Source organism: Malaclemys terrapin, chromosome 6 (assembly GCF_027887155.1).
Source record: "Malaclemys terrapin pileata isolate rMalTer1 chromosome 6, rMalTer1.hap1, whole genome shotgun sequence".
Lineage (NCBI taxonomy): Eukaryota > Metazoa > Chordata > Testudines > Emydidae > Malaclemys > Malaclemys terrapin.
In genome coordinates this window covers 8,889,128-9,177,485 of record NC_071510.1, presented here as the reverse complement: position 1 = coordinate 9,177,485, position 288,358 = coordinate 8,889,128, and the positions used below count along the sequence as shown (strand labels likewise).

Here is a 288,358-nt window from a genome sequence, read left to right as displayed (position 1 = left end):
ATCCCAGTAGTTGCTGCAGGATGCAGCGCTCGGCAAAATAGGGTTTTGTGGTTGGGGTTGGGTGGTGGGCGGGGATTGTGTGGGGGCGGGGTTGTATTTAAAATAAATTGAAGGCCCCAATTCAGCAAAGCATTTATGCACATGATTCATGGGGTGGCTGGCCCCTTTAAAGGGAATCAGGGCCCAGTCTACCCCTGATGGTCGTCTTTAAGAGGAACCAGCCCATCTTGACCCACTGGTAAGTAGGGTTGCCACTTCTGAGGTATAAAGACCCAGGACATCTAGGATGCTTTTGAGCTCATAAAACTGGCCAGCTGGCAGTGTGTCCTGAGCACCCTTACTGATTCCCAGGAAAGCTAACTCCAAAAAAGGGATGATTCTGGCAAAACCTGGATATGTGGCAGCTCTGCCTGTATGAAATTAATTGCCTAGGTGGCCGATTGGCAGTTAATTGACTGATGAGCTCCCGGACCCGATAAAAGGGACCACCTAGTCTGACCTCCGGCATAATGCAGGCCAGAGGATTTCACCCAGCAATCCCTGCATCAAGCCCATATCTTGTGGTTGAGCTAGACCATATCTTTCAGAAAGACATCTGGTCTTGATTAAAGACTGAGTGAGGGAGAACCCACCACATCCTTAGGAAAGTTATTCCAGCGGTTAATTTCCCTCACTGTTAAACATTTTGCCTTATTTCTTGCCTGGATTGGAACTAATTATGCCTATGGCTAGTAAAATTAAAAAACCCTCTGCTATCAGATCTTCAGACAGTTCAGGCTAGAGAGTCTCTCCAGATGTTTGCTTCTGCCACATCTGGACTGGACAAGCCTTTCAAAGGTTTGCACCGCAGGCGCTTTTTAGAATTCAAGTGAACATCCTCAGTAGTTGCTGCAAAGCAGCTGAAAATGCAGCATCATGTGCTCTTGCCAACGTGTTTTGGGGTGGAACGATATGGAAATTAGGATTAGAGGAGTCCACCTAATTGTCGGGACGACTGAAAATAGATGTGAAAAATAATCTGAACATGCCTTTTACAGACGCTGCTACCCCCTGGGTGCTAGACCTGGCCTTTAATTGGATTCTGTCATTTCCTATTTTTTTTTTTTAATTTAGAGCAGGGGTAGGCAACCTATGGCCCGCTTGCCAAAGGCGGCACGTGAGCGGATTTTTAGTGGCACTCACACTGCCCGGGTCCTGGCCGCCGGTCTGGGGGGCTCTGCATTTTAATTTAATTTTAGATGAAGTTTCTTAAACATGTTTAAAACCTTATTTACTTTACATACAACAATAGTTTAGTTATATATTATAGACTTAGAGAAAGAGACCTTCTAAAAACGTTAAAATGTATGACTGGCACGCAAAATCTTAAATCAGAGTGAATGAATGAAGACTCGGCACAGCACTTCTGAAAGGTTGCCGACCCCTGATTTAAAGTAAGTTCCCAGTTGGTTTTGGCCTACAGTGTTTATGAGTGCATTTAAGGTTGTGTGTTGTGCTCCAGGAAATGCTGCAATGAAGGTGTGGTTCCTGGTGTATTTTATTTATTCCCAACCTGGATTGTTGTCCTGGGCGTTTTTGGACGTGTACAGCAAGCGCCTCAGTGCCAGCTTAAAAATTGTACGATACAAGATGTATTAAAAAAAAAAACCACACACCAAAACCCTGCTGAGTTAGCAAAGGCAAAAAGCAATTCAAGCCACTTGCTGAGTCCTTGACATACAGTATTAGGTTCTTATTTACACGAGGGGCTCTTTACACAGCTCTGGCAGGGTGTACAGAATCTCTTCAAGTGGGTGTCACATGCATTTAAATGAGAATTGGGCTCATGCTATGAAGCCCTCACACAGCATAACATTACAGGCCTGCAAAATCGAATTGCTCCAGGAGCACCGTTTTACGCAGTGTGGATGTGTGAGAGTAACGGGCCATTTCCTCAGCCCCTGCAAACTGATGTAGCACAGCAGAGAACCTGGCCCATTTTATCTAGCTGTCCGAGGAGACAGTGTGGCCTAGTGGCTAACACACTCAACAGGGACTCAAGTGAGCTGAGTTCTAATCTAGGACTGCTACTGGGCGACTTTGGGAAAGTCATTTCCCCACTCTGTGCCTCAGTTTCTCTAACTGTAAAATGGGGATGCAGACACTGAGCTGTACTGATGCAAAACCCTATGTAAGAGCTAGGAATTATAATGTGTTTAGGCATTTATATGAACCCCTTCATCATAACAGCTGAGCACTCCCCCTCCGTATTTAATAATACAATTAGCTGTTGCTTTCTACCTTCCCAGCCTGTAGGCAAAGCAGTGCTTTCGTTTCGAGGTTTTGTTTGTTGTTGGCTCATTTGTAGTTGTGTGAGTGGGCAGGTTGTGGCTATAAGTGAGAACAGGAGTGGGTGGGTTTGAGTGTGCGCTTGTGAGGAAACGACTGAGGGACAATTGAGTGAGAGATTAGTCCCGATATTGCAGGAGTTACTTCAGTCTCATCTGAAATCTCTCAAACGCTGATTTAACCTTGTGCATGAAGAGTACTCCACAATCCAGCATAATAGAGCAACAGAAACTCTTGATAGCTCAGCCTACACTTGGCCTTTCTTACGCCTGGTCTACACTAAAGAATTAGGTCAACCAAGCTACGTTGCTCAGGGGTGCAGACAATCTACAGCTTGTTGAATAGGAATATGAAGGTATCAGCTACATAAACTTAGTAGAAAATCTGGGGATCGGGACCAATCCAATTCTAACTAACCACATGAACTGACTTTGTGCCTGCTGCACCAGCACAGTGATCCCGTTGTCTGTATGCGCACCTCCATTTCCCCAGCTGTGCACTGAGCGGGGGCCGCCTAGGAGCTGCAATACTGACTGGATGTCAGTAGCCCAGTGGCGCAAAGCATCCGCAAAACAACAGCAGATTTGTCCTTCCATCCATCTGGCCATTACGGCAGTGCCCTCTTTGTGGGGCACAGGGGCTCCAAACAGCCCTGCAGTATGTCTCTGTGTGTTCTCAACCCACGTTAGCTAACTCGGGTTAACCTACCTGGCAACTCTGTGCACAGGGGTGGCTCCAAGCACCAGCGCAGTAAGCACGTACCTGGGGCGGCAAGCCGCGGGGGGTGGCGTGTCGGTCGCTATGAGGGCAGCAGTCAGGCGGGCTTTGGCGGCGTGCCTGCGGGAGGTCTGCTGGTGGCCGGTCCCGCGGTTTTGGCGGCAATTCGGTGGCAAGTATGCCGAGGCTGCGGGACCAGCAGACCAGCCGCAGAAACGCCGCCGAATCCACGTGACCGAGAACTGCCCGCGGGCATGCCGCCGAAGCCTGCCTGACTGCTGTGCTAGGGGCGGCAAAAAACAGAGCCGTGCCCTTGTCTGTGCAGCTGGGGTTAGCCCAATCCCAGGCTGTACTGCCGGTTACAAACAGAGCTCCCATGTCTTTCCCGCGATTGTAACCAGGGCCAGCTCTAGGTTTTTTGCTGCCCCAAGCAAAAAAAATGTTGGCTCTCCCCTCCCCCACTGCACCCTCCTGCCGCCCCAGCCCTGGGTCACTGGTAACTTGCTCCCAGGGCGGGTCATTCAGCAGGAATTTTGGATGTGCACAGAACACAGACAGGATTGGTTCCCATATGGTTACAGAACTGCAGTAAAGGGGAACAATTTTCAGCTTGTGTGATTGGAGGATATCTGGATGCATATTATAAGACTGTCCTACATAAACGAGGAACACTTGAGGTGCCTTTATTATTCTTTTGTTCCATTCTTTGTTTCTATGGGGAATTGCCAATGCAATATCACTGTCTTCCTTTTAAACAAATAAAACTAAAACTTAAATAATAATAATAATAATAAAGCAATGGCTGTTGAAAATAGCAATTCTAGTCCTAATAACCACTGGGAAGCATTTCTTGCTTAATTTATTCTACTTTTTCTAAAGCAAGTTACAGTGGATCGGTATATTTGATTTGGGAGAAATGAAGTAACAGCTGCCCAAATTGAGCTTGAGCACTCCTGAATTTTGAGGGTGTTCAAATCTGGAAGGCAGGTGCTGGATTCCCTTTCTGAATATTAGCTAAATCTGGAAAGGAAAAGTCAATTTCTGCTTCCATGGCTCAGAAGTGGAAATCCTCCTACGTGCCTGGTACTGTATCTAAAGCTGCCCAGGTCCAGTACAGCCTCCCCTCCCTTACTTTTCATTTTAAATTCTAGTGGGATCCACGTACCCGCCTTGCTAGGCTTCAGATAGAGAGGTGCACTGTCCATTTAGTCCACCCAATTATTTCTTTGCGGGAGGGCTCAGAGCTGGGGCGTCAGGGCTGCGGGTGGGGGGAGGGAGGGAGAGCTCAACTGGGGCAGCAGGGGGTGCAGGTGGGGGCCAGAGCTGGGGTGGCAGGGGCTGTGGGCGGGGGAGAGCCCAGGGCGGCAGGAGGTTCGGGTGGGGGGAGAGCCCAGTGCTGGGTCGGCATGGGGTGCTGGTGGGGGGGGGGAGGGGGGATGAGAGCCCAGGACTGGGGCAGCAGGGGGGTGCGGGTGGGGGCCAGAGCTGGGGCAGCAGGGGGGTGCGGGTGGGGAAGAGTCCAGGGCTGGGGCAATACAGGGGCACCGGGGGAGCCCAGGGCTGGGGTGGGGGGGCAGCAAAAAACCTAGAGCTGGCTCTGTCCCTACCATTCACAGGGAGCTGCAGCATGAGATTTCAGTTCCACACTCCTTCCCCCTCCCTTTCCTGTTAATTGTGGCCAAGGGAATGCTGGGAAATGTAGTTCTTTCCCTGCTCCAGAGCTGGCTCTATAGGTAGGGAGCTAACCAAGGAACTACAGCTCCCAGGGCTCCCTGTTGGTTCTCAGCTCTCATGCTGGATTCTTGCCCCTGCAAGTTTGCCACCCCAAGCATCTGCTTGCTTTGCTGGTGCCTAGAGCCGGCCCTGATTGTAACCCAAGGGATCTAACCTGGACTAAGGACACCCCTTTTGTTTGCAGGGATGCCCTGCCCTAGCTGCAAAGGCAGCAGTCAATTCAGCATGGAACAAACTGCCGTGCTTTATTCTAATAACGGGAAATACCCACGGACGTGGGTGCTTGCGCCCGCTGGACAAGCGGGGCCTGAACTTGGCACAAACAGGACTGAGGAAGAGGCAATGCTGCAGGGCACGTCGCTCCTAAGGCATCCCCCAATGCCATGCACATGAGTTCTTGGGGGATGGCTGGTGCAAACCAGAGAGGCCCAGGGAGAGGTGGTGGATGTGCTGTCACACAGACCCACTGGCCCCCTCGCAGCAAGGGCCTTGGTGGGTGGGGGCCCCTGCATCACTCTGCAGCCCACTCTCAGACTGTGTGCCAGGGCTGTTTTCAACAAAGTAGTGGTTTAGTGAAAAAACAGCCATGCAGACCATTGCAGGCAAATCATCGCTGAAGATAACAGAGAAAAAGAATGGCAAGGCACCACATGTGTAGGCTAGACAGTAGCTAACAATCTGGACCTGTGCAGCGGTGGGGTTAATTCCCATCTCCTGGAGAAATGCCACATCTCTAGGGGTCTTTGCAACATTCTTCAGCAGAGCCCAGAAATCGAAGCCTACAGCTTGCTTGGGTGCAAACGTGTTTCCCTGTTCCAGGGAATAGAATCATAGAAGATTAGGGTTGGAAGAGACCTCAGGAGGTCATCTAGTCCAACCCTCTGCTCAAAGCAGGACCAATCCCCAACTAAATCATCCCAGCCAGGGCTTTGTCAAGCCTGACCTTAAAAACCTCTAAGGATGGAGATTCCACCACCTCCCTAGGGAACCCATTCCAGTGCTTCACCACCCTCCTCGTGAAATAGTGTTTCTGAATATCCAACCTAGACCTCTCCCCACTGCAACTTGAGACCATTACTCCTTGTTCTGTCATCTGCCACCCCTGAGAACAGCCGAGCTCCATCCTCTTTGGAACCCCCCTTCAGTAATTGAAGGCTGCTATCAAATCCCCCCCTCACTCCTCTTCTATGACTGTGTAGCTAAGTGGCTAGCGAGGGCTGAGCTAGAGAAATGCTTGCATAGCTCCCTCCCTGCTCCCCCATGGCTCTCAGCACATCACCTCCGCTATGTGCTTAGTCACTGCTGGCAGCTTGCCTAGCTCCCTGACTTCACCCCAGACAAAGCTGCGTGTTGGATGCCCTACAGCAGATGGACTTCTTCCTCCACAGCCACTGCATCCCACCTTGCCGAGCCCCGGCTGAAAAGCCATGCTGTAAACGATGCCGCCCTGTGTCAAACACAGATTGTCCCTGGATCCTGGCTGAAAGAGAGCATGTCAGGGGGGGGGCTTGGTGCGAGATGGTTTGTTTGGATTAACAAATTGGAGGGTCCTCTGCAGTGCCAGCATCAGGAATTGCAGCCTTGGCTGGAAAACCTGTTAGCTGAAAGACATCCCTGTTAAAAAACCAAGGGTCTCTACAGCTCAAAGCAGGGAAGACAGACCTTTTAGCTGTAAATAGCCATTAGAGTGTAGGATGTCCACCTGCCGGGCACAAAATTTGCTCCCGCTGCTGTGAAAACTGAAAGCCATCCCGTCCCCCTGCATGCATGCTCAGAAACCCTCTAGACCACCCCCAACTCAAGCATGGGAAAAGGGGGAAATCACACAAATTCCTTAAGAGCCAAACATGGTGGCAGAGTGGCTTATACAGAAGAAGTGTGTATTGCACATCGGGAAGCATGGAGTAAATATTGGCCAAGTGTGTACTACACATCGTAGAATTGTTGGCCCACGGAAGGAGAATAGCCTACTACTGCTACCAAAACAATGAAGTTGTTCTTTTAGCTTAAGCAGTGTCAATTGAAGGCTAGAGGTTCAAACCCTGCTGCTGACCTATGATGGGGGATCATCAGACAAGCAGATTTAAAATCTCCCTCAGCCCTTTCTGGGATAACTCGAGTTCAGAGAAGACTGTCTCTGTGGCAGGTCAGGTAAGTTGGCTGCTAATGGGAAGAGGCCCAGCTTTCAGACTCATGTACTGCTGGGATCTCTACCAACAGAAAAACACATGGGAACCAGAGAGAGATTGAATGGCGGATGACACAGGAGTAAGTGGAGGATGCTGGAGTAGGATCAGGCACCTGGGTGCTCCCGGAGGATCAGGAAAGCAAGATGTCTCCCACTTATGCCAAGTGATCGCCAGTTCAAATGTACGGGGCTGTCATGGGGCGCCTCTGTCTGTCACTACTGAGTGAACCTCGCTGCCTGGCCAGTTCAGATGGCTTCAGTCAAACACACAGTGGGGTGTTTATTTCCCTCTCATCTAGTAATACTTGTGCATCACAGGCTTCTAAGAGCCAGGATAGGATTCCCAGCAGCCCCCACTCCCCAGGCTCACCTTCTGAGGTCCCCTTCCCTCCCATTTCCTCATGGCCAGAGGGCCCTCTGCAGCACTCTCCCTCTGTTTTCCCTCTTCAGGGCCCCACACAAACTTCACACAGTCTCTGATGAGGTGTGCCACCACCCTCCGCTCAGTGTGCGCATTGAGCCAATCCCAATGTCCCCCATATAAAGCCCATTACTGCAACCCAAAATGGTCTCTCTTATCTCTGGCTCTTTGGCCCCCAAACACAGCTCTTCTCCTGCTTCAGTCTGTTCTTCACAGGGCCACCGCTCGTAGCCATTTCGGCCTGGAGCTCCTGGCCCAGACCTGCTTCTCGTCCCAGCATCTCCCCTGCTCTGAGCCAGAAGGCTGTATATAAGCTGCCCTCCTCCAGAGGCGCCTCCTGATTGGCTGGAAGAGGGGGGCACCTTGCCCCACCCTACACTACAGGGCTCCCCATCCCAGGCCCTTAAAGGGACAGTGTTCTAGGGCTTTCCCCCCCACCAACTACTAACTCCCCAGAGACCTTCCCCCAGGGAGGGCTAGCCCATGAGCTGGGCTTGCTTCCACAGGACAGCTGCAGTACGTGGGTCAAGCCTGTATCAGCTCGACAAAGGATTAGAGGCACTGATTCATTTTAATGTTGAAACATCCCTTGGGAAAGAGTCAAAGGCCAGCCAGCTCGCCCCGAGTGGGAAGGGGAGCCGGTCCCAGCACCTGGCCGTCTGCCACAGGGTCACATGACAAGGGGCCACCTGAAGGTGCAATGAAGCAGAGAGGAAACAGGTGCATCATCATGGATAGAAAACATCCTTATATTTGCTTCTCTGCCACACTGCACTGTGGCCTTGATTCAGCTAGGCACCTAAGCACAGGGGAAGTCCATCCCTATGCAGGACAGCATTTAAGCATGTGCTTAAGTCCCATTAACTTAAAATGTAAGGTCAGGCTTAAGTACTTTGCTGAATAGTGATGGATTTAAGAGTATGCTTAAATTTAAGCACATGCTTAAGTGCTTTTCAGAATCTGGGCTTATGTCCTCAAAAAGAGGAGTATTCCAGATACTAACATATATTCTCCCTCTTCTATGTATTGCCAACACCAAAAGGGAGAAGGGAATGATTCATTTTAAAATGATAGGAAATAGAGATGAGCCGATTCCTGGTTGTATTTGAAAGGCATGGCAGCTGAGTCGAATGATTAACATTGGAACTGTTCAAAATATACCAGGGAGGTTTCTTCTAGTGATGTATTTATTATTTTCATTCTACCTCACTCAAGCTGAGGAGTTTTAAAGTGAAGTATATATTTGTTGTCTGCAAAATTAAAAAAGGGAAGTTATTCTGTTTGGGGGTAGTATGATAGGTACTGGGGAGAAATACGTCCGATTCTTTTTCATTTGTTTACTGATTTTAAAAGTAGTAGATAGCCAAGCATTAAGGTGCATGCCTTCTTAAAAGGACCTAATAGGAAGGGATGGGACATTTGAAAGCAGTGTGGTATTTCTCTATATAAAGCTCAGCTATACTGGGAAGTGACAAGATGTGGATTCATGAAAAGAGGCTGCGGTTTTTAAAAGGAATTCAAGGAACTGACACACAACTTCAGTTTAAAACATTGGATTTGTGCAATTCAGCACAGTTTACTCTAAGCATGTGCTTATGCAGGAGCTTAAAGTTAAGCATGTGATTTACTGCTGTCCCAAGTAGGGATGCTTTTCTGTATTCCCTCGACGATTGAAACTCTCAGCTCTTGGTTAAACTGCCCGTTTAAGAAGTGTGCTAATGCCAGGAATAGAGGGATTCTAACTAGAACTGATTCAATTATTTAAGATGAATAAATTATCCAATACCTTCCAATCTTTCTTCTGTTTGGGAGTCATTTACAAACCAATCCCAGTTTATATGAATGTCTCTATTTATAAGTATCTGCTGAATTATTATTGCAAACACATTTCTGCCAGCAGGCTTTTCATCCCGGTCTTCAGCTAATCCCTCGTGGCGCGTGATAGGTCTTCTAAGTCACATGGTGTGACTTCTCCTCCTTGATTGGAGGGGCTGATGCTTTTTAAGCACAGTGATGAAGAACAAACAACATATAGGAAATAATGGTTCTGGTGTGAATGGTTCCTGCTAACATAAGTGGAGCTCTTGGATTCCCAGACATTTTCACTAAGTAGCCAGCAGTTGTCCAAATCCTGGTAAGCAACAAATGGTATAATCTACCCTGAGTAACTGTGGAGTGGGGTGATGTCACCATAGTTAGACATGAAAACCACTTGCTGTACTCTTTAAATGGCTCTAATTCTAAACAGGAATGCACAGGGAATATAAAGGTCTCCTGTGCTAGAGAGCTCAATCCATCTGTCACAGCTACTTATCCAGCCCCCCCCCCCCCCCATCACCATAGTCCCTCATGATCCTTAGTGAAGGAGCTAGCATCTGCAGTGTACGAATGGGGAAGTGAGGTTGAGAGAGGCTAAGTTCACACAGGACATTGGTGGTACAGCAGAGAATTGAACCTGGGCCTTCTGAGTTGTAGGTCATCACCCTACCCCCAGCCAACTCTTCTTGGAAGGGGACTTTGCTTAGAAAAATCAGAGGAGTGGAGGAGGTGATGTATAGTGTGTCTCATATGCAAGCCATCGGCGCTAGGTAAATCTGAATACAGAGGGTGAAATCCTGGTCTTAGTGAAGGAAATAGGAGTTTTGCCATTGCCGTCAATAGGGCCAGGATGTCACCAAATTGTTTATTGAGTATTACATTGCTTTTAGGTCTGAGCCAACCGCTAATGAACTCACTGACTGTGCCTCCATTGGCTTTAATAGGCCCCGAGTCTGCATAATCAACAATTCTTACCTAGGTAGTTTGTGTCTTGTAGAGTTAAGATTTTTAAGATGAGATTTTCACAATTGCCTCAGGTTGAGATGCCCAGTGCCAATCCACATCTCCTGGCCATGGTTGCAAAACCTCAGCCCTAAAGCTCATTATGGCCACTAAAAAGAAATCATTAAAACATCTTGCAGAGTGTCCTTGAATTCCATTTAACACCATGTTAACTAGCTGGTGCAAAGAGCTCAAGTCTGCTAGAATGAAATTCCTCACAACCCCCTGAAGAGGAAGGGAATGTAAAACCCGTGAGTTAAAAAGGCCACTGGGGCTTTAATTCAGTGCATGGAAAGAAGGGAAACTGTGCTAGTAAAACTCATCATTTATAGCTCTGCAGTGCAGTGGTTTTGGACAGCTAATGCAGCAAGCCAGAGTTGCTTTCTATACTGTGCCATGGATGGTATGGCCAAGTGAATTAGAACATTCAGCCTTTCGGAGCAGTTAGTGTAAGAAGCCCATTTTCTGCTGGGATAATCTTGCAGGAGAGATCTGTTTTGGTTTGCCAGACTTTGTTGCGGATTAGAATCTTTGCTCCATTGCAGGATCACTGTCTAAAGGCAGCTAAGATTGTATGGCATTTTTTCTCCTGCTCTGACAAAAACCCACACACCAACCGACATCCACATAATCGCTGGGGAGCTTTGCACTTAATTTAATGTTTAAATCACTTCCACCTAAATATTTATCCATTTGCTGACTTCTAGACCTGGAAAATTCCCATTGTCCTGCCATGGCCCTGTCAGATTAATCAAGAATATTACCCAAGAGCAATGCACAGTCATCACACGAGTCAGGACTTATTAGCTGCCAGCCCCTTTGATGCCCAACCCACAGCTAATGACAGCTGGGTTCATCACCAAGCCAAGAGCTGGAGCCATCACAATCTCCTACAGCTTGATTAGCTCCAGATGTTCAGCCAGTCTTCAGCAGCTTGATTAAACCCTGACAGGAGATCTCCATTAGTCCGGACCCTCCTCAGCATTTGATGTGTTCGCTGACTGATAGATACTTCAATCCTTGCCTTGCTGTATCCTGATCTCAGCTGTGCGCAAGGGGAAGTAGAGAGAGGAGTTATTCGCAGTTTGCCATGTCTTAACTCTGCTCCAGTTGACCTGGAAGAACATCTGTGACTTCCCTTTCCCTGCTCAGGCCACTGTGATGACTCACCATGTTAAACTGCACAGAGGGGAATGGATTAGCTAAAGAACTCAAACATACCCTTAGAGCCCCGACCGGGGTTATTCTATCTACTACCCAAGATCCACAAACCTGGAAATCCTGGATGCGCCATCATCTCGGGCATTGGCACTCTCACTGAAGGACTGTCTGGATATGTGGACTCCCTACTCAGACCCTACGCCACCAGCACTCCCAGCTATCTCTGTGACACCACTGATTTCCTGAGAAAACTACAATGCATTGGTGACCTCCCAGAAAACACCATCCTAGCCACCATGGATGTAGAGGCTCTCTACACAAACATCCCACACACAGATGGAATACAAGCTGTCAGGAACAGTATCCCTGATGAGGACACAGCACAACTTGTTGCTGAGCTCTGTGACTTTATCCTCACGCACAATTATTTCAGATTTGGTGACAATATATACCTCCAGACCAGTGGCACCCCCGCCATGGGCACCCGCATGGCCCCACAATATGCCAACATTTTTATGGCTGACCTGGAACAACGCTTCCTCAGCTCTCGTCCACTCACGCCCCTTCTCTACCTACACTACATTGATGACATCATCATCCGGACCCATGGGAAGGAGACCCTAGAAGAATTCCACCACAATTTCAACAGCTTCCACCCCACCATCAACATCAGCCTGGACCAATCTACACGGGAGGTCCACTTCCTAGACACCACAGTACAAATAAGCGATGGCTATGTTAACACCACCCTATACCGAAAACCCACCCACTGCTATGCCTACCTTCATGCCTCCAGCTTCCACCCCGGACACACCACACGATCCATTGTCTACAGCCAAGCGCTGAGGTACAACCGCATCTGCTCCAACCCCTCAGACAGAGACCAACACCTACAAGATCTTCACCAAGCATTCTCAAAACTACGATACCCACACAAGGAAATAAAGAAACAAAATCAACAGAGCCAGATGTGTACCCAGAAGCCTCCTGCTACAAGACAGGCCCAAAAAAGAAACCAACAGAACTCCACTGGCCATCACCTACAGTCCTCAGCTTAAACCTCTACAACGCATCATCAGTGATCTACAACCCATCCTGGACAATGATCCCTCACTTTCACAGACCTTGGGAGGCAGGCCAGTCCTCGCCCACAGACAACCTGCCAACCTTAAGCATATTCTCACCAGCAACCACGCACTGCACCATAACAACTAACTCAGGAACCAACCCATGCAACAAACCTCGATGCCAACTCTGCCCACATATCTACACCAGCAACACCATCACAGGACCTAACCAGATCAGCTACAACATCACCGGTTCATTCACCTGCACACCCACCAATGTTATATATGCCATCATGTGCCAGCAATGCCCCTCTGCTATGTACATTGGCCAAACTGGACAGTCACTATGCAAGAGGATAAATGGACACAAGTCAGATATCAGGAATGGCAATATACAAAAACCTGTAGGAGAACACTTCAACCTCCCTGGCCACACAATAGCAGATGTAAAGGTAGCCATCTTACAGCAAAAAAACTTCAGGACCAGACTCCAAAGAGAAACTGCTGAGCTCCAGTTCATTTGCAAATTTGACACCATCAGATCAGGATTAAACAAAGACTGTGAATGGCTATCCAACTACAGAAGCAGTTTCTCCTCCCTTGGTGTTCACACCTCAACTGCTAGCAGAGCACCTCACCCTCCCATATTGAACTAACCTCGTTATCTCCATACTGATTTATACCTGCCTCTGGAAATTTCCATTACTTGCATCTGATGAAGTGGGCATTCACCCACGAAAGCTTATGCTCCAATACTTCTGTTAGTCTTAAAGGTGCCACAGGACCCTCTGTTGCTTTCTAAAGAACTCTGTGGATCTTAGAGGCCCATTCTCGCTGTGGGGGTGGGGTCAGAGCAGAAGCCAAAGATAAGCCTGAAACTGCAACAATCTTCATTGCAGGCCACTGAGTAACACTGCCCTAAGCTCATTCTGATCCCAGCTGGGCCCTGTAAACTAGTGAGATTGCAGACTGAAGTAGCAGGGATATCTGGACCTCTCTAATTGACTGTAGAGCAAAGAGAAGGGAACTCAGCCATTCATGGAGAGAGGTGTTCCCATTCAAAAATATCATGAGGCCAACGGAGAGCTGGCTGAACATCTCCCTTCAATCTCTCCCTAGTCTGTGCTTTGTCTTGTTAGCATGTACGGCTCAGATCCACAAAGGGATTTAGGTGCCCAATGTCCACTGAAATGAATGGAAATTAGGCGCTTAAATACCTTTGAAGATTTGAGCCTCAGCACTTTGAGGCAGGGCATTTGTCATCTTTCCCATGTGCAGGGGCCTGTCCCCCTAACCTAGACAATGATACTTTACAAGCACTATTTAGTGAATAAGCAATAGTCTCACCAGAGATGGTCGACCATTTCCCATCACAATGCTTTGTTTTATTCCCAATGGAAACTGGCTTTTTGAACAAATGGGAATTTTCTGATGGTGGGCATTTTTCATTCAAACACTGGAAACCAGTTTTTTTTTTTTCAGCAGTCAAAAAGCAACATTTTAAAATTACTGGGCTTTGAGTTTTTCAACAAAATTTCAAAGAAAGTTTCCATCAAATTTTCACCAAAAATTCTCATGTTTTGCCCAATTATAGGTCAACTTGGCAGAATTAGATTTTTTTATTTAACATGTTGACAGATACTATTAATGTTTAAGTATTTTTTCCCCAATTTTCATTCCTTTAAACTTTCACAGTCACAGGACATTATAGGGGATCAGACAATTATTTAATGACCACAGAAAGCTTTAATTTTTTGAATCTCAAATTGTCAACATCACATGACAAACTATACGCAGTAAATATCCTGAAGTTCTCAAACTTTTTCTTACTTTCCCCTAGCTGTACATTTCAATTATTGTCGATGGTGATATTTTGTGTCTGTGCGCGTATGGTGAAATTCATGTTTACCGACAAATGTAAACCTTCCTGTAGTGGGGTGGTCACCCCACTCTGGCCCTGAAGGGGCTAAAACAGCCCTGGGGAGCCAGGAGTAAAAGCAGCCCTGGAGAGGGCTGGGGAAAAGGAGTAAAAGCAGCCAACCTAGGCCGAGAGGGGAAGTAGCCACAGCTGTGGCCTGGTCAATCAGGGCCCAGATGACCCTTATAAGAGGGCTGGGAGGTAAGAGCTCAGGGAGTCTCTCTAGCTCTTGACAGAAGGACCTGGCTGCCTGGGAGAGACGGGTACTTGAGACAGAGCAGGGCTGGGGAAAGGGAGGAGGAGCTGGGGCGCTCTAGCCTGGCAACTCCCCAGGCTGAGACCTTGATAGAGGCCTAGGCGGGTACTGGGGCTGGGAGCAGCAGCCCAGGATTAGACAGAGGCAACTGGGCCAACCCCCTTGCCAATGATGAGTACCCATGACAGACGGCATCTGCCCCAGTGAGTGGGGGCTAGATGGTGACTGGCAGTAGCCACTGAGGCAAGGTGGGTAAGAGGGTTGGGGGTTCCCCTGGGAGGGGAGACCCAGAGTAAGGGGGTACTGCTGGGGCAGAGCCCTGAGGAAAAGGTCATTGGGGTCTGAGAGAGACATGGGGCCAGCGGTAGGTGAGCCACCAGCCTGCAGAGGGCGCTCTGGGCTGGAATCAAGCTATTCCCAAGACGACCAGCAGGAGGCGCGGCACCGGTGAGTCATCGCTTCGCTACACTTCCAAGCCTAATTATAGGAAAACAGCATTTTCTGCCCAAGCTCTAATTATACCCACTGTTACTGTAGGTGATAAGTTCTGCATTCCAGCTGGCACTTCATTGAAACCCTCCCACTTGGGGGCTGCTGGAGTGACCCAACTCTTCCCCAGCCAATTCTCCCTGCCTCCTCAGCTTTGTAGGGGATGTCAATTAGCTCTGGAGTCTAAGCGGGGGCAGGGATTGAAAGCAACTTGCAATGCTGTGCCTATGCCTCTCCAGACGGACTTCCTAACACCTGGGTTCTGTAACCTGGTGTCCACCTGCAGAAGCCAATAAGTTAATTGGGTCCACAAAGTCCTACCTAAACTCTGCACATGGGACAGTTCAGGTTTTGAAGGGCACAGTACTGTGCAGAGTGCACTTGTAATGATGTGGAGCATTTATGAGAATGGAGACAAGTCTTTTCAACTCAACACCTCAAAAACACAGGATGGGATTTTCTAAAGCACCTAAATGCTTTAGAGGAACACGTCCCATGGGCTTTTCAGAGCTGTTCCCTTGGGAACTGCAGGATAATTAGCATCTCTGAAAAGTTAATTGGAGATATGAGATTTAGGAGCCTTGGCACTTTGCAAAATTTTACCCTCATTGACTTAGGAGGACAAGTCCAATTTTCAAAAGTGACTTAAGCACATAAAAGCTTAAATCCCATTGACTGTCAGTAGGATTTATGCTCCTAAACAGAGCTATGCAAATAATGGATTTTTCAGTTCACTAGCAATAAAAAATATATATATTCATTTTGGGTTGAACCAAAAATTCTTTTTTTGAAGTTTGATGAATAGAAGAAGCCAAAAAAATAATTACAGGTTGAATAAAAATAGCATTTCATTCAAACAGAAACAATGTTTCATTTCACTTTTCAGCATTTTTAAACATTTTGATTAAAAAAAAAAAATCAAGACAAAAAATAGCCATGAACTGAAAAGTGGAAACATTCCATTTCAAAAAAATGGAAAAAAAACCAAAATGTTTTATTTTTCCAAATTGGTTTGGTTTGGAAACAAACATTTTGGTGAAGCCAAGGACGATCCATGAAATTTTGGGGTCAACAAATCCGGATTTTTTGGTGAAAAAATTTCACCCACCTACAATCCTGACTTCTGAAAATGGGACCTAGCTGTTTGAGTGTGTCTACACATCAAACTGCTCATGGGATTCCCAGCTGAAGGAGACATACCCATGCTAGCTATGCTCAAGCCAGCACACTAAGAATAGTGTAGCCACGGCAACACAAGGGGTTAGCTTGCCCTAGTATGACCCTGACCAAGATGCTGTGTACGTCCTTGAGCAACTAACCCTTCCTACCGTTTGTGCCACTGCAGCTAACCTCTGTTTCTAGGTGTGCTTGCTTGGTCAGCTAGTGTAGCTTTGTTTCCTTGAGCTGGGAATTTCACTGCCATCTTGAAGGGCAGATGTACCCTAAGTCACTTAAGCATTACAATGCTGAGTGGATCAATGCCTAAATAACTTAAAATCTGGTCTTAAGTGCCCAAATCCCCTCTGGAAATGGGACTTTCATGATTTTGAAAATTTTACCTGTAGACTCTTGAGAACCACACCCAGAGTCACCCCAAAGGCTTGATCTGTAGTGCCCTGTGGCAGGCCTGGCACCGCACTGCCCCTTTGCGGCAGGGGTGGGGTGGGGTGTCAGAACCTCACCATTCCCAAGTTCGCATGCTCGCCTCTCTGAGGGTGGCCCAATGGCCTCTCTCCACGCAATCATCCCTTGGGCAAGGCAATGTGCCCTAACGGCCAGAGTCCATATAAATTGCTCCCAGCATTGGAGCAATGCAGCCCAATGGCCAGAATCCATATAACTCTTCCCTCACAGGCAGGGTAGTATAGCCTAGTGGCCAGAGTCCATGTAACTCACCCAAGTGTCAGGGCAGTGTGGCCCAATGGTCAGGGTCCATATAAATCACTTCCAGCATTGGAGCAGTGCAGCCCAATGGCCAGCATCCATATAATCACCCCTCTCAGACAGGGTAGCATGGCCTAGCAGCCAGAGTCTGTATGATTCCCACAGCATGGGGGTTGGGGGGGCAGAGTTGGTAGGGGGACCTAGGCCTGCCCTCTCCACCAAGTCCTGACCCAGGGCCCCAGTAGTGGCAAGTTCCCCTTGCCACCAGCTCAGTGGGGATCTGCCCAAAACATGCCAAGCATCTGTGCAGCTCTAATGCCATTTTCCTCTAAAGTTCCCCTGGGTCACTTCCTACCATAAACTCCATGTTTTCTGCTTCGGGGGGTCCCCTGGTCTGTCCCCTTACTGTGATGTACTCCATCTGGGGATCAGGGTGCATCCCAGCCTGGCTGACCTCCAGATCCTGGTGCACAGACTGTCCCTCCTCAGGAGCTGGCAGAGTGCCTTTTCCCTCTTTGGTGGTTAGCACAGATTGAGCAGTTCTGCAGGCTTTTATACCTGTTCTCCACTTGGAGCATGCCCAGCAGAGCCTCAGGGGCGTGGCTTCCTCTGCTAGGAAGGAAGGGTTAACCCCTGCAGTACCAGTGCGGGGCCACTCTGCGCTGTCACATGCCCATTAGACTGATGTGGAGTATCTCCACTGATTGCACTGGATCAGGCCCTGAAGTAAGTTTCTTTATGTCTTGTTTGACAAACAAGGTTAGTATACTAACAATTGTCAAGCAGCAAGGTCTCTCAGAACAATGGAAAAGTGAACTGCAGAATGGTATATTACAGATCAATTTTTCTTTGATACTTAATTGAATATTATGGGAATCATCCCGCGGGGGGTTGGTAAATTGTTGACCAATGTAAGCCCAAAAGTGAGGACTCTTAGTCACGGGGGAAAAAAATCAATTAAAGGATGTATTTCTGGATTGAGATATCACCGGAGACAAGCAGCTCTTTGGAATAGTCTGTCTCCATTGCATGAAAACCTTGCTCATCATTTTATTGTGCAAAGCCAAATCTCTTAATTCTTCCAGCAATTTCATTTTAATTAGATTTTATTTTCAGCTCACAGCTCACAAAATTTGTTTTAATAATGATTTATGAAATCTCGAGTGTGTGTGGGAGTGGAAAGTTTTTCGTTCTACAAAATCCGGAATAATTTGGCATTGATCTAAGCTTCCATTGGTGCATTATTATTATTCATCCCAGTTACGTAATAAATGTTTTTTTCAGGTTAATGAGCTTTCTAAGAAGAGGAACATTTCTCAAGCAATTTTTTTGTTGTTTTTTGTTTGAAAGGTGAGACTTTCATAAAGACATACAAGCAAACACCACACTAGTCCTAACTATAGTTAATTGCATATTAATACTTCCAGCAGCAGAACCTTATAGGAAAGATCATTGCAAGTACAATATGTGATAATTAATGGGCAGACATAAACAGAAAATCTCATTTGAACTCCCTTCCAAATCTAATAAATGCAAACCTTCTAGTCAATTAAAAAAATAATGCTTCCTGGAGTAACACAGCAGCGTCTGGAAAGCTTATTAACAGCCCTGTCTGGCGGTTTCTGATTGTGTGATAGGTGAAAATTTTGTCCATCTTGTTGAATGTGGTCAGGGGAAGAACATTAAAAACGTGTTAAAAGCTTTTCAGAAAACATTGCCTAGAGTTATTTGTTATTGTTAATGAATGCAGAAAGGGAGGGAAAGAGGTGAAAGGTTGTAGAAACTTGCGAGGAATGAAAGGAACTAATTACTCTTTCATTGCTGTGAAACAAATGTCCTAAGGAACTGTGATTTTGATTGTATTGCAAAATGCGGCTCGCCCAGCAATAGAAGAGAGGTTCTGGAGACAGGGATGCATGCTTTGTAAATGCAGATATTGTGGGCCAGATCCTTAGCTGGGGTAAATTAGCCTACCTCCACTGAAGTTCAGAGAGAGTGGGAAGTGGGTTGTGCTGAATTTCATTATCTGGCTACATCTAACTTGCCTGTCCATGAATCAGCACAGTACAGCAGTGAGCTCACAGCAGCAGGTCTGTATTCTCTTCACACACGGAAGGGGGATTTTTTCCACTTCATGCATCAATCACAGATCACTGCAATGATTCTGCAAAGCCAGCAGATGCAACTTGCATGCAAAGTACCGTTGCCCCATTTTGGCCAGAGAGGATAGTTAAAATCGGAGGCCCTGGCGGTGTTCTAGCTGGGAGTAGAAATTGGTGGTAGTCAGGTGTTTCTCTGATGTGATTTTGTTTATTTCCAGTGCGTGGAATCCTGTGTCCGGGGGTGCTGGAACAATTTGTATAGTGGGGGTGCTGAGAGCCATTGAACTGTAAATGCTGTATATGATGCGGCAGCACCCCCAGTTCCAGCACCTATGCCTGTGTCTCTGAAGGCAGAAGAAATCCACTAGCAGGAAACAACTTTTTTTTGCTCACAGAACCAGGAACACACTTTTCAGCCTCCACCCTGACCCCCAAACTTCTCCCCAGGTTTCCTCCAAAGACAACCACTTGCTTTTAACTCCGTCTTTAGGCTGCCTCTCTCACACCATCTGTTCTTGTCTAACCTCCATTTCTGCGAGCTCTTTCTTCCCCCCCATGCCAAAACAACCATACTTAACCCAAAGCTCCTGGGTGGGTTCACACACACCTTTTGTCTTAGGTGGGGCTTATGCTTATAATGACGTTAATTGAAGGGTGAGTTCACTCCCAGCAATCTCAAGGAGATTTTAACTCCACCCATAACGATATTTCACCCAGCCCATAAGGCTACCGAGGGAAGGACGAGAAGGGTTGGGAGAGTTTGGTGGTGGTGCAGCAGGTGCTGTGGCAGCAGAGAAGCCGGGTATACATCTATAGCTCCTTTCGTTTTGATGCAGAAAATAGTGGGTGACACTCAATAGCTCGGGTTATGCAGGAGGTCAGAGAAGAGGATCACCATGGGCCCATCTGGCCTTAAAATCTATGACTCTATGATCCCATGCCAGAGGTGTGGCCCAGATCGGCCAAGCAGCCGCAGGGAACTGGGGCTGGCTCCCCACCTCTCCCTAGCTGAGCTGAGAACTGGCATAAGAGAGGAACTACCCCTTACGTGTATGTCCATCATGGACAGATACCAGCAGCGTAATAGGTACGGATTGTAAACGCTTTGGTGTTGTCTCTTTATTATATGTGCGTATGGTAGAGCTGGGCAGGGAATGTTTTCCCCCTCCCATGCCATGAACATTTTTGAGATGTAAAATTTTTCCCTGTTCTACGTTGCGACAAAATAAAGACCTTTCCGTTGTTTTCATGACAATAAGAGGAAGGCCCTCCACTGCAGAGTCGCCAATAACCTGGTGGTTCGGGTGGCATGTGGAAGACGCGGGCTCAAGTCCCCACTCCAAATCAGACAGAGTAGGGACTTGAATTTGACTCTCCCGTATCCCAGGGGAGTGCTCTAACCACTAGGAAAGTAGCAATTCTGAGGTGACTTGTGCTCTGGTCACAGGCGGATGGGGCTTTTCATCACACTCAGTGCTGAGCACCTTGTTTTGTATCAAGATGAATCTGAACCCCTGTATCAGATTATACACGTACCCTTCTGATTTCGACTTCCGTGACGGGGCTGGTCATGGGACGACTCCATCTATGAGCAGTGAACGAGGGCAACTCTCTTCCTTCCTGTCAAACATCGGGGGGGGCTCCCCAACTCTGAGACTGGGATGCTGGATAACTAGCGAGGAAAATGACAAGTCGATGCATTTGTTTGGCAAAGATTCACAGCTGCGCATGAGTCAGTGTTACTCCATCTTCAAAACACGTCCCCCCACCCTGCCACTTATTTGACTGATGGCAAGTTAGAAGGGCTGCCACCTTCAATGCCCAAGCTAGCTAGATCACAGCTAGCTTGGGTGTGTCTTCTTGCCCTGCCCCCTCACTCCGCGATTGCACCACGGACATGCCCGGAGATGGGTTTTTTTCTATTTCTATTTTCATTATTCTTGTGGTTTTTCCTCCTACGCTGCTTCTTCTCCTATGTTTTTTATCCTCACTCAGACACGGCTGGCGAATGCAAAGGAGATGCTGATGCAGGCAGGCAGTTTTCACGTGCTTTCATTCTCATAGACTCATAGACTTTAAGGTCAGAAGGGACCATTATGATCATCTGGTCTGACCCCCTGCATGCTGCAGGCCATAAAACCGTCCCTACCCCTTCCCTGGACTCTGCTGTTGAAGTCCCCAATCCTGTTTTAGGTGACTTCAAACGGCAGAGACCCTCCTGCTAGAGATCCCTGCCCCATGCTGCGGAGGAAGGCGAAAAACCTCCAGAGGCTCAGCCAATCTGCCCTGGAGGAAAATTCCTTCCCGACCCCAAATATGGCGATCAGTAAAACCCCGAGCATATAGGCAAGAGTCTCCAGCCTGACCCCTGTCAGCCATTATACTATTTACCTACCATTGCTTGGTTTTCCTTGACTACTATGTTTTACCATTAAACCATTCCCTCCATAAACTTATCTAACTTAATCTTAAAACCAGACAGGTCCGTCGCCCCCACCGTTTCCCTCGGAAGGCCGTTCCAATATTTCACCCCTCATTCATTTCACGGGACCTCTGCTTTTCCATTTCAATAGCAGACAGGTGCATGGATTGTTCAGTGGATACTGATGGGTCACTAGGCTCAATTATTCAGCCTGACGTCACTTCCCCTGCTCGTCTAAACATAACCGAGCTGCCACAGAGTGGTAGAACTTCTTTCTTTCTGAAACATTGTCCCCCCAGCAACAAACCCCTCACAAGCTTATTAGACACATACATGTTTTTATTTTTATCAGCACTCATCAGAGAACACTCCTGTGATGTGCCAGATGAGACAAGAGGCTAGTCCTCAGCTGAAGCAAATAGCGTTCTGCTGATGTATACCAGCTGAGAATCTGGTCCTTGATCAGTGATTGGCTCACAATGCAGCAAAGCAGAAAGTCCTTCATGATGGGCATTATATATAGTTTAATTTTCCTCCTAAAGTCTTTCCTTCAGTATTCCTGGGGCCATCTTCTTTCCAACACGGGTCTTCTTTAGGGAACTCTCCCTGGTGCTTTGACCGACTGACAGGCCCATTAAATTCCAACCTGGGCCAACACTTTCAAAAGTAACTAATGAGTGTCTGAGTGTCTTTCATTTTTGAATTAAATTGAACTTGGGATGCCTTAAAGGGCCCTGATTTTCAGAGGGTGGGTGTTCTGCACTTCCTGGAAATCAGCCCACCTTTTCAGTATGTCAAGCTTGGCACCGGAGCTGGTAAAAAATATACCATTTTTTTTTTGGTGGGAAATTTTGGAGTCTTTTTCAAATTCCATAAGAAAGGTTTGTTTAAAAAAAGTTTTTTGTTTTCAAAAATCTTTTTTGGGGGAAAAATTGATTTCCTGTCGAAGTTTTTGTTTTTGAGCATTTTCATTGGAAAACCAGAACATTTGGACCAAAATGATAATTTTGTTTTGGTTGAAAAGCCATTTTGGGCTTAAAAAATGTTTTGATGAAAAATGTTGACCACCCCTATTGAGTATCTAAAAATCACTAGTCCCTACTGAAAATGTTGGCCGTAATTTCCATTGTGTGTATATAATCACCCATGAGGTCATCAGATTCTCATTTATAATGCTGCACAGACATTATTTGCGTGTGGAAACTGGTCAATTCCAGTTGATAGCTGAAACAGATTTTCCTGTAACTCATTGTCATTTAAGAGCTATCTAAGATGAATGTACTGATTTATAAACAACTTCCATAAAGGAGAATAAAATTAAAATAAAAAAATGAAGCCCCAACTTGTTCCCCGTAGGAGTCCAATTCTCCAGACTTGTAGTGATTTCCCTGAGTGTAATTGCTCTTGAGAACTAGTCAGCTCACATGACACAATACAGTTATAATCAAAAAAGTAAATCAGCACAAGCAGTGATGTACCTTGTAATTAAGCAATGCAAGTAATCAGCCTAAACCGAGACCCACATAAAAGTGTAGTATCATCAAGCAATAACTCAATCACAGCTCTGTATACGATTCGGTAATCATTTAGAAAAGACTCTTTAACTATTAACAAACAAATAACTATTAAGCCAGGATTGCTGAAAGATGGAGTCACCTTCCATCTGCAGACTATAGCAAAAACACCAGTGATTTCTCCGCTGGTCTTCACAAGAGGAAGGAGATCCAGGATCAGATCCTAAACTGGTGCAAATCAGCTCCATGCCATTGCAGTCAGCAAAGGATTAGAGCCTGCACTGGTGTTTGTGTCTATACTCCAGGAGTCTTGGGCAGGGATAGCTCAGTGGTTTGAGCATTGACCTGCTCAACCCAGGGTATTTGTGAGCTCAATCCTTGAAAGAGCCACTTAGGGATCTAGGGCAAAATCAGTACTTGGCCCTGCTAGTGAAGGCAGGGGGTTGGACTCAATGACCTTTTAGGGTCCCTTCCAGCTCTATGAGATTGGTATCTCTCCATATATTTTATTATTTTTTTTTATTCGAAAAGAAATGTTTCATTTGAGCCAAAACATTTATTTTTTTACTTAGATTTACCAAAACTATAGAAATGTTTTCATTTTCGGTCTGACCCAAAACCATTTTTTTTAACCTTCTGAAATTGCCAACAAACTGAAAAATCTGTTATTTGCCTAGCTCTAAATGTGACCACCACCGGCCTAAAATTCGAGCCCTGGTTCTACTTTCTTTCCCATTCTAAAATCTGATTCTATCTCAAAAGGGTAGAATGGCCCTAATCCCATATCTTAACAAAACTTCCTGTTAGAAACAGATTAGCTTCTTGCCCTCCATTCCTTGAAATTCCTCCCAAAGGGTGAGCATCAGACCTGATTGATTTTTTTCCCTTAAAAGATTTTTGCAACAGATATTTTTAATCCAAATCAACAAATTTCTAGTTTTTCAGCAAAAAATGGGAACCCATAAAACAAAATTTGGTTAAAATGCCTGGGTCTTTGTTAAAAATAAATCGTTTTCAGTTAAAATGTTTGATTTTTTGAAAACTGATGATGAATTTATTTATGTAATGGGGTCATACTTGCCTCTTGTGAGTATCCCTTGTCTAGGGTGACCAGATGTCCCATTTTTAAGCCCTCCTGCAGGTGTCCCGACTTTTTTAAAAAACGAGTAAATTGTCCCATATTTTCTGTCTCCTCCCATCTGTATGGGCGGGTCCTGCTGCTGGACAGATCTCTGCTCGCCAGCTGCCCGCCCACCAGCAATGAGTGGGGGGTCCAGTGGCTGAATATGGGGGTGGGGGTGCAAGGCTGGAGGCGGGGCCGGCTGCTGCCCCTGCTGGTCCATCAGTGCAGCCCCCGCTGCGTGCCGGCTCTCGTCCAGCAGGACCCCCCCATCCCATTTCCGGCTGGCACTGGCTGCACGCTGCGGTGGCTGGTGAGTGCAGGCAGGTGCTGGCCTGTTACACGTTGCCTCTGCTGCCCACCCATCGTCCCTTCACGTGCTCCCCCTCTCGCTGTCCTCTCCCTGCTTTGCCCCTTCGCCTCCAGCCCTGCTGCTCCTCCATATACCCTCCGGGGGGGCAGGGTGCATCCCGCGCCCAGCGCTGGGCGGAGAACCAGCCCCTGCTCAGAGCTCTGAGCTCACCAAGAGCCTGGCTGTCAGGCTCCTTCCCTCCCCCACTGCCTCTGGCTGGGCCGGTGTCCCAGGAAAGCCCAAGACCCTCCGGCCCGGGGCGCTGGCCAGGAGGAGCCGAGCCCTGCGTGTGCCTAAGCCCCACACAGTGCTGGCTCGGGGAAGCCTCTCCACCCCTCCGCTAAGCTCTGGGAGGAAGCGATTTCCATCCTGTTCACGCCCCAACCCTGCAGGCTCCATAGCACCCCCGGGCAGGGGTTAGAACCTCTTCACCCCGACATCTGCACCCTGGGTCCTGCCCCCAGGGAGCACGGGACTGCTCTGTCCCCTAAGCACCCTCCCCTATTGACCCACCTCTCTGGCCGGGTTCGCTGAAGCCCCTGCAGTCAGGTTCCCTGGACCCTGGTGCACAAAGCATCCTTAGGGTTTAACGCAGGGGTGGACAAACGACAGCCCGGGGGGTCACATCCGGCCCTCCAGCTGGTTTAATCTGGCCCTCAAGCTCCCGCTGGGGAGCAGGCTCTGGGGTTTGCCTGCTCCCGCGCTCCAGCCAGGAAGTGGGGTCAGAGGCCGCTCCGCGCACATGTGCCAAGGCTCCCGGAAGCAGCAGCATGTCCCCCCTCCAGCTTCTACACTTAGGGGTAGCCAGGGGATCCGCACGGTGCCCCCGCCCCAAGCATCACCCCCACAGCTCCCATTGGCCAGGAACTACGGCTAATGGGAGCTGCAGGGGCGGTGCCTGCGGATGGGGCAGCACACAGAGCCGCCTGGCTGCACCTCTGCATAGGAGCCGGAGGGGGGACATGCCGCTGCTTCCGGGAGCTGCTTGAGGTAAGCGCCACCCGGAGCCTGCGCCCCTGACCTCCTCCCAACCTCCTGCCCCAGCCTGGAGCCCCCTCCCGCACCCTGAAATCCTCAGTTCTGGCCCAACCCCAGAGTCCGCACCCCCAGCCAGAGCCCTCACTCTCTCCTGCACCCCAACCCCAATTTCATGACCATTCATGGCCCGCCATACAATTTCCCTCAGGCCACAAAGTTTGCCCACCCCTGGTTTAACCCCATTCCTGCCCACGCTGTAGCCGGCGGACAGGAGGCAGCTGGGTTATGACCATGGCCAGAAGCAGCCTGGAGGAGGTGTTAGCTGCCTTTCCACACTGTGCGGGCAGGAAGGGACAAGCTGCCTCCAGCCACTGGGGAGTGAGGGTGGAAGAGATGAGCTCTGCAAAGACGTGGGCCAGGTCATCCATCCATCCATCCATGCCCTCCCCTCCCCTCCCCTCCCCTCCCCTCCCCTTCCCTGCAGCTGGAAGGGGGGAGGGATAGCTCAGTGGTTTGAGCATTGGCCTGCTAAACCCAGGGTGGGGAGTTCAATCCTTGAGGGGGCTAGTTAGGGATCGGGGGTAAAAATCTGTCTGGGGATTGGTCCTGCTTTGAGCAGGGGGTTGGACTAGATGACCTCCTGAGGTCCCTTCCAACCCTGAGATTCTATGATTCTATCCCTTCCTTCCTGCACAGTGCCAAAAGGCTGCTGCTGGTCACATTCTGGTGTGAAGCCTGGCAGAAATTGGGGGTGGGGGGCATGTGACCCTGCATGCCCCCCCATGTGTTTCCTTGGGAAGACAAGGTACCAGGAGCCCAGCCAGGTATGGAGGGGAGAATGCCAGGGAGGGTCAGGTCAGTCGGTCACCCCTCCTGTGTAAGAGAGGCATACAGGAGTGTGTATGTGTGTCACCTCTCTCCTTGTGAACCTTAAAGATAAAAAGGTAAATAAAAAGAATCCAGCTACACAGAATTTCTTTTTAACCGGGCTCAGTCAACGTGATGTTAATTTGAACGGTTGTACTGCACAGTTCTGATTGATTGCTGTTGAACTCGCTTGTAATTTTACTGGGTTTTCCGTTTTCGGCATAGGGAAATATGGCCACCCTATCCTTGTCCAAGTGCATGTGCCTGTGCTCTCTCTCTCTCTGTGGTGGGTCTTCGGTGACTCAGCTCTCCGGCGGAGTCACACGCAGTCTGCATGTGAGATAAAAATCAAACCCATTCCCGGATACAAGTCCAACTGGGCCTACCTTAAAGCCCTCGGTAATGTCTCTTTACCTGCAGCCGTATCCCTAGGCCCGTGCGGCAATCAGTCCAGCAAGGCCTAGCAGAGTTCCCTGTACCAAACTGTCTCTCAGCCCCATCTGGGCTCCCTCAGATTGTTCCTACTCTTTCAGCAGCCCTGGTCCTGATATGGGGCCATGTTCCCCAGGGCTCCCGCCCCAGAAACTCTTCACCTCTCTGGGCCTTTCTGGACCCAGCTCTTCAGAAGGGCCACTAAAAGACTTCAGTTCCCTTTCTGGGGTCTATCAAAATCCAGGCCACTTCCCAGTGGCTGGTTGTGATGCCCCCTGGGAAATTTTGAAAAAAACAAACAAACAAAACAGATAAAAGTTATTTGGATTTTCCATTGAGAAGCTCAAACCCCAAACCAATGTTTTTGTTCTTTTTTTATTTTTTAATTTTCAAAACCTAGTTTTGGTTTGAACAAACAAACAAAAAAATGACAGGTTTCAGAGTAGCAGCCGTGTTAGTCTGTATCCGCAAAAAGAACAGGAGTACTTGTGGCACCTTAGAGACTAACAAATTTATTAGAGCATAAGCTTTCATGGACTACAGCCCACTTCTTCGGATGCATACAGAGTGGAATAAATATTGAGGAGATATATATACACACATACAGAGAGCATAAACAGAAAATGGTTTCTGAAAAACATTTTTGGTAATCAATAAAGACGTTGATTCATTTTCATTTTTCAATGTTTTTTTACCTCAACTCAAACATTTTAATGGAAAGCACATCTGAAAACTAAACGGGCCTTTTCCGCCCAGCTCTCATTAGGCAGCCTCCCTTTGAAAATGGTTCCTCAGTCTGGTGTGAACCATCGTCTTGGAAGTTTTATTTGTTTCATTTTACAATTCAGCCCTGGCTGGTGCTTGGCCTGTAAATGATGCTTCATTGATTAAAACTTGCCCCTCTGCCCCCTCTACTTGATGTTGGAGCCTTTATGAAGCCAGAGGAGCTTTTATCTCAGCCACATCGCAAGAAATGCCCTTTAGTTGGTTAAATATAGCAACAGCGCTTGGATTTTCATAGTTAATGCATCGGATCCTTCTCCCGCCCCAGGTTTATTGACAATGGAGAAAGTTTGACCTTTACCTTAGAGTGCTCAGTGCCCTTTTCATTCCAACCCAATGACAGTCTAGTCCCAGAACTGGAACGAGATTTCCTGCTCACCTTCCTTTGCTAATGATGAAATTCCATCCCATGCCTACAACTTACATCCCCAGTTCAGCTCACAAAATAGGCTATAAGCGGGTCTCACGTGGTGCAGTGGTCTTTTCCTGGCCTTTCGCCCAGGGGTGAATTGCACCCAGCTTTTCAATAATACAACACCCCTTCTTCAATTATATCAACACCTAAAGCCATCAGGAGCTGTGCAGTCAGCAGGCCAGATGAAGCAATGTTTTCCTGTTGTTAGCTCGATGCAGCTTGGCCTACTTGGGACTTGTTTGGAATTCATGTATTTGGGTTACTGTGTGGCTCTCCTGTTTGGCCAGTGTCCCATACCAGAGGGTGCTGTTGCTACTATTGATGCAGAACAGAACACATTAAAGGCCCAGATATTGGAAGGTATTTAGGTTCCTAACATCCATTGATTTCCATGGGAGTTTGGAACCTAAATACCTTTGGGGATCTGGACTTGAAACACTTTAGAAGGGTTTTGTAACAGGATGGGCTGCTCCTTTAAAAGCCCAAGGGCCTTGGGCCAGCTAGCCCTCTTCAATTATGAGAGCCACTGGGAAGGGGTCAGGTGATCCCTATCATAGATGCCGACTTCGTGGTTGCGCCGGGGCCGGAGCACCCACAGAAAAAAAACAGTGAGTGCTCAGTACCCACCAGAGGGTGAAGAGCAGCGATCAAGGAGCAGGTGAGGGCCTTAGGGAGAGGGCAGAGAGGGGGCGCGAAGAGGCGGAGGAAAGGCAGGGCCTTGGAGGAGGGGCGGAGCAAGGATGGAGCTTTTCGGAGGGGAATGGGAAGAGGCAGAGCGAGGGCGGGGAGGGGCAGAATGGGGGCAGGCCTCAGGGCAGAGCAGGGGTGGAGCACCCCCAGGGAAAAATAAAAGTCAGTGCCTCTGATCCCTATAAAGGGCTGAGCTCTCCTGTCTCTGGCCCTTGAGCAGAGAGAGAGAGAGAAGGGAGCAGAATGAAAAGCAGCCGGTCCCTGCAGCCTGCGCTTTTCAGGGGAAGAGCTCCATTTTGTGAAACTTTGCGAGTTTTTTTGTTCAAATGAACAAACGGTGCCCTGAGAGAAGGGCCTGAAGAAGTTCTGGGTGTGGTGTTTAACCCCTCCAGGGCTGAGCAAACAGGCCTGCTTTTCAGAAAATGCCAACACCTGCCCGCTGATAATCAGACTCCTTGGAGGTGTCCCATGTCAGGCTCTCCAAAATCACTAGTCAACCTGGAAAATATTGGCCAGGATCTGCACCGTAAGAGGGGTGTTTTCCTGCGTTATTTCTAGAGGCAAAGCAGAACTGCATTTTTCTTGTATGTACGTAGCAAGATGAGGGATACTTGCTCCTTTGAAAATTATTAACACGTAATCTTAAAAGAACGTTAACCAAGAGCAACCGTAAGGAGCTTTGCCATAAAAGCGCGGGTTATTTCAAAGGTATATGGCCTTACACAGGAGTTAGATGGTTCCACAGATTTAATACCCCATCTAGCCAAAATGTGTTTCAGCTTTTAGAGAAAAGTCTTCACGAAAAATGCCCATTGAATTCATCTACAGCATTCTCCTACAATGCTAATGATGATGATGATGAGGAGGAGGAATTATTTCCCATTATGGAACAGGACACGCGTGTATTGTGGTTATTTGTATTACAGTCGCAGCGAGAGGCCCCGGCTGAGGCTACGTCTGCGCTTCAAATGCTACAGCAGCACCACTGCAGTGGTGCTTTGGTGCAAACACTTACTACAGGGATCAGTGATCCCATCACTGAGTTAATCCACATCCCTGAGAGGCGGGAGCTAAGTTGACGGAAGAATTCTTCCAGCCACCTACTGTTGTCTACACTGCGGGTTAGGTCAGCTGAACTACCTGTTTCAGGGGTGGCTTTTCACAGAGGATGGAAGGGCAAACAGAGAGAAGGGACTTGCCCAAGGTCACCCAGCAGAAGAATGGCAGAGCTGGGCATCGAAACCAGGTCCCTAAATTCTAGGCCAGCAGCTTGTCCACTAGAGTATGCTGCGTCTCAGATGGCGAAGTGGTAGATCTCACTAGACCCCAGGGGTAAAGCCTTCCACACCTCCCTCCATCAAATGGAACTGTTGAATTTATGGGGCCTCCAGTGCTGGACCTACGCAAGGCCTGATCCTCTCCCCTTTGAACTCAGTGGAGAGGCTCTCATTGACTTCAATGGGTATCAGAACGGGAGTGCCTGCCCAGCACCCTGTCTGGCAGCTGGATTTGCGTCATTATTTGTAAGGCAGAATTGAAGCTAAAGACCCCCAGCTCAGTATTCAGAATCAGACAGATCCCAGTTGTTGTGTCCTGGTTGGGGCTGGCTCCGGCCCCATCACCAAAGCGTCTCAGCGATGCCGGCCCGACCTCTGATTCAAACACGTGCAACGTTCAATATTAATAATCTGGAAAAGTGAAAATACTCCAAACCACTGAATTTTAAAGACTAATCAAATGAGTAACCACATTTAATCCCATGGAGCGACGGTCTGGGGAAAGCCAGTGCACAAAAATGCAAAGGCTTGAAGATGATACCTGGTCACATTTTGAGCTCAGTAACATGGGTGTAAATCTGGAGTAAATTCATGGCCGTCCATGGTGTTTGTTACAGCAGTGTAGGGCTTGATCCAATTCCCACCAAAGGGTAGCTGAGGCAGTGTATCCAGTGAAAACACTGGTCTGCGACTCAGGTCTCCACACTCGCCCTGTGTGACTTCAGGCAAGTTACTTGATCTCTCAGTGCCACGCAAGGATTCTCACTCGTCTGTAGCTTCTCGTGGATTTCATGTGGTCTCAGGGGTACTTCTGAGACAGTGGACTATACGCCCCTCTTTGTTGAGCTCCCTTGGGTGCCCTGTTGCTCTTTCAGCAGTGCGGCCCAGTGGTGAGAGCACTGGACTGGGAATCAGGACTTGGTTCTACCCCTGCCTCTGCCACAGGTCTGCTGCGTGACTGTGAGTGAGCCGTTTACCCTCTGCAACAAAAAGTCAGGCTGGCAGAGGGTGGTGGAAAGCAAGGTATGTTAGCCCTAGAATGATAAAGGTCCTTTTCCCTTCAATAACACATGCCCAGAGGCGGGTAGGGAAAGGTATTCCCCTATGTTTTGTGTTGTGAATTTTGCTTTGTTTTGTTTGGTGAAGGAGCACTCCTTGGTTCGACCTCGAGGCCTACCTGGAAAATATTGGGAAATGAACCCCAAGTGGGAGAATAAATACCATCTAGAGAGGGGCTGACTTACTGCAGGCTCCCATCAGCAGAGGGGGCAGTGCTGAGCCCGCTGAGGTGAAGGAGGTGCCTTGCCACATGTGGTGTCAGAAGTGGGATCTTGACGCAGTGGACTATCCCAGGGGCAACGTGGTGAGGGCGCTGGCCCAGGTCATAGTGGAACAACAAGAGACAACCAGAGTCCATATAGCCACCCAAAAGGAAACTGTATGAGTACAACAAGAGACAAATCAACTGCCGATAAACCAGGCAGCCCAGGACTGAGCCACCAGGAGGTGATAAACCAGCTGAAAGCTCTGACCACTCTGGCAGGTGGCTATGATGGGACCTGATCCCTAAGGGCCAGTTACAAAAGATGACAATGGAAGAGGTACACCTTCTCATGTTTGAAGAAAGGCCCTATCTGAGGCCTGGTACTGAGACCAATGGGCCAGTATCCTTGTCCCTCTCCTGTGTGAGAAGGCCCAGAAGGCCTACTACTACATGGCAGCGGAAGCTGCTACAGACTACCCCCAGTTGACAACTGAGATCCGGGGTGATGACAGCAATAATGGCCCAGAGGTTCCATGAGGGGCGGTACTAAGAGAGCAAAGCACCAAGGTCACAACTATTCCACCTGATCCATCTAATGCAGCAGTGGCTGCATCCCAGGACCCACAGTACAGAGACCATTACAGAAGTCTTTGTGTTGGACAAATCCATGAGAGGACTACTACCAGAATGGAGAGAGGTAAATAGTGGTGTCCCCCAGGGATCTGTTCTGGGACCAGTCCTATTCAACATATTCATAAATGATCTGGAAAAAGGGGTAAAGAGTGAGGTGGCAAAATTTGCAGACGATACAAAATTACTAAAGATAGTTAAGACCCAGGCAGACTGCGAAGAGCTACAAAAGGATCTCTCAAAACTGGGTGACGGGGCAACAAAATGGCAGATGTAATTTAATGTTGATAAGTGCAAAGTAATGTACATTGGAAAACATAATCCTAACTATACATATAAAATGATGGGGTCTAAATTATCTGTTACCACTCAAGAAAGAGATCTTGGAGTCATTGTGGATAGTTCTCAGAAAACATCCACTCAATGTGCACCGGCAGTCAAAAAAGTGAACAGAATGCTGGGAATAATTAAGAAAGGGTCAGAAAATAGGACAGAAAATATCATGTTGCCTCTATATAAATCCATGGTACACCCACGTCTTGAATACTGTGTGCAGATGTGGTCGCCCCATTTCAAAACCAGAGGAGGAATGTCATTGTGTATGTGATGCAGATGTGGGACAGAATAGTTCAAGTCACCCCTATAGTGTGGGAACATATGGAAAGAACACAAGAGGCCCAGCAGACCTATTACAATGGCTAAGTGAAGGTCCGGAAATTCCAGATGGGGGATTGGATAATGGTGTTTGTGCCCACAGCTGAAAGCAAGCTCTTGGTTAGATGGCAGGGGCCAGATGAAGTAATAGAAGTTATGGGGGAGGTTGACTATAAGATTTGATAGTCTGATTGCTAAAAGTCAACCTATTGAAGCCCTGGCAAGATAGAGAAGCTTATGTGGTCACCCTACAGACACCACCCCAAGAAAGTAAACCTCAGGGACAGGTGAGAGTATCTCCCTAATTGACCCCTGAACAATGGGCAGAGATCATCAAAATGATTGGCCAAAACCATGATGTGTTATTAGAGGAGCCGGGCAGAACCATAGAGGCTCATCACCACATCATCACAGATCAAAGATGAAGTATAAACCATACCAGATCCCAGAGGCAAAAAGAGAAGAGATCAGTACCAAAGGTAAGAGGATGCTGGAGCTGGGAATCATTGAGGAGTGCCATAGTCAGTGGTCCAGTCCAATTGTTCTGGTACTTAAGCCAGTTGGCACCATGAGATTCTGCAATGACTTCCGAAGATTAAATGGATGTCCCAGTTCGATGCCTATCCCATACCTTGGATAGATTAACTAATTGACCAATTGGGAAAAACATGATTCTTGTTCATCCTTGGCCTGACCAAAGGTTATTAGCAAATCTCTCTGGCAAAGGAAGCCAAAGAGAAGACCACTTTTTCTGCTCCATAAGGGTTGTACCAATACACTGTCCTCCCTTTCGGATTACATGGGGCTCCAGCAACCTTCCAGTGGCTCATGGATCAGCTGTTAGGGCCACTTGTCAGGTATGCCACCACTTACCTAGATGATGCAGTCATACACAGCCCAGACTGGGGGGTACACCTAGAAAAGGTGGAAGCAGAACTGGATGTCTTCAGGAATGCGGGTCTCACTGCAAATCCATCCAAATGCACAATAGGGCTAGCGGAAGCCAAATACCTTGGGTACTTTGTGGGGAGAGGTGTAGAGAAACCCTAACTGAACAAGTTGGAGGTGATATTAAGTTGGCCCCAACCAATCTGGAAAAAACAGGTCAGAGCATTTCTGGGGATAGTGGGTACTACAAGTGATTCATTCCCCACTTTGCTACCAGAGCATACACCCTTTGATGGACCTGCTAAAGGCCTGGGACCCAGACGTAGTGGAATGGACCAGCGCAGCTGAAGAAGTTTTTGCAGATCTGAGAACCACCCCCTGCAGTAATCCAGTGCTAGCAGCCCCAGCCTTTGAGCAGACGTTTATACTGCAAACGGATGCCTCAGAGGTTGGGTTGGGAACCATACTTTCTCAAATGTTAGGAGAGGAAGAACACCCAGTCTTGTACATTAGTAAGAAACTCTTTCCCAGAGAGCAAAAGTATGTTGTGGTAGAGAAGGAATGCCTTGCAGTAAAGTGGGCCCTCTGATACTATCTACTCAGATGGAATTTTACCCGCATCACAGAGCATGCTCCCCTGAAATGGATGCATCGGAACAAAGAAAGAAATGCAAGGATAACGGGATGGTTCCTATCGTTCCAACCCTTCCACTTCAGAGTGGAACACAGGGCAGGGCTCAGGCATGGCAACGCTGACGGCCTGTCACCAGTCCACTGTTTGTTGGCCCAAGTAGCCCATGGTGTTGAGCAGGGGAAAATAAACCCCAAGTGGGAGAGTAAACACTGTCCAGAGTGGGGCTGACTTATTGCAGGCCCCCACCACCAGAGGGGAAAGCACTGAGCCCCCCAAGGTGGAGGAGGTGCCATGCCGCTCTGTGCCTCAGTTTTCCCAGCTGTAAAATGGGGATAATGTTCCTGACCTCCTTTGTGGAGCGCTTTGAGATCCATGATGAAAAATGCTAGATAACAGCCAGCGATTATTATTTTCGGATGGGTTTGGCCTTTTATTTGCCTTGTTTTGTTGGGTCATAAATTACTCAGGTGAAAAACATCCCCTTCTCATTGCCCTGCTGGGTTTCAGTACCGTTTGGAAGAACCAGTTTATGCACAACCTACCATAATTGTCACAGCAGGATAATGGTTTATGCCATGGCTGATTAGACTGAGTTAGTGTCTATAACCTAGTGTGTGTAATGCTTGCTAAGGAGATATAGTACATTACGTACAATATATTACTACAAGCAGCCACTGTCACTTGGCTACATGCCCATGAATTAATATCCGTCGAGTGCTGGCGTTTCTTCGCATGTGGAGAAAAATAATAATTGTTTGCACTTGTCTCAGGCCTTTCATCCAGTGATCTCAGAAGCTCTCCTCAGACAATTAATTCGTTCTTGTAACAGCCCTCTGGGGTACTTTAAGGATATGTAAAAAGAGGAATACACATAACAGGCCAGATTCGCCCCTTGGTGCTGGAATCGGTCCTACCCCCACCCTGTAGCCTTCAGGGTAGAGAGAAAGTCAAGGAGGAGACAGGGTCTGGCCAGAGCATTACAGTACTCTGGCTATTCCCATGTGGTATAGTGGGCCCTGGGGTCATAGATCAGCTTCAGGACGGCTCTTAAATACACACAGTGCTAGGGCTGGCATAGAACTGGCCCCAGGGCAAGGGAGCCAAGGCCAGCTCCTTTGCAGCCTCAGTGACCACAGGACACAGCTAAGAATCTGGCTCATCACGACGTAGGCCCAAAGTCCGTGATGGCTCCAGGAGTAAAACCTAGACGTCCTGGATCCCAGTCTTCAGATCTAAACTGCTGGATGACCCCCCTGTCTACCGATAAGACTTCACTCTGTTGCCAGGGTGAACTGTGTGTAGATCTCTGTGTGACGGGGTGTATTTGCCCCACACTGGAGACGAAGAAGTTAAGCCAGCACTCTTGGCAGCGGAAATCATGCCCCCTTGCCTCTGCGGGGCATGCTCCAACTACTGCTGCAGTATAAAAGGGAGCAGCTCAGTTCAGTCTGGACTGACTGCCGAGGAGGAAGGACAAACCTCACCGACTCCAGCCAAAGAGCAGTTGGAATCCCAGACCACGGGGGCAGGAGATGCTGAGACCCAGACAAGTGTCCCCAGGTACCCGTGGACGCCCCAGGGAGATTGCAGTCACTGGGAGCAATGCCGCCCGAGGGGCCCAGAGACTCCAAGGATGCCCAGACTTCAACTACAGGAATCATGGTAGGAAGTAGCCCAGGGAGGGACAAGCCAGTGTCCCTGCAGCAGTTGGCATGTTTCAGGAAGATTCCTCGTGGACATAATGGTGAACCAGAGCTGAGACCCGGTGGAGCAGGGAGGGCCCGGGTCCCCCTAGCCCAGTGCTTCTTTTGGGGGGCAGCCCACCAAACCCCTTCCTATTGACTCCAGCCATGAGGCCACACTTCCCTGCAGGCGTGGGGAGTCCTATTGTCTCTGGCCATTGGGCCACGCAGCCCTAAGGTGAAGGGCAGCCATATTGACTTAACTGCAGGGCTACCATGCCCTTACCCACCCCAAGAGTAATGGGGTGTACTTGCCCCATGACACTACCGTTTACCAGATCATCTCAGTGTAGAAGTGAGTGAAGGGAAAAAAATCAGGTCTAATGTCCCCTTGACTTCCCTGGGGGTCCCACCCCACAGATTGGGCTGCAACAACCATGCTGCTCAAAGCTCATGGGCCTAGCAGTATTATCCTCACCCCCACCTGAAGGACCTGACATTTACGGAGGTTGAGCAGCCTCCCTGACAGCCAAGTTTTACTCAGCATGAGAAAGCTGGGGAGAAACGCAGCTGATGGTAATGAGACTCTTACAAACAACAGCTGGGCAGAGACACTGTGCTGGGGACACCAAGCTGCTCCTGCTTCTGCTGCGCACACAGCGATGTCCTCTTTGTCCTGGCCAGGTGCCCGCTGGACATGGTAACCGGAGACTGTCCTGTTCTCTGCAGCAACAGAGAAATGGCATCAGGCCGCCCAGGCTTGTGTCACTCAACCACACCCACGCGGAGGCTTCTCTGCCAAGGAACGAACCTGGACCCAAACCAGAAGATGGGCCCTCAGGGAGTTCGCATATACTAAAGCAGCTCTTGGTTAAGGCATGCGCCAAGGGTGGCAGTGGCAGGGCAGGGTTGTGGGGGGGAGAGGAGTGGTGTTTCTGGGGGTGCGGCCATTCCCCAGGATCCAGGGGCTTCCTCCCAGCAGGTGCTGGGAGCAGCAGTGAGGCGCAGCGGCCCACCCCCTCAGACCAGGACATGAGCAGGGGCCAGGCCTTGTGGGGCACCAGGGTCCAAGTGGCTCTCCCACTTCAGCCAATGTGTCCTGGGGAGGATGAACGATGGTCCTGGGGGCAGAGCAGAAGTTCCCCCCACCCCAGGCAGGCGAGACTTTCGCCACCCGCTGCGCCCCAGTGACATCATCAGACTCTGCTTCCTCCAGCTCTGTCCTCTCCTTGCTGATTGGCTGTGTGCTTTGATCTCCCTCTCCGTCACGCCATGGCCAGCCTCGCCCTCCGAGCCCTGTCCCCTCTTCCCTTCCCTTCTCTCTCCCCTTATTGTGCCCTGTCCCTTCCTTCCTTCCAGTCCTTTGCTCCTAGCCCCTGCCCTGCCCCTCCCTGACCACAAGAGTGTAGTTGTGGAGCTGACATGGCCCATGCCAGCCATCCCCTGATCACGGTGCTGGTGCACTGGGTCCCTTTGCCTGCTCATGTCCCTTAGGCCCCAATCCTGCAATGAGCTCCATGCAAGCGGAAGGGTCACCTCACACGGAGCCGGCTGCCGGATCAGAGCCTGTGGCAGCCTGCGCCTAGGAGAGAGACTACGGGTTCCAGTTGGTTTGTACAGAGCCCAGCCGAACAGGGACCATCCTGACTGGGGCCTTTGCACTGTGCCATAGCCATGTTATAGTCACACAGTGGAGCCTCAGCTGAGATCAGGGCCCCGTTGTGTTAGGCGCTATGGGCCAGAGCCTCAAAGGAATGTAGGCACCTAACTCCCATGGAGTCTGTCATAAATATAAAGGGAAGGGTAACAGCCTTTATGTATGCAGGAACATAAAATCCCTCCTGGCCAGAGGTACAGAATCACTTTACCTGTAAGGGGTTAAGAAGCTCAAATAACCTGGTTGGCACCTGACCAGAAGGACCAATAAGGAAAGAAGATACTTCAAATCTGGGTGGGGTGTGGAGGGAGAGGTTTTGTTTGTGCTCTTTTTTTTTTTTTTTTTGTTCCCTTTCGGGACAGAAAGAGAGACCAAGCAGATAAACCATCTCTTGCAAAGATACCTGAAAGGATACACCTAAAATTACAGAAATTGTAAGTAAAGGCAAGGAAATGCATTAGATTATCTTTCATTTTAGCTTGTGAATTTCCGCTATGCTAAGAGGGAGTTTTATTCCTGTTTTTTGTAACTTTGAAGCTAAGCCAAGAGGGGAATCCTCTGTGTTTTAAATCTTTTTATTTACCCTGATTTTGCAGGTGTGATTCTTTTCCTTTTTTTTTTTAACTAAAATTCTTCTTTTAAGCACCTGATTGATTTTCAGTGTCATAAAATCCAGGGGGTTGGTCTGTGCTCACTTGTAACCAATTGGTTAGTGTATTATTCTCAAGCCTCCCCAGGAAAGGGGGTGAAGGGGTTTGGGGGAATATTTTGGGGAAACAGTGGCCCTTTTTTCTGGATCTTTGTCTAAATCACTTGGTGGTGGCAGCAATACCATCCAAGCACAAGGAAAGGATTTGTGCCTTGGGGAAGTTTTAACCTAAGCTGGTAGAAATAAGCTTAGGGGGTCTTTCATCTGTACCCCAGAGTTCAGAGTGGGGAGGGAACCCTGGCAGAGTCTAATGGAAGTCAGGAGCCTAAACACTTTTGAGGGTCTGTGCCTGTGTGTTCAGAGACATAGTGCAAGACAGTCCTTGTTCTGAGAGGTTACAGTGTCAATAGGTGAGATGGACAAAGAACGGGAGAAAGGAACACCAGCTCCATTTTAGCTGGCACACAGAGGGTATGTCTACACTGCAGTAAAACACCTGCGGTTGGCCCATGTCAGCTGACTCGGGCTTGTAGGCTCTGACTGTGAGGCTATAAAATTGTAGTACAGATGTTTGGGCTCAGGCTGGAGCCCAGGCTCTCGGACCCTGCCCCCTCACAGGGTCAAATACGTTCAGTGCCACAGTGGGGAATTACTGGGTAGGCGGCAGTGCTGCTGAAAAGGAACGGGGGTGAGGGTGGGGAGAGAGAGTTACAGTGGATCACAAATTGGGTATGAGTCAACAATGTGCAAAATAGGCTAATATCATTCTGGGGTGTATTAACAGGAGTGTCCTCTGTAAGTCACGGGTGGTAATTTTCCCTCTGTACTCAGCACTGGTGAGACTTCAGCTGTGTCCAGTTCTGGGTGCCACACTTTAGGAAAGATGTGGACAAATTGGAGAGAGTCCAGAGGAGAGCAACAGGCTTAGAAAACCTGACTTATGAAGAAAGGTTAAAAAAACTGGGCATGTTGAGAAAAGACGACTGAGTGGGGGGCTTGTTAACAGTTTTCAAACCGGTTAAGGGTTTCGGACAAAGTCAGGCTAGACAGCTGGCAGAGGGTGGTGGAAGGCAGGTACATTAGCCCTAGAATAATAAAGGCCCCTTTCCCTATAAACTGAAAAGCAGTTGCCTCAGGTCAACTAGGGACATCTGAGTCCAGTGACTCAGCCTGGGACCTCTAAAAACCCCTCCTCAGAGGAGAGGAGAGACCAGCTGCTGCAGGGCTAGTAGTAGTGGGGAGAACGGCTGCTCCAGGGTGGAGAGCTGCTCTCCTCTCTCCAGGGGAAGCTACCTGACTGCCTGTTTAGGGGCAGGACTGGCATTCCGGGGCCAATCACCAGGCCACACATACCCAGAGAGGGGGTAGAAAAAGGTATTGCCCTTTGTTTTGTGTTGTGAATTTGTTTCTTTTTGCTGGGTGGAGGAGCAGTCCTTGGGCCTGTAGAAAATATTGAGAAATAAACCCCAGGTGGGAAAACAAACGGCATCTGGAGTAGGGCTGACTTTCGGCTGGCCCCCAACCCACTGCGAGAGGGAGAAGCGCTAAGCCCAACCAGACAGAGGAGGTGCAGTGCCACAGACTGTTAAGGAGGACGGTGATCAATTGTTCTCCATGTCCACTGAAGTTAGGACAAGATGTAAGGGGCTTAATCTGCAGCAGATATTAGGAAAACCTTTCTCACTAGACGGGTAGTTAAGCTCTGGAACGGGCTTCCAAGGGAGGTTGTGGCATCTCCATCACTGGAGGTTCTTCTGAACAGGTTGGACAAACACCTGTCAGGGATGGTCCAGGTTCTCTTGCTCCTGCCTCTGAGCAAGGGACTGGACTAGAAGACCTGTTAAGGCCCCTTCCAGCCCTACATTGCTGTGGTTCTATGACACCTTGCTCTGTTGTGAGTGATCCTCCCCAGGCCGATTATACTGGCTTCCAAGCAGTTTACAACAGCAAAGCGCCTGCACTCAACCAGAGTGACTGATCTCACATCACCCCTTTCTTCACCAGTCCCAATGCAGCGAGGCACAGACGCCTCAAATCCCATTCACTCAGCCCCAGCTGGGTCGAACTCTTGGTTCAGACGCTCCCAGCTGGATTCGATTGTAAAGTCGTTAGCATATTCAGTAAATCAGGAACATGAAAACACCATGTTCTGCATCCGCTTCCTTTAGTTTCTGGCTTTTGGTGGACTAGAATGCTTCCTCCTTTGGTCTCCAGCCATGAGATTGCTTCTCTCTGATTAGCTAAAGAACCATGTGGTAGTTTGAGTTATTTCAGTATCATGCAATGTTAATACTGGAACAGCTGTTTCATAATAGGGATGATACTTTATTCTGGATTAATTCCTAGAGACTCCCATTAAAATGCTGCTCTTAAAGAAGGCAGATGCTTTTTTTCTCCCTTAGTTGAAAGATATCACGGTTGTGTCCTTTTCACCAGTAAATGTTCAATACCAGTTTGGTGCCCACAATTCAAGAAGGATGTTGATAAATTTGAGAGGGCTCAGAGAAGAGCCACAAGAACAAATAAAGAATTAGAAAATATGCCTGGTAGTGACAGAGTCAAGGAGCTCCATCTGTTTAGCTTTACAAAGAGCAGGTTATGGGATAACTTGATTATCGTCGATAAGTTCCAATACTGGGGACAAATAATGGGCTCTTCAGTCTAGCAGAGATGGATAGAACACAATGCAATGGCTGGGAGCTGAAGGTAGACAAACTCAGACCTGGAAATCCGGCATAAACTTGTGACGGTGCGTTATTAACCATTAGAACAATTTACTAAGGGTTGTGGTGACAACTGACAATTTGTAAGTCAATAGTGGATGTGGTTCCAACAGATCTGCTGTAGGAATTACCTGGGGGACGTTCTATGGCTTGTGCTGTACAGGAGGTCAGACTCGATGATCACAGTGGTCCCTTCTGGCCTTGGAATCTATTATATGCATTTGTAAAGCTCTAATTGCCAGGGGGTGAGACTCCCCCCTTTTGCAGAGGGCCAGCCAAGGCTTGGGCAGTGACTGAAATCCTCACAAGGTACAATGACGAACGCCCCATTTTCAGGATTTACGGGACGTTGCGTAGGCCTTGTGCATGGGGCAGGAGGCCTCACACAATGGAAAGACGTAGCCACGCATATTCAAAAGGTTTGGTGCATTAGGCTCAAAGTACATTGCTAGGCAGTGACCGGCACAGCCTAGGTGGTGCCTAAAATGTACCACCCCAAAAGTGGGGTAGAGATGCCCTTCTGAGATGCAATTCCTCCCCTGCTCCGGTGGGAGGGATAGCTCAGTGGTTTGAGCATTGGCCTGCTAAACCCAGCATTGTGAGTTCAATCCTCGAGGGGGCCATTTAGGGATCTGGGGCAAAAATCTGTCTGGGGATTGGTCCTGCTCTGAGCAGGGGGTTGGACTAGATGACCTCCTGAGGTCCCTTCCAACCCTGATATTCTATGAATGTGACAATTTGCTGCTGACTATTAGCAGCTGCAAACTACTAGGACTTTCCTCCATGCAGTGCTGGAGGAAAGTACAGGGAGGGAGCCCACTCCCTGGCCACCTGCTGTGGGGAGGAGGTGAATGGGTAGGCAGCTCTGCTTGCTTCAGGAAGGGTGCTTAAGCTTGTGCTGGCATGTGGTCCAAGCCCTTAACCACCGTTCATTCCCCGAGACTCGCCAAAGCCAGGGAACGCTTTAGCCCACAGTAGAATTTGCAGGAGAACCAGAGTGGGAGTGAAATAAGCCCCTGCAGGGAATTCGCCACCCTACGTGGGCAATTGGAAGCCTTTCTGACAAATTCAACAAGCCTCTAACTGGATGAGGCTTCATTTTACTTGTTCCCCTGTAGTGCCTGTGTGTGCCAAGCACAGTACAACAGCAGTGGTGTGGAATTGTTCCCCTCCACTCCCCGTTTAGCTTCACAAAGCCGAGCAGCGCCATGACTCTGCAAAACGGCACTTGCAGAGCCGAGGGGGTTGGCCGAGAGCCTTTTATTTTCATCTGCAAGAATAATTATCTGCTCTGCTCGATGCGCATCAGGCTGGTTTGTGTGTTTGATCCATGTTGTCATCAGAAGATTAAATTCTGTGAAAAGGATTAGACGGAGAAATGGCACGTGCTCTTAAGGAACCGTCGAGCGCAATTCATTAATGACAAGGAACGCGGTGTTAAAAGGCAGACAAGTGTCTGGAACAATGCTTGTTGTGCTTAAAAGGGATTTGGAGCACATTAATATTTGTGCATTTAAGTCCTTGAATCCTGAAATGATTTATCTCTGAACACGGGACTTTTCTCTCCTTATAATCCTCACTGTGAGACTATGTAGTAAATGCAATGAATTTTCTCATTACTATATGTCTAATTTTAGGTAAGGACAGCTCATGTAAGAAGACAATAGAGGATTGTATTTGTTTAGCACATCATCTGTTTTCCTAGAAGATATTTGTCAAGATACTCAGATTTAAAGGGAACTAAGTCCTGGAGTCAGCAAAATACGTAAGCACCTGCTTAAATCCCCCTAATTTCCGTTAGATTTCAATATGTGCTTAAAGTCCAACACATCCTGAAACTCAAGCATGTCCTCAAAGTTAAACCTGGGCTTAAGTGTTTTGCTGACTCCGGGTCTGTGCGCTGGTCATTCACTTCTGACAGTGATTGCATCGAGATTCAGAGTCCTTCGACCTCTGTAAGCACCTTCCTGCCGTAGTGGCGTCTGCAATCTGTTTGATGACACCTTAATCCAGGGCAGACCCATGGTGATAACACTGCAGCACAAGCTGCTTCCCGCAGCCTGCATGACAGCTACAGAGGCGGAGTGTGGGCTCAGCGTCCAGGATAAAGAATCTCAGATCCCGTCTCTTCCGCGTCACAATGCTCTCGGTGCAGTGTTGTAGCCGGGTCGGTCCCAGGATCTTAGAGACACAAGGTGGGGGAGGTGATATCTTTTATTGGACCAACATCTCTTGGTGAGAGAGACGAGCTTCCGAGCTGACACAGAGCTCTTCTGCAGGTCTCCATTCCATCACATACCATCCACTGTGCTTCATGCAGGGTTTGATTAGTGTTGAATCAAAGGGGTTTCCAGTGCTTCCACCTTCAGTGCAAAAACCTCTTAGACAGTGTTCCTGGCCCTTTGCGACCTAAAGCCATGGACAGCCAGTCAGTCAGCACAGCTGGCTCTGTGTGTGGGATGACAGTGCACTGATTACTCAGAATGCCTCTTTGTCTGGCTTGTGGGCTCCTGCTCCCCTTACAAATCAGATTGGATTGGCTGCATTATCCCCACTCCTCACTGGTATCGTAGGGACATTCGATCACCTGCCCTTTGATCAGGTGTGCAGCTGGGGGGAGCGGGGGGGGAGAAACAAAAGGCCTAAGAAGACTCTGTTCCCCTGGCCTCATGTGCAGCCCGGGTAGGGGTGAGAGAGAATGCAGTGACTGTGCTCTGAGGGGAGGCACTGCCTTTGATCCCTTGGGGGGGGAGGGGGGAGAGGCAAGGCCAGAGGTGGAACTACAGCTGTGCTCCTCCTTCTCACTGGCCAGTGCTCCAGGAACTGAAGCATCCTGGTTCATGGAGGCAGAGCGGCTCTCCAGGATGGGCCTGCCTTGCGGCCAGTGCAGGGCTGTGTCTGGATAGCACGGTCCAGGGAAGGAGGGGTGGAGAAGGGAGGGGTGGGGCCAGGGTTGTCCATGCATCCCAGGGGAGATTGCCTGCACCCCGCGAAGGGTGGAACAGTGGGTGCCCTCCCTATCCCTGCAGTAGGATCCTTCTCAGAGCTCCACCAGGGAGCTGCGCCGATTGACACAGGGGCTTGCTCTGAAAACTGCTGATTTCACTCCCCAGACGTTAAAAATAGAGCTGGTGAGAAAGTTTCCAGCGACATGGGAAAATGCCGATCCGTCGACATCGAAACCTTCCACGGGAACATCTCCATTGCAACAAAATTCGGATGGAAGCCAGGCTGGCTTCCTGCCAGCTCGCCTGCCTCCAAGCCGGATCTCTCGGGGCCGGCAGGGGCCCTGCTGCAGAGCAACCAGGGCTCCGGGCCGCTCTGAGAGCCTGGGAAACATTTCCAAATGGTTGTGATGGAATGTTGGGGTTTGGTTTGGTTTGGTTTTTCAGGAAATTTCCGAATTCCCGTTCCAACGGACATTTCAAAATGTGGGTTCGATTCGGAAGAAAATCTTTGTTTGGAATTTCCCAGTGTGACCCACAAACCTCTTGGTGCCAACTGTCGGAGGACACTGGGCTACAGAGGGTTACGGGCACCCCCTGGGTTCACCAAAGGGCCAGGTGAGGTCTCTACTGAAAGCCTGTGTCACGCTGATCATCATCATCTGAGAAACGTACGTGCGGCTCATGTGTAAGGAGACATCGCAGAGACTGGAAATGACGTTCCTACGGCCTTGTCGTTAAAGGCAGGCCCCTCAGAGGTAGAGTGCTTTGATGCAGACCCCTCGCCCCGGCTGACCACTGCGTGTCTTACAATGGAAGTCTGTTGGCATCTTGAGTCAAATGCTAATGCATAGATTGCAGATGCTGCAGGAAAAACAAACAAACAGCCAGGATGATCCTGTTTACAAGTAAAGACAATGAACTTTTGGGGTGTAACTGGGGACACGGAGGTACACTGGGCATCCTTCTGTCTGGGATGACAAGCAGCCAGCAAGTTTGACCTTATGAAAGGAGGATCTCAGCCATCCTGGTTGAAAACAGTGGGAGAAGGCCTTGAAGCTATCCTGTAGGAGACAGGGACTGGCTTATGAGTTAGGTTGAGGCATAAGAGTGTTATAAGGGTGTGCCCTTGTTGCCAAGAAGGCTAACGGCATTTTGGGCAGTATAAGTAGGGGCATTGCTAGCAGATCGAGGAATGTGATCGTTCCCCTTTATTCGACATTGGTGAGGCCTCATCTGGAGTACTGTGTCCAGTTTTGGACCCCACACTACAAGAAGGATGTGGAAAAATAGGAGAGCCCAGCGGAGGGCAACAAAAATGATTAGGGGTCTGGAGCACATGACTTATGAGGAGAGGCTGAGGGAACTGGGATTGTTTAGTCTCCAGAAGAGAAGAGTGAGGGGGATTTGATAGCTGCTTTCAACTACCTGAAAGGGGGTTCCAAAGGGGATGGAGCTCGGCTGTTCTCAGTGGTGGCAGATGACAGAACAAGGAGCAATGGTCTCAAGTTGCAGTGGGGGAGGTTTAGGTTGGATATTAGGAAAAACTTTTTCACTAGGAGGGTGGTGAAGCACTGGAATGCGTTACCTAGGGAGGTGGTGGAATCTCCTTCCTTTGAGGTTTTTAAGGCCCGGCTTGACAAAGCCCTGGCTGGGATGATTTAGTTGGGAATTGGTCCTGCTTTGAGCAGGGGGTTGGACTAGATGACCTCCTGAGGTCCCTTCCAACCCTGATATTCTATGGTTCTATGATAATTTAATTTTTATATGTAACTGTTTGTTTCCAATATTCTTACTTGCTATCATTTGAATCTCTGGTCTTTGCTAAAGAACTGATTCTTGTTTTCACTATAAATGTACCTAAGTGCTGTGTGTCAAGTGGCGTGGTGCTCCTGAGTGGAAGCTAGCAAGCTGGTGTGCACTATTCCTCTGGCAGTAGCGCAGCTGAGAGCGCTGTAAGTGTTCAGTGGACTGCGGGCTGGGCGCTATAGGTGATGCTCAGGGTAAGTGTGCACCTTTCGCTAACCTGATCTGTCTCTTGATTTTTTTTAAACTCCCCTCCCCAAACCTTCACTGTGTGTGTGCGTGCACGACAATTTCAGTGCATGCCACTCTCTCCAGCCGACAGGGAGGGAGGGAAGCAGGCGATGCGGACACTCACTGTGTGAGCTCTCTCTGGAGGACCCAAGTGAGATCCATCACACACATGTTTAGAGAGTGCTGGCTGATGTTGCAGGGGGCTCACTGCTCCTCCCCAAAGCCAGAAATGCCATATTTATTAATGCTGTGCTCCCCCAGCCTCACATCTGTTCATTCCCCCACCAGCAATTAAGTTTATGACCCCAGGTCTACATCTATCCCCAGCCCCAGCTGCTTCTGTAATGGGTCTTCTCCCCATGCCTCCCAGGCCAGGGGGAGGGAGCAGATCCAGTAGGGCCCCTCTTCTCCTTCCTAAGCCTGATGGTGCAGTAGGGAAGGTAGAAGAGAGGAGGGGTTGACCCATTTTTCCCAGGAGGGGAGGGTGAAAGAGGGAGTGGACTAGCCCAGCACCTCTGGGCTGGTCATCTGCTCTTTCTCCCATCCCATGAGAACGTGTTGGCTGCTCCCTCTCCCACCTGCCCTACTCACAATCTCTAAAGGAGAGAGGTGTGTGTGTGTGTGTGTGTGTGTGTGTGTGTGTGTGTGTGTGAACTCTGTATGTTTCCTACAGCAGCTCTGACTGGCTACTCATCCCCAAGAGGCAGGGCAGTGGGGGAGGCAGCCAATCAGTGGGGCTGGGAATTGCATGAAGGCTGAAACTTGTGGCATCACCCCAGACTGACTCCCAAAGGGGCCAACATTCTATTATTGCTCATGACATCACGAGAGACAGCCACCCTGCTATCGGTGTTTGTATCAGGAGCATTGCACACCATAATACGTGGAAATTCTTGAACGTTTCTAGAACATTCCATTGCCAGCGGAGGTCAATCCATGAACCGAATGGTAAGATAAGTACATTCCGTAGCGCAGATAAGCGCCCAAGACACTTTTTGTTATGCCAAGAAGTTTCGGCTAAAATGGGTCAGCTGTGTCCAAGACTGAAGTTGAGAAAACCATGTGTTTTTTCCTATGGTACCTTCTTATAAACAGTTCATTAAGAAACTCGAGCACCTCTGGACTTTGTAGCAGGGACCTGAAATTGGGCAGTGAATGTTGCCTTTTGTCATCCCTGTGAAAACCTGCTTAAAGTATAAGACTGACAATCTCAGTTTGCTCATGCTCGTTAGAGTTTGGCAGCTAAATTTGCTGAAGATTCCATCCGCACTGAGCATGCTCCAGCCTGGGGCCAAGCAGGCCTGTGCCTGCGATTACTGCTCCCGGCTACTGTGGCCATGGTGGTGTCGGTCAGAGAACTGAGAGCAGGGGGACTGACTCTCCTGTACTCCCAGTGCTCCTCCCTGCCCTGGAGGAGAAGGGGGAAGCAACTTAACTGCCGTGCAGAGGGGTGAGAAACAGGAGGGCTGCGGATGAGATTTGGAAGGGAAAGGGGCGTCATGCTTCCTTGGGGTACCCAGGGCTGTGAGGAAACTTGTTCCCACCAGCTCTTAGTGTGTGGACCTGCTGTGGGTCAGCTCCCAGACTGCACCAAGCACAGCACCACAAGACCCTCCCCTCTCAGCCCACGCAGGCTCTGCTCTCCCTCTGCAGGTAAGCGACACCACCTGGATCTTCGGAGCAGGCAGCTGGAGAGTCCAGCCCCTGCCACACTGAACACTGCCAGACCTGCTGTTCCCAAAGCAACAGCCCAGCCCAGCTAACCAGCTACACCTCAGAACACACCTCCGCTTGCACCAACACGTGCATTGGTTATAGTGCAAACAAGTTGATTGAGCAAGGCTCAGCCATGCTAGTGACAGCGAGCAGAAAGAGTGGAAGTAACAGGTTACGTACAAACCAACGCAATAACACGCATTCTAGAGCCTTAACTAGGAGGATGCCCTCCTGTCTACCAAGGTGCTACATTCCCCAAAGCCTCTGTCCTTGTGTTTTCAACCATGATGGCTGAGTACCTCCTTTCATAAGGCCAAGCCTACTCGTCTCACTAGATGAAGCATGCCAGGGTCTCCAGATATATCACACAAGTCCTTTTGTTCTTCAGCTGTAAACAGGGTTCCCTCCGCCGCTGTTCAACACTTCCTGTTAATTTCTTCTCCTGATGTCCGCAATCCCTTTACTAGTACCTGCCTCCGGATGCTAATAGATTCCCGGTGTAAGATACACAATGGTCAGCCAGGGAGAAAAGTGCCTCTCACTTCCTGTCTGGTGGGACCTGTCTTAAGGCACGTTACCTTGGGAGACCTGCCTTTAACTACAGGGCCTTAAGACCATAACTTCCCATACATGTACGTATCTCCTCACATATGATCTGCACACACACTTTACAAAAATGATGATCCATGTGACACAGGATTTCAGTAGAGACCTTACGGGACATTCTTTGGTGGACTAGTATGTACACACCAGATCCAGGGGATCCCTGTAAGCATTATGCACCCCTCTGCCCATTGGCATCGAGGTCCTGGGCTCACAGGGCACTAGGAGCAGGAGTGGAGGGACAGCCATAGAAGAAGGGAGAAGATGGGGATAAGAAGGAGAGAGGCAGGGGGAGGGGAGAGAGGGACAGGAGCTAAAGATGGGGAAAGATAGAAGTGAAGTGTGGGGAAATGGGTTAGGGAAAGAAGCAGAGGATGGAGGATGAGAACAGTGGCTGGGGGATGAGGACAGGAGATGGGGGAGCAGGAGGAATGGGCAGGAGACAGGGAGGAGAGCAGCAGTGGGGTGGAGACAGTCTCAGGAACTGAGGAGGGAGAATAAGAGCGGGGGGAGGGTCAGGACAGAAGAATCTGTAACCACTAGTGCACACGCCCCTCCAGAACCTGGAATTAAACCCAGGGGTCCCCTGCTGTCCACAAATTGCCGTGAAAACCACTGGCAAAGTGTGTGACTCCATCCTCCCGTCTAGTGGTAGATTTACACAGAAGTTAACAGCCTACTTCTGCTACCAGTCACTTTGGTAGCTCGAGTGGTTGGGCCTGTGGTGTGGATCTCAAGAGCTCACCCCCTGCTGATGACTGGTCTGTGTTCTGTCAACATGGTTCAGCTGAAAGCTGCCCTGGAGAACTGGATTCGCTCCAGGCCTCTGCCCCAGCCTCCTTGTGTGATGCCGAGCAAGTCACTTAAACCAAAACTTTTCACAGGTGGCCACTAACCGTGTTCTCAGGGTACCCGACTTAGACAGCTAGGGTCTGATTTTCAGATGTGCTGGGCACTCAGAACTGCAGCTGAGATCAGTGGGAACTCTCTAGTCTGAGCATGTAAAGTGCTATGAAATGCTAAGTACTGTGGAAAATCATGCCCTGGGCTTCTCGCATTGGGCTCCCCAAATTAATTGACGCTTGACAATTGTGACTTTAATCCCAGACACAATTTTGTCCGTACAAATTGGGGATAATGCCATCAGACATCACAGGGGCCTTGTGCAGATCCGTGTATTAATGTTTGTAAAGAACTAAGATACTGTGAGAGCATCAGAGAGAAGTCCATGAGGACACTGGTAATTCTGTATTCAGTGCAAGGCTTAGATGGCGAGCAGTAAATAGTGCATGGGGCTGAAAGATGAAGATAAAAGGAAATATTGAATAGCTGCGCATTGAGTGAGCACTGAATGAAGCAGAGGTCCTGCGGAAAGAATAGTATGTGATCATGTAATTAAAGACTGGATCATAACGCATACAATGAATAAAGGTTGTCTGGGCAGCCTTAATTCAAGCATTTCCTAACTTTTGCGTGCTTGACACTGCATTTTGGGGGTTTTAATGATTATATATATATATATATACACACACACACACACAGACCCCAATTTTATGAACATTGCTCTTCTGAACGCTTGATTACATGGACCATTTTTCTGCGGTTGAAGTCGTCATTCTGCAGTCGACTGTGACTTCAGTTCTTCTGCCAAAGTTCCAGTCGCTGGACAGCTTTGAAAAGACGGATGTGGTGACGAAGAAGAGATGCAGTTCTCTCAAAGAAAAATCTGGCACCCAGTATACATTTGTTCCCACTGGTTATGTACACTCGCACTGAATGCCTAATACATGTACCTACTGTAAAGTTGAGATGTTCAATTTTAGGAATGCCTCTGTCCCCATGTAAGGGTGTGGACTCACCCCTGCGGCGCCTCCTGCTGGTTGTCCATGGGAATTAGCTCACCAGCCTCTGGAGTGCCCTCTTCAGGCCGGTGATCCGCCTTGCCGCTTCTGGCCCCCCGTGTCCCTCCCAGGACCCTGTTGCCCTTATCTGGGGGGCTGCCCCCTGGCAGAACCCCTTTCTCTGGGTTTCCCCTCCCCAGGGAACCCCCACCCACTATCCCCACCTCGCCTCAGGATAAGGCCACTGCCAGTCACCAACTAGCCCCCTGGGGCAGACTGCAGTATAGGCCATTCATCATCGGCAAGGCTGGGTTTGGACCTGCTGCCTTGGCCTAGCCCTGGGCTGCCCTCTGCAACCCCCAGTACCCCTTGGCCTTCTCCTAGGCCGCAGCCTGGGGCTTTCCAGGCTGGAGGTGCCCAGCTCCTCAGCCCTGCTCCACTCAGGTACCCTGTGTCTAGTTCCCTGCAGCCAGGCCCTTCTCAGTCTATAGCCAGAGAGAGAGACTGTATCTGAGTTCCTGGCTCCCTGCCTTTATAGGGCCTGCTGAGGTTGTTTGGGGCATGGCCCCAGCTGCAGCCACTTCCCCTAATCAGCTCAGCCTTCAAGCTGCCTTCTCCCTGGGCTATCTCAGGCCCTTCCAGGCAGGAGCAGGTGTCCACCCTGCTACACCCCAATGGGTTAATAAGGTAGGGGGTCTACTGTACATGTGTGTGTTTATGGATCAATAGATTAGATAGATATCAAAAAGTGTGTATGTATATGAAATCTTTGAGTCTGATCTTCCACAGCCTGGTACCCTGTGGGACCAATTTCACTGGCACAAAATGAGTGCAAAGTTAGGGTAAAATTCTGTGGGTCTGATTCTCCAATCAGGTAAACCGGGACTAACTCCATAGAAGTCAAGAAAGACATTGGTTTTACATCATCCTATAACTGAGAAAAGGATCAAGCCCTTGGATTTGCACCTTCCATTTTATGCCCGTTTTGCACTGACTTTGCATCCGTGTAAGTGACTGCACAAGGTGCAAGGCAGTGGCCAACCCGGCTTCTCGGTCTCCAGATGCCCTGCTGAACTAGAACTTGATTCTGCCGCTCCGAAGTTAATGGGACAGGGCCTCAGCTATCCTAGCTGGGCCTAGTGCTCTCAACATTCATGGGGTGATGCCAGCTTAAGTCAGCTGAGGGTGTGTTGCCCACCGAGAATAGCATCAGACACTGAAGGGGAGAGGGAAGACCCCACTGGATTTAACTGGTTGGCTAAATTTTATTTCTCTATTAAACAAATCAAAGAAGCACAGCATTCTGACATCACATTTTTATATATTCCAGGCACGGTGTGTAACCCCTTTCTTTACAGGTATCACGGCTTTTTCAGGCCCTGATTTAGCAAATCATCCCTACTCAGCCAAGCACTCAGGCACTTGCTTAAGTGCTTTGCTGAATTGGGATGGATTTAACCACATGCTCTGGTACTTTGCAGAATTGGGGTCTAAGAAGGCCAGTTTCAAAATGGCAAACAAGATGAGTCTAGGGTTCTGTATGTTGAATTATTCATTAGTACAGTTATTAACTTTCCATCCAAGATCTTATGTACACAACATGAAATTCAAACAGTCCTCTTTGCCAGCATCATGCTAAAGCAACTTAATCTCCTTGGTAATGGAAGTTCTATCATGAACGATTTGCACCAATTCATTTCGCGCCCAGTGAAATCTTAAAAATAAAGATTACAGTGAACATCACGGGCCTGATCATTAAAGTGAGTAAGTATCTTTCCACTGACATGATGGACTTTGGATCACTGTCAATAGATGGGAGGAATGACAGTTTATTTGAGTCCTTTAAACCATCTGGAAGTTAGCTAGCTTTTCATCTAGGCATCCCTTCTCCATCCTCTTTGCCAAGGGACTTGAACTATGCTAGAAGGCTGGAGGTAGCGCTGGTCAGAAAATGGATTTTCCATTCCGCAGGAAATTCCCATGTGTTGAAATTCGTTTTCTTTTGAAATTGGAATGAAAACTCACAAATTTGAAATTTTCTGGGAAACAGAAATCCCCCCAAATGTTGATATGAGAATATTTAAACATTGTTTTGACAATGTCAGAACATATGAGATATAATGGGCATATATAATAAAATACTAATTTAATTATAATATAAACATCAAACCAATATGGTAAAGTCAAGGCAAAACACGCTTACCTTTCCAAGATGATTGAAATGAAAGGAGAGACAAAATCCCTCATTTTGACTTTCTCTCATTGAAAATTTCAATGGAAAGTGACATTCCTGCAAAAGGGATAGCTCAGTGCTTTGCGCACTGGCCTGCTAAACCCAGGGTTTTGAGTTCAATTCTTGAGGGGGCCATTTAGGGAACTGGGGTAAAAATCTGTCTGGGGATTGGTCCTGCTTTGAGCAGGGGGTTGGACTAGATGACCTCTTGACATCCCTTCCAACCCTGAGATTCTATGATATAAAACTGCATTTGCTGATGGGAAAACGTTTCGGTGAAATTTTTTCAACCAGTTCTAGCTGGAGCCGTCTTGGGCTGGGTAGCCCTGAGTACACTAAAGAGAGGCCCCCAAATCTTTCCTCTGCCTCACTGGACAGTGCACCTAGAAGGAATGAGATGGAACTGAGCAAGGGAAAATCTACACCTCTTTCCTTCTGTTCTGGCCACTTTGTCCCACTCAGGGAATGCAAGGAGGGGGAGTCCGGTCCAAGCTGGCCAGCTGAGAATTTCTGGCATGGGGAGCTCTCAGATCTTATGGAATGACGTAGCTAGGTTCCACCCCACCTCCCTCTCATCCCCGTTTTCCGTTGCTGTCATTTTGACCCCATTCCCTTTGTTTCTCTCTGAATATAACAGATCAGGGTCCTCAAACCTTGTCATATCCATATTTTTTTTAAAAGTTCACCATTTTGCTGGGCAGCTGTAGCCTTTTTAAAGCGTCCTTAAATGTGAATTATAAGGTCTGGTCAATCAGGAACAAAGAAAATTCAGATTTCCAAGTGTTTCAACCAGCTCCAGTGAATTGGCAGCTGGCAAAGAGGAGGTGGAATCTGCATCATGCACTCAGCCACATCTCCACAGCCCAGCAGCAGGATATGTAAGAACCACAGCATGGGACCTGCTGTGACGGAGCCATCAAAGTCACCAGAATTAGAGCAGGAGCCATGTTAGGAAGATGTTTGTCACCGCACTTAGGCCCTGAGCCTGCCCCCAGTGAAGTCGGTGGGAGCAGGAGCAGATACATAACAGTCCCAGATCTTGCAATCAGAGACACGCACCCACACTCTGCCCCAGCTTGAACTCATGAGCCCCTCTTGCAGCAGTGGATAGAGCATTAGGCTAGGACTCAGCAGGCCTGGGTTCAGTCTCTGCCACTGCTCTGCTGCGTGAGCTTGGGCTAGTTATTTCCCCTCTCTGTGCCTTTGCTTTCCCATCTGTAAAATGGGTATAGTGACACCGACCTCTTTTGTAAATCACTTTGAGATCTGATGTCGAGATTCCAACTGCATAGAGCATGCTCCCAGGCCCCCTTCAAGTCAATGGGGCTCCCTAGTGGGGACAAGGGCTTGCCTGCACTGATCAGATGCCTGGTGCAGGGACTTAGGCTACGTTGCAGTGAAGCGGTACAGACAAGGTATAAACAGAGCTCACTGTTGTTTGGGAGGCTGGGGAGATGTAAGTTTGAGGTGTTTAGGCACAGCTTCCATCAAAAAAAATCTCGATTCTCATCTTTGCTCAGTGCTTGGATACTCATATATTGATGACAGCACTTTACGCAGTGCTATTATTATGGAGAAATGTGGCCATTTCTGATTTTACTGCTGATCATTTAATGTGCTATTAAACCACCTTGCCTTCAGTTTCACATGGATAGCGGGGTTCTGACCACATCCTGTTGTTTTCATGCGGCTCAGGGATGTTCTATAGATAGCTGGGCATTTAAAAATATCATTGCCCTGAGTGGATGATGTGATCAGTGACCCTGCTGCTTTCTGCTTTGCTAAAGCAGAGGGCTCTTCCAGTTGGGCCAGTCTTTGGAGACCTCCCCAGCTGTGTTCTCCAGCCTCCTTCCTATCAGAGAGAACGGCCAAGCTCGTGTTTCAAAGTCTGCCTGTTCCAAAGATGTGGTGACCTTCAGCTGTTTATCTGGAGACCTTCTTAGCAACAGCTCTATTCCCAGATCTCTGTAGTTTTTGTTCTTTCTTCTTGATGGCAAAGAAGCTCCGAACAAATTCCAGTTGCGTGGCCTGCTGCAGGGTTCTTGCCACTTCCTCTGAAGCATCTGGTGCTGGCCAATGTCAGAGACAAACCCGGCTCTATCTAGTCCACTATACCCTGATTCAGTCTGGCAGCTCCCCGGTTCCTATGACATATGAGAAGGGCAGGATCTAAGGAAGGGCGAGAAGCAAGACTCCAATTGGGGGTATGCTTAAGTATACCAAGCCCAACTCTCAAAGACCTCTCTGAGCCACCTGCCATGTTTCCCTGCCCCTCTGCAGTGGCATTGGTCAATCGGAGATGGTAATGCCAAATTCCAAGGTCATAAAATGCCATCTCTGCCAGTTGCCTGCAGCAATTTTGCCAGCACAGGGAACTGTTGAGCGCCAGCCACATACTGGTAAGTTTCTACCTTATTCTATCCAGGTGCCTTATACCCTGCCCATTGGCTTAGCCGCTGAAGGTCTTGGTGTTGTGAATGCAGACAGCTTGGAAAGGTTCCACCACTTGTTGTTTCCTGGTATGACCCCGGGTGGGAAGAATTGGAGAGTCACATGATATGTTACTGGGAAGGGGTGTCTGCGCCACACTGGCCAGTAAGGGGTTAATAGAGTGCTAGGGAGGCTGAGTGAAAAGCAGCCAATAGGAGAGGGGATGTGAGGAGCAGCCAATCAGGGCCCAGCAGACCCATATAAAAAGAACCTCAGGGCAGAGTAAGGTCAGTAGCTGCCTAGAGCTTGAGGACTGTACTTGGAGTAGGCTGCAGGCAGAGACCTGGGGAGAAAAGAAGGAGCTCTAGATGGGTTGCCAAGACTGAGGGTGCTGTGGCCATGGGGAAGTGGTCCAGGGAAATGCAGTGATAGTAGAGGCAAAGGAACACAGTAAGTGACTGCAGTTCAGAGGGTCCTGGGGCTGGGACCTGAATTCAGTGTGTGGACGCCTGGGTCCCCCTCTCCCCCACAGACCACTGTAGAAGTGGTAGGACTCCGGACTGCAGTCACCACTGGACTAGGAGCTAAACCATCCTGGAAGGGGGGAACACAAATAGCGACACGGCTACAGGGCTGAGTCACAAAGAGGACACTGCATTTCCTGTGGCTGCAAGAGGGGCTGCAGGCGGACTTCAGAGATGAAGTGATGGGGTTTAAGACTGCAGATGAGGGTGTTGGTCTCGAGCTAACCCCCAGAGCAAACAGGAGGAGGTGCTGGAATGGCGGTGAGTGACATGCCCCATTCACTTACACAAAATATTATTGGACTGGCTCCTGGAGACCCCAAATGAGATCAGGACCCCATTTTGCTGTACAAAGAGGGCTGATTCTAAGGGCAGACTGGCAGGGCGGTCACTCAGGGTGCCAACTTCCAGGGGGCATGGTATTGCTGTTTCACTCTGCTTTTTTTCCCCATTCTGTCTTGCTCTGATTAGCCAGCTGTGTTTGGAGGACAGGGTGCTTCAAAACTCTTTCTGCCCTGGCTAGCAAAATGGCTAGGCCGCTCCTGTGTACAAGCACATAGTAAGAGAGAGTTCCTGCCCCAGGCAGCTTGCAATGTAAGTAGACCAGACAAAGGATTGGAGAGGTGAGATGGGGCAGACAGGGAAGGGGCTGGGACTTGCCAAGTCACACCAAATCAGTGGCAGATAGAGCTCTGGGAATAGAGCTCTGGTGTGTGGAGCCTGTACCCAACCCATGGCCTCTCACATCACTTAAGTGACAAATTCTTAAAACATAAGGCTCTACACCAGGGGTAGGCAACCTATGGCACGTGTGCCGAAGGTGGCACGCGAGCTGATTTTCAGTGGCACTCACACTGCCTGGGTCCTGGCCACCCATCCAGGGGGGGCTCTGCACTTTAATTTAATTTTGAATGAAGCTTCTTAAACATTTTAAAAACCTTATTTACTTTACATACAACAATAGTTTAGTTATATATTATAGACTTATAGAAAGAGACCTAAAAACGTTAACATGTATCACTTGCACGTGAAACCTTAAATTAGAGTGAATAAATGAAGACTCGGCACACCACTTCTGAAAGGTTGCCGACCCCTGCTCTACACATTTGAGAAAGTATGGGCACCTCTGAGACTAATGGAGCCCAGAGTAACGTAAGAAGGAACTTTTCTTGTCTCTTCCTCCCCCGGCTCACCTTCTGTCCTCTGGGTCGACTGAGTGGATTAACTTGTTCTTTGAGATGCTTTGCAGAAGTGTTCAGAGTGCCTTCTCTCCTCAGCGGTTTGCATGGTATTGGGGAGAGGGGAATAGTTCTGCCTTTTTAAAAAGATGCATTGAATGAAACACTTTCAAATACAGAAATAAAGGGTGTGGAAGCAACATCACACCCAGTAGCAGGAGACACAATAACTACACTTAGTACTTACACAGTACTTTTCATCCATAGATCTCAAAGTGCTTCACAAAGGAGGTAGGTGTAATTAACCCCACCTTTACAGATGGGGAAACTGAGGCACAGCGGAGACAACTTACTCAAGGTCACACCACAGCAGAATCAGGAGTAGAACTTGTCCTGCCTCCCTGTAGGAGGGGGCGGGACTTCCTAGACCCTCCCTCTCAGGTCCCACTGTCTGTCATTTACCTGCTGTACTCCCCCAGTGGCTGCCCTGGGGCAATTGCACCCTGGCAGAGGGCTGGTTCTTCTTCCTCCCTTCTCCTTGCGAGGGAGGAGAGTCTGGTTGGAACAGGGGTCAGCCTCTCAGACAGGGATTTATGGGCTCAGTCTCTCAAAGTCTATTGCTCCAGCGTAGGGTTTACCTCCTACCCCTCTTCCTGGGCGTGTTGCTTGGCTGTCAGCTGGGGCGCCTCCGGAAGCTATGTGCCCCACAGCTGTCTCCTCAACCGGCCTGCCTGTTAGTAGCAGTCTCTGCCTGGAGCAGCCTTCTGCCTGCTCACCAGCCCTGCCTATGGTAAGCTCCCCTTCTCCTCCAGCCTGAACAAGCTTGCAGGTGTGCTTCCTTTGCGCAGCACAGACCCAGAGGAGCTGGCTAGCGTGCTCCAGGCCAGTGTCTCCAGGGCTGTCCCTTCACACTCTATCCACTGGGCCTCACTGCCTTTGGTTTCTTGGTTTCAGCGAGACCAGAATGAGAGCATCACTACCTCTGCAACAAGAAGAATTCTGGCAACTGTTCTCGGATGGTTCCTCCCCATTTTGCTGGTGGCCATGATGTTGCTTCCACTTCTGTTGTCCCTGAATAATAAGCAATACACCAGAAGCCCCAAGCTGGGATCACAGCCCCAGTGCGCTCGGTGCAGTACAAACGTAACGAAAAGATGGTGCCTGCCCCCCAAAATTAAATGATTTAAGGATAAGCAACAATAGGTAGATACAACACAGATCAGGTCCTGGAAGTGTTCGGTTCCTGGTAGCAGTGATAGTTCCTGTCTAGGTACCGGCTTAAATTGTGTGACTCATGCCTCTTAGTCATGGAGTTTCAGGTCAGAGGAGACTCTCCCTAGGAGACTTGTCTGACCTCCTGTATATCAGAGGCCACCAACACCACCCTGTAGCCATGAAACCCAACAACTGGAATTAGAGCAGGAATCTAGACTCTTATAGGCCATAGTGACAGAAAGAAACCGGGTTCCACTAAGCAGCTGATAGGATGTTGATGGAAAGCCAGGGCATCAAATCTGGAGTGGGGATTTCAAGGAGGAACAAAACGGGGTTTGATTTTGCTTTTTTAAAATAGTTTAAATGCCCCCCTAGCTGTCCTACAGCAGGTACGGGGCTTGCATGCCCTAAGCGGGCAGGTCTCCTGGGGCCTCCCCTGACGGCATGCTGTAGACTCGCCAATCACTGGGGTTCGCTTTGCCCCCAGAAAAAGTAAAGCTTATCAAATGCAGACAGCGCCTTGAGTCGGGACCCAGAGGGGCAGATCCTAGCGAGAGGCGCCAGTGCACCCGCAAAACAACCTGCAGAGAGCACCTGGTTTTCAGTTCCGCAGCGGCGCACCCGGATTAATCCCCTCTCCCCCTTTCAGCGGAGTGACTCCAGGTTCACACCGAAATCAGCACCAGGGCTGGAGGGAGCTGCGTCAGCCGAGCCGGGGAGTGAGGAGCCTCAGAAGTGCAGGGGACAAAACCTTATGTTGTGTTCCGGGAAAACCCGGACCCCCCAGCGCCTCTGACCTTGCCTGGGGCTCTGAGACCCCTGTGCCCATGGCAGGGCTAGGGCCCGTCTCCCAGGCCCCTCTTCTGCTTGTCCCCCCGTCCTGCCCCAACAGGGGCCATGGCTCTGCTGACTGGGGGCTGCAGGGGGCCCCTTCCCCGTGGCATCGCCCCTACTGGGGGGGGGGGCGGCTCCCTCCTTTTACCCTTCAGCCGTTCCCTGGGGGAGGGGAGCCTTCTCCTTGGCTGCTCCCCCCCCCCGCCTCCCCCCGGGGCGTGCGAGCTGCTGGACGCCGGGCTGTGTGTGGACGCTCGCCGCGGGGCAGGGGCAGGGCCCAGGGCTTTGCCCGGGCTGGCGCCGCTCGCTCCTGGCCCCGCACCGCCACTCTCTCCCGACGTCTCTGAGAGACACGCGGCTCCTCCAGTGGCAGCTCCCGCCTGGGGACTGACAGCCGGGCCCCGCGTACGGAAAGGCCGGGGTGGGGCCGGGGGCCCGCCGCTACCATTGCCGCCCGTGGAGGTCCCCTGCCGCAACCCCCCCCCCCCCCGCAGCTCCCTTGCAAACTCCCCTCCCCCCGCAGCCCCCTTGCAACCCCCACCCCCCGCAGCTCCCTTGCAACCTCCCCCCCGCAGCTCCCTTGCAACCCCCCCGCAGCCCCCTTGCAACCTCCCCCCCGCAGCTCCCTTGCAACCCCCCCCCGAAGCTCCCTTGCAACCTCCCCCCCGCAGCTCCCTTGCAACCCCCCCGCAGCCCCCTTGCAACCTCCCCCCCGCAGCTCCCTTGCAACCTCCCCGCAGCAGGAGCGCTGCGAAGCTCTTGCCCGCCCCCCGCCCAGGTGCCGGCTGGGCGGGGGCGGGCGGCCAGTGTGTGTGTGTGTGTGTGGGGGGGGGGCGCAGCGAGGCTGGAGATGCCGCCCTAGCCGCGGCAGGGGGAGGAGGAAGCCGCCAGGTCCCTCCTAGCCGAGTGGAAGGAGGGATGGTCCGGAAATCCCGTGATAAAAAGAGGGAGCGGGGCGAGCGGGAAGCTCTCGGCTCGGCTCGGCTCCAACTTCAGGGGACCGCTCCGGCCCGCGCCTCGCTGCGGCTGCCCCATGGACCCGGCCGGCGGGAGCTGCAGGCTGAGCTGCTAGGGCGGGCGCCGAGCCCCCGCTGCGGACCCGGAGGGGCAGGTACGTGTTCCCCCCCCCCACACCCCGGGGCGCTGTCCGCCGCCGCCGGGTGCTGAACCGGGCCGGGCTGCAGGGACCCGCCGCGGGCCGGGACCCGCCTCTGCACCGGGGGCCCCGCGGCCCCTCCCCGGGCCGAGCAGCGTCGCTCGTGGCTGGGGGGCAGCGGCAGGTTTCGGGGGGGGGACCCGATACCGCCCCTGGCAGAAGTTTGCATGGGGGGGGGGGAGACACACGCGGAGCCGGCAGCAGCCGGAGCCGGCGGCCCCTCTCCATCGTGCCCCCCGCGAAAGGCTCCGAGCCCGGGCGGTGCAGAGCGCGGCCGGTTAGCCGAGCCCGCCGGCCCCGGGGCTGCAGTGCCCGCCGCGGGGAGCGCCCCGCTGTCGGAGGGTGACACGCCGCTTCCCCTTCCCGGTCAGGCTCCGGAGTTCAGCGGGCTGGGGGGGTGAGGGGGGGTGCGGAGCACACACGCCATGGGGGGGCATTGACACAGCCGCCGAGCCGGGACCCCGAGCGCCCCGGGGCGCTGCATTCACCGCGGGGGCAGCTCCCCCCAGCCCCTGCCCCGAGCTCCCGCCTGTGCGTCTTGCACCAAACCCAGCGGCGGCTGCTCCCGGGGCGCTCCCTGGCATGGGTCGGGGTCACTGGCCGGGGCCAGCTCCCGGGGCCTCTGAGCCCTGCAGCCCCGGTGCCTGGCGCGGGACTGCCCGGCTCCGAGTCGGACTCTGCCGCCGGCACCAGCCGCTGCCAAAGCGGAGCCGGTTCACCTTCAAACGTCCCCGCGGCGCTGCTCGCTGCCGAGCCCGCGCTCCGGCAAAGCCGGCCGCCGCCAGCAAAGTTGTACAGCCCGGGCGGGGGGCTGCAGGGGGACCCCGCCAAACAGCCCCCCGGGGAGGAACCGGGGCGGTGCAGCGGCGTCCGGGTGAGCTGTCCTGTCTGTGCGTGGCGTGCGGCCAACAGAGGCGGATGCTGGTGTGCTTGCATCCTGGGAATGCGTGCTACTCTGTGTAAGGGGATCACACACACACACACACACGATCACACTGCGCAATGAGGATGGACTCACTATAGTGTCAAGAAACTTCCACTGTCCTGGAAGCAATTGACAGCAAGCTCTCCTAGAAGGGCTCCTCCGTGGAGACACGCACACACACACACACGCTCCAGCTCTCTGTCCTCTAGACCGACCTTTGTTTTGTCTTGTTTTTTGGGGGGGTCCCTCGCAGGCTGCGACCCGAGGACTCCTTTCCGTTCAACTTGCATGTGAGATCTGCCCGAGCGAGAAGGAATCTAAAGCCATCACCATGGATTTTGTTATGAAACAAGCTTTAGGAGGTAAGTGGGGTTTGGGCAGTTGATGCTTTGGGGCGTGTGCCGGACAGTGACACGGGTCCCCCTCCCTGTAGCGCATCCCCCCATCCAGGAGTAAAATTTTATCTTTAAAATCCCACTGGAGAATCCATTGGAGAAGCCCCAGGCAGTGGTGGTGACAGTGGTGCTGACACTAGGACATTGCACTGCCCCCCAGCTCCTCCCCTCCCCCTTCTTTCCCCTAGACGCCCTATATAAAGGTCTTTCCATCCGAGCCAACATTCTGGCCCTAATATCCTGGGGAAAGTGGGGACTGCATGTTTGCTGAATTTGATTGCCAGTAGGGGGCAGCACCGTGGAGAGCAACAAACATAGGACTTGATTCAAAGCCCGTTGAAGTCAATGGGAGACTGGCCATTGACTTCTGTGGACTTCGGATCAGGCCCATAGATATTTGGAAGTTTGGGGCCCTAGGCAGACTGACAAACTTTCATCGCTAGCAGCTGGTCGCCCATACAAAACAGCCATGATTCACTGCTCCTGATAGCGAGCTGTTCACTGTCTCCCTGGGGTTGTGCCGGGCCGGCATGCTAGCTACCAACAGCCTGCCAATAGTGGTCAGATCTAGCCAGAGTAAGGCCAAATAAGTGATCAAATCATATGTGGAAGAGCTCGCCCTCAATTCCATTACGGACACAAAACTTTCTGCAAACTCTGACACTGCCAGATGGTGCAGACATTTTATGCAGTACATAAGAACAGTTGGTTTTCTAGATCGGCTACCACAGGCAGATTCCGTTATATCAGTTAAGTATCTTTTTCCTGCCTTGCACCTGATGCCCTTTCTCCTTATTTGAGTGCATTTCTTATTGTGGATGACGATCCTTTTTCTGTGCGAAAATGAAATGAAAGAAAAACACAAACAAAGAAAAATGTTTTATAACAGAATTCCCTCATTCTGTGCTGGCTGTGTGGCTCATTCCAACCCAGCCTTTAGCAGGTTTGTTACAGTTCACTCATTCTATAATACTGAATATATTTTAGGTACATGGGGTGTTTAGGTCTAATAGGAGGTCAAGGGCACAATTCTCTGATTATTCCCGTCATATGGTAACTGCCCCATTTTTCCTTTGGACAAACTGCAGTGTCACTGGACCTATTGCGGTTGTATTGTACTGTGTTACTGAAGTCATTTGCTGCATTATAAACATGTTATAAGGACACTTGCCACGTGAGTCACTGTTCATGTCTATCAGAGGTTCCTTTATTCAAGAGAAAATGCAGTTTTCACTTTTTAAAGTGAAATAAACGAACAGTTGTAAATTGCAAAAATCAATTGGTAAGAAAGCATGAGTCCGTACTGGGGTGCTGCGGATAAAAGGGTTTAATTTTAATTCTTCTGGGTTGTTCAGCATTATTGGGCAGAATAGATCTGAACCCAGAATTGACATCGCAGATTTACATGGTGTTGTCACATTTAATTAAATTCAGCGCACATTTCAAAGGGGAAATAATTTAATTGAGGGCAGATTCTGCTACCCTTCCTCAAGCTTGTGCCATGAGCAATCCCACTGAAATTAATTTCAGCACTCGCAGAGTGGAGTACTACTTATTGCGAGTAGGTATGGGACACTCGGACCCGAGGGACTACTTATGTAGCCAGGTATTGCTTATTATGATTAAAAATGGCAGAATCTGGCCTTGGCTGGAAACAAACACAGAGACCAAAAGACCTGCAATGTCATATGCTGTGGAAATGTAATTAAGAAATAACAATTGAGGTGCACACTGTTTCCTGTAGCTTAATAACCAGCTGGGAAGAGTTGATGGCCCGTGGCAAAGCTAAGGATCATTGATCCTAACCAGGCATCGAGCCCATCAAAACGCCAATGTCAATATTTGCATTATAACAGGGGCATTCAAAAAAGCAGTTTTAAAAACTATCTTATGTCTCTGTTTTTGCATTGTTGACGCATCAAGTACATGCTGCGACTGGCATCACTGTCAAGTCACTTTGTGTCTCCCAGGCGTGGGTACCATAGACTCGCTCGCCATGTGTCTAGTGTTTCCCCCCATTTGTCTAATAAAGAGAAGTAACTGCAGCATTGTTGAAAATCATTAAACGTTAATTAATGAGAGTGAAGTGCCACAGCCAACATCATTAACAGGTTTCAGTTTTTGCAAGCTGAATTGCCACAGATACATAAAATCACAAGTAAGAATCACTCAGCCAGCTGTTTCAACATCACATTGTCGACACTGAAGAGCACTGACACGTGCATTATGCTGAAACAGCTGGCAGAGAGTTTTTAATTTGCATGTGCTTTTTATTAATGTTCATAAAGAAGCAAGCAATAAAAGCTACAGAAAGGTAAACAACTTATAGCTTGTATGTTACCAAATACTGCACATTTCATAGGCTAGCCAATGAAATTATACGATTACACAACTTGTCAAAGCTGCAGGACCAGACAACATAAAATCAGACAATATTACACACACATAACATGCGAGGGTGGCAGTAACAGTAATAGTAAAAACCAGATGTACATAAATGGGCACAAAAGGGAAGGAAGAGATGGGGTGGAAGGGAAAATGCAGAGAAGGCAGGTGGAATGCGAGTCTGGTATTTGCTGCAATGGTACGTCAGCATTCTTTACCCAAATGTATCAAGAAACGGGGTCCATATTCTTTCATTTAACTGTTTTGTACGTCGATAAACTATTCTTTCTTTCTCTGCTAACTCAGAGAGGTCCGAATACTCCTGCTCTATTCTGGACATAAGTCTTCTCTTCCGTTTTGGTAAAATCATGTACTTGGTAATCAAGACCCAAAGGCTTCGTGGTGGAGTTAATCGCAGCATCGTCGGTACATAACGTAGCTTATACTTCGGTAGAGTGTTTTTAAAGTTATTTGTTTTATGTGCTGAACCCACGTAGAGATGCTTTTTGGTGTCTATTTTCTCTGCATTTTTGAAATATGAGTTGATTTTCTAAATCTGCATGTACATTTCAGAGACCTGGTCCTCATGTCCATTTTTATACTAAATGCTACATTTTATTATTTTTAATAAGTGCCAATCCCTCTTCTTTCACGTGAAGACCCACTGAATCTTGCATTTCAAGTCAATGGAAAAACTCTCACTGGCTTACGAGCAAGTAAGCTTGTTTTTGTTAGAGTATCTTGCATGATATGGTTGCTGCATTTTCCATAGGCGTGTGCTCTAGGAATTATTTTAGGAAAGTCCTTTGGCCTGTGTAACACAGCAGGTCAGACTAGACGATCTAGCCTTAGAATTTATGAGTTGTTCACAAGTTCTTTTTGTATAAAGGAGGGATAGCTCAGTGGTTTGAGCATTGGCTTGGTAAACCCAGGGTTGCAAGTTTAATCCTTGAGGGAGCCATTTAGGGATCTGGGGCAAAAATCTGTCTGGGGATTGGTCCTGCTTTGAGCAGGGGGTTGGACCTAGATGACCTCCTGAGGTCCCTTCCAACCCTGAGATTCTATGAAAGTTCTATTCTATAAGTTTGTCTCATTAGCATTCTATTTAATACTATTTTGACCATCATTGCTTTGTTCTGAGAACATTTTCCACTGTGCAAAGTTACACCTTCAGGTCCAATTCCTCTCTCACATGGGTGGAAATCAGAATTAATACTATTCAAATCAATGGAGTTACCTCCCAGGTTAGACTGACATGAGCAGAGAATCAGGCCCGCTTACTGTTACCAGCGTAATACCTTGGGCAACGATAAATTATCCCACTGCTATTTCAATCTGCTCTTTTATCTGGGTAGGGATAATTTCTCCCCACACGCAGCTCTCCTGACATTGTGCACTTTCATGTAATTTGGCCCAGAGAGACCCATTACTCATCCTTGTCGTGTAAGTGGCAAGCAATGGAAATTCTGACGCCAGTTGAATTGCACACCTCCTTGGGACCAGTTAAAGAAAACCAGGAAGAACGACGTTCCTTCAAAGGCTTCTGGAAGCAAATAGGATGGAATTTCATCATGCACTTTCTATGTGCACTGCGTTTCTTCTCCTGAATCCAACAAAGAATACTTTTGCAAACTAGAGGCACTTAGGGCTGGATTTTGAAAAATCCTCAGCAGTGGGACCGGAGCTTAGTAGAGCCTGGATGGTTACACCAGCTGAAGATCTACTAAGTCAGTGTAACCCTGAACCTGGATAGCCTTATGTCTATGAACAGTACTATTGGAATCAATCAGTGCAGATCTCCTGGCCTTTGGGATTCAGCTCCCTTCAGTGACTGAAGGGCAACATTGTGAGGAGAACTTGGCAGTTTGCGCCATTCCACCAATGGGTTTTCCAGTGGGCGAGCATGGCTTGGCCCTTAACTACTATAACTTCTAGGATAAAAGTTAATGGGATTTGGGACCTGGTCTTTGACGTGGTCCCTGATGACATGTCATTTAGCTCTAATAGCATGCTGACAAACAAGTCAGATTTGGCCCATGTATATTTCCAATTCCAACCGGAGTAGAACAAGGCTGTAAGACATTCAGGGGTGTGGATTGGTTCTTACTGGAGTTGGCTGCTGAGTGAGAGGAAATTATCTGTGATGGATCTGGCAAGTTAGAAATGTAATTTTGGTCACTTTTCACCAACATTCATATGTGGGAACTGGGAAGCTTTGTTGTAGGAATGTTCATGGAAGATGAATTTTGGCCTTGTGGTCGATATTAGTTTTGGAGGGAAACTGTATTCCAGACGTAGGAATCTTCCTTTACTACCCAATCAATCATCCAAAGAAGAATGCTGTGTACATACCGTCAATAACCATGCTTTGCACAAACTTCAGTGCCAGCTGGGCCATTGGTGCAATGCTGTTGTGTCCACACTAGGGGTATGTCTACACTAGAAACACTACAATGGCACAGCTGCCCCGATTTGGTGTAGACATTTATTACAGCAATGGGAGGGTTTCTTCTGTCACTGCAGTAAATCCATCTCTGCGCCAGGCAGTAGCTAGGTCAATGGCAGAATTCTTCCATTGACCAAGCGCTGTCTACACTGGGGCTTAGATTGGTTTAACTATGTTTCTTAGGGGTGTGAATTTTTCATACCCCTGAGTGACATAGGTAGGTTCCCCTAAGTTTTAGATGTAGAGTAGGTCTCTGACTATCCCCTGGCATCTGCCTGGGCTCCAAATGTGTCTTTTTAGCACATGTCTGTCTCCCACCAGAACTACCTCTTGTTGATCGCGTGCACTGATGTCCTCTAAAAGTGGTGACAAGTCCAAGCTAAGCAACGCTTTACACAGCAGAGGGACAGACCAACTAAATATTTCTCTGATCCTGAGCCAGAGCCCTACCACATTGGCTGTTCCACTTCATCCCGGCTAGGACGGACCATGTGCATCTATGCTGCAATTATTGTATCTCAGTAACTGTGCTGCATTGTGATGGGTGGCAGAAAGCTAGAAACCAATCTATTAAAACATTTCTCTTGGTACATTGTATAAGCAATATTGTTCCATATGAGACATTGTTTAGCAACAACAACTGTGGCAAAGGATGGTATGGCTCCCACACCCCCGGCCAGAGCCCCGACACAGAGGCAAAGGCAGGGACCTGAGTAGGATCATATATACACACTGCAGTTACTAATTTGTCTGCCACAGTGACAGTGGCAAATGGTGAGAGGGAACAATTGCATGAGGCAGACTCATGAAATATTGCTGTACTGTGTTTAAAACCAGCACAGCACCTCGGGGAGGAACTGTGTCCCCCAGAGCCCAGGCTGAACACAGTTAAATTAGATGGACGTTGGTGTATGACTTCACCATGGAAAAAGCCCCGATCAGTGCCCTGCCACAGAGACAATTAAATACCCAGATGGGAATCCGGCCACAACGTTTTCAGCTGGGAGGCTGCATGAACATGCCACACACAATTATTCCGTTTGACTGTGATGGGAGACAAAGCATTCTAAATCAGACCTCGCCTAGAGTTAGGCTTGGCAAAATTAGTAGATGCTGAGATTCAAAAAATTAAAGCTTTGTGATGGTTAAACTACAAATTGTCCACATCACAGGTCAAAATATACAAAGTAAATGTCCTTAAATCTAACTCTCATAAGTTCTCAAGCAGCATTGTTCTTACTTTGTCCATCTGTTAATTTTGATGATAATCGATGGAAGTATTTTTCTGTTGTTGGTTTGTGTGTATGGTGAAATTGACATGTACTGACATTTACCAATAAAAAAATAATCCTTTCAGATCTACCTACAGTACTCAAATAACTCAATTTCTCTATCAGCGATGTCTAAGACAAGGCCCGATGCAAGATCACCTGGCCTTAAAAATAGAATAGGTTCTATAATTATAGCTGGACTGGAAATGGTTTTCCCATCCCATGAGTTTAAGATTTCAATTTTTTGTTTTGAATTGGGATGAAATACCGAAAACTAAAATTAAAATAAAATTTGCAAACCAATAATCCAAAAAATCCAATTGGATTGGGTTAGTCAAACCACTTCATTTTGATAATTTCAAGATGTTTCATTTCAATTTTGACCTTGTTATCTTTTAATTTTGTTTAGTTAGTATATACTAACTAAAATTTCAAAAACAAAAAGTCTTTTTAAATAGAAAAGACCGAAACTTTTCAGTTAAAAAATGTCATGGAAAATTGAATATTTTCCCCAACATTCTTTTGAATTGGGAGATTCATCGAAACTGGCCCTTTTCTGTGAATGGTTTTGGTTTTGATGAACTGGCATTTTCCAATGAAAAAACATGTTTCACCGGAAAATTCTCAACCAGCTCTACCTAAAATCCCCTAATCCTGCAGGCTTGGTGCCTTCTAGTGTCACAAATTGTTCTCACCCTCTTCCTGAAAGAATCAATGGTCCAGTGACTTTATTGTTTATCCAGTAACGAAAGGAGAACAACACCATGTGAGTAAGGTGAAAATAACAATCAACCCCACATGCCCAATTCAAGAGCAATGTGGAGGCTGACTTCCATTTCCATTGAATATTCAGCCGCCAATCTTGCAAGCGGTCCCAGTTCTTTATGACTGTGTTAGCCAGTGGGGTGCCGTATGGTCAAAGGGGGCTGTCTGTGCTGAACCGCTGTTGGGAACAGGGACTTGCTGAATCACTAACAAACCTATGAATGTCAAAATCTGCTGCCAAACAAAAGACATGGAGAAAAACGTGCTAAATTTACTGAATACACCTGCCACTGCAAATAGTTTATCCAACTCTAAGGGCTGGTCTACACTTAGTCCGGACTTCGGACTAAGGTACGCAAATTCAGCTACGTTAATAACGTAGCTGAATTCGAAGTACCTTACTCCGGACTTACCGCGGTCCAGACGCGGCCGGAAGTCTCCCCCCGTCGACGCCGCGTACTCCTCTCGGCGAGCTGGAGTACCGGCGTTGATTGTGAGCACTTCCGGGATCGATCCGGGATCGATTTATCGCGTCTTAACCAGACGCGATAAATCGATCCCAGAACATTGATGGCGTGCCTCCGGACCAGCCGGTAAGTGAAGACTAGGCCTAATTCTCACTATAGGTGTTACTCCTATGCATACATATAAACTGATTGGCAAAATGCAAAACCTTTTTACTTTATTAAGTGGTCAGTTAACCCACAGACAGTACAGTGGGTTAGACAGAATGCACACCTTAATGATATAATATACACAGAATAGGGCAAGATCTATCTATCATCAGTATGTCTACCTAGAAATACCATATATGCAATTTTAAGATATGTAAATGCTGTTTTCTGATTTTTTTCACTTTTCTGTATTATATGTTCTTCATATAATACACGCACACCAGCAATATAACAGATCTCAGTGAAATAAACAGGACGTAGATAATTGTGTTTTATATCGGATATTCAGTATGTTGTACTGATCCCATTGTTTGGTGTTGGCAGAATAGAGCTGTGGAGTGAAAGAACATTCATTGCAAACTCTGCCAAGCTGACCTCATTGTGATATTGTTATATGGGATTCATACAGAGTCAGGAGGAAACACTGTGATTGATGGGTGCAGACGTACCCATGCTACAGGCAATGGGATTTTTGTCTGTAATGTATCAGGGGGAGAAGTGTCTGTTCCACCCCCCCTTGCTCCTCTGCATGACCATGGCTGTGATTCAGCAGTGTACATAGTGAATGTTAAACATACGAGTGAGTTCAATGGGACTGCTCAAATGCTTGAAGTCAGGCATGTGTTTAAGGGCTTGTCTTCACTACCAGGGTCAGTTGACCTAAATTATGCTACTCCAGCTACGTGAATAAAGTAGCTGGAGTCGACGTAGCTTAGGTCAATTTACCGCAGTGTCTTCACTGCGCTGCCTCGACAGGAGACACTCTCCGGTCGACTTCCCTTACTCTTCTCGGGGCGCTGGAGTACCGGAGTCAACCAGAGAGTGCTCTGCCATCAATTTAGTGGGTCTTCAATAGACCCACTAAATCGACCCCGAGCGTCAATCTCCCCGTAGTGAAGACCAGCCCTAAATCCCATTGAAGTCAAGTGGATGTGAGCATGGGCTCAAGTGATTTGCTAAATCAGGGCCTGTTCTGGGATTACACGAATTGAATATATGAAGATATGTGACCCTCAGACAATTTTGGAGGCAGGTGATGATCATTATAATACTATTTCACAGGACTTCTGCCACTGATTTAAGGGTTTAGGATTGGGCCTTTTGCATAGGTTGTTAGGGATGGTTTTTACCTTTGCTGTGTAACCATGAGTAATTCATTCACCTTCTCTTTGACCACTTGTGAAATGGAGATTAAAATACTGGTTTATTTCACAGAGCATCATGAGACTTAACACAATTAAAATCAATGGGGCTACTCGTGCTTAAAGGTATGCACAATGATGAGTAAGAGGGAAATTTTCAGAGGCACAAATGGGTATCAGACGTCCAAGACCCACTAACTTTCAATGGGTATCAGGGCCTTGATTGCCCTCAGTGCCTTTGCAAATCTCCACTTTATTGACTCAGCCTAAAATCCCTTTGGGTGTCTTGGATTCAGGCTACACTGAAGTTTGAAGCATTGTTCATGTTGTAATTAATGAGTAGCTTCCATATCTGCTTGCTTTCCATAGCCTCTGCTTGGATTAGATGTATTTGAAGTGCGTTTGTATGGTGAATTGATCAAATAGATTTTTGATGGGTGAATTTAAGAGACGCACTGACTATTTTTCCATTAAACTGTTGGCAAGAGATTTTCATCAGTGAATCTCAACAGAAACGGCTCTTTGGAAGGCAATAATCATGGTTGTTGCCGAGAGGAGACTAGAAATGAAAATCACTGAGGTGACAATATTATCGAAGGTACCGGAATGTGGTTTCAAGACATAGCACCAGATACTTTGCCAGTGTAAATCAATGTAGAGTCAGAGGCCATGCCAATTTAAACCAGCTTAGGTTCCACCCTGTATAGTCATTGAGGAACAGACCTGATCACCCATATTCATGCCTAGCTTGTAGATTGCTTATAGAATCAGGGCTTTATTCTGCAGTCCGTCCCATTGAAATCAGTTGGAATTACTCAGTGAGGAAGGTCCTATACAGTGGATCCAGATCCAGTGTAAACTGATGTAACTCCATTGGAGACTAACTGATTTACAGCAACCTAGCATCTGGTGCAATGTGAGTAAAAGTGGCAGAATCTGGCCCTTATTTTTGTAGTCTCTATGGGTCAGTGAAATCAACTGGAGTTAGGTGGCAAAATACCTTTAAAACGCTGGCCCTATGCCTTTCTTTTCTCAATCCTGGTTGTCTCTACGCTTACTTTCTTCTATTGATCCCATTGTCCCGGCAATAATGTAAATGAAATCCTGCCTGAGTGTTCAGCAGGTGTCTGGTCTCCTTTTGTTGTATTTGTAAATTAATATCAAGAGTGGATGGGGCTTATTCAGAGTCCTGTGATGGATGTGTGGTCTGGATCCGCTGATTGTAGGGATACGCTGCAAACAGCTGAACTAGGATGTGTTCCATTTAGCAGCCATTTGTCAGACAGCCCATCCAGAATGCGTCTCTTTCGATAAGGAAAAATGATTAAAACTCACCAAGCTGTGAGCAAAATGATTTGCCTCTGGGGACAAAGGAAATCTGAGACGCATCAATGGTTTCATTTAGGACTGATCGTTAAAAAACAACAATGAGCAAACAAAGAATGGAGGAAAAAGAATGACTGTTGATATTGGAAAATCAAAGAGAAACAATTCTTTTTAGGAAGGTTTTGCTTCGTCAGCAAAGTGATTTTGTCTTGCACCAGACGCTTTATCATTAAAGAAAGAGCAAAAAGTTACGTCTTTGCAGAGAAAATATTGACACATGAAATCAAAATGTTAAAACGCCGTTTTGAGATTTTTCTAAGCCTGTTGTCCATTGGCTTGAACTGTAGCATCAAATGCATAACTGCAAATGAGCATGGTGCACAATAGAATCATAGAACTGGAAGGGACCTTGAGAGGTCATCTAGTCCAGTCCCCTGCACTCAGGGCAGGACTAATTATCTAGATCATTCTTGATGGGTGTTTGTCTAACCTGCCCTTAAAAATCTCCAATGATGGAGGTTCCACAACCTCCCTGGGCAATTTATTCCAGTGCTTAACCATGCTGACAGTTAGGAAGTTTTTCCTAATGTCCAACCTAAACCTGCAATTTAAGCCCATTGCTTCTTGTCCTATCCTCAGAGGTTAAGAAAAACAATTTTTCTTCCTCCTCCTTGTAACAACCTTTTACATGCTTGAAAACTGTTATCATGTCCCCTCTCAGTCTTCTCTTTTCCAGACTAACTAACCCAATTTTTTCAATCTTCCCTCATAGGTCATGTTTTCTAGACCTTTAATCACTTTTGTCGTTCTTCTCCAGACTCTCTCCAATTTGTCCACATCCTTCCTGAAATGTGATGCCCAGAATTGGACACAATACTCCAGTTGAGGCCTAATCAGAGCGGAGCACAGTGGAAGGATTAATTTTCATGTCTTGCTTACAATACTCCTGCTAATACATCCCAGAATGATGTTCGCTTTTTTTTTTGCAGTAGTGTTACACTGTTGACTCATATTTAGCTTGTGGTCCACTATAACCCCCAGATCCCTTTCCACAGTACTCCTTCCTCGGCAGTCATTTCCCATTTTATATGTGTGCAACTGATTGTTCCTTCTTAAGTGGAGTACTTTGCATTTGTCCTTATTGAATTTCATACTATTGACTTCAGACCATTTCTCCAGTTTGTCCAGATCATTTTGAATTTAATCCTATCCTCCAAAGCACGTGCAACCCGTCCCAGCTCGTTATTGTCTGCAAACTTTATAAGTGTACTCTCTATGCCATTATCTAATCATTGATGAAGTTATTGAACAGAACCGGACCCAGAACTGATCCCTGCGGGACCCCACTCGTTCTGCCCTTCCAGCATGACTGTGAACCACTGATAACTACTCTCTGGGAACGGTTTTCCAACCAGTTTTGCACCCACCTTAAAGTAGCTCAATCTAGGTTGCATTTCCTTAATTTATTTATGAGAAGGTCCTGTGGGACTGTATCAGAAGCTTTACTAAAATCAAGATACACCACATCTACCGCTTCCCCCCTATCCACAAGGCTTGTTACCCTGTCAAAGAAAGCTATCCGGTTGGTTTGACACAATTTGTTTTTGACAAATCCATGCTGACTGTTTGCAAATTGATTGCTTAATTATTTTCTCAATTATCTTTCCAAGTACAGGAGTTAAGCTGACTGGTCTGTAATTCCCCGGGTTGTCCTTATTTCCCTTTTTATAGACTGGTACTATATTTGCCCTTTTCCAGTCTTCTGGAATCTCTCCCATCTTCCATGTCTTCTCAAAATAATTGCTAATGGCTCAGATATCTCCTCAGTCAGCTTGAGTATTCTAGGATGCACTTCATCAGGCCCTGGTGACTTGAAGACATCTAACTTGTCCAAGTAATTTTTAACTTGTTCTTTCCCTATTTTAGCTTCATTTTCACTGGCATTCACTATGTTAGACATCCAGTCACCACCAACCTTCTTGGTGAAACCTGAAACATAGAAGTCATTAAGCACCTCTGCCATTTCCACATTTTCTGTTATTATCCTCCCCCCCATAATTGAGTAATGGGCCTACCCTGTCCTTGGTCTTCCTCTTGCTTTGAATGTATTTGTAGAATGTTTTCTTGTTACCCTTTATGTCTCTAGATAGTTTGATCTCGTTTTGTGTCTTGGCCTCTCTAATTTAGTCCCTACATATTTGTGTCATTTGTTTATATTCATCCTTTGTAATTTGACTTAGTTTCTACTTTTTGTAGGACTCTTTTGATTTTTAGATCATTGAAGATCTCCTGGTTAAGCCAGGGTGGTCTCTTGCCATACTTCCTATCTTTCCTTCGCAGTGGGATAGTTTCCTCTTGTGCCCTTATTAATGTCTCTTTGAAAAACTGCCAGTTGTCTTCTATTGGTTTTCCCCTTAGACTTGCTTCCCGTGGGATCTTACCTTCCAACTCCCTGAGTTTGCGAAAGTCGCCTTCTTGAAATCCATTTTTGTCTTTATTGTGCTGTTCTCCCCCCTACCATTCCTTAGAATCATAAATTCGACCATTTCATGATCACTTTCACCCAAGCTGCCTTCCACTTCCAAATTCTCAACCAGTTCCTTCCTGTTTGTCAAAATCAAATCTAGAACCACCTCTCCCCTGGTAGCTGTCTCCACCTTCTGAAATAAAAAATTGTCTCCAATACTTTCCAAAAATTTGGTGGATCATCTGTGCCCTGTTGTATTATTTTCCCAACAGATGTCTGGGTAGTTGAAGTCTCCCATCACTACCAAGTCCTGTGCTTTGGATGATTCTGTTAGTTGTTTAAAAAAAAGTCTCATCCACCTCTTCTTCCTGGTTAGGTGGTCTGTAGTAGACCCCCTACCATGACATCACCCTTGTTTTTTACCCTTTTATCCATACCCAGAAACTTTCAACAAGTCTGTCTCCTATTTCCATCTCAACCTCAGTCCAAGTGTGTACATTTTTAATATATAAGGCAACACCTCCTCCCTTTTTTTCCCTGCTGGTCCTTCTTGAGCAAGCTGTACCCTTCTATACCAATATTCCAGTCATGTGTATTATCCCAATACAACTCTGATACTGCAATGCGGTCTGCTAGTATAGAAATGTAGGGCTGGACAGGACTTCAGGAGGTCAACCAGTGCTCCTACCAAGCTGAGGCAGGAATAAGTGCACGTAGACCATCCCTGTCAGATGTTTGTCTGTGGTGAGGACCCTTACACCTTAATGAAATCAGTGGAACTGGGTGCCTGTGGATCCCCTGGCAGAGTCAGGGACTGTGGCTTGATTCAGCAAGGTACTTAAGTATGGGCATAATTTTAAGCATGTGGGTGGTTCCATTGAAGTCAGTGGGATTACTCATGTACTTAAAGTTAAGCATGTGCTTTAGTACCTGGCTGAATCGGGGCCAGAATGGGTGCTCTGTGTGTGTGTCCAATTGCTTGTAAAGCCGTGTCCCTGCATCGTCACTGGTCTCAGCTGCACAGGGCTGAGAGGGCTCTAAAATGCTCTGAAGCCTTCAAGACTAGAAATCCGTGCTTTGCCCGTCCGGAGGTTAAGGAACTCCCCTTTCCTATGGCACACAGCTCCCGTTTCTAACCAAGGCAGGTCACCAGCATGAGCAGCCTCTCAGACAGCGAGACGCTCACATAAAGAAGCACCACCACTGTCGCAATGGCGAATCTTGCCCGTGGCGGGAGTAACTGGACACAGTGTGAGGGTGGTGGTGCAGGGGAGCAGGAGGTAGGGTTATTCCACAGTTGGTGAGAGAAAGAGGAAACGTTTCTGGGGCTGGCTGATCTCTGAACAAGATGGCGGCTGCTCGGAGCTGTTGAGAGGGTTGGAATGTGTCCTGGGGGAGAAGGATTAGTGAGCAGAGTACAGATGAGACTGTCCAAGGGGCATGGTGACTCCATACCACACGGCTCTGCGGTCTATCCCCACCACTACGTGAGATGGACGGATGTGTGGCGATTCGTACATTTTGACACAGTCTGAGGATTTTACGGGGGAATTAACTGAGCTTACGTAGCCAGTATCAGAGACAGGCCCGAACTGACTCCCTGTCTCTGACACCTTGGGAGGCAGGCAGAAGTTTAGAAATCTGGCTCTGACTTTTGCAACCGTCCTCAATGCTCATAATGGGCTGAATCCAACCCACAGATCTGAACGCTCCTCGGGCGCTGAAGCCCAGATCTGAATGTTCTGGCTCAAACACTCTCTATTTCATACCACAGCAGCATCAGAATAGCTGTTCCTTCAAGGCCTGATCCTGAACCATTGAACTCAATAGCACATTTCCCATCCATTTCAAGGAGCACAGATCCAATGCTCAGTGAAGTCAATGGAAATATTTCTATTGATTTCAGGAGGATATTGGATAGGCCCCAGTCCACAGGGTGTCTAACTGTAAGAAGGACAGGAGTCCCATTGAGATCAGTGCAATTGCTTACATGTTTATAGTTAGGCAGACACTTAAATACTCGCTGAATCATGGTCTGATATAACTTACTGGCTGGTAGCCTATTATTTTACCTGCAGTTTGATCGTAGTGACTTGCTTATAGCCCAACCTTGCATTTCTCGTGCATCCAGCGCTCCCATTGGCTTCAGTGGGGACATGAACAGGGTTCGTAGTAGCTAAAACTACACATACAGCGTACTGTCCCCCCTTAGGATTTTAGTCCGATGCTGACCATTTTGATGTATGGGTTAAACAATGAAATCAAGAAGAGTGGTAGAATGTATTAGTGCTCTTACTTACACAGCCGAAGATCACACGGCAGGATATTTACAGCAAGCGAGGTCTTTCAGCCTCGATTGATTATTCTGCAATTTTAAATTAGCTAATTTCAAACTGGTTGGGCTCAGTCACTGCAGAAACACATTAATACAAACAAAATAAATTAAATCTGCTAACTTTTGATGTGCATCTGATTACAGTTAAAATGTGTCATTACCTATACAAATGAAACTGCTTACCAGCTACTTATCAAGACATTGCAGCATGACTTGAATCCTGTCGCTTTTTTGTAGCGCTGTCGACCTTGGAGCAATGTCAAACGTGCAGCAGGCATCCACACGAGTTTGGAATTCAAAGTACCGAGATGTATCGTTTAAGGAAGTAAATTAAAACAAACAAACAAGCAAAATATCCTTTGGTGGGCGAAGTGGTGAAATTGTTTTGATAACTCTCTAGGCCGGGAGAATGGAATGAAGAAACAGGAAAGCAGATGGCAAATAAAGAAAAGATAAAAAAGGATAAGAAATCCATCTGGGTGGATGGATAAGTAGCTAGGCAGTTAGGCAGTACTTGCCCACTTCTATCTGTCTGATCAATCATTTTCACATTTTTTTTTCCTCATCAGAGGGTGTAGGCCCAGCTGGCTGGTTTAGAAAGCAAACATCTGCTTTGTGCTTAGGGCACTGGGCAAGGAGCTAGCTTCAAGTCTCAACCATGGCATGCATTCCTTGTGACCTGGGGAAAGTCACTTACTCTCTGGGCGAGATGTAACTTTACAGTCTGCCCTGAGAAAGAATCAGTGCATATCCGTATTGCCCCAGAAGCAGAGAATGAAACGTGCTTCAGATTCATAATAACCACTCTCCTTTCTCTGGGAAGGGAGAAAGTTGCTTCACCCCTTCTTGAAGAGCAGTGCTCTCCTCCCAGCCAGCTGTTCTGGCCAGCATTTGAGAAGGAATGAAGCCTGCAGGCTCTGTGGCCTGAGTGTTTGTCTTTGCACTGATGTTAGATTCTCAGTGGTTTGAGCATTGGCCTGCTAAACCCAGGGTTGTGAGTTCAATCCTTGAGGGGGCCACTTAGGGATCTGGGGCAAAATCAGTACTTGGTCCTGCTAGTGAAGGCAGGGGGCTGGACTTGATGACCTTTCAAGGTTCCTTCCAGTTCTAGGAGATGGGATATCTCCATTAATTATTATTATTCATCCAGCGAATCCCATGAAAAATGATGTTTCAATTAGAGCTGTTGGAAACATTTTTTCCATTAAACTGTTCATTTTTTTGTGCTGAAAATCAGAAAAAAATGGTTCAGTTTTAAATTTTTCAACAAAAACGTGTAGGGAAAAAAATAATTCCCCAACCAGCTCTAGTTGTAATCTGTGGCAAGCAATTTATTTTATACTGAAATTAAACTTACGTCAGCCATTTTCCCCATAGCCAATTTCTGAGCACAACACAAGCGGTGGTGTTTAGTGTCTATAGCTCCATTGATCTTTGGGGCCCAGGCCTGCTCCTGAGTTAATGGCAAAACTCTCACTTCCCTTGGGGCTCAGAGTGTGCTACTACAGTTTAAGGTGACCTTTTCCTTCTTTTTCCCAGTCCTTTTACCGTTAATCAACATCCACCAATCAGATCCTTTTGTTCCAACCTCTCTGCTTCCCAACCAATCAAATACCAGTTCCAGAAACTTCTGTCCAATCTCCACATCCCCTGCTAATACTGACTCAACTTAAGTTTCCAAGAGGGTGCACTTCCTACAGTCTTCACTAGGTGGCACAGTGAGCCACTTCAGTAATGCTGCAGGTGAGAACTTGTCTGCACTACGTTACTTCAGTATAACTACGTCACTTGGGGTCTGAATAATCCACACCCTTGAGCGACGTCAATTACACCAACCTAAGCGCTGGTGTAGGCGTGGTATGTCGTCAGGAGAGCTTCTCCCGCTGATATAGCTACTGCCCCTTGCAGAGGCAGGCATTATAATGGGAGCGCTTAGAGCTTAGAGCATCTCCACTACAAACGGTACAGCAGAACAGCTGTATTGGTGCAGCTGTGACACTGTAAGGGCTGGGGTGTAGATGTGACCTGACTCTTGAACATATTAAAGAACTTTGTAGAAGACCAAGCTATCCAGAGGCACTGGAACAATTGTATAATGGGGGTGCTGAGAGCCATTGACCCAAACTGTAAACCCTCTATATGATGGAAGCCACTTCAAGCCGGGGGTGTGACAGCCCCACCCCCCAGCACTCCTAGTTCCAGCACCTATGAAGATATCTGTTCTCACAACATTCTCTTCTTTCCTTTATTTCTCTTTTGTGTATTTGTAACTTTCCCTTTTTGTTTTTCTTGGTGCACAGTTGGGAGATCATAACTACATCTTCACTGTCACAGGGCTTGTCTACACTTACCGGGGGATTGACGCACAGTGATCGATGCATCTGTGGTCGATTTAGCAGGTCTAGTGAAGATCCGCTAAATCGACTGCAGATTGCTCTCCTGTCGACTCCAGTACTCCACCGGCACAAGAAGAGTAGAGGGAGTTGACGGGAGATGCTTGTTAAGCTGGTGCCTGGAGCCGGCCCTGGGCACGGGCCACCTGTGCCGAGTATGTATATGGGGTGGGGGCAGACGGCATAGCTCCAAGTGTAGACATAGCCTAACAGAGATGCTCTAGTTCAACCACAAATTGTTGGACTGGATATTGGAATCACAAGATGAAATTCTCTGGCCTGCGCTATGCAGGCAGTCAGACCGGATGATCATAGTGGTCCCTTATGGAGTTAAAAACTATGAATTAGGCCCTGGGTGGTTAAATCATGCTTCCAGACCATTTTCATCTTCCTCACAGTTGCTTTATATTTTATTTTCTGCTTCTCCACCCATAAAGCTCTTCTGATGCCGCTCACACAGGGAACAAGTATTTCTCCCTGCCTGTTTTCAGTATAGTTGTTTGTTTATCCTGCTGGAAACTCTTGGTTCTTTCGCATTTCAATAGAGAGTGGAATCATTTCAGAACTCGGTGGTTCAGAGGATTGACTCTGATGGTTTTGGACAGTGTGCTGAGGACAAGCTGTTCAGTGCAATTTGTGAACGCCAGCACTCCATTATGTCAACTTCGATTGGTCCGAAACCTCACTTTATGTTCCTGTCCTCCAAGCTGGCAATATCCGTAGGAGTCCATGTGGTAGAGGGGATAGAGATGGGATCCTTCCGGGAAGACAGATGGTGGGCCAGAGGCCAGGGGTGTGAGCCATCCCGTCTCAGTCCTGGAACCGGCACATGAAATGGCAAGATCAATAGCAAGGATTTTTAATGACTCCATAAACTTGGGGGCCATAGAGAATTGCTAATGCAGTCCTTATATTTAAGAAAGGGGGAAAAACATGTCCCGAGAAACTACAGATCTGTTAGTTTGATCTCAATTGTGTGCAAGGTTTTGGAACAAATGTTGAAAGAGAAAGTAGTTAAGACCGTAGAGGTAAACGGTGATTGGGATAAAATACAACATGGTTTTGCAAAAGGTAGAGCGTGCCAGACTAACCAGATCTCCTTCTTTGAGAAGATCACTGATTTTTTAGACAAAGGCAATGCAGTAGATCTAATCTACCTGGATGTCAGTACGGCATTTGATACAGTTCCACATGGGAAATTATTAGTTACATTGGAGAAGATGGGGATTAATACGAGAACTGAAAGGTGAATAAGGAACTGGTTAAAGGGGAGACTACAATGGGTCATACTGAAAGGGGAACTGTCAGGCTAGAGGGAGGTTACTAGTGGAGTTCCTCCAGGATCAGCCTTGGGACTAATCTTATTTAACATTTTTATTACTGACATTGGCACAAAAAGCAGGATTGGGCTAATAAAATTTGCAGATATTACTATCTTGGGAGGTATTGCTAATACAGAGGAGGACCGGAATATCACATGAGAAGATCTAGATGACTTTGTGAACTGGAGTAATAGTGCAAAGTGCTACATCATTCACTTAGGGACTAACAACAAGTTTTTTTGGTATAAACTGGGGACTTATTAGTTGGAAATGACACAGGAGGTTAAATACCTGGGTATATTGGTTGATCACAGGATGACTATGAACTGCCAATATGATGCGGCTGTGAAAAAGGCTAATGAAATCCTAGGATGCATCAGGTGTGGTATTTCCAGCAGAGACAGGGAAGTGTGGACGCCGTGGCACTGGTGAGACCTCACCTGGAATACGGTGTGCAGTTCTGGTCTCTCATGTCTAAAAAAGAGGAATTCAAACTGGAACAGGTGCAGAGAAGGGCTACTAGGATGATCTGAGGAATGGAAAACCTACCTTATGAGAGGAGACTGAAAGAGCTTGGTTTGTTTAGCCTAACCAAAAGAAGGCTGAGGGGAGATCTGATTGCTCTCTGTAAATACATCAGAGGGACAAATACAGTGGAGGGAGAGGAGTTATTTAAGTTAAGCACCACTGCTGACAGAAGAACAAACAGATATAAACTGGCCATCAACAAGTTTAGGCCTGAACTTAGATGAAGGTTTCTAACCATCAGAGGAGTGAAGTTCTGGAACAACCTTCCACAGGGAGCAATGGGGGCAAAAACTTCACTGGCTTCAAGATTGAGCTTGAGAAGGTTATGGAGGCAATGGTATGATGAGGTTGCCTACATTGTCATGTAGCCGATCTGCGACTGCTCGCAGCAAATATCTCCAATGGCCGGTAATGGACACTAGATCGGGAGGGCTCTGAGTTACTACAGAGAATTCTTTCCCGGGTATCTGGCTGGTGGGTCTCACCCAAATACTCAGGGTCTAACTGATCATCATATCTGGGGTCAGGAGGGAATTTCCCCCAGGTCAGAGTGGCAGAGGGAGCCTGCAGCATGGGGCTGGGTCACTTGCAGGTTTAAACTAGTGAAAATGGGGGATTCTCTTTCACATGAAGTCTTTAAATGATGCTTTGAGGACGTCAGGAACTCAGCCAGAGGTCAGGGGTCTGTTACCGGAGCGGGCAGGTGAGGTTCTGTGGCCTGCGATGTGCAGGAGGTCAGACTAGATGATCATGATGGTCCCTTCTGCTCAATTCTTACACCTGCAGCTATGATTGATCCTGCACCTGCCTTGTTCTGAGCCTTGCTCCTGTCGTGCTCCTGTCATCCCGGTCCTGTTCCCTTGCCCAGATTCTGACTCCAGTTCTGACCCTTGGCTTGATTCCTGGTCCCTGACTCTGGCTTTGTCCCATGGCTCTGCCGCCTGTCTCTCTTCCTAGCTCTAACCACTAGGCCAGACAGCTCACGTTCCGGTCCAGAAACATGGGGGCTCTTCAGGAGAAGTCATATGGCTCTGTTTACTGAAAGTTAAAATGAATGTGATCATTGTCCATTGTCAGATTTGGATGCAAAAAGTGTTTGTGATCAAAGTAGAGGAACTGCAGAAGGATCATGACGTTTTGGGGGGACCCTGCACAGTTTGGTAGATCCCCATTTCTGTAGTGGAAGTTACAGCTGGCTTGGAGAGTACATGTGCTCTGGTGAGCCCGGTTATAAACTATCCTGCATCAGTCATCCCAGTCAGGCTGCATAGGATTCTTCTCAGTGGGGTAATCTCTGGTTGGATGCCCTCCCAGGAGACTCCAGAAAAGGAGTGTGAGTTGTGATAGGAAGAGCCTATCTGCAGAATTGTGCTTCTGTGAGAAGCACAGCAGATGCCTACTTCAGTAGGTGCAGGGGTCTAAGGGGCTCTGGGAAAGCAGGTACGTTACACCCACAAGCCTGATCTCCACATACACACACACATGAGTTCAGAGACCAGCAGGTGCTGCGTGCCATGGCCAGGGTGTGAGGGTGGAGCAGCAGCAGAAGAACAAGGATTCTGTCCCTGCTATGCTTGACTTGAATGACACTCACGTAGGTAGGGCTTTAGGTGGTAACACACCAGGCTCTTCAAAGCCCAGACAAAATATGTTCTAATTAAAATACTGCAGATTAGATGTTCTCTAGAACGAGCGGATCAGCTAGACAGATCCTGGCACAACACCAGTACCTTGACTGGGTACTACTACATTGCAAATTATTAATAATAAACATCGTCAGCTGATATCAATCTGTCCATGTCAACGGAGCTGTGTTGATTTATATCAGCTGAGGGCCTGACATTTGAGGGCTAGCAAATGACTTGCTGGTAATGCAAAGGAAACACTTGCAGATCTTTTTTCCTGAAACTTTAATACCTAACAGAAAAAAAAAAACCCTGAACCCAAATTCAAAATACTGCTTTCACGGCTCAGAATATTTGTTGTTTCTATGAAAAGTTCCAGCACCAGGAATTGCGTTTGAGAACCTTACAAAGAAAGATGCTTGTTCTGTACTCTGGCCAGGTCTTGCCAAACAAGAGCCCTCCTGCGCGGGTTACATAAGTTTTTAAACATTCCCCGCTTGCTGAATTGACACTTCAAAGTTAAGCAATCATCTCTTTTGCTGCTCTTAAGAACACAGCGACCTAGTTTTTCTTTTTTCCTCAAGAGGTGGTCCACTTAGTTGATTAAACCGCAACTCAATTATAAATGGTCGTGCTCCAATGTGGGAATAAAACAGATGTAACAGACTTCAGCTGATAAAGTCATTATTTTTTGCCTTGTTGGTTAACTGGAAATTATGGGAGGGATTAAGCGAGAGGCATTAGTTTTAATAGCTCCTGGGTGGCAGGCTTCCCGTGCTCGTCTTTGCTAACATTAGGGGATGCAAGAGTGGTTCAAAGAAATGTGTGCATTTCATGCTAGGATACAAAAGGTAATGGGGTAATTTATAAAAGATTTAAAATGAACATTAAATCCAAGAAAAGCCGAAGTAAGCAAATGATGAAGTGACAACTTGGTTAATATTTTAGTTGAAGTGAACTCAGAAAGCATGTTGACATTGGTGCATTATTTAAAAGTATAATGCATCTGCAAATGCGCCACGTTAAACCATCAAAGATGTCGGAAGGGCAAATAAGTCATCTAATTGGAGTCTGCAGAGCGGCCGAAACGCTGCTGGAAGTGGACCTTCCTCGGCACTCTTCACTGACAGAGTTTTCCTTGGAGCCAAGCACATGACAGCTTGGTAGCTGTAGAAACAAAGCCCCTTGATGCTGGGTTCATGCTGAGGACGTGCTTTTAAAATGGAATCTGATGCTGGTTCAAGTACAGTGTAATATTCCGTATTCTCCAGGCTGCCTTTTCCCCTTCACTTAACGCTTTCATCCAGTCGGGGGCACAGGATGTGGGCTAGACAAATGTTGAGGGGAGCTGGGCTAGAAAATACAATGCCAATACGTGGTTCTTCCCAGGGAGGCCTGCTAGACCATGGCAACGGAGCACTTCTGCAATTACAGTACCCAACCCAAGAAGGCAAAACATCTAACTATAACCATAATCGTGGAAAGGGGAATGGAGCATCCCCTACAAGTGAGTCAAGAAGCAGACAGCAAGATCCGTGCAAGGCATCAGATTCACCTTGGAGCCAGTTTAACACAGGCATTCAAGCTATTCAGACTAGAAGGCTGTCTAGTGGTTAAGGCTTGGGCCTGTAACTCAGTTCCCGCCTCTGCTACAGACTAATGGTATGGCCTTGCGGGCGGCATCTGATTTCTCTGTAAAGTGGGACTGATATTGCTTCCTTTGTCTATGTAGACGGTCTCTTACTGAGTGTTTTTGGAATGTGTAGCACGAGAGGGGCCTGTGCCTGGTTGGCGCACCTAGGTACTATTGTAAGGCTGTAGTGGTCCCTAGGGCGCAGGCTCCTAGGGAGGCCACGCTGTCTCGTTGCATCAGACAACAAACATTCAATTAGCCGTCTATGGCTCTGGCCAGCTGGGTGGGGCAGAGCAATGAGCCATCTGAGCTAGGGCAGACAGCAAACACACAAGGCACAGGCCTGGGGTGAGTAGGCAGCCACCTCAGGGGTGGGGTAGGCAGCAGTGGGGTAGGGGGGCCCGGGCCCACCCAGCCCTTGGCCCTAACAGTGGCAGGTGGTCCTGCCACTGGGTCAGCAGGGATCCCACTGCAACACACTGACTCGCACTGTGACAGAATAACCAGACTAGTGTCTGGTTTCCCGGGGCTCCTTCCTATCCCAATGTTGGCACAGCTCCGCAGTTGGTGAGTCTTCTGTCTCCTCAGGGTAAATAGCAGTCGGCAGTCCCAGCAGCTCTTCTCCACGCTCGGTCTCCTCCACTGTCAGGGCGCTACCTGGCTCGGTAGCAGGGCCAGAGTCCTGCAGCAGGCTAGAGACATCTGTCTCCTTTCCTGACACCCTCCCAATTGAGCTGAAGGGCCTGCCTCTTATACCTCCTGTCCCGGCCCTCCACTTCTGGTGCCGGGGCAGGGCTGGCTTGGCTCCACCTTCCAGGCAGAGTATAGTGGTCCCTTACTCTCAGGCTTGGAGGGAGGCCACTCTACCTCACTACAAATGCCAATAAACAATAACATCACCAGAATAAAATAACATATTGGGCTACGTTCTCAGCGTACAGAAATTGGTACCCTGAACACATATACTTACTGCTGAATGTATGATGGCTAGCCATTCTTTCTCATTTGAAGAATGATTGCCTGATTAGCTAAGTGCAGCCATAGTGCACTGTCTCACTGCTTGATCTTTACTCTGTCCTCCTGAAAAGATCTGGGTGAGCTATAGCTATACAATGCCAAATCCCTGGTTCCCAGCCCGGATTGGTCTGGGTTTTTGCCAGCTCTTTGAAGAACTAGCCATGGATTCCAGAACCTAACCTTGGCGTGTTGGGAATTACAGATGATGAGCTTCCTTGGTGATCATAAAGAAGAGGGTGGGAGAAATAGCAGCACTCCATTTTGTGTATGTTCCTTTAGCAGGGAGGAGGTAAGGGGTAGGGAAAACAATACAGCTATTCTGGCCAATATTAAATAAGATTGACATCAGCTGTGATTGATTTTGTGGTTGACGATAAGCAGATCCCAAGTTGTTTATAAACGGTGAAGGAGAAGGTTCTGATAGTTGTACCTGGACTGATCCAAATGAACAAAGCCCCCTGAAGTCCAACTGCCCTTGATTTCAAAAGGCCTTCAGAGTTACCCCTGCAGGTAGCGAGATGCTTACCTGCATCTCTATTTGTTGCTTTCATATGGAATTTCACTCACAAGTTTCTTTCAGACCTTGCTCTGCAGCCGAATGCCCAGAGGCATTATCTGCTGGTCTCTTTTTTCTCACTTCAGTGAAACCTCTGGCAGAAGGGACTCTGCCTCTCCGTGTTTTGCTCCAGCACCCGAACTGAGCCGCAGAGAGAGCTCCACAGCAGCGGTGTGAGAATTGTCTGAGTGAATCAGAATGTCCGTGTTCATTTTATCAGCCTTAACATCAGGTCTAGCGTCCATCCTGAAGAAGGACCAGGTCTACACTCAAAAGCTAAGAGGACCCAGCGACGTCGCTCAGGGGTGTGAAAAATGCACACTCTCAGCAATATAGTTAAGCCGATCTCACCCCCAGTGCACACAGATTGACGGACGCATTCTTCCGTCGACATAGCTACTGCCTTGTGGGGCGATGGGTTAACTACACCGATGGAGGGATCCCCTCCCACCGCTGTAGGGAGTGTCTACAGCAGTGCGGCTGTAGCATTTCAAGGGGTGGGAAGCCCTAAATCTGTGGGTCACACCTGCTCTCTTTACTCACAGGAGTAGTCTCAGCGATGGCAATACCACTACGTGTGTGAGTGAGGAGGGCAGGATTTGAGCCTTGGTGAGAATCAGTCTCACTTTTGGTTTTAAAAAGACATGTCTGGCGCACTGAGGAGCAAGTCTGCTGGTGTCCTCCATTTAACTCTAGTTCACTCCTAGCGGCTCTCTCTGGGCACCTTGTAATAACCTGTCATGTTGCCAAGCTGCCCTGCACAGACGGTTCACCCAGCCTTCTTATGTGTCAGCATTAGGGGGTGCTCCCTTTTCTGTTGTGCTCTTTAGGAACATGGACTTCTGAGGGGAGCGGGGGGGTGCTGGCATCCCAGTGCCTGAATGAATCTGCTTGACATTTTATTAGTGGGATGTTAATGATATACAGTGCGACCAAGCTGCCTTCTGCGTTTCATTAAAATGTCAAGTTCTGCTTTGTCTGCTGGCTTATCATTTAGGGGGAGCGTGGAATGAGGATGGGAAAACCAAATCCAGTTTGATTAAAAAGCCACGCCGTTCAGTTGAGTCCCAGATAAATGTTCCTCGTATTGCTTTTTGCCTCCTGGCTCGTTTCTTCCACCAGTACATGCCTGCTTTCTGATCCCTGCAATTACCGCCATCAAGGTGTTTATGGGGACTGGCAATTGAAGAACAAAGTGGAATAACCGCTACTTTGTGAGTTAGCACGCCACAGGAGGGCTGGTCTCGGGGTTAATGCAGATGGTGAGTGACGAACCGGGTTTGTGTGGGATGTAAATGGGGCATATAATTCAGGGTTAATGCTATTAAACTCTATCGCTAACTGTCTCTGGCTCGAGTCTGTTCTCGTGCCCAATGATGTAAATTGGGATTAACACAAATGAAGTCAATGGAGTGCTGGAAGAGCCTCATGTTTACTTCCCAATGTCAGGAAAATCTCCAAGCTCTTCTTCCTGGCGGGGGCCTGGATCACTTACCTTATGGAAATACGTGTGGGAGGCATCTATGAGACCCCTCCAAAATCATTCTGTCCCGGGAGCCAGGAGGGAGGCCTGTGACCTTTGGATTCTGACTAGTGCTGGGCAAGAATTTTTTGGCTGAAACCTTGTTTGGGGGAAAAATGAAGATTTGGCAACACTGAAAGAGTTCACGAATTCGTATTGGTTTTGTGGATTTGTTTTTTTGGGGAAAAAACAACAAAGAAAAAAGTCAGGAAAAGTCAAAATGAAACTTTGATTTTTTCCGAATGGAAACAGCTTTCTGTTTTGTCGTGGTCTTCAGTTTAATGTTACATTTAAAAAAAAAAACTGCATAACACCATGGAGGGGGTGCCTAGAGCTGTGTATGAGCTTAATGCAGCCCTTGGCATTCCCCAGTCTCACCAGATCTCTGAATGGCACTGGCCTCTCTCTCTCTCTCCATACACACCTGTCATGTTCAGGGTAAATGCACCTGTATTTCCCCCTTGTGGGCCAGCAAGGGACCCACGCTCAGGCTTCCGGTTCCCCAGCCATCACCTCTCTTGGGTGGAGAGCTGGTATCTCCAGGCTGCCGCAGCTCCCTGCCTTCACTGAGTTATTCCCTGCAAAGAGAGTCTGCCTAAGCAGGCCTGCTGGCTTTCTCTTCAGAGACTGATCACAGCATAATTGCCCACAGTTACAAGCTGCCCCACCGCTCTTTCTAAGCAAGCCCATTGTATTCTTAAGGTAAGCGCATTACAGAGAAAACATATTAAACCAATAAATGCACACACTACTAAGCTTACCAGTGATCACCCCTTCCCCCGCACTCCACAAGGGCTTCAGGGCCTCCCCCCATCTCCACAAGGGCTCTGGTGGGTATCAGTCCATCCAAGGCCTGGGGCCTCCCTTGAACAGAAGCTCCTGTTTCTTTGCTGGATCGGAATGAAGGCCCTGAGGCAGCTTCAACTCCAGCTATTAATTCAAACGTCCTTTCTTTGTCTGTTGGGCCCTGGAGAAGCCAGCTGGGGTCTTTGAACTGTCCTAACATAGCAGACAAAAGGTCCTCCCTCTCCCCCGGCCCAGGGCAAAGCTTCAAAGAGCTGGTAACTGGAGGAATTGTATTTGCGTATCTCCTCCTCCTCGAGATGTTCTATACAGTCTCATAATAACACACAAACAATTTTCAGAGTGGCAGCCTGCATTTTTAACACAATGGACCCCAAAGGCATTAAACTTCATTCAATAAGATTTACCCAGGATATTGCGTATCTCTAGCCCCATATTGACAGGTTTCAGAGTAGCAGCCGTGTTAGTCTGTATCCGCAAAAAGCCCCATACACACCCATAATAGAAATGCAGGGTTGGAAGGGACCTCCAGTGGTCATGTAGTCCATCCCCCCACATGCTGAGGCAGGATTCCATAAGAACATAAGAATGGCCCTACTGGGTGAGATCCGAGATCCATTTAGCCCAGTATCCTGTCTTCTGACAGTGGCCAGTGTCAGGTGCCCCAGAGGGAATAAACAGAACAGGGAATCATATAGATACATATATATAACAAGCCACCTCTGACGGGTGTCACACACACACACACACACACACACACACACACACACACACATCTTTTTTGATCCAGTAAAGTCAGATTGAGGAGCTAGACATGCTTCACTGGAAGAATCAAGAAGCAATGAAAAGCCAGTCATCATTACCTAAAGTACAACTTAATTAACTTGTGATCAACTCATCAGCTTACCTTTCAAGCTGAAGCCTTGAAGTCGCAAACTAAGACCAGTACGGCACTCAGACCGAGACGCAATCTTGCCAATGTAAAGTCACCTCGATCATTTTCACGAAAGACTGTTTCACAATGTAACATTTTAAAATGCCTTTTCCTCATGTATCTCTGTCGCTCTGGGGAACATTTGCAGCTTCTTTCTATGACTAAGTGTGTGTTCTTCTCTAACACAAAAGGTGATAATGAAGTCCTTTACAGGATCTGTGCTGCCTGGCATGTACAAGAGGGTGAATTACAGCATCTGAATACATTCTGGCCCCCAGTCTATGAAAGAGGGAGGAAGGTTATTTAAACACTTTAGGCATAATGTAATCATTTGGAACATCAAGATGATTTGCCGCTTGCATTGGGCCCAATCACATAATAAGGAAATGAGTCATGGCTTGCGACTTGTCGAGTTATTTCACAATATGACACTGCAGTACTACCTAGCAATTTGCAGCAGTAGATCTCAAAGCATTTTACAAAGGAGGTCAGTGTCATGATCCACATTTTACAGGTGGGGAAACTGAGGCACGGGGAAGCAATTTGCTGAGCCAGGAATAACCTAGGTCTCCTGAGTCCCTGTCCAATGTTCTCTTCATTAGGCAGCCCTGCCACTAGGCCAGGCATGAAATATATACAGAAGGGAAATGGTGGCATTTTTGGGTCAAGTATTATATTTGCCAAAGCATGCCGTTTCGTGATGAATGAAATTATTCATGAATTTGGATCAAATTTAGTGAGTAGTTTTGCTAAATAAAAATGAGGAAATTATTTTTTTTAAAGTCAAAATAGAGCAATTCAGCATTTTAGAAATGAACCATTTTGACATTTTGTTTCACCGGTTCACTTGGAAACGGTTTCGTTTCAAAACAATGGTTGAAATGTTTTGCTCAACCCAAATGATTTTTTATGTTTTTGGTTTTCCATTTCGGTGAGAAAAATTGAAAAAATCGGGCTCAGTTTGAAATGAGCCAGGTGGGTTTTTTTTGGAGGGTTCTGATTGGTTGCATGTTATACCTGTTCTGCACACTTGATCCAAAGTTTACTGAAATCGCCTGAGTGATTTCAAGGGCTTTATAGAATCATAGAATATCAGGGATAGAAGAACCTCAGGAGGTCACCTAGTCCAACCCCCTGCTCAAAGCAGGACTAATCCCCAGACAGATTTTTGCCCCAGATCCCTAAGCAGCCTCCTCAAGGATTGAGCTGGCAACCCTGGGTTTAGCAGGCCAATGCTCAAATCACTGAGCTATCCCTCCCCCCTTTGCCTACCTGAGGTGCAAATCAGTGGAAACTCAAGCCCAGGTCTCTGGAGCTCTGAGTCAGAGTCACTGTTAACTGAAAATGTTTGCAAAATGTTCCCCTTTGTTTTCAGCCCACTAAATTGGAAGCGAGTTAGATAACCTCAGTGCATTCATTTGGATTCTTTCCTTACAACTGTTAGTGTCTGGCAAATGGGCACCATTAGGGCTGCTGTAACAACAACAAAGCTTTGGGGAAGGAATACAGAGCGATCGCTGGAGCACCACTGGAATTTGATCTATCCTATGTTAGGTGCTGTCAGAGCCCCACAGTTGTCCTAAAACTTGTCTCCTCCTTTCAAGGATTTAGATAATAGCATCTGTCTCAGCCGTCCATAAAATATATATGTTTTATTTTAGAGCCTAATTGTCCTCATATCCATTTGAAAGGGCACTGGGAATTTGCAGTGTTTATACTGTATTACTGCTGTGTATGTTCTCTCTTCACGGGCTGCAGGCTTGTTGGCATCCTGCTCTCTCCATAAGCAATATAAAACCTACCACCACCGTGAAAACCAACAGCCCTGTGTTTAGCTCTAGTGTACAGTCAGAACATCCTTAGAAAGTTGGCATGTGCAGCAGTGGGTCTCTGTGTTATTTCAATTTGGCAGAGGAAGGCAGAGATGGGGAATGATTCTTTGTGTACTTTCAGGGCCATCGGCTGGTATTATGGCAGCACTGCACACTTCAAGGCATGTGTGACGGGGTGGACTAGGCCCAGAGGCCCCCTGCTGGAGGGCTCAGGGTCCTGCCACACCCCGTCTCAGAGAAAGCAGAAGAGAAGTCCTCCAAGTGGCCTAGAGTGGTTGTGGGGAAGCAGCCAATGAGAGAGGCTGCAGGGAGCAGCCAATCAGAGCCCAGCAGGGCCATATAAAAGAAGTTGCAGACTGGTACAGCAGCCAGTTGCTTTCTGGAGCTTGAAGGGTGGTGGATAAGGTGTCTGGCTAGCTGGCAGAGCAGCAAGACCGTTGACAGCTCACTGCAGGCCAGACTGAGCCCTGGGAAGGCTGCTGAAGCTTAAGACAGTCTGTGGGCAGGGACCAGGGGAGCAAAGAAGGAGCTCCAGACTGGCTGCTGGCACTGAGTAAGGACTGAGCCCAGGGAGGGCTGCAAGAAAACAGCCTCTCCAGGGAGGAAGCCTTGGGGATATGGCTCCATATCAGGGCCAGGATAAGTTTAAAAATGATATACCCTGGAAGGGGTTTGTTCTGTTTCACGCGCAGAAGACGGCGGGCTGAGTCACTGAAAAACCGCCTGAGAAACCACTGACGGGTCACCATAATCTAAAGACCACCGAAACAGCCAACCAGAAGGGGCTGTGTGTGAAAGGTGGGTGCTGCCCCATTACAGCATGGTCTCTATAAGCTGTTTCCATCTGCTCGGTCTCCCTTTAGCTCCTTCAGGCCACACACACACACTCAACTGCACTGTAAGGAGCTACTTCCACAGGCATTAAGGAAGTAGGGGGCACATCCCTCTGGGGTGGGGGAGGCTGATCAGGGGACTGGTCTTACAGGGTCTGTCTATGCTGCAGAGTAAGCCCATGGTTAGTTGAACTTGCATTAGCAGACCCTGCACTTGTTAAACTAGGGCTTCAACATCCACCCTCATTTGTAATCCCAGGTGAGGAATTGTTGAATCCTAGGGCTCCAGCGTCTATGCTGCGTAATGCAGGCCCAAGTCTAGCCCCCACATCCCAAACTTCCTAGGGACACTCTAGCCCTTTGTTCTTAGTGCAGTGTGGAAAAACTGACTGTCCACGTAGGCCTGTTGGACTGTGCAATACGCTTGGCAGACTCCCAGAGTATGAGTCCAGCGGGGCTACGTCTACATCACAAAGCAATTGGGCTTGAATCTTAGGTCCCAGTTTGACTTAGGCTTGGGGCCATGGGTCCAAGCCCTTGGTTAGTGCAATTTGTGTGTAGACTGAAAACAGGTTAGGCTTGAGCCTGAGTTTGAACCCTGGGCTTATGTTGCAGTGTAGACATACCCTCAAAGAGCATGGCTCGTTTAGCCTAGCAAAACAAATGCTGAGAGGGGATCTGATTGTTCTCTAGAAATACATCAAGGGGGTGCATGCCAGAGAGGGTGAAGAGCTATTGAAGCTGAAGGACAGTGTTGGCCCAATAACAAATGGGAACTAACTATCCAGAAATATGCTTACACTGGAAATCAGAAGAAGGTTTCTAACCATCAGAGGAAGGAGGTTCTGGAACAGTCTCTCAATAGGAGCAGCGAGGGCAAACAAACTAGTTTTAAGATGGAGCTTGATAAGTTTGTGAAGGGATGATGTGACAAGATTGCCTGAGATAGAGGAGGACTGGACTCAATGACCCAGGAGGCCCCTCCCATTTTATGCCCCATCTCCCTATGACAGGAAGGATTAGCTGGGGGAGTGGGGAGGAAAAGAGCTCTGTTCTCCAGATTCCCAGTTTTCATTTAAAAACACTCCTAGTTTGTAGAACCAGGGAGAAAACCTTCATAATGCGATCCTCATGTAATCAAGGCAGTGATGTCTGCCTGAGTTTGCAGAGAGCCTGAAACAGTAGCTCTATGGTGTGAACTGCTCTGTTCATTTCAGTGGGTTCAACTCAGATGCCAATGCTGGTAGTTTAAATGCTAACATTTAGCATTTAACTTTAGCAGAAGCTGGGAATGGGTGACAGGGGATGGATCACTTGATGATTACCTGTTCTGTTCATTCCCTCTGGGGCACCTCGCATTGGCAACTGTTGGAAGACAGGATACCTGGCTAGATGGACCTTTGGTTTGATCCAGTGTGGCCATTCTTATGTTCCAACTCTTTGACTGCTTATCCAAGCACATAAGAAAGAAGAGGAAGGATCATATGAAGTTCTACATCCAAAGTGTGTGTTCTTTACCCTTGGGAGGGCATGAAGGACTAGGTTAGGGAGCATATGAAGTGTATACATTAGGATGGGTTGGTCTTTAACAACTCCAGGTGGTTGCAGGGGGGGGAGATGGGGAAGAGAGAGCACAATTGGTTTCATTTTCCAGAAGCAGGGACTCTGCTTTCAAAAGGCCGGGGAGCACTGAATTCAGGGATCTTGGTGGAAGGCTATGGCAGATTTAGCATGTGCAGTACATAAAATAGGACTGTGCCTTATGTGATGTGCAAGTACAGAGATACAGTGCCCAGAGACTTAGTGTCCTCACCAGGCTGGTCACTAGCTAATTTTTACTTTAGCGGGTCTCTTTGTAGAATTGCTCTGAGAATCAAAATAATGCTCCATCTTGTGGGATGTTTTTACATGTTACCAGGACGTGCAAGCTAATTCGGCTGCTAACTTCTGACCTGCATACACTTAAGCTGCTGAGAGCAGCTCCAAATGGCTCTTTTCCTTCCTGCAGGGCTGTCGGAAACACACAATTCATGACTGATGATGCCTTTTTGGTACCATGTCTCCAAAAACCATTGGGAAGGTATTTCAAGGCTCTTATTGAATTAGGCCATAATTTTCAAAAATAGGTGCCTAAAGTTAGGATCCCAGCATTGAAACCTTAGTTCTATGCCTTATGAATAGGGAAGAACTATCATTTTGGTGAGGGCATGAGGTGCTAATGCTATTGCGTAAAACTATGGGCTGCAAAGCAGTGATGGTGGTTGAGCCTCCGTCCAGAAAATGTCATGTGGCAGGAAGCAAATTTAAGAGGAAATTCTCTGCTGGAACAAATTAAATCCACAATTTTGTTTCCTAAACAGCCAAATGGGGCCCTGTGCCAGCTCTGTCCTATGCTCCACACCTGCTCAGCATATAAAATGACTGTGATGTGTCCATTTCCCTAAGTCGCTTGGCTGAAGCTTAGCTTCAAACAGGAATAAAATAGAGGTGAATGGACGCAGCTAGAGTTTAATGCAACTAAAGGCAAGTCTCAGTGCAATGGGCGAATATCTATTGGCGTTGATTTCTGCTAGCCGAGTATAAATCATTCCTGGCCCTTCGTGTGCATCCATTTTGAATGGCATTTGCCTGCGACCGGGAACAGAAAACAAAGATCAGTAAGTGCTGTTCTCCTCTGGTGTCTCTTTGGGGAGTTCTGTCCTGCCAGGCACCTTTATTTGGCTGGTGGAGGGTTCATACTTTATTGTGTTGTTCGCCCTGGCGATTTCTCCCCTTTAGCGTACTGATGTTACTTGGCTTTCATAGTAGAGCAGATTTTTGTCAGTGCCAGGCTGTGTTGGTTCGGGTAGAACCGATTAGAGAAGCACTGCTGAAAGTCGTCATTGACTAAGATCTGGGGGGTAACCGTGTTAGTCTGGATCTGTAAAAAATGACAGAGTCCTGTGGCACCTTATAGACTAACAGCTGTATTGGAGCATAAGCTTTCGTGGGTGAATGGCCACTTCGTCAGACGCATGATGAAGTGGGTATTCACCCCCGAAAGCATATGCTTCAATACATCTGTTAGCCTGCCGTGTCGCCAGAGCACCTTATAGACTATTTCTGCTTCCCAGCGTGGCCAGGGTTACAAGTCAGTCGATTTTGCTTTGGGGTTGAAAGCACCAAATCACTATTTTTACACACACACACACACACACACGCGCGCGCGCACAATGTGTATGAGGCAGAGGGGCAGCAGGAAAAGAAAGAGAAAGAAGACACTTATCTTGGAATGATTTTCCAAGGTCAAAGGGAGCAAGGCGTCCAGCTCCCACTGACTTCCAATGGGATCTGGGCACCTTCCTGCTCTCTTGCCTTTCAAAATCTCGCCCATAATTATGACGCTTTGTGGAACTGAAATACCCACGTGGCTTCTGCTACAGCAGCCAGAAGGAGGCAATGAGGAAATGAGATCCTGGAAAAACACCTCTCCTATCACCCCCTTAGCGGATGAGATGGTATAGTTCATCAACCGCACAGCTCTTCCTCCTAAACGCCATGCTAATGATAGCTGGCCTTCAAGTGTGTCTCATCTCTTGAATTTTATATTGCTTTGGATCAGAGAATTCCAAAAAAAGCCCCTCCCTCTCTCCAAGCCTATGTATCTGAAGTAGGAGCAGGGATGATTTAGTTGGGGTTGGTCCTGCTTTGAGCAAGGGGTTGGACTAGATGACCTCCTGAGGTCCCTTCCAACCCTGATATTCTATGACTGATGTGCCGGAAGTCTGACTCCTCTCTCCTGCTAGAGTGGCATGTGATAGGCTAGTGCTGAAGTTCTTTTCCAGAGCAGTTTGCTATGCGATAGTCCAGCCAGAACTGCTGGGAATAAGATGTGGAGTGGGTACCACTCCTGCTGCTATGTCAAAGTAGCTCCAGTACTGCTATGGCGCCCGCCATTGGGGTATCATGTGGAGTAAGGTGTTACTCTAGGTCAGATGTTTGCAAGCTGGGGGGTGCAGAATGTATTTTGGGGTGGGGCATGAGATGCTTAATGGAAAAAAAAAAATGGACTGTGCTCGGTCAAAGCTGGGCAGCCGGAGAGCAGAAGCTGCTGGCTGGGTGCCCGGCTCCGAAGGCGGCGCTGCCACCAGTAGCAGCAGGGAAGTAAGGGTGGCATGCTATTGCCACCCTTCTACGCTGCTGCTGGCAGCAGCGCTGCCTTCAGAGCTGGGCACCCAGCCAGCAGCCATCACCCTCTGTTCTGCCTTCGGAGCTGGGTGGCTGGAGAGCAGCCGCTGCTGCCGGGTGCCTCGGGGAGGAGGGCACAAATAAGGGGGGCACGAGCAAATCAGTTTGAGAACCACTGCTCTAGATGAAGAATAACTGGCTGCTAGACTCTGGCTCTATATGACACCAGGTGGAAAAGCAACAGTGGGTGCATCCTGCTTGTCACAAGCCCGTGTTTCTCTTAGAGCCAATTCCTTCTTAGCAGTGACTCTTCTGAGACTCCTGCCGGCCACATTCTGATGCCCATGTTGAATAGCACCAAGTAGTCCCATGGAAATCAACGGGGCTACTTTGGAGGATGGTAGCCAGCAAGGGTAATAGGGATGTTAGAAACTGACCATTACAGATTTTCCATTCAGGCACAGATCCTGCCTGACCCTACTGAGCTTATGAAACAGGGACCTTGGGGGGTTTTCATCTTCCCCTGCAGCCAGGATTATCTGTGTAGATCTCACACCATTCCCTGCCATTGAGGGGGCTTCAGGCATTCACACACTTTGGGCTGTCCTGTTCTCTGCCTGTGGCAAATAAGTCTAGTCTCCTGTGGGCTGTGATACTTTGGTCTCATTTCAGTTGGTGTGTGGGGGCTGGGGGTGTTGGTGGCCTGTGACATACAGGAGGTCAGAATGGACAATCTGATGATCTCTTCTGGCCTTAATGATGACTCTCTGACCCATATTTAACTTTAAGCTTGTGCTTCGGCCCCGCTGGAGTCGTTGCTTGGCTGGATTAGAGCTCTGTGAAGTGGCGGCGCACTGGCTCTTCGTCCCTTACTTTCCTTAACAGTATTTCCTATCCAAACTGGCCCACCTGAGAGAGCGGGGTGTTTTCTCTGGGGCAGCCTGCCAGGACCCGCGTTCCTCCTTACTGTGCTTCAAACCAATTTGCTAAACTCACGCCCATGTGCTGCACAGAGTTAGATTCGATATTTAATTGGGTAATCAGAAATTTGGTTGGGGGGGGGGGGTCATACAGAATGAATCAGATAATATACAAACTGTCCCATTAGTGCTGGCAATGAAATCAAGGGTGTTACAGCTGGGAAGGTTTTACCCAGGAACTTTCAAAGCATTCTGTCTCCATCCTCTCTCTCTGTCATTTTCATTTGAAATAGTTTTTTGGAAAAAAAAAAGAGAACAGAAAGGAAGGCACTTCAAAGGGCTATTTGGCTGTTTCTCCACCCCTCTCATCTCCCCGCCTGTCTGACTGAGTTGCTGTCTGTCAGCCTTGCCTCAAACACGCTTCAAAGGGAAAAGAAACAAATAAATAATCTTTTGGCAGTTGGGTTGGCTGTCGGCTGGGTGGCACGCTCTGTAGCTTGGTAATGAAGCTCGCTCTTCTTCACCAGCCCGCTGACAGGTGTGCTCAGGGAGGCGGAAGCCAGGAAGATCTCGATGCGTGTGGAACTGGCTGATCGTCAGAAAAGGAAGAGTTCCCTGGAGCTCTGGTCTGAACCCATTTGTCATTATGTGCCACCAGGCTTCCGCATATTGGCCCCCATTCTACCGGAGCCCTTAACTTTAAGCCCTGAAGGCAATGGCTTTAAATTAAGCAAGTGCTTAAATGCTTTGCTGGACCAGGCGCTGACCCATACAAAAGAAGAATATTCCAGTCAAACTTCTACCTGTAGATTCGTTCACCTCACACTGGTCCTGAGTCCCTTACAAAGGGGTGTTTCAAGCTAGTGCGGTAGGATCAGCAGCTCCCATTGACTTCCTGGGAGCCTCCGGGTGCTCAGCGCTTCTGAAAAGCAGGACGCTAATAGAGGTGCCCAAATCTGGATTGAGGAGCCAACTTTAGGGCCCTATTTTTGCAAATCTTGACCGTGGCAACATAAATCCAAGCCACTGCCTAATATTCAGCTTCAAAACATTTCCCAAATCGTTTGGCATGTCTTGCACTCCATGAACATCCTGAACGCACATCTCACCTGTCTCCTCCTGGCCCATGCCACACTGGTGGCTTTGCAGGAGTTAAAAATCCTAGTGCCTTTAAATCTCTTTTTCCTCTATCCACTATTTATGGTCAGCAGCAAACAATGGAACAAAACGGACCTGCTTTAAATATCATATGGGACCAGAACCTCCACCCATGTAACTCGGCATAGCTCCATTGACTTGTCTGGCTCCAGCTTGTTGTGCTGCGGTCTTCTGTGCATCCAGGCTGTAGAAACATTTTTTTCAGAAATGTAAAGGCAGGCGAAACGGTGTAAGTCAGTCTGTAGCCGATCTCACATCAAAACACTGCAGTACGCTGCCAGTCTCTTAATTAGAGCATCTACTGCAGCATCAGTACCGACAGTCAGTTCGCGGTGTCACTTCTGGGTGATGCCATCTTGCATCAGTTTAGTAACAAATGGGAACACCCGGGTTAAGAGGGGATTTCGCACTTCCTCCATTATACACTCTCCCAGAGTGTCTTTATTCCCATGATGAAGTAACTCAGAGGAGCATCCTAGTTCTGGGAGGTTTGGCTGTGTTGCTAGACAGTCGATCAGACGAGCACTTTCTGGTTTGAGCTACGTGGATTTTCACCCACCAGCTTTGCTTCAAGGTTTAAGTTTGAATGAACTCACAATCTCAAAGCAAAACTCCGTTGAATGGGCCAGGTTTTGATCTGTGTGTGTGAACCCTACATGTGACGGTGAATTGGCCATGATTTCAAGTGTGTTTTGCCAAGTAACTTTGAAACCTTCTGAACATTGGGGATTTGAAATTCAGACCTGCATGGTAACTAACTGCAGCAAACATCCTCTGGATTGTACGCCGTTTAGGGGAATCTGCATTTGTTACGCTCTGATCCCATTGCAGTTATACTTTTTGATGCATGTAGTTTCTACCAAGCCCTGTGTATGAATTACCAGCTTGCTATTTTCAAACTGCTTCGACAATGTGTATGGAAAAATAACAGCCCAGTAGTTCTATCAGTTTATGCAGTGTATGTATTTTTAAAACAGACTGTGAGTGGTAGGTGTTCTGTGACCCCTAGGTCACAGCTAATGTAATAATCCCTACCTTTTATCACCAGCAGGTCTCAAAGTGCTTTATAAAGGAGGTTGGTATATTATTCCTGTTTTACAGTAGGGGAAACTGAGGCACAGGGAAGGGACGTGACTTGCCTGAAGTCACCCCGTGGTAGAGCTGGGATTAGAAGCCAAGTCTGCTGCTCCCAGGTTAGTGCCCTAGCTGCTAGGCCACAAGGGAGGAAAGAGAAACCATAGGCTACCTCCCATGCCCCCGGCGAAGGAAGCAGGTGCCTGGGGCGGCCAATAGAAAGGGGCGGCACGCCGTCCGTTATTGGGGCAGCATATCCCAGTCTGCAGTGGCAATTCGGCGGCGGGTCCTTCAGTCCCTCTCTTCCTCTTCGGCGGCAGCTAAATCGGGTTTTTCTTTTCTTTTTTTCGCCGCTTGGGGCAGCAAAAAATCTGGAGCAGTCCTGCCCCTGAGAGAGGGCGGTGCTATTACCCCCACTTTACAGATGGGTAACTGAGGTGCGGGTCACCTAGTGAGTCTCCACCAAAGCAGGGAACTGAATGTCAGTTTCCCAGGTCCAACCCTCATGCCCTAACCACTAGTCCAGCCTTCCTTTTTAGGCTAAGGTATTCAGATTCCCCGCCCCTCCCCACTCTGTATAAAATATTTCTCTGCAATCCTTTGTGATGAGCTGCCTAATTCTCCAGTGGCTGTCATAATGTACATAGTCCCAACGCCCACTGAAAACCCCTTTGCATCCCGTATGCCGTAGCCAGCCAGATATATTCTACTTAGGCTGGGTGGAATTGGACTTTTATTTTTTTAATAACTTTGACAGTTAATACTGATGTTTATTTTTCATTTTTTGATTGATTTGAATGTTCACAGTTGTGGGAACTTATGGAGGGGGCATGTCAGACAATGGGGAGGTCAGACGATAAATATTTAATAACAGTAGATGTTGAGAGCCATAGAGCTAAAGCTTCTGGAATCTTTAAAACACAGTGTCCACATTGCAGGGTCAAAATATACAAATCAAATCTCCTTCGCTCAGTTCTCAAGCAGCATTGTTCATCCTTTGCTGGTCTGTAAATTTCAGTGATCCTCCATGGGAATATGCTTTGTGTGTGTGTGTACGGTGAAATCGACGTTACCAACGTTTACTGATGGCGATCTAATCCTTCCCAGCCTATGTATACCGTATTGATGTTTGTATAGCGCATTGGAGTGTAGGATGTTAGATGCAGTGACAGATTAGATATAGTCAATTTCAGCTGGGAAACCAAATGCAAAGATCTGGGTGCAAATGCTGCTCCCCTGGTTCTTGCATGGGGAGCATCCACCGGCGCGAGGGCCAGCCTGTTAAGGAAGTAAATTGTGCTGCCGCTTCTCATAGCGGCGTATTTGTCAATGCCTTCCCGCGTCTGCTCCAGCGCAGCCCATGGAACACGCAGAGCGCTCACTTTTGCAGCTCTCCGCAGTCTGAGTACACAGGGGATTTGCTGGTCCATTACCCAGCACCAAGGAGACATTTCCTCTGGGCACCGCTGTGAGCATTAAGGCATCCGAAGCTTCGGTCACATTCCCACAGAGGAATAAAGCAGAACTTCTGAATGCCTAGAACTAACCTTCCTAACAGAAGCAAAAAAGACAGATTCACTCGAACCAGGGCCGGCTCCAGGCACCAGTCGAGCAAACTTGTTCTTGGGGCGGCAGATTCTACGGGGCGGCATTCCGCCCAATCCTAGGGCGCCACGGCCACTTTTTTTTTGCTTGGGGCAGCAAAAAAGCCAGAGCCGGCCCTGACTCTAACTTCCAGGAACAATGGGCTCCTGGATTAACTCTGCTCATGGTAGGTCGGGGAAGGGGAGAAGGAGAAAATTATTGACCCCTTTGAAGTTGGCTTCAATTGCTTCTGATCTCACTCCTGTTCCAACACCATTTGGATCGAAGTGGAACTTCCCCAGTGCCAGGCTGGACAGGAGGAATAAGAAGCTGTCTGTTTTATTTCATACTGCTGCTGAGGCTGGATTGGGGCTTTGGAGATGCACACGAGACTTGTCAGGCTGCAGTTCGTGACATAGTCTTTCATGTGTTGTGTGGATAATTCATGCATTCTTAGGTACTTCCCTGGTGCCCATCATGGCAGTATCTGAGCGCTGCATGATCTTTACCCTCACCAGACACCTGGGAAGCAGGGCAGGGCTGTTCTCTCCATTTGGGGATGGGGAACTGAGGCACAGGAGATGAAGTGACTTGCCCAAGGTCACACAAGAAATCAGTGACAGAGCAGGGAATTGCACCTTGGTGTCCCAAAGTCCCAGGCTACTACTCTAGCCGCTGGAGCATTCTTCCTTTTCTGTCTTGCCTAATAGGGGTTTGCTGGGAGAAACAAATGCCTCCTGGCTTGGAGGGGGGAAATCCTTCCCAGATTTGGTTAGAGCGATAGAAAAGTGTAACAGTCCCGCCTCACCACTGTGGCACCTCCTGCTGGTCGTTCTGGGAATTAGCTCAGTCTTTTTGCAGAGCGCCCTCCTTCAGAGGTGTCTCACCGCTGTCACTTCTGCTCTGGACCTGCGTCGCCTCAAGGATCGCGGTGTCCTCTTCAGGACACAGCCCTCCAGCCATGCCCCATTCCGTTCTCCCGCCCTTCCGGGGGAGCAGCAGTCCTCTGCCCAGCCACTCGCCTCCGTGGCCAACTGCAGCCCAAGGTTCTAGCCACCGCCTCAGTGGCAAACTGCAGCTCTTCACTGGCCTCCCCTCAGTGGCAAGTGGGGGGTGGGGAGACCCAGGCCTGCCCACTACAGGGCCCGACCCAGGGACCCTCTAAGCAGCAACCACGCGCTGTGTCTCCTACAACTCCCACTGTCCGTTTAACTGGACCACTTCCCCATAGTCGTAGCACCTTCTCTGCCCCTGTATCCGGGATTCAGTCTTTCAGCCAGTCAGGGCTCCCTCTTATGACCCAGTCCAGCACTACCCTGTCCAGGGAGCTGGCGGTTCCCTCCGCTCTTCAGGGAACCAGTCCTTCCTCCTTGGGCTCCCAAGAGGGAACTGACTCAGCTGCCCTGCAGCTCTTTTTATATATAGGCCTGCTCTGCCCTGATTGGCTGCTCCTTGCAGCCCCTCACTGATTGGCTGTCTGCTGCCCAGCCTCCCCAGGGCTGCTTTTAACCCTTTCTCCACCAGTGTGGGGCAGACGCCCCATCACAAACAGACACAAAAATGTTATCCTGGACCCAGAGATTCTGGAAATACGCGTGATTTCAGATGTTCTAGTTTCTTTTCATCTGCTTTCCTGTCTCTGATTGTACATATCACAGTGCAATATGGAGACATATTCCCCTGCAATCACATTAACTGATGATGTCCTTTTAAGCATCGAGGTAATAATTTTAAGAAGATCTACAGCATAATTAAGCTGTATTGCATTTAATGGGCTACCCCAGTAAAACCCTATAAACCCCCTTCCTGCAGAACTCCCAGTGACAACAATGGGGATTACACACATGTAACCTGCAGTTTGAGGCAAGGATCACCTTTCTGTTAGGTGTTTGTACAGCGCCTAGCACAATGGGGCTGGGGTCTCTGGATGAGACGGCCATACCAATAAATGGTATAACAAGAAGTAACCTGAATCTGCAAACATCTACTGCCAAGTATAGTGCCGCTCTAACTCCATTGTCTGGTAAGCCCAACTCTCAAGAGTAATTCTTTGCAAGTTTGAAACTAGGACCAAAGTTTTACTCAACAAGACTGCATGCCTGAAGTAGGGTGACCAGATGTCCCGATTTTACCTCCCCCCTCCCCCCGTCCCAATTTTTCATACTTGCTGTCTGGTCACCCTATACCTAAAGACATGATTTCTTTCTTTCTTTCTTTCTTTCTTTCTTTTTCTCTCTCTCTCTCCTGGTCTACACTAGGGGAAGGGGTTGATCTAAGTTACGCAACTTCAGCTACATGAATAACGTAGCTGAAGTTGACGTACTTAGATCGACTTACCGCGGTGTCTTCACTATGGTGAGTCGGCTGCTGCCACTCCCCCGTCGATTCTGCCTGCATCTCTCGCCGAGCTGGAGTACAGGAGTCGACGGGAGAGCGCTTGGGAGTCGATTTATTGCGTCTAGACTAGACACGATAAATCAATCCCCGTTGGATCGATCGCTGCCCGCCGATCCGGCCAGTAGTGAAGACATTTTCTTTCTGATGGAGAAATATCTGAGCATTGCCTGACACTCTGGCATCTGTACGTTCTCTTTGTATTTCGGTTACCTATCTTACAGCTTTCCCAAGCTGTACATGAAGGACCACAGATCTGAATGCATGTGGCCAGATCCTCAGTTGACATCAACTTCACTGGAGCTATGCTAATTTGCACCAGCTGAGGCTCCGGCCCCAGACCTCTGACTACAACTCAGGCAGAGACTGACACAAGCTCAGCTGGTACCTAGCAGTATCACAAGTCGACAAATGTGCCTTGGACAAAAGACACAGCAAAATCAGCTACCTATGGATGTGACATTTTGAAAATGCCGTAAGGTCATAGAAGCTTTGTATTTGTTCTGTCCTCTAGATTGGAAATCCAAAGGGCAGAATAAATTACCCAGGCCTGGGATTTCTGGCTTGCCGAAACACACAGCTGTTGACAATGGGATAATTTTTTACGGCGCATCTGACAGGAAACACTTTGTTACGAGTAAACCCCGAGCAAACAGGGACGTGATCCTGAGAGGTACTGAGTGCCTCCTGGAAAGGGCTGAGTGTGGTGGATGACTCTGAGTAGGCGCTCAGCGGGTAACAGGATGAGGCTGTAACTTTGTAGCCGGCCAACAGCAGCCTACGTGCAAACCCGGAAATATCAGATAAAATCCCTTTTATGCGCTCCAGATAATGGGACACCAAAACAATAAACAAATGAGATCAACATCAACTCTTAATATAGCTGTGGTTTGATACTGCCGTCCTAAAGTACCAGCTTACTCTGTGAGTAGCCCCTTTGAATCAGAAACCCTGGAGGAGGGGCAGCAGAATCCGCCCCCTGAAGAATATTACTCATGCTAGAAACCAATTCCTCTTTACAGAAACGCTTATTTTAAATCATTTAAATCCACCTTAGTGACCCAGGCTGGGAAGCCAGTTCTTTAGCTCTGAGGCAGAAGTCCCCTATGGAACACTGAGAAGTCAGTCCAGTTCTTCTCTGATTGTCTCCTCTGCCCCAAACTCCCTGAAACATGGGCATGATTGGCTGGCATGGGGCTCTGTATTCTCCATTTAGCCTCAGCAAAACCATCCTGGCTCTCAGCCACAGGGCTGTAATGAGGGTGAGTCTGGCAGTGGTTCTCCTAGAGGTCAAATTCCAGACCCCTTTATTAGAGCTGGCATTTGTGTCTGCAGGACCCACCTGTGGCGACAGTCATCCACATAGTTACCCTTTCTTACACTGTTGTGATTCCACTTTATTATAATAAGTATTAGGAAACACTATTTCACTAGGAGGGTGGTGAAGCACTGGGATGGGTTACCCTAGGGAGGTGGTGAAATCTCCATCCTTAGAGGTTTTAAAGGTCCAGCTTGACAAAGCCCTGGCTGGGATGATTTAGTTGGGGTTGGTCCTGCTTTGAGCAGGGGGTTGGACTAGATGACCTCCTGAGGTCACTTCCAATCCTAATCTTCTATGAGTTTATGATTCTATTTGCATTATTTTTAGATCATTTTGGTGCCAAATTCTGCCCTGGGAGAGTCTCTATTGGACTAGGATGGCAAAATCTGACCTGCATAACATAGAGAACGGTGTGTACATGGAATTTTGCCATTAAAGGGGCACTCAGCTTAAAAAATATGGGCTTGTGTAATTCTGTTGATTTCATCTGAGGATTTGGCCCTATCGTGGTATTAAAAAAACAAAACAAAAAACAACTTTTTTTAACTGTGTGACTATTAAGACCTTTAACTATTAAAAACTGAAATGCCTCTTTCCTTTTTACCCCATTTACTGCTTGTTTCATTTTTGCACTTCACCTCGGTCAGTGAAGATCGAGGGAGTCCATTTCACTTTGGTTTTTAGTCAGCCCCTTACAGGTTCCCTCAGAGCTGTAATAGGTTGATGCAGGTAAGTATTTATTTATTTAAAAGCAACTATTTTCATTGGGATTAAAAAAAGTCTCACACACGGAAAAATGTCTGTTCCGAGGTGTTGTAAAAGCTCGTTTTCCCAGATCTGAATTTTGGGTCAAATGGGAATTTGTCAGCATCCCTTTTAAAACAAACAAACAAAAAACAACCCACCATAACTTTAAAGGCTGGCTAAAGCAGTAGCAGAGTACAAAAGGCAGTAAGCGTCAGGGTCTGATATGGCCAATGCCCTTTACCTCCTTCCATCTGGGAATGGAAGCAGTAGGCCTGAAAGTCTGATGCAGGATGCAGTGTGAATAAAGAGCTTTTGTGGCATTTGACATGCTTGCTCTCTGACTGTGATGATGAAGGGTGAAGGTTATCTGCATAAAACAGCCATAAATCATACTCATTGTGCTAGATAAGGAGGCTGATTGAATTCACCACTGAAATCTGTACCTTATTTCTGGAAATTAGTGACTTGCAAGGCATGATTATAAGATCCTACACCAGGCTGACCCCATTGTGGCATGTGTAACTAATTGACAGTTGGAATCTCCACATAGTGGATATAGTAGTTAGATCCAGTAGTTATCAAAGTCAATCTAGCAGCTAACAGTGCTGATTTAGTCATTAGTGGATATTGTCTTCACCTGCATTAACTGAGGACATACTTTTAAGCCCACCTCCTGCACCACTGAAATCCGTGGGAGGGTTGCCAATTACTTCACCGCAGGCAGCATCCTGGCCCTGATTCTGTACCCATTGACTTTCAAGGGACTACTCGCAGGCTTAAACTTCAGCCTGTGTTGAAGTGCTTTGCGGTTCTGGGCTCACAGAGACCAGCATTCTTTCTACACAATCAGAGGGTGAAACCTGGCCACATTAAAGTCAATGGCAAAACTCCCATCGACTTCAGTGAATTTCCCCCAGAGTCTGATGTTTCCTGGAGACTAAGGTGCATACTCTTAAAGGGATTGAATTTTGGCTTTACAGCTGCTCCTCTGAACAGAGCCGCATGAAGAACACAAAAGCAACTCATGCCAACGCTCATTCCGATCCCGTACAGCGCTTTGATTCGACCAAGCGTGTGCCCTTCGCTGGTCACTGTTCCTGAACATTCATGCAAATGTGCATTTGTTCCCACACTTTGTTAGCCAATGGCTGTCCTTTGTGGTTGCAAATCACCCTTGTGCAAAAGGCTAGTACAAGTGCATTACTTAAGCCCCTCTTAAGCCTTCAAAATAAGAGTTAGGTGGTGCATGGCTTTCCTGCTGCTCGCTATCTGTGGGAACAAGGGTTAGTCATAATTCTCTATTTCTTAACAATTGTTCGCCTGTAAAGAAATTTTCACTCATCCTATCAAGGAGCAGAAAAAATATGATATGTGACTTCTTGCCTGTCCTATGATAAGTCACAAAAGTAAACAGCATTTTTCAAAAGCAAACGGTTCATGAATAATTCTCACTCGAATGCATTGCATTCAATGCTTATGATTAAAAGATTCATTTGCAGAAATCAGGATTAGGACATGATTTGTAAAACTGCTATATTCACAGTCGGTATGATTTGCAATGAATAATTTGACCAGCTCTGCCTCTTGGTCTTTCAAAAACTTATGTGGCAGGATGATGAATTCACTAAGTAATAGAGTGACTCAGGATATACAGAAGAGTAACTGAGATCAGAATCTGGCCTGTGTTGTGTAGAAAGTAGTAGAACTGATCGGTTTTTGAAAATGATTGTGATGGTAACTTATCTCAAAGCATTTGACCTTTGAAAACTTGAACAGGTTCAAGTAAAATATTAGCACACAAAGGTGACACTTGTCTAGTTTTTCACAAATTAGACATTAGAGTCAGGTACAAATAGTTGGGAATCTTCAATGAAAATATTTTTCCGATGGAAAATATAGATTCTGCAAAATCAAAATTTTCATGGAAAAATTTCAGTTTTGGGCTTCTGCAAAATCAAAATGTTCTGGTGAAACATTTTGATTTGCTGATTTTTGGTTTTGCCTCTGAAAAATTGGAACTAAATGTTTGGTTTCAAGTTGTTTTGACACCGAGTTGTGTCCACCTGAGCTTCCTTGGTGTCTCCTGGGAGTTGTAATTTGGGTACTTCATTCCCCTATGGGCTGGACTTCCTGGCTGGACTACATCTCCCATGAAGCATCATGGTCTCATTTCTGGATGAACTGTTAGGATGCATCATAGGAGGCTGTGATGCATTGTGGGTGATGTAGTCTGGATGAGTAGCCCAGCCCATAGAGGAGAATGGGGTCTTGAGACACCTGAACTACAACTCCTATGCAGCACATCGGTGGCTCTGGCAGATGTAATTCAGTGTCAACTGAGCTGAAATAAAATATCTTGAATTTTCTGAATTGAAATTTTTCAGAATTTTTGTTCTATGAAAAACGTCAGTATTTTGATATTTCATCCTATTTTGGGACTGTAAAACATGGAATTTTTCTGCATTGTGTGGGACTCAGTTTACCTGTTTAAACTTGTGCTGCTTGTTACATGACCTCAAGGGTTTAACTTATTTCAGACACACTCACTGGGAGCAGGTAATAGGTAATCAATGGTGTGTGTGTCATTGTGTCATGTAGCCATGTCTGTGTTGGGCTAAGGGACTATCAAGACTTGCTGACGTATAAATAGTCTACTGGGCAGTACAATAGAGATGCAAAAGAAGGTGGCCAAATCAAGACAAGTGGTTCTGGCAGGTGGTCTGGGATCCAAGCAAAGGATCCCCTGGTGGGGGACTTTGATCACCCCATAAGGCTGACCGGGGGTCACATGACAGAGAACAAACCCTTTATAAGAGGGAAGGAGCAACACTAATCTCTTTCCCTGGCCATTTCACCACCACACCTGCTCAAGGCTGGGGGGCTGCCTGCTGAGGTGGGGAACTCTGCATCACTGCACACAGACGGGCCCTCACAGCCTCCCGAAGGAAAAGTGAGCTGAGCGAGGGGGGGCACGTTGGTCAGCCAGCTGGTGTTTTCCAGATGGTCTCTGCAGTGCTAGCTGTGAGTAAGGCTGTGGGTTTGGGTTAGAATCCCCTTTTTCAAAGCCTGGGTCCATGTGCTTCAGGGATCACATGCCCCTGGAGACATGAACTCTCCACCGGAAAAGGGTGGACCTAAGCCCCTGGGGAGTCTCTGGGAGCTGCCCTACGCTCAGGGACGAAGCAATTGGACTGCAGGCTCTCAGCCCTTGGAAGAAGGTACTAGACTGAAGATCCACTCCCTGCAGGTTGCTCTGAGCTAGAGGCAGTGTTTGGGCACTGCACAGACTCAGGGAGCTGACAGCCTCTGTGGGGACCCAAACGCAGTTGCCTGGTGAGTGTCCAGCAGGAGGCGTTGGCCAGAGCTGCCCCAGGGCTGAGAAGTGATGTTGAAATATCAGAATTTCCCTTGGGACAGAAATTCTGATTTTCAATCAGCGGCAGCATGGGGAAACCCTTTGAAAATCCCCTTCTCAAGCGAACCTAAAGGGCTGTCCATAAACTATGTAACACATGGTGGAGGGGTGGCCTTTATTTTTTGTTTCTTTCAGTCTTACAAGGGGGTGGGTGGGACTCGAAACTCGCCCAGAAATGTGTTATGAAATGTATGGGCAGCCCCTAAGGGCATTAGGCACATGATTCTCATTAAAACTGTGTTTTGGGTGTCCAACTCCCCTAGGATCCTACAAAAAAAATCCCAGCTTTATCCCCCGTTTCTTATCAGGACTTGTGTACATGGTGCCTTGATAAGTTTCATTGAGAAAATTCCAAAATGTTTCATTTCAATTTTGACTCTTTTCTTTTTAAAAATCCCCCTTTTAGGCTAATTACCCTTAAATTTCTAAACAAATTCACTTTGAATTAGAAAACCAGAATTTTTCACTTTTTAAAAATGCCAAGTTTTGACCACTTTGAAACCTTTTCTCTGCCTTTTTTTTGAGTTGGGAAATTTAACCATGTTTCACAGACAACTTTGGTTTTGACAAATTGGCATCTTGGTGGGGAAAAAATGGTCAGATTCCCAATCAGCTCTCCTCCTAGGCTAGTGTCAGTACACTTGTATTCCTCGATTGAATCAGAATCGGTGCCTATGTATTTTAGCAGCAATAAAACTTACTAAGGCTGAGATTGTCAAAGCTGCCATAGGCAAATGGAGACCCAGTGGCCAACACTTGTACAGGAATTGAGCATCCAAATTGCTCCAACGTCTTAGGGAAAAATCTCAGCCCAACAGATTGTTTCAGCCCCCATTGTAGTCTGGGGGAATCCTTCCATAGCAACTGAGTTAGGCGTGATACTGGTATTTTACCCATCTGTGGTAAAAGCAAAGGGTGGGGAGCAGAAGGACTAGCAGGCTTAGGGACACCATGAGGTGAAGATCCCAGCTAATGCATCCCACTCAGAGAAGGTTTAGATACCAATTGTCTTCTCAGAAGGCCACTGAAGACACGGTGTGTCAGCCTCAAAAATAGACCCATGTCCAAGATCTACAGAGAATGGAAGCTCCAACACCGCCTCCCTCCCTTTCCTACCTTGGCAACCGAAGGAAGTTGTCTCCTATAGGAATGGTGTACGTGGTATGTACACGTACTCCTGGCTCTGCTTGTTTAGATGATCTTTGTCCATGTTTGGAGGTTTGGGGTCAGAATTTTCTTTGCCTTTCCTGTGCTATTCATCTCTGTCAAATGCGGGGGGGGTAAACAGGTTAGTGAAACATGGGTCTACGACTCTGAAGATATTAACACGACCTCCCCACCGCAAAATGTCAGTTATAGCACGTTCGCCATCCAGACAGAGAGCTGTGAGTAAACAAAACATGGTGAGGGGGAGGGAGCGTTAAAAGCCCCAGAATGTGATTAAAAATGGCAAGAAATGAATGCTAGCAATAATAGCAAGGTAACAGCGGTAGGAAGGGCCTTGTCATTCACTTGTCCTGGGACTCAGGAGAGCTGGATTCAACTGCCAACGTTCTCCCAGGCATTCTACAGATCCCAGTGAGTATGTGAGGTTTGGGGGTGAGGGGAGGCAAAACTACAGACCCTTTGGCCAAGCCAGTTCCCCCAGCCCTTCACCAGGTTGATTTGAGGAAATTTCTTCATGGGGAGCCATTCAGGGTTCCTGCAATCAGCCCCTCTGTGAGAATGTATCCAGAGGAATGGGTGATCCAAATTTCTCTTCAAATTCAGTCTAGTCTGGGCACTCCTAATGTTCATGGTCTGTTCCCAGCTGGCTGAGAATACAGGAGATGATCATCACTTGGAAAGGAAATGAGACATGTTGCCTGTTGAGATGTTTACCAATCTGGTGACATTTAAAAGCCCCATATGATTATTTATTTGCAGTGCAGTAGTGTCTAGTCCCATTGGGCTGCGTGCTGTACCTAGGCCCAATCCAAAGCCCACTGATCTCCACAAAAAGACGGCCTCTGACTTTAATGGGCATCACAATGATCAGGCTGGTCCTGCAGAACATGAGCGAACTGCTACAACATATTTTGTTTGCAGAGCGGTGGGAGCCATGTTGGACCCAGGATATTGGAGAGAAAAGGCAGGTGAGGTAATATATTTTGCTGGACCAGAAAGAGACAAGCGTTCGAGCTACACAGAGCTCTTCTTCAGGTCTGTGTAGCTTGAAAGCTTGTCTCTTTCCCCAACAGAAGTTGGCTCAGTGAGAGAGATTACCTCATCCACCTCATCTGTCACAGCATATTTTGACAGTTGTGCAGAAGATCTGTGGATGAGCGGTGCCGTAAAATTGCAAAGGAATATACTTACTGGATGGCTGCAAACTTGCCTCTGGTTCTTTACCCGTGTAGTTTTTCAAAGGGCTACGGGATGATATTGGATGTAAGGCTTACACAATTGTAGGCATGCCTTAAGCTCTGTAGGCCGTAACAACAGGCCCTAGCCAGTGGATTAGGCCGATATTGCTAAAATCGGTCAGTCAGGGAAAATTTAGGGCAGAGCCTCCGCTGGTGTATATTGGTGTAGCTTCATCAAAGCAGCTGGACAAAGATTTACACCTGCTGAGGGTCTGGTTTTGTTTCACTGATGAAACACGATGGGCTAAATGTTGCTTTCCATTCCTCCAGGGCCAAACTATGACCCCACATTTAAAGAAGAGCAACAGGGGCAGAATTGAACCCAATAGCTCGCAGCTGCCAGGTATTAGAGAACCACTGCTGGAAAAATATTATCAAGGTTTCTTGAAGCAAAGGACTAGATACTTAGTATGTAAACCAGTGTCGCTCCATTGACTTCAGTTTGCACCTGCTGGGACTCTGGGCCGAGCAGTCCTGTGACATTGTAAAAAAATCTTTCCTTCTAAATTCTGCTCCCAAATGCACAAACAATTCACTCAAAGATTTTCCAAACTTTTGTTTGTCACTGAAAAATGCAAAGTATCTTGACAATAGCCAATGTATTTTTAGTGTATCCGAGTCATTTAAAAAACCCACAATTGCTGAAGCTATGAAATATTGCTTTTTTCCAGGGAACGAGCTCCTAAGTGAACCCTGAAAATCTGGGCTTATCATGGAAACCCTGACAGACTCTCTTAGCTATTCCTGGCACTACTGAGTGCCTCAATAAATTCTCCCTGGCTTTGCACTTCCCATCATGATTTCCCCCCAAATGTAATACATTTATAGCAAGTAATCACTTGAAAATGTAGGCAAAAGCTTTTAGATGAATAACCTGCTGTTTTGTGAATATCTTTATTAAGGAACACTGATTGAAATATTAGTTTCGCAGCAGGGGGGGTAGCTGTATTTTTCTGAATAGGGTTCTTATCAAAGTCCTTTAAACATTTAGCCACAGATGTGTTTCTCTTTCATTAACATTTTTAACAATATCCCCAGAGCTTTTATTCCAAATGTTTTTTTTTTTTCTTAAGAGCAAAAACCCCTCTAAGATATTTCAAAATGGTTGTGATGAACCTTTGTTTTCTTTAGGCTGCTCAGATCTGGTTTCAGTGACAATCGAAAGAGGAAAGGGAAATGTGGAAAAGAGAATGTAAATAAGATAGAACCACAGTGATTGGTGCCCGTGCCTGGGGTTGTGATCCGGAGAAGCCGTTAAGAACATGGGTAACTTTCAAGCTGTGCATAAGTTTAACGCTATGGACAAGCTTAAGTGCTCTGCTGGCCCAAGGCCCACTGTGGAAAGGGCTGAATCCTGCACAGAGTTCCAGCTGCTGGCCTGTGCGTTGGAGTGATCTGGGGCGTCTGGGTGTACGTCGCAAAGTGGGAGGCTGTTGGTTGTAAAGTGGGAGGCTGTTAGTTTCAGCCCGAGCTTCTCCACCACTTCCAAGCTATGCTAGAGGTCTGAAAAAGGTGAAGATGGAAAAGGAGCTCATTCAATGGAACCAGGCATCCGTTGCCTCTGCCCCTTACATCACCACTGTGTCTGTAATCTCATCACTGGGTCCCCCATTCTGAAAACACAGGGAATGAGATTTTAGGATGCACGCTTTGCCACTGGCTTCGATAGGAGGAGGGAGCAAGCCTTTAATGAAGGACACCTCCCTGAAGACCTCTGCTCTGAAATCTTTGCTGAGGAGTCAGGTTAAGATGGCTCTGTGGTGAGGTTCATCTGGTTTGTGGATTAGCAAAATGGGATTTAGGCAGGTCCTGATCCACTGAATGTTTGTTTCTAGTGGAAGTTCAAGGTGAATAAAAAGTCTGTAGGGAGTTGGGATTAGAAGCATTTCATCTGTTGTGGGTCGGTGGCATTTTCAAAGGGGGCATTGTCAGCAGACTGCAGGTCAGTCTGAAGTGGCACCAGGCTGAGAAGAGTGTTAGCTTTATTAAAATCAAAGACAAAGCCAGAAATGCCTTGGGAGCTCCTCAGTCGGAACAAATCCAAGAGCAAAACTGACCAATCTGAAAGCCCAGGTGGTGTGAAAAGAGCTGACCTGATCGCTGGCAAAGGAATCCGCCTCATCGTCAAAAGAGCACAGATCTCGCCGCTGTCTGTGCTAATTAACAAATGAAAGCTTGCAGAAATAATGTGCCGTCTGTCAGATCCTTTATTGTTTAACGTGTAAAAAAAAATATGACAAGCAGCTTTATTCGGAAAGGCTGGGAGATTCCTATTTGCATACCGGGCTAGGAAAATGTACTGCCACTGCTCAGATGTGCTTGTCTGTCAGCGTGACGGGCCAAACCCTCAGGGCCAGATTGTGGCTGCAAGCGCTGAGTAAGGGGAAGTGTGCGGTTGTGCTGCCCCCGCCCCAAATGTCATAATTTGGTCCCTGGCTCCTGCTCCATGTGGAAGTGATCTTCAACCCTATACCGTCAGCGAGGTTTTTCCAGTGGCGTCTTGCTGGACTCAGTTCTTGGCCCTACACTCTTTAATGTTTTTATCCATGACCTGGCAGAGAATATAAAATCGTCACTGAAAACTGGGGGAGTGGTAAATAAGAAGAGACAGATCACTGATTCAGAACGCTTGGTAAATTGAGCACAAGTAAACAATGTCTTAATTACAGCTACATGTAAATATCTAGGAACAAAGAATGCAGGCCATACTTTCAGGATGGGGGACTCTAGGCTGGGAAGCAGGGACTCTGTAAAAGATTTGGGGGTCATGGTGGATAATCAGCTGAACACGAGCTCCCAGTGTGACTGGGCTGCATAGAGGGGAGGCTGGAGCAGGAGCAGAGAGGTTATTTTGCCTCTGTATGTGGCACTGGTGCAATCGCTGCTGGAACCCTGTGTCCAGTTCTGATGCCCAGGGGTGGCAGGTTTGTATAATTTTTGGTAGTGCCCAGAACAGGTCCAAGTCCTGCCCCCCCACCCCTCCTGTGCCTAAGGGTCGGGGAGGGGCGAGGGGTTGGACTCTGGGAGGGAGTTTGGGTGTGGTGTCTGGGCTGGGGCAGGGGGTTGGGGTTCAGGAGGGGATGCAGGGGTGGGCTCTAGGAGGGAGTTTGGGTGTGGGGTCTGGGCTGGGGCAGGGGTTGGGGTGCAGGGGGCAGGCTCTGGGAGGGAGTTTGGGTGTAGGGGGGTTGGGCTCTGGGAGGGAGTTCGGGTGCAGGATGCAGGCTCTGGGCTGGGGCAGGGGGTTGGTGTGCGGGAGAGGGTGCCGGGGTGGGCTCTGGGAGGAAGTTTGGGTACAGGGTGCAGGGTCTGGGCTGGGGATTGAAGTGTGGCAGAAAGTGAGGGGTGCAGCACTTACCTCGGGTGGCTCCCGGAAGCGACCCACATCCCCCTCTGGCAGTCGCTTCTAGGCCGGGGGCCAGAGGGGTCTCTGCATGCCGCTGCCCGCAGGCACTGCCCCCGCAGCTCCCATTGGCCACAGCTCAGGGATGGGGCAGCGTGTGGAGATGCCCCCCCAGGGGACGCAGGGATGCGCTGGCCGCTTCTGGAAGGGGAGTGGTCAGGCAGGAAGCTGCCTTAGCCCCATTGCACTGCCGGTGGTGGTGGTGGGGGAGGCACTTTAAAATTGCCTGTGGGCGGCAGGCGGGGCTGGGGAGAGACCCAACCCCGAACTTTGGTGGAGTCGGGCCCCCGTGCTCTCAGATAGGTGGATCACGGGCACCATGAGCCCATACAACTTGCTGCCCCTGCTGGTGCCCACAATTGAAGAAAGATGTTGATAAACTGCAGAGGGTTCAGAGAAGAGCCAGGAGAATGATTAAAGGTTTGGAAAATCTGCCCTGTAGTGATAGACTCAAGGAGGTCCGTCTATTTAGCTGAACCTTCTCTTTGCTAAGGAGTGACTTGATCCCGGTCTATCGGTCCCTGCACAAGGAACAAATATTTAACAAAGGACTCCTCAGCCTTGCAGCAAATGGTCTAACAAGATCCAATGGCTGGAAGTTGAAGCTAGACAGGTTCAGACTAGAAATAAAGTGTGAATTTTTAAGTGAGGATAACGAACCATTGGAGCAATTTACCAAGGGTCATGGTGGACTCTCCATCATGGACAATTTTTAAAATCAAGGCTGGATGTGTTTCGAAAAGCTCTGCCCTTGGAATTATCGTGGGGCAGTTTCCTGGCCTATGTTACAGAGGAGGTCAGACTGGAGGATCCCAGAGCTCCCTTCTGGCCTTGGAATAGATGGATCTACCTGAGGGAGACGACTTCCCCCCACACGCTGGTGCATTGGGGAAGGGCAGAGTCAGGTTTCACCTACTCCTGTCCCCTGCCAACCCCTCTGAATGGGAGCGGGGAGTAGTGGCTCTCCCTCCGATGCTGTGGTCCAGGATACAGGCAGACAGGACAAAAGAAAAGGAGCCTAGTACCCCCTTACTGTGCTGCACGTGCCAGGTCACAGCCTGCCCTCGGTGCTCACTGCTTTTTGAATCCCAGGGAGCCTCCACCACATCTTCCTGATGGAGAAGTCTAAGTGAGGAGCCCCTCGTGGGAGAGGATCAGTTCCTCAACCACCAGGGAAGTCAAAGGGAGTGAAGGATCCTCCGCATCACCCTGGAAAGATTTGGCACCTCACAGGACTAGGCCCTCACAGAATCTAGGCCCTCATCTGCCTGGTGCATTTCAGCCGCAATGAGCACTGATCGAGACCAGGGTTTTACTGCACCTGAACTGAGATAGTGGGACCCCAGCAATCCAGATCACATCAGGGCTTCACGCCAGACAAAAAGCTACCTTCTTCAGAATGAATGTAAAGATGCATCACTAGCAGAGCTGTGGGAATAATGGCTATGTTAGTTCACTGGCAATTCTGAAGAATAAAAAAGAAAGGCTTGGGGTCGCTATGAAAATGAAATTTTTCAAAATCTTCTTCAGCAAATTGAAAAGTCTCCCTAAAAAGTTCTTTTCAACCCAAATAACTGGAACCAAAGAGGTCTGAAGAAGAACTCTGTGTCAGCTCAAGAGCTTGTCTGTCTCACCAACAGAAGTTGGTCCAATAAAAGATATTAGCTCACCAACATTGTCTTTGGAATCAAAGTCACTTTGGGCTAAATGTACCCCTCTACAGAGCATTAGAAGGGACCCATTTCAATCTTAACAGGGATGGATGAATTGTGTTCAAAGCCAGGGTTGGTTTTTGCCAGGATCCATCCTGCTACTGCCTGACCTGTGACGTGTCGAGGCAGGAGGTCGGCTAGAAATTGCACCGTTGGTATCCTGGAGAGTGGATGGGAAACAGACGGAGAGGGAAGAACCTTGAGGCTAGAGAGGGAAGACAGCCCGTCCAGCAGTACCACGAGTCTTTGAAAATTCCCTGCAAATATTGGCTACAGATCGCAAGATGGTTAAACAAGGCTGTGGAAACGTCAAGTGGTGATGCTGCAACTGATACTCCCGTATTGATTAACTAGCGAGGTGCTTCTATATCTACATGGTACTGGGTCTGATTGCAATAGGAGATTCAGATAAGATAAAGTTGAGAAGAGCGGGTTTCCTCCTCTTTGAAGTCCTCAATTTATGTACAAAGCATAAAAAGAGAAAATACGGTAAAATCAGAGGGCGAGTGGGAGGAGGGGGGAGTAATTTAGAACTGAAATAACTTCCTAAGTATGATAGACAGCGCTGATAGCATGAAAGAGAATCAACATTGAATAATGCTTCTCCATTACAGGAGGCAGCGCCAAACCATTGCGCCACAAAGGGACAAAGGCATTGAAATAAACCAAGATTAAGATTCAGCCTGCCTGTCATGCTTTCTAAAGCGGAGCCTGATGCTGGTTTCTCAAAAGACATCAAAGAGGGACGGTTGCAAAGGGCCCGATCCAAAGCTCACGCGGCTGAGATTTTGAAAGGGGCTTTTAAGATCTCACTCGGAGAGTCTTGTCATTGGCTAGAATGGTCTTTAGACGAGTCCCAAAGCCAGGGGCAGCTCCGGTGCGCCTCAAAGCCAGTGGAACTCTGACATCGAGTTCAGTGCCCTTAAATAGCAGCAAAAATTGTGCTAGAACTCTGTAACGGATCTCCTAGGGCAGACTGACCGACCCTCCTGAGAGCCATACACAGAGGTGACGGGGGGGGGGGGGGAGGCATGTGGGGTCAAGTTGCCCCCAGATTTCGGACCCTTGCAGGGCTTGCTTTGCTTGGCCCGCTGGTGAGGGAGGGGGGTTCTGTCCTGCTGCTGCTGCACCTCCCCCCGGCATTTCCAGCTCGCTCGGCCCCTACCCCGGGCAGCCGGGCCTGGGTGAGGAGCGGAGGGGGTGGGATGGAGCCGCTTGTCAGAGGGTGGACGCTCCCTTGTGCAGCGCGGCGGCCGCCTGAGAGAGCGCTCAGTTGGGGAGGAGGCAGTGGTCCACCCCTTCTCTCCCCACCTGGTTGGCAGGGAGTGGGGCCGAGAGAGCCAGAAACGTGCTTGGGGTGGGCGGGAGGTGCAACGGGAGAAGGACAGAGCCCCTCCCCTACAGGTAACTCTGGTGGGGAGAGCACGGCAGGCCAGGGCTGGGCACAAGGCCAGGGGTCGCTGGGGAAGGCGCCAGGAGCAGGGTCCTTCTGCTCAGCCCATGTTAGGGGCATTGTCCATGCCCCTCCCCCTGCTCATCTATCCACGAGCACATGGGTACTCCAGGGAGACACTGGTGCTGTGAGTTTCCCCAGCCCGGCCCAGCCCATAGGCACGTGCTCCCCTCTCCTGTGGCCCCAGCCCCCCAGGAGCCAGTGGGATTGGCTGCCCTGGCCCAGGGAGGTGGGGCTGGAAGGTTCCTCCTGGAGGCAACACATGGGGCAGTCACATACCCCCCCCCTTTACATCGTGCCCCCCCAGTATCAGCAGGCACCAGGCGTCTCTGGACATGTAGTTCTCGATATGTCCAACAATTTTCTGTTCACCTGCTTTTTTTTCAGTGGAAAATGGCTTTAAATGAAATGGAAACTTTTGCAAATAAAAATTCTGCTTTTGTCAAAAAAAAAGAGAACTGAGTTTTTTATCTTGGGTTTCACTGAATTCTCCCAAAGAGTGTGAAGAAAATTTACATATGAAATCAAAACATTGCTTTCATCTGCATTTTCTGGAGGAGTAAAAATTTCCCAAGCAGCCCTAGTGGTGGGTGAGTCCAAATGATTTGACATTTTTGGTTTTTAAGAAGACATTTTTGCGTTCTCAGAAAATGGCCCATAACTAAGAGGACTTCACATCCATCTTCATTAGTCAAGGTTCACTAGTTAGAACACGGGACAAATACACTTCTTGTCGATCTTCTCATGCCAGGTGACGTGTTGCCAACTCTCACGGTTTCATCATGAGCCTTGTGGTGTTAGGGGTTTCCCTTAAAGCCCCAGTCCCTGGAGTGCTGTGACTTCATGAGATTTTCAGCTTTTATTTTAAGGAGGATATTTCTGACCCTCACGGTTGCAGAGAAAAGCTGGAAAATGTGATCCAAGTGCAACATAGAATCATAGAATCTCAGGGTTGGAAGGGACCTCAGGAGGTCATCTAGTCCAACCCCCTGCTCAAAGCAGGACCAATTCCCAACTAAATCATCCCAGCCAGGGCTTTGTCAAGCCTGACCTTAAAAACCTCTAAGGAAGGAGATTCCACCACCTCCCTAGGTATCCCATTCCAGTGCTTCACCACCCTCCTAGTGAAAAAGTTTTTCCTAATATCCAACCTAAACCTCCCCCACTGCAACTTGAGACCATTACTCCTTGTTCTATCATCTGCCACCTCTGAGAACAGTCTAGATCCATCCTCTTTGGAACCCCCTTTCAGGTAGTTGAAAGCCGCTATCAAATCCCCCCTCATTTTTCTCTTCTGCAGGCTAAACAATCCCAGTTCCTTCAGCCTCTCCTCATAATTCATGTGATCCAGCCCCCTAACCATTTTTGTTGCCGTCCACTGGACTCTTTCCAATTTTTCCATATCCTTCTTGTAGTGTGGGCCCAAAACTGGACACACTACTCCAGATGAGGCCTCACCAATGTCGAATAGAGGGGAATGATCACATCCCTCGATCTGCTGGCCATGCCCCTACTTATATAGCCCAAAATGCCGTTAGCCTTCTTGGCAATAAGGGCACACTGTCGACTCATATCCAGCTTCTCATCCACTGTAACCCCTAGGTCCTTTTCTGCATACCTGCTGCCTAGTCACTCGGTCCCTCGTCTGTAACAGTGAATGGGATTCTTATATAGTGACTGGGAACATATATGTACAAAAGCCAGAAAGCAAATAAAAAGAACTCTCAACTTCTTTATTTTTTTTAAATCATGATTTTTAAGCCCATCCTAGGCTTTTGGGGAGTGACTCCAAACATCAAAATGTTTGGGTTGGTGATCTTGCAGGCAGAGAGAGAGAGAGGTGGTGTTTGGCTTTCCAGCCCCTCAAGTTCATGGGTCTCTGGTCTGATGGAATAGTGGGGGCTTCAAGCCAGCTGGGCTTGAAATCTAGGAGGACATTAAAAATGGGAGCGAGGGAATAAGGTGGGGAGCTAAAGTAAACCAGAGCAGGGATGAAAAGTTTCCAGTCTCCGGCAGGAATCAAGGACATAAAGCACAGAGGTGATCAGCAGAATCCTAGATTCCAAAGCCAGATCTTCTAGTCTGACCGTCTATATAACTGTTAGCAGCTTGTGGTGTGGTGATCAGGTGGCTGGTCAGTGGAAATAATACAATCAGGGTGAAATTTACCCTTGTGCGGGGGGGCAGTGGTGCATTGTCCTTGCATTGGCTCTGTGCACTGGTGAACTTCATCCAAAGGCAGCAAAGAGACCACAGTGTTTTTCTTAGGGCTTTGGACGGTCTTGTCCCAGTTTGTTTTCTTTTCCCCCTCAAATCCAATGAAGTCTGAGCCAAAACAATGCTTGAGAAAGAGAGATTGCCATCTCTAATTCCCACTTGTTCTCCCTCTGTTTGTATAACACCAGGAGCACCGTGGTCTGGTCACGCTGCCCCAGAGAACGGCTGTCACCCTGCGCTGGGACACAGCTTTTAGTAACTGCTCTGTTGCTAGGAATTTAATCCCCCGTCAAGATGCTCAGCAGTGTGAGGTGCCAAAGCCCCAGTGGACAGCGAAACGGGTGTGTTTGGGCCTGATCCCGAGGCTGAAGGAGGGTGGAGGGGAATCTCCCCCTGATCTCAGATGGGAACCTCAGAATTGCTTGGGGAAAGGGCCGGGAGTTCATAGAAACCAGCTTCCAGCCCCGGTGCCTTTAACAACTCCTCACCCTCTTTTCTTCTGGGGCAGAGGGGAGAGGGGCCAAGTTTCCATTCATGTAGGGAGGTGAGCAAGGATCCCTTGGGGGCTTTCTCCCCAACCTTGTTACATCCTTGGCCCAGTACACTGGGGTTGAACGCTTTGTTTCAGGTTGCAAAGCAAGGACAGAGTCTAGCCTTCCACCCCCTGATCCATTCAGGTTCCTCAGCTGGGGAGGGATGTGCAGCCTTTCCCCCAGCCAGGACCTAAAGGAGGCAGTGTCTGAGGTGATCTCCCCCGCGGAGTGCTGGCTGCCGTAGATGTCCGCCTGGTGGGGGCGGGCATGGGATCACAGACTCTAGTTCTGCGAAGGGGTTGGGCTTGTGCAGTGGTGTAGATACCACGAAGATACTAAGGGCAGGGGGTTGAGCTAGTAGCGTGGGGGCATGCTATGGGCTGGGATTGAGCTCCCTCCTTTGGCCAGTCTGTTCCCGCCTGAACGTCTCGGCTGTTACTGCTTTGGCACGGCGCCGGGGCTACAGAGCGCTGCTGGGGCGGCCGAGTTGTTAATGCTGCCAGTGCTGCTGTTCTTGGAGCTCCAGCGTCAGCTGCACTAGCAGAGAGTGAGGGTGGTGAAGCCCTGGATGGGTTCCCTAGGGAGGTGGTGGAATCTCCATCCTTAGAGGTTTTTAAGGCCCGGCTTGACAAAGCCCTGGTTGGGATGATTTAGTTGGGGTTGGTCCTGCTTTGAGCAGGGGATTGGACTAGATGACCTCCTGAGGTCCCTTCCAACCCTGATATTCTATGAGAGTGCTGCATGTTTCAGCACACCTCGGTGTTCGAGACCAGCTCAGTACGGTGGTGAAGGCACCCGCTGGGCTAGCTATATCGTCAGTAAAGCACACTCCAACAGGTCACAGGGACAGTAAGGCCCATGCCAAGGTAACAGCTCAGTCAACATAACAGGATGCTGTCCCCTTGGCCGATACAAAGTTGCCCCTCCTATGATTTCTTTTTTAATACATTGATATGAACAAGTTACATCCCACACTCCAGATGTTGTTACCACCCTTCTCCTTGTACCTGCTTGTTCAAACCAAACATCCTCCTCCGTTATCCCATCCTCCCATCCTTACCTTACAGGGGTTGGTGTGTTCCTTGACCATCTCTTGGGAATGTGTTTATGTCATTACTTGAGAACTTGGTTGTTCCTGGACTGTCCTCTCCAGTCAGGAATGTGCTTGTGTGGTTCGCTGATTCCTGGTGTTACTCTACTGCCAAAACTACTCTGGTTCCTACTCTGAGTTATTCCTTGGGCTTCAGCAAGGCCTGCATGGCGTCACTCTTATAATACATCAGTACTCACTCTGGGCTGGATCGTGGCTGGCCCTTATGCGGGTGCTCGATGTGTCAGTAGAGGGAGCGGGGACATGCCAGGATCCATTGTTCCCCAGTGTGGTTCCCTTCCGGACCAGCCAGACTTGCAGACCCTGTTCCCAAGGGAGTGCAGAGACACTACCTTCCCCGCGTCCCAAAGAGGGTCAGGAAAGGGAGGGGAGAGCGCACAGGACCATGGACCCATCCCCTCCAGGTCGTGCTGAGCAGTGAGATGGGTGCTCAGGGTAACGTATGCTGCCCCCCCTGCAAAAACAGTCACTGACCCACTCCCCGGGCTGAGATTGTCAGAAAGGATGGGTGATTTCGGGCTCTGCACTGCCCCCTGCAGGGCTGTTCCTCAACTGCCCGGCTGAACTCAAGGGTTTGAAATAGGGAGCCTCTCAGAGTCTGATCCCAATCTGTATGGCTCGCTTTACGAACAGAGGCAGACTTGTGTATGAGGAGAGCAGGAGAGCACATTCCCATGTGTGGAAGGTGCATGACCGCCGATGGTGCTGCCTAGTGGTCAGGCTTGGCAAGATGTCTCCCAGTAGAAGCACAGTCCTGTCCTTCAGTGCCCCCTCCCAAGGGTTCCTAGCCCCTCTTTTAGCACAGGGGCTGGGAGGGCTGGACCCTGGAACAGTCAGTCTTTTGTTGCTGTATTGTCCTCTGAGTAGGAAGGGGAGCCTGGGCCCACCCTCTCCACAGGGCTCCAGTCCAGGGCCCAGTGTGGGCAGCTACAACCAACACCTTGGGGTGCTAAGCCGCTTCCCCCTAGACCACTTCCTACCTCAGTCGTCTTCTGCTCTCCAGAGTAAATCACTCCAAGCAAGTCTGACCCATGCACCCCGTCCCCTGATTCTCCTTTGTGGGTTTGCCCAGGTCTGTGTCATCAGGGCCCAGGCAATGAACTCCTGGGCACTACATTCTGCTCAAAGCCGCCATCTGCTGCCTTCCACTGCCTGCTTTGGGATTACTTTGCTCCCCGTTTTATAGCCCAGCCTCCAACTTGTGCAGGCTTGGCAGATGTGCCTAGGCCCAGAGCTGTTCCTTGCTCTCCAGTGCGAAGTCTGTACACCCCTCTGTACACTGGTACAGACGACCCAAGATCCACGATTAGAAGTGACTACCAGGCTAAAGCACAGGGATTACTCTTCAAGCATAAGGGCTGATTTACTTGTTTCAAACCCAGGAGGACAGACTGTAGTAGATCAAAACCTGGGCTTTTTTTATTACAATGTTGTCTCTTAACAAACACATGTACTGTAGGCTTCTGAAATGCCCAGCTAATGTTCGTACTGCACTTTGGAAGGGGAAAGGGCCAGATCTACTGTAAGTGCTGAGTGTTGTTCTTTATTTAAAAACAAGAACCAAGAATAACATTTCTGGAGGGTTGTTTTGCTTGCTTGGTGGTTCTGATGACAGTAGATACTATATAGACACTCTTGTATTCATTTTATTGAGGGCCTGATTTAATTCCCATTAAAATCAATGGAAAGATGCCGGTTGACTGCCATGGGAGCTGGATTGCACCCTAACTAGTTTACTAACAGGGAGATCATGCCCCACGTGAAAGGAGGGCTGCTTGAAAATGTTTTGCCAACATGTTAATTTGGAGAAAAAAATGATCCTTGGACCAATGTGAATGTTTGTATTCCAACTTCATTTGAAATTCAAAGAAAAATTGATTTGAATTGCGTGGAACTGAAATCAACTTTCTTCAGTTTTCAGGGTTTCCCGTCCACTTTCTGTCTCTCCCTTCCCTCCTTTCCAGAGGGGGAAAAAAAAATCAATCTTTCATTTCAAATCAAGTTTGTGGAAAAATCAGAAATTTGTGGGGGAGAGGGGATTGGAATTTGGGGGAGAATTTAGAATGAAATGAGAATTTTTATTTGTATTCAAAAAATTTTTTTTCTAGAGAAAGGGTTTCCTGCTTTTTAGCCATTCCTGGGGGAGGTTTTCTTCTGTGCTCAGATCTTTCTCCACTGAGTCAGAGTCAACCACTTCCTCAGCGATGTTCACCTCTTCCCGGGGACCCCTCAGAGGTGTCTCCATGCATTCGGAGAGTGGCCAGGGGGCATGAGATTCCATATTCTCCCCACACAGAGTCTGTGCACACTTGAAAAGATTGATCACAGTCAGAAGCTGACTTAACTTTTCTCTCTGTGGGGGTGACTGCCCTTTAGGACGCTTCAGTCAGTTATGGTTGGGAGTCAGCATGGAGGCACAAAGCCACCACTTCCTTTTGACAAGTTGTGTGGCAACACTACAGGGCAGCACACACAGAGGCAAGGGAAAAATGAGGGCATTCCATGGCATGTCTCCCCAGCGTGGAGTGTGATTGTGACATCAGAGCTATTCCCGCCAGACATCATACAGTTCATTTGCATACTGAAGTCCTATTGGTTAAGATTAGCGCTAGTCACACATTTTTCATCAAAATGATTTTCCAGCAGATAATGCAATCTCTGCAAAACTGAAATTGTCTGTAGGGAAATTTTGATTTTTTTTCCTGAAAATTTTCAGTTTTCCATCAGGAAAAGTGAAATTAAATATTTTGGTTTGGGTGGGTTTGACTCAAATTGGAATGTTTTTGCATTGTTAAATGGACACACAAGGTTTTGTTTCGAGTCAGTTCAACATCAAATAGCATTTTCCTATGGTGATGAATTGCCTCATGGGAGCTGAGGTCAGACCCCCATTCTCACCTATGGACTGTCTCCCTGGCTTCCCTCTCACTAAGCAGCATGGTGCATTGTGGGAGTCACATGACTACAAGTGCGTGATGGGAGATGTAGTCCAGCCAAGGAGCTTTGCAATAGGGCAGAAGTGGGGCCTCAAACTGCCTCAGGGGAGTTATAATTCAGGCTAATCCCCACAATAGAGGAATGCAGCTTAATGATGAACTAACGTGCAACGAAGAGTTTCAAGCCAGTTCAGCGAGTGAAAATGAAACGTGGATCTTCTTGAAAGATTGCTATGAAGTATAGCTGAAATTTTCCAAAGCAACTCACGATGTTGGCTGCCATTCTGCAGTGCCAATGTGAGACCGCTGAAAGGGTTTGGATTTTTTCAAAGGCTAGGTGCTAAGTATTTCTACAAATCAGGAGCCCTTAAAGTGTTTCAAATCGAGTAGCCTAAATCATTAGCTACTTCTTAAAATTTCAGCACGTTGACTTTTTCAGCTAGTGGTACCTTTTGTGAAACCATTCAATTAATCCAGGGCCGCCCAGAGGATTCAGGGGTCCTGGGGCAAAGCGGGGGAGCTGCGGTGCTTGTACTTAACCGGCGGCGGTCCGGGTCTTTGGTGGCATTTCGGCAGCGGGGGGCCCTTCAATCGCTCCGCGTCTTCGGCAGCACTGAAGGACCCCCCGCCGAAATGCATCCGAAGACGCGGAGTGACTGAAGGGCCCCCCACCACCGAAATGCCGCTGAAGACGTGGAGTGACTGAAGGGCCCCCCGCCACCAAAATGCTGCTGAAGACACGGACCGCCACCGGACCAGGGCTCGCGGGGCCCCTGCAGGGCCCAGGGCCTGGGGCAAATTGCCCCACTTCCCCCCCCCCCCGGGTGGCCCGTGCCTTTGCTGTCAACCCACGCTCTACTTCCACATTGAGGTTTATCGTGGAAAATGGTTGCCTTTGGATATTTACTAGAAACAGTGCAGTTGTGAATAGCTTCTGTTGTCACTACCGATTCTGTGGCCAGGCTAGCCCTGCATGCTTCAGATAGTAACGGCTATCCTAAAACAGCTGAGAGAGTCCCTTCGTGGGCAGATTCCTTCTGTTGAGTATGAAAAGTACAGTCTCATTTAGCAGCAAAATCCTGCTGCAGCAGATGTCCCAGCATAATTCAAGGTTCCTAGGGAACATAACGTTTACATGGGTAACGCTGGATGAGGATTTTTTGTTGTTGTTGCCCGAATTGCTTAAAATTTTCAAGCTTTGGTTCTCAACAGCTCGGGGGTTACTTTCTGTAGCTCCACTATTCTTAGCACAGCACGTCGGCATGCATGGACCCTCGTTCCCCATGTCAACTCTTTACACAGCCTCATTAAGTTTGCACCAGGCCAACTGATGATTCACAAGAAGAAATATCATCCAGCGGATCGTCTTAGCCCTGCGGAGCCAAGCCAGCTAACAGGAATAAACAATAATAAAATCTCATTTTAGCCAGTAGAAAGCAGATCTGATTCTGAACACAGCCAGCAGGCAGATCCGTGGAATGCAAAGTTAATATAGTTACCTGGGCATTTTTCAGAACAGAACCTACGCTTTGATATTGATGGAAAAGCATAATTGTGTATTTTGCATAGGGCAAAAGCCTTTTGCAAGGACTGGCTGGATGTTGATAACGCTAGCTATGAAAAGCATCTAAGCAGAACTGTGGTGCTCTTCAGAATGCCGGTCCCAAATCTCTCTCCCAATTATGTTCATTCTTATTAAAAATAAATAAAATTGTGCCACCGTTTTCCAGCACCTTTTGAGTAAGCACTTTCGAAGAAGCCAGGCTATTTGATGGGGGGGATTTGATAGCAGCCTTCAACTACCTGAAGGGGGGTTCCAAAGAGGATGGAGCTCGGCTGTTCTCAGTGGTGGCAGATGACCGAACAAGAAGCAATGGTCTCAAGTTGCAGTGGGGGAGGTCTAGGTTGGATATTAGGAAATACTATTTCACTAGTATGGTGGTGAAGCACTGGAATGGGTTACCTAGCGAGGTGGTGGAATCTCCATCCTTAGAGGTTTTTAAGGATGGGCTAGATAAAGCCCTGGCTGGGATCATTTAGTTGGGGTTGGTCCTGCTTTGAGTAGGGGGTTGGACTAGATGACCTCCTGAGGTCTCTTCCAACCCTGATCTTCTATGATTCTATCCTGGCAGTGTGTGTGAGCGAGAGAATTAGTGGTGGCGTGAGAGACAGAGAGAGGAGATTTTCTGTGCTGATGACTGGGAGGACCTAAAATATTAACAGGTGGCCAGAGGCACAAGCCTGAAGGAGCTCACAGTTTTCAACAGAACAAGGAAATTCTGCTCTCCACCAACGACCACAGGTCAGATTCTCTGCAGCCCCTTTGTACCATTGTAGCAGTGTAGCCAGGCTGCATGTTGGCCAGATCTCCCCAACTTAGGGAATTCCCTGGGGTAGGCAAGATCTCCCAGTGGCGTGGTATTGGCAGAACAACTCTACACCTTCCCACCTCATGTGCTCCCTGTTGTAGGGGACATGTCAAGGTCAGGGATGGGAAGTGAGGGGGTGTGTTGAGGACGAGGCAGGGTATGCCTGGAGCAAGCGGTGCTCTGGCTATTCTCAGCCGTGGAGAGGCCCACGGGGGTTGTAACTTAGCGCAGCCCTGTGGTCTCTTCTTTCTTCATCTTTGATTCCCACCCACAGCTCAGCAGTGACAATGGGACCCAATAAAGTCTTTCCGCCATGTTCTGTCTTGCACTGGCTTCGTGGCTTCCTTCGTCTTTAAACTTTTGTCGCGTCCATCCGACACATCCTCAGTCTTCCTCCATCTTGAGTTCCTTGCAGTCTGGTGTGCCTCTGGAAGTGAACTGGCAGGCCTCCCTGCCGTGGCTGGTGACCCCTTCAGTGCGGGGTCGAGGATGAGATCAGAAATGTCCGTATTAACCTGGGCCAGATGCACCCTCTGGAGGCGCAGCAGGGACAGGAGCCCAAGGGGCACTAAACAGTGCAGACAGCCCCGAAACGCCTGAGCTGAATGGGAAAGGGAGACCAGCAGCTCCTTGCCCTGTTTCCTCAGTTCCGCTGATCTTGACGTCATGGCTGCTGGGAGGCCATGCTGGGCAGGAACTGGGCATTATCTGTGGAATGGGGACCAGGTCCCCTTCCCCCCAATATAGCAGTATGGCATGTATACAGCTACCGTGATTTGGGGGGACTCTTCAGCATGGCTGAGCCGTTGTTTGAGCTTTTTATTTAATGAGATTGCCAGATCTGAACACGCCCGACCAAGAGCTGCAGCTCTGCGTCGGCTGCCCGCCTGGTAGCCTCACTCCGCTGGGAACCGCTGGATGCGCCGTGGGCAGAGATTAAAGCCGTGCACATTTGAGACGCCGCACCAGAGGATAACTGTGGAGCAAGTTCAACACAGCTACAGAAATGTCACCTTCACAACAAGATGGTGCTGCCATAGACTCTGGCTTAGTGCTGTTTTGTTTGTGTGGATCACAGCGTTATCCCGAGGCCAAATTAGTGAGATACGCAAAGGAAAGGTGAACTGCCAGTGTGAAAGGTCTTAAGGCAGAGAGGCCTAGTGGCTAGAGCACTGCATTAGGATTCTGGAGAGCTGGGGTCCATTCCCAGCTCTGCCACTGCCTTGCTTGGCAACCTTGGGTAAGTCCCGTGCCTCAGTTTCCCCATCTGTGCAATACTTCTCCTTTTGTAAAGGGCTTTGTGATCTATAATGGAAAGTGGATAAGAGCCAGGCATGTCGCTATTGTTTTGTAAACAATTTTGATTCAACTAAGCTGAAGCTTACAAGCCTTGAGTCTGGAAAATACAGTACATTGTGTGAAAGAAACGGGGGGTCCAGTCTTAGCCCAGTGGAAACCAGTGGAAGGTTTTGCCTGCCTGGGAGGCTGACTTTCCTGCGTTTTTCCACTGCAGTTGAAAATGCGTGATTTCACAAAGAACTGATGTAGCGAACTTTCAAGTAAGCGATGTCGTGCTATGGTTTTGGGCTGGATTGTGGCCAGCTCTTTCATACGCCACCTTCTCAATTCTTGTCAATTCTTTGTATTCCATGAGTAGTTAGAAACCCTAGCCAAGATCTAGGCCATGTACAGGCAGAGTAAGACAGACCAGACCCCAAATGCCTTCCACTGTAAGTAGCTGAATGTGGGAAGGGATAGCTCATTGGTTTGAGCATTGGGCTGCTAAACTTAGGGTTGAGAGTTCAATCCTTGCAGGGGCCAAAAAAAAAAAAATAGTTGGGGATTGGTCCTGCTTTGAGCAGGGGTTGGACTAGAGGAGTTCCTGAGGTCCCTTCCAACCCTGATATTCTATGACTATAACTTTTCAATATCCCTGTGGTTTGGCTCCCCAGAATTGCAGCACTTGCACTCAGGTGTGGGTATGTCTACACAGCACACTAAGCCTGGGTTCTGACTCCATCCACACACAGATCAGTCTGATTCGGGACAGCCAGCCCTCAGGACCCAGGTTCTAGGATCCTGGGGGGGGGTCAGAGCCTGACACAGGTCAAGCCGCAGACCCAAGTCAGCAGGTCTGTGTAGTGCCCTCTGGACGTGTTAGCATGGCTGTGAGACCCTGGTCCAGCAATTGTAAATGCAGGTTTACCGTCCAGTGTGGATGCTCAAGCCCAGGCTTGGAAAGACGGAGTCCACCAGCCCTGAGTCCCACTGACCTGGAGTGACAATGCAGTGTAGACATGCCATGTAAGCCGTGTGTGGGACTGGTGATTTTATGTGCCCATACAAAGGTAAGTGGGGCAAGGATTGCTGTGGTTTGCCTAAATCCGGTTATATCAAATAACCATTCCAGTGGCACAGTGCCAAGGGAACTCTTTGCCAGTCTCTGAATTATTGGTGGAGCTCTCTGGCCTGGTAGTAATTCCACCCAATATGTGGGGGTGATGGAGAACTGACAGCTAGTCCTGTTCACCCCCAACTGCCCCCAGGCACGCAACCTGGAGTCCCATGGAAACAAACCAATAGCAGCATTGGGACTGTGATTCTGTGCCCTTACCCCCAGTGAGTACAGCCTCGGTCAGCATACCCTGTATCTTTGTAAAGATGGTAAATTGCTGCTGGTCTCTACCACTAGCAAATGCCAACTCCCAGTCCACCCGCTCTAGGGCTTGGAGAAAGGTCTGGGTACTTCACATGGGTGCATGGAGGATTCCTGCTTCCCTGCATAGGCATGTGGTACAAATCACACTCGAGATCTAATCCGACGTGTTCTCAAACGCCGAGCGATCTAGGCTGGAGTTTCTGTGGCACCTGAGGGGCGGAAGGATGGTCTAGTGTTTGCCTGGGCTGCGGAAGACTTGGGTTCGAGTCCCATTGCCCTGCAGACTTCCAGCGTGACCACGGGCAGGTCACTCAGCCTCTCTCACTATGTTTACACTACCGGCTGGGGCTGGCTTTCCTCCAGCTAGTGTGAGTATCGATAGCGGTATACCCCCGGGAGCGGGAGCAGCAGCTTAGCCAGGCTGCGTACATACCCAGGGTGGGTTTCCACTCGCCACTGCTCAGCCATAGCTGTGCCGCTCTTTATACACAAGTTAGCGCAAGTGCACCTCTACCCCCATAGAACGCCGTCCGCGGGAGCCAAAAAATCTCACCGCGTTATAGGTGAAACCGCGTTATATTGAACTTGCTTTGATCCGCCGGAGTGCGCAGCCCCGCCCGCCCGGAGCACTGCTTTACCGCGTTCTATCCGAATTCGTGTTCTATCGGGTCGCGTTATATTGGGGTAGAGGTGTACATGGGAATCACACTTCTAGCTTGGAGTGTAGAAATAGCCGCTGTGTCTCTATGGCACTGCCCTACCCCCCGGGGTGCTGAGGATAAATACATTACAGATGTTAGGGGGATGGGTGCCATATAATTACCTTAGGTAGCCTAATCCTCTTAGGTGTCTTTGAAAATCCAACCCCTGTGCCACCAGTCTGGAGAGTTCTGGTAACTAGGCCACACGAGCTGTTTCAGTCTTGGGTGTCCAATGCTTGCGTTTGATTCTTGACTGACTGACTGACGGCTTGAATCCAACCCAGAGCCGAGCCAGGGGCGAACTTTTTGAACTATTCAGGGAGCTAATGTACAGTAATGTCACCGTAGACATTTCCCAAATTCTTTTGAAAGCGTGAAATGAACCAAAGCTTTAAGAACCACCATACCCGTAACTTACCGTTTAACGAGGCCAGATTCGTATTCAGAGTAGATTTCGTTGATGGATGTGTACAAGTCAGGCTTAGCTGTCCTGTAAATAAAGCTGCTGTCAAGTGACTCTGAGGCATTGTTCGGGGGTTTTTTAATATGCACAGGAAAAATTCAAAGTCTTGTGTCAAAGGGAAAAAAAGAGAAACCCGCTGATGCTGAAAGATTAATGCACAGTGTGATGGAGCTTGTCAGAATAAACAATTCATTATTAAAAAGAACTGGGGCAAATCATGGCTAATCCTTATTTTACACAGAATGGGGGCAGGAAGGAAGGCCTCTATTTTTGTGGAATTGGTTTAGTGCAGCGGTATTTTGAGAGGGGCAATTAGCACTTTGTGTTGTAGTCTTCCTGCTACCAAATGCTTACTTTATTTGTCTCCCCAAAGGCTTGCATTCAGCTGATCACATATCTTCAGCACTGTTTCCGCTGCTCAGGAAGTAAACATTTCTCAGTGTGCGTTGGACGAATCCAGAGTGGGCCTGATCCATGGCATGTCGAAGTTTAATCAGGGTCTTTGCCCTGACTTTGGTGGCTCTTTGCACCATTGAGCCGGAGTCCGCTCTGTATTCTGGCTGTTTTGCACCGCTCCACTGGCCCTAGGACTGGATTGCCTGTCCACTCTGGGCTCTTCTTGCATAGGGGGATCCCGCGTGGTATGGAGCTGCACTTCCGACCACCTTAAGCAACCTCCTCTTCTCCAGCTTCCTTCCCAAATGCCCCATTATGTAGTGTTCTCCCACTTTCTCTCTGCACCTTCTTCCACGAGCCCTTTGCATGCTGACCTGACCTGAGCGGGCACACAGCTCGTGTATTATACAGGACCGCACTGTGCCATCGGTGTCCAATCCCGGTGTGAGACTCCTTGGCGCCCAGACTGTCTTCCTCTCGGTTGCCACAGCACAGAGTATGCTGACAGATCTTGGCAAATAATACACTGTAATCAGCCGGGTGAGGATTCTTTTGGGCGATGATTCTGTTTGAAGACAACGAAATCTGAAAACTGCTGAGAAGGACAGGTGTAAATTTCACTTACTGGCCTAGTAGGGCTCAAGCAAACACCTCCAAACTTTGGAGAACCTGGATCTCAATCTCCAATCAGCTCCAAACTTCACTGCTGGAATCTATCTATCTATCTGCTCAATGGGACAAGCCAGAACGCTAGTGCCATACAAACAGCCTCAAGGCTTGGGGATATTCAGCTGTAGGACCCTGATTCAGCAAAGCATATGGAAGGCACAATGTGATCTAGTCATTAAAATACCAGACGGGGACTCAGGAGCTCTGTGTTCTATGCGTGGCACAGCTACTGGCCTGGTGGGTGACCTTGAGCAAGTCACTGCCTCGCCCGGTGCCTCAGTTTCCCGATCTGTAAAATGGGCATAATGATGTCTATCTCCTGTGTAAAGTGCTTTGTGAGCTGGGAGGTATTGTTCTAATACTATAAACATGGGCGTAAGCTGAAGCATTCGCTTAAGTGCTTTGCTGAACAGGGAGGGGATTCCTGATATGTTTGAAAATAAGCATGTGCTTAAGAGCTTTCCTGAATCAGGGCCTAGACCTAGATCTGAATTTTGCAGCTCAGGCTCGTACTTGCTGGCATCGGCGCTGAAGAAGCAGTCTGTCCTGTGCTGTTTGTCTTGGATAATCCCCTCTCATCCTCCCGCCCACCCAGTGGGAAGTAATTCAATATTTGCATTTATCATTCTGCAACCGTTGTGTCTCAAATGTTCTGTGCCAATGGAATGAAGGGAAAAGTTCAATTTGAATGCCCTCCGAATGATAAATAACCTGTCCCATTCGAAAAGAAATTGTAGACAGAAGTCCGTGTCTACATAAAAACGAGGGACTGCGGAGTAATGCACCGAGGCCTTGCACCTATGTAGTTTATTCTCCTTCCTGTATGGGAGTAAGTTATAACCGATATAAACACATCTCTACCCCGATCGCCCCATCCACCCAAATGGGGGTTGTATCACTTTAACTGCACCGGCCTGGTTAACGCAGCCCAACGTTTGAATGGAGATGAGCCCTAACTAAACGCCTTGCTTTGCTCAGCACTTCCCAGTGACTGCAACGGGAGCCCCTTTTAAAGCGCTAATGCCAACGGTCCCACTGACTTCAGTGAGCACAGGACTGAGCAATTAGCCCCTGAGCCTGCCAGCCCTGACACGCACACTTCGCTGTAGTGCCCTGAATAGACCGATGCCAATCAACGGACTACTCATGAGAGCAGATCAGCACGTGTGTAAGTACTCTCAGGATCGGGGCCTGGGTTAGGAGTCTAAATAGGAGATTTGGAGCCAAGCTTTGGGCACTTTTTAAGAACCTTATCCCATGAGTTTTGCTTCCCCCAGAAAAGAGCCAGTGAGTCAACGGCCTCTTTTATGGCGCGTTTGCATTATGTGAGTAGCTCCACTCGCTTTGCATTTCAAATGAAGCAAGCTAGTGTTGGTGTTTAGTAAAACATGACCAGCGGGGCACCTTCTGATTCTGTCAATGAGCAGATGGGGAGACCTCCTCTGTTTTATAGAGACAGCACTTTGCACTTCACAGACGAAGCAAACACAGCAGAAATTTGACCACTGCTAATGGAAAAATACCGAGGAAGCAAAGACAGCCTGTGGAAACAGCATGCATGTGTGTATAGAGGATGTTATAAAAAGATTCTCTTTCAAAATGCTGTACTTCCTAGCTTTAAAGAGGACGTGTGTGTGTGTGTGTGTGTGTGTGTGTGTGTGTGTGTATATCTATATATATCCTAGAAGAAAAATGCAGCTGTGATGAATAATAACCTACACAGCTACAAAGCAGAAGTTTCTCTTGGAGTATGGGCAAAATACCCTTTTTACCGTGGGGCTGGTGGGATGACTGGATATATCTTTTTAAAAGAAGTTAGTTTTAAAAGGGAAAATAGTTAAAGGGTCCTCAGGAAGTAGATCTCTTCCCGACACTACAGTGAAGCTCACTTACAATGCTAGGTAGGATAGCATTGGTATTACATCGGAGTGTCTGCAATATCTTATACACTGTTGTATGATGAGTGGAGCTGCATTAAACCCCAAACTGCTGTTTGAGCTGAATCCTCGCTTTTAGAAAGACATCCCATCTTGATTGAAAGCCTTCAAGGGATGGAGAATCCACCATTTTCCTAGGCAAGTTGTTCCCCTAGTTCGTTACCCTCAGCGTTAACAGATGACCAGATTGAACGAAATACACGAGTGTCTTGTTTTGTACTTTTTTGAACACTAACCTAATGTTTAAGGCGGTCCAAAAAGAGACTGAAAACTGGGGAGGAAGTAAAAGAAACACAAGAAAAATGTCCACTAGACGGGGAAGTGGCTGACCTAGGTTTTCTTACATGAACCTTCCAAATTGTAGTCTTAAGCAAAGCTACCTTGAGCAAAGACACCACTTCAGAGTACAGCAACAGGGTGATACTCGAAGAAAACATAAGGTGGAATGGACACAGAAAATGAGAGAGAAGAGAAAAGGGGGGAAGTGGAGAAGAGGACAGAAGAGAAATTTTGATAAGGACGCTCCAGGTGGCCCCACCCTATACTGGGGGTGTGAAGGAATCTTTAATGTACGCTGTTGGAACATCTATTTTCCCTGTTGCACTCTTCCCTTTGAAGAGAGAGAGAGGACCAGATTCTGAGCTTCATGACTCAGCTGTGATTCCACTTTCTCCAGATTTACACTGCTGTAACTGAGATCAGAGTCTGGCCTGTGTTTCTTCACTTACAAACGCTCTGTCCGTTTTCACGTGGGACCCAAAGAGAACTTTACACGCTAAATCAAGAAGCCGTAAGTCTTTCTCAGCTGCTTGACTGCAAGGCTATCGGTAAATTCTCCCCGGGCTGTATCGATAGCCAAGATTTCCAGCCATTTACTGTGAATGAAGACTGCTCTGGAGTTCAACGCGGACGTGTATTTCCACCCTTTAGTGAGGAGGAGACATCCATTTTATGAAACTAACAAGACTCTTTAGATAAAAAGCTCCTGGATTGTCTGTAAAAAAATGTTCTGTAGGTGATGTCAATAGAAGCTCCGGTATCATTTTTCTCCTATGACTTGAGGGAGTAGCCCTCCAGCTAGTAATGAAACAGAAGCAAACATCAGTGTAGTGGATATACATAGCTGAACTATATTTGTATCCATAAAGGGGTGGTCTTGATGGAACAGTTTTTTGGTGAGTCTGAACCATCTGAGCCTTCCTACGATGACAGATTTCCTCGAGGATTTTTTTAAAACCTCCAAGCGCTTGCCTAAGGAGAGAAAAGACACACACACACACACAAATCAGCAGCATTTTTAGAACACCTTCCCTTGCTAGTCACTCCGGAAGATGAAAGGTAACAAAAGAAATGATTCCTTAATGGGCTGTGAAATGGAAAATATTCCACAAAAGCTAATGCACATTGATCGCGGCTGGGTTTATGAAAGGAAAGCTAAATGTTATGGCCAAGATTTTCAAAACGGAGGGTCTAAATCGGGGCCTGATTTTTCCCAAATCTTGAGCATGCACTCGGTGGGACAAACATACATATCTTACCCTGGCCCTAATCTTCCATCAGGATTCAGGAGCACAGACTGTTGCACCCTGTGGAATCCTATTTATTTCAATGGGGCACCATACAGGTCCATGCAAGGAGAGACCCTGGCGCAGGGTCAGGTTTATAACAGTTGGCTTGGGTGATGCAAGTGGATATAATTATAAACTGCATGTGCATTGTACAAAATGTACACCACACGTCTTTAACACACACGACACTATATTTCTGACATTTCTAATATTGAACACATAGACAAACTTTATATTCTGCTGTTAGAATGACCAGACCCTCCTCAGGGTAAATCTTTCAATGGCCACTGGAGCGAAGAGGCTGCAAATCAGTGGAGGATCTGCCCTGTCACACTTAAAATCTCTTACTGTTAAATATATATTGAGATATACCTATCTCATAGAGCTGGAAGGGACCTCAAAAGGTCATCAAGTCCAGCCCCCTGCCTTCACAGCAGGACCAAGCACTGATTTTTGCCCTAGATTGCTAAGTGGCCCCCTCAAGGATTGAACTCACAACCCTGGGTTTAGCAGGCTAATGCTCAAACCACTGAGCTATCCCTCCCCCCAGCACAGTGGGAGCGGTGAGTTCAGAGCAAGTGCCTGAGCCCAGCCGAGTGTGTGCCCCATTGAAGTCAACTGAGGTTCAGCATGCAGAAGGATCAGGCTCTTTCATAAGCAATGACCAATTCCATCTCCTCACGATCATTTTTACATACATCATTTGTGAAACTCTCCACCCTCTGCTGCTGGTTTTAGGTCCTGATTCTGTCGTCTGGCTGAGCAACGCTCTGGTTCTGAGTCAGGAAAGCACTTAATCACATGCCTGAGTCTCACTGAAATCGGGGGTCTGAATCGGGGCCTCTGTGAAGAGCCACGGGGGTTGTGACAGAGGTGGCATTACATGATGGCTTCTTTACTGCTGGCAGGAATCCCGTCTATTTCAGGCTGGGAGGTAGATTTCACTCTTAATGGAGCTGCTGCTGATCTCTGCTTAGGGGAAGCCCAAGAGGTTCTCCTCTTTCATCAGCCAGGATGGGCAGAGGGGCAGAATCGCAGGCGGGGGTTCCGACTGCAGATCCAGGAGCAAGTGGGTCACGATCTTGGAAGGAGGCTGTTGTGCTGTCCGTCCCGTGCTTGAGTCCTGGGAAGCCATTTTGGAGGCAGATGCTCTTCTCTCGACAGGTAGCTCCCAGTAGCGAGCGTCTCGGAGTTGTGACCGCCTGGGGGCCATTGAGGTTACACTACAGAGTGTGGGTTTTTTGCTGCCTCTCGCAGTAGAGATGCAGGTGGTTTTTGCCTCCTGCACAGCAGTGATGAAGGTCAGCAGGAATTCCCTGTCTGTCTGTATCAAACTGTGTTTTCCAGCGCTCATGTTCTCGCTTCTTCTGTCCCAGGTCCCCCAAGGTCTGCCTGGCAGGGGAGGTGGCACTCTGGTGCTGGGAGACCTATAGCACCTTGAGCTTAATGGTGCTGAGCGAAGAACTGCAGAATTTTCCTTCCAATCTATGCCATTGCAAAAAAAAAAACCCAAACCTCCGTTATGCTATAATTACTCCATCCTCCAGTAGATGTCAGGCTATTTCTAGACCCATTTTTGCAATAATGACACACGGAGCAGTATTAACATTCAGCATAGCCCCCAGGCAATGGACTGGGGGGGAAAGACTGAAATAGGAGAATTTAATAGTCATCCTTGCCTGTGTGGGAAGGGGATCTCAGCATGACAGTGTTCAGACAACTCGGATCTCTGTGTTCGAACTGTCCATTTAGTGCTGAACGTGTTACTTTGCAGATTGGTTTGTATTAAAATCATTAAAATGCTATGTCATGACCATAGGGATCCAGAAGAAGTAGGCACAGACTTTTCCCACATAGACTGTCTAATGTAAGAAAGGAGACAAATGGGTCTTTAATGTTATGTGTATTGATTCTGGAGCTTTCCAACCAATGTCATGGTTCCTCTTTCTTCAAATGAGATGTCCCTTTGAAAACTATTACCCAATGGACCGGGTGTAAAACGAGAGAGAGGATACAGAATTGTAGAGGGGTTTTCGGTAAAGAGTAGGATATCCATAATCCCCAGGGACAATTAGAGCCAAACCCTGCCCTCCTTACATGAGCCAAACTCACATGGAAATGAATATTAAAGTTATCATGTTGATTTGTCCATTCATAACCTCGCTATAATTGAAATTTGTTTCCAGTCCTTTGAGTACAGCTATTGTGCGCCGCTCATCCTTGTCAATGAGTTGCCAAGCTGCAACCTTTACCCATGAATAATCCTTACTTGTGTGGCCAGATTTCTCCGCAAGTGCAGCCCTTGAACTCCCATAAATGCAGGGACCGCACGCTCCATGTTTCCTGGAACACAGGCTTCCTCCCAAGAGCCAGGAAGTTTTGAGGAGGAGTCAAGGCTGTGGCCCTGCCTTTCCACCCACTGGCTATCAGAGCTGGCTGGTCAGCCCAGAGATGGGGCGGGGTTTGGTGCCCTCCTGAAGGAGGACGGTAGTTGATACATTTCCCCCTGCAGCTGGATTTCTCAAGGAAGAATTCTGCTCTGTTGAGGTATAGCTTCCCCCAGAGCAACCCGGTGGGTGGTACAACTCTGCACCCTTCCTAATGTGGGACTCTGTCTTTAAGGCATAGTTCAGCCTCTGGGTAGTAAGTCAAAGGGATTATTCACACAGAATCAGAGAATATCAGGGTTGGAAAGGAGGTCATCTAGTCCAACCCCCTGCTCAAAGCAGGACCAATCCCCAACTGAATCATCCCAGCCAGGGCTTTGTCAAGCCTGACCTTAAAAACCTCTAAGGAAGGAGATTCCACCACCTCTCTAGGGAACCCATTCCAGTGCTTCACCACCCTCCTAGTGAAATTTTTTCCTAATATCCAACCTAAACCTCCCCCACTGCAACTTGAGACCATTACTGTTTTGTCATCTGGTACCACTGAGAACAGTCTAGATCCATCCTCTTTGGAACCCCCCTTCAGGTAATTGAAATATGAGCAAGGTGTCCAGTCAATATGCTATCCCCGTGTAAATCCACTCGAACTCAAAGATTTAACTCGGGAATTTTAGGTAACAATTTTTAAAAATAGCTCTCTACCCAAAATTCTAACTTATTTTACAACCCAGTTGACAACTCTTCATTTGTGTAGTGTCTTTATGAACGGTGGTATTGATCAAGCAGCACGTCATTAAACCTCACTTTAGGGTCCTCACTTGATGGGAAGATGGATACATTTTACCATTAGGTTACCCTTACCAATCATAAATGGAAAGTAAATAGAAAAAATTCTAAACAGGTTTCCCCTGGCTTGAAAGTGTTCTGTGCCCTTCGGTTATCTTTTGACTTTCCTGCAGGAAAAAAGGAAAGTACCAAAAATGACATCAATTATTTTTCTTGTCCAATTATCTCCTGATCCCCTGAGTTCTTCTAAGTAATTCCATAGACTGAGGTGACTCCATACCCTCTGTTGAAAACAGCATGGATCAATAGCAGACATGGCCTATATATTAAAAAGAAAGAAAACCTCAGCTATTCACTGAGAAGTGAAAAGGAACATGCACAGCTCTGACAATCAGGGCAGTGAATAGAGGTAAAACAAGTCATAGCGCTCTTGGTGCGTAACATTGCTATAGAGTTTTTCTCTCCCACTGATATAAATTCCTGTTGATGGAAGTATAGGCACAGTAACTATATATATATATATTTACTCCATAGGAATATTACACACCAAGAGCTCTATGACTCATTCAAATTCTATTCACAGCCTTGACCGTGAGAACTGTGCGTTTTCTATTTTCTTTGTGTGTGTGTGTGTGTGTGTGTGTGTGTGTGTGTGTGTGTATAATACATTTCTAGAAATGTAGTCACTAACATTTTTGCATGATGGATTTCACCCCTTTGATTAAATATGTTTGTATGGAGAGCTGGGCCTTGTAACACTTCTTCGGATCCTGTTGGGATGGGAAATGGGTTAAGCCGAGAGACGCCAAGAGCAACTGGTCAGATGAATCTCTACTGTCCTCCCCTTATTGTCCCAGTCAACATTTGGATTTTTTTCTTTGGGTGCTCAGAGCCTTTTGACAACCAGGCCACTTATTTAGGTGCCTAAATATGGATTCAGGGGCCTGGTTACAGTCCTGACCCAACACCCATTGAAGTCAGTGGAAGGATTCCCATTGACTTCATTGGGCTTTGGATTAAGTCCTAGAGGCAGTCAGATCTCGGTCTTCCTGTCTAGATCCTGGTAAATTGGAATCATAACTATGCGGGAGGTGATTTCTATGGAGTTTTCTGGGATGCAGGGAAATGCCACCCAGTCCTTAATCAGGTGCTGAGAGTCAGAGAAAGAATTTGGGTGGGGTATGGTTAGAAGCTCCCTGAGCCTGAATAGAGTCTTGTTGGGTTTCCCTTTATCGTATCTGCCCCTGCTGGGTTGAGGGGGGCTGTTTCCCTGGTAGCACTGATGCCATGTTGGATTATAGAATCATAGAATATCAGGGTTGGAAGAAACCTCAGAAGGTCATCTAGTCCAACCCCCTGCTCAAAGCAGGACCAACCCCAACTAAATCATCCCAGCCAGGGCTTTGTCAAGCCCGACCTTAAAAACCTCTAAGGATGGAGATTCCACCACCTCCCTAGGGAACCCATTCCAGTCCTTCACCACCCTCCTAGTGAAAAAGTTTTTCCTAATATCCAACCTAAACCTCCCCAACTGCAACTTGAGACTATTACTCCTTGTTCTGTCATCAGGTCAGGCTGCTGGCAGGAGTTAACATTTTGTCAGTTCCAAACCCAGCGTGACCCTCACGAGATCGTAGTTCTCTTCTTAGGCTCTTTGGGTTTGACCTGAGTGTGTTTGGAATCAGCCAGCTGTCCCTAACTGTGACACTCAATGCTTCTTGTTTCCCTTGTGCTGGTTGTGCACTGGGGTAACTCCTCAGTGGAGTTGCTTCTGCTTTAACTTGTGCACTTAAAATCTGAACAGGACCAATAGAATCCAGACACACGAAGGACCTAATTTGTCATAGGGACCTCCTGGACAATGCGGGCATCTTCTCTGTTGCACGGTTAGTTTTGAGTTTCTAGTTCTTTTTGTCCAAACTAATTATAAATGAGCAAGGAGTTCTGCTACTTTGCTTGAGATCTCTTTCCAGAGCCCCATCGCCTCGCACAGCAAGGAAGTTTTACCAACTACTCAACCTAACCTTTTTGTTCCTTGAGTCCATCCTATTACCCCTTGTTATATCCTTTTTTTTTTCATTACGCTAAACGATTCCTCTCCCTCTTTGGGGTTGACCTCCTTCAGATCTTACACATCTGAACTGTTCCGCCTTTCCTCAGAAGGCAAACCCTCAGCCCCACAGCCAATCTGGTCTCACTCCGGTTTGTCCAGACCTTTCTAGAAAACAGCTGCTGCGATAGAGGCACTCGCCCAAGTGTGGCTGTGCCAAAGCGGTGTAGAAAAGGGACCTCTTCCCGTGACACGAGGGGCCTGATTCTCATTGACACAAAGGCCTCACTCCAGCAGTGAAAAGAGCCTTAAAGTAGGTATCCGTTCAGTGAACACCCACTTTAAAACCCCTTCCCACTGTCAGAGGGATGTAAAAGTACTTTAGTGTCCGGCCCTGCAGGTCTCAAACTTGGGTCTGTGGGAGGCAGCATACTGCAGCCTTCCTCCCAGCAACTCACACCAGGGTCCATGAAGCCCAACTGGGGCACAAGCCCCACCCCTACGTTCTGACTGGGTGAGCTCCATGGCTCCTGTTTGGACCATGGCCCCTAGTTGAGCCAGAGGAGGAAACAGGAAGTTGTCTGTAGAGGTGGGCTTCACCCTACTGTGGATGGTTGATTGGGTGCTACCTGTTCCTTATGATGCTGACCCCCTGGTATCCTAACTCTTGATCCCTTCTCTCCCGTTTGTCGCCTGCCATTCCAACCTGGCCTGATTCCTGGCTCCTGGCCCCATGGCCTGCACCTGATGCTAACTCCTAGGCCAGCCATGCCCTGGCCCTGACACTTAGCGTACATGAGAACCTGGCCCTATGACACAGCATCTTTAGCCCCAAATGGCCTTTCCTGTTTCCTCCCAGAAGCCTGGTGAGAATGAATTCACATTTAAACATACGTAAATGTATTCCCCTCTGTGCCTGATCCTTAGCGGACGTGAGTCTGGTACAGGCCCAGGTTTGGGAGCCTGGTTCATTAGCTCAAGCTGTAGAGAATTAGGGGTCTGGAGATGACTGGTTCAGTCCCTGCCTGTCAAAGATGTAGATCCCACAACTTGAAATGACCCAGTTTCACACATCCGTATTCTTGATATGTGCTATATTCTCCAATTTCTTCAAGCTCCCGTTCAGGGCAGGATTGGGGGCAGGCCACTCCATAATGTGTAAGGGGCCAGTTTATTTTCTACTGAGACAGATCGTTATTGCTAGTGAAACATGTTGCTCGTTGAGATGTTAAGGGCGTGAAGCATTAGCCAGCAAGACCTCTCCACTCTAATTCTTGCTTCATCACTGTAACATCAGACCTATTTCTTTTCAGTTCTGTGTGGCAAAATATTGCTTTCCTTTGCTGTCCAGAGCTAAGCATGAATAGGGGGAGGCAGAATAAATGTTCTCCGGTTTCCTTGGAGAAGTCTTGGCTCAAGTTCCTTGCAAACAAAATCACTCTTGCCAACAAAGATAGGAAAATAAATTTCTCCAGCTAGAGTTACTGCAGCTGGAGCAGAAAAAACTTTAGCCAACTTTCCTTTTAAAATATGGATTGAGCAAATTATTCTGCTTGTTCCCTTCTTTTTCTTTTCCCCCCTATCAAACACTTTCAGACCCGCAAAGTCTCAAGTGGATTTTCAGCATTCTCATCTGTGTGGTGGTTTCCTGCAACTGGAAGCAGTCTCACTTGTTAATGATCTACTTGCCAGCCTTTTAAAAGCGAAACTTTACATTCACTAGTGCAAGTTGTTTCTGCTCTTTGTTGTTTAATTGATGAGCTCTGGCGTTTTGTACATCCCGGGTACTGTGAATTCAGCAGAGACCCAGGGCTGCAGCAGGGCCCCTCTGGTAGTTCTCAGCTCCTCTATGTTCAGAAAACTTGTCAGACAGAAATTCTTCCATGTAATTGAGCATATTTCTTAACGGCCCATGAAAAACCATCTCTCTTAACTTAGTAAAAAGCGACCGGAGCAAAACCTGGTGGAAAAGGACAGACCTGGTGATAACTTTCTCTGCCCAGTCCTGTGTCTGGCCAATAAGAATTATGAAACTGGATGGCTAAAGGGGTAAGAGTCAGACGAGCAGGTTACTGAATTGCATGTCTGTTTCAATAGACCAGGAAGCTCAGTGCCGCATGGTAATCTTGCCTGCAGGTAGGCAGATTGTCACCTTGTTTCAGGAAACCGGTTCAGTGCCCCCAGAGGGCCACTGTTGCCCTAGGCTGGAGGTTGGGGAGTGAGTGGAGGGTGGGAGTTTGTACATATTGTTTGACATTCGCCTGAAGGACAGGCAGTGGCAGCCGACAACAGGCGGTGCTGAGAACACTCCGGCTGCATCGGGAGCATCAGACTGTGCCGACTGCATTGCAGGGCTTCTGTGCCAGCATACCCTGCCCTTTGCACCGTCAGTGGCAGCTTGCTGCATTGGTGATGAATGTGTAGAATGAGGAATGATGTGGCAAGAGGAAAGAGGCTCGTGCTGTTAGAGAGACCCAGCTCAGAGGACAGCCCTCGGCTCTGCACTGTGCCTTTTGTAGGGGTATTGCTCAGATAACGCTTGCCTGGCTCTAAGGAAACGCTATAAGGGTGAATGTACACTACGTGCCTATAAATAAGTCAGCTGCAGTCCATGCCGCCTGCTTCATCAGTCCCTCTGCCTTACTGCAGCATTGCCAGATGGACTGTTCTTCTTGCAAAGCCTCCCTCGCTCTATAACCACTGCAGAGAGCAACTGCCCTCTCGGCTCAGCCCGGCACCTACGCCCCTTCCTGCTTAGAGCCAGAGACGACACCTGCCCCATGCAGGAAAGGCCTGATCCCACAAAGCACTTGAGTACGTGCTCAGTTTAAGCACATGATTAGCCCTGTTGACGTTAACGGGGCTACTCATGTGCTGCAAGTTAAGCCCTTTGCAGGATCAGACCCAGAGAGAGCGAGAGAGAGAGTGCAAGCTCTTTGTCAGGCAAGACTTTTTGGAGGTCAATATGATAAATCCCCCAAACCCTGTCATGCTGAATGATGCTGTGTTTGTTAATGTGCATGGTGAATTGTGACATGGCTGGATATTAGGCAGAGGAACATCTCTGAAACCGTCATTCTGTTCACTCTTTTTGGGAGGGGGCTTCGAGAGCTTCAGATGTGTGAGGTTTTTCTTTTACTGGCTGTATTTCTCCTTCCATTCATCCATCCATCCATTGATCTGTCTGTCTATCTAGGATTTTATATGCCACCAGCGGCACAATGTCTGAGTGCCTCCTAAATAGAATGGAAAGAAGAGTAAACATCTTTTTCCCTCCTTTCCAAGCTGTAGGGAAAATAGTTTGATTGGTGTCTAGGATTTTCATCTGTTTGTTTGTTTAGGGTGTGTGTGTGTGTCTGTCTGTCTACCTGTTTGTACAAGAAGAAATAGCTGAGGAAAAGCTCACCCGAGACGAGTTTTGCATTTAGGCCTAGGAGTGATCACAGAACTCAACACGCTCATTTCCTGTAGCAGGGAGTTCCACAGCCTAGACCCACCTCCTTTGAAAGTTCTGTCCCCTGTACACACAAACCTTTTGCTTATCACCTATTGACTGGTAGGCTCTGCCACAGTTGGCTTGCCAGTTATTAAAACATTTATTAATAATTTGTTAACTCTTTAACTATTTAGCAATGGAACCTTAATAGAAAGTGTGACCGTAACAACACAAATAGAGGTGGGTGTGCATGATTGCCCACTCTAGGGGTCTTAATTTCCCCATTAGATAAGTAGCTTTCCCTGCTTAAAGGGAGTGTATAAATAGGGCTTACATGCCTCTCACTGTTACTGAACAACATTTTGCAGCAGCTTCTGATCAATGCGCGTAAGACTTAAATGATCTCTTCCGCCAACTGGGGGGGTCTAGGCCATGAATAGCTGTGACATCACTGGTGCAGCGCGTGCTCTGTTTGAGAGCCTCTAACACTCTGCTGGTGTCAACAGGAGGACTGGCTGTGGCCCGCATTAGAATGATGCAGGATTTCAGGGTTGTTTCTTCCCTCCAGCTCACAACATTGTCCATTCCAACAGATCTCACTGTCTTGCCGTGGCTCAGTGGCGGACAAGAAGCCAGGCACAAACCTCAGTTTGGCTGTGTTAGATTTCACCAACCAAGCATCAGGTGCGAACTCAGGCGTGATACCAGCATAACCAGGGAGTCACAGATAGTCCCCAGGGTACGCTGGTCTGTCCTGTCCCCTAGGCAAGCTTGCCTTTGTGATAGCCAAAAACCACAATAATATTCAGGTTACTCTCAGTCTCTAAGGATCAGTCACTTACCCCACGTCAATTGCAGTTAGATCTCACCAAAGACCATGCTTGTAGCCAATCTTATAAGAAATGATCTAAAGACTTATTCACTAGGAAAAGGAAACGAGCTATTTACAAGGTTAAAGCAGGTAAACATGTATACACACAGCAGAATAAGGCTAATGGACTTCAAAAAAGCAGACTTTAACAAACTCAGAGAACTAGTAGGCAAAGTCCCATGAGAAGAAAATCAAAGGGAAAAAGGAGTTCAGGAGAGCTGGCAGTTCCTCAAGGAGACCGTGTTACAGGCACAGCTGCAAACTATTCCGCTGCACAGGAAAGATAGGAAGAATAGTTAGAGGCCAATATGGTTCCATCAGGAGCTCTTTAATGACCTGGAAATCAAAAAGGAATCCTACAAGAAGTGGAAACATGGTCCAACTGATGAGGAGTATAAAAGAATAGCGCCAGTATGCAGGACCAAAATCAGAAAGGTTAAGTCACAAAATGAGTTGCACCTGGCAAGGGACATAAATGGCAGTGAGAGGAGGTTCTTTAAATACTTTAAGAACAAGAGAAAGAAGAAGGAAAGTGGAGGTCCTCTACTTGGTCAGGAAAGAGAGAGATAATAAGTGAAGACATCAAGAAAGCTGATGTAGTTAATGCCTATTTTGCAAGCCAAAATAGGGAAAGACCCGGTTAAGAATATTTAGAAAAGTTAGATGCATTCAAGTCAGCAGGACCTGATGAATTTCATCCTAGGGTAATCTCACAGCCATTAGCATTTATCTTTGAGAACTCCTGGAGGATGGAGAAGACAGGAGAAGGGCAAACACAGTACCTAACTTTAAAAAGGGGAACAAGGAAGACCCAGGGGAATTACAGACCAGTTAGTGTAACTTCAATATCTGGAAAGATACTGGAGCAAATTGTTAAACAATCAATTTGTAAGCACCTGGAGGATGAAAGGGTTACAAGAAATAGTCAACATGGATTTGTCAAGAACAAATCATGCCAAACCAATCTAATTTCCTTCTTTGATAGGTCTACTGACATAGTGGATAGGAGGGAAGCAGTAGACATGATATATCTTGATTTTGACACAGTTCTGCATGATTTTCTCATAAGTAAACTAGGGAAATGTGATCTAGATGAAATTACTATGAAGGTGGGTGCACAACTGGTTGAAAGACCATACCCAAAGAGTCGTTATCAATGGTCTGCTGTCGAATTGGGAGGGCGTATCTAGTAGCATCCTGCTGGGGTCAGTCCTGGGTCCGTTACTATTAAATATTTTCATTAATGATTTGGATAATGGAGTAGAGTGTATGCTTATAAAATTTGGAGATGACACTAAGCTGGGAGTGGCTTGGGCTGTGGGGCTGTTTCATTGCTGGAGCCTGATCTCTGGGACCCGGGACAGGTTTAAAATACAAAATGACCTTGACAAATTGGAGAATTGGTCTGAATCAGCAAGATGAAATTCAATAAAGACAAGTGCAAAGTATTTCACTTAGGAAGGAAGAATCAAATACACAACCACAAAATGGGGAATAACTGTCTAGGGGATTTCAGTAGGCTACAAACTGAATATGAATTGTCAGTGTGATGCAGCTACAAAAAAAAAGTCTAATATGATTCTGGGGTATATTAACAGGAGTGTTGTATGTAACACAGAGGAGGTAATTGTCCTACTCTACTCGGCACTGGTGAGGCCCCAGCTGGAGCATCATGTCCAGTTCTGGGCTCCACAATTTAGGAAGGATGTGGACAAGATGGAGAGAGTCCAGAGAAGAGCAACAAAAATGATACAAGGTTTGGAAAACCTGATCTAGGAGGAAAGGTTGAAAAAACTAGGCAACTTTAGTCTTGAGAAAAGAAGACCTGAGGGGTGACCTGATAAATGTCTTCTAATATGTTAAGGGCTGCTATAAAGAGGACAGTTATCAATTGTTCTCCATGTCCACTGAAGGTAGGACAAGAAGTAATTGGCTTAATCTGCAGCAAGGGAGATTTAGGTTAGATATTAGGGAAAACCTTCTAACTGTAAGGGTAGTTAAACTCTGGAGTAGGCTTCCAAGGAAGACTGTGGAGTCCCCATCTTTGGAAGTGTTAAAAACAAGTTAGACAAATACCTATCAGGGATGGTCTAGATTTACTTGGTCCTGCCACAGCACCGGGAACTGGACTTGATGGCTTCTCGGGGTCCCTTGTAGCCCTACATTTCTATGATTCTATGATAAATGAGTTAGTCTTAAGTTTCAAAAGGTAACAGAAGCGTCTATAATAAGCGAGCTCTATATGTCCTTTAGGGCTAACCCAGGACAAGCACTGGGGATCTTTTGCTTATGTCTAGTAATCCTTGCTCCTCAGAGTCCAAGCAGCATAAATGATACAGTTCCTCCTTGTTAGGGAATTTTATTCCTTTCTCCCTTCTGCTTTGAGTGGAAAATTCAGCTGTTGGGAGGAATTCAGCTGTGCATCTTCTCTTCATGAGGGTGTCTGCAGGGGAGCAATCCACAAAGCCTTTTGTCTACTGATGTTCCGCAATGGTTCATCTGATGTCGATGTGCCGCCTTCTGTTGGGCAAGAGGGGACACCTCCTGTTGGAAACTCCTTAATGCGTCTCTCCTGTCTGGTGATTTATAGTTACAGATCATTACCTTATAACATGGAATACAGGTATTATAAGTGAGATCAATGCATGGAACAATTTACAAGCGTTTCATAAAGTCTGCACACGAAACACATGTTTATAACTCTGATATCTATTTTAACCCTGAAACACAGGTGAGTCAGATGGACCCCAGTCATGTATTTGTCACTGTTCAGTCGAGACCTTGGGGCCTTGGCATGAGCTGGCACCTGGTCTGCCAGCGTAACACTCGGCTACAAAAGACAGACCCTCTGGAGAGTCTGCAAACAGAACTCAGTTTATTCCCTGCCAAAGCACAGAGAAGGCTCCTTCTTAATGGCAAGGGGCTAAAATGTCTCTCTTCTGCTGTGTTTCTTAATCTTTTCAATATTTCTAACTCTTAGTCCTTAGAGACTAGTTTATGAGGGCTTGTGTGCGTGGGGAAATTGACCTGCATAGCTATTTGTGAGTCACTCTGATTTGTTATAGCTAATCTGGAATAAGTGTCCACATGAGGATTTATTCCAGAATAGCTATAGCACTTTCAATTCACATCCTCCCTTATTTCAGCATAACTTCCTCATGTAGACAAGCCCTAAAATGGATTGTGTGAGCACACAGGGGTGCTCACAGGAGTAATGCCTCCTCTCATGCCCCTCCATGGCCGCCTTGTCCCTTGAATCTGGGTGCGCAGGGGATAAGTGTGCGCCTGTTACTTCCTCTCCCAGCAGATGAGCAGGGAGTATGTTCCCCAATCCACTAGCCAACGTAGCTAAGCGAGTCTGGGGTGGGGTGGACGGGTAAATCACTTCTCATTGGTAAGTAGCAAATTCCTACCTCCGTGGAGCAAGGCGGGGAGCCATACTCTGATTTCAGGGGGACTACTCAGGGAGTTCGGTATTACTCAGCAGGAGTAAAGGTATTGGAATGTGGCCCATTGGTGCTCCCTGCACGGTAGCTGGTAACCTACACATCTCACTTGTACTATGGAGAGTAAGACCAATGCTGAGCCCCCAGGGAAGTAAGTATCCTCTGCATTTTGCCAGCTGGGGAGGCTGAGATAGGGGGCAGTTTTTCAAAAGGGCTCAGCTCTCATGTAGCCGTATATAAGGGGCAGATTTTCATTAGTGCTCTGCGCCCAGCGTGCATCCAGTAGGCTGTGAGCGAGCTCCTTGGGGTCAGGTAACTTGCTCAAAGCCACAGAGAGACAGAGATATTGTTACAGTTAAGAGCTGTGTCCAGAGGCCCAGTCCTGCTCGTAGATCGCTAGACCACATCTCCGTTGCCAGCTGGGAAACACTGTCTGCATTTGTATCAGACACTTTGCAGTATATGCTGTAATGTGGCGGGGTATGTTCCGTCACACTCAGTATCTTCCTGAAAACAAGAGGCAGAGTTTCTAGTCTGCAGAGGCATTGGGAAGTGTTGGGTATTATGATACAGCCAGTCTCTCTTTTTTTTTTGTCTCACTTTTCAAACTCCTGACCGCAAGCCCATTTAAAACAGGCTAGGACCTGAATGTTGAATTCTGTGTATTCCCGTGAAATAAGTATTAAAGAGAGCCCATTTTCCAAGAGTATCCTATTTCATTTCCACGAGATCACACCTGCAACAGCCTCAGTTACCTCTTCCTATTAGTTGATGTCAGATGAAGAGTTGCATATAGGACTGTTAATGTATAGGCCAATGCAACACTTTGTACTTCCACGGAAGCCTACAAAAAAGGTACTAGTTTTCGTGGGCAAAGAGAAGTGACCCGGAGAAGCAGCATGTGTTAAGATAACAGGGATTCTAATATTGTACAATACTGTGATTCGTTCTTTCCATTCATGATTTTCATAGTAAGCTGCAGCTTCAAGAGTTGAGGTGAATGGGAAGTAAATTGAGGTGAAACAAAACTAGTTGCTTGATGTGTTACTGCCTCCTTTGCTAGGATTCGTGCTACCTTTGCAGCAGAAACCGTTGAAGAAATGCTAACACCCCAATGGGTAACTGGAAAACTCTTGTCAGTGCAAGGAGAGCCACTTGCAGGTTATGTTTTGAAGTTGGAAGGAAGCGTTTCATGCAGGAAGTGGGAGGATAATAGGGCAAACATCTCACAGGGAACTCCTCATCCGGAGTTCATCATCGAACATTGTTCCATTCCTATGGCAAACGGCGCCTCATTATGGGAAATTAAAATACCAGCCTCTGGTTAGGGAGGTGTTATAATTATTTGTACTGCCTAGCGGGCCCCAACCGTCAGTCACTTTGGTCCAGTGTGCATCCGAAGAAGTGGGCTGTAGCCCACGAAAGCTTATGCTCTAATAAATTTGTTAGTCTCTAAGGTGCCACAAGTACTCTTGTTCTTCTTTTTTTGGTCCAGTGTGTATGAAATAATGGTCAGGTCAAGGAAAGGTGGAGAAAAGGTCTCTCTTTTCGGTGTGTGTGCGGGGGGGAGGGGGACCTGAGCTGGAGGGGGTGTCTACCCTAGAATTTTAACCAAGTTAATGGATTGCCAGTTAACCCGGGAGGCTACCACGTTCATACACGCGACTCTGGCCACTGCACAGATGTTTGTTCCAGGCTCACAGAAGGCTGATTCTCAGCCCCAAGCCTGTCTGTTTTCCATTTGATTGCAATCTCTCTCCCCACGGCCTGAACTTCAACGGACTCTCCTTTGAGGCCAGACTCATGGAAGAAGGAGAGGAAAAGTGCCGTGACCACTAGCCTGGACCCGGGTTCAATTCCCTGCTCTGCCCCAGGCTTCCACTGGGACCTTGGGCAGGTCCCTTTCCCCTTGCGTTGTGGGGATAATTGCACTGACTTCACAGAGGTGATGTGAGGATAAATGAATGACAGCATGAGGCGTTCATATAGTGGCGGGGGGGGGGGGGGGGGCCATGCTGGGTCTGTTCTGGATCTGCCAGCAGGGAAATCCGCGCCGTGCTGGTGTTGGGTGGAGATTTTAGGCCTATTTGCCTTCTACACCTGGGGCTCCCTGGTTACCTGAAAAGGAATTAGAGGAAGAGATGCACAGCCGGGCCCCTGCTGTCTGTGTTTGCCTTGCGAACAGCAGGAACCCTTCAGCTCCATGAGCTCTTCGCTTCACAGATGCCCGCTATTGAAATTGATAGTGACAGCTTGATCAGCAATTTTTGACACGTTGCTCTGCATCAAAGAAGGGGAGGGGCCATCTCCTCTTTGTGGAAATGTCGGCAGGCTCAATTATTCCAAAGTCGTCGGAGCCATCCGTAATTAGACCTCCAGATTGCCGCTTCCTCCTAGCTGCCGCTTCACCTCCCACGGGGAAGGGTTTGCTGTGGAGGGTGCGTTTACATTAGGGATCCCTGGCAAGGCCCCATTTAGATTCGGGCCAGACACAGATCCAGATCTTTGCAAAAGGGAAGCAGCTTTTTGGTTTTGAAAGCAGAAAGGCTTCTCGTGCTCCGGCCTTGCTCACCGCACATTGCAGACACCGGTGAGACTTCAGAGGGGCTGGGAGCAAAGACTTAGCTTAAAAAAAAAAAAAATGGAGAGCTTTCAGGTAGTTTAGTAACGAAGGCTCTGAGGGTGTGTCCCAAGCCCTGGGTGTGTTCTTTTCAGTTTCCCGCTCTTTTGTGGACATGATGCTACTAGCAGTGTTGGTACGGTGCCTTCGTGTGGGGTCTGCAATGGGTGCGGCAGGAAAGGTTCTCCGTGTGACTTAGGAGACCGGTGGGTTTATTTTGCTTCGTCTCTCGGCTTTGGGCAGCCTGCCATTGGCGAAGTGGCGAATGGTCTGCCAGACTGCTGAGGCACTGCCCAATCTCTTGAGCCACCAAGACTCGAAGGGAGATGCCGGAAAGATCTATGAAAGGCCCTTTAAACGCGGCGAGAGCCTTTCCTTCAGCATAAATGGCTCTCAGCAGCCGCCGCCTCCGGAGGCTTTCTTTCTGTGGTAAATAATTTTCAACTTGTGTGGAATGTGGGTAACTCTGCGGCAAAGTGAGGGACGTTCCAGAGGCATGTCCATTGCTGAGAGTCTGTTCCCTACAGGCAGGGGCGGCTCCAGGCTTTGCGGTCGCTGTGAGGGCGGCAGTCAGGCTGCCTCCGGCGGCATGCCTGCGGGAGGTCTGCCGCTCCTGCAGATTCGGCAGCAATTCGGCGGCGGGTACGCCGAAGCCATGGGACTGGCGGACCACCCGCAGGCATGCCGCCGAATCTGCGTGACCAGCGGACCACCCGCAGGCGCGCCGCCGAAAGCCGCCTGACTGCCGTGCTTGGGGCGGCAAAACACATATCGGCTTTTACTTTCCCGCCACACAGCTGGCTTTTTTCCACAGTGATAGTTATCTCGCTGTAATTCCCAAGGGGAGACCAGGTACTTGTTGTGTTCACTGCGAGGCCAGCACTGTCTCCCACGCTCACACCCGGTTTGTGGCTGACCTTCTCTGGTTAACAATGCAGTACAACTCAAGTGCCTTGTGTCTGCTGCACGTTGACAGCAGAATGGCTCTCCTCTGTTTTTACAGTCTGTGGGGGAGCACTTCTCTCTCTTCATCTGCGGGTGCAACCACAAGTTAATTGTATATAAACGAGCTGCCAAGAGGAACTAATGAAATTGGCCCCTGGGGGAATGAAAGACACAATTTGAGGCCACTTGCATACATTGAACCACGCACAAAGACTGGGATATACGCTTCCTGCCGACGAACCCACCTATGCACATAGCCACAAACGTAAAGATCTCCGAGTGACCCATAAGACAAGAATATGAAATAGCATTTCAATGGCCTCTTTTCCCCTGGAGATATTTCAGACCAGCCTGGACAAAACGCTGATATACGTGCCCTGCCTTGGTAGAGGGCTAGACTAGCCGGCCTATGTCTTTTCTGCCCCTCCTTTCTGTGGTAACCAGGTCCCTACATTTCAGCACTAATAAGGTTATCCAGGCAATGGATATATGGACAATGAGTGGTGGTTTATGCCAGGGCAGGAGAAACAGAAAAGGTTGAAGTTTGGGTCCCACTGTTCAGCACAAAGACGTACACCAATCAAATTTAAAGAAACTGAATCTCAAACTCGGCAATGCGATGTGCGACTGTAAGCCGGGCTTACCTGGCCTCCAGGCCTCTGTCCTGTTTCCACACCCTGGCACTGAGAAGGGATTCGGAGGCCCAGGTTGGACTCACTCTAGTCTCTGTCTCCACATTGCTCTCCATTGGCCATGCAGCTCAGGGCGGCTCCTGGGTTCTCTCTAAGGAGCACGCTGGTTCAGTGCTTTCCTCTTCCTGCCAATGTACTGGTGACTGTTCTGATCCGTGGCACTTGCTTCATCACTCCCTGCTTCCAGCCTCCCCTTCCCCTCAGTGCGATTCCACAGCCCAGGCTAAGTAACCAGATGTGGCCTCTGTTCAGTCTCCTCAGAACTCCACGTGGTTCTGGTTCTCCACTGCATTGGAACTTGAATACTCATATGCACAGGGGCATCACGGCACTACAGCTGGTGTGAGTGAGTGCAGAGTTCTGATCTTGCACATGGTGGTGTTTCCTTGATGTGCCAGGCAGCAGACAATCAGATCAGAATTGTTCACCTGGCTATTTTGTGCTTTACTGGAAGGCACCAATATTGAGACTAATTGAATTAAACCTGCGGTGAAGTCAGATCTTCGACTGGTGTGAACAAGATTAACCCAGTTGGCTTTGCTGATTCACACCCGCTAAGGATCTGGCCCTAGAAATGTAATAGTTGCCAAAGAATTGTTCTGTGTGGCGTGATTAAGCTGGTTAAATTGAACTTGCATGTCAAAATAAGGGTAAGAGAAGGATAATAGGTATGAGATACATGGAGGAGACATCGCAGACAGCCAATCAGGAACTTTCATTTGTTAGCAGCGTTCTCAATTCATTTCATAACTGGATTTAAAATGTCACACTGACTTCAACAGTAAAGCAACGCAGTAGGGCCTTTCTGAATAATTGCTTCAACTAACACACTGTTTCATTTTTTCTGATTGTTTTTACGAAATGGAAGTAGTAAACAACCATTGAGGGGAAAACTATGAGCCCCGTGCAGCCTAGATATTCGTATTGTGGGTCTGACGTCACATCAAAAACTCCATTTTTAAATAGCTTCCTAATATATCACATGGATTTATTCCAAGGAAACTTTCCTGTTATAGCTAGTGCAATATAAAAAGGACTTTTAGCACCAATACAAAATAATAAATCATCTGCTACCTGAACAATTCAGTTAAGAGAGTGGATCAATAGGAATGTTCTAGGAAGGAGAAATACGCACGGATTTATAATGTCCACTTATTGCACAGATACCACTGAAATTAGCTATGGCGTCACGGACATGTGCTTATTCGACACAACAAGGCAGCCTGACAGTGAAACAGAGAAAAAATAAAGAATGTGTTAAAAAATTACGAAATTAAAAATGTGTTTAAATCTAGCAAAAAATATGCTACCAACCTCCTGCGTGTCTACAACTGCATGACGGTTGCTGTGTGGCACATACTTGAAACTGTGTGACAGCAGTGGGCTTAGAGTTCCTCTCTCCCTGTTCTACAAGTGCAAGCTTCTTCCCTGTCATTAAAGGAGACTCTCCTACAACTTGCATGAAGAGCAAGTCTTCATTCTTAGCAGCATTGGGTATACGGCACTCCCAATGCAGCCGTTTGGTTTGCCTCTGGTAGAGGCCAGTGCCGTTTCACTGCTGTACTGTTAACTTGGCACAATAACTCAAGGTCAAAAGTGGGGTGTGTTGCTTTTTTTAACCAGTTTGCCATTTTGCACTTTGGCATCAATGCATTGTTGTGCACAGAGGAAGTCAAGCGTGAGCCAATATGAGCTGACTTGATAAAACAAGAATTCGCCCGCAAAGAGTTGTGTGCATGTAAATATTTCAAATGCTCGTCAGAAAGAGCTTCTATAACCTGAAAGGCTGATTCCAGAGGAGAAGTTCTCTTGGCAACAAAGTCTGTAGGGATACCTGAATTGCAAAGGATGTTTACATTGCCAGACCAGGGTCAAGAAAGATGAGTCTGAAATAGACTGGACAGCTGAGGTTAAGATGACCTGTGACAATCAGATTGCTGCTAGAGAGACTGTGTGACCTAGGGGCTGCAGCCCCTTGAGGGTTCTGTTCCTGGCTCTGCTACTGGCCTGCTGGGTGACCTTGGGCAAGTCACAGCCCTGCCCCGTGCCTCAGTTTCCCCAGCTGTAAGAAGAGAATGACACCGGCTGCCTTTGTAAAGTGCTTTGGGATCTACTGATGAGAAGTGCTATGTGAGATCTAGGTATTATTTTTATTTTATTTATTATTATAGTTGAATCAGATCAAATGATGGATTATGACTGGGGGGCTGAATCTCCTGCCCCTTTGTAATGGCTCAGGATGCTGGAAGCTCTGCAAAGTTTCCCCTGGAGTTTCCCGTCATTCCAGCAAGGAAGCAGGGGTGGAATACAAATGCTAGAGATCCCAAGGTCTCCTCAGACCATCCCATGCACAGAGGTCCTGTGTCTGCACACTGGTTCTGGAGACCGAGTGCTCTCCCTAGATCTTTGGGGGCCTTCCCTGAATGGGATCCACACCGGGCATGGGAAAGCAAACGCAACCCAAAGCTGTTACCCCCAGGTAACTGTCACAGGGCTGGTAGGCAGGGCAATGAGAACCATATTACCTACCCTCATCCTTCCCCCTCATGGATCCCATCCCCCATGGGGCTCCCCGCTGCAGAGGGGGGACAGGGAGAGGTGGATGGACTCCTCCCCTTCCTATTCAGAGGCTGGGAGATCTGTAGGTAAAGAGCCCTCTGCTCAGATCAGGGACACAACCTATCCCATTGGGAGGGATAGCTCAGTGGTTTGAGCATTGGCCTGCTAAACCCAGGGTTGTGAGTTCAATCCTTGAGGGGGGCCATTTAGGGAACTGGGGCAAAAATCTGTCTGGGGATTGGTCCTGCTTTGAGCAGGGGGTTGGACTAGATGACCTCCTGAGGTCCCTTCCAACCCTGACATTCTATGATTGTTATCACATGCACTTGCAGGCTTCCCATAGCAGCCAGCTAGCCTTCAGCTAGTTACCATTGAGTGTCTGGATGCTGAAGAAGCCACTTCTCAATAGCAAGGAGGGTCTGAGTTTAATCTGGCCATTGGAAATTGCCCCACGCGTTGAAGGTCTCTCGCTGGTTGTTTGATAAAGTGCACAGTCAGGACCTGATCCAATGGAAAGACTCCAGCAGCCTGAGGGTCTGATCCAAAATAACCATTCCAACAATTCAGCCCGGGTTCCTTCTCCTGCAATACAACCAGACGAGGAGGAATCCGGATACAACTCCCTGCTTTTGTGGCTCTGGGGAATGTTGTCTCCATTCTTCTTCTCAATGTGTCATGGATACTCACAGGTAGGCATGTAGCAGCAGCTTCCGAAAAGAGAGCAAGGTTGAATGAATATGAGAGAGAGAGAGAGAGAGAGAGAGATTGCGCGATTACACCGGTGTAGCAGAGAGAATTTCTTCCCATGGCATGTGGCTGAAAAGGTGGCTATTTGTGTGATGGATTAAAATGGTCCAGCTATTTTTAATGGAATGCACTTTTCTTTATCCTTTTCCTAATGGCCAAGCACAGGAGGGGAAGTTAAAATGTTCTGCAAATCTCCAAAATCTTTGTGTCTGCCATGATTCAGTAAAGGAACAAATGGACTTCTCCCCCACTTGATTAACAGAAGGCCGGGGACCACCTGAAATAAAGCTCGTTACAATCATTCCAAAATAGCTACATGGGAAGAAGAAAGAAAATCTATGCTAAAAAAACCTCTACAGTCTCTTTTTCTCTCAAGGCAGAGTTTTGCTTTTATCAATGCGGTGTCCTGAGATTTTAGGGCCAACAAACCGAGTTGGAAAGAGAAACTTTTGTTTCCCAAAAGTGCAGAGAAGGATGCTAAAAGTGCTCATTTAAACCTTCATGCAGATCTCTTCTGCACCTTCCAGTCCCCTCACAGCCATCATCTGAGCCAAATGACTCAAATCCAGGCGCTCTCATTTAGCTACGCAAATCAGCTTGCTTTTTATTTGTCTTAGCACCCCAATGGCTCGAGGTGGCAGGGTGGCCACCATCAAATCTACGTTGAAAAGGCAGCGTGAACAACGAGCCTCGGTTTTGTTCTGTAACAATCGGAAGACTTTGGGATGGGAAGGGGAAGCTGTTTGGGATGCTAGGATTTTTCATGGAAACTCTGGACCATGTAAAGCATTTTGGCAAAGCTGGAAGTGGAGGGAACAGGGACAGTTAGAATCTGACCTGAATTCAGAGGTCTTCTGTGGGTGGCATTTCCTTAGTCCCCCGCCCTGGCTTTGATGGATCATGACTCTGCCACAGTTGCTGGGTGGTGGCATGGAAGCGTTGCTCACCTCAAGCTTTGCAGTTTTTAGTCCTGGGTTTTAGTTCTCCAGCTCCCTGCAGCATCTAGCCTATGTGATGAATTCAGATGGTCCAGAATCTAAGCTTTAACTGACTCATGAATTGAGTTTCTAGCCCACATGGCTTCAGAGAGAACCTTCCAAAGGCACGGGATACCACTGTCCCCTAGGAATCTGATTGGACGGTCAACTTCAACGCCCATCGGCAGTGTCAAGATGAACTACTTAATCACTGGTCATGTCAGTGGATGGAATGGAAACTAGAAAATGGCAATGAAGAATTGGGTTGAGAATTGGGGGTTATTGCCGAAAAAAAGCACAGAAAAGACTTCACAAAAATGGGGAAGGGAGAGAGAAACAGAAGGGAGGGGGGGGGGGAAGGAAGAGAAACAAAAGGCCAGAGATAGCAGTGGCCTAAAGGGGGAAGCAGTGCTGAGTGATGCCTGCAAATAACACAAGAACCAGGGGTCAGCCAATGACAAAAATAGGCAGCTGTTTTAAAACGAACATAAGGAAGGACTTCTTCACACAATGCAGAGTCAACCTATGGAACTCACTGCTGAGGGAAGTTGTGAAGGCTGAAGGTATAATTCGGTTCAAAAAAGAATGAGATATGTTCATGGGGGATAGGTCCATCAATGGCTACTAGCCAAGATGGTCAGGGATTCAACCTCATTCTCTGGGTGTCCCTAAACCTTGACTGACAGAAGCTGGGTCTGTACAAGAGGGAATGGATCATTCGATAATTGCCCTATTCTGTTCCTTCCCTGTGAAGCACCTGGCATTGGCCACTGTTGGAAGACAAGATACTAGGCTAGATTGACCATTGATCTGACCCAGTATGGCCGTTCTTATGATGAATGCAGCAAGAAGACACTGGACAAATAACTAGAGGTTTAGACCCAAATTCCTAAAGATATTTGTGTGCTTAACTCCCATTGGAACTAGGCTCCTAAATACCTTTGAGGACCTAGGCTTCATTACTACAAAAGGGCTTATTCTCTCTTTAATCTCTTTTTAACCATTCCACTGCCATCCTTGGAGATCTTCCTGTGTGCTCTGGGGAGCAGCTGGTCGTGAATTCAGACTGCGGCCCATATATAAACACAGAATTCAGCTGCCTTCTTCAAAGGAGTTTGCAGCCCTGCTCCAGGCGATGTGTTGGCAGTGCAGAGAGGGAGTTTTGGCTGGAGGCATTTCAGCTGCGAAGAGGATCGCTGAGGAGCAGGGACAGAAAATGAAGGCCGCCATTTTGCAGCAAGTGTCGTGCAATAGTGGGCCCATAAAGGATGTCACATCTGGCTTGAGTTTTGAATTTCCTTTGGGGTTTTCCTCTTTTCAGAAAGAATAATAGCCCTTCACTGAGACCTGTACTGCACCTAGGAGACTAGAATGGCCTCTTCAGAACTCCTATGGTTCCTCAAGGAAGGTTTTAGTTGGCATCAGCTAAATGCGCATTAGGGAGGCATCACTAATATGCTTGTATTATTTATTTGATAGATGATAATGGTTCCTCTGGAGCCATTCGGTCCTAATGGATAAATACATATTTGAGTTTGCATATGGTGCATCTTTGGAAAACTCGCATTACTTACCTGATGGACTGGTAAATCTGTATTTACGACTTCAATCAAAAAGGGATTTTTGATTAAGTAGGCCTGCGTCTTGTTTAGCTCCCTCTTCCCATTCACTTGAGAGACGATAATGACAAGGGGGCTAATATGGCAGAGGATGTGGCCGTTTGCAGAGAAACGGGTTCCTGCACAGACCGCTCCTCATAATTTCTGTTTCGTTTCTAAAAGATCCTAAAAGCTCCGCTCCACTTTACTGAAAACGGTGTCTTAACGCACTAATTTGGACTAAATGGCTCCAGCACTGGGTCCAAGCCTATAGCACCTTTCTCTGTGAGTGGTTTTCAGTGAGATCACTCATGGAGTAAGGTGCTACTCAAACTGACTAAGGAATTAGAAGCTACCACATTTGTCCATAGGTCTCAAAGCAGTTTACAAAGGAAGTAAGCATCACGATCCCTGTTTTACAGATAGGGAAACTGAGGCACAGAGCTCGGAAGTGACATACCTGAGATCACACTGTGGGCTGATTACAGAGCTGGGAATAGAATGCAGGTCTCCTGATGCCCAGTCCCATGCTCTAACCACTAGATCACACTACCTCCTTATATGCCTGTAAAAATACACCTGAACATTTGCAGTATTTCGCAGCAGTCCTAGAACGTAAAACTACTGGAAATACATTTTAATCTGAAATGTGTCGTACCTGAGGTCTTCTGTGCCAAGTTTCAACCTCCCGTTAGCATTTTCAAGATTGATGTTTTAACCCCCTGAAAACCAGCTACGACAATACAAGCTAAAATGCATTGCAGTTCAGGAGTGCAGCGTTCTAAAAGAGCTGCAGATTTAATGCTGGAGTCAGCTGCAGAAACCACCATTTGTTTCTCTATTTCGTTATTCAAACTATAGTAGCACTGGAGGCCTTGGTTAGATCTGGGCTCTATTGGGCTAGGTGCTGACGTACAGTGAATGACAGCCCCTGTCCCAAAGAGACTGCAGTCTAGAAGACGAGATGTGACAGGCGGGTAAGATAAATGAGCAGGCTGTGGGGACGGAAGGCGAAGTAACAATAATAACCGCATGGTGCCATCTAGACCGGCGGCAGGCCCGGTTCGGAGCTGTGGGTGACCTCATCGGTAATTGAGAAATCCTCCCTCGAACTCCTTGAGCTTTTGTAATGATGGGTCGATGGGGCCTTTGACCCGCAGTGCAAAGGGATGAGGTTCACATGGTCTCCGGTAAAAGCAGGAAAGTTCCCATGGGAAGGCTCTGGAGCTGCTGGAGGGCGGCCATTGGAACTCAGAGCTCAGTCTGTAAGCCAGCCTATCTCACGTGGCTGATTCAGGAGGTCATTCATTAAAGAAACCTTTGAATGCCTTGACATTAACCAGAAGGGGGGAAAACCCCGTGTACTCATTTATAAACAGGTCATGAATTCCCTTTTACGAGGGCCTGAATAGCCCAGGGACAGGTGTTGTAGGCTATTTGGTTCTGAATATATATATATATTTTTATCTTTTGGAATAAACCCATTGGTGAGCATAGGAGCATCCCCCCTCAACTCTCAGGTGAGGGCTGTAGCCAGTGAACTCAGCCCTCTCTCTTTCCTGGCTATACTGGAGCCAGGTGGGTAATTTCAAATGCATGGGGAGGTTCCAGGTGCCTTGGCATCATTTATGGACTAATGCGGAGATGTTGGCTTTTCACTCATGGCGGTGTTGCTGACTTTGCCCACCAAAGCTACCCCCCAGGTGTAGCTGGTTTCGCAGGGAGGGAGGAGCTGAGGGTTAACGTTGGAATGCAGTGTCTTGCCTTGCTCAGGTCTTGGCCTGAATGGCGTGCATGTCATCAGCTCCGCTAGGAGGCCCTGGTGAATTGCGGGAGAGTTTAGATGAAAACTAACACCAGAAAAGAAGGGCCGAATGCAAAAGTTCAGACTGGGAGAGGGTAGCAGATCGCTGACTTACTAGCGCAGCGCCTCCTGCTGGTCAGTCCGGGAATTAGCTCATCCATCTCAGGAGCGCCCTCCTCTGGCCAGTTTCTCCCTGCCCTTACCTGCCCCTCTGCAGTCCCCTTATCTCCACCACTTGTAGGCCTCACGTCCCTCCCGGACCACGGTGCCCCTCACCTTGGGGTGCTGCCCCTCACCCAGGGAACCCCACTCCCCTTAGCCCACCTCACCAACCCCCTGCCAGTCCTCATCTAGCCCCTTTACTCAGGGCAAACTGCAGTCTGCAATGGCCACTCATCACTGGCTAGGGGGTTGGACCTGCTGCCTTTCCCTGCAGCCCCAGTACCTCCTTAGGGCTTCCTGTCAGGCCTCAGCCTGGGAGGTCACCAGGCCTGAGCTCCCCAGCTCAGCCTGCCCCTTCCCCAGCTCTGCTCTGTTGACGGTACCTTGTGCTCCCAGGCAGCCTGGTCCTTCTCACCCCAAGGCTGGAGTGAGACTGCCTGCCTTCTAGCTCACAGCCCTCTTTATACCAGCCCTACCAGGCCCGGATTGGCTGCTACTTGCCTTCCCCTGATTGGCTCTTTGCGGCAGCCCTTTCCCAGAGCTGGTTTTAACCCCTTTCTCCCCAGAGTGGGGTGCTCGCCCTGCTACAGAGAGAAACCTACAAGTAGGAATGGGTCACAGAAGCTACACCTACACTACGAGACAGGGGTGTGATTCCTCTGCCTGTTTATACATATTCACGCTGGCTCTCATCAAACTAGTGTGAATATAAATAGCAATGTCACGCCAGTAACAGCAATGGAGGCCCGACTGAGCCGTAATGAGTATAAACCTGGCCAGAAATTGGTGTGTACGAACTTGGCATGGCGAAGCTATGCCTTTGCTGCTGCTCCCCGTGCTACCGTGGCTACCCAGCTATTGATACTCATGCTAGCTCGGTGAACACTAGTGTGAGCACGTGAGCACAAGCAAAGGAACCAACCCCCTAGCCTGTAGTGTAGATGCTTAACTAGAGACTGAGAAAGACAATAGGAGCAGAGAGAAAAGAAACAGACTGGCAGGGATTTCCTGGGTCCCTCAGTCCAGTCCCCTGCTATCCCAGGCAAGCCGCTCACAAATTTATCCAGCTCCATCTTAAAGCCAGAGAAGTTGTTAGTCACCACTACTTCTATTGGAGCTGTTCCAAAACCTGCCTCCTTTGATGGTTAACAACTTTCTTCTAATTGCCAGTCTCAATGTATTCACGTCCAACCCAGTCTGATTTCTTCTTGTGCCAAGATTGTTTTTTAGATTAAATAGCTCTTCTTCCTCCCTGGGGTTTACCCCCAGGATGGATCCCCTCTCCGCCTTCAGTTTGCAGAACTAAAGAAGCCAGCTTTTTTTAGTGTCCTAAAAGGAAACCTAGGTGGGTTGCAGGAGAATATAGATGAAAAATAACATCATAAAAAAAGACCAAATAGAAAGGTTCAGGTCAGGGGAAAATTTAAAAGAGGGAATGTGTCACAAAGACCGGGAAGGAATAGGAGCACAGGGAAGAGAAACGAAACACAATCAGAAAGGGGAGAAAACAAAGAAACCTCCGTCTCTCGCTGCCTCTCATGCCACTGGAATAAAGCAAGAGAGAAGAGCACATCTGACAGTGCAATGCCTCCCTCTGTGACCTTCCGATTGGCCCAAAACACGCACTCCTTCCATGGCCTCCGTGTGCACTGCCTATATAATTAAGCAACTTAGATACACACTGTGGTTCGCTTTATTTTAAATGTTCAGTTGCTCTGATGACCATTAATAACATAGAATCATAGGACTGGAAGGGACCTCAAGAGGTCATCTAGTCCAGTCCCCTGCACTCATGGCAGGACCACGTAATAACTAGACCATTCCTGACAGGTGTTTGTCTAACCTGTTCTTAAAAACCTCCAATGATGGAGATTCCACAACATCCCTAGACAATTTGTTCCAGTGCTTAACCACCCTGACAGTTAGGAAGTTTTTCCTACTGTCCAACCTAAACTTCCCTTTCTGCAATTTAAGCCCATTGCTTCTTGTCATATTCTCAGAGGTTAATGAGAACAATTTTTCACCCTCCTCCTTGTAACAAACTTTTAATTGTTAATTGTCCCCACTCAGTCTTCTCTCCTCCAGACTAAACAAACCCATTTTTTTTTTCAATCTTCCCTCATAGGTCATGTTTTCTAGACCTTTAATCGTTTTTGTTGCTCTTCTCTGGACTTTCTCCAATTTGTCCACATCCTTCCTGAAATGTGGTGCCCAGAACTGGACACAATATTCCAGCTGAGGCCTTATCAGCGTGGAGCAGAGTAGAAGAATTACTTCTCATGTCTTGCTTACAACACTGCTTCTAAAACATCCAAGAATGATGTTTGCTTTTTTTTGCAACAGTGTTACACTGTTGACTCATATTTAGCTTGTGATCCACTATGATCCCCAGATCCCTTTCTGCAGTACTCCTTCCTAGGCAGTCATCTCCCATTTTGTATGTGTGAAGCTGGGTATGGATCACTTGATGATTACCTATTCTGTTCACTCTATTGCACTGTCAACTGATACATACATTTCTGGGTTTGGAGAGGAGATTTTTTTGTTTGGGTTTTTTTGTTTTTGCCTTAATCTGGAGCACTCTGGTGCCAGAGGTGGGACACTTGACTAAAAGGACCAGTGGCCTTACAGTGTATGGCTAATCCTATATTTTGTCAATGAAGTCAAAGCTAATGAGAAGGAAGTGTTGCTCCAGACAGAGAAGCTGTGAATGATACATGCGCCCAGAAGAGCAAGAGGAGGTCATCTGCTCAGAGGACACATACAAAGCTTTCTTCTCCATCATTGAGATGAAATGCAAAATACTAGCGAGACAAGGTGGGTGAGGCAACATATTTTATTGGAACAACTTCTGTTGGTGAGAGAGACAAGCTTTTGAGCTTACACAGAGCTCTTCTTCAGGATTGGGAAAGATACTTAGAGTGTCACAGCTAAATACAAGGTGGAACAGAATGTTTAGCATATGTAGTTAACACATAGATGTCTCTGTTAAGTTTCTCGTCAACAGAAGTTGGTCCAATGAAAGATATGACCTCACCCACCTTGTCTCTCTAATATCCTGGGACCAACAGGGCTATGACACCACTGCATATGGCAAAATACTGTCTGTTTCCTTGTTTAAAATGGATCCCTGTTGTCTCATGAATTAGATCAGTCCAAAAACAAGAATCCCGTCTGCTATCCCCAAAGATCACAAAGCCTCGGCAATCCCTGCCATGACAAGTTGAGACACGAGGCTGATGTTGTTTAGCAGTGCAATGCCTGCACCCAAAATCAAACTGAGGAATCCAGTTCTTCTTGTCTGATCTCTGCCGAGGACAGAAAATGCAATGAAAGATGGGAATTGACAGCAAACAAAACATGTCTCGTCATAACACAAAAATTAAGAAATTTTAGAGATAGAAAAGACCTCTTTAGGTCACTGAGCCCATCCTCCAGAGACCAATTCAGGACGGTTCCCTTAATAGGATAGTCCCATCTGCTTTTTTCAAGCCTGCTTGTTAAGTATCTCACACCACTGCCCTATCCCACAGTCCTAATAGATCTCACTGACTGAAGTTTTTCCTCCTATTCAATCTAAATGTTGCCACAGGAGACAAATGTAACAGTATTTTCCACTTGTACGAGAGAGCCAATTTCTATGGCAATTTCATTAGAGAACACTGCGAGTCTGGAAATCTGTGGATGTCAAACTTAGTTTACAAGGAATCATTTATGAAAATCAGCTACTGCAGCAAGGAAAGAAGTTGCAATTTCTTTCAAACCACAAAATCCATGAGTCAGATCCGGTTGATTTACCCCAGCTGTGGAGCTGGCCCCATATTTCTTTTTTTTTTTCTGGTGTAATGTTTTGATTTAGAATGTCTGAAACTTGCTAACAAGTATTAATGAATAGGGTTTTGTGGTATCTACACACACACTGACCTCACATGTGTTTGGAGGTAGAAGGGAAGTCCCTTATGAGGATGTGGTGTCCATTATTGCCAGTGCAAATGTACCACATGGGCATTAGGGTCTGACTGAAGAGGTATCTCATAACATGTTATTTCCTTGCTTTCAATGGTTTGTGTTGGGAGACGTTGTCATACTGTACTTAAACCAGATTAATCTCTTTAAAGCAAATAAGGTTATGGGCTCTGTATCCAGACCTAGTTTTATACCTACACTTAGATGCAGGTATAGATTTGCTGGTTAGCAAAGTTGTTGTCTATGTCAAATGGTGAGTTACTAGATCTACACTATTGGTTGAATCTTGCTCATCTTACACTAGAAGCCCCGTTGATTTCACATGAGCAAAGCAAGGGGATCAGAGGTCTGTGTTTTCATTTATTCCTGAGAATTAAAGGGAGGGTGGAAAATTGTCATGTAAATTTTTGCCAGGCAACAGAGAATAGTATTATGTACAGAAGTGTCTCTTTGGCTTAGTAACAGAGAAACGTGGTGTCGCTACAGTCAGAAAGAATTGTTTGGAGGTATTTGTGGAATTTATGGGTAATTTGGCAAGATACAAAAGCCAGGAATGAAAGTATGGTAATCTGATAAGAAAACATAACTGATTCCTCTGTATATTTTTCCTGTTTAGTGGCATTTGCATAAGAAAGCCCTTTGTGCATTGTAGTCTCAAAATAAATATGGCCTTGGCTTTCCTGCCAAATGAGCAAGTGGTAAATGAAGATTCCTCCTTCCCCACTCCCCTAAGAAAGCAGTTCCCATAATTATTGCTACAATCTTTTTCAGTAGCTTCCTGGTATTGAATGAATACTTTTTAATGGGAAGACACTAATGAAACGGAGAAAAGCTTTTATGTGCAATACAAGAAATGTAACACTGTAGCCTTGAAGAAAAAGTCTCTCTGCAGTGGTCTGTAAAAAGCTGGTTTAGATGTGAAATCAAGCTGAGTCAGTATAGAAGGAGGGCAGTTCTGAAGATACGTTGCAAAGAGATGTGACCCTTTGACTTCTCCAGGCCCTCTCCATCAAAGTACCCTAAGATTAGCTTCAGGAGTTCAGAGGATTAGATCAAAATCATGCTGTGACTCAGAAACTCAGAGACATCAGGTTGTCCCTTCTGTTAGTCCTAAATAAGGCTCTGATACAAATAGAAGGATCAAAAAGCCAGTTCTTAGGCTCTCTATAGTGTAGAGTGCAGCAAAATGTTAACCTCTTTTGTGGATCTTAAGGTTTTTGGCGCTAGGTGGTAGCGGATTTTGAGAGTAGCTCATTGACATTTCATAACTTTTCAGAGCAAATTTTCAGACGCTGGCTCTGAAAATTCGGTCAGAAAGTTATGAAATCTCTATGAGCTACTCTCAGAATGTGCTACCAGCCAGAGCCATAAATTGCACCCTTAGAGTCTCCTTGTCATATAAACCGCACAAAGGCACATGCAAATTGTCATCTGGGGGTACTTCTGCAAGCCATTTTCAGATGGGAAAATGCAAACAAGTCTCCCTGCACATTCATGTAAGCTCTATGCATTCGCCTTGTGCCCGCTCAAGCACTGCTGGCACAAATCACTCTTCACTGACAAGGTGCCCCTTCTAGTCCATGCCATTTATACCATATGGAAATTTCCAGCTCTCTTTGCTTAGAACATTATTTTGAACATATTTCTACTACTTTCTCCCCCTGCAAATCTCCTCAAAACCCGCCATTTGCCATAGTCTACCCACCAAGTCCCCGAAGCATAAATAGGTCAGTAAAATTTGTAAGACATTAACTTGGGCCCTTATTCAGCAACTTAGTCCAGCAGGTACCCAACTTTAAGCACAAGAACTGCATTGGCTTCAGTAGGATTACTGATGTGCTCAGAGTTAGGCATATGTGGGGGTATCTTGTTGAATCATGGTGCCTGAGCGAAAGAAGTCCATTGCAGCCAATGAAAAGGCTCCCCTGGACTTTTGGGTCAGGCCCCTGATGCCTTGCCACCTTACGTAATGAAATCATCCCCTAATCAAATCTTGTCTCATGCTATTTTCCCCAGTGACATGTCTTTATCGGTCTCAAGGCAGATCCTTAGGGCAGGAATAGCATCTCTATGCAGCTATGGTGTGTGACATATAGGAGATCAGACTAGAGATCATTGCTTGGTTCCATCTGGCTTTAACATCTCTTGATGTTCTGCATCTCCCCATGGTGCTACATACAGCAATTAAATAATGACTTAAAGCAGCCCACTGGATTACAGTTAGGTAAGAAAAATGGTTTATATCGAGCTTCTTCATAAGCGATGATACAACACAATGATGCTTGGACAATGAATATTAATCCCAATACGAATAAAATGTCAGTATGATGCATCACAGGAAGTCCCAGGGGACAATAACTAAAGAGCCCAACGTCAACGATTTTACTGGGCAGTGACCACCCAGAGGTCTACTTCTCTTGGCTTTTAAACTTGACTCAGGCCTGGTCTACAGCTCCGTGAATAACGTAGCTGAAGTAGACGTACTTAGATCGACATGCCGTGGTGTCTTCACCGCTGTGAGTCAACTGCTGCCGCTCCCCCGTCGACTCCGCCTGCACCTCTCACGGCGCTGGAGTACAGGAGTTGATGGGAGAGCGCTCAGTGATCGATTTATCGCGTCTAGTCTAGACGTGTAGAAATACCCTCAGAGTAAGGAATCCTAGGGTCACACAAATGGGAGATGAGAATTGTTCTCCCGGAGAAGCATGGACGATGTCATAGCGTTTAAGGCCAGAAGGAACCACCAGATCATCCAGTCTGACCCTTCTACATCACAGGCCACCAGCACCCGCACACTAACTCAACAACCAAAATAAGACCAAAGTATTACAGCCCACGGGAGACTAGATTGTTATGTGCCACAGGCAGAGAATAGGAGAGACCGAGGGTAAGGAACTGACTAAGTGAGATACACCCAGATAATCCTTGCAAGTGATCCACACTCCACGTTGCAGAGGAAGGTGAAATCCCCCAACGTCACTGCTAATCTGACTTGAGGGGAAATTCCTTCCCTTCGCCACATATGGCGGTTGTGTTAGACCCTGACCCTCTGAGCAAGAACCAGCCAGCCAAGCACCTGAGAGAGAGAAAATGCTTGGTATCAACTCACAGCTGTGGCCCACCCAGTGTCTCATCTCCAGCTGTGGTCATCCCTGATGCTTCAGAACAAGGAGACCCAAAAGCCCCCAGACTACATTGTGAGGGAAGGGAATCCCTTCCTGACCCCCTCCAGGTGGCAGGCTGAAGCCCTGAAGCATAAGCGTTAGAAACATAATCCATTAAATCAGATTCTCTTCCCTGCTGTGACTGGTTTGCCTGTCTCTGTAGCACAGAGAGGCCTGAGACTGGCTGCATATTATTTATTATTATTACAATTTATCACCAGGTCTCGGATGCCTAGTCATGGACCAGGACCTGTTGTGCTATCCCCAGCTGGAGATTCCCTTATTACGTGGGATTCCTAGTGGGCAAAGCATGAGAGTAGCCAGTTCCTACCCCACCCTTTCCCTGCAGATTCAATATACAGATTCAACCAGCGGGGTCTTGCTTTCTTTCCCTAGAAGCTCCAGAAGGCAAAAGGGAAGAACCATTTACTGTTTCCCCCTGCCTGTTGCTGTAATTGCGAGTCTCAGTTGAATGTAAATTAATTCTTAGGAGTCCTGTCACTGAACTGCTAAAAAACCCAGCTAAAAGCTGCTATCCGGTGGCCAATAATAGTGAAAACTGAACTTTTGGAGGAGGAATAAGAGAGACATAAAAAAGCGTCTCCCCACCAAAATGCGAATTAAAATGTAACATGACATTACTGCTTCTTGTAATACATTCCATTCCCATCAATTAACAATGGTATCACAATGCCACATTCAGAGCGATTAGAGAACGGCTTTGAATTCTCTGATGAGTTAAAAGATTCCACAAGAACCCTGGGAACTAGGTTTCCTTTCTTCAAGGTGCCCTTTACACTGAATGATTTTAGAATTTAATATCTATAGGATTCAAAAAGTCAGCCGTGCCTAATGTGGGGGGGAAAAAGAGGCTGTCTAGTCTATTTCATACATAACATGCCAGGTTGTGGCTGCATTATGACATAATGCTGGCAAAGAAAAGCACTGCTTAAAGGCAGTAGCCCTCTCTCTTTTTCTGTTGCAGAATTCAGCTTCCTAAATAACTAGTTCACTGCGGTCCAGGCAGCTCCAGCTGGAGATAAACTAAGGGCAGATAACCTGACAGTGCACTGAATCTAAAACAGTGGGGTTACCAGTGGAAATATTTCTGGGGAAATCAAGCTACTAAATATATATCACAATGGATTGTGAATGTATAGGCACAGGAGGACTGCTTCAGAAGTTAACTGTATAATCAGCCCTGTGTATACCATCTTACTCTACCCTACCAAGTTCTAGCAAGCCAGAAGGCCTTGCTTGCGTCTCAGTTGGCTACCTACTCTTTAGGCCTTGGGCTCCATCAGAAATGCAGCTCAGGACCCCCAAGTTGTCAGGCATGGGAAAGGAAGGACTTCCTTATACCCTCTTCCACCCTGCTCAGGAGAAGACAGAATGTAGTATAGGTGAACTTCTCAATAAGATTCGTTCTGTCTCAATAGAACGCACAGGTCTCTTACTGTTCATGGCAAATGCCCTGTGAACAATGAGAGTGTACGGGACTAAAAATTGCTTGTTCATCATTATTTTCCCCCATACAATTAGAACCACATGTAATCACCAGCTAAAAAACTACACAGTTCTCAACTTTCATGGACTGGAATGGTGAAACCATGCACTTTTGGGATGAGATCTGGGAGAACACTCAGCGTAAGCTAGACACTTTTGCTTAGCATGCTGGCAAAAGTCGAAGTCCAGAGAAATCCAAAATGGGCAGAGAAGAAAAGTGCAGGAATAAATCAAAAGAGCTCTCAAAAATATTTCTACAGTTACTAAGTCATTCTGCTATGCTTGAGAACCTTCCTATAGGTTGTGATTTAGAATGAAAGCCTTTGAGATGCTGCCCAATTTGTCCTCCATTGCTGAACCAAGCTGATCATGAGTTGTTCTGTAGTTTGTTGAAAGATTTCATAGCTAGGGACAAGTATCTTCCATTCTTATCCAAAGAATCTATTGATAGAAGAGTTTGCCATAAAGGACCATAAAAGCTGATTCTCCTACTTCACCCAGGACTAGAGGGCAAGATATCAGTGTCTGTGCATGAACTTTGTCACTTTCATATCATGTAGCGCTAGGTCAGGCTTCTGTTATGTTCTCCGCATACACAAAGAGATCTTAGATCAAAACATAAATACTCTGGCTGTAAGGTTGCAACATAACACAACTTTATTTCTTAGAAATCAGACTGATAACACACATGCGCCGAAGACAGAGAGAGAGGAAAAAGGCTGCTCTTAAAGCAGTGAGGCCCAACTCATCCCACTTTGTTTTAAGCTGGCTCTTACCAGACTCCTCTGATTGTGCGCTTCACTCCAGAGCCCTCTCACTTGCGGGCAGGACCAGGAAACCCATTGCCGCATGCATACTCTTAAAGTGATAGCTTGTAATTCCAACACAGTCCTCACTACGCCACAGGGGGTGGATTAGTACTTTACAACCCAGTCCAAAGAATCATAGAATCGTAGGACTGGAAGGGACCTCAAGAGGTCTTCTAGTCCAGTCCCCTGCCCTCATGGCAAGAATAAGTATTATCTAGACCATCCATTATCTAGACCAGGGGCGGGCAAACTTTTTGGCCAGAGGGCCGGACTGGGTTTCATAAATTTTATGGAGGGCTGGTTAAGGGAGGTCGTGGCCCAGCCCCCACCTCCTATCTGCCCCCCCCCGGAACTCCTGCCCCATCCAACCCCCCCTGTTCCCTGACAGCCCCTTTGGGACCCCTGCCACATCCACACACCTCCACTCCCTGTCCCCCAACTGCCCCCGGACCTCTGCCGCCCCTTCCAACCCCTCCTCTCATTCCTAACAGCCCCCCCAGGACCCCTTCCCCATCCAACCACCCCTTCTCCCTGTCCCCTAACTGCCCCCTGCTGCCCCATCCAACCCCCCCTCCTTTCAGACTGCCCCCCAGGATTCCTGACCCCATTCAACCCCCTGTTTCCCCCCCGACTACCATCCACACCCCCACCCCCTGACCACCACCCTGAACTCACCTGCACTCTATCCAACCTCCCCTGCTCCCTGACCCCTTACCGCGCTGCCTGGAGCACCGGTGGCGCTGCCTGGAGCACTGGGCCTGGCCGCCGCTGCCGCCACCACACAGCACAGAGACCGGGTCAGGCCGGGCTCTGCAGCTGCGCTGCCCCAGGAGCTCACAGCCACACCGCCCAGAGCATTGCGCCGGGGCGGGGCGAGCTGAGACTGCAGGGGATGGGGAACAGCGGGGGACGAGCTGGGCAGGACGGTCCCGCAGGCCATAGTTTGCCCCCCCCGATCTAGACCAAGGAAGGGCAAGCCTGTAGCAGGGCAGGGAACCAAAAAGTCACAGTCTGCTTCCTGCTCTCCCCTTGCTCCAGGGCGAGAGTGCTTCTTGTTAGTGCAGATTGCTTCCCCATCTGTGCCCATTCGGGAGCAGGGGCCAGGACACATTGAGGGGCGGAGCTTCTGTGTCTTTTGCCCGCCCACTCCCTGGTCACCAGAGTGGGGAGAGGAGTGGGAGTCTGGCAGCAGCTGGTCTGCGTGCCTGCGTGGGTGCCAGCAATGGAGGTGAACCCCGCATGCTCCCTTACTGCCCTGGCCGCCTGTAGAGCATGGGTGTGTGTGTTCAGATTGATCGGCGTACCTGTGGCATGGCTCCGTCCTGTACATATTAGTGGGACTGTAATGAAGCATTGAAGCCAATACCCACCCAACAGCCCCAAAGGATCAACCCCATGCCGTGGTTATAGGTGCCTCCAGCCTAGACTGTGAGGGGCCCGAATGCAGCTATGGGAGGGTGGGGGGCAGCAGAGTGCATGCGAGAAGCCTCCCCGCTGGCATGGCTGGGAAGGGCCACACATGCGAGTGGAGAGTTGGCTCCGGAGAGCACCAGGCCTAGGAACCGGAGACCAAAACGGGGACAAGGAGCAGGCAGAGTTGTGGCCCTGCCCACCCCAGCATGTTGAGTGGGGCCGATGCAGTCTGTGAGAGCCCAGTGGGAGGGGTGGAGCAGGTGCCCTCTGGACATAAGGAGCAGCCCAGAGATACTGTTGGCACAAATCTGTCCGGTGCTGCCGAGTCCCCTGACCAGGGCCACGGCCTCTCAGCCACTATCTAGCCCTGCTCGTCTATAGGGTTACGGCGCTGGGGCTACGTCTGAACTCACCACCGCTGCCAGAGCGCTCCTTCGGACTGGGATACTAACCTCTGCATTCAGGATTTTCTCACTCTGCTCTTGTAGCGTTTCCCTTGCAACACCAGTTAAATTACAGAGCCGCTAGCACGCCACACAGCAGGCTGGTTAACTGTCCTGCTACAGCAGTGTACACCCAAAGGTCAAGAGCCACTCGTGTTTCCATTAACTGGGCACTTACGGAGCGCTCTCTACATTGGCCTCTATGCTCCATCTCGCAGCTGCTGGGTAACCACATCAAACGGGTCAAACCCGCGGTCGCCGGCTGCAAGCTGGGGACTTGCAGAAGAGCTTGCATGTGTATTTTTTGGCCTGTTTTCCTGTTTCCTTTGCTAAGTGCTGACCTTTTCCTGTCTCTGAGCTTGGCTCACCTCCCTGTGTCTGATGGAAAACCCTTTCCAGAGGAAGTGGGATGGGCTCCTACTTTTAGCTAGTGAACATGCAGGAACAGAAGTTTTGTAAAGGGACCACTCAGTGCAATGAAATCCCCTCTCTACTCACAGGACTGCAGGCTGGGACCTTGTTGCTTTATCCAACTACCGGGGGGCGGGGGGGGGGGAACTCTCACTGATGAAACAGGAAGTAATGGAAGGGTGGAGTATGGCTCCATCCCAGAGTACTCTAGGCAGCCCAGTTAACCCGCATTATGGCCACTTTACTACAAGAAAGGGCCGGCTTGTATTTACCTGTCCCTTAATCTGTTCTTCCTAACATGCACGCTGTCTCCTTCTTGTGTATTTTCTTTAGGGGCTACCAAAGACATGGGGAAGATGTTGGGAGGAGATGAAGAGAAAGATCCTGATGCCGCCAAGAAGGAAGAGGAACGACAGGAAGCCCTGAGGCAGGAAGAGGAGGAAAGAAAAGCCAAATATGCAAAGATGGAGGCTGAAAGGGAAGTGATGCGACAAGGGATTCGAGACAAGGTAGGTGTTGCTTTCAGAGCATGCTGTGTGAACCTGGGTGTGCCCTTCCTAACAGGGAGCTGGTATTTTTTTTATGATGATTATGGAATCACTACAGGACGAGTTTGATGAGTGATCAGGAAGCACCAGGTAAGTGCTTTGTTGCACTGAACGTTTAAGCTTGCACTCTTATCCTGAGCCTTCTCCTGTCTAAACCTGCCTCATGCATTGTGATGCCAGAATGGGAATTCTGGATGGACGGAGATGGATGGTCAGTATTTTGTGCATTGCTCATTAATCAGTACAAAAATAACTGAAAGGTACCAGGACCTTCCCCATCCCCACCCTCGCGCCGTTTGTCTCTCCAAGGTCATATAATTGGTTTATATAAAATACCGTCATCCAATGTGTTTTTGTTCTAAGAAAGTCCAAATATCTTCTGCTATTCAATGCGTTGTTTCCAAGATTTCCCAAATGCTTATGGATGAAAAGGGACAACTCATCTCTACTTCCCATGTTTGTTAGCATGATACTGGTCACTGGGGAACCAATTTGTCTGATGAAACAGTAAAATAAGAGAGATTCACTTAACATCTGCAAGAATTAAATATCAGGAAACATTGTTCTAGCCTTCTTTGCATTGATTGTTAATGGGAAATCCAGGTGCAGAGTCTGATGAATAAAGTAACACAGTAATGTTGAGGATTGTAAGCAAAGTTTAAAGGTTGATTTGGAAAAAAAAAAGTACAAATCCAAGCATTGCCAGGGAGATTGATGTAACTTAATATGACTGGAAACAGACGTGGCAGTGTGTCAGCCCTTATGGCCCTCTGTGGAAGTGTAGAGCAATTCTGCTTTCTCACTGTGGTAACCAGATCAAGAGGGTCTCATTAGAACAAGCTCCAAGATCTAAAAGCCTGAGTGGCTCTCAGAGGTGAGAGAAATAGCAGAAGGAACAGGAAGTCCTGCAGGGAGACATCCTGGACTTGAACAGACCTCAGAGGACTCTTGGACAATAGTCCGTGGAGGAGTCCGCAAGTACAGTTGTGCACGAGGGCTTTGTTACTTACATTGCATGTCCAAAGGTAAAGCGTAACAGCAGATCCCTAGAAAGAAGGGGTTGAGTTTCAGACAAGATCTTATTGGGGATGGAATCAATTCTCAGAATATATTCAGGTGACCAGTGTCGGGATAGCGTCAACCAGACTGGGGCTCTCGAGTGAGATGATGGTGCTGACTGTCAGAATTGGTACTTGTCCAGTATCTACCCCTATGCAGGTTATGATGACCTCCGAAAGAGACAAGGAGAGAATTTAAATCCTAGCACAGAGGAAAATGGTTATGGACCGTGATGTAGGCAGTCTGGTGTAGTAGTAAGAGCAGGAATCAGGTCTAGTGGGCAGAGCAGCACCAGAATCAACTGTCAGTTATCAGAGCCGGGGTGAAGCCAGAGTCAGAACCAGGAATTGAAGCTGTGGGTTGGAGCTAAGGTCAGATACCAAATGCCAGAGCCGAGGGTCTGGCCAGAGTCAGGGTCCAAAGTCAGAGGCTGGGGTTGGAGCCAGGACTGGTAACTGATAGCTGGGAGCAAGGCGAAAGGGCAGGAACTGGAGGAGAGGCAAGGATGAAGCATGGAGCCGGAGTAGGAACCAGGAACAGGGTAGAGTGCAGGAAGCAAAGTCCAATGTAACCACAACAGGAAGTCACCTTGTTGCTCAGACTAACTTCCTGTGCCTCCTTCTGTCTTCAATAGTGTGGTTGAAACAATTGGTGGAGCTGGGCAATCCTCCAATGAGGCTCCAGTGGATGGTACCTTGGCTGAGGCCCACCAGGTTTTGGCAGACATTGGGTGGAGGCCAGAATACAGGCGCTGTCTGGGAACTCCCAGGCCTGGGTTAAAGATCTGGGACATTCAAATTGGGTCAACAATTCCAAACAGATCATGAAGATTCAGGAAAGGGATGCTTTGTGAATACAGTGGAGTCGCATCACAGGCACATTTAACTTATGCGATTTTAACTATATGCGCTTGGCAAAACAAAAACAAACAAACAAAAAGAGAAAAATAACAATTTAAATACTGTACCTGTGGTGCGGGTGATTCTGCCTGCCATTCCACTCAATGAGCATTTGACTATACGCGATTTTTGCCTTATACGCTGACCCCCGCGTCAGATGTGACTCCCCTGTATATTGTTCTTGTGCCCCAGGTGTGAGTTTAGATAAAATACCAGTTTTCAAGGAGAATAGTCAATAATAAAATTGAGGGATTTCATTCTAAGAAAAAATACCATTGAAAGGAGATTGTCTCCTTGTGATAGTGGTAGGTAGAACATTCATTAATGGGGAAGATAGGAAGCTGGATTGGTTCTCTGGCCAATGCCAGTGGGCTGTTTTAAATATAAGGGGGATACAGTGAGTAATACATTTCTTAACAGGAGACAAGTGAACCCCCAGCACATAAGAAGGGTCAGATTAATGGTCTATTTAGCCCAGTATCCTGTTATCTGTCAATGGCCAGTGCCAGGTGCTTCAGAGGGAATGAACATAACATGGAAATTATTGAGTGATCCATCCTCTGTCTTCAAGTCCCAGCTTCTGGTAGTCAGAGGTTTAGGGACACCCAGAGCATTTTGGGTCCCTGACCATCTTGGCTAATAGCCATTATGGACATATCCTCCCTCAACTTATCTAATTCTTTTTTTAACCCCGTTATACTTTTGCCCTTCACAACATTGCCCGGCAACAAGTTCCACAGGTTGGCTGTGTGTTCTGTGAAGAAGTACTGCCTTATGTTAGTTTTAAACCTGCTGCCTGTTAATTTCATTGGGTGACCCCAGGTTCTTGTGCTATGTGACAGGGTAAATAACACTTCCTTATTCTCTTTCTTGTCACTGCTCTTGATTTTATAGACCTCTATCATATCTCCCCTTAGTCATATTTTTCCTCAGTTTAACAGTCCCAGTCTTTTTAAGCCCTCCTCTTATGGAAGCTTTTCCATACCTGGAATCATTTTTGTTGTCCTTCTCTACTTTTTTCCAGTTCTAGTGTATCTTTTTTTGAGATGTGGTGACCAGAACTGGACACTGTATTCAAGGTGTGGGCGTACTGTGGATTTATGAAATATGATATTTTCTGTCTCATCTGTCCCTTTCCTAATTCTCCTGACATTGTTCACTTTTTTGACTGTCGCTGCACATTGAGCAGATGTTTTCAGAGCATTACCCACAATGACTCCAAGATCTCTTTCTTGAGTGGTAACAACTAATTCAGACCCCATCGTTTTGTGTGTATAGTTGGAATTATGTTTTCCAATGTGCATTACTATTCAGTTTCATCTGCCATGTTGTCAACCAGTTTTGTGAGATTCCTTTGTAACTCTTCGCAGTCTGCTTCGGTCTTAACTATCTTGAGTATTTTGTATTGTCTGCAAATTTTGCCACCTCACGGTTTACCCTCTTTTTCCAGCGCATTTTTGAATATGTTAAACAGCACTGGTCCCATTACAGACCCTTGGGGGACCCCCACTATTTATCTCTCTCCATTACGAAAACTGACCATTTATTCCTACTCTTTGTCTCCTATCTTTTAACCAGTTACTGATCCATGAGGGGCCCTTCCCTCTTATCCCCTGACAGCTTACTTTGCTTAAGAGTCTTTGGTGAGGGACTTTGTCAAATGCTTTTTGAAAGTCCAAGCATGCTATATCCACTGGATCCCCCTTGTCCACATGCTTGTTGACACCCTCGAAGAATTCTAAGAGTTTGTTGGGGCATTATTTCCCTTTACATAAGCCACATTGACTCTTCCCCAACAGATTGTGTTCATCTATGTGTCTGATAATTCTGTTCTTTACTATAGTTTCAACCAATTTGTGTGGTACTGTGGTTATGCTTACTGACCTGTAATTGCCAGGATCGCCTCTGGAGCCTTTGTTAAAGATTGGTGTTACATTAGCTACCCTCCAGTCATCTGATACAGAGGCTAATTTAAGCAATAGGTTGCATACCATAGTTAGGGGTTCTACAGTTTCATGTCTGAGTTCCTTCAGATCTCTTGGGTGAATACCATCTGGTCCTGGTGACCTATTACTGTTTAATTTATCAATTTGTTCCAAAAGCTCCTCTATTGACACCTCAGTCTGGGACAGTTCCTCAGATTTGTCACCTAAAAAGAATGGTGGAGGTATGGGAATCTCCCTCCCATTCTTTCCATGAAGACTGATGCAAAGAATTAATTTAGCTTCTCTGCAACAGCCTTGTCTACGTTGAGTTCTCTTTTAGCACCTTGATCCTCTAGTGCCGCATCTTCTTGTTTGACAGGCTTCTGATGTAGTTAAAAATTTTTGCTGTTCGTTTTTGTGTCTTTTGATAGTTCTCTTCAAATTCTTTTTTGGTCTGCCTAATTATACTATTTACACTTGATTTGCCAGAGTTTATGCACCTTTCTATTTTCCTCAGTAGGATTTGACTTCCTATTTTTATAGGATGCCTGTTTGCCTCTAACTGCCTTTTTTACTGTGTTGTGTAGCCGTGGTGGCATTTTTTGGTCCTTACTAGGTTTTTTTTTATTTGGGGTATATGGTTAGTTTGTGCCTCAGTTACGGTGTTTTAAAATAGTTTCCATGCAACTTGCAGGCGTTTCACTTTTGTGCCTGTTCCTTTTAATTTCTGTGTAACTAGTGTCCTCATTTTTGTGTAGTTCTCCTTTTCGAAGTCAAATGCTACTGTGATGGGTTTCTTTGGTATTTCCCCCCCTACAGGGATGTTAAATTTAATTCCCTAATGGTAGCTATTACTGAACAGTTCAGCTATATTCACTTGGACCAGATCCTGTGCTCCACTTAGAACTAAATCAAGAATGGCCTCTCCCTTTGTGGGTTTCAGGACAAACTGCTCCAAAGAGCAGCCATTCATGGTGTCTAGACATTTTATTTCTGAATCCTGTCCTGAGGTGACATGTTCCCAGTCAATATGGGGATAGTTGAAATCCTCCTCTATTATTGGGTTTTCTGGTTTTTACATATCTAATCTCCCTGGGCATTTCACAATCATCGTCACCATCCTAGTCAGGTGGTCAGTAGGAGATTCCTACTGCTAGACTCTTATTATTCCAGCATGGAATTTCTATCCATAGAGATTCGATGGTACTGTTTGATTCATTTAAGATGTTTACTATATTTGACTCTGTGCTTTTCAGTACTAGCATGCTATGACACTTTTGTATTTTTTTGTTTGATTTTGTTAGCAAGTAGTTTTTAAGTGAAGCGAAACTTGGAATCTGGAAGACAAGTTTGGAAAGGTTGAACTGCACTAGATGAGTGGGGTGGATCTGAGCTTAGTGACAGAAATGATAGTGGTTCCTGGTTGTAAGGAGTGGCTGGCGTGAAAAGAATGATGAGGATGTAAGGGACTCCAATCTCTTCATTTTTCTCTTGAGCAAAATCCCTAATCGCCTACCTTTGAAAGAGGGAGCTGTTTCCTGAAGAATTGGAAAAGTTGTATTAAGTCTTTAAAGAGCAACTTGAAAGAGCAGATAGCTTTTTGTTTGATAGGTCCACTGTGGGGGAATAATACTCTGCCTGGCAGAGAAATTGATTTGATGATAAGAGACAAAGACTTGTAATAACTACGATGAGATCCTAATGGATGGAACTGGGAAATCTGAAATGAACCGAGATGTGACAGAAAGAAGTTTCCACTATTTGACAGTGTTACATTTTTGTTTCTCAGTTTAGTAATTGACCTTGGTCTTTGAAAATCACTGTGAAACTGGAACTCTGGGGAAAAAAACAGAATATGGAGTGCAGTAGGGATATATGTATAATATTCAAGAAGGTCTTTCTTTCTTTCTTTCTTTTTCTTTCTTTCTTTCTTTAACTTTTGAGTGCTTGACTTTGCATCCTTAATATCTTTTAATATGATTTTTAATGTAATTTCCTGCATTTAAAAAAAAACAAATTGAAAAAACTGAAATTCCATCATGTGAAACTCTCTTGAATTCTCATCAGCAGGGTTAGACCCCTTTAGAGCCAGAGCACAGAGCACTTGAGTTGCAGGACCGACTGATAGCAATAATACGTTATTCTCTTTGTGGGCCCACCAGTAAAAGGGGGTGGGACACACATTTGGCCAGTCGTTTTCGTAGCTATTTGCTGACAACAGAGGAATGCTGAAATTCGAGAATCATGGGTTCTACTCCAGATTCTGAGACTCTCAAGGTAACAGACACTTCTGTCCCCATCTTGTTCCAGTATTCCCATTAATTGTAATAGGCAATAAAATCCCCTGGATGGTTTTGAGAATCTCAGCCACCGGCAATAAAGTTCTCTGCCATCCTTGGAATTTTAGAACTAAAACACTGGCAGAAACAAAAAACGAACTCCCCTTTCCCAGGAAAAGCATAAAAGCCTTGAACCTGGATGAGGACTGCATCATTCCCAGAGCTCCCATGAGCTATGCTAGCCTGTGTTGATTTTAACCTCTAGGAAAGTGACATTTGAGATGATCAGATTTGGATAAGCTCTCTAGAAGCTATCCCACACACTCTTGCTAATGCTGGTCCTGCTGGCGTCTTTTTCCTGCATAGAAAAGTGTTGCCTTAATGCTGGCTTTTTGACCTGGTTGCCAAAGTCACCCTCAGGCTCTGAGTCCCCAAAAGATGAAATTGAGGTTTATATTTGTAGACCTAGATCCTAATGTGAGATGCTCAACCTGCACCATCACATAATTAATTTGCCATGAATGCTTCATTCGCGTATTTGCATATTTAACTGATGCTTAGCCATGAAAATCTAGTCTGGAAGGCACTGGAATAACTGGATGTGTATTGACTCCGCTCTGCAATAACATAATTCCTTTGACAATAAGCTCCAAACCCAGCAGGGCAAATTTTCTCTTGGTAAAATTTTGCTTCTGTTAAACAGCTTTACAGTGTTTGCGACGCTCTCTGATTTTAGTGAAACCAGGGGATGTTTTATTCTTGGAAAAGAACAACTTCAGATGTAGCTAGCACCAGGGGGCTTTAAAAATGCCAACTCAAACCTGCTTGAAAACCTGGTTGTGAAGATGTACCATTCCTGTGGAGGGAAATATAAAATTCATTCTCCATCACAGACTACCCACAGCTAAAGAGAGCCAGAAGAATATTCTCCTCAAGTCAAAAGTTAAGGGCCTTGATAATACTTTCCCCAGCAATTAATCATGTTCTGCTATTCCGAAGATAAAAGTTTATGGCCTGGGCAACTGAAATGTCCTGTCTGGCAGACAGTGCACCATTTACAGCCCTGTCTCCCGGCCCTCCTCCCTGTGGAACTTTTCAGTTCAAATCTGTGGCCAGGGTGTGGTTAAGGCACTGGCTCTGGGTTCAATTCCCTAACCCTAAGCTTTGCAGGGCAGTGACTGTGTCGGTGTATCTACAGTGTCTAAGGGTACGTCTACAGTACCCACCGGATCAGCGGGTAGTGATCGATTGATTGGGGATCAATTTATCGCATCTAGTGTAAGCGCGATAAATCGATCCCCGATCACTTTGCCATCAACTCCTGTACTCCAACGCGGCAAGAGGCAGAAGCGGAGTCGACGGGGGAGCGGCGGCAGTCAACCCGGCGCCGTGAGGACGCAAGGTAAATCGACCTAAGATACGTCGACTTCAGCTACGCTATTCTCGTAGCTGAAGTTGCGTATCTTAGGTCTCCCCCCCCCAGTGTAGACCAGGCCTGAGGGTACGTCTACACTACCTGCCAGATCAGCGGGCAGTGATCGATCCAGCGGGGATCGATTTATCGCGTCTAGTCTTGATGCGAGAAATCGACCCCTGAGTGCTCTCCCAGAGACTGCTGTACTCCAGCGCCGTGAGAGGTGCAGGCGGAGTCGACGGGGGAGCAGCAGCAGTCGACTCACGGCGGTGAAGACACCACAGTAAGTCGATCTAAGTACGTCGGCTTCAGCTATGTTATTCACATAGCTGAAGTTGCGTAACTGAGATCGATTTCCCCCCACACTCCGTGTAGACCAGGGCTAACGCAATCGGGCTCTGAGCTCGGCTGAAGCCTTTAGAAAAACTCTCCTGCCTAAAGAACCCTGCTGGCCTATTTCCATCTACGAAGTCAAAAGAAGCGCAGGTGGCGAGGGGGCTGTCTCCATGGAGACGTGAGCAGCCAAGGAGTTCCCTGGATCCATCTATAGCCCCACACCGAGCACAGTGTGACATCAGTGTGTATGAGGAGTCAGTTGGCTCTTATCTTCTGCTCACATGCCAAGGATGAGCAAGGCCCAAACCACCCTTGCCTGCCAGTAGTATTCTACTGGGGTGACAGTGAGCAGGTCCAGGCTGAGAGGGCACTTGACCAAGGAGATGATTGTCTTCTGAAGGGCTCTGATCCACCCCCAAAGAAAGGAAGGGACATAGTGGGGCTACAAAAGGGAAGGGCATATAAGCAAATATCTTCTGGCTGGGATTCTCAAAGAAACATAAGGGAATTAGGGGCTCAGATTCCATTGAAAATGACTGGGAGTTGGACACCCTACTCCTTAGGCCTCAAGTTTTAAGAAGTTCAGGTTTAGTTTGCAAAAAGAACAGGAGTACTTGTGGCACCTTAGAGACTAACAAATTGGTTCTTCCTGTAGCTCAATAACTTCCTAGCTGCAGAGCGGGCAAATCACCCCAGGGGACCAGGGTGAAATTATCACCACTCGTAACTTCAGTGAGAGGTGAAGAGCGAAAGGCCGGCAGAGCTAACTCCCTGCGCACTGGCCTGGCAGCCTCGGCTGAGACCTGAAAGGCAGGACTGTGCTCATGGAAATGTCCTCGAGAACTGAGTGGCGTTTGACAGCCTTGAGATGCAATTTCTGAACCAACCTGTATTGTGGTTGTTGTTGTTTATTTGTATTGTGGCAGTGCCCAGTCAGAGACCAGGGCCCTGCTGTGCTAGGCATGTACAAAAAGACAGTCCGAAGAGTTTATGGTCTGCGCTATTCCGTAGCCGAGGTGTAATTACATTCTGTATGATCATTTTAAGGAGTCTAGAGATGGAGAGCCCATTGGGTACATCTAGACTGCGTTGTAAACCCTGGTCTGTGAGACCCGGCCTTGTGGGCTCTGTGTTTCCAAGCCTGCATCCACACTGCATTGTAAACCTAGGTTTACAATCCCTGGACCCAGTTGTGCTAGCGCATCCATAGTGCACCACACAGTCCTTCCGACTTGGGTCTGCGGCTTGAGCTGTGTCCACACGGCACAATGACAGGGCCGGGACCCAAGTCACAACAGGACTCGGGCTCCTACCCACCCACCCCCAGCAGGGTCTTAGAAACTGGGTCCTGAGTGCCTGCTGACTGGAGTCAGACTGGTTTGTGTGTGGACAGAAGGGGGGCTTGGGCTCCAATCTGAATCAGAGCCTGGGCTTAGCATGTTGTGTAGACATACCTATTCTTTCTTACATTCTATAGCTCTTTATAATAATTCTAGGGAACTTTAATTAGATACCATATAACCACATTGGTTCCATCCTCATTACATTCAATAGCCCTTTTGCATAAGCGTGTGTGTATAGGCTCCGTTTTCATTGACTCTTTCATATAAACGATACAGAATTTCCTGGGCCATCTGAATGCAAGTCTACAGGCCAGTTCCTCAGCTGGAGTGAACCAACAGAACCCCACTGACTGCAGTGGTGCTCCACCAACTTTCGCCAGCTGATTTTCTGACCTTGTCACTTTTGATACTTTAAAAATTCAGCAAAAGAAGGCACCATTCCACAAATGTTTTATCTGGGAAGCAAACTGACTTCATTCCCTCCCCCCCAAGTAATTTTAATTCAGTTATTTTAGAAGAGTCCGCTGGCTTCGTTTTTCCCTACTGTATTATTGGGCATGCATAGTAAATTGGCTTCCACATGGAAGACTGTTCTGGTTTAACTACATTCCAGTGTTCAGGGCTAACCCCAATCCCCTCCTAATTGCTGTCAACGAGATACTCAGAATAATAGGACCGCTCCTAACTAGGTCCCGTGGGAGACACTCCCATTGTTACTGGACTATTTTTAAAAGTGAGGAATGAAAGTAATATTTTCTATTTACATAGCATCGCTCAGGGTCCTAAAGCACTCAAGCGCTTCATCAATCACTTCAGCGTTAAAAGAGAGGTGAAATGCGACAGCTGTTTTAAAAGTGCTTTGCACTATACAGCAATGCATGGGCCCAAGCCACAGCGGGGATGAATCCGCATTGCACCACTGATGTCGGTTGCAGGATGCTGATTTACATCAGTGGAGGATCTGACCCCTTAGGACTGGATTGAAGAATGCCATCATCCAAACTGCACCTCTATTTAATATAATTGCAGGAACTGTCATGGAGGCAGGGCATGAGAATGGTGCCACAGGCTTTTAATGACAGTAAATGATCATCTTGTGAGATCTAGGCATTGTGGGTCACTGACTAGCGCAGGGCACTAACACTTAAGAGTCCATGGGTTCTAGTCTTGCCTCTGGCAGTGACTCACTGTGTAACTACAATTTATTAAGACTTTTTTGAGCTTCAGTTCTTGGGCTGTAGAATGGAGAAATTAATACTTGCTTTTCCTTGTACAGCACTTTGAGATCTACCAATGCAGCAGCGTATCAGTGCTTTATATCATCACCCAGTCGGAGCTCCTGTATAACGCTATCACCGTAGCAGTGTAGTTACACCAGTATAGTCCTGCCAGTAAATTTCCCCATGTAGACCAGCCCTGAGCTGAGGGCTTGGGCCGTTTGTGCTTTCTTTCCTAACAAAACCTGACTCCAAAAGGCTCATTGAGCCTTATATAGCAACAGTCATTGTCAAACCAAATATAAAGCAAGGACTTCCTCCAGCTCCACTATCTGTCTAAGCACTGGCCTCTCTCTCTTCATTGAAGCATATGAGTCCCTCACAGTCATTGATGAATTTTATCCTCAGAACACCCTTGTGAAGCAGGGCAATGCTATTACCTTCATTTCATAACTGGGGAACAGAGACAAGTGACTTGCCCAAGGTCTCACAAGGAGTCTGTGTCAGAGGTAGACATTGACCCCGGCTCGCCCAAGTCCCAGGCCAGGGACATACCCCTGGCATCACTTGAATTAAATTCCTGACTATTTCCTCATAGCCAGCAAAAGAATCATTAAAGTGTAGGCCGTTATGTTCTCCTGGGACCAGCAGCACTACAGGTGTATAATGCTGGGCCCATAGCACATTATTCCTGAGTATCGGACAATAGTGCCTACAACCCCAGTCCACCAGTGTCGCTCAGGGACTGCCCCCACACTACTATCCTGAGGGCATAGGTTGCCCCAGAAGAGGTGGGGCGAAAGGAACTGCCATAGATCTGTCCCATAGATCTGTCCCATACCTTGCCCATGGGAGCTAGCTGGGCCACCCGTGGGGGCAGAGAGTTGCACTGAGCAAAGGGGTGTATGACGGGGCAGACCACAAAGATGGTGCCCTGGGGGTGATGGGAGACATTCTGCTTCCCAGAGCCAGAATACTTGCTGCTTTTTCCTTCATGCCTACCCTTAGCTCTGCCCATCAGGCACAATCTAGCTCATTTCTGAGAAGGAGGAGGGACATGTGCTGTGTTTGCCCACCATTCTAGGGCTATACTCAGCTAAGAGCCAGGTAGTCAAAGGTAGGTAGGTGCCTAAAGTTACATGTAGGTACGTAGTGGGGGTTTTGAAAATTGCCTAAGCAGGTTAAGCTCCAAACTCTGATTGATTTGAAGTGTCCTTAGGTACCTAACTCAAAATCCCACGAGGCATCTATTTGCACCGTTAGGCACCTAAATACTTTTGAAAATCTGGTCGTTAGAGGTCTAAGCCCCACTGGCTTCTAGTGAGACTTAGGCTTTCAAGCATTTAGGTCACTTGGGCTCTTTGGAAAATTTTAGCCCAGGTCTTAGTCTAACACAGAGGAAATGAGCGGAAGTAATGGTTTTCTTATATGGCTAGGAACATCAGCTTTGCCATACCGGATATATCCATAAGCCCATTCATTCCAACAGCTGTACGCACTTACCTGATGCTTCCAAGGAAGGTTAAAAGCAATGGCCGGGCCTCAGTAGGTGACTAGCTGCATCTTTAGGCACCTAAAAAGCTTCAGTGTGGGGGAGGGATAGCTCCATGGTTTGAGCATTGGCCTGCTGAACCCAGGGTTGTGAGCTCAATACTTGAGACGGTTATTTGGGGCAAAAATCTGCCTGGGGATTGGTCCTGCTTTGAGCAGGGGGTTGGACTAGATGACGTCCTGAGGTCCCTGACATCCTATGATTCTATGACAATCTGGGTCTAGCACCATTTGGGTCCACCCAGTCACAGCACGGGACCCAAATGGTTAGTGAGACTCATTAACACATTTTAAAGCACTCTCCAGTTCCATCACTTCTTATTAACCTACATTTCCAGCCACCGGTGTGCACCATTAACAACAGAGCTGCTTGAATAAGATTGACCCAGCCACTTATTTGATAGATTTCATGCTATGTTGAATAGGTCACTCAGTAAATATTATCCTCTATTTCCTCATTACTCACCCAGTTTTCAATCTGGGCAGAGAATTTATTAATATTGACACATTTCATGACTTTTCTCTTTACCAAAACATTTGCAAATAATCTTTTCTATTATCTGCCCAGTTTGGTTTGCAAATACATCCCTCTCCCCTTTCCTGATTATTCTGTTTGATTCCTCAAGACTGAGGAATACGGTTCTCAGATTCCAGAGAAGCAGTTGTTGACTTCACATCAAGAGTGGGTCAACATAAATGTTTCCTGCTATACTAAGGAGCTATATATAGCATAGGGGGTGCAAAGGGTTATAAAGGGATCCCCTGGATTAGACATCTGCATAATAGTTTACCAAAGGGTGGCATATCACATCTCTACCAAGAACCAGAAGCCCACTAGTCATCATAATCATTGTGAAATGTGTGTATCTATTTAAGGAGTTATGTATCTGTACTGAAAATTCTGCTTTTGAAGTTAAGGCAGATCACACAACATATAGTCAACCTGTGGAACTCTTTGCCAGAGGATGTTGTGAAGACCAAGACTATAACAGGGTTCAAAAAAGAACTAGATAAGTTCATGGAGGATAGGTCCATCAATGGCTATTAGCCAGGATGGGCAGGGATGGTGTCCCTAGACTCTGTTTGCCAGAAGCTGGGAATGGGCGACAGGGGATGGATCACTTGATGATTACCTGTTCTGTTCATTCCCTCTGGGGCACCTGGCATTGGCCACTGTCAGAAGACAGGATAGTGGGCTAGATGGACCTGTGGTCTGACCCAGTATGGCCATTCTTATGTTCTTATGACATACCTTAGAAATGTTCCCTTCAGGCAGGAGGTAACTGACATCTAGCTCCCTGTCTGGCCATTTGTGTGCTGTGTATTGTCTGCCACACAATGCAGGCCTATTTGCATACTGTGCTAGGTGTGAACCGAGACATTGAGAAATCTACAAGAGAGGAAGTCTATAGGATGAAACAAGCAGCAGGCTTGTTTGTGACTAAAGGAAAAGGATTGGTCGGGTATATCTCAGGGTGCAAGACACACTGGCGCCTTTACCTAGGAGGCAAAGTGACAGGGTGCATGTCTCATAAAAGAAGGTCACAGCCTGGCTGTAAAGCACTGTAAGGATTCTGGGTGAGCAGTACTCTACAAGCCATGGGAGTATCTTGTCCATTAAGTCTAGGCTCTAGCTTGCGTGTTATGATTTTATTTTATATGCACCATTTGTTTCCAGTATTTCTACGTGCTATGACTTGAATCATTTGTTAACTGAACCTTTATTTGATGTTACTCTGAATATAGCTCAGTGCTGTGTGTTAAGTGGAGCGGGGATCTGAGGGGGAACTGCTGAGCTGGGCATACTATTTCTTTGGAAGCAGCAAATCGGTGAGTACTGTGGCTGCCCAGTGGACCAAGGGATGGAAACTCCAGGGAGATGTATGGAGGGCTGCAGTGAGCCTATCGCTAACCTGCAGAGTGACGGCAGGGCCTGTGAGGCCTAGAGGGGAGGCCCTGTGTTGCCAGCGGGCAGTGGGGCTGGGGAGCTGACCCATGGCCGGCACAGGATTTTTCTTCACGCCAAGGGCAGATGGTAGCGATGCGCCTCACAACCCTGGGTGCCCGCAGGAAGCAACGCATATATAAAATTGCTGCTCAGTAGAGCAGTCAGCATCTATGCTGAAGCACTGCACGCTGACTTCAGTGGGTGTTGGATGACGCCCTTATGCCAGCACTAAGGGGCTGTGTAAATCTGACCTGTCAGCTTCTAGAATGGCAGCCATTACAGCTATCCTGTCACGGCTGGGCTGGATCTGGTGTCTGCTGAAATCAATGGGAAAGGCTCCCATTGACTTCTTTGGACACTGGATGAGGCCCTCTTTGGCCTAGATCCTCCAAGGGCTTTCAGTGGGAGCGAGGCGCCTAGATAACGTTGAGGGTCTGTGATGACGCAAGATGCCTGGCCATGCGGAACCAGACCCAGCCTGCTCATCTTCCCCAGTAACGCTGACCCAGCAGAGAGAAGTAGATGAAGACCCAACCCTCTTCCCCCTTAACTCCTTCTTCTGCCTGTCTGAGAAAAGCAGAGCTCATGTACCTTGGCTGATTGGACAGCTCTCTCTGCGTACATCTGTATGTGTAATTAGATGAAGTGGCAGCTCTCGCTGTTCTGCGCTGGGATACTGCTGTTTGACGAGACAGAATCAGCTCTTGGATTAGTTCTTGCCTGCAATCCAGGACAGTTACATCCCTAACAGGGAGAGTTATTACTGGCTGATAACAGGAAGTGAGAAGAGGAAAAGCACGATGCCATTGCTTTTGAAGCAGTCGACTCCTGCCTGGGATAGACTCATAGAATCTCAGGGTTGGAAGGGACCTCAGGAGGTCATCTAGTCCAGCCCCCTGCTCAAAGCAGGATTAGTTGGCAAAGGCCGATAGTAATAGGATAGCAGCTTTCATCCCACAGCTTTTTGGAAACTCCAGTTCGATCCTGCGAATGATTAGTCTCATGAGCAGTCCCTGTGGCCTCGATGGAACTACTCACATGAGTAGGCATTTGCAGGATCAAGCGTTAGACAATAATAGCCATTTCCGTCTGTAGATCTTAAAGCACGCAACAAAATATGTCAGTATCGTCAACTCCTTTTTATAGATGGGGAAAGTTTGGCACATGGAGATGAAGTGCCTTGCCCAAGGTCAGCCAGTAGGCCAATGGCAGAGCTGGGACTGGAATTCCAGAGCTCTATCCACTGGACCAACCTGCCTCCCAGTTTACATTTCATCCATCCAAATGATTACACTGTCAGCAGTAGGGGGCATTACGTAACACTGCAGCTGTATCACCATCCAGCAACACCTAGGGATCCGAACAGCGCCCCTAGATTGCACAGCTGAGTCACAAATGGCAGACACGTCCATTAAAAGTAGGAACAATGGTACCTAGATCTAACACACTCAGCATGGATACAGGACTATTATCCCGCATCCGGAGGAGACCATCCACTGCTGTCACCAGTCCATAGACTGCACCCAGACTGAATGGGTCAAGGAGGTCTGAGGCAGTTAGGTACTTGGAGAGTCGTCTTGTTCTAGGTCCTAAGAACATAAGAACGGCCATATTGGGTCAGATCAAAGGTCCATCCAGCCCAGTATCCTGTCTGCTGACAGTGGTCAATGCCAGGTGCCCCAGAGGGAGTGAACCCAACAGGTAATGATCAAGTGATCTCTCTCCTGCCATCCATCTCCACCCTCTGACAAACAGAGGCGAGGGACACCATTCCTTACCCATCCTGGCTAATAGCCATTAATGGACTTAACCTGCATGCATTTATCTAGTTCTCTTTTAAACCCCGGTATAGTCCTAGCCTTCACAACCTCCTCAGGCAAGGAGTTCCACAGGTTGACTAGAAATGGCAGACGCAATGCTGGTTATCCAGGTTTTCAGCCTCCAGTGTGTGTTTTTTGTCAAAGGATGCACCGCAGCTTCTTTAAGAGAAGCCGGCACCCTGCCCTCCCTAATGGGGGCGTTGACAGTGCCCCCCAGCAATGGACCCAGTGCTCTCCTGCTGGCCTTCACCAGCCAAGAAGGACATGCCTCCAGTGGACAGGTTGTGGGATGAAGTGCTCTTAACTCCACTAGTACCTCAGAGAGCATCACGGGCTGAAGGCAGCCCAGGGAGACCAAGCCCCTTGAGAATCCTCTGTGTACTGAGGAGAGCAGACAGCTCAGTCTGATGTTGTCCACAAAATGATCTCGAATTTCCTCAGAGGAAACATGATTCAAATCAGCCATGGAGTGGAGACAGCTTGGATTAACAAAACTGTCTGCCAATTTAGACTCCTCCATCGATAGATACTGTGGTACAGACAAAGAATCTTCCACACAGCCATGGCATTAGCCTGCAAAAGGGTTTTGATATCGTCAGTTTGGACCTGAGACAGCCACCTCCACCCATGCTCTAGCAGTCTGCTTGCAAACCTATGAATGGCGAGGAATACAACTGTGACGCATGGCTAGAAAGGGTTAAACATCCTGCAAAATAAATAACCCTCAAAAGACATGTGGGGAGATAGTGTTTGTGTTTTTGTGTATTTACATATTCATAGATTCATAGATTCATAGATTCTAGGACTGGAAGGGACCTCGAGAGGTCATCGAGTCCAGTCCCCTGCCCGCATGGCAGGACCAAATACTGTCTAGACCATCCCTGATAGACATTTATCTAACCTACTTTTAAATATCTCCAGAGACGGAGATTCCACAACCTCCCTAGGCAATTTGTTCCAGTGTTTAACCACCCTGACAGTTAGGAACTTTTTCCTAATGTCCAACCTAGACCTCCCTTGCTGCAGTTTAAACCCATTGTTTCTGGTTCTATCCTTAGAGGCTAAGGTGAACAAGTTCTCTCCCTCCTCCTTATGACACCCTTTTAGATACCTGAAAACTGCTATCATGTCCCCTCTCAGTCTTCTCTTTTCCAAACTAAACAAACCCAGTTCTTTCAGCCTTCCTTCATAGGTCATGTTCTCAAGACCTTTAATCATTCTTGTTGCTCTTCTTTGGACCCTTTCCAATTTCTCCACATCTTTTTTAAAATGCGGCGCCCAGAACTGGACACAATACTCCAGCTGAGGCCTAACCAGAGCAGAGTAGAGCGGAAGAATGACTTCTCGTGTCTTGCTCACAACACACCTGTTAATGCATCCCAGAATCATGTTTGCTTTTTTTGCAACAGCATCACACTGTTGATTCATATTTAGCTTGTGGTCCACTATAACCCCTAGATCCCTTTCTGCCGTACTCCTTCCTAGACAGTCTTTTCCCATTCTGTATGTGTGAAATTGATTTTTCCTTCCTAAGTGGAGCACTTTGCATTTGTCTTTGTTAAACTTCATCCTGTTTACCTCAGCCCATTTCTCCAATTTGTCCAGATCATTTTGAATTATGACCCTGTCCTCCAAAGTAGTTGCAATCCCTCCCAGTTTGGTATCATCCGCAAACTTAATAAGCGTACTTTCTATGCCAATATCTAAGTCGTTGATGAAGATATTGAACAGAGCCGGTCCCAAAACAGACCCCTGCGGAACCCCACTCGTTACGCCTTTCCAGCAGGATTGGGAACCATTAATAACAACTCTCTGAGTACGGTTATCCAGCCAGTTATGCACCCACCTTATAGTAGCCCCATCTAATTTGTATTTGCCTAGTTTATCGATAAGAATATCATGCGAGACCGTATCAAATGCCTTACTAAAGTCTAGGTATACCACATCCACCGCTTCACCCTTATCCACAAGGCTCGTTATCCTATCAAAGAAAGCTATCAGATTGGTTTGACATGATTTGTTCTTCACAAATCCATGCTGGCTGTCCCCTATCACCTTACCACCTTCCAAGTGTTTGCAGATGATTTCCTTAATTACTTGCTCCATTATCTTCCCTGGCACAGAAGTTAAACTAACTGGTCTGTAGTTACCTGGGTTGTTTTTATTTCCCTTTTTATAGATGGGCACTATATTTGCCCTTTTCCAGTCTTCTGGAATCTCTCCCGTCTCCCATGACTTTCCAAAGATAATAGCTAGAGGCTCAGATACCTCCTCTATTAGCTCCTTGAGTATTCTAGGATGCATTTCATCAGGCCCGGGTGACTTGCAGGCATCTAACTTTTCTAAGTGATTTTTAACTTGTTCTTTTTTTATTTTATCCGCTAAACCTACCCCCTTCCCATTAGCATTCACTATGTTAGGCATTCCTTCAGACTTCTCGGTGAAGACCGAAACAAAGAAGTCATTAAGCATCTCTGCCATTTCCAAGTTTCCTGTTACTGTTTCTCCCTCTTCACTAAGCAGTGGGCCTACCCTGTCTTTGGTCTTCCTCTTGCTTCTAATGTATTGATAAAAAGTCTTCTTGTTTCCTTTTATTCCCGTAGCTAGTTTGAGCTCATTTTGTGCCTTTGCCTTTCTAATCTTGCCCCTGCATTCCTGTGCTGTTTGCCTATATTCATCCTTTGTAATCTGTCCTAGTTTCCATTTTTTATATGACTCCTTTTTATTTTTTAGATCGTGTATGAGTAGGGTTGACAATGTAATCAACAGCCCCTGTCTATGCGTATTCTGATCATTCAGAGATCAAAAGGACATCCTAGCATTTAAATAAATTGTAAACATGGGATATCTCGGTATTCATCTCTCTTTGAAATGTGCTGTGAATGGTGGAGGAACAAGCAAATGGTCTTATGTTAATCCATATAGCAAAATACCAGTGATGGACCTCCTTCAAAGTCTCATAGACTCATAGACTTTAAGGTCAGAAGGGACCATTATGATCATCTAGTCTGACTTCCCGCATGATGCAGGCCACAAAGCCGTCCCAACCCTTTCCCTTGACTCTGCTGTTGAAGTCCCCAAATCCTGTGGTTTAGAGACTTCAAGTAGCAGAGAATCCTCCAGCTAGTGACCCCTGCCCCATGCTGCGGTCATCCCAATTCCCTTTTGTTCCCCGAGGAAATCCCAACGTGTCCAAGAGGACATGAAATTGGATAAAAGATTGTTGCGTCCTGATTCTGTCATCTCAGATCTGCTTAAGCTTCATTAGGGGAGGTTTGAGTCGCAAGACTGAGGTCCCAGCAGGGCCGGCTCTGGCTTTTTTGCCGCCCCAGGCAAAAAAGCCTCCCACCATGGCCCCCCCGCCCTGCGGGGAGCGCGGCAGGGGAGGGCGCTGAGCCCAGCCGTGGGCCCGCTCTCCCCAACCGGCCGGAGCGCTGTGGGGGAGAGCGGCGGGCCCGCCGTGGCTCCTCTGGCGGCCGGAGCGCCGGGAGGAGGGCGGAGAGCCCGGCCGGGGCCCCGCTCTCCCCGACCGGCCGGAGCGCCGGGGGGAGGGTGGCAAGCACAGTCGCGGCCCCGCTCTCGGGCCGGAGCGGCCCTCCCCTGAGCCCCTGCCCCCGCACTGCCCCTTCCCCTGAACCCCCACCCCTGCACCTCCCCTTCCCCCAAGCCCCTGCCACCTGCCCCGAGCCCCTGCCCCCGCACTGCCCCTTCCCCCGAACCCCCACCCCCAAACCCCCACCCCCGCACCTCCCCTTCCCCTGAGCTCCTGCCCCTGCTCCGCCGCTTCCCCAGAACCCCCATCCCCGCAACTCCCCTTCCCCTGAGCCCCTGCCCCCTCCCCCGAGCCCCTGCCCCCGCACCGCCCCTTCCCCCGAACACCCACCCCCGAACTCCCACCCCCGCACAGCCCCCTCCCCCGAGCCTCCGCCCCCGCACCGACCCTTCCCCTGAACCCCAGCCCCTGCACCTCCCCCGAGCCCACGCCCCTGCACCACCCCTTCCGCTGAGCCCCTGCCCCCTCCCCCGAGCCCCTGCCCCCGCACCGCCCCTTCCCCCGAACCTCCACCTCGCACCTCCCCTTCCCCCGAGCCCCTGGAACACCCCTTCCCCCGAACCCCCACCCCCACACCTCCCCATCCCCCGAGCCCCTGCCCCCACACCGCACCTTCCCCCGAACTCCCACCCCCGCACCTCCCCTTCCCCTGAGCCCCTGCCCTTGCACCGCCCCTTCCACCGAACCCCCACCCCCGCATCTCCTTTTCCCCATAGCCCCTGCCCCCACACCGCCCCTTCCCCCGAACCTCCACTGCCCCCTCCCCCGAGCCTCCACCACCAAACCCTCCCTTCCCCCGAGCCTCTGCCCCCACACTGCCCCTTCCCCTGAGCCCTCGCACAGCCCCTTCCCCCAAGCCCCTACTCCCACATCGCCTCTTCCCCCCGAGCCTCTGCCCTCGCAACTCCCCTTTCCCCCGAGCCCCTGCCCCCGCACCGCCCCCTCCCCCGAGGCTCCGCCCCATAGCACCCCTTCCCCCGAGCCCCTGCCCCCGCACTGCCCCTTCCCCCGAACTCCCGCCCCCGCACCTCCTCTTCCCCTGAGCCCCTGCCCCCGCACTGCCCGTTCCCCCGAGCCTCTGCCCCCACACCGCCCCTTCCCCTGAGCCCTCGCACAGCCCCTTCCCCAGAGCCCCTGCCCTCGCGCCGCCCCTTCCCCAGAGCCCCTACCCTCGTGCTGCCTCTTCCCCCAAGTCCCTGCCCCCGCACCACCCTTTCTCCCGAGCCCCTGCCCCCGCTCCTCTCCACCCTCTCCTCCCTGTCACTCACCCTTACGGCCTTGTGACATTATTGATATACTCTGGGACCATATAGATCATAGTTGCAACTAAGGTCCTGTAGTGGCATGCAAATCTTGTATAAAGGGGGTCAAATGGGGTGTCTAAGACAAGGTTATGGTTTACTGGTTATGATTATGCTGTCTATATGTGTGTATCAATTTTGTAGTTGAAGTTATAAATATTGGCTCTATACTGTCTGTATTTCAAACTTATGCTATGCTGCTGGGTGACATCCCAGACAAACTGGTGTTAGCTCTGCCTAGCCTGCTTGATGGCCCATTAAGGACCATCAGCTATACAATGGACCCATTGAGAGAAGGCAAATCTGCCTTAAGACTCAGCAAAGTATGCAGGAACTCGCCCATGTGACTCCAGACTCCATTTTGCTGTAATTTTCCACAGTAAGAACAAAGAGGTGTTCTTACACCTGGAAAAGACTATATAAGGCTAATGCCTCATCTCCATCTTGTCTTCAATCCTGCTTCATACCTCTGGAGGAACTTTGCTACAAGCTGAAGCTTTGAACAAAGGACTGAGGACCCATCCCAGCAGGGGATGTATTCCAGAGACTTGATTTGAACCTGCAATTTATTCCATCGCTGCTGCAAGCCTGAACCAAGAACTTTGCCATTACTGTATGTAATTGATTCCATTTAATCAATTCTAACTCTCATCTCTATCTTTTTCCTTTTATGAATAAACCTTTAGATTTTAGATTCTGAAGGATTGGCAACAGCGTGATTTGTGGGTAAGATCTGATTTGTATATTGACCTGGGTCTGGGGCTTGGTCCTTTGGGATCAGGAGAACCTTTTTCTTTTACTGGGGTATTGGTTTTCATAACCATTTGTCCCTATAACGAGTGGCACTGGTGGTAATACTGGGAAACTGGAGTGTCTAAGGAGATTGCTTGTGAGACTTGCGGTTAGCCAGTGGGGTGAGACCGAAGTCCTCTTAGTCTGGCTGGTTTGGTTTGCCTTAGAGGTGGAAAAAACCCCAGCCTTGGGCTGTAACTGCCCTATTTGAGCAATTTGTCTTGAGTTGACACTCTCAGTTGGGTTCCGCCAGAACCGCATCATCACAGGCCTGTAAGAAGTGATGGGACCTTGGCCCCCGGCACGGTGCCCCTGCCTGCAAGGACTTCACCTAGTGGTCTGTCGGAGGAACCATGACTTCCCTCACAGTCCTCTGCTTTGATCTCAGTAGTCTTTGACAGTGGATCATCAAAACAGGTCCCTTGTCCTAACAGGTTAGGTCAGCACCAACTGCGAAATGCAGGCGAGGAGGCTGATAATATGTTGCGCTAGGATGCGTCATGGGGCACTTGCATCAGTCATGTACTATTTCATGGACTAACGACATCATCATCATTTGCCTAGTTTTTCATGTAGCATCTTTCTTCCTACCTAACACCTCAGATATTTTTACAAAGCTAATTCAAGGACAAAAGACACTCTGAAGGTCACCAAATGAGGAATTAAAGATCTGTTCTCCTCATGCTGTAGCTAAACTACCCCATTAGTTCTTAAAATGCAGTAATTAACCACACGTACCCCTGGGGAGATTACACCCCTTCGAGGGGAGGTTAGTTATTGGAATCTTGAATAATCAGATAATAACTTATGAGGGCTTAATGAAAACAGCAGCATTGCATTTGTTCTGAATGCGGCCCAGCGTTCCCATGTAAGCTGCCTCACGGATCCGTAGGCAGATGCATCATTCTCTACAGTTAAAATAATACAAGCCAACTCATCCTTTGAAATGCTGGAGCTTAGAGCAAGATCAGAGAGCAGATTTGTACGCTCCTCACCACAGAGCTGTGCATCAGTTCTGACATGGCTTTCACTTTCTTCTCCTGGGATTTGTGATTGTCACAGAGAATTAATCATTGTATGTGCCTAAAGAGGAGGACGATCTCAGGATATTATTAAGGTCACATGCAGGGCAGTATGAGAAACTTTGCAGTATGTTTACTTGCAGTAGTAGCCTGGCTTTTGCCTTCCTTTTCCAGTGCTTCTGAATCCCTTACCTGAGGGCTTGTCTACACATGGAGTCATTCCGGAATAGCGGTTGTGCTTTAAATTCACACCTGCTCTAATCTGAATTAACTTTCAAGGGTAGACAAGCCCGAAGAGCCAGATTTTGCCACCCTTACTCATGCCCCCGAAATCATGAAATTTTAAATAGTGATAAATTTGAGGGACGGTTCTTTACTCTGTTGGTTTTGAGCCTGTAGGAGTCACGTTTTCAAGCTTTTCGCTGCAACCATGAGGGCTCAACTCTTACCTTTTTTAAAATGAAGCTGAAATTTCTCTTGTGTTCACCTGATTCCAGGGTCTGGGGCTTTAAAACAACCCACCAAATATTGCGAGACTCACGATAAAATCACACGAACTGGTGAGGCTTTGGCAAAAGCCATGTTAAGCAGGGTGCAACACCCTGTTGCCACATACCAGGAGAGTGTAGGGAAGGAATTATGCCTCCGAGATGCCCTGTAGCCTCCATATTCCCTTCTCACCCGGGATATAAGGGGTGGGGACATTAATTTGCCAAACACAACATCTTGTGCGCCAGAGCAGCTGCACTGACGGACACATTGGCAGGGGGAGGGCTAATGCTCCAGCCACGCTCCAGCGCTGCATGGATACACAGAGCCGCCTTAGTCCTGCTTGTCTAGACTAAGGTACCACACAGAGGCATCAGAGCAGGCCCATCAGAATCTAGCCCAATGAGATCATTTGCAATATAAGGTCATCCTCTCCCTGAGTGAGGGTAGCGAAATCTGGCCCTGAGCTATTTTCCATGCAATGCCATCCGCTTAAACGAGCATTGTCGTCACGGTCCCTGCAAGGCACAGGAACCCTGCACAGCCCTGGGGATGGAACTTTCCGAAGATCTTGGCAGATCTGGGTCCAGATTTCCAAAAGGGATCAGTATGTTTGGGGTGGCGCTAATCTGGATGTGTCCCGGTGGGAGCTTCTGCTTCCTGAGCTGTTTTGAAAATCAGGCTTGATGTAGCTCTGCCCAGCCCCTTGGCTCTGTCGCAGCTTCTGAGATATTTCCTTCAAGTCACGTTAACCAGATCCAAAACCGATCTTATGCAGAAGCAGTTAGAGATCTACACTGTGCCTGGGGGGAGCGGAGGGGGGACAATAATAAACAAACAACCAGGGTGCAAGATGGCCAACAATCAAAACGTACCCCTCAGCACAAGTCCGGGCTTGTTTGGTTTTTATTCAGCAAGGCCAGTGGTTTAGTTTCCATCTTGTTTAGAACAATGAAGTAGCTTTCCATGCCCTGCTGAAGAGACCAGGGTATTGAAACAAATGTTTTCCCAGTTAACATCTATTGGCAAACGCTCCACAATGTTTTGACAGCTCCTTTTCCCAGATTTCTTGCTTTTGAAGCACGTTGGTTTTAGGGAACTGCCGAACACTCTGGTTTTTCGCTTCTCTAACAAGCCTCAGAGTTGATCTGGGATTGCACTCCCCAAGAAATGGCATAATGATCCCGCTCATTTTGACCATAGTCTTGCAAACTGGCCAGTGAAGGAAAATCAAGAAAACAATCATGTAGGCGAGAGGGAGATTGTTTTCATAACTTCTGTGTGCTCGGGTCTGGCACTGGTTCAATAAGAAAAGTTCTCACTTATCTTCCTGTTTTCAAAACTAGTTATTTCCCTCTTACTGTGATGCTGTGAAATTGGCTTCATGGGAGCACCTGATTGTAGGCTAGATTGAGTGTTAGGCTCAGAGCAGAGAAAGGGGCAGTGTGTAGCCAAAGTGTCCCAGGGGTAGCGCTGGTTGGGAAGTTTTTGGTGAAATGTTTTTTTGTGGGGGAGGCAGCTGAAAAAAAACCCATTTTGTCAAAATCTAAACAGTTCACAAAAGTATTGAGTTTGACAAAACACCTAAAAACAGGTCTGGAAAGTTGTGATTTTTTTGATTAAAATGACTTTTTGTTTGAAAATTTCAGTAAATTTACACTAAAGGTAAAAAAAAAAAAAAAAAGTAAAGGGGGAAAAAAGGTTGACATTGAAACAAACCATTTCGGAATGATCCAAAGGAAACATTTCTATTGATCTAGCCCGAAACATTTTCGGTCCATGAAAATGTATGAGATTTCGACTTCTCGTCTTGATTTGGGATGGGCAAACCTGTTGGAGATGTTGAAAATGCTCAGTGGATGGGAAAACCAGGGAAGAGCTGTGGGAAGCAAGCGTAATGCACACACAGTCCTTGCCTTGCTCTTCCCCATTGCCCTAACGGGAAGTAAATTATTTCACCTCTTTTCACTGTGCAGTTCACTCCACCCCACCCATACATCTGGCCAGCTACTCTGGCTGGCGAGTAAGATGGGCAGGGCCAAGGCTCCTCCCACTCCCCTTCCTTTATTTACCCCCTTCCTACCCACTTGCCATGGGGTTGAATACTGGGCTAGCAGCCCTGGCTTCTCCCCGATGTGGCTGGGCCGTAGTCCGGGCAGCCCTTACTTGGTCAAGCCAGGGAGGAAATGCAGTAAGGAGGTCTTCCCTGGCATAGCTAGATGCAGTCTAGCCCTAGGAGAGGTCGAATGAAGCCCCCAGGGCTGTGAAGGGATCAACCGCATCATCTGCTACTCTCTCCTCAACCCACAATGGTGCCATGCATAACCAGCCGTGCAGAAGATGTGCTTCTGATGGATTAGTGCATTGAGGTCTGCGCCTGCTTGAACCAGGCCTGAAACAGGCCCCAAAGGGTGACGTACAACAGCCCCTTTGTGGAAATCCCCCGTGTCAGGGCACAACCATTTTTCTGGGTCACCACCTCCGAGGGTTAATTCAGCCAGACCAGGCCTAAATGTAGGGATGCTAATTTGAATTTAGCTGAACTTCTTTGCTCTGGAAATCAGGCTGAAAATCTCCCAGGAATAGGGCTTCTTGCCTGATTTCCAGTAGTTTGGGGGCCTTCCATTCTTTGTTGTCTGGTCAGAATGACCACAAGCCCTTCCTGGTGACATGTTGTGATCTGTTGCTCTTGGTCTGGTCAGAAGGGGCAGAGGGATGAGAAAATTAGCAGCAGACACATGGTGAGATGTTATCTAGGTACGTCCAAACCTCCAGAAAGGACTGGCGTGAATATGGTGCCGAGCCCGCAAGCAGCTGTATGCGATCAGCCCACTGGCCCTGGGCAGAGCACCGTCAAAGCTGATGCTACTGGTTGGATTGGGGCATAAGTTAGGGCGGAAGCAATGGGCCTCTTAGGGCTTGTCTATACTTACCGCGCTGGTTCGGCGGCAGGCAATCGAACTTCTGGGTTCGATTTATCGCGTCTAGTCTGGACGCGATAAATCGAACTCAGAAGTGCTCCCCGTCGACTCCGGTAATCCTGCTCGCCGCGAGGAGTACGCGGAGTCGACGGGGGAGCCTGCCTGCCGCGTCTGGACGGCGGTAAGTTCGAACTAAGGTATGTCGACTTCAGCTACGTTATTCACGTAGCTGAAGTTGCGTACCTTAGTTCGATTTGGGGGTTTAGTGTAGACCAAGCCTTAGCAAATTCACCTGTCCCTCCAAACTGCACCGTCACTCAGTCTTGCCTTTGCAGTGAAATGCAGAGCTGCCCTAACCGATTTAAATAGACAATTGTCAGTGCGAACTACTTCGTCTCATTTAATAAACGTATTGTCAACACATGCACTCACGGCACTTCCTGCTGCTTCAGGCTTCGGTTTAGCGCCTTATTTGCTTTGCTGGGAAATTGGACTCTTCCTGAGTATGGAGCAGGTTTACATGGGGGTTTTCAAAACATGCAAGTGACTTAGGAGCACAAATCTCACCAAAAGCCAATGGATGGGGGGCCAGTTTATGCTCCAGAGTCACTTCCGGTCTAGCCAGGAAGCTAAAACGAGCAGTGTGGACATTGCAGCTCGGGCTCTCATGACCAGGGGTTTGAGCTGGCTGGCTGTAGTCTCTGCCACAATGCTCACATTGCTATTTCTAGTGCACTAGCTCGAGCAGAGTTAGTGTGAGTCTGTCTACCAGGCCTGAGAGGCTCGGTCCCAGCTGCAATGTAGACATACCCTGACGTGCTTTTGTAAATTGTGCTGGTGTCGATGGGAGAAAACTGTGTCCAAACCAGGTCAGAAAGCACGATTGAGACTAGGTCGGATGGGCGAATGGGCTTTGTCCTGTCTACAGCAGTCTGGGGAGCCTTTTGTTTTAAACCATTTTCAGCAACAATTCTATTTCCTAGAGCCGTGGTTCCCAAACTTGTTCCGCCGCTTGTGCAGGGAAAGCCCCTGGCGGGCTGGGCCGGTTTGTTTACCTGCCGTGTCCGCAGGTTCGGCCGATCGCGGTGCCCAGTGGCCATGGTTCGCTGCTCCAGGCCAATGGGAGCTGCTGGAAGTGGCACGGGCTGAGGGACTGCTAGAGTCAGACTGCCGCTCAGTGCTTGTGAAAACGGCAATCTGCGTGCAATGCAGCAGGAAACATGGCATCTGGCAGAAGAAACTGATCTCAGGGGACTGCGCTACTTTATTTTTTGTTTGTAATTTTTTCCATTGTTTTGTTTCCCGTTTTTGCAGAAATTTGCAGTTATCCATTCTCGCAACAGTCAGTTTTGATCACCCATGAGATAATTTACAGGAGAAAAACCTCGATCCAAAAGACAAACATTTTTCAGTGTTTTGTGCCTCATTTCTGGCATGATTTATGTTTTAAATAACCGTGTACACAGTTAGAAGTATTGAAAAGACAGGGCAATATTTAAGAGTATAAGATGTAGGCTAAGATCTACCCCAGAGGTCTGTGCGCGGATACAACTCCATGCACAGATCTACCTGTTGCAGTACTAATTGCACCTCCTTAGTACCTTCCTCCCCCATCACACCCGCTCCCTAGGCCCATGGAGGGCTCTTTGTATGTTTGGGATCTCCAGTGGGTGGGGCAGAAGGAGGAGCTGGGAGGCGGGGCTAAGAGGGGCACAGCTTCCCCAGGGTGTCCCTGGTAGTGTGACTCTCCAGGCACTGTGCTGCCAGGGAGCTGGGGCAGGGGGTCACTGCCGGGGGACAGAGCCAACATGGGGGACTAGGGCCTCTGCATGGCTAGCTCTGGCCTCCCACAGCTTTGGAGATGTGTCCTTTTCTGTGGGGCAGTTGGGGAGGCAAGCCCCATACGCCCCAGATGGGGCAATGGGAGGTTCTCCATGGGAGGATCCTTGCTGAGATGTCTCCCGCAGGGCACTCTCCAGGAGGTTTCCTGCAGGAGAGGATGATCTGGCCCATAACTAGTCATTATTCTGTTTCTTGAATGTTTAATTCTCCCTGTGAGACTGCACCAATCCCCTGAAAAAATGTCCCCAGTATCTTTCCATCTCGCCTTCTTGAAATACTTCCATCCGTTCTGAGACAGCCCGAAGTGCGATTGGATGGTCTCAATCCGTGTCAAGGGCAACATCAAGCACTGTCTCCCACTCTGTCACCTTCGATTAGAGGCTGCCTAAAAGGATCACCCAGCACGTCAAAGGAGACAAAAATAAGATCTCCAAAACCCAGCCAGGCTGAGCTCCGTGGCAGTTACTTGCTGTGTCCACAAACCTCATTTGTATCCATTGCTGGAATTTGGGGTGTCCTAGGTGGCGAGATCACTTCTCACTGTTGCTGGCTGGGGGAAAAGGTGGTTTGGAGGAGGAATAAACAGCACGGTCACCTTTTTATTTCTTGTTCACGCTCACCCCCACGCCGGTAGGGGTGCTGTTTTATATAAAATCACAATCAAGGCATGATCTTGCCCTCTTTTTTTATCTCTACTCTTCCTAACAAAAGGACAGTTATCAGCATTTTCCTTCCACTTAAAGGGGCAGATTTTCAAAAGGGCAGTTCCCCTTGGGCAGGTGCAAAATACCCCCTCAATTTAATTGCAGCCACAAGCCTAGGTGAATTGTGCTTCTGAGTATTTGATAGCAGGCACAAAACAAGCATCCTAAATAGAGTGCAGGTCCTCAGATTTACACCCATAATTCCTTCGGTTTTATTAGGAGAGTCAGTGACATTTGCCCAAGGATAATGCCAAGATCCTGCCTTTAAACCACATATCGATTCAGGTTTATATACGTCCATAACATGAACACAAAGGGCTGAAGTGGAAAGGTCCATGGTTTAGCATACAGGAAGCTTGGCCATACACTGGATCAATAAGGACCTTAACAGGAAACAATCACCTCGAAACCTCCACACAATTTACCACAAACATAGCTGTATTATTTCCCCCCCGAAGCCTTAACAGTCAGAGCATCAGGATGGTGCAGTATCACGTAAGCTTAAAAGGTATTAAAATAGTCACAACTCCTCTAATTAAAATCAAACCCGAAAACTCTGAAGTGTTGGCCTAGAAAGGAGTAATCGTGATTGAAGCGCACGTATCTCAGCTTGAGGTGCCGGTCCTCTCCTGCTTTCCCATGCTCAAGGGCACGAGGAGGCACTGCACGATGTGAATTCAAATCAAATAAGAAGCCACACTGCAGCACACCTGTGTAAACAGATTAATTTATGAGCGAGCATAGAAATAAGTGATTGGGAAATATCTGATTGATTTAGCAGGATTTTGAGTTATAAAACAGGGCTAATTTATAAGTCAATAAACTAATTACAACATGTAATTGATTAACTTTGTTTGGTGGGGATGGCAAAAAAAGAATCTCGGCCGCCAATTCAGCTCACATTGGACAGTTTAATTTGCGGATGGGTCCCAGGTTAGACTGTTCGGGGAGGTTTGAATGATAAGATAGTCACGGCGTTGGTACGATCTGCATTGCCTCCAAGCTGTGGTCAGTGTAGCCCCAACAAACAGACTGAGTTTGGTGACAAGTGACGGTTATACTTCCATTGGTTAGAGTGACTATGAAAACTGCAGATCCAACGGAATGGAGTTTGGGAGACAAATTCACCTCTGGGGCAGCCCAGAGGGGGAAATTTCACTGCCCAGGACCAGCCTGGCTTTTTTGTCCATTATTATTTGTATCATGGTACCACTGAGAGACCTCAAAAGAGATCACAGCCCCGTGATGCTAGATGCTGTACAGATATATAGAAAAAGATCATTCTTGCCCTGAAGACTTTAAAATCTAAACCGACCCATGATGGAAGGGGAAGTGGACACAGAGAGGGGGAAGTGGATAGAACCCAGGACTCCTGAATAGCACACCAGGGTGGACCACCCTGGATGCAGATTGCTCCTGACATTGAGGTGCTGTGTGGAGGGACTGAGTGGATGCAGTGGGAAGAGTTGAATTGATTTACAATCTGCAGAAGCCATGACCTTGCTGCATCAAGACCCGAGCAGAACTAGGCCTGGGCCCCCTTCACAGCAGTGATGGAGCTGAGGGATAGCTCAGTGGTTTGAGCATTGGCCTGCTAAACCCAGGGTTGTGAGTTCAATCCTTGAGGGGGCCACTTAGGGATCTAGGGCAAAAATCAGTACTTGGTCCTGCTAGTGAAGGCAGGGCGCTGGACTTGATGACCTTTCAGCGTCCCTTCCAGCTCTATGAGATAGGTATAGCTCCATATATTTGTAGCAATCCTGTGTGACTGTATCCAATCCTAATGCTCAGTTTTTCTTCACAAGCCGTCTGAGCACCAGGCTGGTGTGAATGGATGGTGGAGTGGGAGATGCTGATAGCAGTAGTTAGGGAGTGGTTGGGGGGGCCTTACTCAACGGAGGCAGGATTCTCTCCCTCTTGCTTTGATGTGTGGGGTCCTCGGCACAGGTGATATTGGGCAAAAATAAATGGAAAATCAACGTGACTGAAAACTATGAATTACAGTGAAGGCAGAGGAGAGGAATATTAACCAAATTCACGTTGGGTTACATTCCCTGCTATTCAACGGCAAGGTCTTCATTGTGTCTGAGGCCTTTTGGAGCAGGGCACAATTGCATTTCGCCGACCTCTACCTCATCTCATGGCGTCTGTGCTGTTTTACTCCTGGACGAACACCATGAGGCCCGAGGGTCCAATGCAAAATCCATAGGAGTCAGTGGAAGGACCCTGGTTGATTTTAGTGGGCTTTGGATCAGGCCTGGAGTTAGTTTGCCCTTGGCACTCCATGAGTGCTAGCTTATAAGCAGTGCTGTAACTTTGTTCCTTCTGATGTCACATACGGAAGTTGGAGGATTTAACCAAGGCCAACCTCAGCTCAGCTATCAGAGGAACAGAAACCCACCGGCCAGGCTGTCATTCTCATTGAATCCTGCTATTGTCAGGTTGCTTTCCCTATTTCCCTGCGCAGGGTGCTTGGTAGTGCAGCCATTCAGGGATGGTTTCAGTTACTCTCTGAGATGCTATATCTTAGCATGCGTTGTAACAGGTCACCCTAGATTTCTGTACCAATCCTTGGCTAATTTCTGCGGTCGGGAGGAGAGGTTTCAGCAGAACTCATTTCATTAAATGCTGCAACACATCTGCAACTGGGAAATGGTTTAGCCTTCTGCAGTTCCACCCCTGCATAATGCAGGTAACTGTCCAATTCCAGGAACCTGGCATTTCACACTCTAATGGCCGTGAAATTAGTTCTGGACTTAATACATTCGGTCATGGCCATAAAAAGAGACATAAACAGTTTGAAATGTCATGAAAACCCCATGCAGAGGAGAGATTCAAACAACATCTCCCTGGGTCGGTATGCAGTTACATGCCATTTTGTGTTATTGATTGGTTAAAAGCCATCCTGGCAGCTAAACGCATGGCAAGAAATCACAGAGGGCCTGATCCCAAGTCAACGAGATGATGCCCATTGACTTCAATGAGTTTTGGATCAGGTCCCTGAAAATATGATCCCTGGCTTCCCAATGCAATCTGGCACAATGGTGCTTTGGTGGGGAACACAGGCACTGCTACTGAGCTGCCGTCGCCCGAGAGTGACCTGCTGCAAAGGAGAGTGGGAAAGATCGTGGACAGGGCCGGCTCCAGGTTTTTTGTCGCCCCAAGCGGTGAAGCGGAAAAAAAGATAAAGCCGATTGGTGGCAACTCAATCGCACCGCTTCATTCTTCAGCGGCGGGTCCTTCACTCCCTCTCTTCCTCTTCGGCGGCACTTCGGCGGCAGCTCAAAGAGGAAGAGAGGGACTGAGGGGCCCGCCGCCAAAGACCCGGACGTGCCGCCCCTTTCCATTGGCTGCCCCAAGCACCTGCTTCCTTCTCTGGTGCCTGGAGCTGGCCCTGATCATGGAGCAGGGGGAGCTGTGGTTCTGCTCACCCCTATGTGCTGATGGGGCCATGAATTGGGATATCTGCCGCACCTCTTAATTTGTGCAGCAAATTGCTCTCTCCACACGCTGGAAGGCAAAGTGCCTGTCTGGTATACGGTGCCTCCTGGGCCAGTTCGGCTCCACCCCACCCCTTCCAGTGGGCTGGGGGCATGATCTGTCCCTTGATGCCTGCTGGTGTCTGCTGACCTCTAACAATGGCCCACAGTGGACAGATGCTTGAGTGGAAGTCCCAGGCTTGGAGTTGACGTGGTTGGAGCCGTGAAGCAATTTTCCTATCCTGTGAGTTATCTTCTCTCCGCTCTGCAGAGGACTCCCCATCACACTTGTATTCTGTAGTGAGCTGTTCTGCTGCAGTTATAAAATGGGCATCTGCCTTGGGCTCGGAACGGCACAGAAACATGGGTTCCCAACGTGCCCGTGGCATAACACAGGGTAACTCGGGGTGCCATTATGCAGAATCTGAAAGCAGCATTTGAAGACCTGACACCAGCTTTCCACTGAGATCTAAGGGCACAATCCCGCTGAGCTACGTGGGACCTTGGTTTTGCAGGAATGGGTCCTAAATGACAAGGCTTCGTATGATATTTATTATGACCAGGATGGTCTGCATTGATGCCTGCCACTCTATGCTCTCCTACGTAGTCCCCCTTCCTGGTCTGAGAGCCTTATGGCTGGGGATGGATATTTGTTTTGCAGCACAAGTGACAGTTTTATAGACTTATTTAAGGACCCCATCATAGCACCCTTACTCCTGCAGCGTAGAATCTACTCCCCTGAGTAACCCCATTACCAACCCCGGGACCGCTGCATATTGCGCGAATCACAGCCGTCTCAATGCTGCCTTGTGTTCAGCCCAGTCTGTTTGTTCTAGCCACCTGTCGTCTCCAATCAGAGAGTTAGAATATAAGCTCTTCAGGGCAGGGCCTGTCTTGACGGTCTAGGTTAGTGCAGCACCTGGCACAAGGGGGCCCTCAGTCAGACCTCTGTGCACGACCATGATGCAAATAAAAGATGACCGTGAAAATAGCAAAGGCCCCAAGTCATTTTCCTGACTGCTAAGCTCATGAAGGGAAGGCTGGAGCAGCTTGAACCAGTCAGTGTCAACTGGAAAAATGCTTCAAAGGCTGTTTTGTAATTGCCAGGAGAATTAGCAGCATACCCACCTATAGATCCCCATCTGGTAGATCACTCCAGCATTTGCTTCGCTTTAAGCACATAGGTAGATCCACTGAAGTCATGTGCTGAGATGCTTTGCTGGACCAGTGAAGGAAATATCTAGAATCCCACCTAATTCAAAGTCCCACTGGGTTGCCCGTTACACGCTTAAACCAGATAATTTAAGTATGTTTTTTAAAAAAAATAATAATCACTTTATACTAGCTGCAAATTAAAGTGACTGACAATTTTATTTAGAGCTCTTAAACTGCACAGAAAATGTCCTACAGTATTTAAGTTATTTAAATGCAAATTTACAGATTAATACAGGAACAATGACATTGTTATGCTAATCACAACATCTTTCATTTCTTCCACTAAATACTGATTTTCTCTTTCTTTTGTTTCATGTGCATTATTTCCTTCTCCGCCTCCCCCGTTGCCACTCCAGCGCAGATAAACCTCTTCAAGGTTTTCTCTTAACGTTTCCATTCTATAGAAAGCCTTTGTGCTCAACCAACATGGAATGCTTTCTGGAAAGGGTGCAGGGCTGCATTCACATTGGTAAAGGAATGTTGTACCTCCTGTGAATGGAGAAACATTGCATTGCCTTGTTTTCAGACAAGAAGGAACGCCTCTCCTTATGAGCCCCTTTGGAAGGGTAGGAGAGAAATTAATCACGGTGAAACTATGTGGTACACCTGAGGAAAAGCTGTCCAGCTTTTGTAAGCTACTTTACCTTCCTCACAACAAGAATAAACGCAAACCAATACGGGAAACGTTGAAAAAAAATCACCAGCCTAAACATATAAGACACTGAAAACAATTAGATTCAGTTCCTCTCCTCTGGAGCATGCTCCGTCCTTTCTCCCACCCTTCGTTTGTCTCATCTGTTCAGGCCCTGATTTAGTTTAGATTTAAGCATCTGCTTAAGTACATCCCTCTTCAGCCAAACCCTTATGCACAAGCTTGATTTAAACCCCTTTAAAATCAATTAAAGTTAAATGTGCTTAAATGCTTTCCTGAATAACTTAGGTCTGGTCCACACTAACCCTCCACTTCGAACTAAGATACGCAACTTCAGCTACGTTATTCATGTAGCTGAAGTCGAACTATCTTAGTTCGAACTTACCGCGGGTCCACATGCGGCAGGCAGGCTCCCCCGTCGACTCCGCGTACTCCTCTCGCCGAGCAGGAGTACTGGCGTCGACGGCGAGCACTTCCGGGATCGATCCCAGAAGATCGATTGCTTACCGCCGGACCCGGACGTAAATATAGACGTACCCTTGGACTTAAACATGTGCTTAAATGGGGATTAACCACTGGAAGGAGCTACCATGGGAAGGGGTGGATTCTCTTTCTCTTGAAGTCTTCAAATCCAGGGTCTTCACCCCGGACTGCTTTTGTGGAAGAGATGCTTTAGTCAAACAAGTTATTGGGCTCAATGTAGGGTGACCAGATGTCCCGATTTTATAGGGACAGTCCTGATTTTGGGTCTTTTTCTTATATAGGATCCTATTACCCCCCACCCCCGTCCCAATTTTTCACACTTGCTGTCTGGTCACCCTAGCTCAATGCAGGGCCGGTGCTACCATTAAGGCAAACTAGGTGGTTGTCTAGGGCGCCAAGGTTTGGGGGCGCCAAAAAGCGGGGCCCCCAATTTTTTTTTTACAGCGTTCCTGGGCTGGGCTGCTGGTGGCGCGCTGACACGTGCAGCTCAGACTCCCTCTCTCAGCGCAGCGGCTGCTCCATGCAATTATTGTCATTGCCGGCGGGGGCGGCGTGCTCGGGGAGGGGGCATAGCAGAGGTGAGCAGGGGTGCAGAGCCCTGCGGCAGCCCCCCCCCCGCCCTGAGGCACCCGCCCCCGCGGCAGCTCCCCACCTCCCTGGCCCGGGGAGCCATGTGGCAGCTCCCCACCCCAGCTCATCTCTGCTATGCCCCCTCCCCGAGCACGCCGTCGCCGCTCCACTTCTCCTGCTTCCCAGGCATGCGGCGCCAATCAGCTGTTTGGCGCCACAAGTCTGGGAGGGGAGGAGAATTAAAGCGGGGGCGGTGTGTTCGGGGAGGAGGCGCAGCAGAGGTGAGCTGGGGTGGGGAGCTGCCACACGGCTCCTCGGGGGGGGGAGCTGCCACGGGGGGGTCGCCTCAGGGCAGGGGGGAGCTGCCACGGGGGGGGACGCCTAAGGGCGGAGGGGAGGGGCAGGAAGCTGCCGCAGGGCTCCGGGAGGGGGGAGGGCGCAAGGTGGAAGTTTCGCCTAGGGCACAAAACTTCCTTGCACCGGCCCTGGCTCAATGCAACTGTAACTGGGTGAAATTCTATGGCTTGTTTATATCAGAGGAGAGACAGAATGTCCTAATGGGCCCTTCTAGCCTTAAAATCTATGACTCTTAAAACTAAGCATGTATATTGGGAGTTTAGGGGCTGATCCTGCAAAGAGTTATGTGCATTCTTAATCTTAAGCCCATGAGCATTCCCATGCACATGAATAACTGTTAGCAGGACTGGAGCCTTTCCCTTGCCCTTGCATGAGGCCCTAATGAATTTGTGATATTATGGAAGTTGCGGATTTTGCAATATTAGGCTTCCACCGTAATTTTGATTTTAATTAGCTTAATTTGCACAATCCACAATTTTGCACACATTTGAGGTTTACAACACACTTTCCCCCCCACTAGTATAGTAGAACTGCATTTAACTGAGCTGATAGCAGCTGGGGCTTGGACTGTCAGCCCTGCGGGTGGCCGGAGTTCCCACTTTCAGACCTGCGCATTAAGGACTATAATATAGTTGCAGCAAAATGTCTGGTTATCAAAACAATTATCAGGCATAACATAATCCTTGAGGGTTCATATTGTTCCAGCAATTTTTTCTCAAACAAACAGGTCTTCTCTGACTTTTGCAAATTAACGCTATTAATAAAGGTCCATAGTTACGTTTCTGTGATTTTCCATTTCTTGTCCGCAACTCAGCTGCAGTTATTTGACAATCATCCTGCAATTCAAGTAGGGCCTTACCTATGCATGTACCAAAAGAATAGTAATACTCAAAACTACAGAAGCAATAATCCAGCCTACAAGAGTGACCAATATCAAGTGTTAAGTCACAGCTGTTCTGCACAAAATCTCATCCCCCAAAATGAAACTGAATTCTCCATCCAGCGATTTCCCTTCTACCCAAGTATAGGCCAATTTCAATACTGGTGCCAGGAAACACAATTCCACTGATGTCAGTGGAGTGGTGCCTATTTATGCCCATGCTAGATTTGGCCAAACATGGCGTACAAGTGTTAATCTAGTGGCAGAGAATCTACTAGGTTAGGCTCCGAGCCTTCAATTTATATTATGCAGATTTAAGTCACTACTCCATCACAGGATTCCTGTGTGACTGTGGGCTAGTCACTTTCCTTCGCTGTGCCTCAGTTTCCTATCTGTAAAATGGGGATAAGAGCTCACAGATATGTTGGGAGGATACACGCATTAAAGACTGTGCTACTCACGGCATGTCTACACTTACCTCCAGAGCGATCGATCCAGTGGGGTCGATTTATCGTGTCTAGCGAAGATCCTACTGTGATGGGAGCCAGGTAATTATCATGGATGGATAAACCTATAGCTGTGTAGGACTATCCCAGATTACAGCTCTGGGTGTGGCGAGACAGCGGGGTTTGGACATCCAATAATCCCTGTGCAAGCAAGTGTTCAGGGAGTGAAAGAACCCTTGGCTCCATTCCTAATGTATCAGCCATCAGTGCTGGCTGGGCACAGGGATGAAAAGTGGGGCAGGGCGTATGCTGCACCACAGGAAATTACCTGTCAGAGCAATGGGAGATTGCTGTCCTATGGTTCTAGTTCTATGAGATAGCTATATCTTCATATATTTGTAGCAATCCTGTGTAACTGCATCCAGTCCTGATGCTCACCTCTTCTTCACAAGCCGTCTGAGCACCAGGCTGGTGTGAATGGATGGTGGAGTGGGAGATGCCGATAGCAGTAGTTAGGGAGTGGTTGGGGGGCCTTACTCAATGGGAGGCAGGATTCTCTCACTCTTGCTTTGTTGTGCGGGGTCCTCGGCACAGGTGATATTGGGCAAAAATAAATGGAAAATTGACGTGACTGAAAACTATGAATTACAGTGAAGGCAGAGGAGAGGAATATTAACCAAATTCACGTTGGATTACATTCCCTGCTATTCAATGGCAAGGTCTTCATTGTGTCTGAGACCTTTTGGAGCAGGGCACAATTGCATTTTGCCGACCTCTACCTCATCTCATGGTGCCTGTGTCCTATGAACAATTTTTAGATTTCGAACTTTTTTCCCATCCCAAATCAGGACCGCAAGTCAAAATCTTGAAATGTTCACGAAGCAAAAATCCATAAAAAAATTTCCATTCGGGTCAACTGAAGTGTTTCATTTTGATCATTTCAGAATGTTTCGTTTTGATCACGCTAATTTAAATTAAAAAAAATATCGAATTAGCTTAAATTTCCAAACAAAATGACATTTCTAATCAGACAATTGCCATTTTGTTTTGAAAATGGCCTGGACAATTTCAAAAATGTATTTTTCAAGTGGAGAAATTCATCTCAGTGGACCCTTTCCCACACAAAGTTTCAGTTTTAAGGAATTGGCATTTTTCTAGGAAAGAAATGTTCCGAGAAAAAATCCTCAACTAGTTCTAACTGATGGCCCTCCTTGGACAGTCTCCCCCACTCTGGGTTGAGTGAAGAGGTTCAATCCATTCTTCAATACAGTGACTTAGTGAGGAGTATGGTATTTATAGGCTGGGTTGCCTTGTCTTCACAAATCAGTAAGACGGGTCCAAAACGTACAAGGTCTACGTCGTTCTGCCTCTTAAGAGAATGGTCACCGTGCTAACTGTTCTGTAAAGCCACAGTCATTATGGCGGTAGTGCCTGATCCCCAGCTCCTGTAAATCGACATACCGCCATTGACTCTGGCCTCTGATTCTGATCTCAGGAACCACCCTATAAATCAGGAATAACTCCATGAAAGTCAATTGTGCAAATCTCCTGTAAACGAGATCAGAATCAGGCTCTAACCAGTTGTAGGCAAGTTAAAAAAACTAACCAGGATTAATAAGATTTGAATTAAATTGCACTCAGTGAGTTTCTGGGCAAGGCACCTTGGGAAAGACAGCCCTGTGAAACAGTCCCCGGAATAATCAGGCGCAGACAACGATGGTTAGAAATCGGGTCCGTTCCAGCCATCAGGCACAAGGGGCTGGGGTGAGAACAATGAAATTCCATGCCTAAATAAAGCCTTTTGCCCTCAAGTGGAAAAATTGGTAGTTTTCCCAGGGACATTTCTTTTAAAAGAAAAACCAGCTTTTCATGGTAAAACGCGCCTCCCACCTGTGGCAATTGCTTTGCATTATCTCAGACAATTAGAGACAGGAATGAAACACTTAATTGCGCTTTGCCTGATGTCAGGTTGGGAAAAAATGCTAGGCTCTCTAATGGCCCTGCTTCACTTAGCGGTTCCTGAGCAATTAGCACTGCTAGAATCACTGGGTTATTTGGGCTGGGAAGGATTGCTAGTTGCTCGTTCTCCAGTATCCTGGCAGGACTGATGGTGGGGAATGTGTGTGTAAAGCACCTGGCTGCAGGCTTCCTCTGTGCTATAGAAGTGAGTGCCAGTTACATGCATGTTTGCAGGGGTGGAATTTATCCCAGTGGGCATGATTTGATGCTGCATCATGACAACTTTGCAATGATGTAGCTCTGGTTCTATCGGCGGAGTGTCACTGGCCTAAAACTGAAGTACCATGTCATTATTAAATAGTTATATTACGACAGCAGCTATAATTGTTATGTATATTAAGGGTAGTGAAGATCAGGGCCTTATTGTGCTAGGCAAGAGTGGACAAAATATTTCGCCTGAAATATTTTTGTGGCCAAATTGCAGATTTGGTGACACCGAAACAGTTGGTGAATCAGTCGGTTAAACCAAATGATTTGTGATGAAAACAAAACAAAGCAAAAATAAATTTCAGGGAAAAAAAAGCCGAAAGGTTTCGATCGTTCCGTTTGGGATGACTTTTGGTTTCGAAATTTCTTTTAAGTCTATTTTGAAAAATTAAAAACCGAACAAAAATGCTTGAAATCTAAACAAAACATTTTCTTTCAGGTTGCACAAAGCGTTTCCTTTGAGTGGAAGTGATTTTTATTGGTGGGAACAGGAGGTGCAGCATTGTCGATAAACCCATTATTTGCACAGCTCTAATACGGACACACAAAGCTTGGTCCTGCTGTCGCTGAAGTCAACGGCAAAAGTCCTATTGGCTGCAGCGGTGTAGGGACAAGCCTGCCTCAAAGAGCTTACAATCAAAATAAGCAAGTCAGAGAGAGGAGAGGAGGGGAAGTGACTTACCTAAGGTCACCCAATTGGGAATAGAAGCCAGCCCCCATGCCTCCCCTTGTCCTCTTAGACAGTTCTGCTTCCCATAACGATGAATTAGTCCTATTCATTTTGATGACTAGAATAGGTAAAGAAATGAGATGAAAACCCACATCTTACTGAGCAGAGACTGGAGTAAAAAGCTATTCACTTGGCGTGGGAAGGAACAAAGCACTACTGTGTACATTGAGCATAGGTGGATTAGTCCAACGGCCTCCGGTGAGAAATATCAATCATCAGTAGAAGGCACTTAAATAGTCTGAAGTGAAGAGGAAAATTTGCAGGATTTATTCAATTTAATATAGAGGAGACCGAGAAAATAGAAACATTCTGGACCTGATCCAGTTCCCACTGAAGTCAACGAAAGGCTTTTATTACCATTAACTGGTGCTGAAACTCTCCTTTCAGGAGCTTTAAAGTAGATTGGATCGTATATTTGAAACACCGGGGTTCTACTGGGGAATGTAAGTTCCTGGCACAACTGGAGAATTAGAAATAATTATGTCTATTCACTGTTCCATTAAAAAGTTGCTAAGATATTGACGGATGCTTGCTCCATCTCCAGTGCATTTCAGCTGGGTCATGGTCACCATTAAAGGGAAGCAGAGCTAATGGAAATAAATATCTCTGCGGTGTAACCCGGAATATAAAATCCGAAGATCAAATGTGCCCATTGTCTCCCATTCATACAGGCTTTCAGTAGTTGCTTGTTTCAAATACGATGTTTAAATCCTTTCCCAAAGACTCTCATTTTAAGTATAGGTAGCGAGAGAGAGATTTCTAATGCCAGCTGAGTAGCGTGTCAAATATGAAGTCTATCTTTGTGCAGCACCCACCTAGCATAACGGGGCCTTGGCTGGAGCTCCTAGGCATAGCACAATAATAAATAATGCTTGTGCTGCTACTACGAATGGAGGATAGTATCTAGCTTTGCTTCGTTTGGCTCAGTCTGAGAATGCTTTCAACTGTGGTTTTCAGCTAATGATGCTTAGAATGAAAAAGTGTGTCTGTGCTTGGATTAGAGTAGTGCACACCTGTCCTGCACGCTAACCCTGGGTTCATGCCTTGCTCTCTGGAATCAAAGCTTCCATTTAAAAAAAGAAGATGGGCGGGTCTACAGCTAAGGTCACAGCCTCATTGCTCGGGGCTGTGAAAAATGTATGTCTTGTGTGACATATTCTGATGGACCTAGCCCCCACTGTAGATGCAACTTGGTCAACGGAAGAATCATAGAATTGTAGGATTGGAAGGGAGCTCGAGAGGTCTTCTAGTCCAGTCTCCTGCACTCAGGGAAGAACTAAGTATTATCTAGACCATCCCTGATGAGGGTTTGTCCAACCTGCTCTTAAAAATCTCCAATGATGGAGATTTCACAACTTCCCTAGGCAATTTATTCCAATGCTTAACCATTCTGACAGGACGTTTTTCCTAATATCCAACCTAAACCGCCCTTGCTGCAATTTAAGCCCATTGCTTCTTGTCCTGTCCTCAGAGGTTAAGAAAAACAATTTTTCTCCCTCCTCCTTGTAACAGCCTTGTATGGACTTGAAAACTGTTATGTCACCTCTCAGTCTTCTCTTCTCCAGACTAAACAAACCCAGTTTTTTCAATCTTCCCTCATAGGTCATGTTTTCTAGACCTTTTATCATTTTTGTTGCTCTTCTCTGGACTTTCTCCAATTTGTCCACATCTTTCTTGAAACGAGGCCCCCAGAACTGGACACAATACTTCAGTTGAGGACTAATCAGCGCGGAGTAGAGCAGAAGAATTACTTCTCGTGTCTTGCTGACAACACTCCTGCTAACACATCCCCAAAGGATGTTCGTTTTTTTGGCAACAGTGTTACACTGTTGACTCATGTTTAGCTTGTGATCCGCTATGATGCCCAGATCCCATTCTGCAGTACTCCTTCCTAGGCAGTCATTTCCCATTTTGTGTGTGTGCAACTGATTGTTCTTTCCTTGCATCATAATTTTCGCTGTTCCCCCGCCAAGAAGGAGCCAACCCAAAGGAGCCCAGTGTGGCATCTGAGCCCCTTTTCCAGGGAGCAGCCAAATTCAAGAAGCCCAGAGGGCATGTGCACCTCTCCAAGACAAGTCCTAGAAGCTCAACAGAACACAGAGGTGTGTTGAGGCTCTGCTAAGGGGGAGCTAAGCCTACGTTGCCTGGAGATCCTTAGATTTGCCTAATGCGTCTCATGAGATTTCCAATATTTCCCACTCTTGGTCTGGCCAGATAGGGAGCAATCATCGTTTCCTTGGTACACCAGTGCTTCTGCACCAGAATGGCAAGAACCAGGAAGCGAAGAGACATGCAAACAACGGAGGAGAAAATTTATTCAGACGTCCACAAGTGACATTTCAGTCTCTTGTCAATCCTGTGGAGAAAGTTCAAGTCAGTTTACATATACTCTGAATTTATTAGTCCATTCCTAAATGAAACACTCCTGCCTGCTCCCTGGCAATACATTTCCATTGTGTTCCTTAGCACATGTCGCTTTTTAAAATAGGAAATACAACTTAACGGGGTCGCTGCTGCCAGCAAACGGTGTAGGCTTGTTAGGGGGCTTATTTCTTCACCCTCTCACTTCCCTGGTCCTTCTCGCATGAACAGAGAGCAACAAGACCCGAAGTCCAAAGGCGCAAACACTTCGATGTTTATTGGGGTGAACTTTTAGCAAGCATGATTTTAGTTTCCTTTCTTAGTGTCCCCCTTCCCAGCTCTGACACCACAGAGCCTTGCCTGTTCCCATTCCCTGTTCCCATTCCCCCCTTAGCAAAACATGATTCCAATTTCCCCACCCCCATTCCCTGTTCCCATTCCCCCCTTAGCAAAACATGATTCCAATTTCCCCACCCCCATTCCCTGTTCCCATTCCCCCCTTAGCAAAACATGATTCCAATTTCCCCACCCCCATTCCCTGTTCCCATTCCCCCCTTACTTCCTGATTGTCTGCAGATTATATAGTAAAACTTGAGTTCTGCTTAGCTATACCTTAACCAATCATTTTACTGAAATTTAACTAACCAATCCTAACATACTGTAACATGGTTATTTAACCAATTATATTCCACCACCTTAATTAGTTTACACCCAGCCAAATTAATTATACAGCAGACAGAAACAATTACAGAACCAGACAGAGACCGTGCAAATAAACATACAAAACAATACAGAAGTGAGGATTTTACAACTACATTTATACAGACATAAGGGTTTTTCAGCTGTGTTTATTGATAAGTAAGTTTTTACCAGACAGAAAACTATTAAACTAAAATTTTTTTTTACACGTTCTAGGCTCTTTCCTTTCTCTGGAGGTGACAGGAATATCAGGACAGGATTGGATTCCTAACAGCCCAATAGCACCTTATTTCCATGGGACTAGTTTGGAATGTGAGGATGTGACCGTTCACTTCTCAGCGTATGGCTGCCTTTGCTACTTAGCCGAAGGCCTTACTTAGCCTAAGAACAGAGCCTCAGACTGTCCCTTACACATACAGAGAGTGATTTTGATTTTTTCTTTGATACCTCTCTAACTAGCTAAGTGATAAGAATACGCCTAAATTCTTAAAGTATAGGCCTTTACAGACAGGCCTAAATATCTATATCCTAACAAGGCTCACCCCTCCTTTTTTGACCCCAACAGACTCAGACAGCAGGGTGAGCTCATGAGGCGTAGAAACAAACGAGCTGAAGCAGAGCTGTGGGAGGAATCAACAGGATACAAAATCGTGGGGAAAAACACTAGCATAGCAAAAAGCTCTCTCACAGCATGGCAAAGATTTAAATATACGAGCATGTAAATATGGGCATACACAATGTAGGGCCCCAATCCTGCAAACACACACACGCTTCATTTTTAGGGTGAAAGGTAGCTCCAGCCACGCATTGCCTGCTTCCCTACTGGGCAGTAGGAGCCCCAGGTGGAGCGGGATAGGTGCTCGACTGGCTCTGCCTGAGCCCAGGGAAATAGCTAAAATATTGACCTGTGTGGAACAATATGTTCAACCCCAGGCTGGCGAGGTTGGATGTTGCCGATCGAAGGAAAGCTGTAACTGTTCCATTTCTTGGAAACCAATTTTATACTTGTTAACCACCTTTCTACGCTGGGTGTTCGGTTTTGAAACCACAGCAATGAAATACACATATTGGTTGCAGCCTCAGGGATCCTTAACAGGTGTCATTCTTTAATGTCAGTAAATCTGGACCTTTGTCAACGCCGTAATGATAGAAGTCCTCTCCCTGAAAGAAGTCTTACATCACATCCTGTCAGAAGTCATTCAGTTTGGGATTTTCCCAGAAGATAGTTCCCCATACCATGGTATTCCTGACAGCATTTTAGCTCTGAATTTTGTGTCCGGTTTGTAAAGATGGCATGTGAAAATATTGAATCCTACTGGTGGAAATATTGAATTTCCACTGGTGTTCTTCCCATGAAAGGGAAATCACACTGTTCATAGAGGTCAGCACAAATCTTTCCGTTCTACAGGACAGATCTATTGGTTAATTTCCTTCCCCCAAATAAACCTCATACTGCCGGTATTGCCCAGTAGTTCTGTGGGAAAATGATAACCTTATACCGTAATTGCTTTCTGTAGTCTCCTGTTTGGGATAAAGCTAGTTAAAATGTCTCAACTTCATGTGGTTGTGTAAATAACATCTGAGCTGTAAGAAGACAATACCTTCCTGCTTTCTAATTTATATGTCTCTTGCAGTAGTGTGGAAGATTTCAATTCAGTTTTGTCACTGAATTTTCTTATGTACTTGAATGCTGCGTTGCCCATTTTCCTTTTATATCTTTTGTGAAATTAGGAATGATGCACCAGGGTATTAATCAATATAGCTCCACTGAAGTCACACTACACCAGCTGGAGACCTGGTCCAATATCTGGGATATAACAAATGGTGATCAGTTTTTAAATAGCCCTCACAGCTTCCGCTATGTTCAGCGCGCTGAAAATCCACAGATTACCCCCTGTGAATATTTTCTGATTTGAGTGAACAATTAATGATGATTTTTTGTAGTCCTTAATTGTGTGTGTCACTTTTTCCAGACTGTAACTCGTTAGCTCTGATCCAATCCACCATAAACGTTAATGGGATTGCACAGTGATACATTTAGTCAGGCTGCAAGGTTGTGAATCTGGAAAGGCAAGTCCTACATTTTTTTCTTCCTTAGCTGCATTTGTTTCAGATTTTACTCCCGTTCCATCTGAGTCACGAATTCACCCACCTGGTCTTGCAGCGCCTAGGCCAGTGGGGCCTTGGTCCAGGACTGAGACGCCTAAGCACTACTGCAGTATATGTAACACTAATGAGTTTATCATCAATGTGTCTGGATGCAGGATCAGTCTCAAAGCCTAAAAGGAACTTCTCTTGTGAGATGCAGAGCTGCTGTTCCATGAACCAATCATTTGTGTGGTAAGGAGATTGTTTCTCCAAACTGAGGTGACATTTGACCACTTAATCTTTGGTAGAGGAAGTCTCTCATTAGCAGTTAAGGCTGGGATTTTCAAAGGAGCCTAAAGGAACGAGGTGCCCAGCTCCTGCTGAAAATCAATAAGAATCTAACTCCCTTAGTCCCCTCTGAAGACGCCAGCGTAAGGGTGATGAGGTTGAAGGCACTCAACATCTCGTTGGTGGTGATCAACACCTCACACAACGGTCCCTACAAACCAAAGCAGGGTTGCGCGCACAGGAACCATTCATGAGACTGCCTCTTCAGGCTGCTAGGAGAATGGAAACAAGCCCATACAGTAATCCAGGATCGGAAGTGTATTGATAGGAGTCAACATCAATCTTTCATTTTTCTTCAATACTTTAAAAGTGTCGTCTTGCCCTCATGTAGGGCAAGATCCAAAGGCCCCTGGAGTCAGTGGAACGACCCCCCAGTGCAAACCCGTCTGGCGTCACTGGGAAGGGATTGTTGCAATTCAGAGTAGAATGTGCCCCTTGGTTGCTAAACTCAGATATGTGACATGCGTTACGGCCAGGAGAACCTGTGCAGAAGCACAGCAATGGATCGCACGTCTGAGGTTAGACTCAGACCTCTTCGGTTGAGGATTTTGTAGAAAGCAACTCATGAGCGCTGGGCTGTTCTAGACCGGAATCTCCTGTCGTTTCAGATAACGGTGTACTGCAGTAACTTTACACATCATCCCACTGCTCCTCAGCCGGATGGGCCTGGCACCCACCAGATTCCAGCTGTCTTCAGCGGGGACTCTGGATGTGCCAGGAATGCTCATTAGTGGTGATGGGTCAGGTTCTCATTCGCACTGATGCCCATTTGCACCACTCTAGCAGCATCATGGGCCTCTCAGTGAGTGTACACACAACTCAGTCCCACTTTAACATCCTTTTAAACTGCCTGGGTGGTGCCGATGGGCCTTTGTGTGAATGGGAATCTGGCCTGATCAATACAGACAATGAGACAGTCACTGGGGGTTTGCCCTTGATTCAATGGGGCCAGGATTTCACCTGTTTGGGGCATCAGGCAATTCAGACTTAGCTTTGATTTGTTTTACATGCACGCCTTCCATATGCAACTAACACTCCCCTTGCAGGGAACACGATGAGTCGTTCAAAATATGGATGTCAGAAGAATATGAAACAGCAGTTGACACCTGGAAACTTTATAAATATTATGATTAGAAGAATTTCTTCCTCTTTATTCAGTTGTGGTGTTTTTCTTCCCTTGTTAATGACATTTGCATAAAAAGTGGGCCTGAGTCTGATCTCCAGGTGGCGTAAATTAGGAGTAGCTCAGCGAAAGTGGAGGCCATTACAACAGGGTAAATCGGGTGCCAGGGAGATGAGAATCGCGCCCGAGGCTTTGATTCTCAAGAGCCCCTCTGCTCCTGCTGCGTGTTCCCCATTTGAAGCGATGAGCTTCTGTGACCTCACAATTGCCTGCTGCGGAGAGAGGCCTACAGGCCCAATCCTGCTGATACGGACGTGAGCGAGTGACTTGTGTGAGTTCCATGGGACGCCCTCACGTGCATAAAGTCGCCCAGGTGCCTAAGTGCTTGCAGAATTGGACTCCTTGGGCAGATCCTTGCAGGGTGTAAGTCAGTGTAGCTCCAGTAAAGTCAGTCAAGCAAGGCCCATTTAGAGCTGCCGAGGTTCTGGCCACATAGGATTTCCGATGGGGTCCGTAGGAGTAGGTCTGACGGACTAGATTGAGTGTACGTCCAGACTACCCGCCGGATCGGCGGGTAGCGATCCATCTATTGGGGATCGATATATCGCATCTCATCTAGACGCGATATATCGATCCCCGAACGCGCTCCCATCGACTCTGGAACTCCACCAGGGCGAGCGGCGGTAGCGGAGTTGATGGGGGAGCCACGGCTGTCGATCCCGCGCCTTGAGGACGGAAAGTAAGTCGAAATAAGATACGTCGACTTCAGCTACGCTATTCCCGTAGCTGAAGTTGCGTATCTTACATCGACCCTCCCACCCACCCTGTGTAGACCAGGCCTAAGAGTTGGGAACCAAGGCTCTCGTTTTCATGTGGTTGTCTGTGGAGAGAAACAAAATATCTGATATATACACAAGAGCCTTTCTATACAGGTTCCTCGTGAGATGCTGAGAGCTTATCCCAATGCACCCGAGCAGTGTTCTGCCCTGATCTGCCTAGCAGTTGTGAAAGATGTTTGCATCTCATTCGTTGGAGAATGCAGACAATAATTACACACAGAGATAAAAATGCCCTCAGCTGGTGTGGGGGCGGGATCAAGAGTTTTGACCACTATGTACCTAACAACTTTTTTACACCAGGAACAAACCCTGAGCCTCTGGGGTTTCTGCTGAGAGCCTGGATCTCCTCTACGAGCTGCTGCCTGGTTGCAGTGCTGATATTTGTTCCTGGGCACTAGCATGGTGGGAACTTGATTGAGGATGGAGAGCCCCCAGTACGACTGGATCACACCCGAGCAATGGTTCCCAAACACGTTCATGCCACAACTCCCTTTGGGCCTGGGGGTGGGGAGCTGGGTGCTGCCCCCAGGATGTGGGAGGCTGGGGGGAGGCATTGCAGAGCAAGCTCACCCGGCACTCATCTCCGCAGTGGTGGCTTCTCTCCCGCAGGGCTGTTGGGGGGGGCACTCCGTACTCTGGAGTAGCCAGGCCAACCCTGAGTAGCTCTGTGCCCCTGGGGTCCAGGGCCAGGTCGCAGCTCCCAAGCCCAGCCACTCCTATAGGGTGACCAGCTAACAAGTGTGAAAAATCAGGATGGGGGTGGGGGGTGATGGGCGCTTGTATAAGACAAAGCCCTGAATATCGGGACTGTCCCTATAAAATCGGGACGTCTGGTCACCCTACACCCCTATGAGACAGGAGCTGCTTCAACCGGGATGGGAGGGAGGGGGAGAGTTGTGGGTCAAAGCTGGACAGTCTTGTGACCTCCCCTGGTGCCCTGTCTCAACCCGTAGTTTGGGAAACTTTCCATTTGAGCATTAACGTCCAGCACACATGTGGTGGCTGCATTTAATGTAACCCAGAGTCACCTTTGCTATGTTGGAGAGAACAGCTAGGAATGATCCTTTTCATATAGAGATGTATGAGGCTACTGTGAAAGGGTAGAGGGCTAAAGGCAAGTGCAATCTCTGCCCAGGCTACAGCCAGAGACAGGAGGGTTTAGAAAAAGCTGGACGAGCACAAGTCCATGGGGCTGGATGCACTGAGGGTGCTAGAGGAGTTGGTGGATGTGATTGCAGAGCCGTTGGCCATTATCTTTGAAAACTCATGGTGATCGGGGGAGGTCCCGGATGACTGGAAAAAAGGCTAATGTAGTGCCCATTTTTTAAAAAGGGAAGAAGGAGGATCCGGGGAACTACAGGCCAGTCAGCCTCACCTCAGTCCCTGGAAAAATCATGGAGCAGGTCCTCAAGGAATCAATTCTGAAGCACTTAGAGGAGAGGAAAGTGATCAGGAACAGTCAGCATGGATTCACCAAGGGCAAGTCATGCCTGACTAACCTAATTGCCTTCTATGAGGAGATAACTGGCTCTGTGGATGAGGGAAAAGCAGTGGATGTGTTATTCCTTGACTTTAGCAAAGCTTTTGATATGGTCTCCCACAGTATTCTTGCCAGCAAGTTAAAGAAGTATGGGCTGGATGAATGGACTATAAAGTGGATAAAAATCTGGCTAGATCGTCAGGCTCAACGGGTAGTGATCAATGGCTCCATGTCTAGTTGGCAGCTGGTATCAAGCGGAGTGCCCCAAGGGTCAGTCCTGGGGCCGGTTTTGTTCAATATCTTCATTAATGATCTGAAGGATGGCGTGGACTGCGCTCTCAGCAAGTTTGCAGATGACACTAAACTGGGAGGAGTGGTAGATACGTTGGAGGGTAGGATAGGATACAGAGGGACCTAGATAAATCAGAGGATTGGGCCAAAAGCAACCTGATGAGGTTCAACAAGACAAGAAGAAGAATCCCATGCACTGCTACAGACTAGGGACTGAATGGCTAGGCAGCAGTTCTGCAGAAAAGGACCTACGGGTTACAGTGGACGAGAAGCTGGATGTGAGTCGACAGTGTGCCCTTGTTGCCAAGAAGGCTAAAGGCATTTTGAGCTGTATAAGTAGGGGCATTGCCAGCAAATCGAGGGACGTGATCATTCCCCTCTATTCGGCATTGGTGAGGCCTCAATGGGAGTACTGTGACCAGTTTTGGGCCCCACACTACAAGAAGGATGTGGAAGAATTGGAAAGAGTCCAGCGGAGGGCAACAAAAATGATTAGGGGGCTGGAGCACATGATTTATGACGAGAGGCTGAGGGAACTGGGATTGTTTAGTCTGCAGAAGAGAAGAATGAGGGGGGATTTGATAGCTGCTTTCAACTACCTGAAGGGGGGTTCCAAAGAGGATGGAACTAGGCAGTTCTCAGAAGTGGCAGATGATAGAACAAGGAGCAATGGTCTCAAGTTGCAGTGGGGGAGGTCTAGGTTGGATATTAGGAAAAACCTTTTCACTAGGAGGGTGGTGAAGCACTGGAATGGGTTACCTAAGGAGGTGGTAGAATCTCCATCCTTAGAGGTTTTTAAGGTCAGGCTTGACAAAGCCCTGGCTGGGATGATTTAGTTGGGGATTGGTCCTGCTTTGAGCAGGGGATTGGACTAGATGACCTCCTGAGGTCCCTTCCAACTCTGAGATTCTATGAGTCTATGGGTGCCATTCATCCTAGGTGTCCACTTAGCCTCTCTGTGCCTTGGTTCCTCATCTGTACAATGAGGTAATAGCACTGCCCACCTTGCCAGCGTGTTGTGAGGATAAACACATTTGGAGGCCCTCAGTGGCTGTGGTGATCAAGTCCATATCAGCATCTGTTGTAGACAGACATCATTATCCATTGCTTAGGTCTGATTTATCTTCAAAATGCAAATCGGTTCAGCAGGGGCCTTGGTGCTTTCTCTGTGCTGCCTCTTGTGTCTGGCACAAACTTCCCCCCAAAATGCCCAAAATGTGGAAAGCCAACACCTTATCCTGCATAAGGCTCACTTCTGCTGTGATGCCCGGAGTAGCCTGCCAGCTGACAGCAGCTACCCAGATGGTGAGCTACCGTGGCCCACAGCTAGTCTACATGAAAACACACCGATGTTATTACAGCCTCATTCTCTCTCTCTGAGGTCCGGCCATTTGCACCTGCTGCTTCATCTTGTCCTTCTAGATTCTAAATTCTTCACAGCAGGGATCGTCTTTGCCTACATGTCTGCACAGTTCTCAATGCAATGGGGCCCTGATCTCGCTGCTACGGCAAAATCAAAATGAATAATAATAATGATCAGACAAGTCCCAAAAGACTTGAGAAGGATGGAGGAGACTTTTATTCTGAAGCTATCGATAACAATCACTAATACATAGCAAGGACCTCTTTGTCGGACTCCACTCTGATCTATGCGTTGTAGAACAGTTCCCTCTCATGCACCATATTCTTGATCCTCCAGGGTTGCAGCAACAGTGCAGCTCTGGATATTGTCCGGAGTAAAAGGCTGGTGTGTATTGCAGCTTTTAGAACATTATCAGTCCTGTGATGAGCAGAAACGCCTGCTCCGAAAGTCAAGTACACCTCTACTCCAATATAACGCAGCCCGATATAACATGAATTCGGATATAACGCGATAAAGCAGCGCTCCAGGGGGGCGGGGCTGCGCACTCCGGCAGATCAAATCAAGTTTGATATAACGCAGTTTCACCTATAACGCAGTTAGATTTTTTTGGCTCCCGAGGACAGCGTTCTATCGGGGTAGAGGTATAAATGGAAATAAGATTCCCCAAGTAACTGAAGACGCACATTTCACCAGGCTTGAGAAAAGGGAAGGAATTCCACACCCACGCGAGCACCCTTCAGCCAGCCTAGCTACCTGTAGCTTGATCAGAGTCGGGTTGAAAAGTGTTAAAGCCCCATGGGCTAAAACAGATTCCTTCTCAGGGAGATGGGCTATGAAGGAAGATCAGTTTGAAACTGAAGCCAATAGAATCCATTGGTGAGTAAGCAGAGAAGAAGCCTGCTACAGAGAGTTTATCCTTCCCTTTTCTGTTTTTGTTTTTTCTCACAGGCTGTTAGCTATGAAACGATAGTGCCTGGCATAACATACACTGGGACGTGTTGGGACGTGCTGCCATGAACCTCACAGCTGCCGCCCGCTGTCAGCAGCGGCATCCAAACATATTTCAAAGCCCTTTCCTTTTCTGCAGACGGACTTGATTAGGCGAAGAGGCTATCGAGGGGGAGACGCTCTCCGTTTGCCTTATTTCAGCGGAGCAGGGAGCCTGATGCCTAACGATTAAAAAGCTGCTTTTTATTGTAATGTTTCCATAGAAGAACGTGATGCTGCTCCACAGACAAGGGCAAGGGGGAGTCTAGGGAGTTGAATCTGAGGGCACGTCTTCACTACCCGCCGGATCGGCGGGTAGCGATCGATCTATCGGGGATTGATTTATCGCGTCTAGTGTAGCAGGGCCAGCTCTAGGCACCAGCAAAACAAGCTGGTGCTTGGGGCGGCACATTTTTAGGGGCGGCATGGCCGGCGCCAGAATGCTGCCCCTAAAAATGTGCCCCGGCCGCCCTAGCTCACCTCCGCTGCTGCTGCCACGGTGCGCAAAACAGCTGATTCGCGCGCTGCTACTCGCCCTCCCTCCCAGGCTCTCAAACCTGGGAGGGAGGGGGAGCAGCGGCGCGCGAATCAGCTGTTTCTCGCGCCGCGGCGGCTCGGGGTCTCCCCCTCCCTCCCAGGCTCTCAAACCTGGGAGGGAGGGGGAGATCCCGAGCAGCCGTTTCGCGCGCCGCTGCTCCCCCTCCCTCCCAGGATTGGGCTCCTGGGAGGGAGGGGGAGAAGCGGCGCCCGCACCGCAGCCACTCGGAGTCTCCCCCTCCCTCCCAGGCTCTCAAACCTGGGGGGGGAGACTCCGAGTGGCCACGGCAAGGCGCCGCTTCTCCCCCTCCCTCCTTCCCTCCCAGGCTTGAGAGCCTGGGGGGAGTAGGCAGGGCTGGGGATTTGGGAAAGGGGCGGAGTTGAGGCGGGGCCGGGGGTGGGGTATTTAAATAAGGGGGGGCGGCCAAAATTGTTTTTGCTTTGGGCAGCAAAAATCCTAGAGCCGGCCCTGTAGTGTAGACATGATAAAATCGATCCCGGATCGCTCTGCCGTCGACTCCGGAACTCCCCGCGGCAAGAGGCCGAAGCGGAGTGGCGGGGGAGCGGCAGCGGTCGACTCGCTGCCGTCCTCACAGCCAGGTAAGTCGACCTAAAATACGCAACTTCAGCTACGCGAATAGCATAACATAGCATAGTTGCGTAGCTTAGGTCGACCCTCCCACCCCCCGGTAGTGTAGACCTAGCCTCAGGCTAAAGTGGGACCTTAAAATGGGGCCTCCTGGTCATGCAAGTCTCGGCTCAGTCTTCAAGGGCTGTTAACATCCTCAAATCCTACCTCGCTCAGCATGACTGCGAGGCACGTGTCGGCTGAGGAGGGCTTCAGCACAGAGGCTGACTTGGCTGTCACTGTTTAATGAAAGCAGGCATGTTTGTTTTCTTCTATGATTTCAGGAATAATTTTCTTTGGCGCCCCTGGAGGGGATAAATTTCACCACATGTGGAAACTGGCTGATTACATAGGTGTAAATCAAATGCAGCACATACCTCGCTGTTATCACTGGTATAAAGGTAGCACAGAGAGGCCCCTACGGAGATCAGGGCCCCATGGTGCTAGGTGCTGTTCATACATATAGTGAGAGACAGTCACCGCCTGACAGCGCTTCCAATCTGGCTAGACAAGACAAAGGGTGCTGAGGGCAAGAGAGGCCCAGAAAGGGGAAGCGTCTCCCTCAGGGTAAGTAGCAGGGCTGGGAACAGAATCCAAGCCTTCCGTCCAGGTCCTTTCCACTGGGCCATGCGGCCTCCTTTATCCACTAAGATAGTCTAAGATCTGTCAAAACATCTGACTGGAGTTCAGGGAACTGGCAGACAATTAAGCCAAGCTTCCCGTGCTCCTGGCCACGTGCTAAGAGTCCATTGCTCACACCGAGAGCTCGCCAGGAACGTCTCAACGAAACCTTTTTTCATCGGAAAATGCAAATTCGGCAACACTGATTACCTACTTATAGAAAAGTGTCAATTTTTTGACAAAAATATTGTTGGGGAGGCAGCTCAGGGCCAAGATGGAATTTACGGTAAGGCAGACCAAGATCTATTCCAGGATAGCCAACAGGGCAGTGGTGAGGACAATCCCATGGCGTGTGGGTGCCGAAGGGAATGACTACAGTTCAGGCGCTGCAGTAGCTAGGGTGACCAGATGTCCCGATTTTATAGGGACAGTCCCGATTTTTGGGTCTTTTTCTTATATAGGCTCCTATTACCCCCAACCCCCTGTCCTGATTTTTCACACTTGCTGTCTGGTCACCCTAGCAACAGCACAGCTACGCCACTTCACACCGTAGTGTAGACGTCTCCTACATCCACAGAAGCGGTTTTTTCTGTCAGTGTAGTTCATCCACCTTTCTGGGAGGTGGGATTCTTCCATTAGCCTGGCCGTGTCAACGCCAGGGGTTAGGCTGAAATGTTTCACAGCCCTGAGTGACATCACTGAGTTGGTCTAATTTTTAAGTGTAGACCAGGCCTTAAAGTACAAGTCCCTGCTCGGTTTGATATGGACCAAGGTCTTGAACGTGGGCCTCACCCAGCTCACATGAGTGCCCTCACCGCCAGGTTATTGGCTATTCTAATAGAGGGGGTGGTCTCTCACTCCATTTTTCCCCCCAAAAGGCTTAGAAAGGTTTTGGTTTTGTTTCACACCGGAATGAAAACAAATTCCAAACTCTCGATATGTTTTGTGGAACAGAATTCTCGTTTTCTGGCCAGCCCTTCTTACACTGTTAGTACAGACCAGAATGTCATTTTACATTGTCTTACTCCTTCTTCCCGAATTCCTTGTAACCATTTGCAAAATAAGCCACGCTAAGGGGATCGTAGGAGTCAAGAAGTTAATCCTGGACAGTTTGCTACTGCGGTGTAAACAAGGCAGAAAGCAAGCTGGTGACCCCAGGACTTCCTGCCCCTATTCTGACTGCATTGTGTCTCCCTAGTATAGATTCCATTTAACAGTGAGCAGGGCCGGCTCCAGGGATTTGGCCGCCCCAAGCAGCCACAAAAAAAAAAAAAAAAGCCGCGATCGCGATCTGCGGCGGCAATTTGGCGGAAGGTCCTTCGCTCCGAATAGCTGGACCTGCCACCCCTCTCCGGAGCAGCCGCCCCAAGCACCTGCTTGCCAAGCTGGTGCCTGGAGCCGGCCCTGACAGTGAGAGTAATTGACCACTGAAACTATTTACCAAGGATCTTGGTGAATTCTCAATCGCTGACCATTTTTAAATCAAAACTGGGTGTTTTTCGAAAAGACCTGCTCCAGGATATTGTGGGGCAGGTCTCCGGCCTGTGCTATATATAGAAAATCAGACTAAAAGATCACAATGGTCGTGTCTAGCCTTGGAATCTCAGAATCTCTGACTTGGCTTTCTGCAAGCTCTCAGACAGTTGACCTTGCTTGGAATGAATTTTGGGGGGAAGTAAATTTCAGCAGCACCTGCATGTGTATTCACTAAAAACAGATTGTAAATTCACGCCCGGGAATACTTAGGCTAGAAGTGCATGTATACTCAACCACGCAGGGACCAAAAGCAGTAGTATGGGACTTATCTGACCAATCTAACCTGAAGAAGAGCTCTGTGTAAGCTCAAAAGCTTGTCTCGCTCACCAACTGAAGTTGGTCCAATAAGAGATATTACCTCATCTACCTTGTCTGTCGAATTACAACAAAACAAGACAGCTCAATATCAAAGACTGAGTGATCACAGATAGCCATTTGTCATCTATCCATACTGTTTAAAAATGCCATGTTGGAAAGAAAAAGAAAAATAACTCACCATGTATACAGCACTTTCTAAATATAGATCAACTACTCCTCCGAACAACCATGTGAGGTAGGTAAGTAATATGATCCTCGTATTATGGGTGGAAACCAGAGAGACTGAGGTTAAGTGACAAGCCTATGAAAAGTGTGGATCTCCGGGAAATGCCATATCTTTTCTTTTGCACTTGATAATAAGGCTATTTTTTCTTTCATTCTGTTCATAAGGGGCCCTAACCCTATGAATATGAACCTCCCCCCCCCAAAACAAAACTCCCCACCACTTTCAATACACCCTGGTAACAATTGGAGTATAGACTTATCCACTATGGGTCAACCTTCAGGTGGCATAAATCAGATTTGTTGACTTGAATAGAGTTATGCCATTTTACACCAGCTGAGCATCTTTGTCTCCTAAATTTAATTCTAGCTAATTGTCTCTCATACTCAATCTTACCTTTATCCTCCCTTCCTGAATTGCCCAAACACTTAGATTAGCAACTATAGCTCATCTCTGGGCAATCAAAGATCTGCCTGTAATGACAGAATGAGTTGGAAATTTTCTGACAATTTGTTTTTTTTTCATCTGAAAATGTCAAATCACCGAAACTGAAACCTTTTGCAAAACAATATCAGGTTTGATGAAATACTCGTCTCAAAAATGTTTTGGTTAAAAAAACTTTCAGATTGTCAACCCAGAAAGGTTTTTCTTTGGGGAGGGGGGAGGAGAGTTGAGTCAAAATGACTTTTTGTTTGAAATTTTAGTAAATTTTCAAAAAAGTTGTAAAAAGGTGGGAGGATTGAAATCAAACCAAACGTGTTTAAATTAAAGAAACAAAACTTTCTGATTTTCCTGAACCAGGATTTTTAGTTCACAAAAAGATTCAGGATGGGGGGAAAAAAAATCTGAAATGTCAAAAATGTTCCCAGGATGGGAAACCCACTTCTAATCCAGCCCTGGCCAATATAGGATACAGGATTGATACTGGAGCGGCTCAGAAGGGAAGTCACTCAACAGAGTTTCTGTCACCCAGCCCTGAAATAGTACTGCAAAGGGCCAAAAGTGAAGTGGTACAATTACACCATCCTTTTCTAATGAGGCTTTCGTGGTCACAATTAGTTGGCTGGCAGGTGAATTTAGGAAGGTTTTGCCTTTGTATTTTGAGATGCATTTTCATAGAGTCAAGAATGAAAAGAAAATAAATGAGCGTAAAATTGTACCGATCTGTGTGTAGTCCATCAAAGAATGGTTCTTAAAAACAGCTGCAATTGAATATAGGCACAGCCCTTTGCTGCAGTAATTACAACTAATATTGGACACAAAAAGATCCTGCAAAGATAGCGCTGATCCCATCTGGAGTGTTATTTCTTTGTCGTGGATTTAAAGGGCTCTTTAAATGTTGCCGGCAGCGGTGCCACAAGGGCACTAACAAATTATGTAGGGGCTCAATAGAACAAATTAACTTGTGGCGTCTTGCAACGCACCCTTTTCATTGTGCAAGCAGCTGCTTATGGCGAGGACTTTTGTGGTGACAGTAAATAAATGGGATCACAGTGTCACAGGGCTAAGCCTGATGGGCGTTTCAAGCCCTTTCTCTGAAAGGTCTGTGTGAGTGTAGGAGAGTGGCTGCCCGCCCGGCATACAGTGCCTCAGTTTCCCTTTTTGGAGCCCCAAATAAATTCCAATCAGGATTTTTCCAATCCAATCACAACAGCTCAGAATCTGATGTATTAACTTAAAGTTCAAGGCTAAGCACAGATGCCTTCCCTCCTGCCTTCATCTGGGTGCAGCCCAAACTCCCTTGGTCTGGTCAGAGCCCTTCCTGCCTTAGCGGGCTACTCCCCGCCCTTCCTATCTGCAGGAATTCCCCGGTCTGAGGGGCTTCCCTCTCTGCAGTCTCACTACAGCCTCCGGAGCTCCCCTCTAACGGCAGCCACCTTCTGCTCTTTACGGGGAATTTCCTGATCCCCTCCCAGCGGGCAGGGGGCCTCATTCTGTAGTCAGGGCTGGCTTGGACACAAGCTCTCCAGCCCACAGGCAAGCCACCCTGTGACAGTGAGCACGTGCCCCAAGCAGAGAGCTCAGCGAAGTCTCTTTGCATGTGTTTGCTGCGGTTCCGAGTCCCTGAGGCAGCATTAAGGACGGCCGTGGTAGGCTGTCTCCCTGCCGAGGAAGAAGGGTTGTGCTCTGGAATTTCAGGGATCTCGTTATGGAGAGCTTACAGAGCATGGCATAGGGACTCTTTCTTGGCGAGGCTTTTCCTCACCCAGTAGCACTGATGGGAAGAAGCTGCTCTGGCAGCTTTCCTTCCCCCACAACATTCCCCTATGGACCAGGGGGTTGAGCAGGGCTTAATTTGTAATGAAAGAGTTGCTGAGGCTCAAGCAATTAGGTGCCAGGGCTCACACCATTTTTTTTTACTTTCATAACTGATGCGGCAAGCCAGAGGGGCCAGGGCTATGAACGGCCAGGCCCAGAGGTGCCAGGGCTAGGAACTGCCAGTCCCAGAGGTGCCGGGGCTATGAACGGCCAAGCCCAGAGGTGCCAGGGCTAGGAACTGCCAGTCCCAGAGGTGCCGGGGCTATGATCGGCCAAGCCCAGCGGTGCCGGGGTTATGAACGGCCAAGCCCAGAGGGGCTGGGCTATGAATGGTCAAGCCCAGAGGTGCCGGGGCTATGAACGGCCAAGCCCAGAGGGGCCGGGGCTATGAACGGCCAAGCCCAGAGGGGCCGGGGCTATGAACGGCCAGGCCCAGAGGTGCCGGGGCTATGAACGGCCAGGCCCAGAGGTGCCAGGACTATGAACGGCCAAGCCCAGCGGTGCCGGGGTTATGAACGGCCAAGCCCAGCGGTGTCGGGGTTATGAACGGCCAAGCCCAGAGGGTCCTGGGCTATGAACGGCCAAGCCCAGAGGGGCCTGGGCTATGAACGGCCAAGCCCAGAGGGGCCAGGGCTATGATCTGCCAAGCCTAGAGGGTCTGAGGCTATGAATGGCCAAGCCCAGAGGGGCCTGGGCTATGAATGGCCAAGCCCAGAGGGGCCAGGGCTATGATCTGCCAAGCCTAGAGAGTCTGAGGCTATGAATGGCCAAGCCCAGAGCGGCCAGGTCTATGAACCACTAGGGCTATGAATAGCCAAGCCTAGAGGTGCCAGGGCTCAGTCCTGGCAAGCCCTGGCACAAATTAAGCATTGGACTTGATCGTACGCTCACTGAATTCAATGTCAAATTCATTGACATTAAGGATTCAAGATCAGAGTCCAAAGTGGTGCCTGTATAAGGGCCTAGCCTCCAGGTAGGGTAACTTTGCTCCTCTGTGTTTGGGTGCTTTTGATTTCACTCCGGTGCTTGTGCCTTTTCACGGAAATGTTTGGGGAAAACCAACTGGCCTGGGTCCCAAATGTCACTAATCTTACACCGGCGATCCTTCAGATTCTAAATATTTGTTCGTTTGCTATTCCCCACTCGGTTGCTGAGATTATAAAGGGAACCCCCATGACCCAAAATAATCCGCTTCTGCTAAATGTATGGCCTTGCGTTATGTTTACTCGGAGGGAACCGAGGAAGTGACATCAGAGAGCACAGGAAGCTCCCGTGAATAGAACTGGGGCACTGTAGCACAAAAAGGGGGTGCATATATGCCTGATGCTAAAACCCACTGCTTGGCTTCTCCATTAGGCGCAGCCCCTTTGATCGGAGTTGTCATGAGTTCCCAGGCGAGCGAAATTTCCCTGTAAAGAATGTTCATCAGAAAGCAGCAGCATGCTGAATTGTCCAAGTGTCCAGAGCTGCCAATAATTGACTAATGATCCTTTGCAAACCTTTCTTATTCTCCAAACAATTACTAAGCCACATGGATAATTATTTTCAAATTCCAGGGTATTTATAGACTCCGTGAGTAGCACCTCAAAGAAGGGAGTTAAGACACCACCTTGGGGTAGAAAAGACAGGTTTTCAGTTCTCACCCCTTCCGCAGACTCCCTGGGCAGGCCCTTGAATGTCTCTGTGACTCAGTTGATGGTATTAGTCTTCCTTTGTCTATTCAGCCTGTAAACTCTTCAGAGCCGTGCCTGTCTCTTCCTATGTGTCTGAATAGTACCTAACACATGAGAGAGTCATGAACTTAGCGGGGGCTCTTCAGTTCAGATGATAATAAGAAAGGGGAGTTTTTATTTCATTTTTGTATTGTAGGTTCCTGTGCAAAGCAGTTGTATGTTGTTTACCCTCCTAAAGTATCGCACTAAATGTAGACAGCAGTTGGGAAACTGGAACGTCTATTAAACTGCATTCGATCTAATTGCGAAGCTGCTACAAAAAGCTTTGCTGTGTTAGCCGTACCGCTTTTCCGAGCACAGCTAAAATCAAGTAAGCATTCGGTTGCCTCAGCTCCTCCCATGACCTTGCAGAAGTAGCTCATTTAGAATATGAGAAATAGGTCAAGCTAGTTTTCCTGTGCTCGATGATCAATAATTCACCAACAGCTATTGTGAAATCTCTGTTAAAGAACAGGTCACATCCTTCTTCGCTGGGGCTGGGGGAGGGCTGGCTGAACACTGGCAGTGAGGCTAATCAAAGAGAACATTTTGCTTTACACAGATATGCTCATAGCTGTGGTTTGCACGAACGTGCCTCCATTTCTGAGTGTTAAGGAATCCGGGGATGGGCGTGGGGCTTTTTTTACATTAAGAAACGGTGCTTGTTCTGAACGCGGCATCCCTCGGGGGCCGAGACTGCATTGCAGGGAATCTAAGCACAAACACCTCACTGTTTTCAGGGAATGCGGCTCGGCCTGGTAGCTTCTCACAGTGTTACCTGGCTGCAGCATTGCAGGGCCCTTACCCACACAGTGTGGTACCTGACACCATTGCTTTCAATTGGACTCGTTGTGGCGTAGGGGACTCCTCACGGGGAATAAGGGGATCGCTGTCTGGCCGCACGTGACTAGATATTTGGGGTGTGCTTCCTTATGCAATATGCAGCCCTCATCCTGCAAACACCTGGGGCCATATTGGGGTACCTACCCTTACCCACATTGAGGTCCTATTGATGAATAAGGAATCCTACAAAACATGGAATAATGGACTAATTACTAAGGAGGGGGACAACAGCATGTAGGGACAAAATCAGAAAGGCTGAGGCACAAAATGGGTTACACCTGGCAAGGAACATACAAGGCCATAAGAGGAAGTTCTTTAAATACATTAGGAGCAAGAGAAAGATGAAGGACAATGTAGGTCCTTTACTTAGCAGGGAAAGACAGTTGAGAACTGATGACCTCAAGAAGTCTGAGGTCCCTTCCAGCCCTAGGAGGAAGGGGCTATTCGGTGTGAGAGGAGGGTATCCTGGTCTGGCTCTAACTTGTATTGTGTGTCCTTCACTCTCAGGGCCAGATCCTCAGCTGGTGTAAATTGTCATTACCCCACTGGCTCCAGTGGAGCTAGGACAGTTGCCCCTCAGCCTCCAAACCTCTCCGTCCAGCTGCCTTTCTTCACCCTTCCCCGCCCTCCATTCTTCCTTTCTTCCGTTCACCACCTCGATCTCTGCCTGCCCATCTGAGCCTGAGCCTGTGGGTCTCTCCCCGTGTGGCCCACTAGTCCTCCCCCAGCTCTGGGTGTGTCGTTGCTGTGGAGGCAGAAGAGCACTACTGAGGGGCGGTGATTTTCCAGTGTAGCAGGAGTCCCTGCTCAGCTCCTGAGGAAGGGAGTGGAGCTGGAGCCATCCTAAGCTACCCCCAGCAACCGGCCTGGCCTCCATGGGCTCAGAAGAAAGCCCATGCGGCTGCACGTGGCTGAAGTGGAGGGGACAGGGACAGCTACTCCCTGGACAGGCAGTATGGACTGTACCTCCACCGCCCAGCAACCCGCAACAGGATCCAGGCTGAAAGTTATTGTTACGGCCACAAACACCCCAGATTCACCCAGTTGACTGAGGTGGTGGAGTTACTATCTGGATTGGCCCTCAGAACACTGGCCTGGCATGTGAGGGGCTGGACGGCCTGGCCCACTGTACGCTTAGGTGGGTGGATCCCACTGATTGCAGAGATGTTACCGGAGGAGAGAGGGGTGGTTGGTCTGGCGCTACATCGTACGGTGTGCTCATGATGGGCTCAGTCATAAATCACCTTCCTGACTTCTCTTCTCATCACCACCTCTTCTCTTCTACCACTCACATCACCCCGCTGTGCGCATGGGAGAACAGCCGCAGCTCATCCCTCTCCCGTGCAGGTGGGTGGGGAATGGGTGGGCAAGGCCAGGGAGTGGGCGGACCCTTGGCTACATCGCCATAACGCACTAGCTAGCACAGCTGAGCTGGCGTGGAAGGGGAAGTCCTCTGTACCAGGTGTAGGGCTGGTTCAGATCGCTGCCTCCACCCTAGATCAAAGGCTCATGGTAATATCCTGTTAGGAATGGCATACAGAGACCTCGTCAGCTCATAGAGGAGGCTTGGGCCCTGAGGGCATAGCCAGCGGTGTGACCTTTAACGGGACAACCCAGGATCTCTGCCATTTGTCCTGGAGACCTCTTACAACAATCCCTGTTGTTGCGACTGTGCGGCTCATTGTGGTTGCTGTGTTGGATGTTCGCCCTTGAGCTTCCGACTCATTTGTGCTGCTGCTGCTGCTGCTGGCACCGTTCTCGGTCTCGACACAGTCTGTGTTTTTCAAGTGTTGTTAAAAAAAGAAAAGCAATGCAAACTTCCCTGAAGATATTCCACCAGGGAAAGCTGCCGAGCAAAGTAGGAGCAACGCTACTAATGGCTGCTAATGAAATTAATTAAAACAAAACAGTTTTCTACAGCCAGAATCCTGCCTTTCAGACGTGCTCTTATTTCTCATCCACTGCAGCACAGCCAGCGCCTGTTATTATGGATTGTAGTCTATAGAGAGTCCCACGCCTGCTTTGAAAACGCTGACGTGGAGAGAATCCCAGGCAATCCAAAATCTAAACACAGCCAGAATGGCCAAACAAATATAGTTTCCACCTGTCTTCATTGAATACTAATGTGCCGTCCTGGGGGCTGCCTCAGTTTGCTGGCAGGTGTCTGATGAAATATTGATGGGCAATCGTCTGGGGAATGTTGCATCTTCAGTGATGGGCCCTGTCTTTCAACAGGATGTGACTCTATGCACCGGAGTCCGATTTCCTTCCCTCTTTTTTTCTGGCATTAAGATCTGGAGGCGCTGATGTCCAGGGAATAAGGAAATGAGGAGATTCCTACATGTGAAGATCCAGCAGGAGAAGGAATAATTCATCTGAAATATTGTGGCAATATTTAATTTAAGGGTGGGATTTTCAAAGGGGCCTATGTGAGGTCAGGCACCCTACTCCATTCATCCTTATTGAGCCTCTGAAAATCACAACCTAAATAAAGAACATAAGAACAGTCACACTGGGTCAGACCAAAGGTCCATCTAGCCCAGAGTCCTGTCTTCCGACAGTGGCCAATGCCAGGTGCCCCAGAGAGAATGAACAGAACAGGCAATCATCAAGTGATCCATCCCCTGTTGCTTATTCCCAGATTCTGGCAAACAGAGGCTAGGGACACCATCCCTGCCCATTCTGGCTAATAGCTATTGATGGACCTACCTCCATGAACTTATCTAGATCAAAGATCAAATGTCAAAAGATAAGCTGCCATTCCTATCACTAACAACCCTAGGAGAGCAATAGGCCTTGGCGACGTGGTAAGTTTTAAACAGAGCTGGTCAAAAAAATGGGGGAAATGTTCTCAAAAACTTTTGCAGTACATATATCCCTTGTTTTCCTCAGAAAAAATGTCAGAATTGGAAAAGACTGGCTCTGTTACCAGCTCTGTTACCAAATACATTTCACAGTTTGGAAAAAGCTGACAGTAAAAATACCTTTCTTCATTGCACAAGATGCTTCCAGCCCCCACTGCTTGATCTCCTCTGTCCCAGCTCCATCATAGCTCCCATTCCATTGGGATGCCCTGGGCGGATGTGCTTTGGGGTGAAAGCAGCAACTGGTCGGAGCCTAGCAGCCATGGGGAGCCACTGCTCAGGACCTGTAGGGAAGTGGTAGTTCCAGAGACATGGGCATGTTGCAGGTCCCACCGTAGTGGTGTTGTTAGGGGATTTCAGATACCCACTGCCTCATCTTCACTTTGGGGCTGCCCCCTGCTCCCTAGATCCCAACAGGAATGGACAATAACCTCTTTGGTTGCCCCCGTCCTGTCCTAAGCCATTCATTTTAAAGGACACATTTTCTGACTCAGTGCTGGAGGGCTGAGTAGGCTTCATCCTAAGACACAAGGTAGCAAGTAGAAACTTCTTTGAACCTTTGCAGAAGTTCAGTTCAAGGGATGAATGGAGGTTCAGATCAGTTCTTGTCTTATTCAGACTAGCTCGCCCATCCCTTATCTGAACAGAAGTGCCCTCTTCACGGGCTGCTTTTCACTATACGCTTTCCTCTCTATTCTGTGCCTCTTCACCAGTATCCCTGCAGTGAACTCACCACTACTCCAGAGTGCTCGTGTTCCAATGCCTTGTTCTCCAGAGCGTTGTCACAGGGCGCTGCTCGGAGCTCTGACTCAAGGCTGCTCTCCTCCAACAATCAAACTTTACATATTCTCCTGTGCCGATGAGTCAGCTGTCCTGTCCATCCCGCCTTTGTTCTAGTTTCCTAGCCTGTACTTTGGATGCGGCACAGGCCTATTTATGCAGCTCTTGCAGCTATAATTGGTTTTAGAGGCAGTGTTCACATTTACAAAGGACTCTTTTGTGGCAATAAAGACGGAGACCTGAAAGGCTTTCCTTGGTGGCACAGCAAAAACCTGCAACAAAAGACTCCCCGCACTTATCGACAGCATCAATTTGGGCTATTAAAAGACAAATGATTTTGTGTACATATTTGAGTTTGAAGCACTTGGTTTACGTTTCATTTTATAGCTGAAGAACATCTAGCCACAACAGACACAAGATTAGTGACTCGAATCGACGGAAAGCATGTAATTTAGGAATGCCTACGATACACACTGGTCTGGGTCTGCAGGCTTGTGTGGCTAGTTTAGGCTCACGGATAAATCCTGCCCATGGCAGAATATTAACTGGTCGGGGAGGGGAAATACAGGGTTCCTGCTGTGGTGATGATAGCTATATGATGGCCTAGCTCGTTGGGGTAATGCAGGCAGAGGTGTATGCGAGCATTGCTTTAAGAGTAGCAGCACCTATTCATATATAGCTCCTACCCTGCACTGTAGCACAGCTGTGTGGCCTGAGCATTGGAGTGGCATTCAGGAGATGTGAGTTTTATTCCTGGCTCTGCCAGTAACTTTGGGCACCTCAGTTTCCCAATCTGTGAAAGGGGGAGAGTGATAGTGTTCTCCTGAGGAAGAGCACCTGATAAGGGTAAGGGTGATTATTTCATGGCTCAGGGCCTGGCTTTAACAAAATCCCAAGGTGTTATTTATATAAAGCAAAAAGACACCTCCCCCAGAGAAACAGAAGAAGCTCCCACCTGCCCTGAGACCAGAGGGCATCCATGCATTGCAGAGTCAAAGCCTGCCCACTGGGAAGGCCCAGCCCCAAGACAGCTACAGTTCGTTTTACTACTAGCTCTCGTTTGCTGACCTGCTGTGAGGCCTACAGGGATAGAAAGGCCTGTAAACCACAACACTCTCACCTTGGAGTGGGGCAGCACGGGCAGACGTAGCCAGACCTTCCTCAAAACAGCCCCCTCCACCCTGATGTATTCCAGAGAGCAGAGGCTCCGTAGGCCCTCTTCCGTCGAGTCTATCCAAGCAATATAGGCAGCAGATTACCCTCCCCATGGTCCACCTGCTTCAGTATTTCACATTAACTCTTCGAGGCAGGGACTGTCTCTCACTGTGTCTGTACAGCCCCTAGCACGTGGGGGCCATGTAACGACCTGAACTCTAGATCCAATCGTACTGTACATAATAATAATAGCCCTATCTCCAACAATGGCGAGCTCCAACTGCTTCCCGAGAAGGTGAGAGAAACCCCCAGTAGGTAAATGTGGGGCAGTCTGCCCCGCCCCACAAGGGGTCAATCTCCTCCTAACCCCTAATAGTTAGAGATTAGTTTAAGACCGACACGGGATTTTAGTAATTTTGAAAATAACTCCTTGGTCATTTCAAGCACAAGCAGTGCCCTTGAAATCACACTCTCTCTAGCATACGTAAGGGCTAGGTATTGTTTGCATTATATAAAGATGATGCGCACTACAAAGGAGATGAGTATCAGCATGTCCATTATACAGATGGGGAAACTGAGGCACAGGGAGGCGCCATGACTTGCCTTAGGTCACCCAGCAGGCCAGTGGCTGAGCTGGGAATAGAATCATTGTCTCCCAGTGCAGTTCTCTATCCCTTAGGCTATACTGCCTCCCAGTTTGCTGCAGGTTGGTGCATTTGTGGGTCTTTATTATTCAGTAACTCACCCCACAAAGGCTCTGTGGACCAAATTTTGCCATACCAAAAGCTTTTTAAATACCTTCTGGTCCTACAAGGCACGACAGGACCCCTTTCAGACTGTAGTTATCTTTCATTTTGCTACCTCAAGTTGTTCAAGATGCAACCACAACTGCTCTTGCACAGAGACTGTCATTCAACGGTTTCCAAGTACTTTACAAACGTTAAATAAATTCAGCCCCCTTTCCCGCCGTAAATCACCTCCTGCTGTCAATGTGCAGAGCGGTGAAGTGACTGGTCCAGGCTCATACAATGAATCAGGATAGGACCCAGGTGCCTTGAGCCAAAGTCTCTCTTCTGATGACTGACCCATTCTCTCACTTCTTTGGGGCCTGGTGGGTCAGTCATCAGAAGAGAGTCAGGTGACCTGCATGCTCATCAGAAGCGAGTCAGGTGACCTGAACTGGGAGTCAGGTGACCTGCATGTTCTTCCTGTTTATGGTCTTCTGGGTGATCTTGGGCAGGTAATTTCATCTCCCCGTGCCTCAGTTTCCCTCTCTGTAAAACAGGGAATGATCCTGACCTCCTTTGTAAAGTGCTTTGAGCTCTACCGATGGAAAGAGCTGGGCATTATTGTTGTTTAAAGGCTGTGACAAATAAATAAACATGCAGTATGATCTTATTGAATTATCTTTGCTGCTGGAAGCTTTATTCTTCTTTCCCATAAAAGGGTTTTTACTCTTCCTTGCTTTTCTAATGGGATTTAAAAGCATTTTTTGAATTTCAGAGTGAAGTTCAATTCAAAGGGTTGAAAATAATTGATTAATCACCTTTGATTTTAGTGAGTCTTGACTCAGCCCCATGGTCTCTTCAGATGTATTATCGGGCAGAGTGTTATAATGAGAAGATGCACACAAGGGGGAATGGTACAGTTTGATTGTATTCAACAAAATCCCAAGAGCGCTGCCTAGAAAACCGAACTCGCCTCACAACAAGTACTAGATAATCACCTAGCTCACCTCACCGGAGCTTTTAGCAAAGCAGGACTGTGCCTTGCTGCCCGGACTGCAAAACCGATGCGGAAAAATTGGAAGAGGCCATTGAAAAATAAATAAATAAATAAATAAACGGAACCTTTGGATGAGCCTAACGCACTGTCAAAATGTGGGTCCGATAATCCCTTCCCCTTACGGAAGCTATTCAAGACAGACTTCCTTTATGAGACGTGCCGCAAAGCAACACTCTGGGCTTCCTTGCAATGGCATCATTGGTGCTGAACACATATTGACCCGATGCGCCGTTGGAATTCCATTGGAATGTGCGTCCGCGAACATTCCATGTCCCCGTCTGCCCGAAAAAATTCTGTGCCGTCCGGATGGCACCACACCTGGAAGAGCACTGATGGAAGCATGATAGCTGGCTCCATTATCCAAGAGGAAGGTCATCCTGGAGGGCCGGGTTCCCTCCAGCTTTGCCCCCAGGAGTTCAGAGAGCTCATGGTGTAATGAACCACTGGTCCCTGGAGATCAGATCCAGCATCTTCAACAAGAAAAGCCCTGGCCTCTGCCACATGAGCTGGATGAATGCTCTGCTAGCTACTGGTCAGCAATAGATTTTAGAGTCACCGAGACCATCACTAGAGCAAGATGTGACCGCACTCACTAGGGGCCCCCCGTTCCATCTCCCAGTGCTGCTCTACCACGGGCACAGAGGATGCAAGGCCCACTGGGAACTTCAGCATTGGGGCCAGTGTAACTCCCACATATGGGCTGCACAGGAGAGGGGAATGTGCTACGACACCTTACCTGGGAATCGCAGAAATAGAGACGTCTGCCTGACGTCAGGTCCGCTGCTGCTTCTGAAAGCTTCCTTCCTCGGCTGGCTGCTGAGAGATGCTCAGCTCTCCCCAGCTGCGGCTTTAACACGTCCATGAGGTCATCTTCATGCTTGGCTGGCCCCCTTCCTATCTCTCCGGCTGACAGCTCTGTTTTGAAGCTCAACTAGGGGGAGTCAGCACAACCTCATTATATTTCTTCTCCTTTAGAGAGCCAGGGAAGAGCAGGCTCCCCACCCCTGTTAGATCAGAAGAGAGCAGAGGGCTTGGGGAAGGAAACAATAACAAAGTCAGTGGGTCTCTGGCATCATTCCCAAGAATACAGTTGACAAACAGCGTCATTTTGGTGAGCAGGACGTGCGCTTCTGTTTGAGAAGAGTCTTCAGTGAGTGTGAAGGTATCTACAGAGAAGGAAGGATGGTTTTGTGGGTAAGGCACTGGACAGGTCCTAGCTCTGCCACTGGTTTCCTGTGTGATTTCAGGCAGGTCACATTATCTCAGGGGCCTCAGTTTCTCCTCTGTAAAATGGGAATAATGTTACCCTACCTTGCAGGGCGGTCGCTTATGTGAGGTGCGTAGCGTCTATAGTGAAGGTGGCAATGTATGAACATAGGCTGAAGAGGGAGCAGCCTCTGTGGTAGTGGATCTCAACTGGGAAAGTGAATTTGGGCTAGAGAGGGACTTAATGTCTTCTGGGCAATAATAGCACTTCATAGAATCATAGAAATGTAGGGCTGGAAGGGACCTCGAGAAGTCACCTAATCCAGACCCCTGAGCTGAGGCAGGAGCAAGAGAACCTGGACCATCCCTGACAGGTGTTTGTCCAACCTGTTCATAAGAACTTCCAGTGATGGAGATTCCACAGCCTCCCTTGGAAGCCCGTTCCAGAGCTTAACTACCTGTATAGTTAGGTTAGATACTAGGAAAATCTTTCTAAGTGTCCTTTGCTGCAGATTAAGCTCATAATTTCTTGTCCAACCTTCAGTGGACATGAAGAACAATTGATCACAGTCCTCTTTATAACAAGCCTTAACATATCTGAAGACTTCCTACGATACCTTTTGATTTCACTCTCCTATTGTGGTTATATGTACTGTGCTCTGTCACTTTTTCTTAGTGGGTACTACATTCAAAGTACTTTGAGCACTTTTATCAAATGTACAATACAGCATAGACTTGTAATGTGAAGATCAACTGCACCTACTTGAAAACAAATGTAACACGCCAGAGACAGAACACATTTCAAACGTTTTTTAATTCATTATGAGCGGTTCCCTAGAAATTCTGAAGGGCCCATACAGGGAGAGTTTAAATAATTCAGCTGCCAATCGCTGACCTCCAGAAGAATTAGCCACTGGGGATTTAGCTTCTGAATGTCACTTGACTTTGCTTTATGGTTTGTGAAGGTTCTTGTGATCAATGCGGCAATCCTCAGAATTGCGTGTCCAACCAGCACAAATTCAGCAACACAGAGCAGTAACAATCCCTGAGCCTCTCCAAGCTGCAGATGAGCTCCTAGTCTCCTCTGAGGAGGCAGACGGGTGTTCTCGTTTGCTGGCTGACGGCATCAACGTCACTTGGGAATGCCGAGCTAACGGCTCCTCCCAGCACTGAGCCAGGAACATCCACATGGGGCCTTTCTCATAACATGCCCAGACATGTGCTGCTGGGTTAGGAGCACTCCAGAGCTACTGCAATCATTGAGAAGATGATGGATGAGACTGTGAAAAGGAAAATAGAGCTCTTCACACCTGGCAAGCAGGGTCTCGCAAAGCAGATGACTGTGTCTAATGGAGCATCCTGGGTGCTTATAATAGATTGGACAGCTCTAATTTGTTCTAGCTGTACTGGGAGGAAGCAGGAAGCAGGTGTATTTGGGGTTGATGCCTTGAGCCTGGTGTGTGGATGTGTGTGTGTAGCTCCAGCACTTTGCACCATTTGCATATATAAAGAATTGGATGCAAATTGTTGCACTGCTTGGTGAAGCAAAACAGTCCTCCCTTCCCACCCAGGAATAAATGTTCTGTGCAACAATATACAACATCACTGGTCCAGGAGCGGAACCTGGATACTCTAAGTATCAGTGATCGGGAGGCAGAATTGAGTGTGTATGAAAACCAGTAGGAAATGGGATTCTAACTTCCAGTGCAGGTGCTTCCTGTCTGTTATAATTGCGTCTTCTCCCTTCCCTTCAGCTTGTGTCCATTACTTTTAAGGAGTCATTTGGCTCATCCATTATGTCTTTCATTCTCTCGCTCTGGCCATCTCTCTTGCTGTCTGTTTTGTTTCGAAGCTCCAACAGCAAGGACACGTCACAAGCCCTGCTCTTCAGAAATAATTAGTTCCTACCACTGAATGGGCCTGCAGCGATTTCCGCTCCCCCAAAATAGCTTTGTAATTGTTAAAGCACCAGACCCCATTTTCTGTACTCTGCAGAAGTGCCGTGGAGAGTGGCTGGGCTTGCTTATCCCCATGGTTGTGCCTTGGTCCTGCTCTAAGTAGTATTTGTGTTGCAGGAGCTAGCAGAGGCCCCAGGCAGTACTGGGATCTCATTGTGCTAGGGGCTGTACATATATCTAATAAAAACACAGTATGTGCCTCAGAGAACTTACCGTCTCAGAACCAGCGGCTTGGTCCTACTCTTGACATAGTGTTGCCGTGGGTCAAATCTGGTCCCAGCACACAGCCTGGAGAACTTGAAGGCAGACCTGATCCACTGCCAACTCGACATGGGGGGGGGGGCACACCGACTATTCAAAGACACTGAACAGCAAGTCAGTAAGTACATTTTAGTCGTTAGTTTTTGAAAGCCTTGATTTTCTGAACGTTGCTCAGTTTCCTTTCTCATTTCTGGTGCCTGTTGAGTCCGCCAGCACCCAGGCTGATCCTCCGACTGAAAAACGGGCTCTGTGAAAGAGTCGTTTTCACCCTTCACAGAGAGCAGTGCTTGTTCCCAAGCTGAAAACTTGAGGTGGCTTGGTCTTTGTGGATGATTTTTTTTTTTTTTTTTGGTCTGAAAAAGCTACTTCATCAAAGCTGAAACCGTGGAAACTTATTGGTTTTGATGAGCCTTGTGTCAGGCAGGGGTGGCAGATCCAGGATGGAATTTCTGGTGGAAGAGTGTGTGAGACTAGGGATACCCAATAGTGAAGGATCTATCGTGGGGTACGTGAAACCCAGGTTCAAGTACCCCCTCTGACTGGTTTGGAGCAGGGATTTGAACCTGGGTCTCTCGCTGAGGTATATCCACCAGGCAGTTGGGATGAGTCATTGCCTGGAAGGAAGATAGACATGAGCTAGCACCTGGAAATAGCTCGTGCTAGCTGCCTGAGTAGTGACCATGGGGTTGGGTGGAACTGTACTTGGGGGGGGGGGGGCTAACAGACCCTCAAAGACACTTCCAGTGGTGCTCCCGGCAGGGCTGGTAACAGAGGCCTATGAGCTGGAAAGCCAGTTCATTGGAATAATAACCCACAGGCAGTACTTGGCTCAATACCGGGGCTTTGTTCTCAGATCCCCTTTGAATGATTCAGTCAGTCACTCTGGGCCTGATCCAAAGCCCTTTGGTGCCTGTTTACGCCTTCACAAGGCACCAACTGATTGACTGGGGACCACACTGCTGAGGAGGTGATGGATTCTCCATCTCCTGAGGTCTCCCGTTCCAAACTGGCTGCCTTTCTGGAAGAGAGGTGTCAGTCACATGCCAGTAATTGGCCTCAGTACCGGAGGAACTTGATGAAATTCTCCTGGCTTTGTTATACGAGATGTCGGACTGGATGATTTAATGGTCCCCACTGGCCTTAAAGTCTATGAATCTATGAATTGAGCAAGCACTTACACATATGCCTAGTATAATGAACATGCACAGTCCCATTGACTTCAACCTCACGGACTTAACATTAAACATGTGCTTACGTGCCTTGCAGGGGCCCTGTATTGATATGGAAATCCATAGCATACATCAATGACGTACAGATCGGAGCCCGTTTTTTAAAGCCTTCGTAGTGAAACAAAAGTAATAACTTCCCTAAATCAAAACAAACAGGCGTTTGGTACCTTGATTGGTGAGCGAAGGACATGATTGTGCTTCCATACAAGGCAGTGGAAGAACTCCCATTGACTTTGGTGGGGTAGGATTGAAACCTGAGAGCTGGGCTACTGGCTAACAGTCCGTCCAGCTCCTCCCAGGAGCTAATTAGCACCAGGGCTGCCCTCATTTCTCCCCAGCTGTCTGGCATATCTCTAGATCACTGCCTGCTTGCGGCAGCGGGGTCATCCCTTGGGATAATTAGGGTGTAAAATTACAAGAGGTTTTCAGAACAGGAGCAAAAAATAGATACTGAGCGAAAGAATCATTTCACCTTAATGCCAAAACATGCGGAAGAACAGGGAGCCACTAAGACACAGCTGCAAACTCGCTGTGAATTAAGAGAAGCTTAGAAATTTGCCCGGGCAAGTGATCGGGGCGTAACACACTCTGAAAAATGCAAGCCTTAGCCAAGTCCGCTGGAGAAACAAACGCGGGTGTCTGCCATGGGCGTGCTCTAAAATGCTGGCAAAGCAAGACACAGCCACATGGGCGCAGGGGGAGGAATGCGCAGAACATCCCCTTTGGGTTTTTCTTTCAATGCCTGGCAGTGCACGTATCCTGCTTCTAAATCTTATTGTGGTGGAATGAACAGACTGGCTGGCATGGAAAGGTGGGAGGGGAACCCGGAAAGGCGGGGGGAACACAGAGCCCCTTGCATGGAGGGGTGGGAGAGGAACCCAAGGGGGACACACAGATCTCCTGGCATGTGGTGGAAGGGAAGTAGGGGGCACACAGAGCCCCTACCAGGAGGCAGGGGGAGGGGAGTTGCAGGGAGTCCCAGAAATAGAAGGAGACAAGTCGAGGGATGCAAGGAGACATTGGTCTACATGCAATGAGCTCTGCCGCTAGAAGCTCTACAGCGCGCAGCCCCCTAGTGGCAAGTTCTGCTCCCACGTCACTCAGTTGCCAAGCTCACCTCAGGCACTAAGGAGCTGTAAATGGAAGGGCAGCTAGAAGAGACGGGAGGGGATGAGATCCAAAACTCCGCCCCTCACCAAACAACCCCCTGTCCTTTTCCCCATCTTTCCCGGTATTTTATTTCCTGTCTCTTTTGCACCCTGCCTGCTTTGCTCTTGAGTTGTGCATGCCCAACCGGACCATTTGGCCTTGGAGCACGTTTTCCAGGGTCTGCCTGGCTTTTTTCTACTATTAATAAACTTAATAAACATGGGAACGACTCAGCACAGAAATCTACAGGGCTGCATGATACGAAAATTCAAACTCAGGGAAACGTTTTAGTGCTGTGCCCGGGGAGCCGTTGAAAGTTGCATAAGTCACAATGTGCTGTGCTAAATATATACTCCATTATGTTCTCTCAAAATCCTTTCTCCACCTTCCTTTCTCCATTCAACCCACCACAGTACCGAGACTGCCAGGCTCTGTTTAGTATGGCAGCCCGTCCGGAGTCATTTGGGATGACCACATGTGAATCCTTTTAATGCGCTGACTTCATAAACCCTCACCAGAGCCAGAAATTAAATGGATCCGTTTAGCTCTTCCACAGTAAAATGTCTCACCAATATTTTTCCATGTTATTTCTCTCCCCCTCTGACTTGTCTGAGTTTCATTGTGGAGTTAAATTAATGAATACAAACAAAATAGCAAAAACCAAACCAACAGACCCATACCGTTCAGCTAAGGAAATCTTTCATATTTGGGCTAAGCGATAATGGACCAGATCCTTAAGCTGGTATCACCCCAGTGCCATAAATCGAATGACACTGGTTTACGCCAGCTGGGAATCTGTCTCATTGACCTCAATGGAGCAACGTCAAGTTCCTTGCCAATTAACACCAGCTGGAGATCTCACCCACTGAAGGGACATTTGTATTTTTGGCTGCTGGTTCCTCTTAGATGTTTTTTTAACTTTGCGGCAACTTGAGCATTTCTTCCAACAGCTGCTCTGAACATTAACACCCAACGTGGCTACCTGGCAAGTTACTGTGTCTCTGCTTTGAGCAGGGGGTTGGACTAGATGACTTCCTGAGGTCTCTTCCAACCCTGATATTCTATGATTCTATGTAGCAAGCCAGGGTGTGACTCTACAGCGACCCTGCTATAGTGCAGCGAAAGTCCCGTAGTAACCAACCCTCACTCTGGAACTTTCACTGCTCAGTAGCTGGGTCCACGTGGGACGTTACCGTGGTAAGCCGGGATGCTGAAGATTCACACCCTGGCTTGCCGTGGAGTAACTTGAGAGAAATTGCAGAGGGAAATATTTTTAGTGCGTTAACTTCTGCTTTGCAAGGACCCCAAATCATAGTTTAGGTGAGAGCAAAATAATTAACTGCCAAAAAAAAGTTGAAATAGTTTGAAATGGTTACAGAGCAAAATGGTAATTATTCTTTAATCATGACAGGAGTTGGCATGGATATTTCCGGAGACCACCAAATTAATATATTAACTCACTGAATCTGAGCATATTTAGCAGTTTTCCCCAGTCGGGCCCACAATGTTTATTTTAATTTCATTACCTGTCAAGTAAATTGCACAGGATGACAGCAGCTGATTCTGAGACAAGCTTATATAAGAAACAAACAAGTGGAATGTCAAGCAAACCTTTCCGAATCTATATAATTGGTTGCTTGTTCCAGGACAATCACAGAATATAGTTTAAATGGAAAGGTGCCTGATGAGCGTTCAAATCATTTTGCAGCTGAAGCGAAACTGACATGTTTTTCGCTACCTGTGGAAGCTGTTATTCACCTGGGGAAGCGAAGTCAATTTCACTAGATGCAAAACCAGATTTTTAGCTCTTGTAAGCATCGCTTTTTCACTCCCCCCTCCCCTCTAATGTGCGTGTTCGGTGCATATGGAACTACAGGTCAGCGCTGCAGCCCAGCTGGTACTGTCAATTTGTTTCAATTTGAGCAGTGCCCATGCGGTCGCCAGAATTCGTAATTGCGACAGGAAGATCCTCGCAGGAGTAGCGGTCACACTGGTTTCGCTTCTGCTGCCAATCTAAAGCCCCTCAAAATACAATTAAACAGAAAACGCCCTCGACAGTCTTTTCAGAACATGCTTTTTCGTGTTTTCTGCTTTTATTTAAAAAAGAGCAATGTTTGGTTGTTCTCTTTCGGTTTTGTGGGAACGAAGGTGAATGGGGAATAACAGACTGGGCTGTGTAAGGAGAGATGAGGCATCTGTAACGTGGGGATAATAGTACCGACCTCCTTTTGGAAAGTGCTTTGAGATCTGCTGGTGGAAAGCTCTGTATAAGAGCTAGGTGGTGGTGGGGTGCTATGCGGGGCAGCCAGCGCACCTATGGAATGGATAGTCCAGGGCTAAGCATGGGGAAGGAATGCTTTGGCTGACCACTCAGCCCTGACTAGAGGCATGCAGTCTCTTGTTGTCCTTCTCAGTAGCTCTAATCCTGATTCATTGCCCACGGTCCTGTTTTAGCAAAGCACTTAAATGTGCTTCATTCCCATTGAAGCCAGTGGGACTCACCCTTGCGCCTACAGTTAGACCCATGCATAAATTCTTTGCTGACTTCAGCCTGAAGTGCATAATGATCACATCAGGTTTCATGAGGCAATGCTTCCAGTCCTGCAGCCGGGGATGTGTGCTTGCCTGGTCTAGCTATCACGCCTTATGCTGGGCTGCCTGACACAAGCAGCATTTTACAGTCCAATCAGAGCAGAGTTGCATGGCAATGGCTCATGGCTCTCCCTCGGCCCCGAGATGGTGTAGCCCAGCTTGTGGACGCTCTGTGGATAATCGCATGCCCGCTTCTGGGGAAGAACAGACAAACATGTAGGAGCAGTGACATCCAGGACTCCCAGCTCTACAGCACTGTAAAGGAGCCAGTCCCCACCCCACTCTATTGACTGAACTTGCAACGTAAGTGGTGAAGAACCTTTGTGTCGGCCCTCGGCACAGGGTGAATGCCGCCCTCCATGCAGGACATGATTGAAACCGTGCAGCTGTTGTGGCATGGAGAAAGACATCTGCTTTTTCAGGCTACTGGCACTCGGAAAGACAAAAGCGTTTGAGAGTTATCAAAAGGCATACTTAGAATCTCTGCATTTTCCTTTCATTGTCACAGAGCCACAAAGTCTCCGACGACCACTGCAGAATAGAGAAATCAGGAATAACACAGTGGGTGGAACCAGTTCGCCCACTCAGAGCTCTGGTGTAACCAAAGGATGAGAGAGGGATTTCAGTCGAAAGGCATGTATAGGGATGTGCATATTTGATGGAGATTATCTAACATTTGTCAGCTAATTGAACTACACAGAGCAGCCCATGGAGAGAAATGCACAGAAGAATGTCTCATGCTGTATTATTATTTAGTGTGGCTGGTACAAAAGTAATATGTTGAAACCATTTAAATGCAAGGGGAATCATTCAGCAGATGACAGCCGTAAGAGAAGCCATTCTCTACTGCTATTCTAGAGAACTGGAGTATGGTATCAGTAGTCTTGCAGGGAAGTGAAACCATCACTCCCATAATAGAGCCCAGTTCTACCACCACAGGACCCAGGTCAGCATGATGTCTCACTTTAATCATGCGATTAATCAGACTACTCATTTATTTAAAGTGAAGCCCATGCTTAAGTACCTTTCCAAATCAGGCCTACAATGTGGGGCTAAAGCCGTATTACAGTGGGTCACTCCCATGAGTGCAGTCTCTCATTTAAGTATTTGCAGGGTTGGGCCCTGATTGAACTGGGCAGGAAATGGTTTTCCCAGCCCCTGACATTTTTGAGATATCAGGAAAAAAAATTCCCATCCCAACTTGGGATGAAAAGTCGAAAGCTCAAAAATTTCCGTGAACTAAAAATCTGGAGGGGAGGGAGGGTAATATTGGTTTGTGTCAAGCAAAACATTCACTTTGATTTCCGCCCTTTATTTATTTATGTATGCAGCTTAAATTTCTAAAGACAGTTTTTTGGAGGAGGAAGGCCAGAATTGTTTTGTTTTGAAAATATCAAAATGTTTTGAAAGTTTTTTTTTTAAACTTTCAAGTTGAAAATTGCATCCTGGCTGACCCTTTCCCATGAAAAGCTTCAGTTTCCATGAACTGGCATTTTTGACAAAAAAAATGTTTTGTTGAAAATTTCTCAACTAGTTCTAACCCTGAGTCATATGGGTAGATGGCCATATGGTTTGTTTCTTTTTCTTGCTGACACTTCACCGTAGCCAATACTATGTCTCCCCCAAAGCTGCGATGTTTCTATGCAGTGCCTCGCCCCATTAAAGCAGCGGTCTGCAGTTCCAAGCGTAAAGGATCTGGCTGTCCCCTTAATTTGTGCTGGCTGAGAAGGTGACAGAATTAAACCACATGATGGTTACCAGACTAGTCACCAACATGGAAATGAAGGCTTGTTAAAAATAAAACGGATTTCAGAAAGTGATGCTCGATGCCAATAGGAGATGCGGGTGCTCCGCACCTTGGAAAATCAGGCCCATGGAAGTGGGGGAAAGTTATTCCTTTAGCTCAAGTAGTAGAAGTTTGTGGTGGTCATCTGAAAGTCTGGTGTTCAAGCCCTGTTGATGTCCCATGGTGACAGGTGATATAATTTTGTTGTTGTTTTGCTGGCTTTCCCCCCCAGTTTTCTTTATTTAAGAATGGTGTATTTGAGGCACACAGTGGGAAAATATCCTTAAAAACAGGTTTTATAGTGGAAAAAAAATTATAATCCATCTGCTATGGAGTAACATGCAACAAAACACACTGCGGTCATTTATCACACACTCCAGTCTTCTATCATAACATCACAGGGTAGAAGTTTGAACCTTCATCTATAATGTGGGGAGAATGCTAATGCCCTTCCTTTGGAAAGCACGTTGAGATGCAAAGAAATGTATCATTGTTTTCCCTTTAAATTCTTCTCCTTTGGCTGGCAAGGCAAAGCCTGTGGATGCAGTGCACTGTGGGATAAGTAGTGACATGTGTCTGTCATTGGCTAGGAGTAAGAGTCAATTTAAAGCAACATCATTGCCTTTCTTGAGGGCAAAAATTGGAGTCGTTTCTGTTGTAATGCCCCACTAGTGGAAATTCCTTCTGCATCCCATCTTTCGGCTCATGCAGGCAGTAAAATGCTGCCATTGGCCCCTCACCTAACTAAGGAATAATTTGTCTTAAATAACCTTTCCATGAAATGTCATTGGATTTGAATGGAGGATATTCGAGTGCCGCCTGGCATCAAATGGAGGTAAAGTAATGAGACGAATATCCCTGACACACACATAAAACGGGGCTGGCATTTGCAATTAATTGGACTTTAAGGAAAGCGTTCCGTTAATCTCCCGTATTAATTTTGGGAATCTGTCGCTCTAAAACTTAATGGTGGGGGGGAGGGAAGGCAGGAAAACTTGTCTTCAATAGAAAATGTTTCAGAGTTTCTTGATGAGACCTGCCACACTTTGGTGTCAGAGAGTTTGAGAGAGAATGGTGATGAATTGTTGGCATTACAACAAATTACGCCAGCTTTATGTAATGGGAGAAATAAAAAGAGCAAATCATGAAAAGTGCATCTGCAGCGTGCCTATTCAACAGCACAGTACTAATGATACCAGGAAAATACCGAGCACTTTGTGCCACTCTAATCCTTTGATCTCTTTGAAATCCCATGTAATTTTCTTTTCAAAAACACTTATTCTTGCAAAGTGTTTTGCTGGCCTTTACAGAGGTTCAGGCTAGTTAGTCACTCTATGAATCTGCTGTATCAAATCTAATCTTAATTCCATTCAGGGCTTTAATTAGAATGTGGGCAAGATGGAAGGAAGGGATATGGACGCATTCAGAGCAGGCAGACAGGTCATTTCATAGAAAATCTAACCTACCCCTAGACTCCTCTTCATCAATTCAACTAAATTGAAATGAAGGTGAGCCTACAAGAGTGGCTCAAGGGTATTTTGGATGCTGTAGGTTTGTCCATAACTGTTGGAGCTGAAGTGCTTTTTCCAATATCCCTGGAAGCTCAAAGCAACTTCTTCTGGAAGTAAGAGGAACATCTGAAAATACCCTGAAAAGTGTAATGGCCATCGGGGAATTGGGAGTGATGATATAGAAATTACTCCTTGAGGTGGGTCAAACCCAGATCTTGGAAGCCAAGACCTTTCCAATCTTATGCCAGCTTCTAAAACACCTGGTTCTGACCACTGTCATTGACAGGCTCCTGTGCTAACTGGACCCCTGGTCTGACCCAGTCTGGCCGGTCTGACCTTCCTCTGGTGAATGCTGTTGTTTAAATATAGAACCCTAGAATAAAATTCAGGAGTCTCGGCTTTGTGACTTTAATTCTCAGGGAGAGTAGCAATCTCCACTGTTTCTGTTCAAACAGTAATGAGTCCGATTCGTGTACAGAAGCTTGCTGTGCCTACAGAGGCCGCAGCTCAGAAGAAGGTATGTTTTGAGCTCAAAGGTCTCATTCCTACCTAAAGGATAAGGAAGAGGTGAGGTTCAGGGCCACATCGGTTCTGCTAAACTCACCCCCCTGCTTTCATGGATTGCTGTTGGCGGCTAATCATTTTTTTCTCCGCAGTGCTATTACCATCTGGCCCCAGGATAGAAAATGAAGGCCTGGTCTACATTTAAAATTGAGGTTGGCATAGCTACTTGGTCACAGGTGTGAAAAATCCACACCCCTGAGCACTGTAGCTTGCTGATCTGACTCCTGGTGTAGGTCAACAGAAGAATGCTTCCATCAACCTACCAACCATCGCTCAGGGAGGTGGTGTTCCTGCACTGACAGAAAAATCATTTCAATCAGTGTAGGCTGTGTCTACATGATGGGGTTATGCTGGCATAGCTCCAGCCCTGTAATGATGTTGGTGTATTCCCTGTAGTCTAGACATACCAAAGTCTTGTGCTGCGTCGAGTCCTTCTCAATTGTACAGCGCTGTCTACATGGGGGGGCTAGGTCAGTATAACTACGTTGCTATGGGGTGTGGATTTTTCACTGCCCTGAGCAACGTCGTTCTAGCGATACAGGTTTGCAGTGTAGACCTGGCCTCAGGAAAGTTAATCCAGTTTGACTGAAGGTGTGAATTTGAAGTGCATTAGTTCACCTGCATTAAACCCCTGTATGGATGCTCTTCCGAATTAAAGTTTCTTGAATTTGGTTTAGCTTAATTCACTTTCAAAGTGAATTAAGCTAAACTATATTCAGGCCACTGTAAATACTGAATAGGGGCATCCACCCAGGCATTTAATGTGGTTTAACTAATCCACTTTAAAAGTGAATTCAGATTAACTTTCCTGAGTGCCTCCATGTAGACACACTCTTATGCTAACACTGAGCGCTATGGATAATGCCACCTAAACGTTTTAAAGTTTAAAAAACACAAGTTTCTATTGTCCTGGTGAGGGACATAACCATTAGAGTAACGGGCAATGCTTAGGAGGGGCTGCTTTTAACAGGATATCTCTGCTCCCTGTGTAGGGAACAGAAGGCTGCTAACCATTATGCAAATACTGCAGCAGTCAGAGGCACCGTTTTATTTTCATTGGCACCTCAGGTTTCTACAGCAGGGCTGAGCTGACATTTGGAAGCGAGCTCCTATTTAAAGGTTCATGATTATTTAACACCATGTGCTGCGGTGAGTCGGGAGCCTTGTCAGAGCAAATGTCAATGTTTGACGGACCCCCTCCGCCGCTCTGTTCGCTGGGTGTCTGACAGTGTGTTCTTTCCCCCTGCAGTACGGGATAAAGAAGAAGGAAGAAAGAGAAGCCGAGGCCCAGGCCGCGCTGGAAGCCAATGCCGAGGGGAGTCTGACGCGTCCAAAGAAGGCCATACCCCCCGGCTGTGGGGATGAGGAAGAGGAGGAAGAGGAGAGCATTCTAGACACAGTCATCAAATATCTACCTGGCCCTCTTCAAGACATGTTCAAGAAGTAACGGCTGCAGCCTGTTAGACTGTCATGAACAGTAAAGCAATGGATTTCTCATTTCGAATGAGAATTTACAATCTTGCCACACATCACACAACCCCACCCTCTTCCCCCACTCTAACCCCTCTCTCCAACCTCTCCCCTGGCCCCCTGAGATTCCATCCATTCCTATTTTGTACATAGTCACATCCAGTAGACGCCTCTGAATGGATGTAAGGATTAACGAGCTGCAGTCTACACAACTTTTATTATAAGCCATAGTACTATGTATGTTAAATAAGGCAACTGTACATTAAACAGAGCAAAGGAAAAGCCTCATATTTGTTTCCATCCAAAGCAGGAGGAATGTTCACTAACAGTGAGCAGTGGCTTCTTTTCTTTTCCTTAATTATTATTATAGTTTTTAATATGATAGTTGATCAAGCCACCCTGGTTGTTCATTGTTGGGTACATCTCTTGTAGCAAGGGATGCCTCCATCTCCCATGGAAACAGACCTTTTCCGTTTTATTCCATAACCCGCATAAATAAGAGATCATTTGGAAAGTGAACCATGTACAACTCCTGTCTCCAACACCGTTCTCAGAGCTGTGGAAGAGCTGAGCCTTCTGCACCAGGTGTTGATGGTAGAAACCAACCGCCTCAGAATCTAGCCAAGAGTCTTGTTGCTTTGGGAATAGCCATACAATGAATAGCATGACCAGAGTGTAGTGTGGACGGTGCTGGCATTAGATCTAGACCAGACTGGTTCGGTAGTGTTGTAGTACAGAATTTCCCAACCCAGGGGCCTTAGACGCCCACCACTGAGTGGAGTGGATACTTAGACTCCCCAACCTTCCTCTTTTGGCAAAGAACCCCAGTGGCATATTCAATCATGCCGTTCCCAGCTGTGTTTCCAGGAATAGCATTCCAGCTCCAGCAAACGCTCTGTTCCCCCAGGTGGCATCAGAGAGGGGTGGGTTTCTGGTCAGAGAGCAGACCCAGGAGGCAGGAACTGCTTCTGAGTTCTAGTCTCAATTCTGACTCTGATTCCCTCTGTGACCTTGAACAAGTCACTTAACCTCTCTGTCCCAGTCCCACCATCTATACACTGGAGATAATAATACTTACCTACTTCACAGGGATGTTGTGAGGGTCAATGGGTGAATGCTTGTACAGTGTTGCATAGGGGCTAAGTATTATTATAACATTGGGTGGCATCATTGGGTACTTGCTCATTTACCCAGTGATGGGAAGGTGGGACCAGGACTCTCCTACTGTCGCATTTCAAACCTTCTCGAATTCAGATGGATTTAGAATGTCTCCCAACCTAATGGTGTCAGACAACACATTGTCCCCAGATGCTGCTGCCCTGCTACCGCAGTGAGTATATGTGTACAGTCTTATTCGTTACACAGTTATTCATCATTTCATCTGGTCTGTTGTTTGTAGAGCTGACCTTTGGTTCTGGGACTCTTTCAGCTCAGTGTCACTGTAGATGTCTGGAGCTTCTGGTCAGCATCACGGCTTGGTCTCACGAGAAAAGAAACTGTCTCAGGAGACTTCTAACAAGCTGATCGTTTGCCTGGCAGAATTACACTGCCACATGCCCTGTGCTAGCCCAGGCTTGGAAAACAAATGGTTACTCGTTATTTCGAACATATTTGCAAGTAAATAGCCACTTAGCATGGACAGCAGAGGGAAAAATATCCCATCGATGCAGATTTAGTAGGAGACGTAATTCAGCTCTGTGTGCCTGCTGCCGACTGGTGCTGAGAACGAGACGTTTTTATTTGCTACTATAAAACCGATTGTTGAGTTAAGTACGCCTGGGATTGCCATTGTAGAATATCCTGTTCATCTACAGCCAAATTGTAGGACCGGTGCAAATTCAGGCTGGGGTTAGTGGATGCATTGCTGTTGACTTCCATGGAAGTGTGCCGGCTTTACTACCAGTGAGTCTGGCCTGAGGTGTTTTGCTTTGAATTCCCATTCTGAATTTGATTTTTTCTTGAGCTCGATAAAATCTTCAGGGCAGAGTCTCTGCTGGTGTAGACAGACTACACTTCCCTGCAGTGAGCGGCGCTACACCCATCGAGTCCCAGCAGAGAACTCGGTCCTTGCATTCCATAGATAGCATTAGAGCAATCCCATGGGCGCCAGTAAGACTATTAATGTGCTTAAAGCTAGGCACATGCTTAAGCATCTTTCTGAATTGGGCTCCTAATTAGATTCTTACATGAGCCAGGCAGGAGCAATCCGTGCTGGATTTAAGCAGGGGAGGTGGAATAAGACTGTACATGCTGTCCCTTTAGCATCACCTATAGAATCACACATACCACCTGCAACAGACTGCCTACGGGATGTACACTCCCTGCCACTTATGGACTGGTGTAATGAGCGTGCTCCAAACCCCTAGTGCACGCTGAAGGACTTTTGCGTTCCTTCGCACTCCGTGTCCAGAGCATTCGCTAGCGTAGGAATGGGATTTAGAAAACCACCCCCTGGAAGTTGTGTGCTGGATGCTGAGAGCTGCAGGTCAGCCTCCCAAGGGCAAAAGCAGACTGTTGTGACATCTTGAGATAGTGTCAGCGTTGTTTGCCCGCACTTTCACTAAAGAGAGATGAATTTCCCCCCTAAGACTTCAATCGCCCACATTGTTTCTTATCTTTGTGCCTAGATTTGAGATCGGAGCAGCCGTCAGTGATTTGTCATTTCCTAATGAAAGCACTCCGTTCTCCCTTTCCAGAGCTAGCAAGCACCTGTTTGTTTCCATTTAAAGTATCAAAGTCCTTCCTCATCCTTAAAGCCACCCTCGTCCCCAGCAGACTGCAAAAACTACTGCAGGTTCCACAAAGTAAGTGGACATTGCTCACTCTTCTCCTGCTTTACTCACCACTCGTCCTTTGGCCATCAGCATCGATTTGCTTTCCTCTCCATGCCAGCTCGAGTCCCGAGACACGAGCAGTACCTGCTGTCTTGCCTTTTCTTTTCTCTTGTTGTTCTATGTTGGGTTTTTCAGGGTCTGTCTTGCGGAGACAAAACACATCGTTCTGTCCAGCTGTAGGTGACTTTACAAGTCTTTGGTTTAACCAAATGGGTCACAGCGGTTGAGCCATTCACTGATTGGTTCCTGGAGTAGCTAATACAGGAGCCCGCGCTGCATGGTCTCACGGATCATGAGCAAGTGTTGCTGCTCCTGGGGGGACAAGTGGGTTTGTTTTTTAAAAGTTCCAGTCCCCTTTTTGTTTTGGCCTTCTAGGAGACTGAAATTGCGCAAAAATATGGGGCCTATGTAGTCTTTCCATCAGATCCACCGGGCTCGGGATCAGGATCATAAAGCGGAATTGGGAGAGCCGTTTGTCTAGCAAAATTCACAAGGTCTATTATTAGTGCCATCAGAACCATTGTAGGGTTTCCCAGCTCATCCCAGCTGTAGCCAATATCCCTCTCACTTGAGCTCCCAATGTATGTCTAGTCCTTCTGCCATTAAATTCAACAGGAGTTTGCCATTGACCATGGACTTCAGGGGGAGCAGGACTGAGCCCACAGTTTTTATATTGTCATTCGTTCAGTAAAGAAACCTGATGGATAGGATACTCTGCCTGTGAATTACGTATAGGTCAGTCCCTATGGGAGAGAAAGGCAGCATGCGCTGACAAGATTTGCCTCAAATTACTTTTTGGACCTTGACTAAGGTATGGGCCAGCTCAGAGGGTTTCTCCAGTTCCAAAGTGCCTCAGCAACTTGGAATGAAGTTGAAATGGGCACTTCCCCCATCCCGAATTGGACAATCATCCCGCCCAACCCCTTCAGCTAACTTGCATCGTGCATGAACGTGAGGAGCACTGTAAAAATGCCACACGCTCAGCGCTTAGTCAGCTGTCAAAGCACTTAAACAAGACCAAAGAGAAACATGGTTCATTGTTTGGATTCTGAATCTCTTTGTCTTTCCATGCCATTGTTTTATTTGCATCACCAATATGTTCAATCTCAGGAAAATGAGGTCTTCTGTTTTTGATTGGTTTTTATTTACACAGAAAGGTGGGCGGCCATTTTCTTTTTTCCGTTCCTTCTCCTCCATAACTCCAGGGCCTTTCTGTTTAATAAAAAAAATCAAGAGGTCTCCACTTTGTGGAGGGCAGCTAATTTAGTTTGACATTGCCCTTCATGGAATTACATCTATCTTTAGAGAAAGCCATATGAAATCAGACTGCAATATTAATTATGAATGCTACTCTGTGTTAAAAAAAAGAGAACAGATCATGTGCTAAATCACTCTGGCGTTTCTCTGTCTATGTTTCTAGTATTGTATGTTAGCCTAGTTTCTCCCCAGCCCCTTCCCTTTGTCAAAGAAAGACCATACCAATGCTGCTGACCACATCTTTTTGACAAGCTTACCGCACTAGTATAACTGTTGTTTGCAATCAACTGTTGTGACCTGAATGTAATGTCCTATGTATCTGAAATGTGTCTGTATCTGTTTTACTCTGTTACCAAGATAATGTTTTTCATGTGCTGAGTCGTAAAATGTTTCAGTAACTGTCCTCTAAAAAAAAAAAAAGCTTGTTTTCATACACACACACACATACACACACACACAAAGGCGAAACTCTAACTAGGTGGTGCATTTTTCTAATAGAAATGCCCCCAGTTGTCTCCAAGATGCATGCAGTACCTTCCAAGCAGCCAGAAGATGATTTAAAGTAGAGACTTTGTGAATGTAAATTTCATTTGTAATTTGCCTGCTACCTTTTTCTGCATGACATGGATAAGTGATATGATGTTCTTTTAAAATGGAATCACAGCCAATAAAAAAAAAATAAAGTGATTTCATACCTTTTTTGTAATGCTTTCATATTAAATCCCTACCATGCTGAACTGGGAGAAGAAAATTCACTAGAACATTTGCAAGTAAAATGGTAGTGGAGTAATTTAGAAGCATGAGCTTCGCATATGGCAGAAAATAACAGCGGCATGGTATTTTTTTCCACTTGTCCAAACTTCACCAAGACAATGTTACTCCCACAGGTAATTAACCATAAGTTATAACCATGTCTATGTTATTGTTAGTTAGTTTTCCTTGGGAAGAACAGAAAAGACATCCCTATAAAATGTGGCGGATCAAAACCTATGGAAGTTTAGCAGATTTGAAGCTTAAACCAGGGAGAAGATGAGCTACTTTGAAATTCACTGACTGTATCAGCAAATCCAGTTCTCGTGTTTATACAAGTTGTCAGGTTGTTGAAGACTCCAAAGACCTGATTCTCCTCTTAGGGTAGGTCTACACTTACTTCCTGGTTCGGCGGCAGGCAATCGATCTTCTGGGATCGATTTATCGCGTCTTGTCTAGACGCGATAAATCGATCCCGGATCAATCCCGGAAGTGCTCGCCGTTGACGCCGGTACTCCAGCTCGGCAAGAGGAGTACGCGGCATCGACAGGGGAGCCTTCCTGCCGCGTCTGGACCCGCGGTAAGTTCGGACTAAGGTACTTGGAATTCAGCTACGTTATTAACGTAGCTGAATTTGCGTACCTTAGTCCGAAGTGGGGGGTTAGTGTGGACCAGGCCTAAGTTATGCTGATGCAAATCAGAAGTAACACAACTGAAGTTAGTGGAGATACACAGTGTAAAAACAGAATGTGAGGAATCAAAATCTGGCCCTAAAATGTTCAAGCCTTATGTTTTCCCTTAGGAAATATTTTCTTTGGGAGCATACAGTAGGGGATACTTTCTCTGCCAGCTTCTGAAGATTAGGAAGGACCATGAGTGAGCACTGGATATCAGACTGACCTTGTTAGTCTATGCAGCATTTTCAGCAAATAAAAATATATCCTTTACATCATGTATATTCATCATGTGGCTCCGGAGACTAAGCCCATAGGAAATCCATAGGAGACTTTCCATTGCCTTCAACGGGTTTTGGGTCAGGCCCTGGACTTGCTGTTAGTACGAGTTAAGCCTCATGACAGGAGGAAAAATATCCCCTCACCACCAAAAAAACTCTTGAATGGGCAAAGGAAGGACTAGCTATAATAACTCTGCAAACTAGTGAGCAGTTGGATGTTGAGTGAGGAATCTAGAGTTCGCAGAGCATTGACCAGTTTTGATACACATCCCCTGTATCTGGATGGAACAAGCTTTGTTGTGACACGAAGCTCTAGACCAAATTGCGCTGGGGCCGAAAAGCAGTTGCGGTGATTTTTAGATGGCTGTGGCCCAACGAGTTCACTCTGTGATAGTTAAGGTAGTGAAGTTGATGGCGGAGGCATGTGCTTAAATACCTTGCTGAATCGGGGCCTAAGGTTTTGACAGCCCAGCGCGCCTGTTATGATCTGCTTCAGTGCCAGTGCACAGGAATGTTTGGAGCTACTGTCCCAATCCTACCCACTCCCAAATACACATCCGTTGACATCCCACCAGAAATCTCCAGGCACTGAGGACTGAGTTCAAGTTCATCGCTGGCCATTGATCAGTTCTTCACCAGAGCAGGGAAGGCATGCCCTCTCCATGCTTAGCAACTGTTTGGCACAAATATAACTAAGCGTATGAACCAGACTGCAGCCTACATGGTGGGAAAGATGAGTGGGTTCACAGTGCCTCCCGGGGAACTGGAGAGACCAGACGAGAAAGAATCGGAGTACAAAGGAGTGGAGAGGTCGTGTGAGGGAGGGCAGGCAGCCAAATATAAGTTTAACCCAAAGCCCAATGAAGGCTTTGGATCTGACCTACAATGGAGAACCCAGATGCTCCCCACTGGCACAGGGACGGGGCTAGGACAGACGTTTCGGGTGGGCCTTTAGTTCCCCTGAAGGCAGTGGTGAAACATCCACTGATGTCAAGAGTTAGGCCAAGACAGCGCATGCTTGAAAATCCCATGGCTGGAGGCCAGTGAAGGCAAAGCTCGGGAAAGAGAACAAAACAATGGCGTGGTGGATGGAGGAGCCCGTTTCCAGTTGTGTTTGGGGCTCACATCATTAAGCTATCATTGTTCTGTAAGTCAAGGTAGGAGCTGGGCCTACAGAACGTCCCCTCAACAGTGCCGGCAATGTGTGTAAATACAATACAATGAAAGGCCGGGTGGGGAAAGGATACAGAAAACAGAATCCTGAAGAGCCAGTGTCCTGCTAACTCCCCGAGTGAATGAAAGATGGATTGTGTTGTGTTATCTGCGTCCAAGTGGGAAAAGCAAAATCCTGTTGTAAGCCTGCAACAGCAATGACCGGGATCTTGGCTTATTGTGTCTCAGAACCATCACAGAGTGACAAATTGGTGCAATCCGCTGTCTTTCTTAAGCCTGTGCGTTGTCACATAAAACACTCTTCCAGGAGAAAAGGAGCAGGGAGAATTTTGTGGGCTGGTTCATGTGAAACATTTAAAAGCCCGGCGGTTATGTAGGTTTGTAGTTAAAAACATTGAGCAAGATTGATGCTACGCGTAATGACACTGGTTATTAGGGTGATGTCAGAGTCACATGAGTGATGGCTATTTCTTATTCACATTGGTATTAGTAAGCAGTGTGGGCTAGTGGATAGAGCACTGGACTGGGACTCAAAAGCCCTGGATACTAGTCCTGGCTCTGCCACTGGCCTCCTGCATGACATTGGGCAAGTCATTTCCCCACCCCCCCGCTCTATGCCTCAGTTTCTCCATCTATAAAATGGGTATAATGATATTAGCTTCCTTTGCAGAGCGCTTTGCGAGCTGCGGATGAAAAGAGCTATGTAAGCGCTAGGTAGTAGTGGTCAGTGACCTGTTACCCAGTATGGAGAAAACAAAGAGTTCGTCCACACACAGACGTCGCACTGGTTTAACTTAAACTAATTTCAAAAACCAATGTAGTTAAACAGGTGCAAACCCCTGTGTGGCTATACAACTGTAGGTCTAAAACTGGTTATGTTGCGTTAGCTTCCTCCCGCACACTAAACCGCTATAACTAAGGCTAAGTCTACACTACGGGGACGGGGTCAACCTAAGATACGCAACTTCAGCTACGTGAATAGCGTAGCTGAAGTTGCGTATTTTAGGTCGACTTACCTGGCTGTGAGGATGGTGGCGAGTCGACCGCTGCCGCTCCGCCGTCAACTCTGCTTCCGCCTCTTGCCGTGGTGGATTTCTGGAGTCGACAGCAGAGCGATCAGGGATCGATTTTATCGCGTCTTCACTAGATGCGATAAGTCGATCCCCAATAGATCGATTGCTACCCGCCGATCTGGCGCGTAGTGAAGACGTGCCCTAAGAGCATCCATACACAAAGGCCTAGTCTACGCTGGGGGTGGGGCAGATCGATCTAAGTTACGCTGTTAGGGGGCTTATTCCGTCACCCTCTCACTTCCCTGGTCCTTCTCGCATGAACAGAGAGCAACAAGACCCGAAGTCCAAAGGTGCAAACAATTCGATGTTTATTGGGGTGAACTTCCAGCAAGCATGATTCCGGTTTCCTTCCTCAGTGTCCCCCTTCCCAGCTCTGACACCACAGAGCCATCCCTGTTCCCATTCCCTGTTCCCATTCCCCCCTTACTTCCTGATTGACTGCAGATTATATAGTAAAACTTGAGTTCTGCTTAGCTATACCTTAACCAATCATTTTACTGAAATTTAACTAACCAATCCTAACATACTGTAACATGGTTATTTAACCAATTATATTCCACCACCTTAATTAGTTTACACCCAGCCAAATTAATTATACAGCAGACAAAAACAATTACAGAACCAGACAGAGACCATGCAAAATAAACACAAAACAATACAGAAGTGAGGATTTCACAACTACATCTATACAGACATAAGGGTTTTCCAGCTGTGTCTATTGATAAGTGAGTTCTTACCAGACAAAAAACTATCAAACTAAATTTCTTTTTACACGTTCTAGGCTCTTTCCTTTCTCTGAAGGTGACAGGAATATCAGGACAGGATTGGATTCCTAACAGCCCAATAGCACCTTATTTCCATGTGACTAGTTTGGAATGTGAGGATGTGACCGTTCACTTCTCAGCGTATGGCTACCTTTGCTGCGTAGCCAAAGTCCTTACTTAGCCTAAGAACAGAGCCTCAGACTGTCCCTTACACATACAGAGAGTGATTTTGATTCTTTCTTTTATACTTCTCTAACTAGCTAAGTGATAAGAATACACCTAAATTCTTAAAGTATAGGCCTTTACAGACAGGCCTGAATATCTATATCCTAACAATCCACCCCTTTTTTTTCTTTTTCTTTTGGGATCCTCCTGCCCAGGTATCCCTGGAAAAGCATAGGACATATGGCGACACATTTCCTGATAGGGCCAGGCATCAAGGTGGAAGGTGTCGAGATTCCATTTGTCCCACTGCCCCTTGTGTAGGACAGTGCCCTGCACCTTCTCTCGTACGGGCATACCACACCTATTCCAATTAGTGTTCCAGACTTCCCATTAGAGTGGGCCCGAGAAGGTTGGGTCCGGGTTGTCTAGTACACTGCGGGGTGAAGAGGGCTTACTACATTACTTATAGGTTATTTTCATATGCAACATAACACAAGTACAGTTAACAATACACAATTCACAGCAACACCGACCACTGCAGTATGGTCCAACATCCGAGCCACCACCAAAACACGGCCTCTCCCCCTTCGACAGAGTTAAGATCTTAATGTGTCCAGTTGCTGGCAGTTGCAACAAGCCGCCCCTGCAGGTTTTGCGTGCTTTTGTTCACATTATAAGTCCACTGAATGTCCACAGAAAAATGGGTTATGCTCCAAACCAACAGAACCACTTGGTATGGAATCAGGCAGTATGTCCCGGTTTGATTATTCACAGCAATAAGATTTACAGATTTATTTGTGCACCGAAGTCCAGATAGCAGCGTGTATATGTATGTAGTTTGGTTAGGGGCTGGTGTAATTGTGCCCCCAGTAATATGTACATTTCCAGCAAAACCCCTCATACACAGTGCACCCAATCGTCCACCCCTTGCCATAGGCCCTTGATCCTGCTCCTCCACAGTCATAGGAGAGGGGCACATGCCAACATCTTTTCTGGATTTACACCATTTTACACACCCCTCCATTGACTCCCAGCGAGCTCCTCCCCTTCTCATTATTCCCATGGGGCTTGTGGGGCCCACCTTAGTTGCCGATTTATTTTTAGGCACCATGATAGCTATTACACAGATGCTGGCCTTTTAGTTGAGCATTTTGCATTCCCATACACATCTCCCTCCCAGGTCAGCCCTTTGAAGCCATCCCCCACCCACGCATGCTAGCAACAAGACAAACACCACAGACAAACACCACAAAACATAGATTCATGGTATTCCGGGTTATTTTTTCGCTGGCGCCAGCTTGCTTGTAGAGTGTCTGAAAAACAAAACAAAAAAACAATTTCCACCCCCCCTGTGGGGACAGATTATTGCTTAATAATACCAATTTCTTTTACAAATTTCCTTGCTAATTGCAGGAAAAACAGAAGAATTACCTTCAGGCTGTCCTTATTTTGTTCTATAGTCAGGCTAGTGAATTACCCCACTTACTGGTTATTTATGAAATTCATAAGGTGGTGTGCCTCAGTTTCCCCTTTTGTACAACAGACCAGGTTTTCAATAGTTTTTTTGCTGTACCAAGCTTTAAGTTTATTCTCAGGTAATAGCTGAGAGACAGCTTTAGCGTTTTGCTCTGTACACACCCATACCCACCCCTCCCTCTTAGGGTTAACCTGTCCCCCCTATTTTCAGGCTTGACTTGTTTTTTTACCTCCCTTTTCTGGAGGGCCATAATTTGAGTCTTCTAGTAGCTTGTTTGCTGACCAGATGTATTTATTATTTCCAGATTCTTCGTGCTGCTACTTATGGGCAGTTTCCTCCTTTCCCCATTAGCTAGGTAATTTGCATTTACACAGAGGCTTTCTTGGCTTGCCTCTGGATCCAACGCTATTAGCAGCTCAGAGACTTTAGCAGCTAAGAGATTAAAAGGGACACATTCCACTTTTACCAGAGTTCTTATTACTTTTCACTTTCATCTCCTGCTCCAAAACACACAGAGATTTGAAAAAGAAAGCACAATCTATTGTGGCTCCTTTTGGAGCCCTAATAGGATTTTAATTAAGTACCATGTTTTGTTTGCATTTCTTTTACCCCTTTTCCAATATACACTGCACAAGTCCTGGGAAATAGTTTAACCTCCATAACATTATATCACCCATATTAATTTTACACAAGGCGTAACTGCCTCCCCGTGCCCACAGAGTTTTCATGCACCCCCACCAAAGCGACAGTCTGATCCCCCAGAGCCACCCCAAGGCTCAGTGTTCCCATCATTGCTCCCCTTTTCCTTTTCTTTTTCCTGTGTGCACACACAACATTATTTTTTTGCCTAACATCCCTTGCACTGTGATTACTTTTTTTTACACAACTACACCCTGATTACACTTCCATCTTGTACAACCAGAGACAGCCAGGGGCAGCCAAGTTAAGTTCCAATAGAAACCCCTGACATTCCTTTAGGGATTTTGATTACATTACCCAATAGTTAAATCATTTTGATTAGATTATTTTTTCGCCTGCTGCCTGCAGAAGTCCCTTATAGACCACTTCTGTGGGAAAAGGGCCCATTTCCCCTCAGAATAGCTGTAAAGGCTTCTGGGGACAGGAGCATCGTGGTGGTAGTAGCCACTCTTCCTGACCCCCTGGTATAATTGAATTACCAAGCTTCCATCCAATGTGACTGCACCGAGTTGCACATACAGTTACATTTATATAACTGGGCTTTATTATTAAACCAAAAACTTGCTTCTTGTAACACCACAACTGTTACCTGTACCATTTTCACAACTCCGAAACGTTTACTTTCCTTCAAACCCTGTATTATCAATTTTTGCAAAAGGTATTTGTAACTTTTTACTTACTTCTTTAAATCACTTACTCCTACGTTTAGTTTTTTTAAGGTAGTGCACTTCGTCTCTAACAACTCAGCCACCAAGGGCAATTATTGCCACACAGCCCCTTAACCTGTGCTGTCTTTACCTTGAGACTGTTTAAAAGGCAGTAAAACATTTGTTTCCATGGTTGCCCATGGATCTGTTACTCCAAAAATTCCAGTGGACTACAGCAAACCTCCCTCATATTTTGTCCCAAACAAAACAAAACACAAAACATTTTACATAAGTATCCAAAGTCCCCTCCATTAAAACTTCAGAAAAACAAAAGTGTGGAAAGGCAGGGGGAGCGGAGGGGGAAGAGGTGGAAAGAAACCAATGAAGCTGGTCAGGTCAGTTTAAAGTACAGGCTACTAGCAGCAAATTAAGTAAACTGAGAGAAAGAAGAAGGAAAAGAAGAAAAGGATATAGTTGGCTCTGAACCAAGAGTAGGCTCCCTGGGTTGAAACAGTTGGGAACCCTTCCCCCCAGGTTCTCAGCCTGGCTCTGGGAGAAGAGTGGGGCTTGTTACCTGCGCCTGCAAACCCAGCCATTTTTCACTTTGAAACCCTTTTTTTTTTTCCTCCACTCCCCCAGGACCAAGTCCCAGCTCCTGTCTCTAAAGCTGGTCTGTGAACTCTGCTTCTGACTCTAAACCCTGATGGGCCAAATCATCTTTAACCACCCAAACTACTCTATACCCCTTCAGCAGCCCTTGCTGAAACAGCACCAACCTTGAAAGATTACTGGCATAATGCTGCCCTTCCTTCAAACCTGTCACAAATGGGCTGAAGTGCCTCCTTCCCCTGGAAGGCATCCAGTCCCCATGGGCAGGGACCTTCTGCCACTACCCATATACCCAAGGAGGGGGGACTCCTCAGCCACCCTCCATCCCTCTGGGTCCCCTAACACTGCCTCCATTTCCTTTTTTAATCTCATCCCAGGCTGACCCCTGCACCTGGTTCTTCCTTATCCATTTATCCTAAAAATCCTTTACCCTGGCTTGCCAGAAACCGCAACTACCATCACGAGAGTTCACTATACCCCCTCCAAGCAGCTGCGTGGACTGTTGGGGAGGGGGACTTACAGGCTGCCACGCACCTATCCGATGCGATGCATGCGAGTCACGGCACCAAGATGTTAGGGGGCTTATTTCTTCACCCTCTCACTTCCCTGGTCCTTCTCGCATGAACAGAGAGCAACAATACCCGAAGTCCAAAGGCGCAAACAATTCAATGTTTATTGGGGTGAACTTCCAGCAAGCATGATTCCAGTTTCCTTCCTCAGTGTCCCCCTTCCCAGCTCTGACACCACAGAGCCTTGCCTGTTCCCATTCCCTCCTTAGCAAAACATGATTCTAATTCCCCCACCCCCATTCCCCATTCCCCATTCCCATTCCCCCCTTACTTCCTGATTGACTGCAGACTATATAGTAAAACTTGAGTTCTGCTTAGCTATACCTTAACCAATCATTTTACTGAAATTTAACTAACCAATCCTAACATACTGTAACATGGTTATTTAACCAATTATATTCCACCACCTTAATTAGTTTACACCCAGCAAAATTAATTATACAGCAGACAGAAACTATTACAGAACCAGACAGAGACTGTGCAAATAAACATACAAAACAATACAGAAGTGAGGATTTCACAACTACATCTATACAGACATAAGGGTTTTTCAGCTGTGTCTATTGATAAGTAAATTCTTACCAGACAGAAAACTATTAAATTAAATTTTTTTTTACATGTTCTAGGCTCTTTCCTTTCTCTGAAGGTGACAGGAATATCAGGACAGGATTGGATTTCTAACAGCCCAATAGCACCTTATTTCCATGTGACTAGTTTGGAATGTGAGGATGTGACCGTTCACTTCTCAGCGTATGGCTGCCTTTGCTACTTAGCCAAAGGCCTTACTTAGCCTAAGAACAGAGCCTCAGACTGTCCCTTACACAGACAGAGAGTGATTTTGATTCTTTCTTTTATACTTCTCTAACTAGCTAAGTGATAAGAATACACCTAAATTCTTAAAGTATAGGCCTTTACAAACAGGCCTGAATATCTATATCCTAACATACGCAACTTCAGCTATGTGAATAACATAGCTGAAGCCGAAGTACTTAGATCGACTTACCGTGGTGTCTTCACCGTGGTGAGTCGACTGCTGCCGCTCCCCCATCGACTCCGCCTGCACCTCTCGCAGTGGTGAAGTACAGGAGTCGACGGGAGAGTGCTCCCTGCTGGATCGATCGCTGCCCGCTGATCCGACGGGTAGTGTAGACATACCCAAAAATTTGACTAAACCAGTTTAAAAATCACACTTTCAGTTAAACCAGCACATCTTTGTGTACAGACCAGGGAACATTTTCAGAAGCATCTAAGTAACTTAGGACTCAAAGTCCCATTTTCAAAAGAGACTTAGAGGCAGATTTTTCAAAGGTATTTAAACCCTTACAGTGGTAGATAGGTACTTAGTGGGCGTTTCAAAACCACCTAAGCAGGTTTTAATTGGAGTTAGGTGCCTAACTCACTTAGACCCTTTTGAAAATCTCACTAGGCACAGATCTGCACCTATGAATACCTTTGAAAATCTGGCCCCTAGAAACTTAAGTCCCACTGGCTGCTAATGAGACTTAGACTCTCAAGCATCTAGGCCACATGGGCATGTTTGAAAATTTTAGCCTTAGTCTAATGACATACTTCAAAAATCAGAGCAAAAGAGAGCAGAAGCAACAGCTTTCCTATACGGCTTGGAACATCTGGCTTGCCATACTGGATCAAGCCATCGCTCCTTCAGTTCCTCCAACTATAGCTACTACTTGATACTTACAAGGAAGGTTAAAGAGGACAACAATGCCAGCAAGTAACTCTGCCACAGCTCCTGATGTAACAGTGTGCATCTGCACTGGGCCTTCATGTGACAATCAGCACATGGTCAACATAGACTGATCCGTTAAGAATGCGGAGGGGAAATGGCCAAAAAAATGAGCAATGGGTGAAGATGGTGCAAAGAAAATAATTGCGGGGCGGGGGGGGGGGGGGGGGGGCGGGAAATGAACCAAACTCTCTGTATCAAGAGTGACAGAGTGGTGGGGGTGGTCTGAAACCAGTAGAAGGCAAGGAATGACCCATATCCATGAAGAAACAAAAGGCAAGTATCCAATGCCCTGTACTCTAGGGCCATTTGATTACGGCTGGTCCATGCTGATGTAATGCTACTCTAGGCAACGCCCTCTAAGAGGACTCAAGTTGGGCATCCAAAATCACAAGTCTCATTCGAAACATCTTGACCAAGACTTTTAACCTTCCCCCCGTAAAAAAACATGGTTGAGTTTGCATTATACCTGCTTGTTAGTCCAACCCCCTCTAAAATATCCCCCTCGTGATATCACAAATCTCCGAAAGCCATACTAAAGGAGCTGGCTAATCGGAACAAATGGCACCAGCATATGAATGTTCGTCCAAGACTTTGATACCCACAGTCAGGGCTGGATTTCCAATTAGGCACAGTAGGCCCGTGCCTAGGGGCGCTGGTGTTCTAGGGGTGCCTAAAAGTGGGTTAAAAGTTAAAAAGTTAATACATACAGCTCCCCTGCGGGCAGCCAGGCTCCTGGCGCGGGTTGGTGGCCACCCAGCGTGTGGGGCTGGAGCAGGGTGAGGATCCGAGCCAGCCCGCTTGGGGGGGCTGTGAGCCCCAGCCAGGCAGGGCAGCTGCTGAATGTGCTGGGAACGTCCCAGCCTCATCCCAAACTTGGCCACCCTCTTGCCTCCGCCCTGTGCCGCAGAGGGAGCGGGAGGAGCATTGCGGGAACCTCATTCACTTGCATGGGCACAGCCGGAGTGCGCCTGCCACACCAGGCTGCAGGAGGGATGGAAAACACCCAGGGACCACTTGCCATGGGGAGAGGTATAGTCCCCCCCTTGCACCTCACCTGGGACAGGTGGGTTGTGCCCCGGCTGGGGCTGGGAGCGCTGTGCGTGGCGGAGAGTCTTGTGCCTTCTCAGGGAGGCTGTGTTTGTCTTTCTTTTGGTTTCATTTTTTATGGAAAACACGAAAATCAGCTGTAGGCAGTGGGGGCACTGCAGATGCTGTGGCTAGGGGCATGTAAGGTGTAAATCCAGCCCTGCCCACAGTGGTGCGCTCTTCAACTTCCTACCCAGAACGCTCTAACCTGCTCGGTCATGCAGTGTTTGGAGAAAGATTTATTAGGAGCCTTTGCAATGCTTTATTGGGTTCAACTTCTCGGGCAGGGTTCTGGAAACTTGGGGAGAGATGGTCAAAGCCACGGTGAGCTTTGGATGCCTCACATTCCAAACTAGTCACATGGAAATAAGGTGCTATTGGGCTGTTAGGAATCCAATCCTGTTCATATTGTTCATTTGAACAGGGCTGGCATTTCTAAGCCTGGAAGCTTCGCTAGAAGCCCAGGATTAAATGAGGCATGGATGTGTGGTGAGGCTGTTCATGTTCTCTCAGCTGCTACAGATGTTGAACACAGTGGACAATTTCTTGCCCTGTGGAAAATTCTAAAACCACCTGAGGCCAAATTCTGCTCTTGGTGACCCGTCAGCAGCCTTTCCCCAGGCTAACTGAGGGCAGCATCTGGCCCTTAAAGTGGATTCACTCACAAACACGCGTTCGCTGCTGCCTCTTCTTTTCTGGATGCACCGAGCAGCCCCTTAGCTGCAGCTGTCACCATGGCTGGGCCAGACGGAGATGTGACAAGTCTGTGACGAGTCTGAGCAGACGCCTGACCATTGTGACTCCGTGCTTGCTTGGGTGTTGGCGGCAAATACTTTCATGGTGGGTCCTGGGTGTTTATTAAAGGTCCTGGTGGTTGAAAATCTCGTCACATATTGGTTTCTGAGGTGAAAAATACAGCTTGGCTTGACGATAACTCTCGCGAGGCATTTTTTCTGCCTGTGTTTTTTCAGACGATCTTTTCAGTGCAAATAGCGTAGGATTGTTTTCATTACCCCACGCCAGAGTGAACGTGCAGGCTGTAGATGGGTTGGTGTTCTCAAGAGAAAGCCAGGTTGCTAATCCAGATGACCCTTGGGGTACGTCTACATTGCAGCGGGAAGTGAGCCTCCCAGCCCAGGCAGGCCGACTTGCTAGTGGGACTCGAACTAGTGTGCAAGAAGAGCGGTGTGGCTATTGCAGCTCTAGCTCTCCAGCCTCGCGGGCTGGGGGGGCTTGTGAGACCAAGCGCCAGCCAAGTTGTAACACTGTGAAACTCTGTGCCTGATCCTGATCTCAGTTGCATTGGTGCCAATCAGCAGTGATTCCGGCAAAGCCAGTGGCATGACCTGTCAATCAGAGGGGAGCCAGCTCTTCCCAATGGGAGGACGACGGGTGGGAAGGACACACAGGGCAATGGCGTTTGTCGTTGTTGCTTGCTGAGATTCATGGGGCTGGTAGGTCTGGTCTCTGACCTGAGCATGGTGTTATGCATTGGTGTAATGGGCCGGCTGCCCCATGAGAAAAAGGGCTGGAACAGGCCAGAGAGGTTGCGCAGACCAGCAGCCAATCAGCAAAGGCCTGTGGAGAGCTGATCAGGGCAAAGAAAGAGGCAGCCAATCAGGGCTGGGCTGGGCCCTATATAAAGGCTGCCTAGCAAAGGAGAGAGCAATCTCTCCCTGACTAGCAAGAGGAGGACTGGCTCCTGAGGTAAGGAGGTAGTGCCTGGGACAGAGCAGTGCTGGGCAGGGTCAAAGGAGCAGAGGAGAACTCCGGCCCATTACCTGCCAGGCTGCGGCCCCTGACTAGAAGGGCTGAGAAAGTGCAAGGGGCCAAAGGGGAAGTGGCCCAGGGAAGATAGTCAGACAAGAGGGGAGAGAAGGAGGGCAGAGAGGCTGCTGCTAGAGGGTCCCTGGGTCGGGACCCAGAGTAGTGGGTGGGCCTGGGTCCCCCCCTTCTTCCCTTGCACTACACCTGGCCACAGAAGAGTGTCGCCGAGACAGACTGCAACTTGTCCCTGAGGTGAGGGGCTAGACTTTGGGGTTGTAGTTGGCCATTGAGGTAGGTGCGAGCCAAAGGACTGTCGTTTACCCCCACACACACCCTGGAAGGGGGTGAGAATGGAGTAGTGGGTGCTGCCGGAGGGCAGTGTCCTGAAGTGGACACCGCTGAGCGGGGAGCAAGGCGGTTCTCAAATGAGCAGAGCAGGCAATGGGTGAGACACCAGGCGCAGAGGGCGCTTGACAGCTGACAAGAGCTAATTCCCAAAGCAACCAGCAGGAGGCACCAGCGGTGGAGAGGCCTGACCCCCGTTACAATTGGGTTAAACCTCTTTTTAACTGGCGTGTGTAACCTCTGATCCAGGGGATTTCGTGACATAGAAAATGCAGGGGCAGAGGCATTGTTTGGATTTGAACAGTGTTTTGTCCGGTTGTCTGAGAGAGACCCAGTAGAAAGACCAGAGACACTAAGAGAGAAAGCAGCAAAGAAGCACCAGACGCAGCCAAAGAAGAACTGGTAGCATGGCCCTGAAAAAAGCCAAGAGAGAGATTTTGGGCTGGCTGCTGGCTGAAAGAGGCTGTGAGCCACGGCACTGTCTCCTGCTGTTTGACTCCTGCTGCGTTCAGGGAAACAGGACTTGGTATGTTCGTTGTAAATGAACAGGATTGCATCAAAGAAACACCTGCCTCCATCATCAATTTTCTCCTAACTGGAACAACCCGCAGGGTCCTGACCTTTGGCTCTGTGCTCTCATTAAAAAGGGGTACGCGTGGGATTCCTTCGCTCCTTGGTTGGTGGCTGTCAGCAACATAAACTGGTGGAGCTTTTCTTCAGGAGGGCAAGAAGCCAGCTTATTTTAAAGGGATGATTTGTTGGGCCATTCGATGTTGGCAGATACGCCAACTATCATTGTACCCTGCACCTCCCCTTTTAGAGACAGATTGATGAGAAGTGGTGGTGAGACAGGGCAGTCCTTTATCTGGGTGTGATACAGGGAGCACCCTGGGTCAGTGATCTCATTCTAGTGATGGTTAAAGATCAAGTGTCCATGACAATCTTTTTGTGTTTGTGTCCCCTTTGATCCTGTGGACGGGGAGGTGTTTCTGCCCTGCCCGTGGACCCCACATGGCAGATGGAGTTTCCCAAGAACCCTGGAAGTAGCATTGCCATTTTAAAGGGGCTCTCCCATGCAGGGTTCCATTCGGACACACCTCATGCCCAGAAACATAATTTTTTGCAAATGAAAACTCAAGTGTGGCTGAATGCGCCAATCTTTCTCAATCCTGGGATGCGCAGGAGCTGTACAAACTCCCAGTGAGAGACAGTCCGTGGGCCAGGATGCTCCTGGCCTAAATAGAGAGGAGAGACAACGGGTGGGCGGGAAAGTGTTTCATCCATGGTCAGAAAACAGGTCCGCATCAGAACTGGGAACAGAACCCAGGCCGCCGATTGCCTGTCCCATTATGCCCTTCTGCCGCTAACACCGAGGGGCCCTGCGTGGCAGGTGGGAGGCACAATTCCCAGAGAGGAGAGACAGACTCGCAATGGCACATGCTCAGAATAGCAGCCTGGAGAATGTGGTGTTGGTGGGGGCTTGGGGTAGCCACCGTCCAAGTCTGCCCGGACCCCTGGACCCGACCCTGGGCAGCTACAGCCCGAGCCAGTGTCACAACATCCAGGCTGCAATTTTAACCCAGCATCTCGCGCTGAGCGAGCTCAGGTCTGTCACACCTCCCTGCTGCAGTGTCGACATCCCCTTATGTACAAGTGGTGGGTTTGGGTGGATTGTACATGGCCCCAGACAAGCAGTCCCAGGACTTGCCAGTCTGTCCAGGGAGACCGTGTATTGTTACGTCACAAAGGAGATATGCTCTCCTTATGTTCTGCTTAAACGTTTACCCAAGCCCTGGTGAGCATGCTCAGAGCACCTCTGCAATCGCTTCTAATTGTGTTATTAGCCAATCTGTCTTTTTCAAACTCAGTTCTGGGCAAAATCAAAATAAGCCCATTTAGCTGCCAAGCTGCAAAATCCAGGCCTGTCTGAGTGATCTGTGTGTGGGAACAGAATGTCTAGCAATAATCTAGCTGAACAGATGGCCATCAAAATTCCTCCTCTCGACTGCAAAAATTCACCTTTTGGCTGAGACAAAACATGGAAAATTGCAGCCCAAAGGATATTGTTTTGGGTTTATGAGTGAAAAATCACCATAATCAAAAATGTTTGACCACTCGAATTAGTCAAAAAATGGGACCATTTTTCATGAGCGTGCGTGTGAATAAATGTCACTTTTTTCCCATCAAAAGGTTTGTCCTCTGACAATCTCCCCCCAGCTCTATTTCCGCTCTGACATGGGGGGGCCCAATTTTCAAACTAGCTCAGTTCCTAGGTCGGGTACGTCTATATCTGAGCGGTGGGGTGGGATTCCCAGTTCGTGTAGACATGTCTGTGCTAGCGCCTCAAAATAGCCGGGTGTCCACAGCAGCATGGATGGCTTCTTGGTTAGCTGCCTCAAGTACAGTCCCACTCAATCCCCTAAGTATGTACTCGGGTGGCTAACCCAAGCCACAGTGGACACACTGCTATTTGTAGGCGCTAGCTAGAGCAGATACATCTATGCAAACTGGAAATCCCACTTCCCTGCTTAAATGTAGACACAACCTTAGCCAGTTAGATAAGGGCCAAACTCTCCAAAGTGCTCAGCATGCCGGATGCACCCCAGATGCAGAGCTCTTTTGATAATCTTGCCCATAAACCAATGCTATAAGGTCTGGACATTGCTTCCCCTCTGCTGGATTTCACAGCCACCTCTGGGGTGGAGCACAGCAACACTGTTCTAGGAGAGAAAGCGACACAACGTCAATACCATCTGAACATGCAGGCTCGCAGATGGACAGGAATGGCCCAGTTTAGAATTCGGCCACAACACCCCGCTTTTGCAGAAACTGTATTTCCTGTTGAAAATTCCTGACCAGCTCTAGTCTTGGCATTTTCTGGTGCCGCTGCTGTGAGGGATTCAATCTGCCATCCCGTTTCCTGGGGAGCCTCAGATTTCCTCCCACAGGCAGTATGTTAGGATGCTTACTGCCCAATTATTCCAGCGTGGCCTTGTAGGTCGTATGCTGGTCTAGGACACAAAAGAGATGGGTTCTATAGCAGAAATTAGCCTGCTTGAGTCAGTTATTTCACTGCCACGTGCCTCTTTTTCCCCATCTGTAAAATGGGGCTAATGACAGCAACCTGCCTTTTAAAGCACTTTGAGAGCTACTGATGAAAAGCGCTAGATAAGAGCTAGGTATTGTTATTCGTTACCACCTTGACACAAACACTTACAATTAACCTTCTCTGGAGCCCAGCCATCTGGATGTCAGATCAATCACTGTTTTACCTAAGCAATCCCAGGAAAACCCACCTGGGAAACTCAGCATCAGGGTTCTCCTACCCCCAAACACTGTGTGAAAGGGGGTGGAACGAACGCCTTCTTACAAAGCTAGGCAAGATGGAGCCAGTGTGGCTAACTGGAACATTCCCTTCACAGCCTCACTCTATTGCTTTCCAATGTCCCACCCTCTTTACCTGCTTGCTCCAACATGCCCTATGAAGGGCACCTCAGGACTATAAAAAGGCTGAAAAGGAGGTGGGTTTTAGAGGCAGGAGAGCTGCTGGGGATTTGGGTGAGCGCTCACTGGGGCTGCTGGGAAAGGATTGGGTGGTGTCTTGGTCGGTGTGTATATAGATTTAGTGGTAAGCTCTGTGATTGTTCTAACCCAGACCAGTGGTTCATCACTAAGAGTGGTTTGGGTTTAAAAAGGGAAGGGAATCCATCACTTCTTGGTGGTGCTAGTGGAAGACCTGCGTTAAGGAGGTGCCTCAGAAGCAAAGTGACTAAAATGGGAGTACACGATATTAATATCGGCTAAGCCTGTGCTGTCCATTAACAAGCCTGTCTGCTGGACTGCACAGACCAGCCTGAGCTGGGAGTGGGCACTTCTGGAGGTTGGTTGTTCAGGTGGAAGCAGCTTGGGATAGCTAAATCCATGAAACACAAACCTGAGTGGAGCAGAACTAGTGCACCAGAACCAGCAATGATCTAAGAAGAGGGGAAGACACCCTCACTTCCTACAATGAAACCTCGGGTGGGATAAAAAACACTTTCTAATTGGTACCCTGCCGCTGCCACTTTCAGTAGAACAAACTCAATGTCATTTCCCCTTAGTCAGATCTTTAAAGGTGAATGGCAAAGAGGATGTTCTCGGTCTTGTGTCCTTGACTGCTCCTTTCACATAAGAACATAAGAACAGCCATACTGGGTAAGACCAAAGGTCCATCCAGCCCAGTAACCTCGCTACCGACAGTGACCAATGCCAGGTGCCCCAGAGGGAGTGAACCTAACAGGTAATGATCAAGTGATCGCTCTCATAGCAAGTGTTTTCACCCCAAAAGGCTAGGAACAGGTGTAAAACTTATAGCCAACTCCGCTGTTTTTTTCCTGCCACCTTCTTTCCCCTCATCTCACTCTGGCTCTACTATAGCACCCGGGCCTGCCTGCAGCTCCTGGCCAGGACATCCAGTGAGGGGGTTAAATTGGGCCAGTCACCTGCAGCCAAATTAGGCTATTCCATGTACATCCTGGTGCTTCAGGTTCCATGGTGGGCTTTTCAGGGGCCTCTGTTTCTCTCCACTATCAACCTGAAGGTACCTCCCGTCTTACGGACTGCCAAATTCTAGCTCTCTCAAGGTAGTGTCAAAGCCCAGTTGACAGCTTACTGGTAGGGCTACTGAATTCTTCATAGACGTAGATTTTTCTCTGCCCAGACTTCCCATGTAGCTTCAGGATGTGACTGGTAAGCATTGCCGGCTTTGGTCCATCTTCAGGGTTCTTTAGATCATGCTGGCATTCCTGTTGCACTAGGGTACTTTCCACTGAAAGTATCAGGACCGGTTATACACTCCACACCTGATGGCCTGATCTGAATCTGCTGGTGAGTTTTCACCATGCCTGTTGGAGACAACAGTCACAGCCACTAATAGTGAGTATTCACCCACGAAAGCTTATGCTCCAAAACGTCTGTTAGTCTATAAAGTGCCACAGGACCCTCTGTTGCTTTTTACAGATCCAGACTAACACGGCTACCCCTCTGATACTTAGCAACTAATAGGTTACCGAATCGTGACTCTCCTTTCTTTCTTGGCAGTTGTCTCTGGCTTCCATGTCTTCTAATGGTGAAACAAATTCCACTTCCACAGAGACCAGGCTACAGAAGCAGCAGGTAAGCCAAGTATGTCCTGCTGGGTGGAAAACCAATGCTATGGGTGGAACTGGCCTGACTTCAGTCCCTGAGCTTTGACAGTCATTGCAATAGTGAATGAACAGGGAGGTGGAGTTCCCTTAAACGAGAGATGGAGGTACCAGGGTCTGAGTGGTCTGTTTGTGGCATGCACACAGAAAATGGATAAAAACATAAAGTGCTCTTTGGAAGGTTGCGATGTAGTACTTTCTCAGAACCAGAGAGCAAGCCGGCTACTCCCTCAGAAACACAACTGGCCCCACTTTACTGAAGGCTGGCTCTATGCGGCCTGATTTATCACACACTTCCTTACAGAGCCCCTTGCCTGCGAGCAAGGAAACCCCTTGCAAATTAAAGTGACAACTTTGTAATGCTCGCAGTTTTCAATGCACCACTGAGGACCGAGTTCCTTGCTCTCTTCAGCTCTCCTGAAAACTTGAGCACCCTCTACAACTAATACCCAGTCACGAGGACAGGGGACTGGACTAGATGACCTCTCGAGGTCCCTTCCAGTCCTACCAGTCTATGACAGTGGGCCCTACCAGACATGGGTTGGGCTCTGACTAGTATCTGGAATGCCAAGGAGGGCTCTGAGTTAATACCACTCTGTGGGGCCAGGGGCACTGTACACCTTCTCGCCTACGCTCGGTAAAGGGGGAAATAGCTTCCATTTGAGGTCTGCTCCATCCAGATAAACTAACAGACTCCAAAAATAGCTGGCGGGTTGCTCCACCCCCAACAGTGCTAAAGGACTTCAGCATGGTGGGTCAGGCTGCAGTCCCAGCCGTCCTGAGGCTTAGAAAGGCAGATGGTGGGGCTCAGCTCTTTAATCTGTTGGGCATCTTCAGTCAGTGCTCTAATGTAGCTACCCAACTTCCTTCCTCAGGGTCCTGAGTTCGTCAGTCCGAGACTTGCCTACTGCCATGGTGGTAGGAGAGCAGTGTTGGGTATTCAGTAACTATTCAGCCTCCCAAACTCTCCCTGTGGTGTAACTGTGGATATAACCTGCCTTCAGGACGAGGGGTTTCCTTGCCGTCCTCGCCAATGCTACAGATTTCAAACTAGGTGCTCCAAAGTCAGGGAGATGGATGCAGGGAAATGGGGCCTGAGCCTTATTCACTCACCCAGACTTGTGGTGGTGGTGGGTGACTTAATGGGTTTAGACTTCTATTGCAGGGCAGGAGAAATGTAGGCTATGGCAAAAGGTGAGAGGGGCATTGCCTTTCTGCCTTTGAAACAAAAATCTCCATTCTGGGGAGTGCTTCTCCCTAAAGGTTTGATCCCGCATCATTTGACACATCACAAAACTCCCAGGGACTTTAGTGGACTCAGGTGATGTATCCCCTAAATACAAAACTAGTCCTGAACAGTGCGGGGCAAGCCTTCCAAAGACTGAACAGACTGTCATTGGAGGTGTTCCATGAGTCAGAACTATTGACTTGAAATCCAGAGGTCTAAGGGGTCCATCTTTGCTGACTGGGAGCCAGAAGCAAAGCTTATTGTGATCTTCACTGGACAGCTCTGTGAAACAGCTGCACAGCAGTGAACAAAATTCAATCCTGTTGGGCTATATACAACGGGACAAGCTGCTAATCCTAGGAATACACTTGAGGGCTCATTTTCACTTTGCAAACTGTGCTCAAATCTGCTTACCCATCTCAAGAGCAATGGAGCAGAAGCAGCCCAAAGGTGGGGGTGTGACGGGTTCAGTCACAGAGATCTCCTTGGGACTGTCACCTGATGTGCTGCAATTACCTCTGAGCCCATTTTCCTGCCAGCTTGGGACTCCAGAACCCTGCCTTGTTGAGCCAGACACACTAGCCTGCTGCAACACAGGGTCTGGGCCACGCTCCCAAAGCTGCTGACTTTAACTAAAAACAGTTCAGCAGGTTACCTGTCTCCAGCACCTAGACATCCAGTTCCCAAGGGGATCCAAACCCCAAATAAATATGTTTTACTCTGTATAAAGCTTATACAGGGTAAACTCATAAATTGTCCGCCATCTATAACACTAATAGAGAGATATGCACAGATGTTTGCCCCCCCCAGGTATTAACCACTTACTCTGGGTTTATTAATAAACAAAAGTGATTTTATTAAGTATAAAACGTAGGATTTAAGTGGTTTCAAGTAATAACAGACAGAACAAAGTAAGTCACCAAGCAAAATAAAGCAAAAACACGCAAGTCTAAGCCTAATACATTAAGAAACTGATTACAGGTAATATCCTCAGAGATGGTCCAATAAGCTTCTTTCACAGACTAGACTCCTTCCTAGTCTGGGCCCAATCCTTTCCCCCGGTACAGTCCTTGTTAGTTCCAGCGGATATCTCAGAGGGTAAGCAGGGGTTTTCTCATGACTGGCCTCCCCCTTTCCTACTCCACCCCCTTTTATAGCTTTGGCACAAGGCAGGAATTTTTTTGTCTCTCTGGGTCCCCACCCCTCCTTCTAAATGGAAAAGTATCAGATTTAAGATGGATTTCATTATCAGGTGACAAGTTATCAGGTGACAATAACTTATATCTTATTCTCCTAACTCAAAAAATACAGAAATATTACATGCAAACAAATAGAATGAACACACTTCATAGATTACAAGCTTTCTAATGACACTATACAAGGGGTATTTGTGTAAAGCATATTCCAGTTATGTCATAGTCATAAGCATATTTCCACAAAGCATAAGGAGTGCAACGTCACAGGGGGATAAACTAGGGGCTGTCCAGTGAAAGTGAAAGGCGACATTTAAAAACTTGCAAACGTGAGTGTCTGGGCACCTATATAAAAAGCCTGATTCTTTTGGGATGCCGTGCACCCATAACGCTAACTGAAGACAGTTGGACTTGGAAATGCTGAACTACCGAGAAGCCTTATTATTCTGAGTTAGGTATCTGATTTCAGGCATCCAAGTTTTCCTAGCTTTCACTCTATGTATTTTATAGTACCCACAAGTATACTCAGCACGTCACCAAGAACACAGATGGCTCAAAAGGAAAAAAGCTTTCTTTTTACACAACACAACTCACCTGTGGAACCCACTGCCACAATATATTATTGAGGATGATATCCTTAAGAGGCTTCAAAAATAGAATGGAGTTCCTAACTGCCGCAGTTACATGAGACAGCTGGCAGGCAACTCTCTACTTGTCCATGTTGACGTTTTTTGAGTATTCTTTTGAAACCACTAATACCAGGCATTGTCATGCAGGATGCTGGCCTAGCAAGATCGGTCTGAGATGGTGTAATCGCGATGTTCCATTCAAACACTACACTGAATGATGAATATTCAATCCTCTTCATTCCCTCAGTGGGTTTTGCCATCTTAAAAGTATATGAACAAGAGGTTTGTCAGCAAACTAAACTGAGCTTCGCTCGCAGTCACAGCAGCAAATGAATATGCTTGCAGGGGTTTAGACCAGTGGTTTTCAAAGTTTTTTTCTGGTGACCCAGTTGAAGAAAATTATTGATACCCATGACCCAAAGGAGCTGGGGATGAGGGGGTTGGGGTGTGGGAGGGGCTCAGGACTGGGGCAGAGGGTTGGGATGCGGGGGTGAGGGCTGAGGGGTGGGGCTGGGAATGAGGGGTTCAGGGTGTGGGAGGGGCTCTGGACTGGGGCGGGAGTTGGAGTGCAGGGGGGATCAGGGCTCTGGGCTGGGGGAACAGGCTCTGGGGTGGGGCTGGGGATGAGGGGTTCGGGGTAATGGAAGGGACTCTGGGTTTGGGAGGGAGCTCAGGGCTGGGGCAGGGGATTGGGGCACGGGATTGGGGCACGGGCTTACCTCCGGTGGCTCCCAGTCAGCGATGCAGCAGGGGTGCTAAGGCAGGCTTCCCGTCCGTCCTGACACCATGGACAGCTCCGCACCCCAGAAGCGGCCAGCAGCAGGTCCAGCTCCTAGACAGAGGTGTCCAAGCAGCTCCAAGTGGCTCTCGCCCGCAGGCACCGCCCCCTCAGCTCCCATTGGCTGGTTCCTGGCTAGTGGGAGTGCAGAGCCAGTGCTTGGGGTAGGGGCAGCACGCGGCGCCCCGTAGCCCCCCCACCTAGGAGCCGGACCTGCTGCTGGCCATTTCCAGGGTGCAGCGTGGTGTCAGAACAGGTAGGAACTAGCCTGCCTTAGCCGGGCAGCACCGCTGACGGGACTTTTAATGGCCCGGTCGGCAGTGCTGACCAGAGCTGCCGCGACCCTGTGCCCAGTTCTGGGTCACGACCCACGGTTTGAAAACCCCTGGTCTAGACAAACTGGAGGAGAAGCTGCTAGTCCTTCAACCATCTGACCAGGTAACACACGTGAAGTCTCTTTGGAGGGTTGTGGGCATGTGACTTTGTTTGCCTGGCTTGAGATTAGACCAGTCCATGGGATCCAGCCTGGGTCAGATGGTGGCACAGAGCCTGGATGCTCCACTGGGGGCATTGGAGGAGTTGGTGGATCACTACCTCCCAATGAGAGATGAGGACGTGGGTGAGAGCCCACCAGATAGGCAGGCGTTCTCTGTACTGCAGGGACGACAAAGCAACCACCCTCCTCATTTGAGCTACTTCTGGGCTCCGTGATTTGGGCATCTGTCTCACTAAAATAAGCAAATGGCTCATTTTAGAGTTAAACTGGGTCCTTTGAGGTGGCTTTCCAGACATGGAAAAGACCTAGTGGCCTTATCCATCCCTTTTTCTGTGATGCTCCCCATCTCCTCATCAGACAAGCACCACGCTTGCTCAAACCCAGTCTATGCAATCTGCGTGAGAGTGAGAATACCCGTAGAGAGAGCTCTGCTCCTCAGGCGGACTTCCTCCCCTCCCTGAGGACTCAGACAGCTATTGGTATTTCCTGCACCGCTTCGTTCCGGTGTCGCCTCCCCTCTGAGGAGCAGGGGTTATAAACAGGGCGGCTCCGCGCATGGGCAGCCTGCAAAGTTGGGATAAAAAAGGATAACTTTCTCCCTCTTAACCAAGGAAACGGCGCTTATAGATTCATAGATTCATAGATTCTAGGACTGGAAGGGACCTCGAGAGGTCATCGAGTCCAGTCCCCTGCCCGCATGGCAGGACCAAATACTGCCTAGACCATCCCTAATAGACATTTATCTAACCTACTCTTAAATATCTCCAGAGACGGAGATTCCACAACCTCCTTAGGCAATTTGTTCCAGTGTTTAACCACCCTGACAGTTAGGAACTTTTTCCTAATGTCCAATCTAGACCTCCCTTGCTGCAGTTTAAACCCATTGTTTCTGGTTCTATCCTTAGAGGCTAAGGTGAACAAGTTCTCTCCCTCCTCCTTATGACACCCTTTTAGATACCTGAAAACTGCTATCATGTCCCCTCTCAGTCTTCTCTTTTCCAAACTAAACAAACCCAGTTCTTTCAGCCTTCCTTCATAGGTCATGTTCTCAAGACCTTTAATCATTCTTGTTGCTCTTCTTTGGACCCTTTCCAGTTTCTCCACATCTTTTTTAAAATGCGGCGCCCAGAACTGGACACAATACTCCAGCTGAGGCCTAACCAGAGCAGAGTAGAGCGGAAGAATGACTTCTCGTGTCTTGCTCACAACACACCTGTTAATGCATCCCAGAATCATGTTTGCTTTTTTTGCAACAGCATCACACTGTTGACTCATATTTAGCTTGCGGTCCACTATAACCCCTAGATCCCTTTCTGCCGTACTCCTTCCTAGACAGTCTTTTCCCATTCTGTATGTGTGAAATTGATTTTTCCTTCCTAAGTGGAGCACTTTGCATTTGTCTTTGTTAAACTTCATCCTGTTTAACTCAGCCCATTTCTCCAATTTGTCCAGATCATTTTGAATTATGACCCTGTCCTCCAAAGTAGTTGCAATCCCTCCCAGTTTGGTATCATCCGCAAACTTAATAAGCGTACTTTCTATGCCAATATCTAAGTCGTTGATGAAGATATTGAACAGAGCCGGTCCCAAAACAGACCCCTGCGGTACCCCACTCGTTACGCCTTTCCAGCAGGATTGGGAACCATTAATAACAACTCTCTGAGTACGATTATCCAGCCAGTTATGCACCCACCTTATAGTAGCCCCATCTAATTTGTATTTGCCTAGTTTATCGATAAGAATATCATGCGAGACCGTATCAAATGCCTTACTAAAGTCTAGGTATACCACATCCACCGCTTCACCCTTATCCACAAGGCTCGTTATCCTATCGAAGAAAGCTATCAGATTGGTTTGACATGATTTGTTCTTCACAAATCCATGCTGGCTATTCCCTATCACCTTACCACCTTCCAAGTGTTGGCAGACGATTTCCTTAATTACTTGCTCCATTATCTTCCCTGGCACAGAAGTTAAACTAACTGGTCTGTAGTTACCTGGGTTGTTTTTATTTCCCTTTTTATAGATGGGAACTATATTTGCCCTTTTCCAGTCTTCTGGAATCTCTCCCGTCTCCCATGACTTTCCAAAGATAATAGCTAGAGGCTCAGATACCTCCTCTATTAGCTCCTTGAGTATTCTAGGATGCATTTCATCAGGCCCGGGTGACTTGCAGGCATCTAACTTTTCTAAGTGATGTTTAACTTGTTCTTTTTTTATTTTATCCGCTAAACCTACCCCCTTCCCATTAGCATTCACTATGTTAGGCATTCCTTCAGACTTCTCGGTGAAGACCGAAACAAAGAAGTCATTAAGCATCTCTGCCATTTCCAAGTTTCCTGTTACTGTTTCTCCCTCTTCACTAAGCAGTGGGCCTACCCTGTCTTTGGTCTTCCTCTTGCTTCTAATGTATTGATAAAAAGTCTTCTTGTTTCCTTTTATTCCCGTAGCTAGTTTGAGCTCATTTTGTGCCTTTGCCTTTCTAATCTTGCCCCTGCATTCCTGTGTTGTTTGCCTATATTCATCCTTTGTAATCTGTCCTAGTTTCCATTTTTTATATGACTCCTTTTTATTTTTTAGATCGTGCAAGATCTCGTGGTTAAGCCAAGGTGGTCTTTTGCCACATTTTCTATCTTTCCTAACCAGCGGAATAGCTTGCTTTTGGGCCCTTAATAGTGTCCCTTTGAAAAACTGCCAACTCTCCTCAGTTGTTTTTCCCCTCAGTCTTGATTCCCATGGGACCTTACCTATCAGCTCTCTGAGCTTCCCAAAATCTGCCTTCCTGAAATCCATTGTCTCTATTTTGCTGTTCTCCCTTCTACCCTTCCTTAGAATTGCAAAGTCTATGATTTCATGATCACTTTCACCCAGGCTGCCTTCTACTTTCACATTCTCAACGAGTTCCTCCCTATTTGTTAAAATCAAGTCTAGAACAGCTTCCCCCCTAGTAGCTTTTTCAACCTTCTGAAATAAAAAGTTGTCTCCAATGCAGTCCAAGAATTTGTTGGATAGTCTGTTCCCCGCTGTGTTATTTTCCCAACATATATCCGGATAGTTGAAGTTCCCCATCACCACCAAATCTTGGGCTTTGGATGATTTTGTTAGTTGCTTGAAAAAAGCCTCATCCACCTCTTCCACCTGGTTAGGTGGCCTGTAGTAGACGCCTAGCATGACATCTCCCTTGTTTTTTGCCCCTTTAAGCCTAACCCAGAGACTCTCAACACTTCCGTCTCCTATGTCCATCTCTACCTCAGTCCAAGTGTGTACATTTTTAATATATAAGGCAACACCTCCTCCCTTTTTCCCCTGTCTATCCTTCCTGAGCAAGCTGTACCCATCCACACCAACATTCCAATCATGTGTATTATCCCACCAAGTTTCAGTGATGCCAACAATGTCATAGTTGTATTTATTTATTAGCACTTCCAGTTCTTCCTGCTTATTCCCCATACTTCTCGCATTTGTATATAGGCATCTAAGATACTGGTTTGATCTTTCCTCCCAGTTTTTTCCTGACTCTCCTTTCTCTCTGCCAATATAGCCCACACTCCCTCTTGTTTCCGACTCATCTCCCCGGTCTCCATGTTCCCCACTTACCTGTGGGCTTTGCTTCTCCAACACCACTTCACCCCACTCGAGAGAAAACAGGCTGCTGAAAAGCTAAGCCTAAGGGAGATTAATTTTAATGGGAGAGTTATTTCACTGATGCCGTCTCCTAGGTTGCTTTCAAAAAAGAAGCTCTCTGAATAGCTGGTCTGTGAGCGCTAATGCCAAGAGATCATGCTATCCGGTCCTAATATGAGCTTGGGCCTAGAGCCGGCTGGATTGCTTAGTTTTTGATTTGCTGGCAGTTCAGGTGGGGTGGAAGATGGGGTGGACTCTGTGTGGGCTGAACTGAAATTGAAAAATGTCAGTGAATCAAAAGGCCATTTGGGGCCAAACTAAACACTTCTTTCTGGGTGTTCATAAGGGGCTAGATCCCCCAGGGAGGCTGCCTGCCTGGTTTGTAACCTGTAGCCTGATGGTGAAGACATTCACTTGGGCTGTGGGAGGGCTGGGGTTAATTGCGAGAATGGGGAAACAGAACTGATATGAATGTGGGTAGTCTCTATTACAGAGAGTGCCCAGCCACTGGGCTGTGGGATATTCTGGTGTGGGGCTCTCCAATCTCTCCTCTGTGTATATATAGTCAGTGGAGTGGGGAGTTGGGTCTCTCCCCTCCCAAGTTCGGGCCGTATCCATCAAGCTATAGTTACTCCCTCGCTTGCTGGCCCAAGTGGAATAATTTATACCCAGTGGGAGGTGCTAGACACATCGCTACCATCTAGGTGTACTGACTTCATTTATGCTGCTTTTTTAGCATTAGGAAGTAAAGGGTATGAGTTATTTGTTACTTATCTCCCTCCTGAGGCAGCTGCCATCATTGTGACATCTCCCTAGCTCTCCGTGTAGGCCCATCAGAGCATCCCTGAACATCATGCGTATGCTAAGGTGAGGAACTTGGAGAAGGCCAGGCTGTCCCCAAAGCTTGGACGTGTTTTGACTATCAACTGACTTGCAGCCATCATCCAGGCTCTCAAGTGGTTAAACAACTTGCTTCCCTTGGCCTCAGTGATGTAGGTATTCCTAACCCAAGAGGATATGCCTTCGCAAAGAACTGAAGGCTCACAGACGGTTGAAGAGGGGAAGTCTGTGCTCTTGGGCGTAGTATTGGTTGCTCTGATTCTTCTGCGGCATGTGTGCAATCTCCGCTGAACAAAAATCACCAACCCATTGTCTTGATTTTCCTAAAGGATTTGGCTCCATTGGTCAGTGGAAAACACGTCTTGGTGTGGGTGGGAAGGGATCACTCCAGGCTAGATCTCAGTCACCTAGATTGTAAAAATAAAGGGCAAAATCCCAAGGCAGTTTAAGCAGCTGCCACACGCACTAGGACTGGCTAGCGACAAAGGGTAGGGACACAGGGCCTACCAGCAACCTGACCCCACCGTGACCGAAACTTGCTGGACTCCATATTCTCTCCCTAGCAGTCAGGCCCTGCTCAGCATCATCAGCTAGGCAGTGTCTGCTTTCAGGTAGACTGTCCCCTTGTCCACCTCTGAAAACCAGCTGCAACATGCCCATCTCCGTGGGTGCCTCACCCCATAACACGCCAGGCAAACCCGGCAGCTGGCGAGCTGTAGAATTTGTGCCTTGGCCAGACTCAGGATAGAGCTCATTGGAATTTGGGTGGAGATGAACTATTTTGTAGTGCGGGATATTTAAGTGAGCTGTAGAAAGCAGTGGCGCTGGGTGTAACAGCACAATAGTAATAGTCTCCCGCTTGGCTCAGCGACAGTCTAGATAGGATGCTCAACAAAGAGAGCGCTTTACCAAGACGTGTTTTCTGTAATGCCTGCTGCATCGCTAAAAAAGCCAGCCGTTGCTAGCAGGATTATCTGAGCCCGCACTGTAATTTCCAGCCTGCTTACGAAGAGGCTAATTGAGTTATCTCAGATGCTCCAGTGTGTTAGCGGTTGGCAAACAGTGATTTTCTAATAGCAATCCCTGCAGAAGGGAGTTGAGTGCAGCCATAATGTTCAAGGCCAATACTGCAATGAAGTGGGTGTCCGACGCCCTGGAGAGGAATGAGGCAGTTACGTCTCCGCTCCGGAGAAAGAGAAGCAGAGCAAAATACATAAACCGATTGTAGGCTTAGTCATAATTGCAGGTCTAAAGAAGCCCTCCCTTGTTTTGCACTGTTATCAATGCTGAATGACTACAAATATGCATGTAAAGAGGGAGACGGATTAATCTCTCAGCACTAAACAAAGCCTTAATAGCATCCTTTCTTCAGCGCTACTGTAACGCTGCAGTTCAGAACAAGGCAGTGGATGTGGGGCTGCACGGAGTCTGACTTAGCTAAATTGGGTGACAAGTCCATAAAGCACGGGCAGTAGCCGGAGGAAGAAGCTGCATTAGGAGGTGAGACCAGCGTGAAATCATGCCAGGCGCATTCTCCCAGCCTTTACAAATACAGGAAGGATCCCTGGGAAGTGTTGCATTACTGGCTTTCGAGCTGATCCCCTGAAAAAACACAATTGAAAAGAATGCCTGCTTTTCAAATGCTTGCTCTGAACTAACTGTACTGGCTTTTGGGGGGCTGGGGGGGGGGAGTCCTGGTAGGTTAGAAAATCGTTGTTTTTTTTTCCTTATGAGTTCAGTGAGGGCTGAATCCTGCAAGGTTCAGATGCCTAGCTCCTGGAAGGTATGGAGGTGCCTGACTCCCATTGACATCACTGGGAGTTAAATGCCTAAATCCCTTTGAGGGGCTGGGCCCACAGTTCCTAGGGTGGTATGTGACTGTGCCCTAGCTAGTCAGGCTGAAAGGCACAAATAAAGAGAAACAACGACGGTGCTGTAAGCTCTTTCCCGGAGGAGAACTGGCCATCTAATGCCTGGGTAGCGTGATGTCACTGAGTCAGCACCATGGGAGGAGTGTGGCCTAGAGAGAGGCAGTGTAGTCCAGTGGTTAGGGCACTGGACTTGGCTTTAGGAAACCTGGGTTCCTGACTTGCTGTCTGAGCATGTGCAAGGCCCTGCCCCTCTCTGTGCCTGCTCCCCTCTCACCCTTTGTGTCCCTTGCCTATGTAAAGGTCCACTCTTTCAGGCAGGGACGGTCTGTCTCACTGCATGACAGTACCGCCCCTTGCACAATGGTTAGGGTTGCTAGCTGCCATTAGCCTACAAGTTATTTCCCTGTCAGGAATAAAACACCAGGGATGGGACCTTCCAAGCTTAATCAGATGAAATGGCCGTTAACTGTCCAAACCCCCATGGCCCCTGAACATCTCAGCCCAATGGTTAGACACCTTGTTTTTTATTTGAGCTCTTAAGTAGCTGTAGTATAGTAGGGCTATGCATCAGCTGCGTCAAGCAGCAAGGGGAATAAACCATCTAGTCCCGAGTTTTCCTATCTGAGTGGCTAACTGAGCTCTGGGCTGTTTATGAATTTGGGCCTCAGACATGATTTGCTACCTGAAATGTCCATTCATTCTGACTGCGGAATAAGGGGGCGGGTTTAAAAAGTAGACCGCCAGCTGAGCATCAAAGGGAATGATACAAGACCTAGAAATAAATAAATAAATAAATATCATATCCTAGAGGGTGCTAGGCATCATTAACCAGGGAAAGAAAGAAATATGTGCCTTGAATCCATATCACTGATTTAAAACAAACACACACCAACGATTTTAAGCCACAGGCAGCAAACGCTGCTATTTGGCTAACGGCTGTATAGTGTGCAGTCGCTTGCTCATTACTGGGTTAAAACCTAGCGCCCCTTGAAAAATGACATGGCTCTTGAGATGTAGGTGGCGCGTGATGTATGCGACTGGCAAACGTTCTGCCTCAGTTACTGGCGTGTGCTTGGATAACGTGGTGCAGAAGCAGCTGGCTCGCAACCCTGCAAAGATGGCTCACAAGTCAATCCAATAGAGTGGCACAAAATAGCATTGGGAAAAGCCATTGAGTTTTCAAGGGCAAAGGAAGGTGACAAGCAGAATATTACCGGATTGTAGGGCCGTCTTTAAGTCACCTCTCCGTTATGGTTCTGCTAAGGAGTGGCCCGATAGGGCTGAGATAACCAATCAAAAATTATGCTTGTAATAGTTTTATTTAAAAAGGAAATGATCTCCCAGTTTTGTAACACACAGAGCTAGTCATGTATGAAGCTTTGCTAAAGTTGCCAGCATGGTATTTTCCTTCCCATCCCATAAGAGATTCCAGTCAGCCTAGAGGTATGACTTCAGATAGGCTTTGTGTGGGGCAGTGGGGGGGGAAGGGAAGTGTTAAAAGTCAAGTGCTCCCCCTCCTCCCCTTCCAAGCATTAGAGGCAGAGAAGAAGATCAGGTTTAAATGGCTTGTGTATGAACAGTGTCTGGAGCTAATACACATACGCAGTGAACCTGCACCCCATTGACGAGGTGTTACTGCGCTGCCTTGGCCGGCTGGCTCAGCTGATTCCCGTGAACAGCCCCGTCCCTGCGCCATGCAGCTCACATGCCTCTGTGCTTCCAGCTGGGGCTCAGAACAAGTGGGGTGCCCCCGCTCCCACCCCCAGACACAAATCAATTATCCCCAGACATGTGCAGTTGCTTCCCACCTCCCACATACAATCAACCCATCACACCCTCTGGGGCTCGCCACCTTCCTGCCCCAGCAGCTCTAACGCCACCTCTGCTCCCTCGTGCCACTGACTCCTGGCAAGAAACAGGTGCTCTGCTCCCTCGTGCCCCATCCTTCCCCAGCTCACAGGCTTCCTTGGCTCTCCCTATCTGCTGTGCCCCTCGCCAGATCACAGGCTCCCCACACACCCCTTTCCTCCTTGGTCACAGCCCCCGTCTGCTACCACCTTGCAATCGCAGGCTGGTCAGCACCTCCCTCCACCTCAGTTTTGCCGCCTCACCCCACCCCCAGTCCCCAGGTGGAGCAAGCTTATTAAAAACCCTGCAATGCCCGCTAGGCTGCTGGCTCCGTTGCCCTGCTGGAGAGAAAGAAGAAAAGAGAGGCATCTGTCCCAAGGCCTTTTGTTTGCTTAAAGAAAGAAATAGGTCCACTGGCTCCAAACCCATGCGAATTCGCTATCACTGGCAGGGTGTCAATGAAAACTGGCCGTTCGGCTAAACGAGCTGCTAAGGTGCAAACAGGAATTAATTCAGAGAAGTCCTATAGCCTTTGTTGTGCAAGCAGTCGGTCTAGATGCTCATTGTGGTCCCATCTGGCCTTAGGATTTATGATTTACCAGTTACCATTGCGCTCAAAGACTTTGCAGAATCGGGGCTAAGATACAACACTCTGTAGACAGCATCTAAACATCACTTGACTCGAAAGTTCTGTGAACATCAAAATATTTTTGCCAGTGGTCAAAATAATTTTTGTAGGCAGTAAGTTATTTTTTCCCTAGAGCTCTTTAGTCTAAATTGTGCCATTTCTCAAAGAAATGCTTAACAAATGCTGACATCATTAAATTACATAATGGTTGAAACTCAGTTCATGCGGTTAAATGAAGATGTTGGTTTAATTGGCTTTTAAAGAAAATGTATTTGCCTCAGTGATGTATTTCCATTATTAAATCATCTTGTATTTGCAGGAAGATTTTAAAACAATGGATTTTTAGACTGACTCATTTTCAATCAATCATCTTAATGGGACTGCCGGAAGACAGCAGAATAATCAAGAACAAAAGAAGCCCAGCAGAAATGGAATGTATTTTATGGGACTCGTAGTGGTCTATCCAATGTATGACTTCTCCATTGGACGTACCGGTAGAGCTGGCTGGGAAATGGGTATGTATTTTTCCAAGGAAGGAAGGAAGGAAGAAAAAGAAAATGCCTGCTGTGAAATGTTTCACAGACATTTTCTGCTTTATTTTTTTCTAAATGGAAAAAAGGGAAAAAGGCTAAAGAAACGAATTTTCATTTCCGAAAGGGGCAATTTTTTGAGGGGGAAAAAATCATTTCTCCTAGCGGTACTGGAATGCTTGTCCTCACGAAAGATGGACCTGACCTGCACAGGGCTACATCTACAGCCTGTAACCCAGCTGTGAACAAACCCCAAATTTGGGGCAGTCAGAGGTGAGCCCATCTTCTGTGCTTTGATACAGAACCCTGCAGAGACAGCTTTGAATTTCTGGGGTCAGACGGTCCCGGCTTCATTAACATCTCAGCT

At 47.7% G+C, this 288,358-nt stretch overlaps 1 protein-coding gene across 1 annotated transcript; it reads left to right on the top strand.

Annotated features, from left to right (window-relative positions):
* Positions 1-59,213: 59,213 nt before the first annotated feature.
* On the top strand, positions 59,214-256,016 carry CPLX1 (complexin 1). Its single transcript, XM_054032321.1, has 4 exons — positions 59,214-59,383; positions 60,607-60,715; positions 170,993-171,168; positions 251,006-256,016. Exons 2-4 carry the CDS (start codon positions 60,685-60,687, stop codon positions 251,201-251,203), a joined length of 405 nt encoding a protein of 134 aa, XP_053888296.1. The 5' UTR covers positions 59,214-59,383; positions 60,607-60,684; the 3' UTR covers positions 251,204-256,016.
* Positions 256,017-288,358: the final 32,342 nt, after the last annotated feature.

Coding starts and splice junctions, on each gene's coding strand:
- CPLX1 (XM_054032321.1), top strand. CDS start 60,685: ATGGATTTTGTTATGAAACAAGCTTTAGGAG. Junction 60,716..170,992: donor TATGAAACAAGCTTTAGGAG/GTAAGTGGGGTT, acceptor TATTTTCTTTAG/GGGCTACCAAAGACATGGGG. Junction 171,169..251,005: donor GACAAGGGATTCGAGACAAG/GTAGGTGTTGCT, acceptor TTCCCCCTGCAG/TACGGGATAAAGAAGAAGGA.